Source organism: Aphelocoma coerulescens, chromosome 14 (genome assembly GCF_041296385.1).
Source record: "Aphelocoma coerulescens isolate FSJ_1873_10779 chromosome 14, UR_Acoe_1.0, whole genome shotgun sequence".
Classification (NCBI taxonomy): domain Eukaryota; kingdom Metazoa; phylum Chordata; class Aves; order Passeriformes; family Corvidae; genus Aphelocoma; species Aphelocoma coerulescens.
This window is the reverse complement of record NC_091028.1, coordinates 7,259,992-7,548,349: the sequence shown is the minus strand read 5'-3', so window position 1 is coordinate 7,548,349 and position 288,358 is coordinate 7,259,992. Positions and strand designations below refer to the sequence as shown.

General features: G+C 38.2%; 2 protein-coding genes, 3 long non-coding RNA genes and 1 other non-coding gene across 27 annotated transcripts; 3 read left to right on the top strand and 3 right to left on the bottom strand.

The window, feature by feature from the left end:
• Positions 1-119,517: 119,517 nt before the first annotated feature.
• ERCC4 (ERCC excision repair 4, endonuclease catalytic subunit) lies at positions 119,518-135,831 on the top strand. Of its 2 annotated transcripts, XM_069029575.1 has the most exons (11): positions 119,518-119,703; positions 121,230-121,410; positions 124,182-124,377; positions 125,744-125,951; positions 127,024-127,204; positions 127,552-127,680; positions 128,259-128,369; positions 129,504-130,095; positions 130,755-130,847; positions 131,484-131,596; positions 132,658-135,831. In XM_069029575.1, the coding sequence occupies exons 1-11, from the start codon at positions 119,530-119,532 to the stop codon at positions 133,389-133,391; spliced, it is 2,712 nt and encodes a 903-aa protein (XP_068885676.1). In that variant the 5' UTR covers positions 119,518-119,529; the 3' UTR covers positions 133,392-135,831. The 2 variants fall into 2 exon arrangements, with proteins under 2 accessions (XP_068885676.1, XP_068885677.1); XM_069029576.1 differs by lacking the exons at positions 119,518-119,703; positions 121,230-121,410 and adding an exon at positions 123,104-123,489.
• LOC138118532 (uncharacterized) lies at positions 132,357-142,373 on the bottom strand. Of its 2 annotated transcripts, XR_011155189.1 has the most exons (3): positions 141,089-142,373; positions 135,841-136,010; positions 132,357-132,805 (listed from the first exon to the last, which is right to left on the bottom strand). It is a non-coding gene; the product is annotated as an uncharacterized lncRNA (long non-coding RNA). The 2 variants fall into 2 exon arrangements; XR_011155188.1 differs by lacking the exon at positions 141,089-142,373 and having other exon boundaries at positions 135,841-141,044.
• Positions 142,374-146,947: 4,574 nt separating this feature from the next.
• LOC138118533 (uncharacterized) lies at positions 146,948-150,847 on the bottom strand. Its single transcript, XR_011155190.1, has 3 exons — positions 150,496-150,847; positions 149,392-149,515; positions 146,948-147,421 (listed from the first exon to the last, which is right to left on the bottom strand). It is a non-coding gene; the product is annotated as an uncharacterized lncRNA (long non-coding RNA).
• Positions 150,848-150,959: 112 nt separating this feature from the next.
• Positions 150,960-221,497, top strand: MRTFB (myocardin related transcription factor B). 5 transcript variants are annotated; one of them, XM_069029409.1, is made up of 17 exons: positions 150,983-151,018; positions 154,143-154,187; positions 169,634-169,807; positions 193,458-193,523; positions 194,499-194,554; positions 195,119-195,194; positions 196,265-196,426; positions 196,953-197,137; positions 201,779-201,919; positions 203,350-203,597; positions 205,168-205,321; positions 207,447-208,469; positions 209,824-209,979; positions 212,375-212,536; positions 212,820-212,957; positions 214,364-214,424; positions 216,125-221,497. In XM_069029409.1, the coding sequence occupies exons 3-17, from the start codon at positions 169,654-169,656 to the stop codon at positions 216,661-216,663; spliced, it is 3,321 nt and encodes a 1,106-aa protein (XP_068885510.1). In that variant the 5' UTR covers positions 150,983-151,018; positions 154,143-154,187; positions 169,634-169,653; the 3' UTR covers positions 216,664-221,497. The 5 variants fall into 5 exon arrangements, with proteins under 5 accessions (XP_068885509.1, XP_068885513.1, XP_068885510.1 ...); XM_069029410.1 differs by lacking the exon at positions 150,983-151,018 and adding an exon at positions 151,409-152,294; XM_069029408.1 differs by lacking the exon at positions 154,143-154,187 and having other exon boundaries at positions 150,960-151,018.
• On the bottom strand, positions 176,270-272,607 carry LOC138118444 (uncharacterized). 16 transcript variants are annotated; one of them, XR_011155138.1, is made up of 9 exons: positions 268,144-268,517; positions 247,884-247,974; positions 238,354-238,540; positions 236,698-236,760; positions 232,096-232,205; positions 229,973-230,088; positions 223,141-223,234; positions 191,000-191,075; positions 176,270-178,483 (listed from the first exon to the last, which is right to left on the bottom strand). It is a non-coding gene; the product is annotated as an uncharacterized lncRNA (long non-coding RNA). The 16 variants fall into 16 exon arrangements; XR_011155141.1 differs by having other exon boundaries at positions 238,379-238,540; XR_011155134.1 differs by adding an exon at positions 268,873-272,607 and having other exon boundaries at positions 232,096-238,540; positions 268,144-268,235.
• On the top strand, positions 225,870-225,941 carry TRNAT-CGU (transfer RNA threonine (anticodon CGU)). Its single transcript has one exon. It is a non-coding gene; the product is annotated as a tRNA-Thr (tRNA).
• Positions 272,608-288,358: the final 15,751 nt, after the last annotated feature.

The window sequence follows — 288,358 nt, the reverse complement described above, 5'->3', positions numbered from 1 at the left end:
CAACCCTCAAAGTACGAGGTCTCTGAAGTCAAGCACTAGCTGCCTTCCTGGGGCTGAGAGGAGAATGCTTTCATGTTCATCCAGAGCTGGATGTCCAACAAATTCACTGCTGTCAGTCAAACATGAGCCACACACAGCCCTTGGCTTCCAGAGGAAATATACCTTCTATAATTCCCAAGAAAACCAAGGAGTCCAAGTACTCAGTCACACAACCAGTCCTATCAGCTCCAGGGAGGTCACCCATCCTGGGCTTCCCATCCCACAAGCCAAGTGCTGCTTTCTTGGTCCCAGCTCGTCTCACAATGAGTTTGGCTGTAGGAGAGAGACAATAGCACTTTTCTAAACATGTATTTACTTATCTCAATGCTTATTTCAAATGAAGTCAGCTATTTATGAAATACATGCAGATGCTTTAGGTGAGCCACAGAAAGATATGGATGGAAAGGCAGAGTGGCATTAATAGAGGAACTGTGCTGTTCATATGAATTTGACTTTAATTTTTCAGGGAACAGATCACTTCCCTCTCTCTGCTATGTTGGTGAGGCTGTGGAATATTACAAGAAATAGCACATTCCATTCCAGAAAAGCAATTCCATTTTCAAAAGCTAGAACGCTTGGGTTAATTAGAGTGGCTCAGATACTTTGATCAGAGATAAATTAGTGCTTTGTACGAGATCCTGCTCTTAGTTAGCTTCTTTTACTAAATTCCCTCACTAATGCTTTCTAATTTCACATGGGACAGAATGGGAGAAGATGAAAGGAAATTTTTTAATCAACTTGCTGCAAATTTAAGAATAGTTTACTAAATTTTTGTTTGGCTTCATAGAACTATATTATGTTTTTGTCTTATTAACACCTTACTTTATTTATACCACAATTTATTAAGCCATTACATGGTATATAAAGCAGGAGAACCACAATGCATCGTGTATTTTATACCCCATTCCACATTTGTTATTTTCTCTTGCAGTGGTGAGGGCAGGGGCCAAAGCTCTGGTGAAAACATGAGAATTTATACTGGTAATAACCTGTAGCAGTCAATACTCACTCTCCAGCTACATTTCACATGAGTAACTCCATCAAGTTTAGTGGCACAATTTTGCACCTAAGGAAGCCTTCCTCCTGTGTAAGGTTTTAGGCATCTTCACGTTCATATGCTCTGTGGTTTAATGTGCTTGCTCACTCTGCCAGGTCTTTACCACTATTAGCACTGTCCAGTTAGAAAAGCCAGGGCTTATGGGTGAAATGATTTAGGAAAGACTGAGGAATATCATGGCAGAGAAAGAAGTAAATTAATTCAACCTTACTTCCAAACTGCCTTGGATCATATTTACACAACGGCGTCTTTTGTGATAATAAAACAAGAAAACCAACCCACCACACAAACAAACAGAAACAACAGCAACAACAACAACAACAAAATAATAGTCATTGGTTAAAAATTTAGCAACAACAGAAAAAGCTTGAAAACTCAAATTTTGATGCATATTCCCTTTTCCCATCTGAATGCTTAACTAGTTGTGAATCTATCAGAGGCTCTTGGTTCACATTTCTTCCATTCCCTTGTTTACAGCAAATTCCCCCTGAATACCAAGGAAAAGACTATCTTAACTACTATGATATAGTAATGGAATTTTCAAAATTGGAACTTGGGGCCTGCTTAAAGCCTAGGTGATTCATATAATTATATAAAGCCTACAAGAATTCCCCAGGAGAGCTTCAGACAGCATGTCTGCTCCTTAGAGAGCCCACACCTGGCTCTTTTTCATGTACTCAACACCTTATTGGCAGAAGACATCTCCAGGATTTATTGTCAGTCAACTGCCCTGTAATAGTGTGAATCCTTCAGCCATACTGACAGTGGGGCTGATGGCACACAAACACAGCTAATTACTGATAGAGGCAAACCTTGCTGCTCTCAGAACAGATCCCGTTTCAGGCCCCAAACAATCACAGCAAGAACAAAACTACATCCATCGTAATTTAAATAATTTTTTTAAAGTATACAAACCTAATTTGCAATTTTTCATGGAAAGTTTTTTCATCTGGAATTTTAGGGTCGAGTACTTGTTCGACACATAAAATGGCAGAAGCACTTATACAGATCTGATGCAATTGTAACAATTACCAGCTCAACAGACTCTCAACAGATACAGAAGACAACTGATACATTAAGAAAAAATACATTTGTCACTTATACATAAGACTTGAAAACAGTCACAGCTCACAAACATCAGTTACCTCAGGCAGTTGCAGATAGGCTGGAGAAAGAGACAGGAGGAAGAACAAGCAGAGACCCAATTCCCACCTCTCAACAGATGGTTAAAAGCTGTTGGTAATTTTGATCCACTTTCATCACTGTGTCTAGCAGACTTGAGCTATTCGCCTGCTATAAAACCTGCAGTGTGTTTCTCCTCACACTTCCTGTTTCTTCACTTGGATATGAGAGCCATGAAGTACAGTTTTGAGTTTTTTCCTTTCTTTCCTGCATTGGGACACCTATATTTTCTTAACCTGGCATATGAAGGTGCAGGAAGGGCCAGCTCGCTGTTTCCATTGGAGACAAAGGCTGATTTCATTATGGCACACAGTGGATATCTCTTACAGCTGAGCAGGGAGGCAGCACAGCAGGGATGCAACAATTCAGAGAAATTCACTGCATTAAAAGTAAATCAGTCACCAACATCCCCAGCTGTTATTGTCACTGGATTTAATAAAGCAGCTTGCTATAATTTTCATTGTCATGCCTTTAGCACAGAGTAGTTTACCTTGCCTAAAACTAGGAGCAAGTGTGTTTCCTGGGGTAAGAACTGCAGGATGACAGAATCCCACACTGGCTAAGAGTGGCAGGGCCAGACCTCTGGAAGCTCAGCTGGTCCAACCTACCTACTCCAGCAGGGCCACCTAGAGCCTAGGACAGTGTCCAGACAGCTTCTGAATATCTCTAAGGAGGAAGACTCCACAAAATCCTTTGGAAATTGTGCCAATTCTTAGTCATCCTCACATCAAACAAGTATTTCCTGATGTTGATCTTTAAAGGTCCCTTCCAACCAAAACCATTTTATGATTCTGTGATGTTCATAAGAACCTCCAGTGCTTTAGTTTGTGTCCATTGCCTCTGGTCCTGTCTCTGGGCACCACAAAGAAAAGTATGGCTCTGTCCCCTTTGCATTCTCTCTTCAGGTATTTAGATTCATTGATAAGACCCTCCTTCTCTTCTCCATACTCTCCATACTATACTCCCTTTATTACCTTTGTACTCTAGTCCCTTTATCACCTTTGTAGCTCTTTGCTGGATTCTTTTCAGTAGTTCTGTGTCTCCCTCTTCCTGGGGAGCCCACAACTGGACCCAGTGCTTCAAATGTGTCCTAGCTCACATAGATCATCCAGATGAAGATGCAAGGTCATAGCTAATAATATGAGAAAAACATGAATGTTAAAACTGAGTAATTGTTGTAGCTCATAGGAGGCATTCCTAAATAAGAGTGGAAGTACTGAGTGTCTACTGGCTCAACCACAGCGTATTTGGGTTCATATTTCAAGTTCTCAGACTCACAGTTTTCCAGCAGCTGCAGTAAAATATCTAGTCCACACAAATATTGCTGTCTTGTCCACACAGACTTGCTTCCTTGTGACTTTCTGCATGAAAACCCCTCCCTGAAAACCCCTCTGTTAGCCTGGCTTCACAGATCTTGCAGGCTTTGAGCAGTAGTGATTCAGATGAAATTCCCAGAGTTCAGCATGGCCCATAACACTGGAGATTTCCAGTGCTGGGTGCTTGCAGTTCAGCTGGAGTTAAACACACCTGACAGGCTGTAGCACAGCCAGCATTGCTGGCAGTGCCCAGCAATGCAAGAAGCTGATGCAAAAGTCATTTTTCTTCCATTCTGTCAGCCACACTAATCATGTCCTTCCAGTTGTGTCCTAGTGCCACAGGCTGCTTTCCAAAGCCTCCCCTGTCACTATGGCACCAGGACACCTCGTGCAGGGCTCCTGGGAGCCCACAGCCCCTCTCTCTCTGGCTGCAGACACAGAGCAAGTCAGGCCCTGCATCAGCCGAGCTCAGGCAAACCCAGGCCATGCCCAGAACACAGCAATGTTTATACATCAGAACAGCTTTGGCTCCAGTTATGAGCAAAGCCTAAGAATGAAGCAGTAATAATCCTTCAGGTCACTTGGAAAGTTATTGCGTATATGTTTAATATTCACATAATTCAAATAAAAAGGAAGGTGCATGTCCATGCAAAGAGGTATCTCTATTTAATCAATAACATGGTGTTCAGCAAAGCATAATATGCATATTGTCTGTCACTGGGGTTTGTTTGCAGTCCATGACAGGTTACAGTCAGGAGGGAATGCTGTCAGCTGCAGGCACATGCGTATGGGAATACCTTATATTTATCTCCCTGGCAGAACATTGTGATCATTTGAGAAAACTTTGAGGTATAAAAGAGGATACTTCAAGATTTAAGGATGATTAGGAATAAAATCCTTGCTAGAAAATGTGCATTGCCATCTTTCACATAACATTCAGAACTCTATTCTAAAATAGAACTGATTAAAAAAAAGAAAATACAAATGCATATACTTGAAAAAGAAACCTTCTAAAACAAGATTTCTGAAACATTTCTTGATCTCAATGCACTCAGTGATGCCATGCTAATCAGATGACTCTATAAATTTTATATATGGTAACAAAAATTACAGGTAATATCCTAAAATAACAAACAATTCTTCACCATGTAATTATGTTACAATTGACAGCAAATGCTTTTTATCTTTTTTAATTTTTTAGTATAACATGTGTCCTTCAACTTGCCCAGTGTAACAGCAAGCAAATTTCCTTGTTGGAGCTAAGGCACAAGATCACTTAGCTGAGTATCTTTCTCCTGCTTCTGTCTCTCTCTCACTATACTTTTCCCCCAGTGTAAAAACAGTAACAATGAAATGCAAGTTTGAAGTCTAGAGACTGAAGTTAAAATGAGTGCATGAGTCAATTCTCAAGAAATAAAAAGAAATAGATAGTGGTTTTCTTAAGCAGCCTCTAATATGTTTGCCTTTCCCTGAACACAGGATTGGGAAAAAACTCATTTTTTACTTAGCCTGGCACACCTTTTTATTGCAAGCATCAATGCTGCATACTCCATAATCTCACTGGGGGCAACCTTAAAATTCATTCCATTTTGTGTCCACTTCTCCTGTCAGTCTAATCCAGAACAAGACACTCATCAGGGCAAGAAACTATCTCATAATTTCAACTTTAAACTTATTTATAATCAGTTTATTACAATTTGACCTTGTGTTTTCTTTTAGCTCAAATCCACCTTTTTCCCACTGGTACATAGTTTCGTGATAGAGTAGAAATAGCAATGCATTACATGTCATACTTTTATAGTTTCTTGTAAGATTGACTTTTCTTTCATAGTTGGCTTGGCAGTTTTTCCTTGAAACTGCTGACCAGGACAGTTTAGAATATCCCAGATTCAGTCCACTACTGTCTTTTATGAAGGCATTAATTTCTGCTGTAAAACCCTGCCATGCAACAGCTCCTCAAATCTCATGCACATTTTTGGCACTTTTACATCTCACTGCAGCTAAAAGTTTCCTTCTGATCAGCAAGAAACCTTTGCACAGTGGTGGCCTTCTGACTCTTGATTATAATTACTGAGTCTCCAACTTAAGCAGATTTCCCTGATCACACAGGCTGTATTCCTATACTTTCATCTGATTTCTATCATTACAGTCCTTAATAGCATTCGTTCATCCCTGTTTAGTATTCTACTACTTCTCCAAATTGATGTCATCTTCAAGTCTGAGTTATAAGCAAGTTAATTAGCACATTTGTACTTGTTATGCAAAGATCACAAGAAAAAGTTTCCTGGGAATTCTAAATGCATTAGTTCGGCACTTTCTCCTCCACTGCAAACCATCATTGTATGTTGTTTACTAACTTCCACTGACCTTTGAATTTTTGCATGAAAATGTGCACAGATCATTAGTTCTGCACCTGAATTAATAAATTTCTATTTACCTCTATGTTCCTGAAATCCACATTGATTAAATTCTGCCTCAGTTATCTTCTCAAAAAGAGTAACTTAAGATTACCTGATTTACTACTGGTAAAGAACAGCATGTCATATTCCACTTCCTACTAAAAACTTATTTATTCACTCTTACTGTTAAAAAGCATTCTAACTACTTATATTTTATTGAGAGCAGAGTCAAGATGTCACAATGCCTGGTTTACTTTCTTCCACTCCTGAAATTTTTACAGCTTCAGCTTTTGTAACACAGTCTAGTCCTTTTTTATTTCAGTTTCATATAAGAACATTTTAACTACTGATTTCCTGGTCTATTGTATTTTCTACTTCCATAAAATCCTCATTAATAACCAAAAGCTGAGCTAAAATAGAAATTTTTTCACAAATTCAGCAATTGCTTTGTGGAGAAATGTGTCACCTATCCCACTCCAGAATATGTAGACACTAGCATTGATAGAAAAATTTGTTCTTAAATCTACATTTTGGAAATCAGTCTTTTTCATAAAGAACACAAATCCCAGTAGGATAAGTCAATTTTTGACTTGTCACCCCATCACACTATACTGCACTAAAAATACTAAAGGACTAATGCTATCACATCACATCTCTGAAAAGAAAATTACTAGAAATAGACAGGGAAATGTCCCAGAAAGCCTTTATAGGAACAGTAATTTTTTGGTCATGACCTATTCTCACCACAAGTGAGCAAAATACCATAGTTCCTTCACTAGCCCTGCTTGGCTGTGGAATAGGATGAGAGTTAGATCCCAGCTCTATACATCCTGCTATCACTAGCACAGATGTTTTGGTTTTCATTCCCAGCCTTCAGAGTGTCTGTGTATATTTCAGCATCTCTGACTACCCAAGGATGGGAGAGACAGACTGAAGAAATACCCAGTTTATATTCAGGACACATGAATTATAAACTAGCCCATACAACCCATATTATTAAAGTACTGGGCATCATTTCTCAACACACTGAACTTATTTCCCTCTCCTTTCATGCATGATTTGCTTCCAATTCCTTGACTGGCACAGGGCAATTGTGATGGCAGCACAGCAAACAGTCTGAGATCCAGCTGCAGGAGGCTGATGGAAAGCCTGGAGAATGTGGCTGAACTATGGCCATCACTAAATATGGGCTTGTCACCCCTATGATTGCAGAGAATAATTTTGATAAATGCATATGACACTAAAGAATGGCTGCTGTTTCCAAATAAAACTGCCCCTAAAATCAACCTTTTTTTCAAAGAATTTAAGAGTTTTTAGATATACAAACAAAAGAATGCACAAATAACGACAGGAGCAGGTAATGAGATTGAGCATCATGGTAGGGTGGGTGTCCTAAAAAACAGCTGTGTAATTAATGTTTCAGCAGTCATGGCATTCATCTGTGTTGTATGAAGTAGATTCTTGGCTATTTAGAGCAGTTTTCTTATCTTTGGGAAGCCATCCTCTTTCTGCACAGGAAATATAATCATTCCACACCTGAAGTTATGCAGATGCTGTACAAGGCCTGGAAGAATGTTGTTAACACACCTTTTTCCCAGAGATTTTACAAATTAATTTTAAATAAGCAGAGGAACTGCCCAAATATTTGTCCCACATGATACAGGCTTGGAGGACTAAGAAGATTAGAAATAATTTAATTAACTTGAACTATATTGGTCATTGACCTTTGGCATTTTTGCTCTTCCTTGCAAACATATTTATTGGAAACTCACAAAATTAACTTTTGTTTCCAGGAATATCTACACAATCACATATCCAATTAAGAAGACAATTCTGACATCTCCAAATGTTAAGATTTATGGTAAAATTAGCACAAAATTTCAAAAGCAAACAGCATGAATAATTAGGAATTTTCCTTTATAGAAATTTTTCTCAAAAATATTTTTATAGTTTTTGAAACTGCAAATTATTCAGCATTTTTTTGCAGGTGATATGTCTTTCCAGGATAGTTTCATTGCTTTGTAGGTACTTTGTTGAACTGTCCTGAAACATTCACTTTGGAGTCAATTCAGTGATGAACTGAACTTCCCCAGTTGTGACTCACTGGCTTATGGCAACACTGATACAAAAGCTTACAATTTCAAACTTAAGCACTGATGTCCCAAGACAGATGTCATGATTTGCAAAAAGTTGTAGAGACCAATGATTTGTGTGATTTGTTAAAAAAAGTATTGTAAGTCCTGAAAATCCCCCCTTCTCCATGCTTAGGGGTAGGCATTTTGCTAAACAAATTCAAGTTTCTAAAAGGCTTTAGTGGAGCTGACTAAGCTTTGCAAAAAAATAACTACAGAAAAATTTATGGGGATAAGATTGGACAGGAAAGATTTATGGAGAAAAGACTGGACAAGAATAAGGGCACTATTTTAGAAAAAACTCATCCTGGATCTCAGCAGTGGCCTTTGAATCATGATCAGACATCCTGAAGCTTTGCTGGATGTGCACAGCTGCTGGCTGAAGGAGGCCTGGGAATCCATCCACAATTGCTGTTATTTTTGAAACCACTAAACACATCTTTTGAAAAGACAAGTCCTAAATAGTCCTAAAGTCCTAAACAGATTTAAGGACAGAGAATTATGGTTGAAGTTAAGGTTTACCAATTCACTGTACGTTGTTCTTAAATGAACAGAGTGACACACTACTGAACTGTTTGGATTTTTGTGGGGCTTTTTTCTTTCTCCTAGTTAATCCCAAGATACAGGGAGAAATTCTGGCCACACACACAAGAAAGTGTCATGGCTTTTTCTAGTAAGGAGATTATGAGCAATTTTACAGTTGTGAATGTAAAAGTTCAGCAGAAGGACTTACAGCCCCACTTGCCTCACTCCCCCATGTCCTCTGTCCTTTGCACTGCTCTGTGCTGGAACAGGCATAGGGAAAATGAGGCTGGACTATGGCAAGAAGTTGCAGCAGCCAGACAATGAGTCAAAGCAATCAGAAGAATCTGATGTCAGAGCAGGGGCACAAAGGCCTTCTGGTTCTGAGCCATAGTTTCCAATACTGGAAAGCATTCACAGAAGTGGTTTTCTCTAAAGCTCAGTAAATCTCTTCCTCTGTCCTTTCAAAACTTGAAGTTTTGATCAAAGTACAAAGTATGTGGCCTGTAACATTAGATGGGAAAGCAAACTCGTCTTGTCCCAGGGGAATTATGGCAACTGACTCTGTCTCTAAATCCCAAACACAGCTCTGCACACAGTTCTGCCTCTGAGGAGATTAAGAGATGTAAGCATATATGACAAATGAGAATATTTTGGTTCAATGTGCTACAAGAAGATCCTAAAATACGACAGTAATGAAGATTTAAGAGACATGAATAGAATAGCATTTTTACCTGCATATTGCTGACCTGCTATCAAGTAGCAATTAAGAAACTAGAAAATAGGTAACCAAAAAAAAGAAAGTAAATAGGGCAGCAACTTTTAGTTTTAAGGCTCATTCTCTGATATCCCTACTAGGTAGTACCAGGAATTGGACCTAATCTTTAGAATAAAATCGAATCTGGCAAAAAAGTAGGAAAACAGCTTCTGTCAGCCCCAGCATGTAAACAAATTTAGCATCATTCCCAGGTTTTATAATTGCCCTGCTTTCAGCAATACACTCCAACAGGCACCACTCAGTTGCTATACTGCAAAAGCACAAAAATAAAAGCAACAGCTAAGTACATTGACAGAAGGATTGCAATGTTTATCTGCTGTAGGGCAGGTATGTATTTTTTTTATAGTAACACCATGGAATATAGTCTACTCTGCCTCCTGAACTGTAATAAAAAAAAAAGGCATTTGTAACTTCAGATACCCTTAAAAGTATTGGGTTTAAAACAAGTCTGTTGCAATAACACTGCCAAAATATACCACAAAGCTTTTTAAAGTTTCTTTTTTGGGATCAGAGAACTTCTTACACATCCTTTTGTATCGAGCACCAGGAGCCCATCTATACACTGCAGCAGATCACCTTCAAGGTTTGCAACACTCTGAGCTGCTGATATTAAAATCACCTTCTGCAGTGTAAACTCAATTCGTGTCAAATGCTTGGGACTGAAAAAAGAGATCTTGTATGATGAGAGTGGCAGTAAAGATTTATTCATATTTTAGGGATCAAATTTCTTACACAGTGCACTTCAAGTAAGGAAAACTATTGTCTGCATAAATGAGAGCATGGCACTGGACCAGGAATGTGGGAATCAATCAGTGAGATGCAACTTCTTACAAAATCATCAGAAAGCCTTGGAAGTCTGCAGCCCTGTGCTCTGTGTATATAACTATGCTTTTCTCCAGCAGATCTGCTTTTCACATTCCACCTGGTCTGAAATCCAGCTACTAAATGAGGACATTAAAACCAAAAAGGAAAATAGTGGAGAGGATGAGCTCCTTGGAGCGAGGAGCAGTCCTCCGAAGCATCTTGTTCCAGGAATGTGAACTTCATTTTCCTAAGAGGAAGTGGTATGATCTTGCAAAACATATCAGCACATCTGGAACAGCATTGGAGTGTCACCACAGCTGTTTCTGCTGGCCTTCTCGGCACTTACACATTGTGATAATCCCAACCATTCAACCACCAGAGCTGCAATGAGTAGAAGGTGCATTTACACAGTGGTATGTATGGAGTACTATAGAGCTTACAAACTCCAGGGTTTCATTTATCTTCTTATCATCCTAGGAGAAATTCTGTGTCTGGAAAACATAATTTCATAGGGAGAAGGTTTAGAACCACCGGGGTCCTCAGTGGTTTCTAGACTGTTCAATATAAATGTTACAGACATTTTTGGTTCTAAATCTACAGTCTGCTTTTAAAATGAAAGCTTCTCAAATGATACTTGGGCCCCAATGTATCTGTAAAATACTGAGTGAGTGACAGCTTTTATATTGGCTCCAGAGGTACAACAGCACCTGGAGAACCTGGAGTTCTCCAGCTGAGGAAATATGTAGTAATTTATACATTCTCTTGAACCCTTTATCTGAAGACTCTCCTGAATCAATCCCATTTGAAAAACTTCAGGGATTTTTGTCTTATTTGATCTTTGATCCTTTTTCCCCTCTTCTTTTTCTGTCTTTAAAAAAAAAAATCAAAACCACACAAAAACCCCTAAACCAAAACCAAACCAACACACAAAAAACAAACACACACACAAAAAAACCCCCCAACAAACAGGGTCTCTCATATAATCTTTCCAATATATTAGCAGTAGGCATTTTCACTAAAATTTATGTCAGCTTGGAGGGTGGAATTACATACAAAATCCCATGAAATCTGCAGATCTAACTTCTCTGAGTTTCCTTTTTTGCTTTCTCACAAGGTGTTAAAACTCTTCTTGTAACACAGATCAACTATACTCTGTCATTATTAGTGGAACCACAATCCATCTGTTGCCAATTCTTCACCAAACACCTCCTGACTAACCTTAAACTGCATATCAAGCTGAAGGAATGTCACGTATCCGACCATTTAGCAGCAGTAACAATCCATCTGTTGTGCATTATTACTTCCATGAATCATAAACTTAATTTGAAATTAGGTGATTAAATAATAGCATAATTCACTTAGATGTTAAAGGGATAATGTTTTGTTTGTGGTTCCAGCTGTTTACCTGGAATTACATTAGCTGAAGCTCAGTTAACGACTGGAAACCAACACCAGGTTTTGTGTTTAAAAGTCAGAGGAGCAATGGAGTTTGGGAGATAATCATCTTGAGGCAACAAACAGAAGTTAATGTCCTCATTCCATGCGATGCACACTTTTGAGTGATAAGGGAGAAAAGGACAATGATTGGGTTTTCCATTGTTTTTCTACTAGCAAAGCACCCTAGTCTTTCTCTTGTAACCTAATATTGGGTATAGGTACCATAGGCCTGAGTGGTGGGATGGTACCACCACCTTACCAAAAACTTTTTCACCTCCGTTGCAGAGGTTTCTTTCTTTTCTCACTTCACTGATTAAGCCACAGGGATATTTTCTATTGATAACTCAAGCAGAGAAATAAACATGCTTTTTCAAATAAAAGCAGAAAACAATGCTTATGGAGCACTCACAGAGATTCAATCTTTTTCCAAATATTGAACTATTTTATGTTTGGCAGAGATATGCCATGAAATAGGATGAATTGCAAACACTTGTTACCTTTTGGTTCCACTAGGCTGATATCCTTCACATTTATTTTGCTAGGGCTCTGCATTTATAGGTGAAATAATGTGTGGGGAATGTCCCTGTGCAACTTCTTCTGTCAGAGAACTTCTCACATCTGTCCTTTTGCATCAAGCTACTACATAACTTTATGAAGTCCCCCTGCAGAAGCAGGAAGAAGTGAAAGGACCCATGCTGGGTGACCAGGAGATTCATAGGAGGGTCAAAATATATAAAGGCTGAGCTCTCTTTACTTCTGACTGCTGCAGTGAGAGGAGAATACATAATTTAAGTCATGCTCTAGCCTAAAGTATTAAATAATAAACACAACTAACTTAAATATCTCCAACTATCAGCAAGTGGTATCAATGTTTTTATCACTTCGCCTATCTAGTCTATGATGTTTCTTCCTAACTTTAAATGTAAGTACAAATATTATGTGCAGTCAAAGCCAAGTTCAAAAGGTAAGAAGGCAACAGGAATGTTCTCATTGACTGCAGCAGGCCACAGGATACTTAAGCACCTTGTAACTGCACAAAAATGGGGCTTTAATTCACCACTACTTTGTTCCAAAACATTACTTTAAAAAATATTAAGAAGAAACTGAAGAATGGGGACACATAACATTTGGTTGCAGTGATTTAAGTGTAGACTGTAAATGGTATCTACTCACAGTGCAGAAAACCTGTGCTATCAGAAACACAAAAAGGTTGGAAAAAAGGGACAAAGAAGGCGTAAAGTAATAACGTTCTCCCTCTGCTCAGCTGCAGAGAGTTGGAAGGGTGCCTGTTCCTTAGCACTTGCTATGATTTTGTGCCTGTTACGCTTTCTGATGCTTAATAAATTTACTCTGACAAGGAAAGTATAATCTTTCCTGAGATAGCATGGTTATTATCTTCCCTACATGAAGGATATGTTCTCTGCTTTATGGGAGTGGCGAGAACAGAGAGGCAGCTTAGCTAACCAGTGGCTGGAGCTTCAACCACTTTGGTCTAAGTATTGCAGGGTTTTATTACAAGGAATTCACAATATTGCCTTTGAGCTTCTTGTTTTTACTCTCTGGTTTTGCAAATTTTATTTGCTGCTAGAAAACCGTAGTTCCCATTCCATTTGCTGTAGGCAATGTCAGAATGTCCCCATCCAAATGGCTCATCAGCCTCATTCAGATCACTGTCACTCATGCCACGGGCAGAGCAGTAAGACAAGACATCCTGAAACGTTCTCATAGCTACATAACTGCTCTAATAATGACATGCAGCTCCTGTAGCAGAGTGCCTGCAGCAGCTGATAAATTCAGAGTCTACTTGCTGACCAGTTCTCACTGTGCTGTAATAAAATGCTATTGGCAGGTGTAGATAAAGGGGGGAACAAGGTTCTGCTTCAAATTTCTGCCCTTAGAATTGCTTATCTTTTAAAAACAAAATGAGAATGCAGACCTGGCGAGTAGAGCAGTACTTTAATGAAATTTATAACAAAACACTACTGATGTGCAGAGGAGCAGGCTCTGCAGAATGAGCTATTCAGCCCAAGGAAATTACTGCACAGTGTATGTTTGGGAACTATGGATTACAACTGACCTGCCATCTGGCACTAAAGGAAACAGTGTCACCCTTCCAGCACAGAGCAGGCACGAGGGAGCCTCTGATTACTCTGCCAGACAATACTTTGCTTGAATGAAATATATTGTACAGTCTCATTAATTGCGTATTTTACCTCCACATGACTGTAATAGCTTGCCATAAAAATAAGATTTATTTACCAGCACAACAGAAAAAGAGACAGGAAACACAAAACGGAGGGACTCATTAATTCTTGAATTTTTCCATCACAAAAATGTAGGACATTGCCAGTCTTAAGCTCAATCCAATAGATAATAATTTAGAGAGAAATTTATGTACACCCTGAACTTCCGAACAGAAAATTGTACATTACATGGACAGCAGGAAGACTCAGAGAGCCATACTGCCAGGAAAATCTATTGTCAAGGACATGGCCTTAGGAACAGAATACAGAGAAACACAACAAAACTTATCAAAAGAGCAAAATTTATCAATAGAAATGATGCTATTACCTCATAAAATCTCACAAAAAGCCACATTCCTACAGATCTGAGTCAAGGCTGGGTACACTTCTTACAGTTTTGTCAAATTAGTTCTTCTATCACCTTGTCTGAGCACTGCTGTATTACACTGCTCAAAAAAAGGATGAACTGTATCCAGCTCTGAGTTCTTTGTTCAGGCTAATCTCCTTGTATGTTTCCTGACTGATATGGTGTCATAAGCAATTATCCCTAATGGTCAAAAAATTGTACTAAGCCACAAAGAAAGTACTCATGCCAAAAATACTTTGGGTAGGTTGTTAGAAAAAGTTTCAAATAGGTGTTTGAAGAATAATGTAAACTCCCAGTTGGAAGTCACAGCAGGGAACCTTCTATCCTGTATGGGATTCTTCTAAAAATCAAGAGCAATAAAGAGGAGACAGAAGATAAAATTTATCTTTAGTTCTTGTGCTTTTATTAAACTGCATAAGAAATAGCAGCAAGTAACTTGTTTGCTTACATTTCAAACAGATCTGTCCAACTCCTTAGGTGCCCTGTATAAAATGCAGATGATTAGAACCAACCATGGCAGGAGTCGTTTCTTAACTGGAATGTCAGTTCAAAGGCAAGCACTGACATCCTCAGCACCCCACACCAGTCCAGCCATTGCCACTGAAGGAGTGCAGAACTTTTAGTAGCTGCTTCTGGCAGAAGTACAGCAATTTTTAGTAAAGAATCCTGAAAAAAAATCAATAAAAGTATGCCACAGAATCTGCCTCTCAGTCTTTCCACAATCTGCCAAGTACATAATCCAGACATGTATCTCATTTTTTCCCCCAACTTAAAACCTTTGGCTCTAAATAGCTTTCTACTTCACTGTAGATTAAGAAAAAATAGTCACTTCCAGTTTATAAGTGAAAGCCTTTCTCCTTTTTAAGAATTCTAAACTTATTCTTAAGACAATGAAGAAAAGATCAAGGAAAAACTCCTCCAAGTAACTTTCCTACTTACCATTTCTACTGTAAAGATAAGTAAGGAAAACATAGGCATAGCTCTTTTTCATAGTTCTATCCATTAAAACTGTGCACAAAGCTAACAAAGAGAACACACAGCTGCAAGGATTATGCTCTTTAAGGGTAACAAACCTTTAGCCTGAAGTTCTCACCACCACTTTGAGTTTGCTTTTCCTCTGCAAACAGTAATTTAAAGATGAACTAGCAAAAAGCTAAATCACTCTAACTAATACCCTCCTCAAAAGCTCTCATGGAAACAGAAGTAGCTATTTTTACACAAAATCTCTTTAATTAACCTTTTTAATGTAATACAAATTTTCAAGATAATAAAGAAAACTTTGTACAAGTATGACAGCTCAGTACCAACACAATTATTAAACAATACAAGAAATAAACATGCACATTACCATTAAAAATAGATATTATTGGAGAAGAATGTATATCTCTCAGCAATAATATGCATATATAGAAATATTAATTGTTGTAAACGAGATATCATCTGCAGTCCATTTTCATGGAAAAGGCTGAAGAAAAAAAAGAAGGCTGCTTGCTGCTACCATACTCTGTGTCTACTAAAACATCTGGAAAACTTACAGTACCATGGGATCACCGAGCTGTTTAGGCTGAAAAGCTCTCCAAATCATTGAGTCCAGCTGCAACCCCAGCACTGCCCAGCCCATCACAGTCCCTCAGTGCCTCATCTCCACATTTTTGAATGCTTTTAAGGAAGGTGACTCCACCCCCCCACTTGGGCAGCCTGTTCCAATGGGTGAAAATACTTCAGTGAAGGAATTTCCCCTCATATCCAATCTAAACCTCTCCTGGAGCACCATGAGGCCATTTCCTCTGGTTGTGTCCCTTGTTAACTACAAGTAAATGGAAAATCTGAATAAGAGAAGCAATAAACCAGATTTCACAAAAGAATGTACAACTTCTTTACACAACTGACACCTGGGAGAGACACCCTAAAAGGACTTGTTTGAAGAAAAAAATTAAAATGAGGCCCAAGGCACTGGATACATGAGCACTGTATTTTTCTGTGTCTATAGCTGAGCAAAGGTGGCTACCACAGCAATATTAACTCATCCTGTGTTTGTTTACACCAAATACTTGCTGTCCTTAGCCTTCTGCCTCTCTGTCCATGAGTGTAGCCCCTGCTACTGGTTATACCTGTGAGCTTTGCCCATTCAGACTCAAAGCCTCAGCTGACTTTCTTCCTTGCTCTGAAAAAAAAACCCCAGTTACTGCCTGTTTGTCAGCCCTCACAGATTATTTTTTTTCTGAGGAGGAGACAGAACTACTTCATTTTGGGCATGAAATAGTAAGCAGCTTTCAGCATTTTTCAAAGTTATCTACATAATATTCTAATAAGCAAAGATATTTATTATAATTTCCTGAATCAATGATAATAATTAAAGCTATTACTTCTGAAATGAGTTATGGTTCTTTCATAAGAGATGTTGTTACCAAATAATTTATTTGTCAAACCATCCAATACAATGTAAAAGAGAATAAATTTAGTTCTCAGAATAAATACAGATTATTTTTCCCATCCCTCTGTTAAGTTTGTCAATTTTGACTTTCCCTTTATACTGCATATTCCTCTTAAAACCATTCACTTTTCTGGCAAATAGTATCCTCTCTCCTATTTACCTCTGTTCCTTGAGCTCTACTTTATCTCTTCTGATCATAATCTCATTCAATAAATTTTTTATGCACTGGAACTGAAATTTTAGGTTTGTGAGGAGTAGGCATTCCCTACTAGAAACAGTCATCCTCCTGGAGGAAAAGCTTGCAAACCAATGCTTCAGAACACATCTAACTGTATTTATTTTCAAATGTTAGTGGGTCTAATTTCAACTAGATTATTCACTTTGATCAACAAATATCACCTCCAGTACTGAATTACCTAAATGAAGCAGCAACAATTCCACTCAGCACCTCCAGGTTACTGCTGGAGCACCTGATACTCTACATATGTGGTTTGGCCATGGCAATCCATTGTACCCTGGGACCATTTGGCACTTTCCTTCCTTACAGCCCTTCCTGTTCTCAACAATTCAAGTTGGGTTTTAGCATAGAAAACCTCCTATTGGTCAGCAAAGAATTCAATTATTAATTCCCTTGCTTTTCCACAGTGAATTGCCATGTACAATAGCAAACAATGTGTTTAACCCTCCTAATTTCTACAACAGCTTTAGGTTTTCACTAATTCAATGTATCAGCAGTGGTTTCATCGTCTGATCTCAACAGCTTTCTCCTTCCTTGAGTGCTTAACTCAAGCAGCAAAGTAGAAAACATCTACATTTGATGGATGTTTCTGTCATAGTCCTGCAGCCCTGCACTCCTGCACTGGTCTCATCCCAGCTTGCAGCACATCAGAACATCCCAACCCTTGCTGCCACTCCTCCCTCACAGCAGCACAGGACTCTGCAATGGCCCCAAGGCCAAGCAGCTGGATAAGGTTTTGCCAGGCTCTGCCACCTTTGATAATGGATATTCTCCTTTCTACTTCCACCAGTCAATTTTCTATCAGTGACAGCTTTCATTTTACATGTAGATGTATTGAAAAAATTGAGAAGTTTTAACTCACAAATGTCTTAATTAAATAAATATAACAAGATGGCTAGGACACAATCATTATGAAAGAAAACTACAGACCTAGGCAGAAGGAGAAAATGTGAGAAAACCAGGAATAACCCGTGTTGGATTTGGTTAGAGAGTTCACAGTGCCTACAGCTGGATGTTATTTGAATAGCTTTTACTCCAGTCCTCAGCAATTATAACCACTTAGGAGTCTGATTATAATTTTCTTCTAGGGGTTCATTTTATTACTAGACCGAATTTAATTCATATCCTCCATCAGCATCAGGAGACTAGAAATTAGCCATCATTATCATCTCACTTGCATTTTAGAGAAAAAGAAAAAAGGCACCAATGAGATTCTTTTTGAATTGTCAGATCATGGCCTTCCTTAGAGCCCAATAGGGCTCATCAGTGAGCTCTGGGGTTGGTTTAACCCTTATTTCTCTGTACCACTCACACCTGCCAGGGGAAGTATCAATTCTGTAAACATTTGCTTGATTTTCTAAAAAGGAAAAAAAATATCTATAACCGAATAAGGAAAGCTAAGTATAAGGATATCTGGTTTTGTTCTGCTCTATTTAGAGCTTAATACTCAAACATAAATCTATATGATACCATATACCTATTCCAGGATGCCAGTGTCAACATTCTGGTGGAAAAAGACCAGCTACAGTCAAAAAAATATTTCCCTGAAGAATTAACAGGAAAGATGTACTTAAAAAATAACTTTTAAAATGTATCCATTAATATTATGCATGCCTTTGTTCTCATGTCACACTTCAAGTTCTTTATTTGCAGACTTTCACTTAGATAATTTTCTTTTTTCATTTGTTTGTTTCTTCTGCTACTCTTGATTAATTAGAAAAGAATCTGATAAAGACATCACAGTGTGTTTCACTGCTTTTTCAAAGGCCTCTAAACAAAAAGACTGAAGCACTTTTTAAAAACATAAATGAGTAAATCAAACACAATCATCTGTGTTTCAAAATGAGAGAAACTTGCTGTTTAATGATCACTTGGGTGGCAAAAAAACCACACTGGAATCTTAAGCAGCCCTTGGTAAAAGATGGAGGAATGAGATCTTTAGCTCTCAATTAGTTTTCAAATCAGTAAAAATGTAATATCATCAGGATCCTACAGAGGTTCAGTATCTTGTGGGACAGAAGCAGAGACATGAAACAGTCAGGAAAAAAATACCTAACCTGCAGAATAAACAAATACAACTGGCTTTTGGAGTGCACAAACCAAATGGAAAGCAAAAGCTTATTTAAGATTAAACCAGAGGTGTCATCCAAAGTTTACAGGCCTGTAAAAACACAGCCTCTCCCTCTTCCAGCTCCTTTTCCTGGATTCTGCCTTCTTACAAAAAGCTCTCCAAGGATACACTGTTTTCTCCTGATTCCCTTTGCCTTTTCCCAGTCCCTCTATTTCCAGAAAATGAACTGACCTAGTTGACACTTCCCTCTTCAGCACAGTCTTACAGATATGTATCTGTCTGTATTCCTACTGACTTAAGTGACTTCGGGATTTTTACTGTATCACTTCTAGAGTGGAGTCAGTGGCACATCCAGGCCACCTCTGACAGCTCCATGGAAGCACTCTAGGGAGGGCAACCTTCACCTGCCTCAGGACTAATGGGTATTCTGACACATCTGCACCTCTGCAGACTCGCAGGTCCCACTGGAATGAAGAGCCAGGGGCACTGGGACAGACACTGAGGGACAGAGCTCTGCTGCCTGCTGCATCCCACTGCTACCTAAATGCCTGTTTGTCTCCTAGGCCCTTGAGTGGTCTGCAACCTTTGGCATTTTGACGTTGAAATTTTACTCATAGAGGAAAAAATCAGAAATTATTACATGCCTTCTCCTTAAAAGAAAAAAAAGTCAAGAGGATGCCTGACGTGAGATCAACTGAACTGGATGCTCAAACGACTGAATTTTCAATGAGAATTTTATATGCTCCAAGTGTTTCAGTTCTCCTCCCTCCCATTCCATCATCCCAGCAGCTCCCAGGCATGTGCTGTGGGCAGAGCCCAAGCACCCTGGGGTCAGGTGCCACCTCCAGGCAGAAATCCTGGGAAGGTGTTCAGTTTGTGGTACAGCTTTTGAACCCGGCCTGTGGAGCGAGCCAAATACTGTTAATGTCTGTGATGCACTTAAATGGAGCAATATGTACCACCTTTGATTTCAAACCAGTTCAACCTTTGCTATAGAGATTCAGATTTAGAATTAGTTTTGCCCCATGAATTGCTCAGGTCAGTGTAGTAGTCAATGCCAATTTGAAGTTGAAGTAATCAGACATGTAAGGTTCAAAACGAGACAAGGAAATCCTGCTCCCAAAAGCCAAAGCCTTAACAGGGAGGAGTAAAGAGGCCTGTGAGCAAACATGAGCTTTGCCATTACTATTTTTCCATTTTGCTTTTCTGCTATTAGAGAAGTGCCATTTACAAAGATAAAAAACAGAATATTGAAAAAAAATTATCTTTAGATTTGTTCTTAGAGCTGAAAGGCATCACCAACAGCATCAAAACCATCCCTGGCTAGTTCTAGTAACACAGGCTTTAATGTGCCTGCTAGAACCAGTGTGCCACGACAGCTCAGTGGGAACTGAACCGGGCAGGGCAGCAGCAGGCAGGGCAAGAAGCACCTTCATCTCTAATGACCACACACATCTGGAAATTGGAAACTCTGTCAAGATTTACCCCCGAGTTTAAGCCGTTCAAAGCAAAGAAAAATTGCCTTGAAATTGCCCATTTCGATCTATGATTATAAAATAGCATTTTTAAAGCTACATCTACATAACACTGTAACTGCTTTAATTGATTTCACGGAGATTTCGTCCATATTCCAGAGGAGGCTGGAGAGGATTAGACAAAAAAAAAGAAACATGAGCAACCATTTCCCCTTTACATTATCTACTCTCTACCAGTCTGTTTTTAAACCACTCATCTCTATTCATATTTTCAGGAATAAATAAAAAAGAACCAATGGCACCTCCCAGCTGGCAAGGATGAAGTTTTCTCTTTTGCATCTTAAGAGATCAGAAAGTTCAGCAGAGGAGTCTGAGCCCAAGATGCTGACCAGACCTGAGTGCCATTGTATTCCAGCTGGAGAATGCCTGGGGACTACCCCAACTCAATCCATTACAGGGCGCTACCAAACACTCAAATTTTATACTAAGTAAGTTTGACTTTGCTCTATACAATTAATATCTATTCTATCCCATTAATATCAGCTTTAATAAGCATAATGACTGCAGAGCATTTCCAAAAACCTCTCAGGTCTGGAGTTACAAATAATTCCCATTTGTTCAAAATTGGCAGCATTTACGAGTCTTTCTGCACACAATGTAAATTATGAGTTTTATAGACAAGGATAGAGTAATGGAGAACCAAGTTTCTGGTTAAAACAGGCATGTGGGAGCTTCTTCTATGTGTCCTAGAAATATGCCATACTGGTCATGACATTTGAAATCTTTTCATATAAAGCCTGGAGTTTTGGTTTGCTTGTTATATAATCCAGTTCAATACAAAAATCAGAACATTTTATTATGGAAGTGCAGCAGTCATGTATTTTGATATGATTCCTCAATATTTTCTAAACCAAATGTTGACAATTTTAAAGTATGTAGAATTTAATAAAAATTATGTCTGTAAGGAAAACTATTTTACTTTAAAAATCATGATTTGCTTATTCTAGCAGACTGAGGACTCAGCTTTATGCGGAATTTGGGAGTTTGAATTTATTGGTTTAGAAATAGAGCTCACTCTTTTAGGTGCTCAAGACCTTGAGAGGTCAGGTATTGCTGTGCTGATAGAAACAGTCCCTGGCCACAGCACCCAGGCACTGCCATCCCTGCAGCTGGAGAGCCCCTGCCAGGCACAGTCCCAAACAGGGGTTTAAACCATCTCACACAGAGCAGTGCATTTTGCAGTTTGCAGCAGCTGTATTTGGTAGCCCCTCTGGAGCAGTTGAAAGCAGGAAAGGCAACCTGACAACCTTGCTTTATTGCTACGTGAGTTGCTTTAAAATACTGTGTTGTGAATCCATACTCAATTTACTTCCCATCAGCTCTCCATGCAAAACTGTGTGTGTCCATCCAGACACTTAGTACTAAATAGCCATCAGGATGGAAATTTATAGCATAACCTACAGGGCATTAACTTCTCGATGTCAGAGTACTCTCAGAATTAACAACTGCCTCGCTCACTAGTCCAAGCTGTTGAAGTGTTTGCCAACTTTCTGCTCTGTGTTCCATATCTAAGTGGGTCTCAGAGACAACTTGCACACAGCATAAACACAGAGGTTGTAATAAGAGATCAGTGCCCTTCCTTAGAGTTGTGATCTAACCCAGAACCTTAGCCAAGCTGTACAGACTAGTCCCAATACAGGTTTTTTTGCTCTTCAAGATGTTTAAACATCTTGTGTGTCCTACCATGAATGGATTTCTACATTAGTATCTCATTACATTTTTATGGACAATAACAGCATCAAGCAAATACCTGTGTAAATGTGATGTAGAAAGCACAAATATTTGTGCAATTCCCACGTTCAATTTTTTGTGAGGTCTGAAATTGCTTCAGAAAGAGTCAGACTATAATGGAAAAAGTTTTATTCCTCTATCTGTTGTTCTAAAGTAATAGACAGAATAGCCTGTTGAAAATATTTGTACTTCTACCATACATATTATTTTAAGAAGAGAAGCTGATAAATGTATAAGTCATTTTCCAGAGGAAGGCGAAAGAACTTCTCATTTCCTCTATAAATAGTTGATCAAAACCCTACAGCAATACCAGCAACAGGAAGAATCTGTACCCCATAGACACATTTTTCTTTGTACAGTGTCTGCTGAAGACCTTTATAGATTGTCTTTGCACAGAAAATTCAAAGAGAACTCAGATGTTTCTTACTAAATAAAAAAGAAATCTCAAGTAACGCTGTAATAAGAATGTGTGCTGGACTGACTCACTGGTGACATTAGGATGAAAAAATAACCAGTTTCTACAAGAACATTCTTGAACTCACAGCACAATAAGAACAGACTAAGGAAGCATTAAAAAAACATTACCATTAGAGGAAGAAAAAAAAAAAAAAGGTGGTTTTAATAGAAAATCTAGGGAGAAAAAAAAGAACAAGTTACCTTTCTTTGACAGAGGTTAACACATCAATACTTCTAAACTCAACCCATACAAACATCAGGGGAGAGAAAGGTATCCAGTTGCACAATAAAAGGAAAGGTCATTTACCAAGGTAAAAAAAAAATACCCTGCAAAATACTGATTTGAGAAGACAGAATCACTGTTGGTTGTTTGTCATCCAAGATGTAAACAAACGCTTTATAATCAATATACTGTTCTCAAGTATGAACAAACAGAAAAGGATTGGGTCTTTGTGTCACCTAAGGAAACACTAAAAGGATGAGGCTATACTTCTAGTTTTCTTTTGCTAACTTTGCACATTCAACATCACATTGCATAAACTGCATATTTTTCCCATTTAATCTGTTAATGTTCAGCAATTACAATAAATTTCTTAATTATTTTTTTCTCCCTAGCTTTTCTTACTTCCATCATACAGCAATCAGAAAAGCAGATCTCTGCTGGAAACTTCTTCTGTCACAAGTCCCGTTTTCTTCCCCCTTTTGAAAACCACTGCCAGAGACCTTTTCCCCTCAGGCCAGCTGGACACTGAATGCTGAAACATGAAGACGCCTTGGGCTGTGTTGTAGTCACCTCTGTGAATGGTACAGTGTGTCTTTTCCTATCCTGGAGTGCCCCCAGTCTCTGCTTCAAAGTCCCCACCACAGGTGAGGAATACCCAAATGGATTATCCTGACCTCACAGACATCTCCAGGGATGGACGGAAGATGGAGAGGTGATGCTACAGATCCTCAAGGTACCGAAGCACCTATTGCCTGTTTGAACCATGACAAACATCTCTGACATTCCCCTTCCTCCAAAATGGACTCTAAATCCATCAAATTCTCAGCCCAACTCATGTAAAAGACACCACAACAAACAGCATTACCTGTCACACCCCATGGGTGTTCTGCTCTCTTCTCACAGGATATAAATGCACTGTGTACATGAAATGCACCCCAGAACACTGCACAGATGAACCCATAACACACTCAAATGTCCTACAGACTCCCTGTACCCCAACATCTGCTAAAAGGCACAGCCAAGATGAGCTGCTGAGTTACCTGAGTGATCACAGCTCTTGCTTTGTGTCTGACTAGTTCCATTCACTCCCTTTGTGCACAGGAAGCACCAACCTTTCATTAGCCTTTCCACATTCCCATCCGTCAGTAAATTCTAATTCCTAAAGAGAGGGTGTTATTAGAGCTTGGTGTTTTGCTGTGATTGCTCCCCTCACAACGGAAGATGCAATCAGAGAAAGAATTTACGTCCTGTAATTCAATGAATGGATGTGTTCCTACAGTAATTTCTTTAGTAGTTACTTGTGTAAAGTATGTTTTTGTCTGTAATTGCAATTCTGCAGTGTACAGTTATTTATAAAAATACATTATTTATAATGACATTTTCCATCTTAATTTCATTACTTTCTTTCAATACAATGCTTTCATAGTCACATTTTAATTCTTTTTCTTGGTCTGAAGATACTGAATGTTTTAGGGCAACTTATAAGCAGTCAAACAGAAGAGCATGCTGTAAACAGAGAATAAAACCAGAGGAGAGGGCATAGCAGGGCTCTTACTAATAGAAACACAGTAGTCCATATGTAAACCAAACAAAATATTTTCTAATATTTCCCTACTTTATTAAGTCATTCAGCTGTAAAGAACACTTGAACATTCCTAAATAACATTCTTGGCCTCTGACAAGTATTCCCAAGGGAACAGGAAAGAGAAGGACAATGTCTTTGGAGGAAAAATTAAAAGGAGGTCCTGAAGGACCCAGAAAGCACTGAAGAGATCATCTCTGTTATTCACACAAGCACTTTTTACTGACCGAGTAATGTTGCTAGGTATTAAAAAACCTTATAATAAAATTACTTCAAATAGGTCTGTAGAGGATAATACCCCACAGGAAGCCTACAGATTAGACTGCTAATCAATCTCTTACTGGAAAAACTAAATTTTACAAATTAACTGTCTTAAGGTGTTAACCTCAAAGCCCAGGTAGAAACTGATTCAAGTTCTCAAGGAGCAGCCCATAATCAAAGAACCACTTCTGGCAGTGTCTGTCTGTGTGCAGCCTCTGGGTGCCCTTTGCCAGGATCCCTCCAGTAACCAGGAAAGCACAACTCTGGCAAGGAGTAGTGGCTACTTGCAGGGAAAAGTAAGGGGGAGAGGCAAAAGGAGGGAGACAAAAATAGGAGATGAGTCTCCTAATGCTGTGCTTTCCATGGGACAGAAGGAGAAGCCACCACCTTTTGAAGAGGGCCTCCAAGAAAGCTCAAAAGGGACTTTTGACAAGAGCTTATAGTGATAGGATGAAGGTAATGGCTTTAAACTGAGAGAAGACAGGTTTAGATTGGATGTTAGGAAGAAATTCTCGACTGTGAGGGTGCTGAGATCCCAGCAATAGGTTGCTCAGAGAAGCTATAGGTGACCCATCCCTGGAAATATTCAAGACCAGGATGGATGGGGCTTATAGCAACCTGATCTAGTGAAAGGTGTCCCTGGCCAAGGCAGTGGGGTGGGACTGGATGATTTTTAAGGGTTGTTCCAACATAGGCCATTTTATAATTCCCTGGGGAGGACAGAAAGGAAACACAAAGATGCACCACGGTGGAAGCACTGTTCAGCAATGTGAAACCCTTGGTGTGTTGCTGACACAGTTTGCATCACAAATGCAAAGCAATGGCTCGACATCAGCTAATGTGGAGAGAAATAATTCCATCCCTGGCAGCCCCAGTACAGTGGGATCCCACACTCCCTGAGCCTGGAACCTCACAGCTCTCCTGCAGGCTCTCTGCCCTCATCCATCAAATCCCAATAAAGGCTGTCAGAGATCCATGCCTAAGGAGAGAGAGTTTGATTTTAGTGAGAGTAGACAACTGAGTTTAGAAATGAATAATGTTATGCTTGTAATAAGAAAAGAGCATCTTGAAGGTTATGTTTTCTGCTGTTTCTGCCGTTGTAGGTCAGCTGAAAAGATTGCTCAGAGCTGCTGAAACCAGAGAGCGTTGCTAGGATTTTGTGCAAAGTCCCTGTGACTTACAGCTGGAGCTGTGAGACATTAAGTATTTAACAGACTCCTTTGTATTTCCTGCAAAATAGTTAGAAGACATCTTTTAAGTACCACTTATGAAAATAGAAGCATATATATTTGATAGTGTTTTTTTGTTTTCAGTTTTATTTTTCTTTGTATCAAATCCTGACAACTGTGAGAAAGATTTGGCTAAAATATATTATCTGCTATCCAGAAAGAAAAACCTTTCTCCTCTTTTATTGTAAATGATTTTCATAATTGCAGCTGAGTCTCTCATTTTTTCTCGAACATGACCTGCTCTGTGAAAATCAATATCTCATTACCCAAGCCATAAGGTGAAGCTATTCCAGATCAGACTGCACAGCCAGTGTGTCCTCCCTGCTTGTCTGGAATCATTTGAACACAGTGAACCTTGATTCAGTGGGAATTTTACCAACTGACTTAATGTAGTTATTTAATAACACTGTGTGTTTCATTCAAGGGGGACATAAATAATCCAAACTATCTATAATGAAAATATCCTATTGTCTTAGCTTGTGCCACATTTATGGGGACATTTTTCTTCTTTAAAATAACTGCTGAGGTAAGTTATTGCATAAATTATTTCAAAATAAACATCACTCCAAGATACAGCTTCATCATCTGAAATAAAACTTTACTTGCAAGGTGTTTTAGAACATGAACCAACGGCAGATATACCATGCATTTTGCTCCCTTGTAAAACATTTCAAACTCCAGACCATCTCCTTAGAGGTAACCAGGAGATTTGGCAATGGAAGCCAGCACTTCCTACCAGTTTACTTAAAATTTTACCTTGTGAACACAGAACAGAGGAAAAAAATATAGCCAAGGGAACTGAAGGCACTCCTGTCTCCTTTTAGCACAGACTTGGATACCCTTCCCTTCATCTCTCCAACAACCACACAGTCGCACTTAGCACCATGATTAATTCTGCTTAGAAATTGACCTGAATTCCCAGATACTGTGCCACTGACTTTAAGTTAATTAATTTCAATTTCTTGAACCCCTTTTTATTTTAGGCTCTTGTCACAGTCTTCTCCCACACACTTGGTTACCTTCAAGCAAGCTGGCCATCTTGATTCCTTTTGAAGTCCATAAAAACAAGCCTGGTACTCACTTCAGCTGTTTCAGATGCCAGCTGTCTGACGAGATGAAAGGAGGCCTCTCCATGATTTATGAAGGGAATCAAGATGCCTAGATTAAATGTAGCTACTTATGCTTAAAGATACCAGAGTCTCATCCAAATCTCTCTTTTCCTCAAAGGACTGAAGTTTGTAGCAAAGGCTCATCTTCTGAAGCCATTGGAGCCCGGACTTGCTCAAGTTCATCCTGAAATGTTGAGACTTTTGGCTGGGCACCTGGTGGATGCTGCAACCCTTACAGACAAACTCACACATTCAGCTACTAAAACTCCAAGCTCAAATAGCAAATCATTTCATTTTACTAAATGTTTGCTCAGGGCTTTTTTCACATACATTTGTTTCTAAATGTTTTTGGTTTAGTGTACCACCAGTTTACAGCAGTACAGTAAAAGCGATGGCAAAAGGTTCTGTGCTGAGATCATGTGTAAATATCAATAAAAATTAATTTCCTTTGGTAGAGGATATTATCCAAGCACTGCAATCACCTGACCACAGCTAGACTTGATCCACTTAGACTTATCTATTTACTTCCCTTGTCTCTACAGCTTTCATGAATATTTTTAGAACAGCAAAAAATGAGAAGAAACATAAGCTCAGTGATGACATGATTACTCCTATTTGCTCAAGGAATAGATATTTTCTCTTTACAATGGGATTTCCAAGACCCTTTTAGTAGACATTAGCTCTTCATTCAGCGTAAAATACCGGACAAAATGCACAGTTTAGTGTAGGATGTATAAACAATCCTGCAGACCCCATTTTCCTAGTGAACAGGACACCCAAGAGAGGGCTTGAGGAAGCCTAACTCCTATCCTTCTGAATTTTTTTTTTCCAAAGAATCACCTCCATTTTCTGCCTTTCAGTAACTTTTCTACTGAGGCAGTGTGCTCAAAGACCAACAACAAGAATCAAAGTTTGACTACTGAGTGCATATTGAAAGAAAGGAAGGGGGGTGGGGGGAGGAAATAGAAACCAAACCAAACAAAAAATTTCTGCCATAGTGAAGCACTGCAAATATAGGGCCCTATAGGGCATTAAGGGCAAGAGCTAACTACAACAGACATAATGGGCAACAAAGAAACCCGGCGCTGAAAAACTGCATAAAGAAAACAGAAGTGAGAATACTGTCTTCATTTAGGGAGGAAGAAAAAGCAGGAAATAAAAGAAGGGTTAGTGAATAATCTTGGGACTTTCCTTATTGCGAATATGATAAAATATTTCAAATAACTATCAAATTCAGTGGGGGAATTTGACTCATGACCATTTTCAGCAAGAAGACAAAATCAGCACTAAGTGGGGAGAAAGAACAACTGAGTACGTTGTATTCAGCCATTTCACCCCTAAAACCTCTGTTCAGCTTGACTGCATCCATGGCAGGTGTGTCACTGATACTCAAGGACTTCTGTAAAATTAACTTGAACTTGATAGTTCACCAGTATTGAGCTTTACCTGTGTGTCAGCAAAATTACCGCCTATTGGATACTTCCTTGCAGCTTCAAATTGATTGCCGGAGGGCAGGCATAAAGCAAGCACTCTTAGTGCACCAAAAGGGCTCATATTTATGGACTGTCAAACTAACACCTTTCTAGAACTCAAAAATGTATCACAAGGCACTCTTAAGCAACTTTTCTGGAAAGGGAAGGTGAAAAACTAGGACTACATTTTACTATATCTGTCCTGTGACTCCCTTGTTCATTTAGAGTTCTTCCAAAGCCCACCCCCAAAGCCACATTCCTCTCCAGACAGGATACTGAAGTGGAAAATTGGTATTTTCAGCTTACCCCATCTCGGGAAGTAACGACGTGCAATTAAGACAGGAAATTGAGTTATCACAAGATATGTAATCTAAATTGCTTGAGAAGGTTAAAAGGGTATCTAAAGAGAAAATATCATTAAAATATTTCCTACTTCAACAAACTCCATAACACAAAGTTTCTGCAAGTTGAAAGATGTCATTCAAGGGCATTAAAGCACTAATGTGATTAATTGGTGTCATTAAGCAAGTTCTAATAGTTCACAGAGCAGTGACAACCTCTGTACATACTGCTATGCTCAGCAGACAGGGTCAACCAACCTCACATAAACCAAAGATGGGGTTATCAATACTTGATTCTTTAATCCTCTAGTTTATAACAGAAAATGTAGTTAGTATCTATCATTTATTGGACATTCCTGAGAATATCTGACTGTATCTGGGATGATTTTTTAACTCTGGAGTTTATTTCAAAAGCTTGTTTTCAAGAGTCAAATTTCAAATTTCCCAAAAACTGTGAAAACACAAAGGAAATTTAATCAAAAGCACAGCAGCTTCAGCTCTTCTGAAAACCTTTCTAATTTTCTTTATATCAGGTTTTTCTGCTGCTAAACTACTTCCCCCTGGACAGAACAGGAAGACAGCTTAAACGAAGCAGATGTTTGGGTTGAGAGTTAATATACAAACAAAAATCAGTATCATGATGGACTACATGGTTGCTGCTTGCCTCCAAGTGTAGAAGAATCTAATTTGGAGACCTAGTTTGGTTCCTTTTGTCAATTTGTTTTTCAGGAACAGTTCAGGAAGAAAAGACCAACTGGAATGGAAAGGATGAGCAAATTCCCTTGTTGACCACAAAGAAAAGAAATGAAAATAAATCCAAAGAAAGAGAGGCAGGTTTCTTTAAAAAGGTAGAAAGTTAAATATCCTGTGATTTACTCTCTTGGGCTTAGACTAATAAGTATTCACAATTTAGTTCTGGGCCAGCTTCATCTCACATTTTTAAGAATATTGGACCTGTTCTACCCTGTAAAGAGTGAACTATTCTTGACATGTTTGGAGCCAGTAACTTTTTACCATGTGACATGAATTTAAAGATAACCTTCTCCATTAATATTGATAACGAAGTATTCTTTGTAGTAATTTTTTAAAAAATTGTCTAAACCTTTCCAAATTTAAACTGTCTTCTCATTTTGGTGTAGAGCTCCGGCCTCCAATGTATGAACACTCCTGTATAAACTCTTGCTAACACTTTCAACACTGAACATATCCAGCTACTTCCCTTTTCTCAGTGCCTCCTGGAAAGAACTATATACAGAAAGCTTCCTGTGCCCCCCTAGCACTCCACCAGCTACTAGGAAGAAAATTAACTCTGATCCAGTCAGAACCAGGACACATTTCTCTCCAGTTCAGTACTCAGAAAGACACACACATCCTGTGTTGGAGCAGCAGGACTGCAGGTAGTTTGGTCCAGCAGCTTACAAGATCTTCTGATTTAATATAACTCTGATCATCTTAATCTTTTTATTATGTAGCAAGAAAAATGAACCAGTGTGCCACAGAATTATTAAACAAAACAATTTAAACCTTATGTGTTCAAGGCCCTTGAACAACCTCAGACTATAACCAGTATAACTCTGAGAGGAGGGATTCCTGTGAAGTGGAGAAGAAAACCCACAAATATTCCCAGCTCCACTTCAGTCTCTGCAGGTTATTCTGCTTCTGGAGCTAGTTGAGTTCTGAAAGCCTGTGCAGCACCTATCTAGATATCCGCAAATGCTGGCCATTGAAAGGGGAGCAGAAGTAGGTCAGAATGTTATTTTCTTTGGTAACTGAAAGATTTCTTTTCAGGTAGACCTTGAAGTAATTAAAAAAAAAAAAAAAAAGAAAGAAAGGAGAATGACCATTTCATCTGACTTGAAGGCAAAGCTTTAGCTGTGGCTTATATCACCTGTACCTGCAAAATGTGAATTTAGCAAGGAATGTAACTCCTGCCTCTGTATTTAGGGACAGATTAGAAGGACAATTAACACCATCTCCAGTTACCGTCTATAACCTTTAATATTTAAAATGAAATTCAGATTTTTCCCAAAGATCACAGAATATTAATTACTATCTGGCACTCTTTTCTTCCTTTGTTAAAGGAAAAGAAAAAAACCCAAGAAACTTACAGTAGTACTTTAGGACTTATTGGTATCAAGAATCTCAACAAAAAAGCCACTACTGTTGTCACTGCCACTGTTTTTTCTTGTGCAACCTAGAAAATAATTCCCAAGTTGAACATCTCTGAAGTAATCCTGTTCAGTTTCAGAGCCTAAATTTGCAGCTTCATTTTTTCTAACAAAGGATGAAAATTGCTTTCCCCTGCACATTTCTAGCAATCATCAAGATGAAAGTTCCCTCTACACCACACTTTTTATCATTATGTTTTCTCAGCACATTGAGCATCTCTGTTTCAGTTTGCCCAGTTGTTTATTGCTGAGCAAATCCCAGCACTGCACACACTGTAAATCTGAAATACAATAGGTCTTAGAGCGATCCTCCCCCTATTCTCAGTGCTGCTCTAGAAGATGTATGAGCAAAAAGGTCACACATAAATGTTCACACACAGCAAATTTCAGCCATAACTTAGATTCATTCCAACCACTAAATGTGTATCACTGAACAACAATTCAAAGTGAAATTACCTGACAGCAAACATGTGTCCTCCCAAAACATGAGCTCTCACCACAGATTACATATTTCAGGTGTCAACTCCCTGGATAGGGAATATTTCATGCATTTGTTAGAGCACACAGTTTCTGAGAATCCATGGCTTTATATCTCCTCTTTAGAAAATAATAGTGTTGAATTTCAAGTCGTGGCCAAACTGTCTGAGGAGAGGGCACAGGGCAATATGTACAGTGAGGGCTGCATTGTCTGACAGCACTGACTGCTATAAGCTGTTGGCCTTCCTCTGATAATATGGGGAGGATATAAGATTGAAGTTTATCCAACGTTTAGAAAGAAGGTGGAAAAAAAGAGTAAAACACATTATTTTCAGTTCAGTCCCACTAGATCCACACCCTTCCTGAGGGCCCCTGAAATGCCCATGTGTTCTGACACTGTAAGCTTCAGTCCCACTTACTAACTGATGCAAAACCATAAAAGTTAGTACAGTTTCAGGTAACATACTGATCATTGTATGCTGCACTTGCCTTCATGTCCTCACTGTAGAGCTGTAGACACACAGCTTTGCTCTGAATGGGGAGAAAAAGTATTTGATTGATGTCAGCAGTGAAAAAATTATTTCTGCCCTAGTCACCAGCACCCAGAACACCCCTGCTGGCAGGATATACTATTTCTTATACTGCAACAGTTTTTAAATCAAATCTGTACAGTTTCAATTTCAGAATTATTTCAGAACTATTTTAAAAAACATTTCAAGTAGAACATTTCTGCTAAGTGGAATTTTCCTCTATTTTTGTTCCACTGAAAGCCCCAAAACAGAGTGCAGAGCAGTGTGTATTCTCAGTGAACTTCTGGCAGAATTAATGCCAATCCTTCATTCTGTCTATGTCCATGAATAAATTATCAGTCTTCATAATTATGCAAATCTATTACATTTCATTAGCTTACTTTGAGAACACTATTAATAATAAAAAATTTCATTAAAAATAAATAGAAATAAAATCTATTAGACATTGGTTAAAAATTTGGATACATAGTCCAGTGAGACATAGCTTCTGTTCCATATCTAAATTCCCATTGATGCAGAGAATATGTAATATTAATAATCCTGAGCAAGTATGGAAAAGAAATCAGGTAAGCTTGATTAGGTTTAAGGAAGTTTTAAAACTCTGGTGAATTAGACGCAGAAATTGGTAGTTGACTACTTTCAGTCAGTTAGTAGTTTGTTCATGTTTAGTTTGTAATTTTGCAACCCCATCTTTCTTCATTATGTTTCTGGCAAGGGAATATTCTGTCACCAGAGCACAGCATTTCTGTATGTCACAGGAGGGTAAAAACTGTAAACCAAAGTGAGGCAAGGATCATGCATTTAAATAACAAATTTTACATTTTGGTGGGTTCGGTTTGGGATTACAAAGGTTGTCTCTAATAATTTTAATGGGACTTCTTTGATCAAGTGGTCCAAAAGGTCACTGTATCAGTCAGTTAACACCACTGTCAGAAGTAATTGCAGGTAAGTTTTATAGTCAGCCAACTGTCAAGAAGGGCATAATGTCAAGTTAACTGGAATTTACACTGTAAACATAACTACTGAGATTTAGTAATATGTTCCAGAATTTCACAGTTTTCTGAGAATGTCTTGGAGCAGCACTGAAAGTTAGCATGCAAGTGTGCTGCTAGACTTGTACTCAGAAAAACATCTAATCAATCTTGTTTCATCTTTATGTGTTTGGAGGAGAACGTAGGTGGATGTAGATATCTAACATGAAACAACACTGCCCATATAAAATGTGACATTTGCTTTTCAAAGATATTTTTCTATCCCTATTTCACAACTATTAGTTTCTAAACTGAAGTATTAGACTTTTGTTACTAGTTCAGATATTTAACCTTATGATACATGCTGGGATAGTCCTAACAATTAACCTCATCAGAGGTTGGGATGTTATCATCTCCCATGCTTCATACACAGAGCATGAAAGAGCTTCTGAGTGAAAACCATGAATCCCCTTCCTTGACTTGCAGTACTCCAGCACAGCACAGACAGGAGTGCCTAGGGAGGGGTATGTAAGTGTTAAACACACTAAAAGATCTATTTGCTTTGACTCACCCTTCATGATGTCACTGCTTTCAGCCTCCACACTTCAAGCAGAGCTACATTAGGCCCCTCTTTTAGAGGTGCATGAATTACACTTCTGATGAGCTAAGCACTAAGAATGGTTTGGAGTGATGCAGGGACAGGTCTCAACTTACAAACTGTTGTACAACTGTTATTCCATCCGGGAGTTTTGCAAATGAACAGGAAAACAGGGCAGGAATACAAACATATTCTATTTGAAAAGGCAACACCTTTGCATATGTTTGGGTTCTTTTAAATGAAGAAAAAAATTTATCATAATACTCTTATACCTTTTATATGACTTTTATACTCAGCTTTCCATCAGCCATGCAGCACATTTCAGAAACTCACATCAAGTCACAAGGTTCCTCAAAAGTTTCATTGTAGCTAAACAAATTTTATCCTGGGGAAAAACTAAAGTGAGTTACTTTCTGTTATGCTAATATCAAACAACCACTCAAATATAAAATATTAACAATTTCAAAACAACCAAGCAACTCACACCAAGCACAGGTTGGTGTGACAGCTGCCACAATGAATAAATGAGCTGGGTTTCTGCTAAATGCCTTAGGGATTTTCATGTACAGTTTATACATTATAGGTTTGGGGTTTGCTGCACAATTCCACGCTCAGCTAGAGATGATCAGAGGTTCAGTCAGTGGTGTTTCAAAATCTCTGCAAAGAAATCCATTACTTATCACCTGCAGAGGTTCCTTTCTTTCTTACTGCTGGTCAGAGGTGGCCCTTTGTTCTGTGTGGCCTGTGACAGGTGACAGCACTGCAAAGGGCTCCCCTCACACTCAGAGACTCGCAGTGACTTTAGTATTTAATACTTCAGTGGTTCTGTATTGCACTCAGAAAGCGAGAAAATGCATTTTAATGTCAACCACTCATCTGGAGGCCTCTTTTTGTTTTTGCTGTTTTCTCTAGAAAAACTTTCTGTTGAAGCCCAAAAACTTTCTGTTTTCTTCCCAACACAATTTCCATGGCCTTTTATTTAACCCTAGCACTCTCCCTCTTCCATGCTTGATTTTAAAGAACAAAGTGAGACTTGAGCAGCTCAGAATTTAGTCACACAGCTCAACTGGAGAACATAGTAGATTTATAAGGATATCTCATCTTCCTTTCCATTTGCAAACTGCCTGTCATAGACTGAATCAGCAAGATCTGACAGCTCTCATCGTAGTTTCTCTTCTACTACAGGATTCTGTTCCAAAAACTCTTCATCACATTGAATGAGATACACAGCTTGCCTAAGTTGACAACTAGGCAGTCTAGTGTTCAGGCAGACAACTCATTTTTAACTCCATCTGGCAATGTACAGATCCAAATGGTGCCTCATGTAACGGCACCGTGAGACTGTTGCTGCCTTCAGGTGCAAGGACACTGGTCCTGCCTTATGCCATTGAGTCACAGGCATTTCAGGTTCTCTTTACCCAAACACTTCAAAATAACCACACCAAACTTGCAACATTATTTGGCATTTTATGAAATCTCCAAAACAACTTAAGATGCCTTCAAGCTTCTCAACTTTATTTTCTTGCTTTTGATCAATAATACCACTGAAATTATGCCAAGCCAAACAGTATTAACTCAAAATTATCTGCTTTTTTCTGGCCTGATTGTATCTTTTCCTATTTGTTATTTAGTCAACCACTTATCTACATAGATCTCCATGAATGCAAGAACACAACTAAAAGTTTCTGTTCTGCCTGTTCATCTAGCTCCTTCTTGTGGCTTTTCTTTTGACTGTCAAGAGAAGCTAACAGCTCACCCGAACATGCACCAATATCCCTTTTAAATGAGTATTTATAATGTCCCGCTTGGCTTAGGATGTTCTGCAGCATTATGCATCACTACAAAAGAGAATATCTTCACATGATGGCCAAGCTTCTGTCTCACCAGCACAGCTCAGACTGAGGCAAATGGAGTGATAACTGTGTCTCTGGGAACACCCATTCCCTGAGGATACGGGGAAACCTAGCCTCAGAGGAACTGGGTTGCTTGGGAACAGTGCATGTGGAGCCAATTTACCCATCACAGAAGAGATTGCAGCAAACCTGACAGGAAAGTCATGAAAATCTCGTACTACAGGGACAAGACAGTGCAAATATCAAGATGGGTAACTGTTGTACTTGTAAGACAAATAGATGAAAATTAGCTTTCTGTGATAAACTGTGAAAAAAGGAAGAAATTATCACTAAGACTGAGAGCACACTGTACATGAGCATCTACCATTTTACCAAGTAAAACATCCTAATTAGATTTCTCACAGGAGAACAGCAGTAAACCTTTTATGTTGGAGCACCTGGCTTAATTTATTGTTGACATTTTAAACCCTAATGCAGTTTTACATATAAGCACAGATGGTGCTCAGTACTATTCCATAAACTTTCTCCCCATGGCCCTGACTAAGAACCAGCTATGCTCCATTCAACTCACAGATCCAGAATAAAGTTCAGGAGGTTTGCACATGCCCTGGCATGTCATGGAGGAGAAATACACCTGGAAAATAATGGGAGCCATGAGACAAATGAGAAAGTTTTCTGGTCTTACAGGCCCAGTGTTCAATGTCAGAAGCACTACTGAACCTGCTGGTGACTATTAGCTGGGTAAATGTTGGCTGCAGTTCTGCTACAAGTGAGGGTCAGGATGTTGGCATGTTGTTGAGGAATACAGTGGATAGTGTAAGGTTAATGTCTCACTTGGGCTGAAATATGCACAGCTATCAGGGAGCACGAGAGTTTTCAGCAAGAGCAGAAAGAAGAAAAAACCTGCACTTTCTCTAAAGCCAGTACCCTATCCCAGTGAATTCACATGCACCTCACAGACCAGAGTTCTATAAGACAGGTAGACATAAACTTTTAACTGAAACTCTCTATATACTCATAACCTGCTGAGCTCACTAAACTAAGCAAGGTTTGAGGTTGCAAGACAAACTTTTGCTCCAAGCATAGGGACAGGCTGAAGTTTGCTGGTTCCAAATTGCCATTTTTTCCTGACACTTCCCAAATTCCATCCCCTGCAAAGTAACAAGTGGGGTAAATTACAGGGAATCAGAGCACCAGCAAAGGCAGGCCATCCTACCTTCCCAGGTGTTAATGGGAGTAGGAGGACTTCTTAGAAATTACTTTATAATGGAAGAGTTTGGTTCGTGCTGTTATTTCTAGATAGCTTGCTGGGTAATATGACCAGGATGCACCCAGAAGAGGCTGCAAAATGCAAAGTGAGCTGCTCTTAGAGATCTAAATTAAATCTGAGCTGCCTCATGTGGAAAGAAATGCAACAGAGACAGGAGTTCACAGTCCAGCCTTCACAGTGTCAATCAATAGCCTAAAGCAAATGGTGAAGACATTATTGATTAGCTTCATGGGATATATTTCAACACAAATTTCCAGAGAGGGTTTTCCTAAAATCCATGCTGGTGCATCAGCTCCACCTCACGTGGCTGCCACTCGCTCCCTGAGCTCTCTGTGCCCCACCCAGAGATCCAGAACAACTGGCACTTCCCTCTCCAAAGCACGGCTACACCAGTTCTCCTGACCTTTGCAGTTTTTATTTTCAGTGTTTTCTACAGCTACCTGTGTCCCTTTCCTTGAGGGATACACTGCCACTGAATTCCAAGTTGCCTTTCACTGGGTCACTAGATTGTTAAACTTTGTAGCCACACACACAGCCTTCAAATACAACTCAGTTCTTGTTCCTCTTCATTACCCACAGACCCCAGAACCAGCCCCAGCAGCTCGGCTGCACAGCACTGCACACAACTCCTCCCACTTTGGAACCACTAGAGTGCACCACAGCTCATTCCCAGCAGTTCTCTCTCCCAAGTATTTCAGAAGTGAGTACTTGACTGGATGAGACTTTTGGCAGAGGCAGTATGTGGTAACTCCCTCTCTGTGTAGGACATTGTCTTTTTCCATGTGCCTCTGCTCAGAAGAGCTTCTTGAGACTTTCAGTCTCCACTACACAAGACCCTGAAGAACCAGATCTCATTTTAAAGCTAGTCCTGCTCTGCTTTAAGCCGGGACTGGACTAGATGACCTCCAGAGATTCTTTCAAGCCTATGTTATTCTACATAACAAACAAATCCTCTTTAGATAGAAGAGGGGGGGCCAAGAATCCACTTAAATGGTGTGCTGCAGAGAAGGGAATGTCGGCCTGCAGCAGGCACTCTATGGTGGCACATTCCACTTCCATCCCTGACAAGAAGACAGACAGGACTGTGCTGAGCTACTGGCAGGAGCTGCCTGCCCTCCACAGTCCAACAGCTTGGCCAGCCCCGCTCCAAAGGCTTTCAGGGACCACCAAAGAAAACCTAGGTAAAGCATATGGATTTTCAGTGTTACTTTTCTTTCTAATTTACAGGCCAGCTAAGAAATACAAAATTTTTTAAGCACAAGCATCACTAGAAAAAATTACTAGCTTAACTATTTGACAGTTGTCTTTGAAAAATAAATGTCTTCATGAATACAGACAGCCTTCAAGACTGGATAGGAAGAGGTGTTGGCTGTGACTGCCCACGGTGCAACAAACCCCTAAGAAACCTTGTTTAAAACCTTTGATCAATCCCTTTTCCTTAATGGCCGTACAGAGACTCATCAGACTGCCTTTCATGGCAAGAGAATTTGACTTTTCTAAGGGTGAGGCTGAAGACATTCAAGGTTCTACCTCTCTCATTTCTGCTCTGGCAATTAACAGCCAGTGGTAATACACTATTCAGTTTGGTGCCAGCATTTTCAGAGTCTAATGTTATCTAGCAACAGGAACGAGGTCAGAAAACTAGTTCAGATACATTACTTTCTAGTCTCTTTTCTTGATCCTTAAACTCACTGGTGGCAATTAGCAAAGTACTAATGAACCTCTATGTATATTGAATGGCTGCTGCAATTCAATTGCAAAACAAGCCTCTTCCAATCCTAACTCTCTAAGAAAATGTGAATTGGATCATGATATGCATTCTAGTTAATGAGGAGTATTTAATGTAGATCTTCTTGCAGAGTGCTCAGGTGGATCACAAACAGATAATTGCATTGACACTTCATTGCAGCCAATCTTTAGAGCATTGATGCACTGGTTTATAACCCACTTATTGCATACACAGCTCATGGCATCGAGTGCTCTGCTTCTCATTTCACACCACAGCTCTGCACACTGCTGAGTGACTGCAAGCAACTTTGGGAGACTGCAGTCTCTTTATTTGGTACTACTGAACTCCAAAATCAAACTGCAGGGGAGATTTTCAGTAGTACTAGTGCCTGCTTTCATAGAGCCTTAGTACCCTTATGGTTGAAAGCCACCTCTGGAAGTCATCCAGCCCAACCCTGCGATTGAAGCAAAGCCAAGTGCAAAGCTCCTCTGGTTGCTCATGACCTTGTCCATTCAAATTCCTGACACCTGGAGCATTTCCACCTTCCACCTGGGCAGCCTGGTTTCAGTATTTAACTCCTCATATATTTCCCCTCTTCTTACTTAAGTAGGTAAAACCTATACAAGTTGCTCTGGGTTTTGGGGGGTTTTCTGTTTTTCTTTTATTCTTTTCTAGTATTTCTCCAGTATTTACATCTTTCACATCAAATGAAATGACTGTCAGACTCACAAGCCAGTATTACTATGCTCACAAACGTAATTTTCTGATAGCACTTTTCCAGTCAAGCAAGGGGAAAACTTACCCTGCCCCTTTCGGCTAGCTCTCCAAATATGCTTAGTGAACATCCCAAAAAGTTCCATATGACTGAGTCCAAGGAGCAGGACCAGATATATCCCTCCCTGTATAATTTCTTAACAATTCCAGCTCAGATAATATAAATTAACTTTTTAAAACTGCTATAATCTATTCATGTGAAATTGTATTTTCTCAAAATATGTCACACCAGGGAACTACTTTCCATTTTTAAACTCTTCACAAAGAAAGGGAAATCTTCATTCCCATTTGAAAAACCTGTTGTCGTAACTAATAAAAGTTGCTTTGCTGCTTTTCAGGATTATACTTTAGAAAGATTAATCTCTTACTGTAGGAGAGATTTTTCTAAATCCTATATTTGATTATAAAGTGGAAAACATAATTTGCTAAATAAGCAACACCTGAGCCTCTTTAAACAGTGACTGAGAAGGAATTGTGATCACACTCCTGAAAGTTTGGTGCTGTTTCATCATCTGTCACAGACTATGACTTCAGGAAGTCATAATCTGTTTTAATATTTTTATTTTAATAAATAAAAAATAGAATAATACTTCTCAAAACATATACTTGTTTTGAACATACGTGAGATAACATTCGCATGGCACTCAGATTGTAGAAATCTGATTTATATGAATAACAAAACTTTACAGAAAGCAACAGTAAGGAGAGACAACTAGGAAAATTCAAGAAATGAAAAGACATTTACATATTTAATCATAATGTATTTTTTACATGGCCCCAATTCTCTGAAACAAAAGCCAGTGTTTCCTTTTCATCAAGACAAGGCTTTGTTCACACATTATTGAAATGTATTTCTCTGCCTGGAGGACACGGGGATGACACTGCTAACACTGAAGAGATGAACTCCTCTTTCAACCTCATCATAATTTAGCTAGAACTATTAAAGATCTATCACATTAGATGGAGAACTAAGAGTGCTGTCCCCTTGCTGGAGTCACAAAATCGGGACTTTGCCTCCCACTTCCTTTCATTGATGAGTCAGTTTATAAATTGCGGTAAAAAACAAGAAGCAGTTACCATGAAACTCAAAAAGGTTTAGCAGGCTTGACAGTGAGAGGTTACAGATGATGTGTTGTGCAGTGTTTCAAAGAAATTCATTAGGTAAATGCAAGAGTCTTGGTGCCATTTTTAGACATCCAAACAAAGCTTTGAATCGAAGGACTCCCCTTAAGATCACTGAAGGTTTAAAATAGGAATCAGTAAAAGAATAGATAAAACTGCACCCAGGTTAGAAAAGGACAAGCACCAGAGATCTAGGTCTGTCATCAGTAATCTTTATACTTCAGAATTCAAAAAGTTAATTTATAAGGTTACAATAAAATTATAACTTCCAAAATGGGCCATAACAGAAGTTTGTAGCAAGAGAACAGAGACACACTAGACAGAAAAATGTGTTCATTTTTGTCAGGCATCAGACTCAAGTGGCTACATGGTAGAATGTTTAAAGGATGATACTTGTCCATTCAGCCTGAAGCCTGGAAGTACATTTTAAATTAAATATTTCCCTCACTCTCTGATATATGATCAAATTTTATTTTATAAAGAACTAACTGAAATCCCAACTAATGAATCTTTGACATCTTCAAATATTTGCCAAAAATCAGCCTCATCCCATTTCAGCATAGATTTGCTCAGGATGCAGAACTCTTCTGAAATAATAGTTTTTATACATGCTGGAGGCATATGATGAATATATTTTGACTTGTACTTTCTTAGATATAAGATTATCATCTTCAGCTATGGAAAATAAAGATACAAAGATCTTTCATTACCATCAGTATTCTCTACAGGACAGACTTCCAGTGAAGACCCTTTGCAAAAGAAGTACAAATTTATCTTTGCCCTTGAAAGACCAAAGACCTGGTTTTCCACAGGCATGCTGATGGCAAAAATAAAACAGGTAGAAAAGATCTGCTATAATGATCAAAATGATTCTTTCCTTTCAAACTCTCTGAGCTTTCAATTAAAAAGAAATTCTGTAACCTAGTGATATAATGGCAAGAAATTGTGGCATATTTACCTGTCTAACTGAAAATTCAAACATTAGAAAGCACAAAGTGGGCTGAAAGGTCAGGGCAAGCAACTGCCATTTTCTTTCCCTTAATATTCACAGCAGTTATTCCTCCTCCAGTTGCAGTAACAGAGCTATTCGTGGTTAAAAAATAACCATCAATCCCCTTTTTGATTGATCTGTGTAGGTTTCTGGTCGCATGGTTTAGGTCAGCAATGACCAGGGCTTTCCTAATGGCATGAGCTTATTTCCAGTTAGCTTCCCCTTCTGCTACTCTGGATGGTGGTCACAGTGTAAGAAAATAGACACAGGACATGTAAGATTCTGCCTGGGAGTCTTTGTGTTAAAGAATTCCTAATTTCTTTTATCAATTTGGTTTTGTTTAACCTTAATATACAACATTTTCAATCTAAATTTTCCTGGATCTAAAGAGTTTATCCCAATAGGTTGTGTTGTCCTCAAAACTCTTGGGCAATATTTTATAGACCATACCAGATCCTGTTCAGCATCCAAAACCTTCTTTGGGTTCCAGTATAGGACTGCAGAGAGAACTTTTCAAAATCCCCATAACCTATAGCTATAAAGCAATTAGTTAGTGATGTTATCCCAGATTTCAACACGATCCCATTTCAAGAAAGCCACTATGTCCAACTGTCCAGTAACACACATAAAGACATTCCAGACAAAGGTGCTAAATTAAATTACAGTACTGTCTGCTCACCTCGTTATTGTGATGTCAAGTGTGATGTGGCAAAAGAATCCCAGAAGGAAGAAGATAACACGACCTTGGTATGAATGGAACAGAACACTCACAGAGAAAGACAATGCTGGAAACAACCTGGTTCCAATGAATAAAGAATAACTCAGTACTCAAGCTTCACTAAATGGATGAAGATCAAAATAAATTTTGAATTTCTAAAGATCATATGATGTGTTACAGAGTTACAGAGAAGTTTAAATGATATTTTAATAGAAATTTCTTACAGATGCTGTCAATAAAAAAATAGAACTGCATGGACTTTTGTAGTCCCTTTTCCATTCTGATTTGATAAAATCCTTTAAAGTACAGTTTTCAGAACCCAGTCCACTGACTTTGACTGTCTTTTATGTAACATACTGGCTTACTCTTGTTAAGGACTGGATGATTACATGAATCCAAATTAATATCTTTACAGTCATTGCTATGCATCTCAGTGTAGTTCTAAAATGCTAATGCACAAAGGAATTCCTACACTTCCCACTGGTGATTTCTGCCAGTTTCCTGTTTTTCATTTGCTTGGCTTCAGAAACCACGAGGTGGAAACATTATTTCAAATTAAGAACACATTATAGTTCCAGAGTTGCAGTTAATCCAGAGCAAGACACAGTACTAACTTGCCTAGATAATGAAATCAATTCTCAGGGTCATTCTGTTGGATGAATGAGAAAGACAATCCTTTAAAAGCCCTTGGAAGTGCACTTAGTGGTAGATGAGGCATGAAACACTTTTTGACAGCATGCCTCATTCAGCATATAAAACATTAGCAGAGGATCAAACTTCTTTACTGATCATTCTGGGATGTAGTTTAGTCTAATGAGGGGGTGATTACTCTGACAGCAAAGTTAAACACACATCACGATACCTTCCCAAGGCATTGGAAGCAGGTTTGGATGTTCATATTACTGACAATGTCTGGAGCTGTCTTCTGGAGAACTGCAGCAAGTCCAGAAGAATCCATCCTTCATGGACACACTGATGAGTCCAGAGAAATATTACCATTTTTCTCCTGCTAATGCACTTTTTCCTACATGAAGGAAGCACGGGAAGGGGGTGGTAGAAGAGCATGAAGCGCCAGAGACAATCTTCAGGCTGTGATTGCACAGGGAGGAGCAGCAGAGAGCCCATGACCACCACAAGCTGTAGCCCATCTTTTTCTTACATTATCCTCCAGCCCAGACGTCCCAGGAAAAAGCAGCACTAGCACTGTGGCTTCCCACAGGCTCTCCAGCTTTCTGCCCTTGCTGACATTTCTCCCAGGACAAGTGTAATTGTTCAGCTTAAAGCTTTACCATATTACATAAATCAACAGTTATTACAAAATTAAATAGACTTCTTGTATTCAAGTTTTCTTGGCTGAAACTTCTGCTTTGGAAGAAAGACATTTCATTGAGATTAAACACAAATCTATTTTGTATTACTCAATTTTTTACTCCCAAGGATCTGTTTACGCCACTACTTAGTGCATCTCAGTAGAAGAGTTGAAAATGATGGATTACGTTTCTTAAGTCGTGGCTACTACATAATGTAGAACAGAAAAAATGTCTTTCAATGTTGGCTTTTTTACAAAAAAAGAAGCAGTTGAGCAGAGACATGCAGCCTTAGAACAGTGCACACTCCATATCATTTGCTTAATTTAAAGGAAGTACATCAAAATTTAAAAGCAAAAACATGGATCATCTTGACTTTATTTACGCAGTTCATTAAGATCTGAATATAAAGAATGTATATAACAACATATAAATACTACAATAAACAATACTACTTTTGGAATCTTTTATTTTTAAAACTAGGCTTATTTTTAAAGGTGACTGTACTAAAGGAGCCAACCTATGAATGCCTTTTCCTTGGGCAAGTTCTGTTAAATATTTTTTTGGTTTCTTGGACAAGGGCTGATGGCTTATCTCCTTGTCTTATGCTAACATAAAACCTGCAGCCCAAGAGAGAATATCTGAAGGAGCTCATTATTACTTTTTTTAGTATCGTTACGATACATTTTTGCAGAACATTTCTCAAATCAGTGCGATGCTGCTATCCCTAGCTTAGAAAGACATAAACTGACTCTTAGAGGGCTGGAGGGACGTTAGGAGGCAAGCTGAGTGGTGCAGACAACCCAACAGTGAACAGGCTGTGAAACCACAGCCTACAGCTCACTCACATTAAGTAACATGGTTGCAAAAGATACATAAATTCACTCATGACGTACAGTTTCACATAATAAGCAACCAGGGGAGGTTTGGTTTTAAATATCAGTCTTCAAGGAACAGAAGCAGAATAATTCATAGTTGGAAAAACCCATTTCCTCACCTGCATTTCACCTCTCAGCTGTACAGATTAACAGTCAAGTGCCCCAAGGCTTCCATTTTATTTTTTTTATTTTTTTCCTTCAATCTCCTGACATTAGGGAATAAAGAAACAACCAAAGCATTGGAGAATAGAGTTCCACAGAGGCTGTTTTGCCTTGCTGAGAAGCATATTTCTAAACCCTAACTGAATTTTCAGAAGAATATTACAGAGGAATATTGTTTCCAGCTACTGTATTGTGTCTGTTATGATAAATGGATATTTTCTGCATATTCATCAGACTTCTTTCCCCCCAATTAAGGGAAAGAAATTTTAGTAATGTTGCTTCCTATTGCAAGAAAATACATTTCTTTTCCTCTCATTAACTCTCACTGATACAAATATTAAAGATTCATTTCTTTTACTCTGGTTCTGCAAAGCACCACATTTATAAAGATATAAGTTAAATATAGTGATGGAATAACTTATTGCGCTGTAACTTCACTTTTGAGGGAGGAAAGCTTTATCTGCCCAATTTCAATTCTAAATCTAGAGAATACTAGCTAGCCCCTAGTTTTGAATAACAGACTCTTATTAAAAGAAATTTAAAGTTGTGAGGTGTAGAGCTTTCTGCTCAGGGCATAACTCATTCTCTGGCTGAGGTGAGATCAAATAAAATTTTATCCTAATTATCCCATAAATACATATAATTACATTTCCGTTTGCATCTTTTACCACACTTTTACAAGGCAGTAATTCTAGTGGCCTGTGTAGACATACTTTATGTTAAACTTAAGCAGTCTTTCACAGTGTAAGCTGTACAATTTTGACAGCCTAAGGCTTAGTTTAAAATGCAAAACCCATCTGCAAAAAAAGGTGAATAGATATGAGGCTGGTGAGCCATGAGCATGAAGCCAGGTCAGTCTTCTCACTGCTTATTTTGCACCTTGTCAAGGTGCACACACAAAAGCAGCAGCTAATTCATTACCAATGCATCAAGAAAAGGAATTCTTGTTAAAAAGACTCAAATATACAATCTAATGGAGAAATGCCCATCTGCATCCTAAACTCTATAATAACCTCTTTACATTGACACCTAAGGCTTTCCTTGATGAAGGAGCATAGACAAGAAATGCTGGTCATAGGTAACAACTCAAGTAGAAGTTGGGGAAGAGAATACAAGCAGCAACAAATCCCCTTCCCAGAAAATAAACATATAACACAGCAGAAATCCTGTATGTATTTTGCCTTTTTTTTTCTTTTGTGGAAGAGAGAATGAAATTTCCTTAGCTATCTAGGTGAGGTATGAGATAATCTGATCCACCTTTAAGTTACTGCTGTTCAGACATAAGGCACTTTTAAGCATCCTTCATTTTCTTAGTCTTCTCCCCACATTTATTTTCCATTCCATCTGTAACATTCAGTAAACACAGCAGCTGTCTGCAATCCATCTAATCTGAAACACAGACTTTTCACTCTGAAACATTCAGTGCATGTGTTTTGAAAAACAAGTCATGTAATATTCTACATTATTTAAAAGCTTTCATCATTCTTTGAAGGCTACTGTAAACAGTAGCTGCAGGGGAGTTCATTTAAATATATTCACTTTGAACTGCAAATTGTGTGCAGTAGAAAACAGAATGACATACAATCTTACCTTTTTTCCTGCTAACTGTTGTTTACAAATGTTATAAAATCTGTTTTAAAATTTAAGGGTATGTCAAGTTTCGGGCATTTAATTATCAGTGTTGGGATGAGTCTTATGGGCTCCTAACACTTGATGGGCCTTGGGGGGGAATTAAATGGCATTCAGATTAGGTAAAAAGCATTGTTTCTCACCAAAATACATAAATTCACAAGAAATCAGCCACTGAGGTCAAGAGCTGTACCCACTGATAAATATGGAAAATGTGGAATATCCCTGGCAGCTGAATACTCTTGATTTCTTTTTAAACCACTGGCATTAGCTTCAGAAAACACAGCAAGAGTTGAGCCAGCCATGTCAGTGAGCCCTTTTCTGTGCTCATAAACTCATCACATTTCATCCCTTGCTCTACGTGAGCATTTGGGGAGGGTTGATGTAGCATGAATTGAATACAAGAGGACATTTGTGGTGCAGCGCTGGTACTCCAACATTTGGGAACAATAAAGAGTACAGCACCCTGGGACCAACGCTCCGAGCACCATCCATGGGATCACACTGGAAACATCAACAGAGTAAAATATTTTCTACTACTAATAAAGTTCAAAGCTGAAAGTGATAATGTTTTATAGATCTTGCCAACTTCCAGGACCCCGACCTTTTTGTTAATGTCATTATCACAACAATAAAGCTGGGTCGCTGCATTGCAAGAGCATTCCAAAAATGATTAAGATTAGTTCTCCTTGCTACAGGCAAAATCACTTTTTGATGTTTAATATGTAAATGTCGTTAACTGCCACATAGTAATTGCACATTAAGTTAAACACTACTCCACAGTTTTAGATTAAACAACACACTTTGATATACTTATTAGCAATAGAGCATGCTCAAAATGAAGAGCTCCCATATGACTGCCAAATGAAAGGTCTACTGTGGAGAAAGGATTAGTGCAGGAGGGAAAAGTGTAAGATTTATGCACAAGCAAGCCCTTCCAGAACCAGGTCACCACCAGTGCCACACAGCCTTTACAGCAGCTGGTGCAGCTCAGGTGAGCCAAGGTACTTCTGCCTCCAGAGTCACACTGTGCTTGACAGTAACCTGGGTAACCCTGGCCTGAGCCTGTTCGACCTCAACAGCAAACAAAAGGTTTGTACAGAGGGCTGGGAGCCTTGTAAATGCACCCTCTGGCTGTGACACTAAGGGGGACACTGGGCAAACAGGAGGGTGGGGTGAGGTGCCTGGGCAAGGTTTGATGGACTTGTGCACACCAGACTGCCAGGCACCTTCCTTGAAGCATTTGCTGTGTGACATAGAACTGCTTTTGTTCCTCACCTGGCTGCTGCTTGCAGAACCAGCATTGTTCAATAAAACAGAGGTACGAAGCTGTATGGCTTCACAGCTAACTCTTGTTCAAACTCAAACATGTCTCTCCCTTTCTGAAAGGCAGCATAAGGCTCAAGTTTCATTAAGGACCTTGGCCTTACTATGATAACACTTGAGAGAAAAAGGACAGGTGAGATAAGCAGCTACAGCGGCACCATGGCCTGGAGGCAGCAGTGCCACCAGAGGCCAGCCTGAGGAGCCATAAAGGTGGTGCTGTAAACATACTTAAATTTTTAATTTTGAGACAAGAAATCAAAGGTAAAAGTCTAAGTTTTAGCAAACAGAATTGGAAAGTAAAATGTTCTGCTTGAACTGGAAGCCTACAGTTCCTTGAGACACTTGAAGCTTCTTATTTTAAAGAGCAACAACTGGAAATTCAACAAACTTGTGCTTTCATAGCTCCTCCTTTAGCAGATGGATTCTTTTAATCTGAAATAAGAACTTTTTTCACCAGCTTAAAATGCCTCAAAATCTGGTTTGTAATTAGAAAATTAGACAGCTTTTGTTTAGATCAAAAGAATATATTAGAGTAGATAGTAGTAGATATTATTGTCCAATACCTCTACTATTTGTTTGGGTTAGTTCTACTCCTCTCTCTTTATGATGATGTAGTGCTGCTCTCAGCAGTGCTGACCAAGTTCCAAGCACAGAATAGTTATAGAAACAGTCCAGCAAAAGAAGCCCCAAACTTTCCTCATATAAAAAGGTGCAAAAGGAATTGGGCTCTGTACTACCCCTTAGACACAAATCCTGAATGCTAATTTCACTGGTTTCCTTTGAAAATCTCAGCTGGACAGTTCATGAGAGGGCACAGGAGCAGATTTTTTCAGTTGTTTGTTAGATGTACACACTCCATTGTTTTGTGAATGTGTGTGTGCAGGGAAACAGCACTGAATATGAAAATGCATCAATACGGATTTTAAACAATATTTTGGCAACAACAGCTTCAGTAGTGTCCTTGGATGACAACTCTGCACAGATAATTGGTTTGTATGCATCAATAATTACATCATTGTGCCAGTTTTTTTAGGATCTTTTTTCTGCCAAATGTGAAGTGTTTCAACAACACTGTTCAGACACATCAGAAACTATTAATGCAATAAGTGACTTTCACTCTAGATTCCAACCACGGATTATCATGCTCAATTTTTTTTCATACCTCTGGCTTTAATTTATGCACAGGCCAGCAGTATTAACCCTAATTGAAGGATTTCAGGGTTTCATTGTTATTTATGTAGCTGCATTTGCACCCTGGTTGCCCTGAGCCGAGAGGGCAGGATCTGGCCAAAGGTGCTCCAGCTGGAGCCCCGCCTCTCCAGCCACGCTTCTGTGGCTGCACATGTGCCACAGGAATGCCCCAGCCAGCCCAGAGTCCCAGACCACTGAGTAACAACACTACACTTATTTCTGCCCAGTTGAACAAATACCAACTATTCTACATCCTCATCTTCTGTCCCCTGCAGAAGTTTCATGTGCTGCCACCTCTCTACTTCAGGCAGCAGCCTATAGAATGTGTCTTGTACTGGAAAGAATAGTATCACCTAATAACCTAGGTTTTCAGCTCAAAAATACAGTATTATTGCCACCATATCTGTCTTTCATTTCACATTAGCATTTCATGCTCACAACTGTACAGAAAATTGTAAATATGCCAAGAGGATGCCAAAGGCACAAAATGCAGAGGAAAACTTATGAGCTGAGAATAGACAGCAAGAAATGTACTTCCCTAACCATAAAACCTAAATTTTCTTTCATCCATAATCTGACAGGAGGAAGTTTTCCATTTGCCTGGGTAAGAGCACTGGGGGATGGAAGGATATTAGCCCTTCACATCTTCAGTGAGGATTGTAAATATCTGTTCTGTGCAGGTGCAGAAATTGAAGCAATTGCACACAGCTCACTGCTGCAGGGTTGTGTCAAAAAGCCCTGTCTACACTAACTGTGGAATAGTGATCACAGAAGTGTGATTACAGAAAACAGAGACCTACACAAAGAGCAAGATCAGGAAGCACAAGGCCAATCTGAGCAGATTCCTACCCAAAAAACCCCTTGGGTCATTATTGAATACAATCAAAATACAGTTTTTTAACTAGAACTTTTTTGTCCTGATAGAAATGGAATCCTGAATGAATCTTTAACCCACAAGTCAAATCAGAGCAGAGAAATCTGCACTTGCAGGCCAAGCCTCCACTCAGTGAGGTCCCCCAGAATCAGGATTCTGCTGCTGTCAGTATATTCAAACCAATGCCAACTGCACAGGTGTACAAAGGATCTGCATTAAGTGGGTTTCATTTCTTATTTTAATTGAATCATTTGCGATAGTTTAGCAATATTTTTATTTGCTTAACTCAAACACAGATTACCATTATAAACCCTGAAAAGTTCACAGCAGATCATTCATCCGCAAACTAGCTGGCAAGAACATCACTTTACACTATTCATAGATCAGCATAGACTTACCCCCTGCTCTTCACAGGGACAACCTTCTCTGAAGTGCCAGCAGCACTGATATTTATATATGTATTTCTAAATCATTCCTGACTTTCTGAATAGAGGACAAAATATATTCTAATTAAAGTCATGCTGTTGGGTTGAAGTAATACACACTAAATGCCCAGTCATGAGTTTATAAAACAGGAAACAGGAATGTAACCTCAGCCACCAGCACCCGCTAAAGAGTTCCCACTCACAGGAAAGCAAGCAGTGACACATCCAGCCACATTCCCAAGTCTGGTTCTGCCTGGCGCAGCTTTCAGGAAAATGGTGCTTCAGTATGGCAGCCCTCAATTTTAGAACCTTCAATTTGCAGCCTTAACTTCCCTCTACAGTAATATTTCTCTGGAATGCATGATATTGCACAAATAAAAATAGAGCCACAAAAGTATAGTAACATATTTACTACATTTCTTTACTGACTTTCAAAAGTCCTCAGGAAAACCCTGGGAACCTGCCTCTCACATATCTTACACGAAAGCTCTAAGGAAAATGCTTTCTTTAGAAGAAAATTATGACTGTTTTCATGTCTCCTTTCCAAGAAGAGGAGTTTTTGGGCCCCAAACAATGGCTGGTGTTGAATCAAGAACATTTTAATGAGAGAAACAACAGCAACACATTATTTTTTTACTCTGTCACCAACTCTAAAAAGTTCTCTTATTTGCACTCCGTGTAAAGCATCCTACTTTCAATGGGATTCTGTAGCTGTAAATAACCTCTGCCTCACACTTCAGGTCACTGCCACAGGATAAATGGGCCACAACCTGGATAAGTCCCTGCACTCTTTGTTTCAATTTGTCCCAGGTTTCTGAATTTTTTCTTGCTGACGTCAAAAAGTTTGGGACTCTGTCTTTAGAATAATTGCTCTTTAGATAAAGTTATTTGGAACAAATACCTTCTGGAATATTTCAAATGAAGGGATGAGTCTTCAGCAGTGACAAGTTCTATTTCACACCTTCTTCGTGATTTTAGCACTCTGAGGAGCTGCAAACACTGTCCAAAACACACCCAGATGTACATCAGATCTTCAGAAATTACACATGACTCAATACTCAAGTCTTTCAAGTCTTTCCCAAATCTTTGACTTCTGAATTTCAAGGTAACTCCAGCAAGTGATAAAACACCCAACCCTAACTTCCCATTCTATTTAGGTCTATGATACCCTGAAAGCTAAATAAATCATTGAAAACAACCAAGTGCATGTTTCATTATTTGAAACCAGCAATTGCTTTCTTTGGCAAAATACTAAATGAAGTATTTCCTACATGAAATATTCTACAAGAGTTTTATAAAATATCTTGCCTGAATAGAGAACGTGGCATCTTACATATACATTAAACATTTGCAAGGATTTGAACCATTTATACCCCAGATAAAAATTATCAATGCTTACAAACCCTCCCAGACCCCCAGATGGTTACATGGGCGTGTTGGTGAGCAGGGCTGCCCATGGAATAGAAGCTCTGGCATCTCAAGCTGCTTTAACTCTGCTGCTAAAGTGTTTGATGAAAGAAAAACCCTCTGCTGTGTTTTCATCCAGCTTCCATGCCTAGGGAGAGGCTCGAAATTGGTCTCTGCCAGCGTTTGTCTTATTAAGACATATTTCAGAGGTTGAGAGATTTTTCATAACAACTCCTAACTTTAAAAATAGGAACATCCAAAGCCTTTTTCCTAATCTGATTTCTAATAGAAATTGTGTATCAGAGCCATTACATTTATTATTAAATAATCTGAGCATGTATCCCCTAGGTCTCTCTACTGCATAGCCAAATTATAAATTAGAGTGCCTAAGCATACATGTTATCAACTATTCAACCACTGAAATCCAAAGTCATGGGGTTGACTGCAAAATAACTTAATTAAATGAATGCAAATATCATCTGAAGAGTCATGAACTCCACTGCCCCAGAAGTTCAACCAATCCTCCTACAAAAGCAGACAGAAAGTATTAGAAATCAGTCTGTGAGCAGTGATATGATACAGGCTGATTTCCAGTGTCTCACTTCATATATATTCTCTCATGTCAAATAAAGCAACTTTCCATTATTGGTTTCAGTGGAGGCACTTATGGTCTACCTCCCATCTCACAAAATAAATAAATGAAGAAAAAAACCAAAATAAACATATTTCTCCTGAGATCTGTAGGCCCTTCCAAAACAGCTAAAATTGGCCAACATATTCAAAGGTATGGGGTGAAAAGGATAAGGAAGAAAAGCAGGTGCAGAGAAAGACCTTTGATAAACCAGGGCTAAAATACTTATTTCAAAATCGAAGTATTTCCAATCTATCACACATGTCTGAGAATAAACTTGCTTGTTTATATAAATGTTATAAACCACACTGGATAGCTCTTCAAAACAGTCAGGGTGATGGCTCTTTATGTGTGCCCTGGTGGCCTTTCCTGTTTCCTTCCTATTTTTACTGTTTTCATTTCTGAGTATGAATGGTAAAAGCCATTTCCATTGAACCTGGACCCTACCTGTCTTAGCAGGTTTTGGTACAAGTAGTTGCCCCCTGCAGTTCCTAAGATATCCTTGGAATGCAAATTTAGCAATCTGAGTATCACGACAGCTGCCTGTATTTGTCAGACCTTGAAAAATAATTCTGAGAAACGTGACCTGTTGTATTCATATGAATATACAATAATTAGTCAGGAATACTTTAAATATCAACATTTTTAATTATGCCCCCCTTCATGAAAACAAGCAAAAATATTATGTGGAAGATCTGAAAAAAAGGAAATACTATCCCCTTATTCCCCTAATGGAAAAGAACCTTTAAATTAAGACTCTTACAAGACCATGTGAGAACATGGAACAGCATTTGCATCTCTGCATCCTGAAGTTCAATCCCTACAGCCCGTGGGGAATGTAAGGCTTTACCACTTTAATCTTCCACTAAGTGATGTGTAGGATTGCTGATGTGGTTTGCAGCAGAGGCTGGAAGAGTGCCCTTTCCCCACGCCATCAGCCTTTTGCTCACAGATTTTCACTCCTTTCAGCCATGAGACACAGTTACATTTCCAGCACTGGAAGAACTGGTATCTGCAGGGTTTCATTTTTGCCCAGCAAAGGCACCAGTACTGTCTGTTCCACGTGGGGTCAGTCTTACTGCAACAAGTCTTGGGAACAAACCTGTTCTTGTTCAACAGAGTACTTCAAGTTGTTTAACCAGACCGCTTAAAACTCTCCTTTTCTGAGAATAACTCAGTGCAAATGTTTAATCATCAGACTTCAGACTTGCTACTCTATGATTAAATTTTTACATTTTCCTGCTTTTCCTCATAAAACTGAAAAGCAAGAACAAAACAAGTGCCTCAAAGGGTAAGCCAAAAATGCAAATTTCTCTTTTCTACATAATTCATAATTTCATATGAATGATGACAAACGCTGCTTTGTCTGATCTTACCTGTAGCATATTTTTTAAGTATTGCTTTTTTACTACCTGATTTTTTTATTCCAAGTATTGATTCAGTAAATATGGTGACGAATTAGCAACAAATAATTAAAAAATTAAACAAAATCACTGTAGATTATTAAATTCTATAGCTGACTGTTTACCTTTTTCTGAGAGAGTCCCTTTCCATGGAAAAGTGAATTTCACCAGGCAGAATTTGTGTATTTCTGCAGAAAATTACATTACTTAAGGGTGAAAACACAAAGGGACATTCATATCTTCAAACAATTTCTAACAGCTGCTGACACTTTTTACCACCATGTGATTCAATATCACTGTTTAAAACTAAAAACTTCATTTAAAAAGGAAAAAGTGCTGGGGAATCCATGATAAAGATAGCAACAGCAAAATACCATCCACCATCCCAAATATCAACAACCTGACTGGCACACACAAGAACAGCTTAGTTTGGAGCACATTTTTTTTTTTCTTCTCAGCTACATTTACAGGAATTTTTTACCTTTTGTACTCCCTTTTTAAAACTCTCTTCTAAGGATATGGTGAGATTAGCACAGTACATTTTAAACAAAGGAGAAATAATTACTCGATCCCTAATAAACTACTCATTTACTTCTGTTTTTTAGTGTTCAGGACATCGGTGATATGAATTTCTCCTCCTTTTTCAGCAATAACTGTATTACCCCAACAACAGAAGTTTAAAATGAATGTACAACCCCAAAACCTTGAACAACTACCAATAGACTGAGTGCAGGCTAAATTCGAGTTACTGTATTTCCAAGAGCAATTAAAAAATCTAACATTTCCCTTTTCAATTGCCATATGAAATAAAACTGTGTGAATCACAACCATGATTGACTTCCTGTGATGTGATTCCCAAAGCCACTGCCACAGCAATACTTTGTTGTTCACGAATGTGTTCAGTATTGTCCTTGCAGCAAAGAGCTGGTAGAGGGAAGGTTCTCCACTCACTGAACCCAATTGCTTAAGCAGCAGGAAAGCAATGAAAGAAAACCTACTAAACTTGAAAATGTAAATAGCATTAAAATGTCATTTACCCATTTAGAGAAATGAAATGTGAAATCTCCGTGATGCAAGTTACAAGAGGATACAGTAAACCAGACAGAATCAGAGAGAATTGCTAACATTTCAAAATTCCTTGTCCCAAGAAATTCAAGGTAAACAAGCTTTCTCCTTTGTGTTTACAATGGATGATAATATTTGTAAAGTTTGTGAAGACTAAGATCTCAAGCAGGAGATCAAACCAGGTTTTGAAAACAGTTGCAGAAGCTCTATTAACACTGGAATAAATAACCTAGAAAAGGAAGTTATTGAGCTGGTAGCAACAGTAGCTCCAAAACAGGACTTGGCTGAAAGATCTGAAAGCCTTTTGTAGGGCTCTTCTGCTTGAAATTACGTTGTCTGCTCTTCTCAAACATTAATTCTTTTTCATCTCCCATCAATTGATTCCTACTCAATTTCCTTCAGCACTTTTCTGCCATTCTCCCAACTCCAGTCATTATACTCGGCTCTCCCTGGATATTGCTGCTTTCCATTTCTACTACCTCCTCTGAACTAGTTTTTCAGCTATTTCATTTTCCTGCTTTGCCCACCCCACCCACCATCTGCTCCACTCCAGTCCCCTTTCAGCTTCTCTCTCCATTTGTCAGCTGTTCTCTCTTCATTCCCTTGGCTGTTTTCATCCTTCTTTCAACTCCCACAAGCTTTCTGAATTTCCCCTTACCTGCCCTGTTATCCTGTTTTATTCTCTGCTTTCCTCTATATTACACCTCCTTCTTCCTGCAGCATTTCATTCTATAATGGCAGGAGCATTCCCTTTAGATTCTGCACACACAATACTGTAATTATGCAATTATTTCTCCTTTCTGATTCCAATCTTCTTTTTACCTCTTTCTCCTACTTAGTACTTTTTCCTTTTAACTATTTATTGCATTTATTTTGTTGAGACAAATGGATGTGAGCAGAGAAGAAATCACACAAGATGGCAAAAAATCAAGTGACTTCAAAGTTGATACTGTAAAAAGATTAAAAAAAACCCATAGTCTGACAAAAAAGAGAGTTCCTGTATTTTTCATCGCATCAGTGAAGGAGAGGTTTGGAACAGATGGCAGAAGACTATAATGCATACTTGCATTAAAGACTGAAGAATATTGATGTTATCTATGATAGATATTTATCAAACATATTCTTAACAAGCAACAAAGGGATTTTTATAACCTCTGTAGTTAGCCTGCTGTAGTACTTTCATGCTCTTACTCTTTCCAAAATCTATACAATCTAAGGTATTTGCCTGCATCCATAATGACCTTGACTTCACAAATACTACACACAGCCCGATAGCTGCTTTAAAAAAATTTTGTCAAGGTCATTATTCAAAATGGTCTTATTAAGCTTTTGGAAACACATTTTTAAGCCACTGTGGAGAAAATCCCTCAGATGACATTATACCCACTGATAAAAGCAGTGGCATATTCCCGAAATATCTGCCCCATCATAAATGTTTGTTGGCTGGTACTATTGTCACTGAGTGATAAATTGTCACTGAGTGATAAATTGTCACTTCTCCTTTTTCCAGCACAGAGCCAGCAGTGCCACCCTGACTCCTCACAGGGTGAGTTTTGTTCCTTACAGCTTTGGTTTAAAAGTGCAGGGGCTGCAGAGAGCTGTAAAACTGGGTAATGTTCATCCCTCACATGAGACATGGGCAGGAAGGTCCCTGTTCCCTGCCCAGGAGCTGCTTTAGGCACTCTCAGGGTTTGGTACTCTGCTTTGGTGGTAGCAGCTGCTCTCCATCTCCCTGCTGGATGGGGGCACAGAGCAAGGAGCTGCTGGGGAGCCCCAGTGTCCTGCCTTTTCCAACCTTCTGACTAAACAAACTTGCTTCACTTAGTCTTCTTCACAGGACATCATTTCCATTTTGATCTCCTTTGAAATTTGTCAGCATGTTTGACATCAGCGTGTCAGACACCATCAGTGTGATGTCCAAATCTGAGCAATGTTTCTGCCTCATTAGCTCCAAATAGCACAGATTAATTACCTCCTGTTTCTTACACACAAAACCCTTGGTAACACATCCTGAAGTGACATGTGGCTTTATCTCTTGACAAATTGGCACAGTCAGCCCGCAATCCAAAAAATCAGAGTCTGCTGGCAGGACCAGCACAGAAGGAAGGACAACAGGAGAAGTTACACCAGCTAAACAGAATCTCAAGAAAAGCTTATAACTCCAAAAAGTGAAATAATACTAGTTTCAATTCTTTAAAAATCAGTATTTTTTATTTCTCAAATGCTAATAACTATCACAGAATCAATTATTAGAATTATTATTTCTGACCAAATGTGCACTCATCAAAATGTGAGCAATAAATGCAAACTGAAAAATGTCACCTTTACCTGTAATTTGTTGGAAGATTTGGTATTTGGTTATTACTTTATCTTATTAATAGATAACCGATTACATGAAATACATTGGTCTGATTTTAATAGTTATACTGGACATAATCTGGAATATCTTTTTAAATGTGGCAACAAAAACTTATTTTGCCTTTTCAGAATTCTTCATAACTCCCTCTTCAAAGGCCATCTATATTCTCCATTTCTAATTTGAGAATATAACACATTTCAAGTTCTTTGACTTTCTAAAACAACAACTCTATGGAAAAATAATAAATGCAAAGATCATGGATACTTGTAGTGCTTCTAATGTTCAGCTATGGAACGGCGAATTTTTTGTTGCCAGAAAAAGAAAATACAATGAATAGATAAAATATTCTTGCATATACTTCAAACAGAGATTAGCAGAGATTCAGTAATAGAAAGGAAGTAGAAGTTGAAGATTTAATTCGTCAGATGAAATAAAAATAGCTGTGTTGAGCCCTAAAAAAGAAGTGCTAAAAAGATCTGATGAGTTTTGACATACAAACTTAATTACACAGATTTTTTTAAAATATCTAAATGTGGATACAGGGGTCTATTTTTAAAGATCAATTCATTTTCAGAGTCAGAAAGATCCTGACATCCTCCTGACAGCCCCAAAGCTCTCTGCTACTCCCAAAATCACGCTTCTCTGTCTTCTTTCTCAAGGTACATAAAGAACCCAACTGAACATCATGCAAGAGTTCCATTACTTTAGCATCTATCCCAAATGGATACAATTTCCTTTAATCCACATCAGAGACAACATGAATGGATTCCTTTAATGCTGTTCTTTTTCATTGTAAGGTTTTGATATTCCTTTCCAAGCAAAAGTATAAATTAAGTTCTATAGTACTTAAGTTTTCTTGTTTGTCTTATTCTGCTCATGACATGCCTGCTTCAAACAAAAATGAAAATCTATGGATTTTTTCAATTAAAATCCTGAGACTACCTTTGCCAGTAGTGTTTCTCATTAAAATGACAGCTCTTTCAAGACATCCTTTCATTCTGAGCCTCCATATCTTACATTCCTAAAGTCAACAGCAATGGAAAATATCAGAACAGGATGAGAAGTATGAAGGTAGCTTTTAAGACTGCAAATGTCTACAGAAATGATTTACGTACATGAACAACACTGAAAAAGTTCCAAAGTCAGTATAAAAGATTTCCTCTAAAAAACCACACTGTACTGAAAGGGTTCCAGGAAAGTCTTCTGAAGATTGCTGACAGTGTATGGTCCCAGACCAAGTTCTACATCCCTGGAAAATAATCTCCTAAGATCTACCAATGAACTCTCTCTCCTGTAAAGAGGACAGGAACAGCAGAACAGACCAAGCCTGTGGCGTGTTACTGCCCTGGACACTCACCTAGCTGGGGCAGCCAACATCTGCTGTGAGGCACCAGTGACCCCTGCAAGGGCACAAGGCCCAATGACCTTGGGAAGAGAAGGTTGAGCAGGGAAGGTTGGGGAGCTCAGGAAGCTCAGAAGAAAATTTAGGAACTGACCACAGCTGTCATAACAACAACAACCAAGCCCTTTTACAATAGTTGTGGTTTTGATGGAAATCTTGAAAAAGCAGGTGAGATGAATTCCAGCAAAATAATTTCTGTTCTCTTCTATTAACTCCAGGACAAGAGGGAGTTAGAATCATTAAAAACACTTTCAAGTATCTGTGTGGCTGCTCCTCAAGGTGTGCATTTCTCTTTATTTCTCTTTATAAAAGCTTGAATTTCCATAGTAGTCCGCATGAGCATGTGAATTACTTATTAACCAAAAAAAAAAAAATCACAATCAGATCACTACTAATGACTGTAACAACTAATGCTGCCAGTGCAATTTCTCACACCCAGTTTTCACTCAATAAGCATTAAAAGTCACTGTCACCTCTGAGCAACAGTGTAATGAATCATCATCAGGATTTATAACAAATTCCACAATTTGGCAATCAAAAGTGGGACTGCAAAAACATAACCTTTTATCATTCTTGGGAAAACATGTCAGTGGTAGTGGAGAGGTCAGTGATGACATTACAGAGTGCAGTATGTGTGCTAAGGAATTCATCCCTAAAAAAAAAAGGTTAAAAGGGCACTTCTAACACTTTTCATCCAAGATTCAGAACAGACTATGTCTCAACAGCAGCACTGGAAGTTTAGAATAAGCACTACTTGTAACTACAACTCAGTACAACTTTATTGCTTAAAATGTCAAAAATGTATTTGGAAATATCCAATGGCTATGAAAGGGCTGGTTCTTTAATATTTCATCTGCTTGTTTTCCTGAAATGGGGGGGGGGGGGGGGGGGGGGAAGGAGGGAGCAGGGGAATACAGGAGAGCTTTTAAAGTTTTATTCTTTGTAAAACCCAGGGCAGCTGCCAGCTGCCCCTCTGAGCACCCCTGGTGTTTACAGAGTCCCTGGAGCCAGCACCTTCCATGAGCCCCTTCCACTGCTGTGTCCATCTCTAACCCCAGGTCAGGAAAGCAGAGAAATGATCTCACTCCCACTGCCCTGACCACTGAGTCATAGCTGCAAAAAACCAATCAGGTCCAGAAGCTGAGCCAGGAAATCAAGGAGCAATCTACAGGGACAATAAAATTCAGAGCACCACAAAGGCTCTCCCCAGACCCTCACTTTTCACCAATACTTAGGAATACGTTTTCAACTCGTTTCATACAACAGCACATCAAAACAATCAGTGATTCATTTAAGTGCAGGCAGTCTCCAAGGTTAAAACCCCAAATACAGTTTTAATTTCCATAGATCTCTTTCTTCCATATATAAAGTATTTTTTGTACTTTATCACTGTTTATTGTATCCCTTGGTCTTATTTAGTCATAAAATTTTCAGTAATGGAACCCTTCTACTCCATGGATGTATCAAATCTCATAGCAAGGTCCAAGCCTGACTGTGTTTATACAGCAACATACGTAGTTCTTAGGATCAATAGAATAGTTCCATTAGTGTCCCAAGTGAACTGTTAAGTCCATAGTTCTCTGCTGTGGAGTGACTACAGTTCCAAACCTGGAGAAAAAACCAAAATATTTACAAGAAGTTTGCTCTTGAAGAGGAACATCAACAGAAGTATTCAGGAATTGTTTACTGTGTTGAAAGAGATTAATTTTTCTGCCTGGAACTCCAGCCACCGCAGCTTTCACCATGACAAAAATCATTACACAAAAAATTTTTGGGAGGTTTCCAAAGTCCATTCATTCCCCAGCATTCAGAGGTACTTAATCCCTTCAAGAAATGCATGCCTTTAGCTGCAGGAGACATCTGTACTAAGAAATACAGCATACCTTTAGTCTAGACAATTAATTAAACCACCAAAATAATGCACAAACAGCAGGAAGCTATTTTCTATTCTTTAATAAAAAAACATTATTGTATTCAGAAATATTCAGTAAATTACAGCTACAACCAAAAGGGTATATTTAAAAGAAATTAGAATTTACATTTAAAAAATTATATTCTCGTGTACCCTGCTGACAATTTGCAGCACATAAATTTTAACACTTTGGGCCTCCCCCTTTTTCAAAACAAGCCAGAGGCCAGCACAGATTAGTCCCCTCTGTTAAACAGTTGCAGCTTGGCTTCATTGGAAGACTCTGGGTTTTGTTAGAAGCATTATACTTGTACTGGAGCACAAAAATTGGCTCTCAGCTTTATTTTTTCATTCCGATTTTGTAGATGCAGATGCTAAGCACCTCCTTAACACCTTTTGCAACTATGCTGTTACAAACACGGGGATTTACCCGCTGCAATTTAGGGACTTTGAGTTTTCTTTCGGTCTAATCCCATATAAACAAAGCCATTAAGTTGCAGTGTTGGACACCAGTATTGGATACACAACAACAATTGAGTCACCAAATTAGAAACAAAAAGGGCAATTAATACAATCAAGAAAAAGACAGGCCTGAGGGAGGAAGCAAAAGGTAAGAAGCTGTAGACATTCTGGGTACCACTCTAGACTGAAGCTTTGTATTAGGGTTTAATCAAGCCCTAGTTTTAGATTAACCCCATATGCAGTAAGCTACAAACCCCTATGAGCCCAGGGGATGTGTGGGCTGGACTCTGGGGATACTCATGGACAAGGGACAATCCCTGCCCATGCAGGGCAGGACTGTGACCAATCCCCACTGCTCCAAGAGCAAAGGGGCTCCCCTGGCCCATCCCCTCTGCAGAGCTGCTCTCCCCAGAGAGAATCCCCCCGGCCCCAGGCCTGGCACAAGGAGCTGCTCCAGCACGTGCAGTCAGAGCCCTCCTGTCTCTTCTGGCCCAGGCAAGTGGAGATGCAACTTCTGAGCAAGTTCTTGATTTACTGCAAGCAGTTCTGTGTTGATTTCTAAACAATAGCTGGCAGTAGCACAGCTGTAGAAAATTAAATTGATCCTATCTCTTTGTGAGCAGTACCCATGATTTATGTTGTATTGCAAAGATTAAGTCCCTTTCTTATTTAATCAGGATTTGTCTTGTAAAGTGATTGATAAACTTGTCAAATTACTGCTGTTGATTATGCACTTGAAGGACTTCTTGGATAGCTTCAATGTAATGCAATTAATTATGTTTTGAAGAATTTGCACTGATTCAGCCTAAAGTTATGCTGCAGACTTCTACCAAAAGGCTGGCCTTACTCTGCCCCAAGGGAAAAGGAAAGTGTGGGGGTTTTTTTCCACTCTTTGATATCAAAACCACCTACTTCAAAATATAACAGAGCCCCTTTTAAATGAAATAGTTCTCTGGCACTTCTAGAAAGCCTCTGCCTTATAGAAATGAATCATTAAATCATGTGTCTAAGTGGCATGTTTTCTTATTTACAGTATTCATTTCAAAATTTTAAAAATTCATTGACAGATCAGCCCTAGACACTACATATTAAAATGTAAAGTTACAATTGATGAAATATAACAATTTTGACATCTTTAGGTAACACATACAGATTTAAGTCATATTTTGCTGGATTTATTTTTCTTTAATATAAGTTCTAATACAAGTTTAAAAACTTCAAAGAAACAGTAACATGTCACCCCAAGACTTAAGTTGAAAATTGCCACAAAATCACAATTAATCCCATTTTGGAAGATTTCAGCCTAACTAAGTATACTTGGGAATGGTCCCTCACCCCAAGATTAATGACATTGCTTCAAAACAAAGCAGAAGATATCGCTGGTGTGCTCTGGCAACTGCTTACACAAACTGTCCAGCTGTGCAACATCCCACACATTCCATTAATAACAGACTTATAGATAAATAATCTACTGACCACTTACTACTTCTAGAATCTGAAGAATTCATTACAAATTGAAAGTATGGAACTAAGCTGCCAGTCTCTCCATCAGTATAAATCAAAAAATTTAAGCTCTTCTTGAAGATGAAGATGCAAATATTTATAGTGGAATAAGTGGATTTTCCCATGACAGGGCATAGTAAAATTTTGCTGAAAGAACAGCCATTGTTAATCCCTTTCATATATATTGGGCTTCTCCAGAAAGTAGTCACTGCACCTCAACAAATATTACTGAAACTAAATAAAATAATATTTCTAACTGTACACACATCCACAAATATCTTGTCACAAAAACACATTAAAGTTCCATCCATTATTCTTAATAACCCCCTGCACAATCTGGTATTAATGCTTTATTCCAGTGCATTCTTTACTGCATGGCTTATAATTGCTTCCATTCTTTCACACCTGGAACTATCAATGCAAGAAAGGTTGAGAGTCTCCCTTCTTGCCTGAGGTACCTTGGTGGCCACCTCAAAGGGGGAGCATGAACAAACCAAAACTTTTGGATTGAGAATTATCCCAAGGTACACACACTGCCCTTCTGAAGCGCTGAGAACAGCTCAAGGGCAGCTTCCAAAACTCCCTTGAAGATTCCCACAGCTCAGTGCTTTCCCTGGTGCCTCCCAGCTGGAGTTGCCTGCTCCAGCCTGGACTCACTTCAAGACATGACCAATTCCTTAAGTTTAGCTCTCAGCAGTTTCAGTACCAGTAAAAAAAACATTCCTTGACTTAGTAGGAGCAAACCAAATCCTCTCTTGCATCAATGGCCAACTTGCACTTCAGGACTCCCCTGCAAAAGTAAAGTCTCATATTCTATGAAAAATAAAAGCTAATTAGTTGTTCCAAGGTGCATATAAAATCCTGCTTTCCTCACTCTGCTCTCTGCTATTTTGCCTTCTTTCAGTCGAACCTTCAGTGTTTTTCCCCCCATTAATTACAAGAGATACATTTGAGCTCATCTAGTCTTTGCTAAGATGAGGCTGTCCTTTCTAACTGAGTTCCCTGGAGCCACCCAGGAAGTGGATTAGGTCTGTAATTTGCAGGAATTTCAGCATATCTTGCTTTTATTGCACAGCTTCCTAGCTACATATTGCAGTTAATGCTCCATGTAAATCTATTCCTTGAGATTTCAACTTGGCAGGCACATAAAAACATATAATCTTGTGCTATATTGAGGAGAGGGTGGAGGAAACTGGCATTTTATAGTGGAAAGCCAATTACAACTTTCTGAATTGGATTCCGTCAGCTTCTGCCGAGGAAGAAAATATTTCTACCAAAAAATACTTCTAAATCTTGATCACAGCAGCAACAGTACTGTCACACTAAATTAAAATATACACTTATATTTATATTATAACACAATTGCATTTATTTGCCCTAAATCTTGTGGCTTTTTCTACGCCTTTTTTAATATAACTATCTTTCATTAGAAAGAGGATTTTGATGATTGTGCTGCTAATAAACAAAAAAATCAAAACAAAACAACAAAATTGGGTGCACAGACTGAAAGCAAGGTAAATAACAAGAGCAGAATTTTTAACTTCAAATAAACTAGAGAGCATGAAAGAAATAGGTCAGATATCACTGCGACTTGTGCCACAGCTGTTTTAAGCTGCTATTCCCACTGTCAGTACTCAATACATTACTCCCACCAAGGTACAGGGATTTTGGGAACCATTTGGTAAGTATGAATCTACAAAGTCTGTGTTATGGCTTCCAGACTAGGTCAATACACCTGGTTTGTTGTTCTTATTTCAGCTCCCAACACAGGACAATATTGTTCAACATTGCCTGGATTTCCAGCAGATAATATGAGCCTGAGCAGTCTCATGAGCATCCCTCTGCATTTGGGGCCTGTATAAACTATCTAAGTTCTTTCCTGAGGTCTTTCAGGCGCTGAACAACCATTCCACAATTTTTTTTCAGTGAGCACTGAGCTTAGAGTAGCAATGTAGGTCAGTCCTCACTTGAGCCCAGAGGTGTTTTCATTTCTTTATTTCCACAAAACTGACATCTGCCAAGGCCAGCTGTAGACTTGGTTTCAATACATTTTTCTTAAATGTGTTGCACTATGGGACTGCAAATATCAAAATCTCTCCTAAGTTTGTGTTCCATTTACACAACATGCAATTGTAACTGAAAAGTCATCTTTACTTCCAGAATGCTTACTGGACTCTTTTTGGCCATAATGGGTGTTTTACGAGCTGTAATTTTAACAGTGCAATCACACAGATGGGATAATATTTATAAAGACTCTATTTGAGTGTGGAGACCGTTATTACAAAACCTACTGCTCAAGTTACAAACACTGCTGTGGAAATCTGTGGTCATCAGAAAAAGCAGAAGAGGAAATTTAGGTAAAAAAGAAAATAGGAATCCAAAAGTAGGGCTAGTTAATAAGCACATGATACCACATTTCTGGAGATTGCCAGCCCAGCCAGTTTATAGCCAGAAACAAAATTACTCCCTATTACACACAGACACGGGAGGCCAGGTAATAAAGAGGTGACACAGCATCACTTTTCTCCCTCTTTAACATCTGTTTAACTGCTTTGTGAAGTAATTTCTGAACATAAAGTTAAAACTTGTATATGTGATGTCTTAGCATCAATCCAGAAAATGCACACCAAGACAGTTTAAACTGACCTCCTCTTAAGTGGATTCCTCATTAAAACATCAGTGAGAGATCTTGCTCTTTTTCCTAAATAAAATTATTGATTTTTTTACATACCTGTTAAGAGCACAGAGACTAGAAAAAAGGAAGGTTTAATTATTGCTGTAGATCTCCTACTTCATTTAATAAAATGGATGGAAAAGGAGATTATGATGCACTCTCTATGTGAGTATATGGGTAATGAATGCAAGGAGGGAAAAAGAAGAATTCTTAGCAAATAAACGGGGCAAGAGTAGCTTTGCTGGTGAATTGTCAGTGTGGAATGGATGTTTCACAGATGTATTCAAATAAGATAATACCTCCTTTTCATGGCATGACTCAAACTGTCTTCAACTGAGCTAGTTTTGATTTACACCACAGTGTGCAGGAGCATCTGGGGACCTTGGCTGGGGTTCCGCTGTGTGTGAAGGTCATGGCTGACAGTGGGTGAGTATTAATCACCCGTCCCAGAGCACAAACTTCAATGGCAGCTTGAAGTTTTTCTTCCCAGATACATTCTCTCCAGGGAATAAATTGCCTCTTCAGGCATTTCTAGCACTATGGACAAAGAATGAGGAGCAAGACAAACCTTCTCCATGAAACCTTCAATAACTGTGGCCATTTAAACAAAAAATTATGAAGTATTATCTGTAACACATAAGCTTCAGAGTTCCACTTCTCAAAATAACAAGACATTATCCAACATGTACACAGTGCTCTCCCTCCCAGCTGACAAGAGGATATACAATATTTAGTAAATTACCCTTTCTGTTACCTACCCCAGCTAAGTCTGGCATAGTTTCATGCTGAGAGATTATCCTTGTCTCCCAAAGGAGCTGTGCTGTGCATGGTTGGCCCTGATTTGTTCTCATGGTGGGTACCCTGAGCAGTCATGCTGCAATTCCAAAGTCAAATTCCCAAGGCTTGGGACTCCAGAGTGAGCACCAGCCGCCCACAGGGCAGGTGAAACATGTTCTGGCACTGCTACAAGCTCTGCCTCACATTTGTTCCCCCCCCCCACTTGCTAAATTGAAATCAAACATTTTGTACAGAAACTAAAAAACCTTTTTCTCTTCTCTACCCTCCGCAACAGTTCCTGTCAGCAATTTCAAGTAAATCAAGTTCATCATTCATGATAGCTGCAATAAAGTCACTGACGAATACAAAAAAAAAAAAAGGTATCTTAAGTTTTCCAGAGACTTTTGGCATTTTGTTATGAAAAGGAAGATTTTATTTTAAAATAAATGGCTGCTAATACAGAGATGATAATGTGAAATGTAAAGATGAGGTAAAGTTTCAAAACCAATCTCAAAATAAATAGAGGATTTATATTATCTGGGAACCCTGATCCCACAGTTATTATTGATAAAAGCAAAATTTCCCTTGGTATCTACTTGATAAACTAAAAAGACCAAGGCAGCTGAGAGTCCTAAGGAAAAGGAATTGTTTAAAAGAGAAAAACTAAAGTCCTGTTGCACAATTCACTCTGTCTCTTTCAAAAAAGAGATAACGTCCAAGTAACAACACACTGAAGTTCTCATATTTGCATAATCTTTATCAACAACTGGTTCTCTTCATTTATTTGCCTTTTATATTCCCAGTCTAGATGACCAGGTGTTGCTACTTATGCTGGATCCCATATTGTTTCTGGACGATATCATGAAAACCAAGTGTCAGAAAAGCACAATTCATTTCTAGGGTTGTTTACAAAAAGATGGATGACATTAACATGCAGCAAGTGTTTCTGTCCTTCCTGTGGTATGGCCAGACAAAATATAGGCTTGTCCCACTTCAACCAGCTGCTAACCTGGGAGCAGCTGTGACAGAAGGCAAATGGTGACTTGCTAACAACACAATAATTCTTTGTTGAAGTGTAAACAATCCTTTTTGCTTGCCCTTCTAAAATCTGTTTGGTTCTAGCTGACAAATATATGTTTCTGGAACAAAAACCTGAAGTTATCTACTGGGACAAGTATACTGGATATTAAACACACAGCTCAAATTTTTGTAGGTGATCAGAGTGAAAAGGAGGTAACACATAAACATAAACCAAAGGCAGAAGGGCTGCTGAGAATTAATGATGAGTTGAGTTGCTAATGAGGAACTCATGCTAAGTTATAGTCAGGGCAACAATTGATTCCTGTTAGGTTCTTCCCTGAAGGCTCCATCTATCAAACAGCCTTTCCAAGCTACTTGACAAAACTGCTTGTGGCATAAAGATTTTCTTTCACGTTTATCACTGAGAAATTAATTGATCACTCAACAAATGCTGGTGGTTGTTAGCCCACCTTCAAGTATCTAATGAATCAAAAGTTGTCTATGTTGACCAATATGACCTTTAGCTTGTGTGTCCATGATCTGTGCTGAAATGGGGCTTTTAAATATCAGCACTTATTCCAGCTAAAAAGAAAAAGTGTTGAAAGTATCTTACAAATTATTTGTCTTTAGATGAAGCACACACTAATGCCTAACACATGCAGGTTATTAAAAATGACAAATATACTACAACTGCTAGATATTATTTAAGCTATGACTGAACTTAAAATATAATACGTATTGCAGTTGGAATACAATTTAATATTCTATGTACAAACTTCCAAAACATTGTAACTTCTTTCCTATCAGCACACCTCTGCATATTCCATTTGTGGGAGAATCTTTTTAAAAAATAGTTATTTACCTGTATTTATGACAAAAATAAAAGATCTTCAAAAACTATTCCCTAACTAAATTGTCAATATATTTTCTCTGCATGAAAACAAGCAATGCATCAAGTGCTGAATGACTTCTAAGAACTGTATTAGTTTCAAGAATACATTAAGGACATAATACAATACATGAGGGGAAGTCAATAAATTGCTTCTTGAGGACCCTTTAACCTGCCTGCAGACCCTGGGCAGGTCACACATCTCCAGGGCAATTAATGGAATAACGCAGGTGCTGCTGTTGCTTCACTGCTTAGGGAAGCTGAGCTGGGGTGTCTGCATGACCTGCATGGCATCAGGTGGGCAAGACCTGCTCAGGGCCACAGAGAATTCAGTGTGACTTCCAACTTCCCCAAGCAAAGGAGGATGCAAGGGATACACACCCAATCCACTGACACTTCAGCAGGAAGCATCACTTCTGACCTCTTTTGGGCAGAGTTACCAGTGGAAGATCCCTCTTGATTTGAATCTATGCACTCAGATTTCACCTCAGCCTGGAAAGAAGTGACTCATATTTAGCCAAACCTGTTAAGCATTGTGATTAACGGGAGGAAAAGATGTTTTCAACAGGTTTCAATTTTCCTCTAACTCATTTTTCTGTAGGCAAAGAACAGTTGTTTTCAACAGTGAAATCTGGCAGACAGTTAACCTTTATTTCAGAGAGACAAATTACTTTTTCATCACAGTTTATCAAATCAGCAATTCAGCTCTATAGATCAACACAGTGGGAAAATTTTACCAGAACTGAAAGAGGACTTTACTGAAAACAGATTGGCTCAAGATAAAATACGCCTGCTTCTGTGAGGAAGAACAGAGTTTTTCATGGTACTCCAAATTGAAGCATAGGGGCAGGCAAATTAGAGGAGGCAGCGTGGCTTGAACTGCCACAAATCTTTTCCTGCAATATCTTAACATAGGGAAGACAGACATTTATTGTGGATTAGGGAACATAAACCCCATCTTCACACAGCCTTGTTTCACAGCATTTTTTTTCTGTAATTTATCAGGGGAAGGTTGAAAAAAAAAAAGAATATGGTAAGCACAAAAAGCTTGAAACAAACAGTAAAAATAAACTTGAGCGTGTTAGAGACACATGAGCAATGCTTCAAAGACTTAGAATTTGTGGGTACCAGGACACCAAGATTTAAGTCTATCTTTAGTTCCAATTGCCTATGTGTTCTGTGAAAGCAACACTTAATACAAACAGGCTCCTCTAGCTTAAAATCAGTTTTTGTAAATCTTCATGGCCTGCTGCTCCTCCCTCACCAATCTTTTCAGTGTTCTTTCATCATGCCTGAAAAGCAAACAAGACTGGCCAAGTCCTTTCCCAAAGAATACTAGTTTTGCAGGCTCAAAAATTTCCAACTCTCCTGACACACTCAACTAAACTCCAGTAAGCAAAGCCACACAGTGCCAATGAGAAAAACAAAAATGTAAACATAAAAATGGCAGAGAACTTTCCTTTAGAGAAAGGACTGACAGTTTTTCTCCCACTTGTGTGTCTCTGTTGTTCAATGCAAAGCCTGCAAGGCTCTCAAGCTTTGAAAAACTACAGACTGGTCTTTTCTATGCAGCTGGTTCCAGATTTATGACTCAACCTTCACCATTCATCTGTTCAAAACCTTATAAACCTGTACCCCTGCACATGTAGCAATCCCATGAAAATGCACTCAGAAGGGGCATCTGTGTTATTTTGTAAGCCCTTTGACCCTGCTTTTCCTCACATCCATGCTACATGCTGGCAAAAAAAGAAAAAAAAAGTACATCTGCCTGAGTTTATTTTCAAAGAGTTTTTCCTTTGTGTTATAGGTAAATTACAACTCTATTAATATTATACTACCCTGGTGTTATTAATATCTGAGCACTGTAGCATCAATCATCACTATGGGAAAACTGTATTTATATATCACTGTATTGTTTCCTCCCCAGGAAGTCTATGAAATAGATTTCACATTTTCATCCTGGGGTACAGAAATAGTGTGCATGTACTCATAATGAACGAACTTCTGGATCTTTTAATAAAGTGGAATTCTCAGAAATGTTAAAGTTCATGACTGAATTGTTTCCTCTCTGTTAAAAACAAACTTGTAATGTTGTAGAAATGTAATTTTTTTTTAATTCGTCTAGCATAAGTTGTGATTTATTGCTTCCTGATTTCCAGTGCAGCTACTGCTCTTGGATAACATCCTTAATATACCTTGAGGCTACAGAGAAGACAGCTGATTCCCCTGATATCTCAAGAGAAACACCATTTGGGGAATGAGAATAAATAGCTCTGAGAATCTTGAATTATGGAAACAAAGTTCCATCTGAATCATTTCTTCCCAAATTGTATTTTTTCTTATTCAGAGTTATCTGGTTATCTGGTATTCTGACCCTTGATTCATATAAAAACAGGCAAATGCCTTTCCCTTTGCCCAGCCCAGCACGGAGCAAGCAGCTGCCACACAAAGGCAAGGAGTGGAGCTGGACCTGTGTCCCCTCTTCCTCATGATAACTGCATGGGCAGAGCTCTCGAGGAAAGGGGAACTCAAAAGTGTCTGGAATATGGGGCCTAGTGAAAGACCCTAATAGTCAACAGGACTTGAAAAAGGTTCAGGACTACGCATTTACAAATCCTACTGCAAAATTCAGGACACATTCCAGCTTGAAAGGAAACATTTATAAACAACATTTCTCTGGGGAAAACCAGGCTAAAAAAATTGGTTAAGGAAGTCATCAACAGAGGTGGAGAGCAAGGGAGACTGGTTCTGTCAAGAGAGCATATTACTCTCTTTTCATGTAGTTCTTCACGCAATCAATTTTCTCTCTGCTGAAAGGGACGATGAAGCCTTGCCTAAAATAATAGTACTGTGGATAAGCATGAAAAAACCCTGATTATAGGTCAGATGCTGACGAAGATGATGAGAACAGGAACAAAGGAGCAGTGACAAGCTGTTACTATGTACACCACAGATATTATTTTGCTCATTAATTGCTCATTACATCCCATTAAAGTAGTTGCTGCTTCAAATTATGCCAGTGCTCCTGCAGAAAGAAGCATAAAGCAAAATTGTGATTCACTAAATGTGACAATGAATAGAGTTTTAACAGTTTAAGTAGTGGTGCTCTGCATTGGGCTTGGCTGAGTCCTCAGTAGGAGGGCAACTGTCAGAATCACAACGAACTTCTCAAACTTCACTCTCTGCTCTTCACTTCTGTCTTCACTTCTGTTCACGCAGAACAGTATAATTCCTTCAAAGGCAAATCAAAAAGCACTTTTCAAATATCAGAGATTAAAGGCACAGAACACCTTTGGAAATAAAGTATCATCTTATCTTCTCTCCTTCCAGCTGTGGGAAATGATGTGGGAAGAAACAAAAAGAGCCAGCAGACCAATACCTGCTCTGATCCTGGTGTCACCAGGAGAACTTTGGGGTTTGTGATTGTGGGCCTGTTTACAGGACAACAGGCCAGCTGACAAAGACTGGGTACACCTGACTCCAGAGGGGAAAAGGATCTTCACACAGGACTTAGCAGCGATCAGAGAGCTTTAAACTAGATTTGGAGAGCCAAAGGGATAAAAACAGGCTCACCAGAGATAAGCCTGGGGGCAGCACTCCAATGTTTGAGGGATAATATGCTAGCTAATGACATCCCTCAGTCTGCCTCTTCACTGCAGCCAGGGCTGAAGATCCATGTGGCTGAAAAAACAGAAGAGGCAGCAGGATCCCAGTGGAAGTGCATCTACACCAATGTACACAGCAAGAGGACAGCGGGAGCTGGAAAAGGCTCTGGATACCCTCTACTTAGGCTTGAGTAGCACCTTTGACACTGTTTCGCAATCTCATGGAGAAATTGGCTGCTCATGGCTTGGATTAATGGACTGTTTCCTGGGTAAAAACTGTTAAAAACACCTATTTTTCATATTTTAAAGCAAAAATTCATGATGTTTGGGACTCCAGGGAGTTGCTGGAAGAAGGAAATGCATCTACATGACTTTTAAGAGGTTGCTTTTTGGTTTCTAAGCATGTTTCCTTCACTCCTCCAAGTCTATGGCAGATCTGCTGGGGGACAAGTGCTCCCCAGTGCAGCTGTTAACAACCACAGCTCTTTAAGTGGAAAAGGTGTGATCAGATCTGGAAGCCCAAATTCTCCTCTCAGTTCCGGCAAAAAAAGTGGCTCCTAAGCTGTGACTATTTGCAAATCACCTTTGAGAATATGCCCATTCAAGCTGCAGCTTCAATTAATTTTTTTTTAGATATAGAAAACACTTTCAAGTAGCATATAAATGAATTACAAGCAGTGATTATACCACGTATATCACCATATTGTCTTAAACTCTTCCTATTAAATCTAATGAATTTCTGAGATAAACTCTGCAGCACAGGATCAGGGTCACAATCTGATCTGAATTTAGGACATTGTCCATATAGCACTGGTAATGGATTCATTTATAAACTTAAATATATCCTAACCCCTGAGCATCTTGGGTTTTAAATAATAAGCCTTAGTGCAAGAGAATTGAAATTTTGCTGCAAGAAGTGGATGTGTTTGTACAATACATCACACAAAGCACTGCAGCTCTGAGGCAGGTGGCCCTCTGTCAGCCTGGAATTATAGATAGCATCCATTACTGGCATGGGGAGAAGTACAAGTGAATCACCCATCTCCAGAAAAATTTATAGTAGGGAAACACCTGCCTGCCCACCTGTTTCTTTGCATTCCTTTGTGCAATTAACACATGAGGTTTGTTTTCAAGGGCTGTATGTTAAAATCTATAGACCTGAGGTAAGGGCTTGTTAAATAGCATGAGTAGAAAAAAACTGAAACAGCAGCAGCCTCTCAAATGAGTTCTGAGACAACTTTCTCTCATCCAAGACCGACATTATTTTAAACCCTGAGGTTCTTTCCAATCTGAGTTATTCTGTGAGTTGTTCAGTTATTCAAAATGCAGGAGAGAACTCTGGGTGACCTTCACCTGAATTACTGAAGAAGAATCACTTGTTTGGGGGGTTTTTCCTTACAGTCATAACATTCTGTTTTCCCTTGGGAAAAGTACCAAAGAAATACACACATTAGGTATAGAATTATTTTTTAAATGTGAAAATTGTGCAGTTTTACATTGTTCTCCTCAGCATATCGCTACTCCATTTCTGGGGCAAGGAAGCCAGAAGTCAAGAAAAATGGGAATAAACTTTTAAAATGTTAAAGAGTTTAAAGTCTATACATAAAAACTATTCAGCTGTCTTAAAGTAAGTGATTAGAAATTACAGGGTTTTTTTCTTTATCCTGTAATTTCAGTGTATGGGGCATAGCTGTTGCTAAAAGCACTCAGAAATTTAGGCAGGATAATTATAATATGGAACTTTTCTTCAAGAATGAAAAATGATGTAAATTTGCCACCTACTATATATGCAACAGAAGGAGAACATACAGGCGTAGCAGAGTCACTGCTTTTACTTTCTAATTAACGTCAACTCTTTTGACTTTGGCCCTTATTTAAATCATTATCTCTCTAACTACAAAAACGTCATCATCTATATTTTCTCTTACAGGATACTTGAATATGGGGCAGTAGGCACAGGTTCTTTAAAATATGGCTACAGAAAAAGGAATCTCTACATAAGTTTTTATAAAACTTCAGGTAGACACTACAAAATAGTTTAGGAGTGATAGATTTGCAATATTGTAGAAAACAGCAACAATATTGCATTAAATAAATCTTCCTCCACATCGATGGCCGCTATCCTGCCATGAATTTCAAAACTCTGTAATTGGCACATACAGTTTGAAATACGATACGAGCTCCTCCAGAGGTGGAGCTTTCCAGAGGTGTTTTTTTCAGTTATCAAATTCAGTAGCTTTTATGTGCAGGAAGCAGGAAAAGTTTTAAACAAAGGAAAAAAAGAAAAGCACCCAGTAAATACTGCAATTGAACAAGTAAAGCACTGCATGTTGGTTTTTCTAAGGGTAAACTAGAGGTAACAGTTAGAAACATTTGTTAAGAAACATTTGTTAAATTGCTATATAATAACCAAGGATCATTTCACACACTGCAGATATAAATCTTTCCCCAGGGGAAAACGGAGAAGCAGTTTAATGAAGTACAGCCAGACAACAGATCCGTTTTGCTCTAGAAGAAAAACCAGAACAAAGAAATTCTCAATTTCCTTATTTTGGAAAGCAGTCTAGGTAGACAAGGAGCTGGTGGAGGTTTGGCCTTTAGAGTTACATTGTTGTAGAAAAAACAAACAGTTTCTATAGGCATTTCTTTTACTTTCCCCCTACACTTGAAGGACCAAGACTTTCCCATACACTTACACTGCACTAAGGCATGGCTTGTTGACCATTCTAAAGCAGGAATCCCATAAAATAAGCAATTTCTGGCACAATTTAGCTATTCCTGCTCTTATGAGTTCCTGCTTAATTTTTTTTTTTATAAGATTACAGCAAAATCACACAAGATTACATGGCTTCTTGCACTGTATTATTTTCAAATTCACTGGCAACATGAAAAACATTAAGTTAAAAGAATGGGAAAGTTACAAACAAAACCCTATAAAACAATGCAGTTAACAGTATTATTTTAATCATGATCTGTTGATAATATCTTTCAAGATCTCTCCCTTGCTGCAGGGGCAACAGGTTAAAGTGTTTGCAAACAACTGTCCCCTTCTTCCCACCACTATCAAGTGCTGGAACAGCCAGAGTACAAATACTTGCAAGTATTGTGATCTCATCCTGGTTGAATACATGGTCTGCAGTGCTACTAAGGACTTCAGTTCTATTGTTTTAAAATAGTTTATAGTAATTTGAGCTCCTTTGTTCCAAAATGCCCCTCTGTTTCTGGCCAGTTCCAAATAAACAAGATTTAAGGTTGGGATGCAAATGTGTCACATCTGTTTCCACATAATTACTTAAAGCTTTTCTCTGTAGACAGGTTTTTTTTCCACAGCCCAACAGGAAGTCAGCATGTCTGAATATAAGATTAATCATTACAGTAAAGACACATTCTGAAAAAAAGCTCCCAATATCCTATAGGGGATGGAAGAGATGAAGTAGTGACACTTTTAGAGAATAAGTTTATGTCAGCTACCTAAAGGTGCATTTTTATCTACATTACTTCACAGATTAAACACAGACACCCTGCTTCATACTGCTTCCAAGTGAGCTAGCATCGCTGGGCAGGTTATCCTATATCAGGATATACACAGCTTCATATAAAAAAAATGTGAATCGGAATGATTTACTAGCTAAAGTTCCTAGATGGAGGCTTTCACACTCTTATACTACTCATCTTAAGGGACACTGTCCACTTGGGAAATTACCCTTCTGTGAGAAAAATGAGGGATGGGTGCAAAGAAGTACAAAATTCTGCTGGCTCTGCTGGTTTACAAGTCTGGCATTTCTGTGGCAGACACAGAAAGTTCACAGATAAATTTATTTCTGAATAAACCTGAAGTGTCCCACATTTTTTCCCTCAGACCATGCAATTGCATCCTTTTTTACAAAGAAACATGACATGACCTTATCCATCTGGAAGTTCCTTCTCTGCCTAGGCAGTATATCCTTCCCCCCACTCTCATCCCTACAAGAGAAGCAAAGTTAGCAAGGGAACATTGCTTTAAGAACCAAGGATCATTGGTCAAGAAAAACATAGATGAGAATGCATAAATCAGTCAGTCAGCAGTTTTTTGGCTGCTTAGTTTGTTTCTTGCAGACTTTGGTAGCCCCACCAGAGAACAAACATGGGAATTTTATATACAAACATGTTAGAAGTGAGCTCAGGTTTTATTGGCATCACTATTAACACAAAACGTGAGAACTACCAGACAATCTTCAGTTGTTTTAAACTAGTGCAGACTCACTGGAGTCAGCTTAATGATCTGATGCACTATCACCAGAGAATCCAGCCCAAAATGACAACAAAGTAATAGTTCAAAAAACAGCCCTGCATTTCTGGGTCTTCATAGAGTTTTTTGGAAAGTTATGAGCATTTGGAAGTTTGCATATATACACACATATATATAACCCTTTTTAACACTTTGATTATATAAGATTAAGACAAAACACTATTCTGATCCTAAATTGGCACATTCACTCATGGACAGATGATTTGATGCAATCTACAAGAAAAAAACTACTGCTTGAAACGAATTAATTAAACTCAGAACATATTTTGGGTTTCTTTTTTATGAAAGCTACTTTGGGATATATGACCAGCCTTGAAGGTTCATTTATTCCTTGCTAATGAGAGAGGTGGGATTACTCAGACAGGAAGCAGGCCACCAGTTATTACAGCCAGATCCTACTGAATATAGATGAATACTAATGAAACGTCTGAAAAGAAACAAGGGATACAGAGAAGCTTGAAATAAATGTTGAGTCAAAGAACACTACAGCACTTAAAAATCCTCCCACCCTACCAGCTACCAAAAGACTTGGAAAAACATTTGTATGCATGTCCTGTATCCCTGTTCCTTCAGCCCCCAGGAAAACACAGTTTGTTTTTCATGGTTGCATCCTCTTCAGCCATAATAAAATTGTATGTTTTTTCAACATTGGCATTTACTTTAATGAGATCTACATTAAGCAATTAAAATATTTGTATGCAAGAAAAGCCTTCTATTGAAATTGCCCAAATGAACAAAACCTGCAGTGTAACAAGAGTGTAGCAAGGCAAGGGTGATTTCCCACACTGATATAAGATCAATCACCCAGTAAAGACATAAGCCTAAAATCCCAGTCAAATTACAGCAAGATGAGAGGTTTGAGAACCAATGAGTGTGTTCTCCTGTGAAATCATTGATAGTTTAAGTTAAGTGGTACTGTGGGAAACTTGTTCTAGTGCCCTTATTCCCAATTCTCCAGGCCATTAACTGTCCACATCCTGGACATCCTGCCAAGCGCCCGCTAACAGCCACCCACACACCCAAGAGGAAACAAAACACAGCCCACTCTAACATCGAAGGCTCTGTCCACTAATATCACAGAGTAATCTGTGTTTTAAAAAAACTAAAATATTGGAAAATTTATACCAGCAAATAAGATATGCTCGCCTGAAATAAAATCTTAAGTACAGATGATTAATTTGAGTATGATGTTTACTAATGGCCAATAGGTTGAAGTTTAGTGGATGACCTTTTATGACAGCTTTTAGATTCTAATCAATGAGAAAGTTCTGACAGAATTCTGGTAAAATCTTTACTGCTTCCTGGCAAAGGAAAGTGTTTCACATCTCTAGAATTAACTTGTAACACTTCAGCAATTAAAAACAACATGAACGTGCAAATAAGAAAGGTAAAAGTACAAAGAAAACAAGAGAAGTGGCCTTTTTTAAATTTATAGAAAAATAGTTTTGTTCTTGCACATCATAGTCTTGAATCTAGTTACTGTAAATACATAAATATGTAAATATTTTATACAATAATCGCCACTTATCTTCTGCAAGCAAACAGTTTATCTCATCTAAGCTTCTACTGCTTTCAGAGAAAATGTTAGTTCACTGCAGCTATGGCCACTTTGGCAAATAGTTTGATAGAAAAGGACCTAATCAGGAGATCAAAGCAGCCAGAGAAGAGGTCAACATATCAATCTATATTATATGATGTTCAATGGTCTTACTTCAAAGTCTACTTAGTCTCATCCCTTAGACTGAATTTTCCCATCAGGAGCACAATTCTAACAGCAAGTCATTGGTTTGGACTCTTACATCTCAAGTAAGTGTCAAAGCAGGTGTCTTGTGCACCTAGAAGAGAATTTTTGGTCTTTTTCTTTGGTAAATAAACTGATACAAGCACACCAGAACTGCTCTGCTCTCCCCAGGTATTAGAGACATTCTTGAAAAGGTGGTATTTCGCTCCAAAGAGAAAACACTACATTCTAACTCATACAAGGAATAGCTTTTACTGCTAGCTGGTCACAAAAGTGAACAAAGCCACTTGAGTAATAAACCTGTGCATTCCAGAGGAGACAGGATTGTTGCATCTGCACATCCAGTGCTCAGAGGATGCTACACCAACCTGTCCTGCACAGCTCATCCTCCAGACTTTCACCAAGGCACTCACCACCAAAACTTCCTGTACAGACAGTGCTCTATGTGCTCTTCCATCCTACTCTGTGTTTTTTTCACAAGAGGATTTTCTCAGACTCTCTCAGATCCTCAGCTTCTGGCCTTCTGTGGAGCTTGCATAAAGCTAGCATGGCTTTTTTGGTGTTTCTTATAGACATATACAGCCTATGAGATTTTTTTAGTGATTCATGATAGCATTCACCAGTCACTGATGAATTCTACTGTCTGTGATTAATTGTAAAAAAGAGGAGAAAGAAAATGGAGTTACAGGCATTCCCATAGTATTCCAGGCAAAAAGAACTGAGAAATAACAATAATTCTGAGTTTGAAGAGCTCTTAAATCTCTGTTTTGTGTATGAGGTGGTTTGTTAAAGACTGTGGAGAAGCACTGAGGTTCTCAAGCCCCACCAAGGAATTCAGTATGTAACTGCCACTGAAGCTAAAGATCATTGTCCGTCTTTAATCCTTTTTCTTTTCCCCTCTGAACTATCATCCCTAAACCTTAAGCTCAACACTGCTGCTTTGCTCAGCAAAACAGAGCAATTGATTTCAAATAGTTCACATCCAAAGCCCTCAACAGCCATTCCCTCCTCAGTTGCATAAAGAACCTCATTCCTCTGTGGCAGGAGCTCTACCTGCAGCAGTAGCAGTTTTGGCTTGGCTTCCCAGCTTTCATTTAAGTGCACTCAGCCTGCAAATAAATTTACCAGCAAGAAGAATAAGTGATGGTGGACAAGCCAAGCCTGGAAACAGCTGCTGGAGAAAAAGACTGATGAATTGTGCCCCCCAGATAAAGGTAGGAAACTAATACTGACAAACGATGCTTTTGAACAATTTATGTGCTGCTAAGTTGCAGGTCACTGATTAGTGCAGAAAACTGTCCAACAGCAGACCTGGTAGGGGTGACGTACTGCAGGAAAAACAACCTTTTTGCACAGGAGGTAATGGTACTTTCTGTGATTACTGCACCCACCCAGGAGTAAGAAAATGACGCACACACCATACAGTTCACACAGTTATTACCTCCTCTGCAGTTACTACAGTCCCTATGCCCACTGCCCAAACCTTCTCTAGCCTGCAATATGTACAAGGATCGATCCCTACATTTTGCTCTGGATAACCCATTGACACTTTTCCAATTGTAGAGTAAAACTTCTTGAGTTGCAAGAAAAAAATTTAAGATGTACTTTTCAACAGGTGCTGCTGCTGGTTTTACCACCTTCATCTCCCTCTCAGCATCCTACTGAAGAAACTCTTGGGGACAGCTGTTAATTAATCTTCCCATTAATTTAAAGGCTGAAGAAAGCACATAACAGTGTCAGCAAACCATTTTTTAACCTAAACCCATCTATTCTTTATGTTAGTTCTGAGGGCTCATATTTATTCATGATGACTTTTAAAACTGGGCCTTATTATGGACCTGTATCAGTGGTATCTTACTTCTAGTTTTCATTAAAATTCTCTGGTTTAGGACTCAGTTTTTCCATTTCTATGGTCCCTAAGAATGGGGCAGATCATAGACAACACAAGGAAGGGAACCTCCCAAGAGAAATGCATCATCATCAAGGAACAGTCACTATTTGAGCCTGGGTTCTCACCTCAGAACAAACATAGCTCATCCTCAAAAAGTACATTCAGTATTGGAAACTGCTCCTTTTTTCCTGCTAAACACTCAAAATAAAGCTCACTGGGGGAAGTTTAACCAGGGCTCTGTGCATGTTCTGCCAAGAACCCATCCCCATTTGCTGAACACAGAAAATGGGGTTTGCACAACAGCTGTAGCACTGCAGCCAGCCTGGCAGTGCCATAACCATTGAGCTGTTCTCTCACAGGAAGGATGCAGAGCTCAATCTCAGAACATTAAGACCATAATCATGTAATAAAGGAACCAAAGGGACTCTCAGTTCCTTTGTGATAATAAAATTGTTCAAAGATTATATCCTTGCTGAGTTCTTTTCCAACTAAAATTGAAATTAAAAATGGGACAAAGCAAGAATGAAACAACATACTAGTGTGGAAAAGTAGGGCACATCCCACGAAGAACTGTATTCAGTGCAACTACTGTGTATGATCAGGAGCTACAGCCTGGTGACAAGGCAATCAATCCCTTATGCCAAGCATGGATAGAGTTTATTCTCTTAGAGCATAGCACCTGAATTTTTAAAAGATATTGGAATCTCTGCACTATATATTTCTGTGTAAAGAAATTTTTCCATGTGAGAGACATGTGAACATACCATGGTCAGAACCAAGTTGCATCCTATTCCTTCCTAAGGGATATCATTATCTGTCATTGAATTAGCTACAGCTAGGTTACACTCTGGATTTAAAAAAAGCCTCCAAATCCAAGAAAAATTTTGTTCAATTCACTACATTTAGAAAAATGTGATTCCTTTGACTTAAGCAGTGGGAAAATTCATACTTATACACATTGGCTTGGCTAAGTTATTTTACAATTCAGGTGATAAAGAAGCCAGTATCAAAGCAAATCAATGACATGGTTTGCACATTCAAAGCATACATCTGAACCTACATCCCTCCAGGTGACAATGGCCCTAAAGTCCAGAACTTTGGGAAGATGTTAAAATCTCTTTATGCAAGATATTCTGAACAGATGTTCCTAGACATGAACCTTACATATGAATGGTCACTGCCTTCTTACTAAAATCATGTCTAGAATTTAAGTTTCAGCCTTGCAGGGACAGAAACAAGCCTGACCTAAATGGCCAGAAACTGACCCACAGATGCCAAGCCAGGCCTGCCACAGCCACCCCGCAGAACTGGGTGCAGCCCTCAGAATGGCCATGGAAACACAAACTCAGCTCACCTGTCCAGCTGCCTACAATTTAGAGATTCAAGAGACACCTGAACTCTATGAGACATTTAGCCATGTACACAAATGATTTTTTTCTCTCTTATATCACTGAAAAAGAAATTTTTCCTAGGCTTTATATCTATGGGAATAGCAAGCCAAGAAATTTTGCAGATGTAAGGATTCCATTTCTTCACACAGAACAGAATTTATTTTCAACAATAATATACTATTTTCTGTCCTTTTTTAAATCAGCTTTTTATGCTTCCTCTACAAAACCAGAGTAAAAAAATATACGCCTTTCAGTCCAGTTCAAATCTCAATGTGTTGCTCCATCACAAAAATATTCCCTCTAGAAGTCTTTTAGAAATATGAATCCCAGTGTATCAAGATGTATTAAATGGTAATATCAGAGACTGATGAAGTGATTTAGTAGATTTGCAGTCATCTCTCCCTCCCTCTTTTCCAGCAAAAATATTTTAGCTTTTCTTTTGACCTTTGGTCATGGTGGTGATGAATAGCCTAAAGAAGTACACCAAAATTAAATGCAATTTTTCTATCTGTTCTTAGTGCAAGTCAGGGACAAAAGAGTTACTGTTTCTCACTTTTTACATCATGTTTTTGTGGCAAGGTTATAAAAGGACTTAGTCTGGTCCACATTTATATTAAATACAGAACTGTTTTCTCAACCCTGAAAGAAGCTGGGGGAAAAAAAAAGAAAAAAACCCACAGGAATTCTACTTAGCACTGAAAGTAGTAAATATAGGAGTGTGGTATCTCCCTTAAAAGGAGCTGGATGCAATTTTGATATTAGAAACCTTGATTAAAGAGTACATAATCATATGTAAAGAGTTCTAATCCAGGAACTGCATGATAAAATGGGCAGACAGAATATTTGTTTGCCATGACAATTTTCTGTTATTGTTTTGGGATTACAACAAACCTACAGCTAAACTAATTGTGCCAGGGTGGGTAAGGTTGTGTCAGCACTTTCCTTGTAAACCTCTTATCCAATGGATTTATTACTAAATAAAGTTTTTCAGGGGCTGAAAGCTGGCATGAGAGACTGCATTTATCTTGAGAGACTTTGAAAAGAAATTCCGCTTGTCTTAATGGAAGGAAGAAAATTGCTAATTTGGGATACATAACTTTCCACTGCTAATCTTACCAGCACCATGCACATTCTCCATGCTTTAAAAAATATAGGGAAAAATATTTTGTTGGTGTTCATTTTAATTTAGAAAAAAACAAAAATCCCATGCAAGCTACCTTTTCTTGTTATTGAGATTTTAAATTTTATACAACATATGTAATGATTTTTCCCTGACTATCCAATACAGTGCCACAAATAGGCCCTAATTATACCCTCTGGTTACACAAAAGACAAAAATAGTCTATTAATTACCCAACACATATTTATTTTGAAAAAAACCCTCTTGTGATATGCATTTATTTTTCAATGGCAGCAATCATGGCTGGAAAGAAAGCCACCCTAAATAGATTTTTTTAAAATAACTGTTATACAGCAAAGAGGACAAAAAAGTGTGAAGTCAAGGGAAGGTTCCTGAATTAGACTGGGAGGTATTGTGAGGCCCTTAACTAGTTGTAATATCCCAGAGAATCTGGGATGGCCCAAAGCAGGGGCCTGGCCCCTGGTGGGAACTCCCAACCACATCGGCAAAACTCAGTGCACAGCCAAGAGGCTGGAATCTGAGAACTTCAAATGTGGAACAAGCACTAAAACATCCATTCTGGGAAAAGCCTGCTAGCATCACACCAGGTCTTCACGTAGGAGCTAAGGCAAATTGAATTTAATATAAAGGGGAAGAACCTCTGACAAAGACTGGAGAATGCACCATCCTTTAACACATCAAATTATCTGAAGCTTGTATGCTTTGTATTTCACAGGATTTATTGTACACTGGACTTTCAGAGATAGTCAGAAGAGCAGCTCATCTCTTAAACAATTTGGCTATTCTTCAGGTATTTGACAGTAATACTGAGTCATATCCTGTACAAGCCTCACATGAACATTTTATCTGAAATTAGTTTCAAAACAGCTTTGATTCAAACACTGGAGACCTCAAATCTAGCTTTATTTTGTCTTTTTTTTTTTTTTTTTTTTTTTTTACAAACGCCTATTGCCAGCCCTGCCAACTCATATTGGATTAAACAGCGACTCTGGCTTTTCTCTCACACCCCCTATCACTACCAGCAAAAGTCTGAGCCTCCACAAGGCATGGCTGCAAACTAATTATCTTTAAGGAACACACACACAAAATGACATTTTCCTCAATATTGTTCCCCATGGACAGGTCTAGGGCTTTCCATGCAGTTCAGAGATGCAATGAAACACTAGTACACCCTTCTGCATTGCAATTCAGGTGAAGGATTCTGGTACCAGTAGTCAAAAAACTGGTCAGCTCTTCTGCAGCTTTATCACTTCTGTGTGCCAAGAAAAGTAAAAATAAAATAAATTCATTTTAAAAATCAGCTACTTGAGTAATTAATTCAGCAGATACAAGCAAATAAAAGATCTGAAATGTAGGAGTTCAGTTTTAATAAAGACACTCCTTTTAAAAGCAGCATAATGCCTCAATCACCCATTTCAGCCTTGTGACCCATCTATTGAAACACGGAGAGGAGATCACAGCACTTCAAACGGTTCAGCAAAGGCTTTGTACAGCCCCTTCTCCTTCAGTGAAAGTCCTTTTTAAAAGCTTTATTCTTGTTCAACTAGGTAAATGCTCAACCTTTTTCTTTCTAGCTTTTTTCTCCTCTCCCCCTTTCTTTTCTGTAAACACACATTTCAGAGAAAAGAAGACATTAAAGAGGGACAACAGAACAACAATCACTACCTGAGTACTGCTTCGTATGAAAACAATTTTACAGAGTCAGACAGTGCCTGTTCTCCTGAGTAAATAACTGGACCCACGCCACACCACATAGGATATTGATGTTCTTTATGAAGTGGAAAAAGACTCAGATGAGGCAGACAAAGAGCTATCAAAAGAAACATGCGTTAGTTTTTCTTCAGGATGGCATGTCAGAATCTGTAAATCCCTTCCACCTCAAAGGGCAGTCACCCTTCCCAGTTAGGACATGTGTGTTCAAGCCTTTGTTCAAATGAAATATCTCACACGGTCTCTCCTCAGCCTTGTTTACCCACCTGGTGAGTCTCCTTTCTGTTCCATGCCCTTTTGCTGTACAGCACCTGCTCCCTACACCAAATTAAGTTTAAGCCAGTGAGTCTGCTTAACCAAGCTTGGCTCAGCTTCTCAAAAACAGCTCTTCATACTGTACCCTTATGCATTTATTAAAAAGTGTGTGTCCACATGCACACACACTCTTCACAGCTTAAAATTTTTTAAAAATTTACAATTCTTACTCATGTCAAGCACTGGCACATCGCACAAAATTCTCCCTTTGCTGTCAGAATAATTTTCTTCATTTAACTGACACACACTACCAAATTATATCTGCATAGGAAAAATAAACACACATTTTACTGCAGAGAATAAAATGAGAAGTTATTCTAATTTGAGATTTTCCTTTAATCTTTTGTAACTACAGTAATTCAATCCCATACTAAACAAGCATTGCTTCTGCAACATATTCCCTTGCAACAAAGAATACTATAATCAGAATAATATTGTTTGTAATGAATATAGAACAATCTTCAAATTGTCACAGCACTGGGCCACCAGCACCCAGAGAATTCTGCTGGAGGTTGGAATCTGAGTCCTTCGTCATCTATGGACAGAAATACTATTTAGAGCCACCAACATTAAGAACTCATTGTACTGGTACTATTTAGAAATTTGGTAAGAGTTTATGTGCCTTGAGAGCTTCTATTCACAGAGGAAAAAAAACCAGTTAAAGCTGATGTTTGAAATGCATGTTATAAACACAACAAAATAGTGGGAGACTGACGTGACCGACCCATATGTGTATATTATAAACATTTGCATGTTCAGGACCCCACTGTACAGCATTCCCAATGTAACTCCGCAACAATTCCTTTATATCCTCTACCTCTCCAAGCATCGCTGAATAGCTGTCATTTTGTATTCAAAATCATGCCATAAGGGACACAGTTTCCCTGTATCTTCAAAAGCAAACCATTTTAACAGAGACTGGGATGATGGAAGGAAGTGGGCCCTGCAGTGCTCACTGCAGGAGGATTATACAAAAACGTGTTCCAAAAGATTTGGGAGATGAAACACATATTATAAAAGTCATTCCTGGGAAATGGAAAACAGCATATCTCTAACACATTTTCAATGTCTTAAAATTACTAAGAAATAAATCATTCATTCCCATCACAAAATTTCCTGGAGTTCCCACAATCACTGTCTTTAGTGTGAGGGAGCAGCAGGACCAGGGACAAGGGAGGCAGGGGCAGTGCCCTGACTGATAAGGGGCACCACCCCACTTACCTGAGCAAGGAGAGGAGAGCTGGCCAGGAACAGCTGCCAGGGCTAGGCACGCACCAGTGCCACCACCCAAGGCCAGGGCAGTGCAGCAGGGCTGGGGTCAAGCCAGGATCAGCAAGGCAAACAGCCCAGAACAGGCAACAAAATTCGAGCAAGCTCCCAAGGAGGGGTTTCCAGCACAGCTTCACAGTGCTCTTCCTAGAGCAGCAGAGCTAAGGTTTCACAGCTACCCCCAGCAAAGCTGCCTTTGAGTCAAGGCAGGGCAAGGGGTTGCAATTAAGGCCTGACACCTACCAATTGAAAGCAGGTGTGTTGTGGAAGCCAACTTAAGTTGGCAGTACGAAGCCATTGGCTATTACTACACCTACTTACCTAAGTCTTAACTAGCTTGAGCTTCTGGAAGATTATAAATTTTGAAATGCTTTTATAGCACTAAGAACATCAAAATGACTGATAAGATGCAGGGAGTTACGAAGCCACGTGTAATGAGGCTCTGAAGGTCATGAGAAACTGATTTGAGCTGCACAGTTTAAAATGTCATTGAATTGCTTGTGACAGTTCTTTCTGACTGACATGGTGCATTTGGGAGACACATTCATAATGGAGAAAATGTATGCATTATATATAAACACACACAGACCCCCCCTACACGTATAGATAGTAGAGCTCCCAGCTTTCTCTTGTTGCTAATAGTTTTAAATGTGTACCATTAAGATCATTTTTGTCTTTCAGTTTATATTGGTTTAGTAGTGGTGTAGATAAACCTTTTGCAGATATAGGACATCAGTTTAGTATCCTGAAACCATTAGTCTGGCATGTTTAAGGTGTGAGGAATATGGTTAGCACTTACAGCGTGTTTGTTCTGCCACCAGTGCTTCAGTTAGAAAACAAAACACCATTCTTGAGCTCAAGTGGATGCTTATTACTGAGATACAACCTTTGCATCCAATGTGTGAGGCTGTTACTGCTACAGGGTACTAAATCTGCTGTGGCTGAGTGGAGAAGGGAAATTGCAGTTACTGCAAACTACATAATTCATCCATATAGTCTAAGTGTGAGCAAGAGAATGTGGAGATGATATTTCACATTTTTTCAAGCAGAGAGATACAGATGTTTTCACCTTACAACTGAATTTGCCAGGAATAATGATAAAGAAGGAACACCTTGCTGTGCTCTGCCTTTGGATTTCTGCTCTGAAGAAAATACATCTTTCATTTTTTACATGCCACAGTCTCACACAAAGTTGGTTTACACTGGAAGTATTCATACTTTGCTAACTACCTTTAAAAGTCACTCAGTATTATTAAGTGCTCATTTAAAGTAACATTTGTGATCTGCCAAACTACTTAACAGCATGCAGTAAGAAGTTTTAAGCCATTATCAAGCTTGCATTTATATATAATAAGGAGGATGGGTTTAAATAAAAATCACTTTCAAGTAGAGGAATGATTAATCACTGCTGTTCTCTCCCTCGTTTGTATTCTTAGCAAAAGTTGTCAACCTTTGTCCCAGCATTAATGGTGAGTTTTATGTGACTGTACATGGTATTCTTAAACTTGATTAATTAGCAAGGCCACATTTTATTTGAAAGTGCAGAATGGAGTCACATTTTCATTCAGTTCCCTAGGGAACTAATTATAAGGTCTGCTCCACATACATCACAACAATATCTCCTATATGGCACAAGTAATTATTTAGATACTGTAAATATCCTTCCAAATACTTAAAACAGAACAGCTTCAGTTATTTTAAAGTTTCAGTAGAATCTGGTGCTAGCTTCTGCTGGGAAGTTCCAAATACTCCCTGCTCAGGAAAAACAGCAGGTACTCAGCATCATGAAAATGTAAACCCTCTAACGGGAATTTATCTGAACCAGTACAAAGGCAAGAAAATGAAGAAAAGGAGAACATAGTAGTTAAGACTACACAACCCTTTAAAAAAAAATGAACATAAATGTTTAACAACCCAATGATGTTGTTTTTTCTCCCTTAACTCCAAGGCAGCAATCAATTCTTTCTGTTCTCTACCCCCAGTACTCTGGAAACTGGTAGTTTTGCTGCATTAAAAATCAGAGTAGAATATGCAAAAGCCCATCTCTTAGAAAAGGAAAAAATTCTTCTATCCCATTTTGCATTAGCCTTGGGGCAGGGGCAGCAGGCTAGGGAGTGGCATTGGCTCACTAGTCATAGTCCAGGAGCTTCGGGAATGGAATCCCATCATGCACAAAGACATCAAAAGAAGCTTTGCAGAAGTACGAGATGTCTCTTAAACTCTACACCAGAACTGGGAACTCAACTGCTACAAAACTGCAATCACTCACTCGGAACACACACAGGGAACACAAACACTGCCTTGGAAAGGGGCAGAGTGGCTGCAAAGTAGCTGAGGAGCTACACCAAACATCAGTTCACTTCTTTTTTGGCTTGTGGAATTCTCAGCTTGCTTAGGCTGTGCTCCAGTTCCCAAGATTTGCCCCTAAAGGCAAATTTTAGTGAAAAAAAGAAAAGGCTATTTGATTGGCTCCAAAGCTCTTCTAAATTGGATGATACAGTGCACATCAAGCAGTAGAACAGCTTCCATAGCAACACACACTCTCTCTTTGCTTAGTTATTTCTAGGGCATCTGTCAGTGACTCTGCTCCCTGCAAACAGTTGCAGGGAGGGAAGGTTGCTTGCAGCCTTGTAAACAGCCGCCGTTATTGTAGAAGTGTATCTGTATTATTGTCTGAGTGCACTCTGTGAGGGCAGGCAGCAGCAAACTGCTTTTCCAAATTGATTATAATACAGATTTATATTTATCAGCATCTCCCAAACAAAGACTTCAGTGCAGTCTACAAATACTGTAAAAAACACCCTGCAAGAGCCCAGAATTATAGATTAAACTTTCTGAAGTCAGAAAAATAAATTATACAAGATCATGCCACCTAGAAATACACACCAGCTATGTTGAAGCAGGAGACAAGTGTTTCCACATAGGAAAACAGGCAAATATTTCTAAAATCTACCCTAAATCCACTTTTTCTGAAGGCATATCATACAGGTGAAAATTTATCTCACCTTCGCAATATAGCAAAACAAACTAAGAGTATAACTTGAAGTCCAACATGCATGTCAAATCACAAAAATTTGTGCCATTATAATGCTTTAGTTAAAATTACTCTATTTCATCTCTGAAGATTTTCTTATATTAGTTTACAAGTTACACAGTATCTGTAGCTCTCCTTATTTTCATCACCTTGGAAACACCATTACGTGCAGGAAAAAAAATACCAGAAAAATAAATATGGATTTATTATTTATAATACAAGAAATTTTTAATCCTGAATCTTCTATTTGATATTCTTAAAGAATTTTATGATAACTGAGACATTTTTTATCCAAGTAAATCTCTTCTGCAGCTGAGTAATAACAATTGTGACCACAATTTTGAAGATAATGAGTATAGATAAATAAACAGATGAGGGCTGATGAACACCTATCATTTCCCTTAACAACAAAACCACAGGACTTCTGAAAAAAAGATGGACTGAATTCAAGAGAAATGTACTTATAATGTTAGATACTGCTTATTTTTAAAATGTCTGAAATGGAAATATAGGAGAAAACAACAGGTACTACAGCTCTAAGTAACACCTCTAGAAAATGTCAGCAGCAACTGAAATCATTAACAATTAAGACTATAATTCATAGGAAGAAAATGTAAATGCTGTTCTCTTATTATATAAGTTTTATCTAAAATAAACTGATAGGTGGATTAGAAGTAGTTTGGTCTAGTTTTTAGTAAACACTGAATGAGTCGCTGAGAATACACATCAAGCACAAAGTAGTTAAATGCTTTTGTCTTGGGGTATTTTGGAATCCGCTACCATATTCACTGAACAATGACTCAGTGGAGAAGATACAAAATGCTCTGCATCCAATATAACAAATACATTAACAAAGAAGAAAATATAAAATAAGAAAAAAATACTTTAGCTGAATAAGAAGAAAAGTCAATTTTTTATTACTCACTCTTTGTTCCAAATAGCCAGTGTGTGTTGACCATCAGGGCATGCAGTAAACTTTATATGGTTTTATTTGGCATTTATATATATATATATATATATATATATATATATATATATATACACATATATAAAATATATATATAAAATATATATATATTTTCTGACATTTGGAAAGAGACAGAATTTGATGGGACTTGCAGACAGCAAAACTTTGTAGGACTCTTTACCGGTGTTCACTATTGCAATTAGTAATTTAATTTTTTACTCTTGCTTATGCCAGGGTTGCTTATGGCCTTGAAAATAGTATTCAGGGTTCAGTAAAAGGGAGAACACCTGAGTGGAGAACACCAGGTGTGAGGACCAGAGAGAAGTGTCAGGGAGACACACACCGAAAACAGGTTGAGATAGTCTCATTATGGTACACACTAGTAAAGTGCAGAGCCTCTGAGTTAATGTTTTGTTATCAAGAGTAATTGGTGAAATCAGCAATAAAATGCAAGTCTCATCTCATTACACTGCTGGACAAAGGAAACCATTGCTTACTGCTGCTTCATCAGCTCTAGAAGCAAAAGGGGTTGCAATGGTTCTGTCCTCAAACACATGGTAAATGAAATAGGTACTTAATCCAATTTGAATGGTTGAAAAATAACTCCTTTTTAATTATTGGAAGATATAAGCAAACATATCTTAGGAGAAAAAAAGGTTATGAAAGCCATGCATGTGGTACAGCTGTATGCCAGCTTTATTCTCATCTGTGCAACTGTATGCTAGCTCTATCAGCCTCCTGCATCACATAATAGACCAAGGCATCTGCTCCAGAAGTTTTTTCACAAGACCAAATTTCAAAATCACGTTCAAGGCAAGAGGTCACACAATGCTGATAACAACAAAGCCAGACACTGAATAGTTTGCTCACCAAGTAAGCTCCATTCAGCCTCAGCACTGACAAAACTGAGGTGGAAACTGTCTCTGGTAATGTCATTTCAGAGGTTTATAATGTGTTTTAGCAGCACTGCTCAAACCCAGCCCAGGTTGCTACTTGGATCTTGCAAAGCAGCCCTGCATGTCCTCTGAGAAATGTGCACAGTGCAGAGCCATGGAAGTGGTTGCATCATCTGAGAATCCTATAAAACCTGCACCTCCTGGCTTAGCCTGAACCCTTGCCTGAGATCACATTGTTGTTAATTGGAATAACAAAGAATTTTTGCCATTATCTACCATGGCAAGCAGTATTGAACATCCAGCTGAGTTCTCAGCAATCAGTCAGAGTCAGTTAGAGGAGCTACTGTAGCACTGGGTAAAAGCTAGAAAATTGTGAATCATCTTTCAACCATAACATAGATAGTATATAACCACAGCAGATTTGAAAGGCTAAATCAGCATGTATTAGCTATTATAGCTCACTAATTGCTGTTAGGAAGAAAGTTCTTATTCTTATTTCTGCTTTACCTGTAATTTACCTATAATTTTGCTGTTCCCTGTGCAAAGCTTTGCCATTCCCAGCAGCAAGCTGGTTCAGAGAAGGGGATCAGGACCATGTGTGTCAGTTGGGGTAAGATTTGTCAGTGTGCTCCTCTGCCCAGACACACTGACAGCACTGGAGCAGCAGAGCCAGCCCAAGGAGAGGGGCAGGAGCAGTGCAGCAGGCACGGCCTCAGCTTAGCTCCAACATCACACATATTCACAGCAGAATTCTACAGCAACAGCCTTCTATCAAAAAGTAGTGTGATAGCACCAGAGAGCAGATCAGAAGCATTCTCTTCCTTTGGGAAGAAAACAGACAGCTCTTTCAAACAACTACCAGTGACTTTAGTATTGAAATATTTTCCTTACAAAATCCAGCATGTAATTCTTTAGATCGTGGCAGAGACAGAAGCAATAACAAACCAACATCAGTAACTAATGGGAATGTTTAATGAAAGTACCATTTTCATTAACTGAGAGTCAGTCTGTGCTCTTTGTAGCTTAGTTTTCACTGGCAAGTGTCTCTAAAATAAGGCACATTCTAAATTCTCTCATAATTCAATACAAAGATTCCAGACCAGGAAATTCTCCATATAGTCTGTATATATTTTTTCTTAAATTTCACTCAAGCTCTAAAATAAACCTTTGTTGTGCACAAGCTTCACACTGACTCTTTGAACAGGACTAGACTTAACTCCTAGCTAATAGTGTCATTGCTATCAGAAGAGGCAGGACAGAATCTCTCCCTTTTATGCTTCCAGTTTTCGGCAAAGATAACAGGAAAAAACATAGGAAAAAATATATAATAGCTGAATCCCTAGTGGAAAATAAACTGCCATAAATAATTTTACAATATGAAAGCTAATTTAAATTTGGCCATATTTCTGGCAGAGCAGTGTTCTGTTTACAAAACTCTGAGTGCTCTACACTCTACTGTGAATGCTCTTTTAAATTTATCTAAAAAAGGAAGGTGAATCCAATTCAACTTATTTTCATGCTGTTTCATTTAGCTTTCATTCACTCAAGAAGCAGAGATAACAGCATATACCTTCCATGGCACACTATGAATTGCAAATTATTTCTGTTATTTATCAGTGGCACAAACCAACAGTAAATAAAACAGGGACTTACAAGCAGACAGCAAGTTCTGTATCTTCTGTAAAACACGTCATATATGCCAAGGTACAGGGGAAAGGACAAGAGGGGAAAAAGTTCTCCCCAGTTTCACATAGTGAACCAGGTCACAAAACAATTGAAACATTCTAATTCTCACTGAACTGACTGAAATTACTTCAATTATTTCAGGGTGATTAAAAAAAATGAATTTGCAAGCAACTTCAAAAAATCCAATGAAGACTTATATCATCTAGTCAAAGCCAATTAATGAACAATAAAAAGGGTCAAAATATTTGAGAAAAATTAGTTGAAATCATTCTTTGCTTTAAGAAAATGTTTTAAAGTTACCAAAACCTGAGTGTTTCCAATATCTCACTTTCAACGCACTTACAATGTAGTATTTTTGAAAGAACCAAAAAAGAAAGCCTTATACTATTTTTTTTTAATTTTTTTGTATAGTTAGAATGAACCAGATTATCTCACTGAAACCCTAATATTTCTTTCTTGCAGCTACACCAGACATGTCAGAATCAGAAAGCATGCCAGCAGAACCAGATTCAGAATTAGTACTTCTCATGTAAAACTGATGAATCTGTATCTTTTTATTCACTGTACCAAGTATGAGGTGCTTTAGCCTATATACATGAATTTAATAGTTATCAGGTGGTTAACAGATGATTTAACAAGAGTGTTTGTGTAAAAAGAATGCTAAAAAATAAAAATCAGCTACTCCTACTGACATTAGTTACCCAAAGCAATAGTCAGGTTTTGCCATATTCTTTAAGATATATTAAAGTATCAGAAATTCCTATTCCAGCAACCCAAGTGCACTCAGCTACCTAAAATACATCCAAAGTATTCTATTTGTCAGCAAATATATGTCCTATTACATAATTTAGGATGATGGACAAACTCTCATGAATGGAGAAGTAAGGTGATGAAAATATTCTCTAGTGAACTGTTACACAGCAATTAAGCCTGCTCACATTTAGGCATTTATTGGAGGTTCACCAGGATATTGGACATTGTCTTTGTGAGAGGAGAAAACATTGTTACAGCATCAAACAATGACCATTCCATATAAAGGAAAATATTTTTAATAAAGTTGTCCACAACACCTTTATGCAGTCAGTTACCAGTCGAAAGCCAATATAAAGTGTAAGTACAATAAATCAATATTTTCAAATATAAGATAAAACCCGTAAGTGTTATGAAAAGAATACTGTCACCTCTTTAATTCCATTGAAAGTCAAAACCAGAGAAACACACCTACAAAACTGGTCCTGGTGCAAGTCTGTCTGGTGAAAACAAACATATTTGGCTGCTTCTCAATTAGAGAAAATAATTGCTCAGTACCATTGCTCATAATCAGCTGCAAAGACATTAAAACCATCAGGGAACAAAAACAGCAGAGGAGAAACACTGCCTCAAATGATAAAACAGCACTTCAAACTGCACTGTTATATTTGCGTTTCAGTAAATTTTGTAACTCTTTCTGGTTTGGAAGCATCATACACACAGGAACAGAGTCAATCAAATTGAATGAGGACATTTAGAGAACATGAAGCCAAAGAAAGATCAGGTTACATGCATTCAGGATTTAGGTCACCTGTACAAAATGGAAACAGCAACAAATGTCATCATTAACCAAAAAATTGTCAGGCAAACAATGAAACTAAGAAAGGACAACCTTAAAGCAGCTTTCAAAGAAATTTCTTGTAACCATATTGCAAAGATGAAAAGGTTTTTTCCTCCAGTTAACTTCAACTGAGAGAGATGAAGGGGAATGACTGGAACTGGGGGGGGAAAAAAAAAAAGAAAGAAAAAATAAAGGGACGGAGTTCAGAGAGAGACTCAGCTGGATACCAGTAACACTGGAACAAGAAACAGACATTCCGAATGAACAGAAAATTAGAAACAAGAGAATTTGTATTTGTATTGCAAGTATTTCTAAAAAGAAAGAAGCAAGATAAGGAAGAAACACAAGAAAAATTGACATTTTCATGATGCTTTCTCCAAGACTAAGCTTCTTTATTTTGAGAAATTAAAACTTCCATAAACATCCATTAGAACCTTCGAGCAAAGCTGTCCAGAAATAATCCGTGTTTCTTAGTGACCAACTAGATATATCTAAATGGTCCCTGCTATTCACTATGTCTTCAGCACCTTAAGTAAACACCTAGTTTTCATATTTTTACTCATATACAGGCAACTCTACAGTGTCCAGGAGCGGTGTTTATTTTTCCAGACTAAAAATCCAATTGTTAAACAATTCTCCATATATCAATAAGAGACAAAAAAAATTACAAATTTGCTATGCTTATTTGAAGAATGAGTGAACTAAATGATCTTGCCATTAGAAATAATATGGCAGATATATCATGTAATTTATAATATTTCCCATCCACAAAACAAAGTCTAGGTCCTCCCAAACACGGATGTAATCAGGGAGCAGTGTATTACAGCAGTCTGTAATTGAGTAATTGAGGTCACACTGTCACGTCTCAGTGGCTGCAGTGGATACTCAGCACTGCCCCACAGGAGCAGCTGTGCAGACACAAACTCCACCACCTACGTTGTAAATGCCCACGACTGGTGCATTTCCCATCCTGTTTCAGCCATAGTTCACCAGACAATGTAATATTTTTACCTGTCATGAGAGGAGACAGAAGCTTCTGGTAATTTAAAGAAAAATTGATACAACACTTGAAAATCTTAAGATGATCCAAATGTCTAATACGATTTTACAAAGAAAAGTATTTAGAGAGCAGGAATGAAAGAAACCTGAAAAGAGTCTGGCACTGCGATCTCACATTGCAGGGCATGGGATGTACCTTCCCTTCGCTTTTGAATATCCACAGAAAAAGAACTATTGAGTCCAAGTGGCAAAAGATTAAAAAGTCATCTTGAAAGAAGGCTTTTGACACTATCTCAAAATAAAGAAATAAAAGGCAGTTTCTTAACATGCTCTCTGGTTTAATATTTCACTTCTGCAATGTTCTGCTTCACTGTTACTGAGTGACAGAAGAGCAAATGACAAAAAGTCTTTTTGGTGCCCATATCTTGATTTTTTTCTATGTATTGTAAGAAGAAATGACAGAGCTGATCATTAAAAATGTTACAATTAAGTCCTGCAGTCACCAGATGTACAGCTGAGAAGTGGGATCAATCCTGAAAATTACATCATGGGTAAAGAGAAAGAAAGACTGATGAATAAACAGAGGAAACCATTAGAAACCTCTTCTGCTAGATTGGAGGGTGAGGAGGGGGAAAAGATGCAGTATTGAGTTTTTTGAATAATTTCTGTTATGCCCTTTTTTATGAAGATGTAACTGCAGCTTTAATGCAGGCTGTAATATAACTCATTGCACATAATTTATTTGCTATTTATCCTGCTTCTGATTTAAAAATAGTGAGAAATGTGTAGAATCAGAATAATTGATCCTGACTGGGGCACTCATATGTTTGACAGTGGCCACTTTATGCAAGCAAATATGGGAAGTGCTTCCTGCTCAGGGGTACATGAAACCTCCCAGATAAACAAGGGGAGATGAGTGGAGACATCAGGTGTCAAATGGTTTGGAGTTTTATTGGTTTGTTACTGAGCAATTAAATAACATTTCTAGTACCCTCCATCAAGTGGCTAGCACACAGTTATTGAGGGCTGCAAATGCATCTACAGGTAGAGAGCACCAGCCTCTCCCTTTTCATGTGGAAAAGTGAATGAGACCTTCCCCAGCCCCCCACACCTCTCCTCTTATTTATTTCTTCATGTACATTGAATTTTGGGTTGTTGTTTTGGAGTTTCGGAGTTATTGTTCTAAATTCCAGACCCTTATAAAATACACTTAGCAAAAAAACACAGATAAATTTATCTTGTTTATCTTTCTATACTTAAAGATATATTGTCATTGATATTTTTTCTCAGATTTTCTACCATCTATTTAATTAATAAATTATGACCAATTCCTCTTTGACTCGTAGAAATAGACAATTTTAACTAGCTGAAAGGACAGAAAGATTTTAGAATAAGAGCCATGGTAAGGATACAAACAAAAATCAAAATCCTCAGTGATTCAGTCCTGTAAATATTTGGAATTTTGATTTGAAAAATAGATCAACATAAAATAAAACCATTTAAATGTTTGAAAGTTTAAAAAAAGTCTTCATGGTCCTATTTACTATCCCATCCTCCTGCACTGTGCAAACACCAAGTCTCTTTGCAGTATATATCTGGGGACCTGATACAAAAGCCTGAGTCTTCTGAAAGTGCATCACAGATCAGAGCAGGGTTACCTGTCCCAAGGCACCGTGAATCACACTCAGCAGAAGAGGAAGTTCTTCACACACAGAGTCCAAAACATTCCCTGTGACATCACTGCCTCCTCCCACCTTTGGGTCAACCACACTGATTGCTGAAATCAGAGGAGCTCCCAAGGGTAGGAACATCCCATGCAGATCTGGAGAGCTCTGAAAGCATTCCTCATTGACTAGGGTGGGACAGAGGGGTGGGACAGAGGGGCAGGACAGAGCGAGCCCCATCAAAACATGATGGATTTTGGAACCTTTCTTTAAATAACAGCTAAACAGTAGAGAAGAGGTAAATATAACACACAGCCATTCAAGGATGGGAAACTGCAGCCGTTTTTCCAACAATAAATTTTCAGTAGGAAGAAGTTATTCTGACTAAACATAGATCTTTCAAAGTCATCAGAGAAATTATAAGCAAAACAGGCTTACTTTGGCTCTTATTTTAAAGAAATGTAAGGAGAAGACACCAAACCAGCGGTCACATTTTCTTTAGCAAAGACTTCTTTTGTCATTTATCTTGTTCTGAACTCGCTGAAGAAGCGTAGAGGCTGCTGTGAACTAAAGCCAAGCAGATCAGAAGGAGCAAAGAGCAAAGGGAGGACTGTGAGCTGCCGAACAGATGGAGCGATTACCTACACTGAGGGAATCCAGTCAAAGCAACCAAGAATAACTAGCAGGGAGCATGGCTTTCAAGGGCATTTAACAGGAAATTTGGCTGTTTGGGACTTTTTTTCTGCTTTTCTAAGTTGGCATTTTACTGTAGTTTCTTTCTGTTGCCTGTTGCAGCTCAACTATTTCAAATCCTCACATTACTCTTGCAAATTTGGGAAAAGTGCTATTTCTGTGCTACAAGAAAATAGAAAATCCCCCAGGTTTCTGGGCAAGGGTTCAAAATTATATTAAATATTTTAATAGTGAGCCCTAAAACTTCAAGTGGTTCCCATGTTGCTGTCAGTCAAGACCCTAATTTGTCTGACTGTCTGCTTATTTTCCTGGTCTTACTGTCATACATCTATCAAACAAAAGCCATGGTCTTTTGAGGCACTATCTGCAGCTCCTGCTAACATCAGTCTAGATTTATGGAGATTATGTGTTTTGGAGATCAGAAAGAAATATGTCCTAAAATTGATAACTGAGCAAACATGAAGATTCACAAATACAGTATTTCATACATGTATTCTGGCAATTTTTAAAAATAATGCTGAAACTTGCAAATATACAATTACCTAGAGTGGACTCAAATGTACCTCAACATTTCCCAGACAAGAAGAAAAATATACAAAGATGTAAAATATCCCAAATACAAACATTCAACTCCTGGAATGCTAAAAGTTTAGCCAGGTTTGAAAACCATGAGAAACTTTTTCAGAAGGGTCTTTCATAGCACTACTTGTGTTGTGCAATTTTTCAGCAGACTATGTGAACAAAATTTTGAAGTCATGCAAGAATCCATCAAAACAGATGCTGCACAGGGAAGAAGAATGCTTGGATTCTCTTTCTAGGGCTAGATCAGACCTCAGATAAATCCTTAATCTCTTTTCTTTCATGCTCATCGTCTCTTTTGCCTGCTACAATTGCAGTCATCATATTTCTGCAATGACAACAGACCCTCAAACTGGCCAGAGTCTGTATTTTCTAGTTTGACATTAAATGCAGCAGTAATCTAGGTATCAAGTGCTGATGCAAAGGCAAAAATCTGCCTGGCCATCAAAAAACAATCTGAGGGTGGGCAATACTTTTTACCTACTCTGTTGCAAGACTTGGTGAGATAATTGTGTGCACATACACAATATGCAACACAGAATAATCTTTCATTTTATGCATTTACAGGCTCTTTAATTCAAAAAGTTACGATTTTCCAACTCCTTTTTTGCTCTATCAGTTTTACTGTGTGAAAAGGTAGAAATTATAGTCTTACGTAGAAAAGAGGCCTACTGAAGAGATAAAATATGGTTTATAGAAATAATAAGACTCATATGAGCTTTGTCTATTATTTTCTAATTAAATGTCAAAGCAACAACTGAAAAAAACATCTCAAGAGATACCTGAGATCAGGAAACCAAAATGGTGAGAACAGACAATGGGTCACTCAGTACAGGTTTTGTCAGCATTTCGTTCTCCTTTGATCAGATGTTGAAACAAAGTAACCCAGAAATTTATCAAGAGGGGAAATAGTGTCCAAATAAATAAATTCCTGTGTTAGCAGGCTACATCTGAGAAACTATGTCACATGCAAAAATCATCACATACAAGGAACAGTTAACCTTGCATTAAAAAAATAAAAAAGAGATGACACTTTTTAATTTGAGAAAGAACCCTCCAAATAATGGTATAGATGGGAGTGTGTGCTATGTTGGTGGATACTATAAGGATCTCCTTATGCTCCATGTAAGATTTGCCATTCTCCTGCCTGGGAAGAACCAATCAGAAAAACTCACAGAGCCTTTCAAAAAGTTTTGGTGTTTGCCATGAACTTTTCTGAGGTTCCTCAGACCCAAGTGCTTGTTTTCCAGAGAGCAGACGCTTGTGACCCATTGTGGAGCGTATTTCTAAGTGTCTGTAAGGTTACATAACAAATATGCATGTATTTGTCATCACATGAGGGAAAGCAAACCTGTTGGTTCTGTAATAGAAGCGTTATCAGCTTGCATGGTAATAGGGATAAGACATGAAGTTGTCCAGTGCAAGAGCTGGATACCCTGGTGTACCCCCAGTACAGTACTAGAAAGGTAGACTTACTTAGATCACACCAAGTGGTAGAACTGAGTTTTCTGTGGAACTAGAGTCACAAAAGAGTACTACAATAAAAGGCAAAGTTGAAGAAAGTTGTAAAGTGCAGGAGCTAGTTACAGCCTGCCGTCTTGAATATGCATCCCTCCTACTACAAGCTGGCAAGTGAATTTTTTCTCACAATATGGTGCACCACATGCATGTTTTTCACTGCTGTAGTTTCCTGGAATAGCTCAGTATACAGTAAGATATGGGGCACTGGCAAAGGAAGAGAGGAAAGAGGTCACATTCACAGGAATCCCAAAGTATCTTCACTTCTGTTTAAAATGCTTCAATCTATATTCCTGGAACTGCTCCTGCTAATTAGAAAAGAAAAAGGTAGCATAAAATCCACTTCTTATTGTTTAAATAGCCCTTCTTTACAGTGGTATAAATTACTGCTCTTTAATACAGCAGACAGTACAAGGATTTGGTCCTTTTAAGTTATGTTATCAGAGAGACATAAATTTAGGGAATTGATATAACCTCCTAATGTAAATTTTCCCCACCACTTAGCCTGACTTCCTTATACATAAGATATTGTGTAACAGTCAATCACACATGACAATATTAGCAAAATATTACATAATAATAGTACATAGTAGCTATTAATGTGGAATAATATTAGCTAATAATATGGAATAATAATACACATTGCTAATAGTACATATTAGCAAAAATTACTTATCGTCTTTCCTTTTTATGAAAATGTTTTATTTTTTCAGTTAAAATAAAAACATCATGACTGAAAGAATAATTTAATCTTAGCAATTTGGATCTAAATATGCAATACTTAATAAACAGTGTTATGGTTATTGACAATTCAGGCATTATATCAACTTGAACCTTTGTTTCTCATGTGATCATCATTTCTGCAGAGGAAATTGCAGTTATTTGGCTAAAACTTGAAAATTTCAAGTTCCTCCAAGTCCCCTGCTGAGGGAGAAGCAGAGCACAGACACTAAATAGGAGGAGGGAACAAAACTCACAAAGAGGCTTGACAGAACACTGTAGCAGAAAAAGACTTGATGCTTTGAAGGAGCACTAAGGAAGAAGAAGCAGGATGATCAGAAAAGTGATCAGAAGTGATGACCAGAAAAGTTTCTCTGGAGCAGTCTGATCAGTGTCCACCTGAGAACTGTACTTCAACAGCTGCCTTATTTGAAGCCTTCCCTTCCATTATGTACATCATCACACTGGTGCAATAAATGTATTCCCATTCCAACATTCAAAATACATTGAAAGTATTCTCAATAAAAGTTAGTTAATAGGAAGGTTATTAAAAAAAAAAGTTAGCTTGTTCTAAAATAAGCTGTCAAGCACAAATACAGAATATGAATTCTAGCAGAAGCTACAAAGCATTTGGATAACGGATCAGTTTGCAGCAAGCAAAATTTCTCAGGTGAATTATACAAGAAATGGAACAACAAATACATAAGCACCCACACAAACATGCCTTAGAATGTACACACTAAGAACAAATATAACCAGCAAAGAAAACAACAGGTGATGTTCAATCTTGTTTATTTTTTGCCTATAGCAGAATAACATGACGATGGTGACAGTCTACATGAGGGACATCTCTTAGCAGACGTAACAGAAAGAGCAGGCCCAAACAGATGAAAAAGGAAAAGGTAAACACCCTGAACTGTGATTTTTGAAGAATGTTTTCTGTCATTTACTTACAGAGCAATTTTCCACACACGCCCATTACACTATTCCCTAAATACATAATGATGGAATGCTATAGGTAAATAACTTTGAGGCATTTAGGAGAAAGAATAGTTTGAGCCATCTTGTATCAACTCAGTGGAAAAATGCTTAGTATCAGTTTCCTTCAGTAAAGTTCCAGCCTAAAAACAACAGAAAATGGTACCTACGTTGTAACAATTATAAAATTGAGTATTTGAGAGATTTGATTAAATCACACAGAACACTTTTCCTGATATATTATTCTCCTGGCTTTCCTGCCTATTTAATAAGCCAAACATTAGCACATTGCAACAACACAAGATTTGGTTGGGTGGAGGCTGTTGCAAATCCTTTCAGGGTTTGTGCATTACTTTTCCCAAACCTGTTACAAATATAAGCATTTTTTAAATTTCCAAATGATTTCCATTCTAACTTACCAGAAGAGAATACTGATGACGAAAGGAATTTTTAAACAAAACCACATTACAGTTCCAGAAGTACAAACACATTCACATCTATCTCAGCAAATCCCTGTTTTGTTCTACATAATTTTAATGCAGCTTCTACAGTAGAGTGTTTCATAGAAAACTGTATTCTAATGCAGAAGGGTTGAAAATCCTGTTCATTTGTTTACCTGTTCCATCAGCTTCTGTTCTGATAATCTGCCGAGACCCAAGTAATAAATCACTGTAAAGAATGGGTAGGTTTATAAACAACTGATCACACAATCCTGTAAAGAGAGGAGCCTAAAACCAGGCACGGTGTTTAGGAGATGCACTTTCAAAACCAAGGGGTATCTGGATTTGAAAGTAGAAAATTTACCATTCACTCAGCTGACAGAAAAGAGCTAAACCAAAACCAATTCTGCCAGATAAACATTTGAGGACAAAGAAGCTGAAGCAAATTTAGGAGACCTGGTGTAATGGTAACAGGAATTGAATACAGAAGTGATGCTTGAATGAGCTCAAGGGTTTGCATTACCAGTTGCTGGTTAAAGTGTTTTCCACATTATTCTTTGATGACTGAACTATCAATAATTAAAAGACACAAATAGCCAAATCAATCTGAATGCTGTTCTTTCCCCTTCTCTACATATGGAGAATCTGCTGCTGTTGCCCAGGCACACACACCATCATTGCCAAGGCCAGTTTTCAGATCTCCAGTTCACCTGGGGTCACTTGCAGCAGTACCCCAGCACTGCAGAAGTTGGAACATATTACAAAAGAGATTTAGCTTCAGGATTCATGAATGTTTCTGATTTTCTCCTTTTGCAACCCCTAATTTCTTACCAGGAAAAGACAGTAATAGTGACCATCACTGCAGTTTCTCTATATGCACAAGGAAAATTTTCTTTCTAGCAGAAATAGATAATAGATAGAAATAATATTTTTGTCCTATAAAATCATAAACTTCATGCATCTCCTTTATGAATTTTCATCTTATTTATAGAACTGAAAGTCACAGCAAAATGTGAGTGATTGAATCAGAAAAAAATTAGATTATTTTTTATGTGATGCAATAAGAAGCATTGCCTATACTTATGGGTAGCTGTAAATATTTTTACTCAAAGTATTTATAAAGTAGACAAAAACAGAGCTTCTAGAGCTATCATAAAAAAAAAAAAAATAAAAAAGCTCCCAACTTCAGAAATGAAGAAACAATCAATTATTCCATTTTCTGAAATACTGGGAATATCAAACCAATATAGTAGCTGGTGGTTTTGCTTCTTCATGTCAAAATTTAGAACCATGTAGGAAACAATTTCATGTTTATTGACTTAGAATAATTGAGATTTCTTTCTTCTGGAATCTGTGAAACAGGCTCTATTCATCTGCTTTGTTCCTGATCCCCATTTTTGGGTGGCACAATTTAAATAGTGCATCTTTCACTGACAGGTTCCTTCATACGGACAAGGAAGAAAGTTTCAGTTTTCCTTTTTATTTTTCAGGTCTCCTTATGCTTATTTAATGAAGCATAAATATGGATGGCACCTTTTTCTTTACAGCAGCTGAAAACATACAAAAATACATTCAGCTGCAAAAGCACCTCTATTTTATCCAGTCTTTAAATAGTTCCCTTGGTTTCCATTATTTTTACAGAGATTTTTACTTCCTTCACACATGTGAGCCACACCATCTCCAAAATAACTGTCCACATAAACTCATCACACTGATGTCAGGAAAAGAAAAAACACATGGAACACACAGAACAAGAAAATCCTGTTACACAGAGATCCATATTATATTAACTTCATTTTCACATCTTATGAGCCGAGTGCTCAATACTAAAGTCTACATGTCGTTCTTTCCTCTTTAACTGCAATTAACCTTACAAAGGAGTATTTTAAAGTACTTATTATTTAAAATATTGATCTCTGGTAAGTTCTTATCAAAATATACCTAGAAGTACCAGAATTTCATGCATGTGCTATTTTCTATTTCTGGATTGAAATCATCGGGTTTTGTCAGAAATATCTCGTCAAGTGTTTCTTGTGCCAAGCCATAGTTCAAAAACTGAGGGCACCCCTAAAAAGTCAGAAAATATTTTATCAAAATATACAGCTGAAATGTCTGCAGGAGGTCTGCAGGAGACAGCCTGTGCATGCCTTTTTTTTTTTCTTAAGTTTTATGGACCTCTATCTCTTGTTTGGCAATTATCTGAATAAAGTACTTCTTATTCTCCTTTTTCCCTCATATTCTCCCTCCTGTTCTATATCTCATGTTCATCGTTTGTCTACATGCAAGGAGATTTTTCAGCTGGATCTCTGGGGCTCAGATTTGCCTTTCTACAAAGAGAAGGATAAAATACAGAAAGGAAGGAGAGAAGATAAAGCTCCAATTAATTCATGTTGAGTGAACAGGCAAACAGGTGCAGCTGAGCAGGGATCACCCCTCAAAAAAAGTCATACATTCTTTTGGTGACATTTAATTATACTTTTCAAAATATCTCAGCTCGAAAAAACAGGCATTTCATTTCAAAGAAAGGAGAACGTAGCAACATTCTCTGTATAAGAGATGAGAAAGCACATCTATGAATCATAGCAGAAAGCCAGCTAACCCTGCAGCAGATTCTTCTGCCAACCAAATCTAGAAAGGACAGAGTTTGAAGGATTTTTGCATTTACTCAAACTAAAACATTCATGAGCCTGCAATATTAACACAACCTCATGCTGATTCCCAGAGACAGAGCCCTGGTCCTCAGCTGGGACACTCCATTCCAAGCTGACACATTTCATTACTGCTTCATTGTATTTCCAGACCCTTTTGGGGGACACCAAGGGCTCAACAACAAAGCTGATCAAGTATCCACTCTACAGCACCGTATATTTTACAGCTGGGCTTTGTGGAAGATGACAGATTTTGTACACTACGTGGATTCTAAAGAGTTCCTATAAAGAGTGAAAGAAGAGTAAATTCTAGAACCGGAGGAACAGGCTGTGGGACAGAGCTGTCCTCCAAGTCTCATACAGCAGGAACACAGAAAAGGAACACAGCATTCGGAGCTCACAGTGGTAATCGTAAAAGAAAAATAGGGAGGAGAAATCCTAAGAAGTTATTTCATCCATTAGGCTGCAAATTCCACCATTCCTGTGGGACTGTAGGAAATAATTAGTCCTGAGAAAATATTCCTCCTACAGGACAACAGAAAAATTATGGGCTCTAGAACACATGTAACAATTAAAAATGTGTCACTTTATTCTTTCTCAATGCTTCCTTCTTCCTTTCATATTTACCCCAACCCAGACATTTTTATTACAGCTAATGTTAAGAATAGTTATCCAACCTCAATGCCCCTTGGGCAGGATGTTGTAAATCAAGTACATTGCTTCTCAAAAAACAAAACAAAACAAAACAAAACAAAACAAAAAAAAAAAAGAGGAATAAAATAACCAGACTTCAGGCAAAAGCTCCCTAAATGTCCTGGAAGAAGACTTAGAAGATCACTGACTCTTTTTTTGTGTCACAACATTTACTCTAATGCTACTTTTGGAGTAAAAGAGTTGGAGATATTTCTCTCCTCAAACAAAGGGTGTGTTACTCAGTGACAACACACATCCCTGGGGAGCCTACAAAGAGCACAGCAGGCACTACTCAGTTATGTTTTTATTGCAGGTGGAACCCAACTGCAGAAAAAAAGTTGCTCCACAGTACATCAGGCTTGCCTTAAATTAATTAGGAATACATTTAATCTTGTCTTTGATAGGGAGTTATTACAGATAGCTACATTCAGACCAGGAGCTCTTTACCTCTGTTCATTTCTACAGAATTTCAGGAACAATCTACCCGTGAACAAGTTGAAATGGGCCAGGGAGACTGAAATATAACTCCACATAAGAACATATCATCAGATCTCAAAGTTATGGGACTCAAAATGAACTTTCATTTACAAGTACATAGGCAAACTTCTTCATTCTACTTAAATAAACCATTACATTCCAATACACCATTTTTAAGCCCTTTGTGTACTTTCAATTATACAGCCTGATAACTGCTGAGATACCTGCAAGGCACTTACATGAATATTTTATTTAGGTGGATTATCATAGCTGATGTTTCCTCCCATGAACTTTGGCTTCCCCCTATCCAAAATGCAAGTTTCAGCTTGAAGTGAGCCCACAGATAACATTTGGGTGCAAGGCAACATTTTGGGCAAGGCAACACAGCGGGCCTATTTTGGTGTGTTTGCTGCACACATAAATACAAGCAGTAAGTACAAGCATCTTTCCATCTTCCTCACAAAACTACCTTTCACACTTTATTATCTCTTACTAAAGCCTACTGTTGGCTTGATTGAAGTGTGTAGGTTGCACTATACTTACCTGCAAATAAAGCACCTTCATTTGGTTCTTAAGTTACTTCAGCAGCTCTCCCTGTTATTACATGCCTCCTTTTCAAATTATGAATTTCACACACTTCACTGCTTCTGTGTTTCATTTAAAGCCTTGTTTATTGGTGGCATGAAAGTAAGGCTTGACTAGTAATGTCTGCCTTTTTCTTTTCATGTTCTCCCTCATGGGATGCAACTCAACTCACATTATGGATGTGAATTATTCATTTCTGAAAATCTTTCAAGTAGGTCTGAAATAAGCAGGTTCCTATTTTTTCTACCCTTAGAAAGACAGAAGAATCATATTAAAGAGTTTCCAGCCTTTCACATATATGATTTAATGACAGAATATACATAATCATCTTTCTCAACAGATACTGTTGAAGATAAAATCTATACCTAGATGGACTACTGTGCCCAGCCAAAATCAGTTTTTCTGTGACAGGATCACAGGATTGTTTCTTTTGACTTCTTCAAACGTAAGGTTGTTTTTACAAAGACTGCTGCATCTCAAAAGGCTCAAGAAAACCATGTAAAAAGGTGAAGTCGGTAAACTAAATTACCTCCATGGCTGATTTTATTTAATATAAAATAAAAATGCATGGATTTGGTACATATGTTTTATTACTACTTAAACTACTTTATATTATTTAAAAAATAAATCACTCACTTTACCTGCTTTCAGAAATGTATAATTAAAGAAGAGCCAATTCTACTATGTTGTTCAATACCTAACTCTGTAACAGAGGTTTTATCCACAGACTGCAAACTCAGTAACTATATGATCCCCCTTGTTCATGTAATATTCAGAGAAGCAATATTTTCCTTTAGTCCTAGTTTCAAAATTAGATAGGTCTGCTCACTGTAACAGAGAGAATATTAGATCTTCAGATTATGTGAAAACATAGTTGTTATCTGCTATCACCTATTTCCCTCAGCTTTTGTCTTTTGGTTTGCCACAGGTAAAAAAAATGGGTAGAAAATCAACACTGCTGGAACAAGGGGTGGGTTTGGGTTTTTTTTGAAAATTGGCTCGAGTTAGCTAAACAAATTGAAAAACTGCTAGATTATCTAGTTTTATCCTCAGGTACTCCAGGAGAGAATGTGGTCAATTTATTAGTTTTTATATATATCCATAGGCACACAAATCCAAAATGATGAGGACTCTCAACACTGTGACTCAAACATTAAGTTGTGCACATCGACTTAGTCATGTGAATTTCCGTAAGTTCAGTTAAATACAGGTTACTGAATTCTGACTGCCTATTTTGAAAATTACAAAATTTTGCTTTCCATGCTAGTTTTGCAAGGAAATAAATTACACAGATGCACTGCCAGCCTGTCAGTTCTCATCCCCTCCCTCATAACTTTTGAATGAATTGGCTAATTTTGATCAAATTTGACAAGAGGACCTGGTCTAAAAGATATGAAGTTCCAACAAGTTTCCATGAGAACTGACAGTTGAGTAGGAGATAAAGACTGACATGAGTCTTCCCAGTGAGGAAAATATTGCTGTATAAGCTCAGCAATTATCTATTATGCTTGGCATACCCACCAGTCGGTGATTGTGTACATATCAGCCACACAATCCCCTTGCGTGGAATTTGGAAGCAATCACAGATCTCCCATTTCTCTGCCAGGCACAGGCTGCGAAACAGAGGAGTGGTTGGCAGTATATTTTGGAGGTTTTAGCCATGAAAGTGAATTAAGAAGGGAGCTGTAATTTGATTGGACATAACCTCACTTGAAACCAAGCTTCAACATATACACTGTAATCAGAAAAATTTGTTAAAGTTTCTGAAGTGTTTATAATCATGAACCCACTACAATCCAAACCAATAAACCCAGGAACATGTTGGAAACCATCACTGTGAGTCTCACTGTGATTTAACGACAAGTTAAACACACACAAGTTGCTGTTTGCATTCTCCAGTGCTGGTTCAAGGAGTACTTCAGGCTGCCAGCACTTGCTCCAGGAGGTCACAGGCAATCACAGCCTGCTTTGGCTGGGCCCACAGGAGCCCTGCTGGGAACTGGCCACTTGGCACTGGGGACACATCCTGTGATAACACCTGAGTAACTTGTACCTTTTAGAATTCTTGATACATTGTGAAAGGACTCTTGTACCTTTCCAGGCCTTTGTCTGGATGACCCTTGGCCCACATCTAACTGGGAGATTCCCAGTGATGCTGGCTCCTCGCCTCTGCCCAGCTCAGCTGATGGCAGTGCTGGTTCTGAAGGTTACGTGGTTTCTTTCCTGTCTACTCAATGTCTCACCAATGCCACATAACAAGGAAAAACAAACTCCCCCTGGTCCTTACTCCTGTTTAGTTTCCCTGCTTTTTCAGGAAAAGGATTACATTACCTTTGTATGCAAAGGCATCACACCAGTACCTCATGTTATGCTATTTTTCTACTACTATGAATCCTTGATTTTTTCCAGTCATTGCTTCCTAAGACAGTATTGCATTCTGCTGATGAAGTACTTCACTTACATCTGCTCAGACCTAATAAACACTCCAGAACTGGAGGTCCATCAGTGTTACTCAAAATACTTGTTTGAATTATCATTTAGGCAGTCATATCCCTCCCTCATTCAGATGTTGTAGAGCATAAATGATAAGAAACCATTCCAAAGAAATCTGCATTGCAGTCATCATCAAAGTGAGTAAATAAAGAAAAGCTGACAGGCCCTCACACACTAGGCAAATTGCTGTGATCTTCACAGAGAAAGGTAATGGTTTTCTTTCCTTCTTTTCTTTTTAATACAGCTTTTCTTCTAGATTCAGGGGCCTTCATGTTAAATTCAATATTTTTAGCACCCACACGACCATCTAGAATTAAATTGCAGCAGTTCCTTAGCATCTGAGAAAGAAAGCAATGATAGATCACTGTGATTCTCCTGTCCTTGTACAGAATCAAAGAATCATTTACTAATAGACTGAATTGCTTCCAAAAGCAGAAATCACACAGCTCCATCTTGTGGAAGATGAGATTCCTTGTGAAATGTCAGCTCAGTTCAACTGCTACCTTTGGTAATGATTTAGCCTTAGATGTTTTCACATGGAAGTTTTATTTACTGCAGGTATTTCCTTTCATGCATACTTTACACAACTTTACCAAGAGCAGGAAAAATCTGCCCAGTGTTTTTATTTATACTCTCCTGTTTTATTTTATTTACCCATAACATTCTCCCAAACTGGTCCGTACTTCAACAGTTCACATTTGTACCAAGTGGTGCAGAATCAGGTTTTTAGTTTTCCTTCTATCCTCTTTCTTTGTTCTGTAAGAGCTTGAACACCTTGCAAAAGTGTCCTTCGTGAAGACACCATACATAAGTAGTAAATATATTTGATTTTCAGCCTGGTGGTACTTCTTAGCAGGAAGCATTTTCAATACAGTTCAGATGACACAAAAATGCAGGACAGAAGAGTTTGTCTCATTCATGTAACACAGAACTAGGATCTGTAATGTTTCCGTAATCTAATGCTATTAAGTAAACCAAGTCAGAACACTTTTAGGTCAGATGAACCAGGTAACTTTTCACAACGCTACAAAAAATGTCTTCCAGGGTTCTGAAGACAACTGTGGGATTGGTCCTTATTTCCTTGTTACAGAATCTTTGTCCTTTTGAGAGCTTTAGAATGGATTGGACATCAAAAATCAGCACATCACCACATGCACTCCACGTAAAACTCTGTGCCATGTTACCAAGAAAATTTTAATGCTTATATTTTTGACTATATATTTTAGTTTGGGAGAGAATATTAAACTGTGTGTAACAACACAGGTCTACAAACTGAAATCCACCAAGATAAAAGTTCCTTGGGCTTCAGTATGGAACTCATTGTAAAAGCTTCGCAACATATTTGGATGTTTCCAACAATCCTTGGTGTTTGAAGAAGGTATTTCTCATAAGCTGCAGTCAAATGTAAAATTTTTCTATCAGATTATCCCAGCCCACATTCACTGAAGTTTTTGGGAAAAGCACCAGTAATGTGACTCATGGGACTACTCACAGATGACTCTGGGAACTCATTTCCCAATAATTTTGAATTGAAATGCATGAGTGGTCAAAAATGACCACAAACATTCCCTCAAGTCTTTTAATTTAATTAAAAGTATAAATGATCCTAAGTATTTTCACCTTTTTAATTAGTTTTAAATTAATTTTCAGTGTGAAAGCCAGAAATCCTTAGAGAAAAAGTAAGGAATTGCTTATAGAAACTTCTATCCAAATCTGCATGATGAATGTCAACATGATAACCAAAATCAGCTACTTATTAAGATACTGGTTTGGACTACAACAGTCTGAGGCTGTCTGAATTAATACATATAGGCACAAACGAAAAAATTAAGCAGATAAAAATCTCCTAAAAATCATCCAAAATATGTATTTTTAACTAGCATTCTGGGACTTGAGGGGGAAAAAAACCAGAGTAGCATCTTGATTGTTTCCCGACAAAGGATAGTCCATTGCCCTATTGAGATGAATCACCACCACTCCACTCCCCTGAATTCATTTTCCATGCTGAGAAACATTATGGCATTCCTCCCTCCTGGTAGAAGTCAAAATAACTTTCCAGGTATGACTGACAAGAAAAATACCTCACTCTTCGGCTAACCTTTTTTCTTGTATGAAATTTCAGGAACAGTATCAACTAGATTTCTTCTTATTAAGTCTTGAAGTGATCTTTGTTTTTCTCAGAAGTATCAGTATTACTTTGAAACACTAAAAACCAAAATCCACAGAAAGGATGAAGGAAAAAGACCAAAGGAAAAGACCTTCCAAGGTTCATACCCCACCCCACTAACAGCTGTCAATCCTGACAAGAAACAGCTACCTCTGAACATGGGTGGATGTAAGAGTTCATCTTTATCCAATCACTCTTTGGGCCATATTCCAGAATCGGCCAAGAAGGTTGGCAATTAGTGCCAATCGTGACAGGTTTTTCTGTGATATGGACACCTACTCAAGAGATATTGGACTTATACTATCAAACTACTTTGCATCTGTATCTAAAGACCTTCTGCATGACTTTGCAACCTTCAGTTACTACCAAGATTAGCCATGTAGATATTGGAAACCTATTCCTCCATCACAAAAAGATGACATTGTGCAGTTTACAGCTGGAAGTTCCCTTAGGCTTTTCGAGAAAGTGCCAAGACACTACTACTAGAAAGACCAAGTAATTTTTCCAATAATGCTACAATTATTTAATTCCCCAAAAGCAGAGGATGAAAAATTATCTTAATTAGGATAAATATTGAGAAAGTATTAAAGCATTACAAGACAAACCAAACAACAAGAGTTGCTGACTATAACAACCACTACAATTAATACTTTATAGTGATACACTGTGTTGCATATGTTGCTTAGAAACCACATAATTACAGACATTTAATCAGCCTTAACCTATGTATTTTCATTACTTTGATGCATACCATTAAAATTCAAATGTTATCAAAACATGACATTAGAAATAATTTAGTATTTCCTATTTCATATTGAAAAAAATACATTATTAAATGCTATCTATGAGGCAGGTCATTCTAGTAAAAAAAAGGACAAAGGACAGTACAAAGACCTGAATCTGCTTGTTTCCCAGTCATCTATTTATCTATTCCTTTTCTAATCTATGTGCATTTTGAATAAAGCATTGAAAGTGTAATCCCAGTTTCCCTGATAATCTAAATGGGAGATTTGACTGCAGGACAAATCAAACACCAGCCTTAGAGCAGAGGGAAATAAAAAGTAAAAAGCCTATAAGACTTTGCAGGTAACCAGTTTAATGTAAAGGCCCTTGTTTTATTATGCATGAATAGGAGTATGATTCTTTGGATTCTAAAGTACTTTAATCAATGTTCAAGGGTTTTTAAGAACCTCATTATGCATCTCTTTTACAGGATTATGAATATTTGCAAATGGGGTCAGGTCGTAAAGCTTCAAAGGCTAAAAAAGTTAGATCAAGATATATTTTCTAAAACTCTTCAATATATTTCAAAATCAGAAGAGCTGCCCAATATATATTGCCACATTCAAAGCATCAGCCTTCTCTTTGAATTTTAGCAACATATATTTTTCATATATACTTTTCTCCTTCCTCACTGATTTCCTGTGATGATGGTTATGTCTGCACCATTTTATCCAAAAGTAAGTAGTAAGACTTTCATTCAAATAAATAAAAATAAAGATACAAAATTATAGCTCCATATACTAAAGACTGACTTGATTAATTTAACTTAATTTACTAAGCAACAGTGTGCAAGGATTAATAAATAAGCTTAGATAATATTTGAGCACCTCTATGGCAGTTTTGTAACTATCTCTTCTGAGGAGTTTTCTGCTTCTTAGAGGAACAAAAAAACCCAAAATTAAATAATAAATAGGATAGGTCTGCAGAGGCAGAATGGGACTTGAGCAACACTGCTTGAAAAAAAGAGTGTAAAGGGACTCAGGACAGAGATTTTTTCCATCTTCAGCTCTCTGACCATAAGTGACACTACTGGGGGCTCTCTAGGAAGGCAAGAACCAGCATTAAGCACATGGTCTGACAGCAGAGGAGGGGCACATTGTAACATATCACAGCCCAGAAAATCTTTATAAAGGGGGTACAGTGAAATCCAGGAAAAAAATTAGTTCAAACTTCCCTGGAGATATTTTTGAATTGTATCCATCTATAAGGAGTGTCAGTCCCACCACCTCTTACCTGTCTCAGCTGCACAGCCCCTGGAGAATGACTGGCCTCTGTCTCTCAACCCCCAGGCATCAGATCCTGAGATGAGCCCTGCCAGGCATTGTTTTCAGAAGTAAAATGGGTTTTGTACAGGGTGGAGGGGATTGAGGTCTGTGAAAAACCTCCAGAGGGGAGACGGTGGTTGATAACAGCATGAAGAAAGAACAGAAGGCAGATTTGGTATACCAAGAGTGTGTCAAAGGAGGCATAGCAGAAGAAATAATACCCATAATGAGTTATTAATGGTACCAAAATTGTACCATTCATTTGTTAAAATGAATATGCTTGACTGTAGATTTTCTTGTCAGTCTATATATTTTGATTTTATGCACCACACAGCTCAGCAGCAAATTACTGCAATTAACTTCGATTCCTTAGGATCCACAGCAGTAGCATTTCCACATCCTGTGACTGAGTCTAGAATTCAATTCTAAATTCTTGTGTAAAGTGCTTGTACAAAGTAAGTAGTTACTTTGAAAAGTACTGACAAACTTTAGCAGAAATTCTACACAGATCTATTTCTCATAAAAAAGAAATTTCTAAAAAAATCCAAAGAAAATTTAGTTTATCCATCACAGTAAAGTTTGAAAAAGAGCTGAACAGCTTGAGTTAATTCCTTAACAAACACCTTATGCATTCAGTCACCATTTTTGGATTCCAAAGACAGACACTTCAATGAGAATCGTCGCTTACAGATAAGATGTTTTTCATGCTGTTCCTTTTAAATTTTAGTAGCACATCCACTGTGAAAGTAGCACCATTCCGTCTGTGCAACTCTAGAGAGTCAGACACTTTATCTCATAACAAATCTGTGTAGCTCGGTGGTTTTTGGCTGTATGAGTACAAAAGAACTTGACACAAAACAAACTGCAAATAATCAGATGCAATGTGTAACTCTCTAGAAGAAAGTTGAAGCCCTTCTTTGGTTAGGAGAAACCACAAATCAAGTATCAATAGGGGCTGGGCAAGGGAAGAGAGATAAAATATTAGAATTAGGGGGACTAAGAGATAAAACAGTAAAAGATCTGCCAGGAAATAGCAAGTAATAGAACAACCCAAGCTCTGAATCAAATTTGACAAAGTTTAAGAAGACTCAAGACAGACATTTATTTCTGATGAAGAACTCTAGTAGTTTCCATGTATGACACATGCTCTTCTGGTTTTGTTTCCATAACTTCCCAGTGAGCTACTGGGCAATTCCGAGTGCTGAATTAATTTAACTTCCAAAAGAAGTGAGCTTCTTTGATTTGTAAAAGCCACTGTGTGGAACAATTAATTGCTGCTGTATCACTAGAGTATAATTCAGAACATGATACATGGATAGTAGACATAATGGAGAATCTTGTCATAACTTGGAAATCCCATCAAGGGATCGTGATCAAAAGGGCAAAAGGCAGCACAGAACTGGACCAAATCTACTTGTCAGTACTTGCTTTTTATAACACAGCAGACTTCAGAGACCACAGAGAGCATCTGATCCTCTTTTGGCAGTGTACAAACAAAAAGGATTTTACAAGCCATGATACCACTTGCTCCATTTGACTCCACTCTGAAGAGGAGACAGGAAAATTAAGTATGTCCACACAACTCAACCACTTACAGTTCAAACTCTGATCTATCTGCATGAAACCAATGCCCTGTGAAATGAAATGGCTGTGGCACTCTTACACATTCCATTAGGCTACAAATGTGGGGAGATAATAAAGGTATTTTTTTAATTGCCAAATTATTCACTATGTTTTTTGACAAATACCATGGCTAAGATAGCTCGTCCCTTTCCCAAAAGCACTCAACAAATCCCCCTTGCAGCTCTCTAATAAAGTTACCTTGCACCATTCATCTGGTAAATAAAAATCCTTGGAAAAAAATGGAAACAATGGGAAAGCAGTTCAATGCATATTCAGATGGTTGTAATTGCTATGGAAACCATGTCTAGTAATAGTCTTTTGCTTCAGAGCATCAGAGGCAAATCATAATAAACTGACAGGAAAACTAAGTGTAATACTGCCTAAGACTCCAAAGCTCAAAATTCAAGAGAAAATTAAACAACTGCATAGGAAAAGCTTTCACGTTCTCCCATCTTCCAGGTTCCTTTTGCAGCACATCTCTGTGGATGAGCACTTCGGTACTGATTTCTGCCTGGGCTTCCCCAGTGGCTGCTTGAGTAGCCCTCAGGGCTGGCAGAATTGCTACAGTTGTTACAAAAATAAAAGGATACTGTTTCTTTAGCCTAGGAGTAACCCTAATTTTATTGATAGAAATTTTGGGAAACCTGAAAGCATGTAACTTCATTCAAGCAATGCCATTTTTTTCAAGCTCCAAAAAGATTGATAATAGGGTCAAAGAGGGTAATGGGGTCATGGAATCAGAGATCATCAATGATAGCAATTAGCTTTAATGTAAATTAAGGTGGGTAAAATTAGAAGCTACTAATTTTAGACTAAAAAAATCCAATTATTTTAGAATATTGTATGCCTTGCTTTCATTTCTGTATATGAAATATTCTCAATTTATTTGATTGTATTTGTACTACATGAATGTGTTAATGAGTAGTTCAGAATATTTTCAACATTTCATCTCCTTTCCTTGCAGCAGCCTACCTGCTGATACACCAGAGGTTATCTCCCTACTCTTACTAATCAACCCCAACACCTACTTCTGAGTTTTATCATACCAATTTTCAAATTTGTTCGCTGAATAAAATTAGCAAATGCAATATGCGTACATCTACTACTCCAAATTATGTCTAAAAGTCATCACTGCTGTTGTGCCAGCCTTGATTCTCTCTAGGTACATAATTCCCATAAAGAATACCACCTCAAATATTATTGCAGAATTGCATTGCACTTCAAACACTAAACACTGCATTTTCTTTCTTCAGGTACATCTCATCCCATTACAACCGCAGAAAGCAAAATTCCACAAACAGTTTCATTTATAGAAGGCTTACAGTAATAAGTCAATATTGTAGTTGTTTATAAGCAACAACTCCTGCTTTTTAAAAAGTTTGAAAATTCCACACTGTTGCCTGTAAATGGTATTTGTGTAATTAGGGGTTTGGTTTATGACCATCTGAACCTTGCCTTTCCCACCTTTTTTTTTTTTACTTAGGGTCTTCTAAGCCATAAAAACCAACCAACTTCCTACAAAAAAAATTCTAGGAAACACCCATTACGATCAGTCAGATGGGTGCAAACAACCCCATTTTGTCAAGTGAAGCATGGGATGCAAATCTTGTGCTAACATTATTCTGATAATGAGAACAAACAATCAGAGCAAACAATAACTGTTCCCACCCAATGCTATTTGTTTCAGTATTAATCCACCCACATTTTTTCACAGAAATGTGAAAAGGCAGGACGTGAACCTTACAGACAATTCTGTCGTGGTCCTGATAGATATTGTCAGTCAAAAAGGTGGATTTATCCTATCACCAAAACACACCCTGGGCTTTCAGAATAAAAAGGGACCAAAATATACCGCAAAGTACATACACAATTAAACATTCTTGTTCACAAGCCATAATAATGTTTGGTTCTAAAATTAGTTAAATAAAAAACCTTTTTGTTTATAAACATAAAACAGTGTAGCACCAATATAGCAAGGACATTAATTTGGCTTCTCTAAAACCTACCACTGGGATATCATCAGAGCTACCAAAGTAATGTATAAAAAAAAAAGGCAAGAAAAGTCTCACTTCTAATAGCACTCAGAACATTATGTTGTCATCAATATTTTTTTCATTTAGGGTCAGAAAACACAAAATCTTCAACTAAAATTGAAAAAGCAGATTTGTATTGCCACTACCATACACCAATTCTACGCAGGTTACAATGGGGCAAACATTCTTTGCACCATCAACTGCTTCTGCTTTCGTTAATAACAAAGTAAGTTATTTGTAAAATTATTTCTATTAAATGAGCAGCTAAACACCACTGAGTGAATATGCCCATGGCCCTCAGAAATGTGTGAGAGACTTGAACATAAGTAAGGTAATAAAACACTTCATCTGTCATTTCTATATATTGCTAAAATAAAGAAACATAATTGCATTTCATGACTTTTTCATGTAGAAATTATTAAATTGGATATTCTACACAGTCACCACATATATTATTTATATAAGATGCAGAAATAGAGAGGGGAAAAATCAAAATTAAGCTTGTTCAGGATACTGAAGTACAAACTATATGTATGTATCTTTAAAGTTTTAAACCTAGCCTTTTAATTATGGAGAAAAAAACACCCTGTGGAAATCATTAACAGCTGCTTAAGCCTAATTCAGAGTTTACTTAATACAAATTATACTGAACACACTTTCTGTGACTTGCATGGCAATTATACCTAAGGGAGTAACAAAGGGGAGGAGTTGGGAGTTCCAGGGTCTCCTGTCTGTGCAGAGCCAGTGCAGGATGAAAACTCACCTTTCCCTTACTAATGTTCCCTATCCATCAGACCACAGCCTAAATCATCTCTTTTATTGCAGTTCATTTTTAACCCAGCAAAAACATGTCATATTTAATTTTTACAATAGCCTCATTGAAAAAGAATAATTAGGTTTTCTTTTATAGGGGTAATATCTTTTAACTTATAAAGAATGTTCTGTATGTAGACTGCTGGAGAAAAATCTATTTCAGCCAACTACAGATCACAGAAATTGCCCCCCTCAAAACTACATATTCTAAGAATATGAAGAAATGTTTCTAATAAATTTCCAGATTATGGAACACAACTTTTTCAATTTCCAATGTTATTTAAACATACAGACAAATGTAAATATTTCTAAATCCAAACAACAAACCAAATCAAAGACACAATAAAAAAATCCACAGAGTTGGCAATCTCACCACATTTTCACAGCTGAAAATACAGAATTTTACTTAAATACAAAAGTTTTACGTAAGTTATTTAAATGTTGTTTTTATTCTCACAGGGAGGCCTCTTCAAAGCTTTACATGTAATAAAAGTTTATGACTATGACACAAAAGAACTGTTACTGTCTTCAGACAAGACTATTGTCATTACCCAGATGGGCACATTAATTACTTAGTCATGATTTTTGCATTTTTCTCTTCCACAGTAATGAGCAATAACTTGCAAAACTTAAAACTTAAAAACAAATTAGTTGTCAAAAGCATATCATAAAGACTAATATTAACATTGCTGATCCAAATAAAAAGGAGTCAGCCAAATGCTAATTCCCCCTCAAGAGATTTGTTCTATTGCACTACCAGGCAATTAACTTGACTTTCATTTAGTGTTAATATGATGAAATAAATAGATCTGTTAATGCATTTTTAAAACACACAAGTAAATATCTTTCTTGGGAGGTTGATAATGGGCTGTACTGACCATCTCACATCATCTATCAGTTTGAAAGTAACTTATAATTTGTGTGTGTTTACTACTTTATATGGAATGAAACTCTTAAAGTTACTCCAAATGTTTATTACACACATATATAAAACATAAGTTTTAATATGCTTAAAATTAAAAGCAAACTTGATTGTTGGATACAGAATGTGTTCATGCACTCCCCTGAATAACATTCTCCTAGCCTACTATTCCCAACTTAAAAATTACATAGCTAATTCTTAGCTAATTCTTAGCCAAATTTTATTTATTCTGTTCCTATTCAAGTTATTTCTTGTGTTTTTATGAATTTTTTAAATATTAATCTAGTGTTTTGCAAAGAAAAATTGCACAAAAATAAACTGCAAGATTTAGGCCTAAATTCTGGTCTTCTAAGGTAAGAAACGACAGCCCTCTGCTGGCTGATAAATGTGTACCCACAAGAAGGACTTCACACAACTGTTTTACATTAATACTACGTTTAGCCAAAGTAAAAATATATAAAATTATATAGAGTATAAAATAAAATTATAATCCAGGGATGCCAGAAATATTTTATCTGGACCATTAGGAAACATTGTTTCTACTTCCTGTAGGAAAGAATAGGGCAAGGAAATAGCTGGTTCCTAAATCATATGGACAATTCTACAGAATACTGAAATTCCTCAAAGAAGTAACCATATTGGGCTTCAGTTTTCCATACAGTATTCAAAACTAATAATAAATGTTAATGGTAATTTTTGTGTTACTGTGTAAGGCTTTGTTTGGTTAAATTCAATGACCTGCACTCCACAAAAATGGAAAGTTGTTCAAAAAAATACTGATTTTTATGGTCTAAAATAAGTTTTAAATGCAAACATCACAGAGCTTCTCAGCAGCCAGATAAAAATGAGAACCAGAGCACGGTATTTGGTACAACAGCTAGTAATATGATCCAACTTGCAAAGAAAAAATTGTTTAGGTACCAGCATAAAATTTCATAAATATGAAATGTGTATGAGAAAAATCAAGAATAGTCCCCATCTTTTATTAATTTTACTTGTTTTTAAAGACTTGTTTTCTTCTTTGCCCTGAGGAGCTGTACTGCATTTTAAAATACAAAGACATGTATTGTAAATAATTTGCATTTTTCCTACATTAATTTAAAATTTCCCATAGCATAATTCTGACCGTGTGGCAAATTTACAAAGAATGCTCTGTAAAGTGCCTCTTCATTAGCAGTGTCGACTGGAACAAGTGTGCAGTAGAGGAACACGTTGGCAGCCGTACACTTTATTTTCCCTCACTTAGAAAAACACCAAAGCCCAGAGGAACCCCCACTGCAGCTGCCCACATGTGAAAGTGTGAAACAAAGAACTGAAAGTGTTTATTTGAATATATTTGACCGTTGATTCAATGCCCTGATAACGGCATTTTACCCAAAGAAGACGATATTGACAGAGAGAACTGGAATCAGCACCCAGCACAAATAGAAGTGACGGGATCGTTTTGCAGAGGTTCCCAGATTGGAAGGAGCAGGCTGCGCGCTGCCCGTCTGCCCAACACCCAGCACACAAAGCTGGCAGCCTTCTCCTTCACTTTCCAGGGGGGGATTGTGACCCAACAGAACCGGGACCACCCCGGGGGCTCTGAGCAACCTGGGCTAGAGGGAGGTGTCCCTGCCATGGCAGGGCGTGGAACTGGAAGATATGAAGGTCCTTTCCTTCCCAAACCCTTTTGTGATTCCACGATGCTCGACTGAATTTCAGGGGAAGCCTGAGGAGTGTCCTGCATTTCCAGCTGTTTCTGAAAGCAGGTCTGAGGAGTTCCTCACCCCTCTGGGCACAAACAGCCTTTTCTGCACGGACCGGGGCGGGCACCAAGGAAACAGCGAGGTGCTGATGCCTCGTGTGAGGAATGCTCAGCAGAGTTTGGGTTTCGTGCTTAAGAAATGTAGGTACCCAGTAAAAAATAACCGAATCACAGAATACTCTGAGTAGGAAGGACCCACAAGAGTCATCGATCCAGCTCCTGGCCCTGCACAGGACACCCCAACAATCCCACCCTGTGCCTGAGAGCAGCGTCCGAATGCTCCTGGAGATCTGCCAGCCTTGTGGGGGGGGTGACCACTGCCCTGGGGAGCCTGTTCAGTGCCGACCCTATGGATGAAGAACCTTTTCCTAATATCTAACCCAAACCTCCCCTGGGAGAACGTCAGGCCGTTCCCTCGGGTCATAATAAACACAAAATAATTGGAGAAGACCGGCTACTTCGTTTTACCACACCACGCCGCACGGGGAGAAGCGGAGGTTCAGCTGGCCGCAGCAGGAGCCCCTGTGTGGGGTTCCGTCCCCGCCCGCTGTGGTTTTCCATGGGTGGGCATTTCCCTGTGGGACCCTCCTGCCCGCGCGCCTCGGGACCCTCGCGCGCGGGGCGGGAAACCGCCCGGGCTGGAGGACCGCGCGCGCGGACCCGGCAGGGGGCGCTGTCGGGGCCCGCGCGCGTGCGCGGGAGCGGTGCCGTGATGGCGGCGCTGCTGGAGTACGAGAGCCAGATCTTCCTGGAGCTGTTCCACCGCGACGGGCTCGCCGTGTGCGCCCGCGGGCTCGGCATCGACCGCCTGCTGCTGCGCTTCCTGCGCCTCTACTGCGAGCCCGCCAGCCTCGTGCTCGTGCTCAACACCAGCCCCGCCGAGGAGGTATACACTACTGCCAGCGCCCGCCCCTTCCCCTCCCGGCTGCTGCGAGCGCGTCCCGGGGGCGGCCGGCGGCTCTGCCGCTGCCCCGGCCAGCGGAGCGGCTCCCCGGGCTGGCGGGAGGGTGTGCGGGCTCCGGTGAGGGCAGCGCGGGGGGCGGGCCGGGCTCTGTGCACAGGCCCCGGCACAGAACCACTCAGTGGGTCGGGTTGGTAGGGACCGCAGTGGCTCATCTGGTCCCACTTCCCTGCTCTGGCAGGGCCGTCCCAGAGCACACGGCACAAGACTGTGTCCACATGGTTCTGAAATAGTTCCAGTGAGGGAAACTCCACGGCCTCCCTGGACAATCTATCCCAGTGCTCAGTCACTCACACTGAAGAAGTTTTTCCTCGTGTTCAGGTGGAACTTCCTGGGCATCAGTTCCTGCCCACTGCCTCTGTCCCATTGCTGGGTGCTGCTCTGAGCCCTCCCTGCTCACACTGACAGACATTGGTCAGGTTCCCTCTCAGGCATCTCTTCTCGAGGCTGAACAGCTCCAGCTCCCTCAGCCTTTCCTTGCAAGAGAGAGGCTCCAGTTGCCTCACCCTCTTTGTCACCCTCTGCTCTAGGAGCTCCATGTCCCTTTGTCCTGAGGAGCCCAGAACCTGACCCAGCACTCCAGAAGTGTCTCAGCAGGGCTGAGCAGAGGGGCAGGGTCACGTTCCTGACCTGCTGGCAGTGCTCTTGCTAATGCACCCCAGGATCCCCTTGGCCTTCTTGGCCACAAGGGCACTGCTGGCTCAGGGACGGCTCGTTGTCCATCCCCAGGTCCTGGGGAAGCTGTCAAACCATGCACATTTGGGATCATGGCAGCTGAATTTCTACTCCTGCAGCACGATGAAGTCCTAATAACACTAATGAGCTAAAGCAAGTATATAACTTATAAGTAACCGGTGAGGAGAAACAGGTGAAACATGCTGACAGGTTTGTCCCTACTTGTACAAAAAAAGGTTCTTTTTTCCCTGGAACCAGACAAATTTCCCACCATCAGGAAGGGGAGGTCTTTTTATAGCAACCATAGGTGAATAAAGATCACAGCTGTAGTTTATAAGACTAAGCTTGTTGTATAAGATCTACCTGCTGTAGTCATCTAATGATAGGTGAGGGCACTAAAAGATGATCTTTTGCCAATTCTGTGTCCTTTAGGCAGTATTAAAATTGCTTTTTCTCTGAAAACGAGCTATTGAAATATAAGAAAGTGTAAGCTCCTTGAAGTGTCAGTTGCTCATTTTAATGTAAGTATTGTCTAGCTTCTCCTGACGATGTAGATTTTTAAATCACTCAGATGAGTGTGAAACTGAAGAAAGTATATCAAAGAAGAAAAAATCATAATTCTGACTTCCTTTAGTATGTTATACTATCATGTCTTTATTTGTTTTGGACAGCTCCACTCCTCAAAATTACCAGAGTATGTGTAATAAAGGTGCTTTTTGCTTCCCTTTCCCTAGATACCACAGTAATGTCTTGTGCTTTTATTGTATTTGGTTTAGGAGTATTTTATTGATCAGCTGAGGTCAGATGGAGTTGTTCATCTCCCTCGGCGTGTTACCAATGAAATTGCAAATAATACTCGATATGAGTTTTACACACAAGGAGGAGTCATCTTTGCAACAAGTCGGATCCTTGTGGTAGATTTCCTTACTGACAGAATTCCTGCCAATCTCATAACCGGTAAGAGCTTAATGAGACAAAGGTAAGAGTGTTCTGTTTGAAAATACACAAAGCTGAATTCTGTATGAAGAGTTCTACTAACAGGTGTTGAGGTTGAAGAATTATTCCTTTTTTTTTTGCCCCCACCAAGACTGAGGTAAAAGGAGCAAATATGCAGTTCTTTCATATTTTTAATTGTTTTTTTTTTCTCTAAACTTGTTTGCCTTATTTAATCATACAGTTTAAAAAGGCTTTCAAAGAAGAATAATTGATTGCACTTGGTAAAATAGTGTCCTGTGGTCTGTTGGACACTGGCCTATGATTAAAACTGATTTTAGATGTCATGCTTTATCAGCCATGCACACTACCTATTTTTCTGCATTAACAAATTACTCCTGATGACTTCTCATCAAAAAATACCTCACTAATCTTTGTATTGACACACTTGGACGCTATGCAGATAGCAGTATTACAAAGTAATGCTGTTATTGTGATTGTAAAGATTTTAGGAATAGCTTGCAACCTTTTTTTGTTGTTATATAGAAGCTATACATGGAAGATGTGAGAGTTACCCTTTCCTTCTCATGTTCTGTTCCCCTCTCCCCCAGCCACTCTTGTTTTTATGTTTCTGTCTAAGCTGGAAACACTGTTACAGCCTGGAGAGCTGAAAAAAGAAATATCTAAGAGCTGGGGATATAAGAATATTTTACTCTTACCTAAGTGTTAACATCTTAGTGTTTAAATGCAGCTGAATATTGTATGCTTAGAAGAATGTGAGTTTCTGCTTCAGAAGCTGTACCTCCTTCCTTTTAGTCCAGCTATAACAAGTTCCACTCTAAAACATTTTGAACAGTTTTATGCTGGAGTCAAAGAACACCAGATTTGTAAATTTTGGAATTTCTAAGTTCAAAAGAAGTGAATAGGTTTTCTGGGCAACCTGTGATAATTTCTCTTCTTTCCCTGAATCCTCCCTCTCTACCTTTCTACCCTACCAAAGAAGAAAAAAAAAAAAAAAAGATGAAAAGAAGAAATACACTGAAGTTTTAATACTGGTGCTGTCCTATAGTGCCACAGAGCTGTGACAGGTTTTGCATTGCCACCAGAGGTCGGTGTCAGAGCAGCTGCAATCGACTGGTGGCTTCATTCCCAGCCTCCCAACACCTGGGTCCGTGTGCCTTGTCTGTGTGTGAGATTGTACAACAAAACCAGCAAAATCTTGTAGTAGTATTTCATGAGGAGATAAAAGCAAAAGCCTTTCTAGGTGGTAAAAATGTCTTTTGTAAAATCAGTGTGAATTAACATCTGATGAACTCATAAATCCAGCTAAATAAAGATAAGAAATTATCACTGCAGTAAAGCAGAATTATTCCTGGTGGTTTTAGCTGAGTAGACATGATGTACCTGACAGCACACTGAAACTGTTGCATATTGGTGTAATGAAAAGAGGCAAGTTGTTTCTACCAAGGCTTACAAAGCAGGTATGAACTCACTTCATAATCAGATATATATTGACTAAAAGCAGGAAAGTATTACAATAAAAAGTCTTACTGACCTCTTAGAATTTGTGTTTCCTGTCATGTCCATCTGGAGTCACATCTTGATAAACTGGAAGTTGCTCAGAGATGACTAAGATTGTTACTATGGACTGAAAAATTTGCTTCATAGGACAGGTCTAACAATATCTAGATAGAAAAATACCTTATAGTGGATTATTTCATGACTTAATCATGAATGGCAATCAGTTATATGGAAGTCTTTTTTTCTGAATGTTGTTTCATTTAGCAAGCCAAGGCACGTTAAAATCAATGGCTGGGTGCTGAGTTGAGGAGGCTTGTTACAGAAATTAAATGCTTTTTAAGTTTGTCAGGCACAAGGTAAAATCTGTGATGTTTGATGTCCTTTGCTTCCATTTTAGAAAGGCATTTGTGATTCTACTGGAAGCTGTGAACAGATACCACATAGGCCTCACTTCAGGAGGGGGAGAGGGAAAATAATGGAATGTGCTGTTTAACATGATTGAGCATGAGGAAAAAACAAGCCTTGGTTTAGCAGGTCTTGACTGACTGAACTGTGAACTCCAGAAGTGTTTGCTTCAAACATGTAATTAAATTAAACTGTTGGATTTCTCTTTTTTAATATGTGCTTGATAGATCTTTTATTCCTGCTACACCCATAGCCATGAAGAAAACTGCTTGTGTACTCATACGTTTGATAATACTTGCTGTCCTTTTAAGTGTGAATATGACTGTCAGATGGGAGAGAAAAGTAAAATAAATGTTTTCAGAAGCTTTTTGATTATGTAAACACTTGAACTGTTACCAATGAAAGTTACTTGACAAGTCTGTAATTCCAGAATTTCTCTTAACAAAAGAATTCAACTATCACAGCCTCAAACATATCAAACTTTCTTTGTTGTAACAGTGTGTTATTTCATGCATTTGCTTTTCCTGCTTTTAAAAGGCTCAAGTTCAAGTTACGCCTCAGGAACAAAGAATTTTCTGAGCTGGTAAATCCTGCCACTCATGCACAAGCTTTTTTTTTTTTTTTTTGCCTTTTTTTTTTTTTAAAAGGTGCATTATTAACCTAGTTCTGTTATTTGGCAATTTCATGGTACTGAAACTGAGGAATCACTCATTTCAACACCAGAAAGTTTGTTCAACCCTCATTTTAGAAGACTTAAATTCCTGTAATTAAAAGAACAGTAGAAGAATAAGACAGTTGTGAGGAAAAATCTGAACAAACCTGGACGTTTCTGTACTTTTTTTTAACTTGACTTTTTTTTCTTTTGCCAGGCATTTTGGTGTACAAAGCACACAGAATCATTGAGTCCTGTCAGGAAGCGTTTATCTTGCGACTTTACCGCCAGAAGAACAAGCAAGGCTTCATTAAAGCTTTTACAGATAATGCAGTTGCATTTAACACTGGCTTTTGTCATGTGGAAAGAGTGATGAAAAATCTTTTTGTCGGGAAGCTTTATCTGTGGCCAAGGTGAGGCACTTCTTTACTTCACTGGAGAGCTAAACTTAGAGGAAAGATGAAGGATTTTACAGTGGGTTCCTAAGAAAACAAGGTCTATGCAGTCACACTGCTAATCTGTGTTCTCTCCTGTATTCCCAAACAAAAGTTTTTCAGTTTTTGACAGAGGTGGTGTTGACGATACTGAATTTCTGAACTATGTCTATAAAATAGACTCAAATTAACTCTATTAAGGAGATGAACCTTATGGTAGAGCTGTCCTTTTAGTCAACAGAAATCACAGCAAAAAAAGTGACATTCTTAATAGTTTGAGAAAAGTTTCTCTTACTAAACAAGAGTATTTAAGCCATGAATTGACAGGAAAACAATCTCTCAGTTCTGCCATTCATGGAGGTGTTTGTTTCCAGTGGTGAAACTCCCTGCATCTCTACATCATCCCATCATCTACATTTCAGATTTTTTTAATCTTCTAATACACGTGTGTTGTGTATGAAGAATATTTCTTGATGACTGTTAAAAAACAAATTGCCAAGATGTGGTATGCACTGAGTCTTCAGGAGCAGATCCACAAATGGAACTTGACACTCTTTGATGACCCAGTCAGTGCTCTTGCACTGAGCAGGAGCTCTGCCCATTTGTTCCATTTAGTCCAAGCTGGAATGTGTTTCACTCCATCTTAATGAACTGTTCCTCTGCATTGGAAATTCCTTAACAGTCTGTCTTTCAGTATCCCAGGGGGGTAGAAGTGGACATACCTAGGGTAGGAAAGGTTCAGTAGAAGCTCTCTAGATTTCCTTCCTTGACTCCCATGAAAAGACCTGGGGCTGCAGCATGCAGTAAGGGAAATGTCCAGTTCCAGAGGTCAGCAGCCATCGGGTTGCCTGAGCCTCATCCTGCCAGGAACAATCAGCTGGCATCTCTGGACCTGTGCAGCCAGAGTGGCTCCAAGGACAGGGTTCCAAAAGGGACCTGCTGGTTATCATTGCAAGCTGGGAACGTCACAGGATCTGCTGGTGCCACCATGTGATTTCAGAGAATTCATGAACCCCTTCTAGTTTCTCCCTTACAAGATTTTTTTGGCTTATTTTAATATTTGCTGTATGTGATGATGATGCAGAATCCAGTGCAGTAATTTTCCATGGATCATCCACCAGCACTATAGGCTCACATGACTAGAATGACTACAGTCATAATTGTGGAACAGATGGTTTTCTGAGGCTGTTCGTAAGATTGCAGTCTTCACATCAGTACAAACTTATTTTGGAATTAACTTACTTGCTAACATTTAAACCAATTGTAATTGTAGTTTATACAAAATTTTGAGTAATTCTAAGTCAAAACTATCCAAGTAAATCTTAAGAAGCTGTTTTTCTCTTAGATTTCATATAGCAGTGCACTCATTTTTAGAGAAGCATAAACCTGAAGTGGTGGAAATACACGTGGCAATGACCCCTGCTATGCTTGCTATCCAGACTGCAATCCTGGACATTCTGAACGCATGTCTGAGGGAACTCAAACGTTATAATCCAGCTCTTGAAGTAGAAGATCTGTCATTAGAGAATGCTATTGCTAAACCTTTTGACAAGGTAACCAATTTGATTGTTCTGCAGTGTATAACTAACAGGATGTAGATCTCTAAAGTGCCTGCCATGCAAACAGAAATGTTATTAGCAAAATAAATAACCAGCAGCAGCTGAGTATTCTCCCATGACATGTTTGTTACTGGTACAAGGGGACGTAATGGTGATGTGACAGTTGCCAGTAGGGTTTGTATGTATTGGTATTGTTGTTCTTCCTTCATTTCCAAAGTCCCAACAGTAAAAATATCTGAATTCATGGTTATAATAATAATTGTGGCTGCTGTTATTAAAAAGACAGCTGCAACTTCAGCTCAGAATACTTTGGAGATACATATCAGTTATTGCCACACACATACTCCCCTTTTCCTGTTGAATTTCTTACTTGTGTTTTTATTTTTTCTAGTAGGAGAAGCACTGTATATAATACACAATATGCACATGCATGTATCTGCTGTATCTTTAATCATTATATATGTCAGTAACTGTGTGGTCTTTGTTATTTTTGGCAGATCTGCAATCTTTGGCACACATGCTTTCTTTAGGGTGAAATCAATAGTCACAGTGCAACACAGTTATTGGTTAACTGTGATTTAATCTGGATGAAAGGCCTTCTGTACTTTAAATATTTGAAGATTTTTTCTTGAGCTCTATAAGTTGTACATCTTCATGGTACCCATCTTATTTTGGAAACTAAATGACATTAGAATGGTTTTTGCTCTACCTAAGTAAAGGACACTGGACACTAAATACAACAGGCCAGTACCAGTAAAATAAGGGTGGTTTTTAAATTTTACCAGTATTTTATTATAAGATGGAAAGGAAAAAAATTACTGAAAGCATTAAATTGTATACATCTGCTAATTGCTGAAATGTTTTTCATAAAGACATCTATATTATGTTAGCTTCGCTAAAATACGGTAACATATCAAAACAAGTACCTCACCAGCACATCTTTATATTTTTTTAACCAGTACCATCCCCTGTAAAATAAGAGAAAAAGTGCATTTTCAGCTTGGTTAGAAGCTATAATACAATACTGTATGTTTGACACTCCAAACTTTCCAATTTATATTTCCAGACAATACGCCACTATTTAGATCCTCTCTGGCATCAGCTTGGAGCTAAGACAAAGTCTTTGGTCCAGGATTTGAAGATCCTCCGTACTTTGCTACTGTATCTAACCCAGTATGATTGTGTCACTTTCCTTAATCTCCTGGAGTCACTGAAAGCAAGTGAAAAAGCTTTTGGTGAGAATTCAGGTAAACAGAATAACCACACAAGTTAATGCATGAGGCAGTGCAATGTTGATGTTTTTAATTAACATTCCCAAACATATGAAGGTATCTAATTGGGTTTTACATAACCAGCCATAAGGACGTAGGTTTTTATTGACAGATAATTCTTTCATCTTCCCACTTAACTGCTGTTACTTAACAGTGTGAGATTTGCATCACATTTCTGTCTTTTATTAAGCTGGTAATTACACAGCAAGCAGGTAGGGCAGGTATTCCAGCTTAGAGATCTGGGGCTTTTACTGCAAAGGGTTGAAACACATACACATTGCAGATGTCAAACTACTACTGCTTCCTTCTCATTTCCTCTCCAGGCTGGCTATTCCTTGACTCCAGTACTTCAATGTTTGTGAATGCTCGAGCTCGAGTTTATCACACTGCAGATGAGAAACTGAATCAGAAAGGCAAATGCTCTGAAAAACGTGATGTAAAAAAGGAAAATGGTACTGATGATTCCTAATTTTAAGTTTGAGAGTGTCACACAATTCCAAGTGCTTTGCATATTATTACTTGTGCTCTGGTTCCCTGCATGAACTTCCATAGCTTGGGATCTCAGTCTGTTAGCTGGGATAAACTGAGACATAATCTTAGTTCCAAAAGCATATAATAAACAACATGAAAGAGTCACGAAGAAGTAGGGGATTCTCCTAAGCTTGCTCAGCTGATCACTGGGAGAGCTTTTGTGGAATTTTTCTTGCATTACATTGGTGTTTAGCTTCATCTTTATTATCTTATGTAAAAGAGTAGGAGGCTGTGGTTGCTTTTATTAAAGAATATATTCAGGAGTTTCAGAATTGAAGAATGAGTGAATATTTCAGCTTTTTGCTTCACAAAAGCACTTATCTCCATTTTTAAATTTAAGAGTGTTCTCCATCTCATTAGCATAACAAGTTGCATATGTAGGCTGTTGAATATCATATTTGCCAACAAGCATCGCACTATTGACATCTAACCACTGATTTAAAGTCTGAAGGATATTTTGGCTGCAAGAACTGCTATGTTCAATCTTACTTTGTTTCAGAACTGAAAAGGGAATTGGTTCTAGAAAGTAACCCAAAATGGGAAGCTTTGAGAGAAGTACTGAAAGAGATTGAAAATGAGAATAAGAACAGTGACAACCTTGGTGGTCCAGGTGAGAGAATACTAAATGATGTAAGCTTTCACAGTGCTTCTACTGGTTTGTATTTCTACTTGACCTTGGAGAGAAGGAACTAATTCTTTTCTGTAGTTTTATCAAAGAGCTAGTTTAAATTTAGTAATTTGTGGCCTTAAGATGAGGGACTTAAGTATGTTATGTACATAAACTATGTAAAATATAAACTCTTATTAGGTCTTTCTCTAAAAGAGAAATGCTGTTTGTTCCTGCAATGCAATACTTTTTAAGAAAGAACCTGCATTATTCTGAAAAAATATTTTAAGTTACATTTCAGTATTGTACTGACACCTTAGTTCCAAGCCAAATACAACTGATGTGGAAATTTATAATAAAGGTACCATTCATTCATTTCTTAAGTTTGGGTTCAAAACAAAAATAGGGGTTCTGCCTTATGCCCTTTCTAACTTGCACATTCTTCTCATGCACCTGAAAATTTGCTTCTCATGAGTTGCATATAAATGAGGTAGAGATTAGGAGGCAGGGAAGAGAGTCTTAACTGCTTTGCTGCCTTTCCTATTTTAGGGCTTTTCATTCCCTTAAAATTTAGCAAGTTTTATTTTAGGAAATAGTAAGGGTAAAAAAGTGCTCTTTTCTCCCACCCACTGTGTTCTGACTCTGGTTAAGAACTGTCTCTCTCACCTAGTGTTGTAGGAGTTTATCTGAGTCAGCTCATGGAGAACTGTTATTCACAAATGTCAATAATACTGTGTGGAACATGTTTTTTAGACTCTCTAACACGGCTGACAAATTAGAATGGTCTAAATTAAGTTCTCTCTTATTCCACATCTTAAAAAATAGTTGTTCGAATATGTTTCAACACACACTGTATCTGCCTCATTTCCAATGGTCAGAAGGAAAACTTTACAAATTAGATATTGTAAGAATAAGGAATGCTGAACTTCCATTATTCTTCTCTGATCTTATTTGCTACAAAAAGCTATGCAATTTAGATTCTCTCAAAGTCCAGAGCAACTGTGGCAGCCGAATGTCAAGGAATTTGGCAGGCATAGTGCTTGGATCAGGGCAACCCATTGGCTTGGGAGGTGCTTGTAGCTGGATAAGAAGCACAGCACTACAGGCTGTAAACATGGTATTGTTTCTTGACTGCAGGGCAAGTGCTCATTTGTGCCAGCGATGACCGAGCCTGCGCACAGCTCAGGGAGTATATTATTGCTGGAGCAGAAGCTTTTTTAACAAGACTGTATAACAAAACCTTTGGAAAGGAGGAGAAAGCTGGAGAAGTGTGGATTAAGGACAGAAAAGCCATCAAGTCCAAAGGAAATGCCAAACCTGACACAGGGCCTCAAGCCAAGAAAGCCAAACTCACAGCTTCTTCAAAACAAAATAAACACAAGAAGCAGCAAGACCGGACTATAATTGAAATGATAGGGAAAACGGAGGAGGAAAAGAGAGAGGAGGTTGAGGTGGAAGACAACCAAGAATTAAGTAGTAGCCAAGAAGCCAACACTGAAGAGACCACTCCTGAAGATTTCGATGTGAACTTGCCCTCAGATTGTTACTATGGGATTTTCAAGGACCCACTGACAATTATCCACCCGCTGCAGAGCTGTGGGGATCCCTATGCGCTCACTCGGGTGCTGCACGAAGTAGAACCCAGATATGTTGTGTTATATGATGCAGAACTCACTTTTGTTCGGCAGCTGGAAATCTACAAGGCAAGCAGGCCTGGGAAGCCTTTGAGGCAAGTTGACTTGGCCAGGGCAATTCCAGTCTGAAAAAAAAATTTAGAAGTGCACTGCCAGCAGTCAGTGCAGAACATGCTGCTGTTCATTTTCATTAGCTACCTTTTAGTTCCTATTTAGCCCTGAAGTTTAACAAAAGCATAATATCTGGTGTAACCAAAAGATAATTTTTACTTTCCAGCAGGTATTCAGTCCCTTAACAGCAGAAGTATATCTGCTAAAAAAACCCAACAATTCCAAGATTTCTGCTTCGATGATTTTAGTGGCAGTAAATCATTTTGAGGTGGTGTAGTCTCATTTTAAACCATCTCTGAAGATAGGATTTTTAAACAAAAGGATTCATTTTGGGTTTAATTCATTTTCACATTCCTGATGTTCATCATGCTGAAGACCAGTAATTCAGAAACTGTAACAGAACCGAAAGATCAACACATTGGGTATATGTATTTAATATGCCTGGAAATTGCAAAACTCAGTTTTATAAATAAATGCCACATACTAATTAAAAATACAAAAAACTTAAAATTTAATATACTATTAACTAACTTTTACTAACTAGCATTTACTGCTACTAATCTTAAATTTATTGGTTGTGGATTTTTTAACTTAACACAAAGTTTTGTGACCTCTTTTCTTTTTTTCTCTTTTATACCTACAGAGTTTATTTCCTCATATATGGGGGCTCTACGGAAGAGCAGCGCTACCTCACAGCTCTGAGGAAGGAGAAGGAGGCCTTTGAGAAACTTATTCGGTAACACAATTCGTTTAACTGCCTTTATAATTAGTGTTTCATGTAATTCCTCAATATGCTTACATTTTAAATAGAGTGAAGTTCTTAACTGTGTGAAGGCTTTAAATAAACTTTTAATTCAATTCTTTTTTGTATATAAAGAGTACTTTCCTATTGAGAATCACCAGAAAGTCAAAACCTTCCTTTTCAAAGCACCTGGTGTTTTGTTTAATAATTTTAGCAGGATTTAGTATTAACTTAAAGGCTAAACAGCACCACTTCGATTTTTTCTTAATTGTCTGTGGAGTTCAGTTGTGTAATTGTGTTTTTGCAGGTAACATTTCTTGTAAGATAATTTCTGAAGCTTTTATAACCTAAGTCAATTGGGGAAACAAAACAATTTCTATTTCCTTAGACTATATAAGTCAGTATTTTTACTGACAGTGCCTTCTCAGTGGGTTACAGTGCTATTACTAGTCATTAGTTCCTTCATAAAAGGAAAAACCTAGTAAAATCTAGTAAATTGCATTTCTGATTGGATTTGCATTTAGTATTAAACTGTATATAATGTTACATCTGGATGGGTACTGAAGTATTTCAGTCTCCTTTACTCCTACATTTGCAGTTTTTATTGTGTGTTTGTTTGTGGTTCCTTAGAGAGAAGGCCAGCATGGTTGTTCCTGAAGAAAGAGAAGGACGAGATGAAACAAACATAGACCTCCTCAGAGACGCTAGACCTGCCTCTGTCTCTGCTGACACACGCAAAGCAGGTGAGCAGGTCCTAGGTCAGGCTTCCAGCCCAGAGCTTTCCAAAAGTCCCAGAACTATTGCACTTTAAATCCCTCTCAAAGCACCTGGGGCAGAGACATGTCCTACATTGGCTCTGCAGTCTTCATGCTAAAGAAACATTGTTTCCCAGTGACAAGGAACTGTGGTTTCCTTTGAAAATACAGCTTATTGAAGTATTTGACCATTAAGGCAGATACCATGTGGATTGTTTCTAGGCAGATTGTTGGTTATGAGACTGTCTAGTGCTGCTTGTAGGAAGAGAAATTAAAACATGGAAACTGAGGTCTACAGATGGTCAAAGAAAGTGTTGTCCTTGAGCTAGTAAATGTTGGGGACTTCTTTTCATCTTGGCAAAGCATGCTGCCTGGGTAAACAACTGCACATTGTGGGTTTGATCACTTTCTTTGCAATAAAGCATCCTTTTTCTTTTGCTGCAATTCTAACCACATTTTTGTTGTTTTCCTGTGACGTGTGTACTGTGCCTCTGCCTGTTTTTCTTTGCTGTCATTTCTGTAATCCTGCTCTCCTTTGCCATATGCTCTCTAATCTTTGCTATTCTGTCTTTTGTGGCCTCAGTGCTGCAGTCTCTTTATGTGTCCTTCTGCAGATCTGTAGAGGCCAACACATAATTCCTTTAATAAAGTACTGTATTTCTGTGGGAAACAGCTGCAAATAAAAAGGATCAGCTTCATTATCTTGTTTTGCAGGCAGCCTTTTAAAGATTTCTCTGATTCATTTAAATAATTTTCATCTACGGCTTAATGTATTTCATTGTCACCTATACAAAGTTTACAGCAAGTAGCATGGTAGTTCTATTAAGCTGCAGAGCATGCTGCATAAACTACAGTATATAATTAGGCAAGTCATTTTTCTCTATAACAGTTAAAAATTAAATGAAGTCTGGATTTATTGTAGTGCTGAATTTGAGGTATAACTTAAGATGAGAAGTCCATCCATTGCAGAAGCCTTGGCAGCACACAGGAAAACAACTGGAGCAGGAGGTGCCAAGTATGGGGATAATTGTGTTTATTTTGCTCTGTAGGTGGACAGGAACAGAAGGGTGTTCAGCAAACCATAATCGTGGATATGCGGGAATTCCGTAGTGAGCTTCCATCGCTGATCCATCGCCGTGGGATCGACATTGAGCCCGTGACTTTGGAAGTTGGGGATTACATTCTAACTCCTGACATCTGTGTGGAGCGGAAGAGTATCAGCGATCTGATTGGTTCCTTAAACAACGGCAGGCTGTATGCGCAGTGCGTTTCCATGTGCCGCTACTACAAGCGGCCAGTTCTCCTCATTGAATTCGATCCTAACAAATCCTTCTCCTTGATCCCACGAGGCTCTTTACAGCCGGAAATTTCCAGCAATGATGTTACTTCTAAACTAACCCTTCTTACACTGCACTTCCCAAAGTTACGAATCCTGTGGTGTCCCTCTCCCCACACTACTGCTGAACTGTTTGAAGAGTTGAAACAAAACCATCCCCAACCCGATGCAGAAACAGCGATGGCTGTCACCGCAGATTCCGAAATTCTCCCTGAGTCAGACAAGTACAACCCTGGGCCTCAGGACTTCCTGTTAAAAATGCCAGGAGTTAATGCAAAAAACTGCCGTGCCCTAATGACCCACGTTAAAAGCATTGCAGAGCTGGTGACACTGTCCAAGGACGAGCTCTCCAAGATTTTGGGTAATGCTGCCAATGCTACACAACTCTTTGACTTTATTCACCTGACCTATGCAGAGGCACTAGCGAAAGGAAAAAGCAAAAGATGACTCATGAGATTGTTCAATACAGAGCACAGATAAGCTTTTCTGGCACAGTACTTTGGCAAATACATGAAATATTTTAATAAATGCCCCCTCTAAGATAACCAGCTGTTTCTTGCTAATGCTGTTCCATCAGTTTTAACATGTGAGTTAATTATTACTGAAGGCAAGTTTCAAGAGGATAAAATATTTTTAATAGAGAAATGTGAATTATTTTTATTCTTTTTAAAGCACTTTAACCAATTCTATAACACCACTGAATTAACTGAATGAAGTTTTTCACCAAGACCATAAGAATTAAGTGCTAAGATTAACTGATAAAGGTGTTTTCTTGTGAAAGTTATGATGTCTTGTTCAAGCTAAAAATGTGCTGTGTTTTGATTAGTCTGTGTGACCTGCTGCATGATACAACACTGCTTTTGCCATTTTTAATGTCTCAAGCTCTGGCAACTTCCAGTTTTTGATTGACAGTGATGGAGCTATTTGAAACACATCGTGGTCTTTACTCAGGAGTTTGTTTACAATATACTTGGGCTGAATCCTGAGTTTTAGAGCATGACCATAAGCCTTTGTCACATTAAAATACATTCTTATGCTATGCTCTACATTATGCTTGCTTACCTTACTACCCATTATACTTTTTGCCATTCCAAAGCCAGTACAGCTCAGTGTTGCTAGATTTTGCAAAGTGCTTTCCTTTGGTCTGACTGGATAGAGATTCTGTGGTGCCACAATGCAACTTAATTTTGAGTGTGCCTTACTTATACTTTTAAGAGGCTTTGTTTTTTTACTCAGTTTTGATAGCTCTTTCACATCTTTCACTGGAAAGTGAAAAATCTGGGTATACCATTGGCACTGTTCTTTTATACCAAAGAGTATTTCCTTTTGTAAAATGCAGTAGTTTTCTAAGCAAGGTTTTCCAAAGGTGTTGAAAGTTCTTCCAGTATTGGCTTCTTTTGTGTCCCGTTGCACTTGCATTTTTGTGTCTCAAATCAACTGTCTGTCAATAAACTCAATAAAGCCAGTGTCACGTAGAAGATAATATTTGTAGCATTTTGTGTGGCAAAAAGAGGGAAGAGTTTGTGAATGTGTGAATTGTTAAATTATATATTCTACATTGAACTTTGATACAACTGTGTAACAAACTGCCATTGCCAACAAAAGGGTTGGTCCAGTGTCATTCCATGCTAATGTATTTACATTTGCTATTTACAAAACCTTTATCTGTGACTTGCACATGTATTTGTACAATTCTAATGGGAACAACTGATCAAAAGTATCTCCTTCATGAAAGGAGAAAATATTTTTTGTGTTCAGGTTTGGTAAAAACTCTACTGTGCACTTTCAGGTATAATGTTTATTGTGCATTTTAAGTGTGAATTATGAATTGTTAACTTTATTCTATGGCAGAGCTGTGACAAATTTCCAAGGGAACATTTTGCTGCAGATGCAAATTTTAGTATTAAATACACCCATAATGAAATTGAAATTTGTTATTTATCTTGTTTTTCATTTGGCTGTATTGATATAGGAACATTTTTCTTTTTAGTGTGTGGTTTACAATCCAGATCGTAGGGTTTCTATTGCCCTAGATTCTAATTTATGTAATATGAAAAGAAGTTTTTCCATGAGACTTTTGCTTATTCAAACTAATGTTTGCAGATATGCTCAGGGTTGAGAATGCCTGCAACGTGGTGCTAAGAGAACTGACAATCAGAGTAAGATCATAACTGTCCTGAGTGCATGGCCTGTAGAGCCTGATTCAGAAAAGGGGAGCTGACCAGCCTTTGAGAACAAACATTGTTTGTGCAGTTGCATCATTAGGGTGTTCCATGAACTGTGGGTCTGGGGTTTTTCACAGTTGCTGCCTCAGCTCTGTCAGTGAGGTTTGGGGTTTTTGCATTGATGTGTATGGGGTGAAAATGAAGGGTATAGTAAGAGGTGATAAAATTGTAACTTTGTATTGTGTGCTAGGTCAAAGTTACATAATGCAATTAAATAATTATTTGCTAAATATTTGGATGAAATTGCCTTTTGCTTATATGTGTGGAATTTTTGTAAAGCATTTCCTTTTCCTTTCTCTATGCAGGATTTGCCTTTTTCTCTAAAACAGCCACAAGTAACATTGTTGCATGTTATTATTGCTCCTGTACTTTGGCATTTCACTGTATTAGGTTCGATTGCCAGTTGGAGCTGTATCCTCCTGGGACAGCAGGTACGGATTGTGCTCCCAGGTGGAAGAGGTCCTGGGTCCTGAAACCACTTCTCCCTGAAATACCCGAGCCAAAGGCTCTTCTTGAACGCAGTCACAACACAAAGTTGGGTGAACAATGCAAATCCTGGCTTTGGGGTGTTCTTTAGCTCTCTTTCATCAACAGTCATGGAATCTTGTCACTGCTGATGTTTTAAATTCACGCTTTTTTTATTTTAAAAAGTAAACACAAACACCCCCTACCTTCACTTTAGGAGTGTCTCAGCTTCTTCCTTATCCCCAAACCAAGACTTCATGTTCCCAGGTCCCTCAATAGCTGAAGCCCTGCTGTGTGGGGTTCACGTGCTGTAGAGAAGTTGCCAAGTTGCTCCTTTCTGCAGCTTCTCCTGGGCTTTGATCACACAAGAGTTCTTCTAGAATAACCACATAACCTCTTAGGAGTAAATGCAGCTTATATTAGCAAATATATTTAGCACAGGATAGATGAAGCTGTAGTCCCTGTGTTTAAGTTACCTGGATACTATTCCTGCTCGTGGGGACACTTGCAGTTCTGAGCTACAGCTGCAAAAGGAGGCTTTGCTGGCAGTATTGTCACTGTGCAGTCCCTAACCAAAGCAAACTTTACCTGCAAAATTACTTCTGCATGAGCATGTAAAGTAGGGCTTTTTTGGTAGCAGCTAGATTGATTGCTTTCAAAACTTAAATGTAAGCTAGTTGACCAGAAATCCACACAGTTTATAAAATATGTAGCTATGCTGTTAAAAACAGTGACTCTTTTGGGAAGTGGAAAAGTTTAAGTGTGAGGATTGTTGTGATTGTGATTTCTCATTTGCAGAGTGATAGTACAACCACAAATAACTTCATTTTTAAGAATTAAAATATTTGTCTCTAAAGCTTTCCTTAGTCAGGATTCCAATTCCAGCTGCGGAAGAGAATCCAAAAACAAACATCTGCCAAAAAATAATTATTAAATGGATACATTACTTATATGCCAAACAGCATTAAGAAATGTAACTGTGGGTCATTAAAGAAACTTGTCCTGTTTCCAGTATTTCAGGCTCCATGAGCTGGATTTACAATCCTTTCATAAGGACCATTTTAGGATAAAGTTCTCCTTAGCCCTTACTCAAAGGTAACCTAAATTAAATTAAATTCATATTCAGTTGATCTGTTTTGTAAAATATGTGATTTTAAGAAATGCAAGTAGGGTCAGAAACCAAAAAGTTCAGACACCATTGCTCCAGAATTTTGTAATACTTTGTCATTATAACTTATTTCATATGTTCACTCTTCATGTAATAGCAAGAATTTTGGATATTTGCAGAATTAAACTAAGAATAAACCCTTTTATGTGCTTCATATGAAGTCTTTAATATCTTGTTAACTGTTAGGTACCTTCTTGCATTGAAAATACACTTACCAATAGTATTTGCACTTTCTTAATTTGCATGTTTTGATAAGGTTGTACAAGGAAATATTCAAGTGTTTTAAAGTTTCGGTGCCATTTTTTATTTTGAGTACAAAATGTTAGGAGTTCATCTCCCAGACTTTTCAATACAAATAGGCTGGCCATTTTTTCACTTGAATTTTGATCTGGATTTTGAAAGCTTCTCCTCAGTAAGTTAGAAAGAAGAAATATCCTCAGTCACAATCTTGAAAATGGGGAAGAACTGTTCAGTAGCTTGGCTAGCCAATACTTAGCTTAGAGGTGAATTCTTACTGAAGTTAGTGAGAGTAACCAGGGCTGCTACGCTGCTATGGTGATTTGTTGTCTAAACAGAACATGTTGCTGCAATGTATCAAAACAGGCCTGTGTATGTACTAATTTTAGTGTCTTTTTTTAAAAAACATGGCAAAATTACCTTAATCTACAACTGCTATAAGGCAGCCTTCCTAGGAATATTAAATCAGGGCTAAACAGATACCATTTTCTCAGCTTGCGTTTTACCCCAGTTCTGTCTGTGGGAGCTTCCCTCTATAAATAAAAGCATAGTTTTCATTTCTAGGGTCCTCTGTTCCTCAGTGTTACTTCTTTTTTCTTTCATCTTGATCATCTCCTATCAAAGAGAAGGAGCCCAGAGTTATTAAACAGCTGGCATTGTTTCCAAGCTGGTATTATTAGTCAGCAGTGCAAACTTGTTCTTGGACTCTCAGCTTCTTCCTCAGCTCTCAGAATGGCACTTAGATGATTCTCATTTTTATTCTTTTTTGTTTGTGAAAACACAGCGGCTACGTGGCAAAAGTTTTTGGAACTGACTTGCCTTTTTTACTATAACCTTTCTCAGGTAAGTTCAGATCACAATCAATAGTCAAAAAAACACACATAAGTCTTCCTGTTTATGAGATGCTAAGGTTTACCATGAGCTAGGTCCAAAGAAAACTACATACAGTTTCAGAAACTGTTAAGGTGGAACTACTGAGTAAAGGATTTTAGCCAGGAGCCAGAGAGTAAGTTTACAATTTTGAGGGTAGAATTTTCAGAATCACTACTAAATCGACCACATATGCACAATAAATTTATTAAGGGTTTAATTTTAAAATCACCATTCATATCTTTAGCTTCACTTTGATAAATAGTTCCGTGAATTCAAATTTCATCTCCCTGAACTCAGAAAACTTGGAACTTTACATAATTGAATTAGCAAGAAGAGAAACAAATTCCCACCTGTAAATCCAGTGCAATAGCTCTGGTTTCTCTCTCCTTAGTGGCTATTACCTGTTATCCACAGAAATATGCTAACCTTCAAATTTCAAGCACAAACAAAACCATCTCCGAAGTGATTCAAAGCTCAGGAGTTTTCCCAGTGAAATTGGCACATGAAGCCTAAACTTGACAAGGCTGCATTTCAGCTCCCCTAAAAATAGGCAGCATAGTTCTAATTTGAGCTCTTTGCACAGAGCCCTGCAGTTCCATGAGGATACACAGTGGGACACGTGCATTATCCCTCCTCTGAACATCCTCTTCAGTGAATGCAATGTCCCTGCAATGTCCCAGCTGTGCAGCTGTGTAGTGGAGATCTGTGTGTCCTATACTCACAGCATCACTTAGCACTGAATTAAGTAACATCTTACAGTTTCTTCATCACTTTTTTCTTGTGAAAATGTAAATTCTTGTGAATTTACATTATTCTCAGATTCTCTATTCATCTTTTATCTTTCTTCTGTTTTTCCTCTGGAATTTTCTGATTTATTTCTTTTTCACATCTCTTATCCTAATCATGACTGCCTGTATTCTTGTCCTTTTGTTTCCCTTCAAGAATGCTGCTTAAATATTGTTGCAATTTGTGATGTCTGTTGAGCAAAAATAACACTGAATTCTTTGCAAGACTGGCTGTACTGGAGCCTTGTCCAGTATTTAATATCCAGGGACTTACATAAAAAAAGTACTGTACTTAGTTTTCATTTTGGTCCCAGACTTGAGGCGTGGCACACTTGGAAAGCTGACACTCAGAGAAAAGGGAGCAGCAGGTTGGCAGTTCTTGCAAAATTTAATTCTCAGTTTTGTCTTAGATTTCTTTTTAAACAGATTAAAAGCAGTCCAAATAACAGACACAATAAAATCATAATCAGTTGATTTTACAAATTTTTCCCACCCTGGAAAAATTTCAAAGTACTTTTTCCGTGTCACAAAATTCTTGGAATCTTACACATAGATAGCAGAAGTTGCAAACTTTCTTGTGGCATTTATATCTCACGACCATTTTTACATATTGCAGTACTACAACTGGCAAGTTCTCAGATCCTGCAAAAACTCTTTTTCCATGCTTAAGCATTTACATTACGACGTGGGAGATCTGCAACAGCAAAAATATTAACTCCATGTCTCCTACTTCTGTCTAATTTTTCTTTATTGAACTCCTCCTCTCTAACTCTTTCCGTTGTCAAAATACGCTTTATTTCTGCTTCATCCTAAATCTCTGAGTGTTAAGTGTTGGGAAGAACTATGGTCTTTAAAATCAACATATATTTGTGTTAAACTATCACGATTCTAACTGCTGAAGTCTCTGTTACCCTCGTTTCATTTGTCACAGATGCATTTGGAAGTGTATCAATCCACTTTCTCTACAGCTTACAAAACGTCTTTCCAACACTTGCATTGTGACAGTAAGGGGGGCAGACACTCCTAACAAAAGCTGGCCAGGATGCAAATGTTCAGATCACCTGCAGCTATAGCACAACACCAAAAGTCTAGAGATCTTCAAGAAAAGTCCTGCCCATACCAAATATGAAAAATACCTAAAATCTTCAAGACATGTCCTGTGCAAATCTTGGTGGATGAAGTACTATCTATACAGACAGTCTTTCAGATAGTGAAGATGTGTCAGCCAAGCCTTGAACTTCAACAATAAATCTGCTGTACTACAGTTCATATAGCTATTATAGTAAGTCTGTGTTTTCTTAAATATTTGCATTATACTGCACATCACTAGCTGACAGAAGTCATAATCAAGTTTTTCATTTTAATATTTACATGATAGAAGGTTTGAATCACATACTAAGTTGTTTAAGTTCTTTTCCATAAAGTGCTATTGGTATTAAAATGCAGTGGTTTGGGTTTTTTTGGTCAGCCCCACCAGCTCCTTAGGGATCCCTGACATATTTCTAGTGGTTTGAATAACTCCTGTGTCGTTACCCAAACAGAGGAATTTCAACTGGTGTCCACCAAGAATGTCTGACTTCCCTTGGGCCATTACCAGCTTCAGCCTGTGCTGTCCCACATCAGCACCTGCACACACACACAGAGAATACCTGCAGGGTGGGTGACACGAGCTTGCACATCTTCAGTGGCTGTGTCTCTGGAATGACCCTGAAAAAGCCAGCTAAGCCCATCCCTGGTTCTATATTTAAAACTGTTTGTTTAATTGGTGGAGTGCACCAAGAATAAATAATGAGCTAATTCTGAAGATCATTCCCAGAACAGCCAGCTCAGATTGTTTCCACAAGTCAGAACTCTCTCCTCCTTTCTTTGGGTTTTCTGGATTTTGGTAGTTTTAACAGTTTCATTATCTGAAGGTGAACAGCTTTATCTAAATGCAATTGTAGGAACGGTACAACATTTCAAGCATGAAGCATTCTGCACAAGTGAGATTTTGCAGTGTTTGTTTACTGAATACAAAAATAGTTAAAAGCTCAAATTCTAAAACTGGATCAAGGTTTCTAACCAGATTGGAGATGAAGTTTCCTCCATGCCAAAAAAAAAAAAAAAAAGAAAGAAAGAAAGAAACAACAACAACAAACCAAAACAAAATATTTCCTGTACTCCCAGTCAGTTAGGGAATACTTCCACCAGAGTTTTTCCAATGTATTGTATAGACTTTATTTACCTTGCTTAATAACAGTTAAAAACAAGGAACTTAACTACAAATCTTATCTCAGAAAAGAAGATTTTAAAAAAGACTTAAACAAATACAGTAATTCCTTTTTCAAATTTTTCCTTTTTATCTGTAATAGGCTATAAAGGTTTTATAATAATTTAAAAGAAAAATAATACCTTCTCTTGTATTTTCCTTTGTTCTAATGTACCAGCAGTGTCCACGGGTCTCTACGTCTGGGTGAATGCACTTGCAGAGATGAGGTACAAAGTAACATACAAAGTTCAGAGTGCAGTGAAATGATTGTCCAGTAACAGAGCAGGCTTGCTCATGGACTTGAAGATTTCGAATACTAATACAGTAACTGTCCTTTTTAATGACTATGGACATAAGTAGAACTCATTTAACTTGACCTACTGTGGTTGAAAGAATACAAGCTCTAGACAAATACCAACCAGACCCTGTGAGAAGAGTACTGTGTCTCTTTGCTAGGTTATAAAATTAAGAACTTACTTAGTCATGCACTTGGTGAGGTATTCCTTTTATCTCACAAATAGAGAGCCAGAAAAACTAAAGGCAAAGGGTTATGCTCAAGCTGATAAAGCAAGTCCATGATGAAATTGAAACTCACCACTGACTCATAGGTTAGTTTAAACTTTAAAATAATATCTTTCATATATTTCCATATGTTTTTTCAGCTCTCATATGCTGTTGCTTATTATCAGTTTAAGACGAAAGTCTTTATTTCAGTAAGAGTCTAGTGATACTCTGAGCAGCTTACGCTGAGGTTTCTCTTGATTCCTAGCACTGATGCACTGATTCATCCTAAGTCACAGGCAAAAACATTCTGCCACCTCCAGTGTAGCTTTGGGACCAAATATGACACTTATCCCATGGTACAAACTCACCAAAAAACCTGTCTAGAAGCCAGTTCAATCTTACCTTCTAGAGTGTCTCTCACTACCCTGTAAGACAGGAAAGCTGATGATTAAGTGGTAGCATGGAGTCAAGAACCAAGAAGTTACAGTTTGCTGCTAGACTTTCTCAGTTCAAATCCTTTTTCTAAGAATGAGTTTTAAATACTACCAAGAAATTCGGGCTGGCAGGCAGGACCCAGTTCAGACCTGGAAAATCTGGATTTCTGAGCAACTGCAATTAGCATGACCCTTATTTTTAGGGTCACACTGCTTAGACTGGCAGATACCAAAATAGGCTGAGGGCCAAATCAGTTATGATCTGGTTTTATTTATCTAAAAGTCTCATATGGACCTAATTTGCTGTTTTGTGTTAAGAGATAATGAGTAAGTAGAAAGAATTATGAACACATGTTTGGCATAGAGAAGAAGAGAGAATGCAGCCATAACTTCAATTTTGGAATGTCTTACTTCATCATAAGCTTAAGTTTCAAAGCTGACATGGGGATTTTGGTACATAATACCTCATTTTCAACTAATTGCACCTTAACTGAACATTGAAACCTTCAATTTAGAAGCTCAAATTAGCAGCTATATGATGGTACATTTTTCCCCAGTTCTGTGTAGATGCCAGCTAGAGGATCTAGGCATATGATCAAGTCTTTGAATGTGGTTTTATTAAGTAGTAAGCATAATCAATATATGGTGACATTTTTTACACAAAAAACTTCTCATATCTGCAGGTTTATCCCTAAGCAATATCTTGAAGAATTCACCCCAAAGTTTTCCCAATGCTCTATGTAGAGAAAACCACTATCTTTCCTTGAAGGTGCCTTGCTTTTGGGCTAATAAGAAACAACAAAAAACCAGTAACTGTTCTGGGTAATTCACATGCTATGTTGTGTCATAACTGCATTTGAAAAGTTGAAGTTCCCCCAGGGAAAAGTAAAAACATCCCTGGCGGCATATACCAGTTAAATATCAATGCAAATCATTGCTTCCTTAACTATTTATGCAAATGAATCTTTCAGTTGGATATGAGATGTTTAAGCCTGAAAAGTTGATTAATGACTTGGTCAACATAAGCCTTGGTTTACAGGGAAGGCATCTGCAGATAAATAAATTAAACACCAATTTATAATATTGTATTTATGCTTCTACTCTGTGCATGCTGAATGATGGTGGTGGCACATGAATCAAATGGGGACTTTACAGCTTCCCAAATTCCACAATCTGCCAATTTCATTAGCAATACCATAAAATAAATTTTTCAATCTGGAATCTGGGTCATTTCCTAAGGAAATCAAACTTAGGAAAGAAAAGCCACCCTGTGCTCTTTGAAAGTATGAAAAAGTTATATGAAGTCAAACTGTTGGAGAACAAGGTGTGAGAAGTTGCAGAGGAGGAGTTGCACCAAGGGTTGGTGGTGAATGGTGCTAATAGAGACAGACTTGTGTGCTTAGTGACACAGTCATCCATGGAAGCTGCATGGTCTGGGGTGCCAGTCCTTCCCTCCTTCCCAGACACCACTGGGTCCTATTCCCTAGGGATCAATAGGCATTGTGTACAGCATAGTGGGACAGAGAACTGGAGCACTCTGAGCTAGAGCTCTGCAGCTGCATCACCGCTGCATCAGCACGAGAATGGGGGATAACAAAACTGGGTTACATGGCTGAGCCATCTTACAGTCCCAAGGAACAAGCAGAACAGGAGCATGAAAAGGATGGGACTTAAAAGGCAGAATGAACATGAATAATTAATTTTCAGGGACTGCAAGATGATGTGATCACCTTCAGATTTTCCCCATCTGTTGCTAAGCAGCCTTCTTAAGTCACAAGCCTTGCCTCACAAAATGAACAGCAGTCTCCGCACATTTTGCTATTTTTCCATTTTACACTGTTCTTTTGCCAAGCTTGCATTATAACTATATTTCAAAATGCTCTAAACCAAAATAAGATCAGCACTAAGATAGCTGCAATCATTGGGAAAAGGTTTCAGTTACTACCTGAGACAAGGAGCCCATGGACCCTCCAGTCACCGAAAAGGAATTAGAAAAGCCTCCATCTAGCATGTACCAAAGGAATTGCTTTCTGCCTCTCAGCCCTCAGCTTTACATGAGAAATTGAACTTGCATCATAGAAAAGGCAAGAGTATCGTACATTTGGGTTTGCATATTCATTATCAGTCTCAATCTGTATAAACAAAATCTTAGAATTTTTCCTGTGGTGGTAGTAAATTAATTGTATTAAATCTTTCGATCTGTGCTAAGGATGTTGTTCCAATGATCAGACACCCATTCAATGCTCTGGGCATTCTGACAAAAATTAAAATTAAATCAAGGAGCTCTCTCTGTTAGAAAATCTCTCTCTCATTAATTAGAAGTAAAGGGCTGGCTGCCAGTGTTCTAAAACTAATACCAAACATCCCCACTGCAAAAAATCCTCTCCACAAAAGCTTTGATTCACTGCCAGAAATTTCAGAAATCCTCGTTCTTGAAGACCAAGATAAACAAGTGACAAAGAGTTCAGGATCTTTTACCAGCTGTGGGCAGTTAATTCCTCACACTTAGATCCCATGTGCTTGCAGTTTAATCGCTCTACACTGGTAGCTCAGTTAAACAAAATGAGCAATCATTTTAAAGTGTAAAATGACCATCATCTCCATATTCAATATGCAGGAAACGAACAAATCATAAAGCTGAATAACATTGTTGATCCTGGGGAGTATGTGGCCTGAAGCAGAAGAGGCCAATTCCTTCCAATGAGAGAAAAGACACACTTGATACTACAGCAGATCTTTCCCTACATTTCTACAGAAAACACAGAAGGTTCTTGCTAAACCAGCACCAAGGTGATAAACTGTGTCTTTTCTTGCTGGCCTTTCTACAGGACAGCAGTAAATAAGACTATAGTTACCATCATTCAGGCTTCTTGTATGTTAAGGTTTTTTAACCATTAGCAAGAGACTGATTGGAGATTCTGGAGTCCTCTGCCAAACCAAAGCATGTACCCTCAGCTCTCTAGAAAAACATTTCCCAAAGGGATATCCCAAAAGCTTCCCAAGTTTCCTTGGCTAACTGTAGCAGCCTTTGGAGCCCCACAGCTAACAAATGCTTCTCACACAGGCACTGGCCCAAATCCACACACATTAGTCTATGACTTTTCATATCCTTCCTGATGCCTCAGCACTCACCAAAGCAACAATTCTACCTGGTACCACCCCCAGTTATACACCCCAAACTTGGAGCAGCTGCACTGTTCTGCCACTGTTTAGGCCATCACTGTTTTGACAAGGAGTATTGTTTATTGAAGAAGATTCTTGCTTCATATAAATTAAAATATTAACAGAATAGCTGTAGTAACCTGGGCATTTATATTCACCTACTGCCCTACTTTACATCTACACAAGGGTATGTTCAAACCAAATTTTTTGCACTAGCACCAGTCGACAGTGCTCTTTTCCTCACTCTTTTTGGTATACCTGGAGGAAAGAGAAACAGAGAGTCGGGTTTTTAATCTTTGTTCACCTCTTTTTGTCTCTACCAGCTGTTAAGTAAAAGGACAGGGAGCAGGTAACAAAATCTGCAGCCTAGGGGTAGGTAGGCAGACTCCTGTTGCCAACTCAATCTCCTCCCTGCAAGCCTCTAATTTCTGCAAAACTGCAGGACTATGGCTGAGACATTAAAGAACAGCAGTCTCTGGCATGTGTCCTGTTGCTTAAAGGAACAGGCAAATGAGGAGAAAAGAGGCATGAGGAGGCTGCAGAGATGGAATACACACGTATTCAAAGGTGAGGCTGCCTCTGCATGAGAGGAAAAACAGGCAGAAAGGTCTCATGTGGGCAAAATGGGCTGACAGAGGGGATACAGGTACACCATAGGAGAAAATAATATAGAAAAGAGAAGTTATTAGGAGGATTAAAGGAAAAAAACCGATGGAAAGATCAAATGAAAATGAAAAAATGTTACTTAAATGCCATTAATAAATATCCATTCCTTGTGACAGACTATTAAAGCTTCAGTGCAAGACTAAGATTACAATTAATACGAATAACCACTGTTTGGCAGTGTTAAAACCAAATGTAATAACAGCCAATGGTGATCAGTTATATTATTGTCTCAAATGAAACCTGAAGTGCAATCTGGTTTTCTTTTATGAGAAGCCCCTGATGACCTCCACTGAGCTCCATCCAGTAAGGTCAGCATGACTACAGCTGGCAATGGAGACCAAACCTGCAGGATCGCTGCTCCCAGACATTGAATCCCTTCTGTAGAATCAGTGAGTTCAGTTTGCAAGTTTCTCAAAAACATTATTTCACGGATAAGGTCAGTCTAATGTTTCTGTAACATGGCTGTTTCAATTTCATAATGATTTATACTACTTATTTAACCCACTAATTTAACCAGTAATCTGGTGATAGGTTTTCATATTTTTTTGCTTTTGTTCTTATCTATTAGGCTGATAAATGCTGTCCTTTCCTTTTTTCAATTTCCTTGTCAAATAAAAACTGGTTCTGTGGTTTACACTAAAAGTCCATCTAGTCCAGCATGCTCCCTTGAAGAGCAGCCACAACAGGATACTTCACAAAGACATTCCTGTCCTTTGTTTTCTATTGAACTCAAGGTGTTGTTCCCCTGTGAGAGAACCACCCCTTGTTAACTATGCTGCCATTTTGTAACTAGAGTGTTAAAAGCTTATAAAATCCAAATAACATGTAACAATAACTCATCCAACAATAACTTTCCCCTCAGCTAAAGCTCTTTGGAGAATGCTCTGTGGATAAAGTAGTTACTTCTTCCTCGCTTAACATGTTTTGTCAATCTTTTGATCTCAGGCCTTTAAGGAATATATTGAAACATAATAATTACAAATGATATGACACAAGGAGAAGCCGTAGTAGTTCTTGCCCTAGTTTCAAAGTAGCTTGCTTAACTGTAAACCAATTGCACTACTATTCTGCAATCCTCCAAGTTAGATGGCAAAATTGTGGTCTTTACTCAATGAATTTTATCTAGAAATTTAATACCTCCATCGAATATGTAGTTCACACTACTACAGAATATATTACTGCATATTTTAAATTAATTAAATTTAATTATTGCATAATTAAATTAATTGTCTTTATTAACAAATCTGAACACAGTGTTTACATCTCTAGAATAAACAAATTCTTTATATAAAGCCTGTACTAGAACTGAAAAGCATCGCTAATTTCTGAATAATTCCTAAAATATGTTTGCATTGTTTCACTAAACAAACAATCCTTCCCTAAAATATACAGCTTACAATTGCATGATTAAATACATATTCACTATAAAGCACAACAAATATTTTTATCTGTGCATTAATTGGAATATTAAAATACTGATATTGTGTCATTTGTCTGCTTTTCATGTTCAGCAGTTTCTAACAGCAGAACATTGGTTTGAAAGCAAGAGAAGGAGAGTTGGGTTCATCCTTTCATTGCAGAGCATAGCATTGCTCTCGCAGCTTCAGCCATTGTACCACTGCTTCTTATCCTTTTTATGTTGTAAAAAAGGGAATATAGAGTCCAGTATTACTCTTGGATGTAAATGCCCAGGGCTCTTGTTGAACTATTCTGCAAGAAGAAGGAAGCGTTGTACATGTCCATACCCAAGACAGGAAAGGTGGTGCTCAAAAGTCAAGAACAATTGTGTGGAGCTGGACAATTTCCATAGAGTGATTTTATGGAAGAAACTGTTTTTAAGTAGTTATTTGCTGCTTTAAATGTGTGTTTTTCATTGACTCCTATCACCATGTTGTTTCATAAAACACAAATGACTTCAAGAAATGAGCACCATCTGTGTTTAATGCCAAACCCTTAACCCTTTGTCTCAGACATCTTTTTCCCAGGCTTTTTAAGTTCTATAGTATTTTTCATCAAGGAAAACTCCACGTGTTCTGCAATATGAACCCTGTCTATACCATTCTTATCAATGAATGGGCATTAATGCAGCCATTGGAATAACTACAATGATCTAGGCTGCACTGTAACATTAAAGAGATTCACACCTCTTGCACAATGCTCTTGTTCATGCTTATTGCTTCATAATTCACGCACTCTCCACAGAGGTGATCTGCATTTCTGTAACAACTATGTAAGTTCAATTCTTACATAAAGGGAGAAACTTGATTTATATGTTGCCATCACCTAAAATCACAGCTATCTTTTTATGGTTTTGGTTTTTAAATTTCTTGGCTAACTTAAAGGAAAAAAAAGGTGAAGAGGCAGACAGAACTGCATCAGCATAATCTCTTGCTAGCAAAGGGATATCTTGTGCTTTTAGGAAAGTTGAAAATAAAGAATTCTTTGCAAATATAAACTATTCAAAGAAGGAGTCATATAGCAACTATTCCTTTTATCTCGTGCATTTGAGAAAATTTTTAAAATCCTAACATAATTTCTTTGGCATAATTATCTGACATCTCATATTCAGTAGCATTCACACTCCAAATTCTCTGGTAGTATTTACATTATAAGTCTGTTTTTCCCTAATTACTTTTGGATTTGTGTGCGCCATTGAATTTGTAGGTGAGGCTTTTGTGTTGCTGTTCAATTATTAGTTTTCCTAGAACTTTCTAGACCAATGTTTTACTCCAGAAATATTAAAAAATTAGAATATATCATAGAAAAGGGCAGCACCAAACATTCAGTAATTTTGAAGGACGATATACATTTTCTAGACATGGCCATTGGGATGAAGCCTCCCTGACTTGTTCAAGACTAAATGTGAAAAACATATGTAGCAAAGTTTGGTTGAATCTTTGATTTGTGTTAAAACACAACTACTGTTGAGTAAGATTTTGTTTATAAATGTCTTCATTCTCTGCAAATTCCTGACCATCTTAAATGCAGTTGTCCATGCTAAAAGGCATCCAACTAAAGGCATTCCAATAGTTATTCCACAGTTCTTTTTAACTGTATGAGTCTCACCTACTTCCCAGTTACACACATCTCTGTCACCTTTTCCTGCTGTTAGCACCAATAACTGCTTGGTCTTAGGTAATGATTTGCAAACAGACATCCACTGAATTCGTATCCTTTTGCCACCTTAGTTTCCAAAGTTTTTGGACCTTGTTCAAAAAATGTAATTGCACAGCAAGACACCTTAACTGCTTTGTAATCCTAATTTGATTGATTAGATGCTACACAGTAGATTGAGAACTTCTTTGTAGTTGTTTGCATTCTGGTTTTAAAGGCAGACTACATCTGAATGAACTATTTCATTTGAAGAGGGACTGAAGTAAATCTGGACCAAATTACTGTTTTTGAGATCTTTACATAGTTCATTGCTAAGTTTCCAGGTCATTGTTCGTTTTAGTTTGCTTCTGGAATTGGACCAAATCTGATTAGATAACTGTAATCTAGAGAAACATAAGAGAAATTTACCCTGTTTTACAAAGCCTAACAAAAAAATAACCTTCCTATCCATCTAAAACAAATTGCACAAGTAATTCTTTAAATGTCAAAGCATTAATTTATAGTGAAGCATATTGGAATGTTGTCTTAAAACTATAAGGAAATAAAAACTGTCTCTTTTTTTATACCTGCAGTATCACTGCTGAACAAGAGCACTGAAAAACTCTTTTGGAGCAGGGAACCATGTTTTGCTTGGTCAGCACGTAGCGTCAGCTCGATGCAGTCTCTTAGCAAGCTCCTGGGCATCAGCAACTTGCAAATAATAAAAAGCATATATTAGACCATTGCACCAAGTGGCAGCTTAGACCTTAATCTGTGAGCTAAAAGAAGTACAACCCAAAAAGCAGGGTTGCATAATACTGGGCCTGATGCAGTATGTACTTACAGAACAGGACTGGCTCAGTATTAGTAAAAGTCAACTTGTTAGGTATTCACTGTGAGCACAGTGTTGCACAATGTGTGCAATAAATTATTGTGTGCATGCATGATCATATTCTGCTCACAGAATAAATGCCTGTGTTCTCTATTGCACATTCTCAAGCATAAATCATCAGGTTTCCAAAACTTCTTTGAAGAATTTTTTTTCCTCGTGATTAGCTTGATGTTGAATCAAGTTCAGTCACCTCAGACACTGACAGCTAAGCCTGAAGGTGAAATACACGAGGTATGAGTCCCATCTTGTTTGTGACTGTTTGCACAGCCAACATTTGAAGCCATGCCCTGAGTTTTGCTTCGAATTTCAAATCCAAGCGACTGCAGCACCCGGAGGAGAGCGCTGAGGGACCGAGCTCTGCTCACCAGTCACAGCCTCCACCCGCCCCAGGACAAAGCCCCGGGCACGGGTCGGTCCGGCCCTCCCGCCACTGCTCGGTGCCCCCAGGGAGCGGCGGGGCCGCCTCGGCCGAGGCACGGCTGTGAGGGACGGGGCGATTTGCCTGGGCCTGGGGACTGACCCCAGAGAACTTTCGAAAATGCTTGCACCAGGAATAGTGTGGCCAGCAGGACTGGGGAAATGACTGTCCTGCACTCGGCCCTGGTGAGGGCACACCTCGAGAGCTGCGTCCAGTTCCTGGATCCCTCAATTCAGGAAGGACATTGAGGGATTGGAGTGTGTCCAGAGAAAGGCAACGAAGCTGGGGAAGGGTCTGCAGCACAGCTCCTATGAGGAGCAGCTGAGGGGCTCAGCCGGGAGAAAAGTAGGCTCAGGGGAGACCTTATTGCTCTTCAAGTACCTGAAAGGAGGTTGTAGCAGTAGGGGTCGATCTCTTCTCCCAGGCAACCAGCGACAGGAAGAGAGGACACAGTATTAAGCCGCGCCAGGGGAGGCTTACGTAGGACACAGAAGGAATTTCTTCCCAGAAAGGGTGATTAGACATTGGAACGGGCTGCCCAGGGAGGTGGTGGAGTCACTGTCCCTTGAGGTGTTAAGGGACAGGCTGGACGTGGCCCTTAGTGCCATGCTCTGGTTGACACGGTGATGCTCGGTCATAGGTTGAACTCGACGACCTCAGAGCTCTTTTCCAACCTTCATGGTTCAGTGACTCCGTTCCGGGGGCAGCCGGTAACAACTCCCCCCATCGCCGCTCTCTGAGGGCAGGAGTGCCCGGATGTGCCGCTCCGCCTCCCGCACGTGCGCGGCGCCAGGGCGCGCGGCTCCCCCGCCCCCGCCCGCGGGCCAACCGCCGGGGCCCGCGCCCGGGGAGGGCGGTCCCGGGCGCAGAGCTCGCGAGAGGAACATGGCCGCGGCGGGCCGGGGTGAGCGGGACAGCGCGGGCGGGGGGCGCGGGGCGCGCGCGGTCGGGCGCCGCCTCACGGGGTCCGGGCCTCACGGGTCGGCCGCGCTGCCGCGCGCTGGAACAGGCAGGGCAGGGCCGGGCCGGGCCGGGCCGGGCCACGCCGCTGAGCGGGAGTGGCACCGCCGGCAGCCGCCGCCGCCCGGCCCCGGGGTGGGCTGCGCGCCGCCCCGCCTGCAGAGCCTTCTGAAGGAGGTGGGGGCGGGCGGGAGTGCCGAGAGTGGCGGCCACCCCCTCCCTGCCGGGGGCGGGCAGGGTTCCCGCGGGGCTGCAGCAGGGGACACGGTGGGGGGCGGCCCCCCAGCTTCGCCGGGCCGCTCTGGGTCTCGAGCAGGTGGAGGTGCCGGTGCCCGCTCTGCGTCCTGGGACGCGGCTCGCACCGGGCCGGCCCCTGCCGTGCGGCCACTGGTGGATCTATCCCGTGTTATTATTTGTTAGTAAGGAACACTCGCTCCCGGGTGAGGGTGCAGGGCTGTGAGCAGCAGGGAGGCACTGCGGGCCCGGGCCCGAACCCTGCGGGCGTTGAGATGGGAGCGCCTCGCCCGGAGCCGCGGAGGGGAGACGTGAGCCCTCCGTGACCCCAATCGTGCAGCTGCAGCGGAGGTCACCGAGCTGTGAGAAGAGCGAGCCTTAGACCAGGGACTGTTAACGAGTTCGACTTGTTTTCTGCGACATTACATGGATTTTAGATGGCACTTGGTTAATCCATTTTAGGCTGGTCAGGCATTGGAACGGGTTGCCCAAGAAGGTGGGGGAGTCACCGTCCGTAAGGCGTTTTAAGGACTGGATGTGGCTCTGGGTGATACAGTTTAGAGGTTTCGGTGGTGCTGCTGGTTTGATGGTTGGACTGGACAATATTAAAGGTCACTTTCAAGCTCGATGATTCCACGATTCTAGAATCAGCTTTGTAAACAAGTGTATGCACAGCACCTGTATGCACAGCCCCCCATCCCGGGTGCAGGTCACTTGACTGACGCTTGCGGCAGTGACATTCTTTGGGACGCGGGGAGCCAGGTGGAGAGCTGTGCTGCCGTGCCGTGCATTTCTGCCAGCAAATACATTTGCCTTTGTTCCATTTATGTGAGTCTTGTATTGGCGTGCAAGTGTGCAGTGCAGAAAACTGCTGTTAGTCAGTCTCAGTGCAGTCGAGAGATAATACCAGGACTTCTGGCTGCAGCAGGCAATTAGCTGAGATAAAGACTACAGGATTTAAAGTGAATAACTTGTCTAGTTATGAAGTAAGTATCAGAAAAATTATCTTTTCATGAATGTTTCAAAAACACTACCGTGAAATCTGGTATGCCAATATGTCTAAAATACTTAAAACTTAAACATCACTCACCTCTTAAGAAAAAAAGCCAAGCTTACACTGTCCTGTGGGTGCAGCATGTTCTCAGGTTCTTGTTTATGGGGAGTTGTTCACGTCTTCCTCACGCTGCATCTTTTCCTTTATGATTAAAAAAGTCCAGGTTTTGAATTAATTGAGGTTTTAAAGCTCTCAAAAAGGGCACAGCTGGCATTTCATAAAATTATTCTCTTAATGTGTGACATTTTATCTTGTTCCTTCCTGAAGCTTTCTTTCCTGTGTAATTACTTAGGGCAGATGTGACTTTGTGGTATAACTTGCATTTAAAACTAGACAAGATTGCTGTCTGGTAATGGCACCAGTTACGAAGCAAGTAAAAACATCTAGAAGCTGAAGATCCTTATCACATTATTGGAAGTGCAGAACATCTTTCAGGATTTGGCAGTATTTGGAGAAGTGTAGAAAACTGAACTTAATGATGCAAATGAGTTTTTAGAAGCAGTCATACGATAACATGGAAATCACCTTAATATTTACCTTTTCTATTCGTCAGATTCTGTTGAATGAGGTATTATAAAAAAGCTTTAATAGTGAGGGTTAATACACAGGTATTGAGACAAATTTAGTGGTTTATATGCTTAAAATATTTTAAAAATTGGAACTTTTGCTTGTTATCCTAGCAATGAAATTAGATAATTGATGACACGATGGATGAATATAATATTGGATAGGGAATATACTTAGTTGTGGTTTGGGGTTTTTTAAACAGTGTTTAGATTACTGAAGAAATGATTATTGGAAGGAAGAGGGAATATATTTTATCATAGGCCACTTATTTTTGTGGGCCTTTTTGGCATTTCCATCTTGTAACCTCTTTGTCTTGTGTGTTTTGGTTTGGTTTTTTACATGTTCAGCTTTTACCCTCTGTCACTGATATGTACAGAAACCATAACACCAGCTTCAGCCTTTAAAAGAATTAAAAATAATCTGTTAGGATTCATCTCTGGGATCAAAAGTAAAATTGTGTGGCTGAGCAATGTATGGGATGTTTTAAGTCTGATACCTGTGGGTTCAAAGCCAAAACTGGAAAACCCCATTAGTGTTACTGTATGAAACAGCATTTGATAAATGCCAGACTTAAAAATAACTGACTTTTTAAACTTTTCTACATATAGTATGCAGTAGGTTTCTATTGGCTTAATCATACGTGTCTGTATATGTACATATGTACACGCATACTCTAAAATATTTTAAGAAATGAAGTGTTGGAACAAACCATTTGAGCTGGTGACATAGCAAAAAGACAAAATGTAGGTGTGAACACATTTCCTTTTCTTTTTTTTGTAAAGGTTCCATTGTATTGGAATCTATAGAAAACTAAAATATATTTCTGTTGTATAATTGGCACTTCCAAATGTGAAGAAAGAACTAGGGCTGGGTTTGTGTACTGTAGTTGAGTTAAAAGGAGCAGGTGATGCACCTCTGGTACTGCTGTTCTTGCCAGAGGTAACTGGAAAGACAAATACCATCTTGGTATTTGAGTAGGAATATGAAAGGTGCTAAAAGATGCACAAAGAATATATTGAAATCATTTTACTCTCAGGATTTCAACCCAGTAACACATTTTAACATCCTAAAACTGCAGAAACTGAGAAAGCTGAACTAGTATTCTTAAGGCTTTAATTTCTCAGGTTGAACAAATTACGTAACTTTTAAAATAAAGAATCATTGAGACATCTTTGTGATTTTTGGTTTTCCTTTTTACTTTCCAACCAACCAGGAATGTGCTGAAACAGACACTTTAGAAGGGTACTAGAGATACACGGTAAGTGCTGTGTCTTAAAAATTTTAAACTTTCTAAATACATTTTTTTAATAAAGCTGCTGTGCTATTTTTTAGTGAGCAGTGTATCCCCTTAAATTGTGGTGGTTTTATAATCCTGTTAAAATGGTAGGTTTTCCAAGAGATTTGTTCCTATACAAACAGAAATTTGGTCATATGTAATACTTGTATTACATAAACTTAAGAGCAAGTTACTGTGATTTTATGCTTTGGCCTTTGATATGAGTGGGTTTTAATCATCTCTTAAGATTATGACTTAAATATTCATATGCTGATTAAACAATATTTTCTCTTTTTAAAGGACTGTCATGCTTACAAGCCTTCACAGATGTTAGACTTTTTCCAAATGGGAATAGTTTTGGTATCAATACTTTGGCCTGAGAGCATTTTGTTTATTTTTATCAGTTTTTCTGGAGTGACTCAGGCTTGTACCAGCACAGCACTTCCAGAGGGCACCCAGACCCCATGTGGTTTGGTTAAATCAATCCAGTTATTAGATGAGGAAACTTCTGTCTCAAAGGGAGTAAGCAAGGATGTTTAATGGATGCTGATAGTGCTGTTTCAGGTGGTGTTGGGAAGTCAAGCAGCTTAGTTAAACAAGGAATTTGGGTTATATTGACTAGCACATTCTCAGTTCTGGAACTGTGTGCTTCTGGTGTTTAGCTGGTCCCTAAATTGTGAAAATTCTGATCCTGCCCCACCCTCCTTATCTTTTGTATGGGAAAAAGGGGGGTGGAACAGGTTGCCTGATTTTCAGGATAACCAAGACAGAGCATCAAACTTAAAGCCTCTTGATAGTTTCCACTGAGCCCTCCTAGATGAACCAGAACATTGGTTCCAGCTCTACAGAAAAAGCAGACACTGCACACAACTTTCATGGCTAAGAGCTTCTCCAGAGACTGGAAGAACAACACGTACAGAACTGGATATACACAGAAGGGGGTATGTATCTGTAGCATTGATGTATTCCAACAAACCCCAAAACTGTGTTAGGCAAAAAATCCCAGCTGGAAACACTAAAAGGTAGGGGAGCTTCCCCTAACCCGAAGGCAAGGTGTGTTTTAGGGTTGTGTGCAGGCTCCATGAAGAGCAGGTTTGATTAGACTTGGCAAACCAGTTCAGTTTGTGTCCTCCTTTGGTAAATCTGCAACCTCTGATTATTACTGTGAATAAATCTGCTGCTTTTTTAGCTGCGTGTCCAAAAAAAAAAGATGAACAACTGAGATTAAGACTCTTTGCACTTTACAGCCATGAATGTTTCATGTTTGCTTCTTCAAATGAAATTATTCCGTGCTGTGCTGAGGACAGGGAACCAGTATTCCTGGCATTGTTTTTAAACCTCTTTAGCAGCTGAAGTTCAAGAGCTAAAATTGCACAGTGTTAGTTACGGAATACAACTTTTTTCAAACTTTCGTTCTGTGAAAGATTGATGTATACCACAAAAATCTCCCATATCCTGAAACTCCAAAGCAAATGCACATTACAGAATTTATTGAAGTGTTCAGGTTACTGTTATTAAATCCAGATGTTCACGTAACAGTTTTGCACTTGTGCAATGAACTGGATGTCTGCAATTGTTGACTCAGTAGAGAGTATTTTAAGATTTCATATTTGGTACTTGGCTTAAGCCATTAATTTTATGTTTGAAAAGGGGCTTTTATCTGGGCATGGTGCCAAAAGCAACAAAGTGAGAGAGAAGTCATAGTTACACTAATTTTTGATCTTCACACCAACTAATGAAACACAAATGAACAAAACAAAACATAAAGACAAAAAGGAAACCCACTGTTTTTCTACCCTTCTAATTGGATTTATGACATAATGAGTCCTAGTTACATACCTGAGAAGGACATGCAGTTGTGTTCTTATTTCCACATTTTGTGTCTAATGCTAGAAGCCTGCTGGAAGGCTAGGGAACAGTTGCTGAAAACTTGTTTACAGATTCTAGAGACATTTAAATCAGTTTGCTAGTAATTCTTTAAATGTAAAAGAGGTATCTCATAAAAATTCAGCAGAGAAACTCATTAAAATTAGTTCAGATTGTTAGTGTATTCAGTAAAGTTCAGTTAATACCCAAAGTGGTTCTTGCATCTCAAGTAGTGGCAAACTTCTCAGTATTTCCTACACAAAAAAGGTAGATGAGACATAGAATTCCAGCTACTGAAATTCTGTCTAATACATTGCTGCAGTGCTTAATTTTGTTCCCCATATTTTTAAAATTGAAAATATATAGCTTGGTAAAGTTGCAATCCAGCAAAGCTTTAAGCATGCGTTTCTGACACTAAATGGGTTGCACAGAGTTGAACACAACGCTTAAAGCTTTTCAGGATTTAGAACCACATGGTAGTAAAGCTTTACGAAAGTAATGTTGTGACCCAGGGAAAGCAGTGTGCATGTGAATGTGTCTGGGGTGGCTGTCTCCTCCTCACAGTGCTACAGGTGCAATTCTGTGTACAGGTCCATTGTACCTGTGTACATTGGCAAGGGTTCAGTGTAAGATGGGAATTTGGGGTTTGGTGTTTGTGCTTGGGTGTTGAGAGAACACCCGATGTCACCGTTAACCTCACGTGTTTTAGAATGCTGCATAAGGCGTGTTACCAGTCTTTTTGTACAGTGTGAATTGGCCATCTTGGCACATTCCTTTGTACATGAGTGACTGGAAGTGGGAATGCAAGGAAGTGTTTTGTACTTTTATAATTTTCCTTGGTGCTCAGGCAGGTGAGGGTCTCAGGATTGGTGTATTCTGAAAATGGAGCTTGCTGAATATACCGAGATGGCTATACAGAAACTAATGGGATCTCCGTGTTCATTATGGTTGATCTGAATTGTAGCATTTGTGTGTTATTTTAGGAGTTTTTGAATGGACTAATAAATCTCTCTGAACTACTTTTGAGTGTGTTTTTTCATTACATATCACTTGGTATGCTATTTTTTTAGGATTTTCTCTTTAAAAAATAAAATTTTAAACATATTTTTCCATGGACAGTACAACTAAGGTACGAAAAAAGAAATGCCTTAATGTTTTGCTAATGTTTTTCAGTATGTAACTTGTACTCTTAGTACAGCTAGACTCTTTATAAATATATTTAGTGTATTTATAAGGTTTTTGTTAAGGACTTGTAACCTGTGTGAATTAGGAATTTATAGAAACAACTGGAAACATCACCATTTTTGACTTAATGTTTTCAACACTAATTTCACTTGGAGTGTCTGTACAGCAGAAGGTTTTTAATACCCAGTTTATGAGGGTAGAGCTCACTTACAGTGTTTCTAGTAAATACTTAATTCAAGAGAAGTTACTGCTTTATTTTGCAGTCTTTATTATTTCTGAATTTGTATGGGTTAATTATAGTAATGCTTCTTTATGTTAATGTCAAATAATACAGCAGCACTCAAATACAAAGTACTGAGCAAATGCTGACATTTTTTGCAAAATAAGCCATCTTTATGGTTATGGGAATTGTAAGTCTTCCAGTGTGAATCAAGCCCTAAATAATTCTCTCTATGTCTGTAGACAGTTTTAACCAACTTTTTTTGCTTCTATGAATAACAGAATGTAATTTGTGATTTCTTCTGGAATCAGATCCTTCTTCCTCTGCCAGATGTTCCACCCTTCCTCTGTTCTGCCAGTTAAACCATTTGATGGCTCTTTTACCAGGTCCTGCATCATAAGCCTAATTTTAAAAACTTGTCCTGCAGAATTGGGAAAAGAGAAAAGTGGAGTCTCTTGGAAAAGGTGAAATGCAGGTGGTGAGAACCTACTCCTGCCCATAGTTCATCTTTGCTGCCCTGGGAATGCTGTGGGGAGTGTGGAGCCAGCCCAGCCATCAGACACAGGGGCTGGATAAAACACTGGGACGTGCTTCCCTTTGCTGCAGAGTAAACCACACTCACAGGAGACCCCTAGACACAGACACAGTTCTACATCTACTGCTCCTCAAATACCTGGAGCAGTTGGGGCCTGAAGGTGGTGCAGAAGATAGAATTCCATAGTGTCTCCCATCTGCCTGTGGGTTCTTGCCATCTGTAGTAGACTTTGGAAAGCCTAAGTCAAGCCTTGTGGTGGCTGGCTGAGGAACATGGTCAACAAAAGGCTATTGAGGTAGCATTTTTGATGGGTAAAACTGAGTTGAGGTGATTTAGTGATACATGGAGGAGAGAAAAAATTAAAAATTCAGGAATAGAAATCAGGAAAGTGGGTACTGACGTGATCTGGGGAAAAAATAACTATTGTCTGATGCTAGAAAAAAACCCAATGAAAATAGACAAAGAGAAGAAACCCCATGGCTACAGTATTTATATCTGAGCAGATGATACTTAATGAATATCTTTTTTTCATCAGATAGTCAGTATTTTCCAATGGAGTTTCTAATAAAGCTTTGTAGTATCTTTTTTAGATATTTTGAGTGCTGCTCAAACGACAAGAACTACAGAAAGTAGATGTGTGACAGCTGCTAAGTGCAGAAATTTGTAATCTACTGTAAGGAATTTTATGTTACCATCTCTTTCTTATTTATTTTTAAACAAGCAGCTTTGCATGGAATGAAACATTGGAACACAATAGTTTAATAGATAAGTCTTCTTTGAAACTGGCCTCAGGCAACATAAACTCTCCTGACCCAGAGTTTCTGCCCTATTAGTCTTTAGCTAATTTCAGTAGGGCAAATAGAATTCAAGTTCATTTTAACTTTGGAGATCGTGAGAATTTGGTTCTTAAAGCACTGAGGGCATGGACTGGATTATAGCATTAAACTGTTTAGAACATCAGAGTTTTCAGGCACCATACTAATAACATACTTTTTATGATTATTTTAGAATCTGGGTGTTGATCTGGAGATTAAGCTGTATCACTCATAATCTTGAATCTGTATTTATAAAGAAGCAATAAGTGATACTCCTTTACCCTGTTCACAGAGAAGATTGTCCTTATTAGAAGAAATGTGTTTGATTTGAAAAGTAAAAATTTGGCTTTTGTTTAGTGAAGAGTGTAATTTTGTCTTTAACAAATTTATTTATTTTTCTGTTAGTGATAATTCAATGTCTGTGGTATCTCTTCATGCTTAATTACCAGTGTTTAGGAATCTCAGGGCAGGGATTTTGTGGTTTGTTGTGGGATTTTTCTTCCTGGAAGTCTGCTTAACTGCATGGAATTTAGCATTCTTTCAGTCTGCATCCTTGTTGCTTCTGTTAAACCCACTTTAATTCCTGGGAAGATGCTGTAAAGTGTAAATCTATTACAAGTGATATCATTGTATTCACACTGTGACCTTTTGTCACTGCTGTATAAAAACTGTGGCCACTTAACACGATGTGGAGTCTGAGCAGGTGATCAGTGCAGTGTGACACTGTTCTGCTTCCCAATAAGGTGGAACAACTTTATCCCTGCTATATCAGCAGGTCTAACTTGGAGAAAGCTGAAACTGGGGAGGAAGGGGATCATCCTCCTGGAGCCATGAATCTAAATGATAGCTCGTATAAGAGATGAAAAAACTGCTCTTTCCCTTCAAAGTCCTTTTTAGAATTTTAATAGAAAGTAATGCTTTGAAGCCAAGAAAATAAACATATTTGCCCTGTTCAGAGGCAGCTTTGGCTGTAAGGGTGGGCCTCATTGTGACTCCAGAACAATGAAAAATACAGGAGAGAATAATTTATACATATTGAATAGAAGAGCTGGCAATAGCACGAAGTGGTATTGTGGGATTGCCAGCATGTTGTGTCTCTGCCTCTGTTTAGTTGAGGAAGATGAGCATTCATACCCACCCAGCAGGTATGGGAGGAACATGTGTCTTTAATGTGTGTAGCTAATTGTGAGATACCTTTGGGAACTCCAGGAGTGCCTTCAGAATCTAAGGTTGTAGCTCACCAAAACTGGTTTTGTCTAAGCAGGACAGCAGTACTATAAAAAAATAATCTTAATACTTTCACCACCACCTTTAATTAGCCCTTAATTGTGCTTTTGTTGCTGTTCAAAATTTGTCACTGCATGTTGGCTAAATTGCTGAAGAGATTGTCCCATGAACTTGTAAACCAGACACATCAATTGTGTGGTACCAGGCCTCTGTTTTCTTTCTAGTTAAAGGAAATAGATAGAGGAGAAGATTAAATATTTCTAATAACTTTAAAGTGAAACCAGTAATTTGAGACAGTTAAATACATGTGGTAAGGCTCTGCCATGATTTTACATGGTGGTTACACGATCAGAAGTAAGAAACTGGAAAGAATATTGTAGATGAACTCTTAGCACTTGGTGCAAATCAGGTAAAGAATGCACAGTAAATGGCTACTGCTTAAGATGTACTGCAAGTTGATTTTTATCTTTTTTTAATTAAACATTAATCTGTCACCTTCTAAGTTTTTGTTTTGTCCATTAGCAGGTTAAATACAAAAAATTTTATTTTCAGAAGTTGGAAGCAACAAGTTACTGGTTTCCATGGGAGCTAATTCAAGTTATTGTTTGCATTGTTAATACCTTACAGTAGCTGTGTTGGTCCAAGTCAATATGCAGCAAAAGGTTTGTGAAAGAGAGGTTTTCTTAGTTGTCCTAAGGTTGTGAGTAGGTACTGCTTAACTGAGGACCATCTACACATGTCACTGAATTTCAGCTCAGACATAATCATTCTGATTTTTGCAAGATCCTCTAAACTGTCATTGCTTGTAATCTCTAATTATGTTTACATTATTTTGAAATGTCTAATTAGCACTTAGTTTATTGCTGAATGCGAATAGTATGTTAAATTCTGTCCAATAGGAGTTGATTATATTTTTTAAGAGAATACCAAATATTACATTAATAAAATTTTGCTAATCTCTGTAACAGTGTGTAGATATAAAAAGAATCAAAGTATAGATTTTTCAAGAAATTTCATCTGATAGAAATGATTGTGCAATGTTCAGTCACACTTATGATGGGAGGTAGAAAACAGCACGTTCAATGGGAAGCAGTCCTGTAGTTCCTTCCTCTTTGACTTGAATCCTTGTGCTTTCCTTGCTTTGTTCAGTTCAAGGGCTTGGTTTACAGGCAGTAAAATAAACAGAATAGCACCTGCAGCTTAGTCATAAATGGGAACATCTCACAGTATCCAAGCAAACAAATGAAATCATGGAGTCATCTAACCTTTCCTGAAATGCCTTAAGAGCTCTACCATCATTCATTGTTAAGATAGATCACTATTTTGGCTACCAAAGGTATCTGAACACACAGAGGAATTGTGAAAGATTATGATTCAATTCATTGATAAAAGTTACTAATTATTGTCTGAGCTGTCATGTGCATTTATAATACCAAAGCAAACACTCGGGTTTTGATTTTTTCATATGTTGGCAACTTCAATTACATAAATAGATTCTTCTGGCTACACCTTATGTTTGCTGGCCACAGAAAATCATGGAGCACATAGGGTCTTACTATTTCCTTCCACAAAGTTCTGTCATAGACCAGAAGAACTGAACTTGCTTTTGGGCAGGTTAATCTGAGTTGATCTCACAATTATTCAAACACTGCAAAGCACTTTATATTAAAACTGAAATTAAGAACTTCGGATTTTTTGCTAATTGGAACTCATTAAATAAGTTGCTTCTGAAATCATACGTCACTATGTTTCATTGTAAAAAATGAATCTAATTTAAATATGTAGACATTTATGAGGGTTAGAAAGTAGAAGCATCATATGTTTGCACACCACACTAATGCAGATAGCTTTTTATTGTTGTTTGGTTGGTTTCTTTTTTACACCTAAATTTAGCAAGGCAAAGAAACACTGATCTAGTGTTGCTTTGTAAACTGAGTCTAAATGTACTTCTTGCCAGTATTAATATCAGCTTTTTAAATTAGAGTATTAAAGCAAATGTAGAATATTGACAATCAACATCATCTTCACAGACTGAAAAATAGGAATGTCATGTTTCGATTTTTCTAAGCATTTGCACACAACATATTTCCATATATAGTGTGTGTAACATCTAAATAAGATACTGCTTCATGTTTTGCCTATCTAGTTTTAAGTATTTTTATGAAGCTCTTTATTTTAATAGAACTAGTGAGGATATGTGCTATGACAGCTTTGTATTTGTTTAATCACGTTGATACAGCTGAACCAATTAATGTTGCCTTCATAGGAGCATTGTTTATTAAGAATATCCACAGAAAAGTTGAGATTAAATCAAATTATGTCTGCTCATAAGGTGATTAAAAGTAAAATGTTGTTGAGGGCTGTGTCTCAAGTCCTTCACTTACAAGTCATGGGACAACACTTCCAAGTATTGTGGCCAGAATTCTGGTTGCTGCTGAGTGCTCAGACAGCAGCTCTTAGAAAAGATGGACTCAGCTGTAGATGAAATAATTCATTGTCCTCTCATGATTCAGAGTGTTCAGCACAAATCTGTATGAACTCTGCTACAAACACAGAAAGTTAGCACAACATAGCTTCTGCTTAGTAAGTATTGTATTATTGGTAAAAGTATTATTGGTAAAAGGTAAATTAAAAGCTGTCCTGAGTTATCTGGATGGGTTAATGGATGTTTGCTTCCATGCTTGGTCTTAAACAGCTCCCTAGGTGAGCATCTCTCTCTCACAGGGTGAAATAGCAGAGTAGTTCAGACTTCTCCTTGAAGATGGAGATTGTCGACTGGGTATTACCTTTAAGAGGCAGCTAATTTTAGACTTTACTTTTTGTTTGGTTCCTCAGACCGATTTATTGATTTTTGTGCACACTGCAGAGTTTCACAACTGTTTCTTAAAGGAAGATTTAACAATTTAAACATCACTTTCATCTGAAGGTATGAGTTTTGTTTCAGTCATTAATATTGTGTATATTGAACTTTTGCTTGCTTTACTTAAAATATTTGTAAGAAGTTTAGCATTTTGAATAAATTCTCTTATTATCATTTTAAAGCCCTTGAAATGTGAATACAGAAGTTAGTTGTAATATTTACAACTACTTAAAACATTTGTATGAGACCTTAAGGTACTTAAACGCTAAACTTCTCAGCATTGCTATGAGGTAGATTCTTTCCAGTGAAGGTTTATGTGTAGCCCAGAAGACTTCACCAACTCTTGTTTGAACAGGTTAGTTTGAGAAGGCAGTAATGTGAGAAAAGAATAGATAAATCATCTCTATGGCCCTACACAGCGACAGGGTAGGCTTTAGTTTCCCCACGCTTTAATGGAGCTGTGGGAGGCTGCCTTTATTCCTCACAGCCCCACACTGTCGGGTAATTCATTTGCACTTAGCAGGGCACAGCTCCCATTACCAATTACTGTGATCTTTTTTTTTTTTTCCTGCCTGGAGGCAGCACTGGAGGGACTGTATCATCAAGGATTCTCCTGACTCATCCCCAGCCTCTGTCCAGATACAAGTAATTTACTATACATTACCTAGTGTACAATGTCCATTTGCCAGTAGCTTATTTATTTTTAATTTTTTGATCAGTCCAAAGATATGAGGATTTCCTTTGAAGGACTAGTAAAGAGAATCTCAGTGTAGCATTGTCATCAAAATATGCAGAAGTGTTAAATGAGTTTCTGGAGGTCTTTTGGTGTGTGTTCAGTGGTATTAATTTAACTAGAGCAGACAGTTACAAAAATTTAATCTCAGTTATTTAATAGAAGTGGACATTTTTCTGCAGTATTGACCAGCCCAGTCCAGGAGGATTCTGTGCTCCTGGAAGAAACATGTTATTCCAGGTACTAGTATGGTGAGAAACGTGACAGGACCTCAGTTTTGTCAAATACTTCTGCTCACTGTTTTTTAAAGAAATGAATAGTAATAGTGAGTTTTTAATAATGCATAATCCAAGATGATTACTCATGGTTAGTCAGCTGCTGCTATTTCTCATCTTTTTCTGCTTTTGTATAATTACCTTCATAAAAATAGCTGTATGATTTAAATCCTTGTTGCCCTGTATTTGACCACAAAACTTAATTAAGTTTATCGACACTGTAGGATTGCAGTTTCTCTTTCAATATAATAATTTAATATCAATTTTCATGTCAAAGTTCACCTGCTGCACTAAGATGGTGTCTGCACGATGGGTGTCAGGACAGCAGAGGTGAAGCTGTGCCCGTCCATCGGGCTCGTGCCAGCGCAGCCTTCGCGGCGTTTCTGAGCTCCGGGCAGCCGCTGTGGCTGGGCTGAGGAGCGGTGCCCTCTTTGTAGCACAGCCTCTCTTTGGTGTTGCTCCAGGAACAGATGGAGATAGAGACTGCAGCCAAGCCCATGATTTGTTTCTTTATTTTCGCTTTACCCCTTGCTGATAGGCAGCATGCCAAGAGGAGCCATCCTTTAAAACTCTGCATCTCTCCCTCTCCTTGGAGTGGGTGTTTCTTCCCCAGGCTTGTCTCCGGGAAGTGACTCCCGTAGCTTCCAGTTCCTGGATTGTTCAGTGAGCTGAATGTTCCTGACTACTTTGTTTATGTTCAAGTCGGATGCGTGTTGATCCTTGGAAGAAAGGAGATACTGAGCATTCCAAGGGTCTGGACTGGGACTGGACTAATTTGCAGCCTAGGAAGGAGGTTTGCTGTAGGCTTGTGTAGGCACTGGTAGGGGTCTGCTGCATTCTGAAAGCACAGTCCTTGCCTTTCTTCATGAGAGGTGATGGGGAATTGCCAAGTCCGACTGTGACTTCTCACATTCTCTCAGGTACAAATCATTAATGCCCAGTGCTCAAATGGAAGGAATATTTGAAACTATAACAGCCCCCAATGTGCTTATTGGCCTCAGTGTCAGAAATCACTCTTCTCACTACTGCACAGATCTCCAAGTCTTCCCAAGCACTGACAGGGAGACTAGTGAGCTTAATGCAATGGCCTTCCTTGGCAGCTGTTAGTTAACCTGCTGGATCTCACACTTCTTAAGGGTCTTTTTTAGTGTTTTCTGATACACTGAAGAAAAAAGTAAGAAAAACAAACCCAACATTTTACAATTCTAGTATCCTCCCCACTGAAGATTCTGGTGTATTACAAACTGCTAGTTTTAAATTTTACTGAGTTTTATAAATGGAGAAACTGAATGCTCATGTCCATTCCATGATTCTGTAAATCTTGGAACTGGTATTGCTAATATCTTGTGACTATTAATTCAATTCAATATTGCAATGTATATAGTGACCCAGGTTCTTTGCAGGTGTGAGTGGTTGAGCAGTGTTAATGTCAGCCAGTTGACTTGGCCAAAGCTTGAATGTACTATGATTCTTGAACTGTTATTTTCCAGCAGATTGCTAAAATAAAAGCTGATTTACTACCGAAGTGTCATCCAGATTTCACAGTTTGTGCCAAATAAAATACCAGTTCTGGTGTCTCAAGTAGCAGGGAAGTATGTATTTCCCCCCTTATATGATTTTTCCAAGGAAATACATTTTGTCTTTTGAAGATAAAATGTTTAAAAATAAAAAGAGCATTTGTCTTCAGCAGTTAAGAAGATAGCAACCACCTACAATCTGTGAGAACACTTACATAAGGCTCATACATTGTACAGGAGTTCTGGTTTGCCAGTACTGGAACACTGTTCCTATGTACTTGTCGGGGAAATGCGAACCAAAGCCTTCCTAGCAGTGCTGGTGCAGATTGTATTTTGATAATGTATTTTAACGACTAAGTAGGAAAATACCTTTTTTCTAGTTTTCACTTTACTACTCTTAAACATTTTGCTGAATTCTATGTTAAAATGAAAAACAAAAAAACAACCACCTGAAATAATTTTGGACTGTTAGAACAATTGAGTAAATTTATTTTTAGTTGCCAGAAATAAATTGGTATTATGCTTTCCAACAGTTCATAAGGAGAAATGGTTTTCATACCTAGCAGAGTGATGGCTCACACAACTTTAGGTTTCTTAATTTCAAGGAAGGGAGCGGAAACCCCTGAAGTGACAACTGATTTCTGTAAGATCAGCCTGGTATAAAAGGCGCTTTCTTGGATTATGCGATGTAGGATACTGTACTGAAAGTTGTATCAGTATGGGGGTTTTTAAATTCTATTTTTCCTGTACATGTTTTTTTACTGTTGAGTTTCAGCTATGTTATTAATATACTTTGTGTATAGGTCTGCTTCAAGTCAGGGGTTACACAGATAATGGTTACCATCTGTAAATGCAGATGGCAGACATGAAATAATTCTTCAAGATTGAGGAGGCTTCAAAGAAATGAGAAAGAGGAGGCAAATTGTTATCTAATATAAAATATGAGAGTGTCATGTGCTTTACATTCTAAATCAGAGGTTTCTCAGTTTTGCATATGGTTGCTGGATAAAGTGTTTATTGTACAGGGTTTGATTTTAAACAAGGTGAACTAATGTTTTCTACTACTCGTTTTTGTGTTTGAATTGTTAATGTACAAACAACTAGTTATATTAGAAACATGAGAATGAAATGGCTTTTGAAGTCTGAAAATAGATGAGAGACATTCTGCATATCTTTAGTTGAGTTTCATGTGAAGTAAATGCTGCTGGCTGTAGCCTGTTGTATTCATCTGGAGCAGTTAAAATGAGTGTGCTAGAAAATGGTAATGGTTTATTATCTCATACATGCAGCAGTGTAAAAAGATGTTTACAAGGAAATGTCTTTTTTCCTCATTTACTTCTTTTTTGTTTATTTGTTTGGAAAGGTATTTATGAAAGTAATTTTTAAGTTTCCAAATTAGTTTGTCAATTGATAAGGAAAACCTTATGCCAAAAACAAACTAGTAATTTCATGGATGCCAAGTTTAGGAGTTGTCTTCAGAAAGCTGAACAGCTGAATTCTTCTTTAGATTCTAATAGAACAAGAGCTAACAATTGCATTAATTATTTATATATTTTTATTGCAAGTTTTCAATTTGTCATCTTTATAATATTTTTTAGAAGTTCTGTTCATTGATTCAGTAAGGAGCTGTAAGGATCCTAGTGTATCTAAGCTAGATGTTGATGATGTAGGTCACTGACTTTTTTTCCCCCATACAAAAAACCCCTATAAATGTTGGGTGGGGATGTGTGTTTTCCTTTTTGGGGAGGGTTAAGAGAATTTGTTGTTTTTAGCTCAGAAATATTTCTGCAGTCTGATACAGCAGCACTTCATAAGTAATAATTAAAAGGAATTAGAGCAAAATATGATTTGAGATATGAGTAAAGAATTTGAGGAGTTTAGACTTTCTGGGAATTCTAGAGTGTCTTTTGTTCAAGCATTATGTAGCAACATAGCAATAGGGTTGTTCTAGTGTTAAAGGATCATTTGAAAAAATACCTGGGTTTTTAGCAGCCTTTAGGAGAAGGGAAATGCAATGCCTGTTACTTTACTGTGAATTGGAAAGTTTAAAGTTAGGGTTAGAGTTCTGCACTGGAGAACTCTGGATTTAGAGGTTTCCTAATGATGAAATTCATGTACTGTATGAAACCACAGTGAAAATGGGGACCTGACAGTCATAATCAGCAGGAAAAATTGTGTGAAAGGGGTGGGCAAAGCATTCATAGTGAGGTTACCCAGAGATGGTGAAATCACCTGCCTTGGAGATTTTCAGACAAGACAAATTCCTGAGATCTGGTAGTCCCTTCCAACCTATTTTATAATTGCTCAAACCATAGATCAAGCACATTTTGTGTGGGAAGTCAAACTTCTTTTGAGTTGTGCTGCTGTGCTGCAATCAGCATCATTTAATTATTGCATGCTGTGTTCTCAGTTGGATCTGGACAATAAACCCACATTTCTGTACATTCCTGAAACAAAAATTAAGAGATGGACACGTTACCAATTCCACAGTGCATTGTAGAAGTGATGAAAGTCAAGCTGGTTTCATTCAAAGCATGATGTTTAGTTATCTATCATGGGGAAAAGAATTAGTCAAAGCTGACCTGCAGAACAACACATGCTAAACCTTTAGTACAAGAAGGTGTTTCTATTAATTTCATCTGGGTTTGAAAGCATGAATACAGCTCATGTGGCTTAATCTCTTTGAAAAGTCTCCAAAGCAATTCATATCTAGTAAATTGTGGATAAAATGCTGTGAATATGAGCAGATAAGCAGCTACATTTTCACTTAAATTCTGCTCTGAAGAGACCTGTTTGGTTAATAATGTACTTAATTTGTATGGGTGAGTGGGAGTTTGAGGAGAGTGTAATGTCAGGAAATCGAGTGAGAGCTGAGTAAATTATGCTTCTAAAAGCTAAGAACAAAGAAAAAAATCTTGCATAACGGTAAGTTAATGTGTCTTCATTTAATGTGAAAGCACCAGTTTGTAACTAGGGAAAATAATGAAAAATATGCCCTTAACCATGATAATTGTTCTATTTAGGTGTATATCAAGCAGTACTTGCTTATATTTCTTATTTTTCAATTCACACTTTCAGAACACGATTCTCTACCCTTTTGTAGTGTAGGCCATTCTTTGGTGGTCATGATAATTTTTTGTCATCTTGGTTTTTTAAATATCATGTTAACACTTGAAATATTTTGGGATTAATCATTGAAACATATATTGCATTTTAAAAACCTTTGAATACACACACCAGCACATGTGGTGTTTATATTCAGAATATTTGAAGTTTGAAATTTAAGGTTGACTATGGCAAGCAGTTATGTTTCTTAGGATTTTTTTTTTTTAATCTCACAATAATAAGGCATTTCTTCGTTTTTATGGATCTTTCAGAATTGTTAATATTTCATATCATTCAAGTTTCCAATAATCCAGGGATAGGACTTCATTGAAGTCCATATTGATTTACTGGAATTTTAATGACTTGATAGTTCTCTAAGTTATAAAAAGGCTGTACCAGTAATTCATATTTCTGTCTCTCCTCGTTGTAGATTAAGTACCACACTGATGATAGAAAGGAAGGAAATAATGAATTGGGACTTTTATTCAACTCTGTAAAGTATTTTAACAATAAGTAGCTAGTGCGCAGTAAATTTAATTTTAAAATATTCATGGCCAAATGTCTTCCTTGCTGGTGAGACTGAGGATTAACTAGTTCTCATACAGTCCTTTGGTGGTGTGAAGTCCTGCGTTAATATTAACGTTGATTTGAGATCTGAAGGAGAGTTGTGGAGAGCTTCAAAATACTAAATGCCATTTGTATGTTAGTACAATATATTTATTCAGCATTCTCTAATAGAAGATACTGAAAACAGGGGATGTTGTGCTGATACGCGGGTGGGGGCACAGGGTGGGGCACGGGAGCTTCTGAACATCCATCGTGAGGGTTAATACTGGCTGATTTTTCTGTCAGTGAGCAGAGAAACTGTCCTGCTACTCTGTTAAATTGCCTCTAAATCCATTCCCTGACTATATTTTTTCCAACCCCTAATATTTGTGGGAAATCAGTCGGTAATGCCTGTGTAATTCTGAAGTTGAGTTTTGCGTGCGAAGGAACGGACCATACCCAAAATGTGTAGGCAAAGCAGTGTCTGAAGCGTTTGTCGGTGTTGCTGGAGCAGAGTGTGACCAGAGCCGCCTTGTTTCCGCAGAGCGCCGAGGCGTGCCCGGGATGGAGCCCGCGGGGCCGGCGGACGGCGAGGACGAGCCCGGGCCCCCGGCGCGGCTGGCGCCCAGCCCGCACAGCGAGGCCGTGGCGCACGAGCTGCGGGGGCTGTCGCTGCAGCCCAGCCCCTGCCTGCCGCCCCTCACCGAGCGCAAGAATGGTGAGTGCCCGGGCTGCGCGGGGTCACGGGGATGGGCCGGGCAGGAGGACTCTCCTCGCCTGCTCTTGCCGCGTCCAGGTGTGCCAGGGGTTGGGAAGTCTGTGCCGGGAGCTTCACCCGCCAGGGCAGCTCTTGGAGAACCAGCGGGCACACTCCGGGGCCTACAATGGAGTTGTGTAGATTTTTAAGTAGTTTTAAAACTACAGCTGGTGTATACTACAAGTATTTATGAAATGTTTTTGAGAGTTGTATTATTATCAGAAAAAAAGAGATAATTTTCAAGAACAGGGTTTTTTTTCTGCAAAATAATACATAATTAATGTTTCACATTCTATCCCAGAAAGTTTAATTCCATATTAGTATACTTCTGGAAAAATTGTTTTTTTCTTAATTTCCTGTAAAACTGAAATGGATGTGGTGTCATGTCAAACCTCCAGAGCAGCCAAACTATTGCTTAGCTATAAGTTCAGATTTAGTAATTTTGGTTAATTTGGTTAGAAACACTTTTTTTGTAGAAATGATGGAAGTGAGAAGAAGATTTGTAAAAGTGAATGTTGAACTTGATGGGTTCAAATTAAAAGTAGTTTTAATATTTGGTCTTTGTTTTTACTTTTTACCAAACACTGGATATTTGCAAGAGTATTTTAGCATGTAACTACATTATAAAGTGTATAAGCATAAGAGATTGCAGTTCACAGAAATACGGTGGCACTTAAAAAAATTCTGAAGTGTTTCAGGGTATTTTTGGTTGGATATTTTTATGCAGGAAGCATTATGCTTACTGTGAGCTTTGGTAGTGATCCTTTAAACCTTTGTTTACTTGACTTAGTCTTTTGGCAGTAGTCCAGTAGGAGGCTGAACTGTTCTAGTGTTGTTCTGCAGTGTTGTTAAGCTGACTTGCACAAGTTAGTACAGAAACCGTGTTTCCAGCTTTTCCAATGTCACTGCAAGGGTAGGAGGCTTCTGCTCTGGATTGGTTTTGTTTACCATGGAGGTAATCACAGCATGCCTGGTGAGCCAGCAGTCACTGGAGCTGTTATTACCTTCTCCTTTTTCACATTTTCCTTCTCTCCCCTGCCCTCTGCCCCAGAGATCCCAGTCACAGAGCAAAGCAGGTGTAAGAGTTTGGGTGGGCACAGCTCAGTGGGTTTGCTGCAAATTCTCATGGTTAGCTTAAGCTGCAGTGGAATTATTGTCCCTTGAGTTTACAAAGGAACATTTATATGCTGTGCCAACTCTGTTGAAGAGGTTTTAACTTCCAGCAGAAGATCAATAATAAAACAGTTGGAATGCATTAGGAGCTTAAGCTTTTCCAGTCACTTATTACATGCAGGTATTTACTCCCTGAATAAAGACAAATGGATAATTTTGGGAGGTGGATGTTGTATGTTGGTCTCCTGGACTGTCACAATTTTAAGGTTCTCCTATTTCATTTAAGCTGTTTTCAAGTTCATGGCTGTGGGCAATACTGGATTGTTAATGAAACTAATTTCAGGTTCTCGTTAGTCTGCATCTTTCTGGATAATTAGGCAGCACATACAGCACACTGATCATGTAAACCTTTGCCCTGTATATTGCAGTGTCTTATCGTGCCTGTTTCTCTGGAGGCCAACTCTTGCTCCACTTACTAAAAAGCAGCAAAAGTTACCATTTCATTGGTTCTGCTTTTCACACTTGTCACCTCCTGAGTGATGACAAAGATGTGTCTGTGATTCTGGCAGTCTCATGACAACCACGGGTGTACAGTCCCTGTCATGAGCAGTGGGGCTGCTCACAAAAAAGGAGTTTGGTAAACAGGCTCTGGGTTTGCATCCGTGCCTGAAGGATCCCAGGTTGGGTCCAGTGTATGTGCTTTTTAGGCAAGATGCTGTGTCCTTAGGAAGGACAGCCTGGGGGAAGGGAAGAGTGACATGGAGGAGGCTCATTGGAAGCAGGAGGGAGAAGAGTGATGACTGGGTGCTGAGTTGGGCTGCAGTGGAGGAAGGCTGACGAGAGTAGCAGCAGCGTGGCACAGCCCAAGTACCAGTCAGAACAATGTGCTGCCCACACACTGTACCACAGTTTCACGAGCTTCTGTCTGAGAGCCAGGAGGTGGCAAGGGAGGCAAGGATAGGCTGTCTGCTGCTGACAGCAGGAGGGTGGATGGGAATGATGCTGCCTGCAGCTTTCCAACCTGCTGTTTCAGAGCCAAATGATAGGAAGAGATTGCACATGTAGATACCATCAAAAAAAGGAAGCAGTGCATAACCAGAGTTTTTTGCATGCTGAATTAGTACTTTTCCAGAATTGATGAGCATGCCACTTTGGCTGGTAGAGGGAGCTGTGAAGGTCAGGGTGTGAGGAGCCATGCAATCGTTATTTCAAGGTACACGTAAAATAGAAAGCTTTGAGCTTGTGTTTTACAGCAATCTCTCTTGGCTCTGCAGTGGCTTCCTTGACTATCTCCTGGTGCCAAAATCTTCTTGTCACAGTGGCTACTAGTTTCTGAAAAAGAGACATGTAAGTTGCTCTTGTGCAGTTGTCATCCACAGGTGGGAGCCTGGTTATGTCCTTGAAAAATGGGTGGATAAGTGGCTGGCTCCTGTCCAGGCCACTGACTGCCCTTCAGCTCTGCATCTGGCCATAAATGCTGTCAGAAGGGGAGTGTGCCTGTTCCCTGCCCTCTTCGTGGTAGAGAAGCAGTTCTGTTCGAGGTGGTGGGGGCTGTGAGGTGTCTGCTCCTCCAAACTCAGAGTCAGTGTAGGAACGGGATTGCTTCTGCTTCTCTTTGGGGTTGTGTATCATGAACTGGAGGAGAGTAGAGAAGGCGGTGCTGTGCCTCCCAGGGCTGGCAGCAACTGTTCTCCTGGCAAATTGGGCTAATTGAGAGAAGAACCAAGTCTTGGATGTTTTATAGGAGAAAAGCCTTGGGACAGTGAACATCTTAAAGACTGGTAAAATCTCAATAAGCATAAATCAGCCCAAAGAAAGCAATGCCCCTGGCTGTGTAAGAACAGGGACACTCAGGAGCAGAGACCCAGACACACCAGAGGTCAAGTGAGAATTGCAGCTTCCTTTGGTGCTGGAGAGCTCGTGGGGAACTGTGGGGAATTCAGGGGAAGGTGGAACACAGACACACACAAAAACCCAACACAAACCCAAACAAAAACAAATACTCCAAATGGTGTATATTGAATCCTCCTAAGGGACCAGTCAAGTCAGCTGGGAGACACAGTTCTTAAAATAACTGAATGAAATCCACATCCCACTTAACCTAATGGTATTATTTAAATAAATTTGATGATCCAAGGGAATTTTTCTGGCATCTAAAAGAGTTGTGGTATATTAGTTTGCCTGTTCTCTCTTATCTTCCACTCCCTCAGTATGTAGCACTGGTAACATACATTCTTGGCATAGTTTTATGGCTTCTGAACAAATCCTCAATCCTCTGAGCAATGAATAGAGTTGAACTCCAAATTTGATGTTAGGGAATCAGGTGACATTCAGGACATTCTCCTTGCATCTGTATATGACAGGTTTTTCTCCACTCCTCTAACATCAGTGATTAAGTGTGTTTTTTCCTCTTGTAATGATACATAGGTAGGTCACTATGCTTAGAATTTATTTTCTTGAGAGAGCTGGGAGAGACACAGTGTAGAAAAATGGCTAGTGGAAAGTCTAGAGAACAAAAAATGGAAAACTTAGTTCTGATTAAAGTAATAGCTTGGCACAGAAAATAATTGAAAATGTCATCTTAAATTCAGCAGTTTCATAATCACTAAGCTGAAAGCAGTGAGATCTGGAAAACAGCATGCAGATACTCTGATTAACAGCACCACCCCCCTACAACAACACCAGCAAAACAAACATAAAAATCCCCCAACAAAACCAGACTTCAGGGGAAGTGTATCCTGACAGACCTATCTAGATAAAGAAGTGCACAGTTTGTGTAAGTTTACAGTAGAAATGTGTGTGTGCATTTTTAGTGTAGTGCATAAATAATGTGTGTGTACAGTGGTTGCCCAGAGAGGTTGTGGAATCTCCACCCATGGAGATAGTAAAAATCAGACTGGGCACTGTCCTGGGCAGCCTGTTGCAGCTGACCCTGCTCCAGCAGGGCTTGGGCCAGGTGATCTCAAGAGGCTGCTGCCAGCCTCCGTGATTCTGGGGTTTGTCTTTGCATTAAGATTTTAATAGCCCATGGAACATCCCATGCAAATATTCTACTAAATCATCTTTGGTAAGAACACACAGCATATTGTAATTAATATATATTTGTCTCTATGCTTTGGGTTTTTTTGGGAGTGCTCTGTTTTTTGGGGGCGTGTTTTTGGGGTTTTGTTTGGTTTTTAACATGTCAGTAGAAAAAACAAATGTCTGTTGGTCTCCCTGTAAATATTTGAATGCCGTCCTATCTGTTCCGAGATGAGAGCGCAAACTGAGTAGGTACTGATTTCCCAGTAAGTCTGTCATTGGTACCGCCAGTTCCCACAATCCTAGCATTCCCAGGCCATCAGTCAGTGTCTACAAGGAACAATTTTCAAATATTAAAGCATGTGAAAAGACACACAAGCCAAAACTCAGAGATCTCTAGGGACTGTGACCTCTTAAACGGAATATATTCTGACATTTTCACAGGCTACATGAAAGAATTCCAGCAGGGTCATTCCATTTGGTAAACTTCTAAACAAACATTCCATCATTTTAGATGATTTATAGATATTATTTTTTTAAATTATCTGCTTATTGTGAAGAGATTAACACAGGAGACATGACCTGTGACTGACTCAATTCAAGGCATCTGGTATATATGAAATCTTGTTTGAGGGCTTGGCATTTGAGTGATTACAGGAGATACAGAAAGCATGTTTTCCTTTAAAGAGATTGCTTGATCAAACTGTCTTATTCTGACCTTTTTTCTTGAAATTCTTTGTGCATAACTAAATGCACAGCTTGAGAAGAATGTTGAGTTAATTTTAAATTCCATTGTATAATTGTTTTAAGTTGTTAGAACTAAATCCTAACTGCAAATGTTATCATTGAAGTGTCACCTTGTGACAGGGCCACTACAAGAAAGTAACACGGAGCAAACAGAACTGGTAATTGGTGTGCAGCACTTATTGTAGGCATCTTTTGCAAATCATAGGTAGCACAGTGAATGACTAAATATTGTCCTCTAAAGGATTTATATGTATGCAGTTAAACACAGATGTGTATAGTTAAACATATACAAAAATACGTATTTTTATGTACTTTATATACACACTTTAAAAATATTTATTAATTTAGCTGTGTATATGGACAAGACCAAATGGAAGGTAGTTTTCATTTAAGCAGTGAATACTGCCAACATATGTCCTCCCTTAAAAGGAATTTGTGTGGGTTTTAGTGGGAGAAGCAGAACATGCAGACTTACAAATTTGACATCACTGTAAGTGTTTGGTATTTTTCTGAGAAGAGTGACTGAGGTAGATGGTGACCATTATTTGCGTTGTTTGGGTCTTTGTTGCCACAATGGTAGAGAATATAGGCAGAACAGAACCCCCCCCCCCCCCAAAACAAAACCCTTTAATTAACAATTGGAAGTAATGTTCTTAATGTTTATAGGAGTTAATAGAATTAATTATAATAGGGGTTATGTAAACTAATGCTTTAGTTTGTGTAGTCAGAGCACTATTTTCCTATGTGAAGAAATTACTACACCATGATCAAGAACTAGATTATCCTAACACAATATAAAGCACCAAGATATTCATCAAGGTGTATGTAAAGCCAAGGTGAAATAGATATTTGAGTAATTAGGCTTTTTTCCCACTTTAAAATGTTATTGTGGTAGTGAAAGAGTTTAAATACCCGAGGGCATTTGGTTTGGTTTTGTTTTTCTTTTTTATGGGATTGCAAAGGAATGAGTTCCATATGATGTGAAGAGTTGGAATGTACTGTTAAAGCAATTGTTGCTTAGTTACTTGATGTTTAATAAGGTTGTGCAGTGGCTCCCAGTCAGTGATGTCACTCAGCAGATCACTGATACTTCACCCAGATAAGGGTCTGTTGTGAGAGGCAGACAAGCAGGCACTGGGGAGGTACCGTGGGGCTGCATTGCTTCCTCCTGTGCTTTGGAATTTTGGTTAGTATCTACTAGGCACTTCCACTTTTTAGATAACACTTTTTCCATAGGCTGAAGGTTGGCAGAACACTTGGAAATCTGTGCTGCAGAAGAATGGAAGGAACAAATGCTGATGACCTTAGATGTAAAGCAAACGTTTATGAAAAACTTGTGCAATACATTGCTATTAAATGAGATGTTACTGGATTCTGGTTTATGGAACTGACAGAGACGTTCCATTCTGAAGCCTTTTTTCTTCATTTCACCCACTCTTACGCAATATATTCAACTTAAATTGAAATTCAAATGAGAGGTACTTCTGCCCTCTGAAGATAATGCAAATTCTAACAGATTTAATTTTCATTGAAACCAAGAGCTTGTTGCGTATCTTTTACTTCATAAGAGCTTAAAAAATTACCATCAGATTTGAAAGTGCATAAGTAAATCTGAGGAGTCACTGTGGTACTTTAGCATGCAAAGGTAAAAATATATGTGAACCATTCTAGGGGAGTTACAAATTTATTTCATTGGGCAGGGAAGAGGGAGCCCTTAAATGGCAGGTGGGTCAGCAATGGGGATCACAGGTGGCTCTTTGCCTTGATTCACATGGGACCTGCACAGGACACCTTTGAACACCTGGCTATTGGTAGTGAGCAGGTGAATTTAGTACTGGAATGTGCTAACAGTGTTTCTGTTCCTTCTAATACAGCTCTTAGGAATGTTGACAAAGTCCTTTATAAGAACATCCGCTTTTCCATGTTCCAGTGCTGTGGAGCTGGGAGTTGTGAGATGCCCCCAGGTGCCTGTGAAACTGTCTCAGAGCTTGAGACTTTTCCAGCTGACATGTTGAGATGATGATTAGTTTTTCTTTGAAGCCTTATTACTAAAAATACAAGAACTATATTGTTGCTCATTCAAGTAACCAGTAAAACCAAGTTATTAATTGACCTTGGATTAATGTATATTCAAGACTGCTGGGAAAACAAGAGGTTGTTGGAATAGGAATATTTTTTCACGATGTGGGAGATAAATGTTATTTTTCATGCAAGGATTTAAGAGAAACTTTTCCTTGAGCAGAATATCTAGATATTCTCAATATTCACAGTATAACTGAATCCAGAGCAGAACTATTTTCTTCTTCAAAGGCATCTTTTCTTTGTCTTCATTTGTTACGTCTTTGTCTTCATTTGTTATGTCTGCCCCCACCCAACTATTCAATATTGTATAGCATTTATTGGCAACGGCAGTATTTGGTTACATGAAAAATACACAGCATCATTTTGACCATTCATCTCTCCGAGTCTGTACAAGAATTTCCTCATTCTTATTTTACATAAATTCTGTGATTCCTGCTTTTCTTACTAAAGTTTTTTGCTGTTTTTACTGTTGAGATTTTGATCAGACTTCTTGAAGGTCTTTTAAAATATTCATCTCTATGTTAAGCTTGATCTAAGAGGTGAACTTAAAGCCGAATATTAGGCATAACTCCAAGGAGCTGAAAGCACATTGATCTGCTCTGAGTGGGTACCCTTGGAAAGGGGGAGGAGCGGATAGCACGAACTCCTGGCTAAACTCATTTTTCTGAACAAGAGAAATGCTCCTGAAGGCTTGAACCACCCCCACCCCACTGATGTTACAGTGATCAGCTTTCACCTGAGCACTGGGCACTCACAGTTTATATAAAGCACTATAAACAGATAGGAATGGATAGATCTTCCTTCAGAAATGTGATGTTTGAAGGAAAATGTCTTACTCTGGGTTCTTTAATTACACGCTTCCTCATTACAGCATGGAATTTTTTAAATTTCAAAGTATTCTGTTTTCTGAATCATTGGGAAATCACTGTGCGAAGTGCACTGTACCCTTCCCTTGAGAAAAATTCTGCTGTTATGTATTGTTATACTGTTAGAATATAATTAATCCATCCAAACTTTTAACTTCTCTCTTGGTACAGTGAAAATGTGGAGTTATAATCTGTTATATCTGTAAGTGTGTAAGATTCTGTTTTGACTGTGTCAGAGTTTAATGTGTGTTTAAGCAGTATGTGTTTGTATTCTGCCTGAGTTCTTATTTTCTGAATGTGTGGAGTTTCTCAACAGTAACTTTGTTTCTTATGCACAGTAAGTGTTCAGCTGCAGGCAGTGAGGAAGTTAGTTTGATTTATGAAGGAGCTCTTCCACAGTATTTTTTTTCTTCTGTTCAGTAAAAATCACTGCAAAAGCAAATGTATTGGAATAGTCTGTAGCTTGTATTTAAGCAAAACATAATTTAAGCTGATAATTTTTGTGCAAATGATGTGCAAACAACTGATTTTTAGGCTGGGAGAGTGGCCTCAAATCATTCATGCTGCAAAGAGTTTTTTGCCTGTATTGTCAGCTCGTTACATGTCAAGAAGTTGCTAAAGCCTGGTGAGCTCATGCCTCCTTTGAGGCTGCAGTTCTGAGCAGATCTAGGTCTCGCTTCTTCCAGCAGCAGGCAAACAGGGAGAGGCTTCCAAATCCTGCTGGCTGGGTCAGGCAGCTTCACACCCCGTGGTATCACTTGCCCCGGTAGTGCACTGGAAAGGTGAAGAGTCGGTGCTGAATGATTGTCTTGTAGAAAGATTCAAAGAGGAGAAGATGGTTACATTTTTTTTTCTAGTTTCCGCTTCAAAAAATTTTGTATCAGGTGTTTGTGATTGTATATAGATCTTTTTAAATCTGACTCTGTGGAAGTGAAACAAGTTTTTTCTGAATGGAGATGTCCTTTATAATTTCAGGCTGAAAGATTTAAAATACATAGTAGAGGTGTGGAAAATGTGTGCAATGATAGCATTTTTAGGCCAAAGGGAAGGGAAAATACACCTGCCAGAGTTACTAGTTGACATGTAGAGACTACTTAACATTATGTATAGTTTATTTTCTCTAAGTACAGGAAATTAAATGCAGACTTGTCTGCTGTTCCCTCATGGCCAATGGCAGATAATTAGAGGAGATCCATTTCCCTGAAATCTTCCAGGTTGACAATGAAGTTGATGACTCATGTAAGATAAATGGGATGTGCAGCAGAGAATGGCAGATCAGAAGCTGTGGGAGGAAATACTCATGAAACTGCTGGGAATAATGAGATGTGTAACTAATGCAAAAAGGAAAATAATAAAATACTCGGGGCTTAGATATTTACAACAAGGAACAGAATCTCCCATACTGCAAGGAAAGGCATGGAAATAATCTCTGGTTTTCCCAGTTACCTCTGATAGATAAATGTCTCTGAAACTAGACCTGGGGTTGGGGTGGGTGGAAAGGTTCCTTAACATAACTTTTTGAAATGCCACTGTGCAGCTTTGTTTACTGGTGAAACTTAATGAGTATGAATGTGCCGGTCAGGCAAAGATGAAGTATTTCTGCTGCCTGCAGCAGTGTTCTAAGGTGGGGGCAGGGAGAAGGAAGAGGGGAAAGGGAGAGAGCCCTCAGCAGTAGTTTTTCTTGGGTATCAGCGAATGCTGCTCCAGCAACTGCTGGATTTATTTTTAACCGCTTGACTCATTCTTTGTCAGATGATTGACCACCGAGCTGCATATTGAAACACCAATGTGCAGAGGAAGCGAGCGTAACTAAAGGGAAAGGGGGAGTGTCTGTCTGGGAAGAGAGGCGGGGTTTGGGAGTTGTGCTTCACATGCTCGGTGGCGGCCGTGAGAGCGGCTGCAGGCTGGGAGCGGGCGCAGCGAGCCGAGCCGAGCCGAGCCGAGCCGAGCCGAGCCGAGCCGAGCCGAGCCGAGCCGAGCCGAGCCGAGCCGGGGCGGGCGGGCAGCGGCAGCGCCATGGGCGGCGCGGCGGCGCCGGGGCTGCTGCCGTAGGACACCGCACCGGGCCCTGTGCGGACCGCGCTGCACCGCTGCCCGCTGCGGCCTGCGTTTTTCTCTGGTGGATATTGCCGTTCTAAAGGATTCCCACCATGATCGATAGCTCCAAGAAACAGCAGCAGGGCTTTTCCGAGATCTTGCCTGCAGGGGATCTTAAGCCACTGAAGGAGAAGGAATGCCTTGAGGTGAACAGCCAGAAAAGTCTCAAGGAAGGTCAGTCGCTTGCTGGTTGGGGGACAGAGAATGCAGAAGTCCTGGGCACATTCAGTTCACCAGCATGTCTGGTGTAATGCTGCAGGTCAGGAAGAGTTTTTGTACATTAAATGAGGTATTGTTTTCCCTCTGAAGAAAAAACCTCTAAAAGCTGAATTTAAATTTTACCTGAGACTAGTAAAATAACGATGATGATAGCTTGATAGAAATGGTAGTATGAAGAAAAATGAGCAATCAAGTAATCTTTTTAGAGTATCATTTAGTCTTGAATTAATGAAGGACTCTGAAATTGTCCTGTAAATATTGCACAAAGTGCTTCAAAATGTCACTATTGAAATAAATTTAATGAAATAAACATCATTAAATATGGCATGTCAAAATAAAACTCCACAAACCTTTAGTATTAGACATATTGCTACCTCAGTTTCAATAGTACTTTTCTCAGCTCTTGTCTTTCTTTGGAATTCCCTCCTCCCCTCATACTTTAAATTAGATTTGATTCTGGTTTTGAGACATGTGCTTTTCAGACCACATTATATCTTTTTAAAATTATTTGATTTAGACTGGGCATTAAATTGATAAAATGCACGGGCATTAGTTTGTAAAATAGCAATAGTCTGAGAATATTTGGAACATCATTTAAAGCTGACTAATAGAACTATACGAGATTAATTTAAAGTAATCTTTGCTAGGCTGAGGCAGTAATGCTGCTGAGACCTAACAAAGATGCTGTCTTACTCCGGGCAGGCAGGATTCTTCCAGCTGGCCTGGGGGAAGGAGGAGAAGGAAGAGACCTCTGGAGGTCGGCTGCCAGCCTGCCCAGAATGGTCTGATACTGGTGTGAGTTAACACACCAGGCTCTTGCAGCTCTGGGCTCAACTCCAGCTTCTTAATCAATCAGACACAAACTGTATTTGTAGTAGACAAAATTCCTGCTTTCCTTTTACAGCACACTGCCTTGGCTTTTCCTTCAGGTATCTCTGGATTGTCTGGTGATTCAGAGATTTCTCCCTTGGTGTGGTGGCAAGACTTCTACATGAGATCTTGCCTTTCTCAGAATTTAAATGCTGGGTTTGTTTGGGGGTTTTGTTCATTGTTTTTAAATTTGGACCTTAATAATGTTTAAAATGGCAAAAAGGTAGCCCATATTCATTATTAAATTCAGTACCTGACAGGTTAGTTTAAAAACCCCATTACTTAGCTTAAAGTTAGAGCTAGAGAAAACACTGATTTTTATGTACTGTACTGATACCAAAGATCTGTTATTGATTAGAAGGGTAATAGGAGGTTGAGTGTCGCTGCACGTGGCAGTGGCTGAGAGCAGAACAGTTCTGCTTCCTTTGTGGCAGGAAAGTACTGACTGGGAGACAGTGACTGAAAGAAAGGGCCAGCAGTGGCCTCCTTCCCGGGGTGTTTTTGCCTCACAGGCAAAACTCGGAACCGGCCCAGTTTAAGCTGCCCCTGCAGGTGCTGAGGCTCTCGGGATAATAGTGAGAGAGAAGGAAGCAAGGAAGTTCAGAGGGACAGAGGAGTGGGCAGTGCTGTAGGGAAACAAAACCTATCTGGGGTAAGCAACCAAGAAATAAAGGGGAGAAAAACATGGCAAAACCCAGCACGGTGGGTAGTGTAGGTGGGCTAATGAGTAACCACGGTAATGATCATCTTCAGGCCTCTTCAAGCATGTCAGTTATGTAGAAAGTGGATGAAAGAATGTACATTACAGTAATGATGGTCTGTCAGAGTAGCAAAAAACCTGCAATTATGGGACACTCTGCCAGTCAAAATTCATGAATATTTTAGAGCTTAATTTAGAGCTTAAATTATTCGATGCATAAAAGAAGATATAATTGTTTTCCATAATCACTATCTTTGCTTCCTTTTCTGTTTTAGTACCTGTTTTCCATTTTCACTTTTCCCCAGTGAATGTTGCTTATCCTTTTATCTCTCCCAAGTTTGGCAATGTAATGATTAAAATAGTGAACCTCTTCTTGAGAGTTTGAGTGACTACAGGATCTCCTCTTCCAACCTTTCTTCCTTCCAAAGCTTAGAAAAACAATCATTTTCTTTCTTGTGGTGTATAGAATGAATTATTGAAAACACTCCAAATCTGCTTGATTTACATCTAGAGAGACTAAAACAGAGCTTCACATTTCCAGTTTATAATGGTATGAAATATGTAGTTCAGATATTTTATAGATTTTTAAAAATTCAGTTGCAGTTGTTAGTTTAATCCTATTTAAATAATACTACAAAGAACATATTTTACTTTTTTAAAAACATAAATTGTAAGACAATTTATTTTACAGAACAGTAAAGATACTAAATTAACTTGTGCCATTCTGTCTCTCTTTTTTTTCCCCCCTTCCTCTTTTCTCCTCCTTTCTTTTTCCTTAAAATAATGTGGCTGGTTTTGCCACGTGAATTCTCGAACGTTTCTTCCTTAGGACACAAAAATACTTAAAAATACAGTATGTGAATTGTAAGACCTGCAAAAATTAAAAATGTATTGGCTAACCCAGATGAAGTATGTAGAGATCCAGTAATTCAAACGGTGCCTTTGTTTCATAATCTGCTTTGCACAGGTTTGATAAATCTAAAAATCCTGAGATAGTACAGTGCTTATTTTAGCAATTAGAGAGAGCAATTAACCTTAAGAGAATTATGAGGTGCAATTCTTTTTTTTGCTTAGTATTTCTTTATAAGGTAAGAGACTTTTGATGGAAACAAAAACCCCAGCACTGTCTTCAGCAAATTAATACTAAGGACATTAGCAATTTAGATTGCAAAGCTGAAGTTTTTTCTTTGCTTAGGCTATTGATACACATTATAGCATCCTGTAGCATTGGAGGAAGTCCTCTTAATTACCCTACTTTCTTGTAAACAGCTCAGATATTATTGTTGCATATTGCCTTTTTTGTGAAAACAGCTCGTAATTTATCTGTCTGATCAAAATTACCTTTTGTACAAGCAAGGAACAAAGATATTTTCTGTCTCTGAGGCCAATCACACAGTGCTAATTAAACAGCTTTTTCAGAAATTCCTATACCATTGACTGTACCTCCTGCAACATCTTGTAGCTCTGTCAAGTAAGCAACCAAAACATTTGGAAAATTCAAGTGAAAAGCCTTAAATGTCCTTACAGTCACTAAGGAAGATTCAGTGTCATCAAACAGTGCATGTATTAGGAACTGGGAATATATCTGGACTGCAGATTGAAAGGTTTCTAACAGCACTGGAGAGAGTTGAGGAAGTCTTGCTTTGTACCCTGAATTGTTTCAGTATAAAGATGGATGAGCTGTATGAGCATGCAGAACTCTTGGAGACACAGTATTGAATTGGTGAAACAGATCAGTTTGGTGCTGTCTTAGGTGGAATTTAAAAGGAGGTTGGATCCCAGTTTGTTTGCACCATATTTTTCATATGATAATCTGAGTTTCAAAGTTACCAGTTGCCTGCAGACTGCTCTAAATTTAAAAAAAAAAAAACTAGCCAGGAAGGAAATTTTCTTTCCACCTTGAAACATAATTTCTTTCCTGGATTTGTTTTGAATTTTAAATTTACCGGTTTGTGAGGAACTGGAGACTGGCAAGTGCTGGAAACAGGATAAGGGTAAAATGAGTGGATTTCTCAGGTGTGCACTGGAATTGTCTTTGTGCTGCCTGAGTAACAGATTACCAGGTGTAGTCAGGAAGGATTTCTTCCCCTCATCCCTTACAATCAAATCCATGTTGCATGAGAATTGTTTATTCAATAGACTTCCTGCTATTGCTGGCATGCTGACTATTGATGATACTCTTGACCTCTTCTGCTCTCCTGCGCTGGCATGATAAAGATTCCGCTGTTGGTTTGTTGGGGTTGGTTGGTTGGGTTGGTGTTTTTTGTAAAGAAAAAGCTCTAAGTTGTGCTTTCTGGTGTTTAGAGGTGTTTTTATGACCCCTTATCAGTGGTAGTCCATCAGGTTTCTTGAGACACAGATAATGAGAAAAATACTGGCGAAAAAAATGTCATTCCTTTGTTAATAAAGGAAGCACTGTAAATTCCGTGTACTGATCCTGTGGGGCTGTGTTAAACTCTACCATAAACAGTCTCTTTAATGTCAGTGGGATAATTGTATGTCGTAAAAGTAAATCAGCACTTATTCCACAGAATTTTCTTCTTCAGTGTAGCACTTAAATGAATAATAAATATATTGTAATACCATTATAATAAACACATGCTTAACTACTTCAATAAACCCAAGACTACGATGTACTAATTTGATTTTGTATGTAATCTGTATACAATTAGAAGATGATGGTGGCCAACCAAGAGCTTATTAAAAACTTGCTATGACAACTATAAGATTTCTTGAAGTTTTGTAAAAGGTTAGGATTAAGACTGCTGCTGCCAAGAGCAGGTGTATTCCCATCCAGCCCAACTGTTTGCTTAGGCTATTGATACACATTATAGCATCCTGTAGCATTGGAGGAAATGCCCCAGCCCTACCCTGGTTACTGCCAGCTTCTTTCTCGTGTTGGCATTAGGGAGTTACGCAGCCCAAAGCAAGTGGGATCAGTGACCAGGTATTACTGAAGAGCACTTATTTAATGGTGCTGATTTGCATCCAGGGCAGAGCACAGACCTGATAGGAGGCACCTCTGCCAGGGTGGAAGCAGCAGAAGCAGCTGGGGTTGGAGGAAGGCGCAGACCATTGGCTTTCCATCAGTAATCCTGTGTTAGGTCATACCGAGTTAGGAAACCACACTCTGAAACCACTGTCGGCTTTGCTGCTCTGCTGGGGGATGCTTTCCTGTCACATCCAACACAACACGTTTGAGCCTCAGCCTCTAATGCAGGGTCCTCCCCAATGCAGCATCTTCCCCATCTCTGTGATCAGCTGGACTCACCCACTGAGCATCTGCAGAGTCTGGTGCTGCCTGTGTAGCAGAGTTGACTCAGTATCATTGCTCACATCCCCGTCTGCAATCAGGCAGCTCAGTGGCAATCCACCTTCCTCTGTTTTGAATTAATGTGTAGTCTCCTGAGTTGGAGAATCTGCTTGGGTGTGCATTTTGTTCGCTGTGCCTAGGAATAGCATGGACAATGGAGGGGGCTTGGCTGGAAATCATTTGTCATCATTCAATTTAATACACTCCAAATTATCACAAAGGAAATTGTAGTAGATGTAGAATTTAAGCTCAAGTTTCATGAGTCCCTTGAAAGTACACTTTTTGGCTAATAGTAGTATTTGAGGAAATGCAGATTATTTTTTAAAAAATGAGAAGACTGTACTAAGCAGAATAGTACTTGCAGATTTAGAAAATGTTATTGTTAATATACTTAAGTTATGCAATTTTACAGAAATTGGAAATATAAGCTTTAGTTTATTGAGACTTTTCACCCAAGATGGTCATGATTTTTCTCATTTTAAAGATGTAAACAATTGGGCAAAGTATAGATTTTGCTTTTTACATATCCATGCATATATATATATATTCATCCCAGCAGACATCCCAGTAATTTGTTTGGAGGCTTGTGTATATTCTGGCTTGTTTCTAAGCAACATGTTCCACAGCAATAGGATACAATACAGATTGTCCTATATCCTAGTCATTTAAGCCTTTCAGCTAATGATATTGTTATAGTTCATATGTTTGTTTCAAATGTTAAGTTTACATGGAGCTCTCTTTGCCATCCAAGTTTTCATTTTCTGCTTTCAGTGGATGCTGGAAGCGTTTATCTGAGCATCATCAGCACTGGCTACAAAAGCTTTCACTCACAGTGGTGTCATTTAAGAGATCTGGAGGTCCTGCAGGGCTTCTCTCCAGAATTCTGGAGAGATTATCTGAAATGGCCCTCAGTAGTCTCCTCTCACATACTTTACACTTATACAGTACATTTCTAAGATGAAATGGAAGTATGTCTGAACAACTGCTTAAAATGAGTATGGAAAAGAGCTGTTTCACTTTTCTTTATTATTTTGAATATAATCTTAGCAGAAAAATCGTTTATACAATAATGGAAAAAAGAACATTAAAATTATATAACAAGTAATTAGGGTTTTTTTTAAAACAAAAACAAGTTAAACTAAGTAAAATACTTCCTTTTTAAAATTATATCCTGGCGTACATGGAAGTTTGGAAGACTGAACCCAGCATAACATATTCACCCATGATTAGATGATCTCTGGTATTTTTTACAAGATGAATTGGTGATGACTTATTTTTGTTTTAAAATTGAGAGTATTTAACATACTGTATTACCATCTTCAGGCTGATGGGGAATGAGTACCCCAATTTTAAATGCATTTTATCTTTAAAATGCTGTACAACTTATTTAAAATCACTTCCAACAAATTACAGGTAGCTATTTTCATGGTTTTCCCTGCTCTCCTTCTTTGACATGCCATATAAATGAAGTGAACATTATATTAACGAATTTCTGACTGATTCTGATGGAATGTGTAATACCATGTGCAAACTGCCATATTCCATAACCTTCCTGAAGTACGTACCTTGCATATCACCCACTCTTTTACTTACTATACAAAATACACTTTCTACTATTTTTTTTTATTATTCGCAGAACAAACACTAGTGGGAAAGATTAACTATTTTTTTGTAAATAGAGTACAATACTTCATCATAGAGTTGAGGGAGAAATAATCACAGCTCAGGAGAAAGCAAAACCTACCTCTGGAAGATTAACCTAGCGTAAAATTACGGTGTTTAGAAAATACAAACTTTTGGGTGCGAGCAGGTGGGGTTTGGGGTGCAGGGTAACAAGTGCAGGAGGCACAGAGAGTTCTTGGTACTTGGGTTCTGCAGTTCTGTAACTGCTGCCCTGTGAGGCTGGGCCACAATTCCAGGACAAAGCTGATGCTTGGATCACTCCTGTAGTTCACCTGCACCTGATGAATTCTCTGCTCTATTCACCGCCACCCTGCTGCTCACACACTCGCGTTCAGGGTACAAGTTCCTCAGCCCAGGGGACAGTTCTGTGTCCATCTGTTGTGCCCGGTGCCACGGTGCTACTGCAGCACCTGCCGGGAGCCTCTACCCGCTGTGCTTTGGCCTCAGTGTCCGAGGGGCACCAGCTGCAGAAAAGCTGTTGGAAGCTGGCAGAAAGAAATGGAAGCTTTCAGTTTAACAGCTTTTCATTTAAAGGAAACGGCCGTGTTTCCAGCACTGTCTGTTTCCATGGCAGCCAGCCTAGCAGCCTGCGCTGGAGTTTCTGCCGCTCTTGGAAATTTCCAAGGGGGTATGCCGGAATGTTGGACATTACATTTTCTCATTTATACTTGCAGTTTTAAAGGTTTAAATAGGTAATATCCATTGGATTTTAACTTTGAGAGAAAGAATGAGATTATTACATACAGAACATTAAAAAAATCTTGATGCATTGTTTTTCTTCTTGCTGCAATTTGAAAGGACTGTGTGGTATCTGCTGGACCCCTTGTCCATGGTGAAGTGTTTGTTTCAGCTGTGTTATTGGAAAATGGCAACAACTATTTGCTGTTTCTTAGTATCTTCTATAAAAAGATAAAATTTGACCTTAAATTAATAGGCTCTGTAATAAACTGTGTTAGATGTGGAGTTATTAGTACTGGAACTGTGCACAGTATGCGTTCTGGTTTTTTTCAAGGCAAGAAGCAGTGGTGAAAGCTTGTCAATCAATGTAGATAGCATTGTTCCTGCAGGACAACTATCAATTTATTTTTGGCCTCTTTACATTCCAGTGCTTGTGATTATGTAGTACTACTTTGAGGCTGCTCTTCTATAGGATACACATTACAGATTCGTAACAGGAATCACTTGCTCAGCTCTGATAAAAGCTGTTTGTTCTAGGTGATTTAATAATACACTTTATTTGACTCATTCTGCCGCTCACAGCGAGTAAGACATGCTCAGACCGCTCTGTTTGCTGCCTTTCCAAGGGTTTATACAAAACGTGCTGTGTCTCCTCAAGTGCCTGGTTGTGGCACTTCTCCTGCAGTCACCCCCTCAGAGTGCTTCAGCAGGAGACTGAGGAGCTGCTGGTTCTGGTTATCCTCAATCTCTGCCCCTTTAGGGCACAGTGTGTGCAAACCTGAGCAGGACTCACAGCAGAACAGAGCTATTGGCTTTATAAAAGTTACTGCTTTACAGAAATACACTTCCACATAATCAAGTGCATTGGTTAACAGATGACCTCCCCCTTCATCATCTCCATTCCCTGCCTTAGAGAAGTGTTGATTCCCTGGTGTGCTAACACCAGAGTGTTTAAGAGTGGGAGCACCAGCCTCTGGCACTCAGCTTTTCAGCTGGCGAAAAATCTCTACCTCCAGTGCAGTCACAAGACTTCTGCTGACTATGAGAGTCAGATAACCAGATGTTCTTAGTGTGAGGAGGGATTATGCTTTTTTGTTTTGTCAGTAAGCATTAAATAAGCTATCCAAGCTTTAATGATCATTTTATTGACTTAAGAAAACACATGGAAATTTTGGAATCTCTCCACCTGGTGTTCAAGTGTTAAAATTGTATGCTTAGTTGAAAACAAAAGAGAATATCCTCCCTTCTCCGTCAGTCAAAGCAAGAATCTGACTGACCTTTCTGTGCATGGCTTTTATTCAGAAGCAGTTCACAGACAATTTTTAGAGTAGCAGTAGTGTGAAGGAGGATTCCTGCTAGATAATGTGAAGTGCAAAATATTTGTACTGTCTTTTAGCAACTACATTTGCTCCATGGTGTTAACATAGCCCTTCTTTTGCACATGTACTTTAAATAGGAGGAACAGTATTAACAACATTATTAGTGTATTAACATATCTAAATATTTGTTAATTCTGTGCCTTTAATTTGGAGATCATCTATGATTTTAGATGTTACATAGGTAGCTGCCTGATTTTAAAAGTGTAGAAGTGAAAGGTAAACTATCTGGCAACAAGCTGAATGGATTTACTCTGATAAGAACCATCTGTTAAACACAATGTTTGAGTAAGTACCATTCCAAGGGGAACTTTGCTTTGTAGTACCTGCACCTTCTGTCTTTGAAATTCTCCCTTCCCCAGATTCCATGATGGCTTGTCTGTAAATGGTTCTTTGAAATAAAGGGGAAGGGGAAAAACAAATGAAGGAAAAAAAATCCAAACCCCAACCTACACTAGAACAAGTAGTAAAATATAAATATATGCAATATTAGGGTAATGCTTCAGTGGTTTTTAGATTTTTAAAAAATTTTTTTTAGGCTGTGTCCTTTTATCCACACTTTGTGTGTTACTGACTGTTCTAGAAACCTCTTGCTCTATGGATTTCCATATATATGATAAGCAAAGTCTGTATTAGCTTTAATTACATTAGATTTAAACCAACCTGCATTCTGTTCTCACAGAAATAAATGAGCAATTCTTTGCCGTAAGTGCAATTATCAGATAGTTCATCCTTGTCTCTGAAGATAATTTCATCATATTTTCCTTATTGAAAACGTGTGATTTAGTTTCCATGACTCCCAGCCTATCTGGCTGGCTGTTCTTTGAGCTGCTTCTTGTGAGTCCCCGTTTCCTTCTGAGCTTTTCACAAACCTCATTCCTGTTCTCTTCCTTTAAACCCACTTCAGGTTCACCTCCAGTATAAAGGTACGCATCTGTCTGTAACTAGAGACAATGGAAGGGTCGTGCCGGACCTGTAGTGTGACCACCTGATCTGACACCCAGACCTGTAACCCAGGTGTGCTCTGACTACATGAAGCTATGCAACTCACAGATGGGTGTTACTATTTCTTCCTTAGAAACAGCTCTGCTTTTTATTTTGTGTCACTGTAGAGGCTGAAAGTATTTTAGATCCTCTAGATCCTTATATGTCTTTTGTAGAGATATCAATATTGGCTTTTTTCCTGATGAATTTGCTTTCGAAAAGCAAAACCGTTTTAGCTTTCCAACTTCTAAAAATAATATATTTAGAGTTTTTATTCACAATTGCTTTCTATTTGAAAATTTTCTTTTTTTTAATAATGCATTCCACTGCTGAAAAAGTTCAGACAAGAAACTGATTTTCAACATTAGTTTTGGAGTTGATTGCAAAAGCAAACATCTGGTTTTCATCCAGCTCTGTTTCTGTTTAACCTCCTTGCTCTGGTCAAGTCAAAATCTTCAGTTATTATCTTATACCATCTTTCTAACTATGAGTCATCTCTTCTTTAGCATTCCCCCTGCAGTGCTTCCCTATTAGTCATGCTACAGGCTGTCCTTTCCTTATTATGTAATATATAAGTTCATGATACTTATTTAGTAAGTGAATAACTACATGTTCTGTATCTTCTGTATCTCTATAGTTTTCTCAGTTTTCCCACTGTTTTTATGACTTGTCCAGATACAGATGGGACAACTTCAAAATCCTCCGTTACTGATTTGTAATGCCCAGTTTAGATTAACAGATGATGGGTAGACAAGTAATGTTATGAGAGACAAGAATGGTTTGTTATATGTTTTTGTTAAAAAATGCTAAAGCTTCACATGTGAGCACATAATGTTTATGTGCAGGTTCATTCTTATTGTTCCTCTCTCCCTTTTGCTGTAGTCCTCTGCATATTCTCTTGTTACACTGAACATTTAGGATATGGGTCAGTTTTTACTCTTTCTGCAAAGGTTAAGCCAAATATCTGACCATAGTTGAAGCACAAGTCATAGATACATTCCTAAACTACACAGCAGTTTAAATATTTCTATATTTAGAAATAATGTTCAGTATAATATATTCAATAATTATGTTCTTTCCCACTTGTGATTACTAATATTGAAAGCACAGTTCTAGCAATCCTTAGGTAGTTATAGCTGAACCAGTTACACCTACAAAATGGGCTTTATGGGAAAGCTGTGAAAGTGAAAAAGAAAGTCTGGATAAAAAAACGTATTAGAAATCAGGAATATCACCATAAATGCATTATTTCATAATAGATACCTGCCTATGATATTTTGGTATATGAGTTACAGCAGTATTAACATTCCTGCACCTGCTGTGATATTGCCAGCCTTCACTTGTTGACCTACTGTGTTTCAGGTAATGGAACTGAAAAAGAAATACTAATTCTGGTTTACTTACTGTGTCTGACATATATCAGCTCTACTATGGGCATCACTGATGTTGGAGCAGATCATTTTGCTTGAAGATCTTGGGCCTGAAATACAGAGGCATGTGTTTAAAACTGACCTGTAACTAGGTAAAAGATTTGGTAGGTGCATCTGTCATTCGCTTAGTGTTCCAAGCAAGCCAGATTCAAGTACGGTGTGAATTAGGACCAAATAGAGGTGTTAGCATGGATGAGCTTCCTGCCCAGAGCAGGACATGATTTTCAAGCCTTGTCACAGTCTCCTAGTGATGTAAAAGAAAGCATAGTTTAAGCAAAGAACAGAAGAAAGACAAGTTTTAATCTACTCAGGACTAAAAATACTGGAATACAGTAGTCTTGCCAACCTGCTTACAAATTGTCTTTCACATCACTTGGGCGGGTAACACTTATTTAAGATTTTTTAAAGGGATTGCACATACAGTTTTAAGGCTGACTCTGAGCTTTCTTACCTTTCTACTTGGAAGCAAGGAACCCCAAACAAGAACATATCAGAGTTCTCTTGCTTTCCTGTGAACACCACAGCAGTCAGTGAGTTTCTCCATGCTTTGTGCTCGTGATGTACCCCAGGATTAGAAACTTAACATCACAACATTATACTGTATGCCTGAAATGCATTTCCATTGAAATGATTTTTTTTTTAATGCATACTTATTTAGTAAAGCTGGTGCAGGACTCCAGGCAGTACAAGTTTGCATCTCCTGGTGAGAGATACCTTAACAAGAGGTCATGGCTTACCTGGAGCCACAGGAAACTAAGGAACACAAACCCAAACTATTATAGAGTAATTCTTCAGTTAACTTTTTACAGTTAATATTACTTGGAAAATACATTGCCCTACTTAAAGCAGGTATTTTCAAGTTTCCAGAGGAACTCAATACCTTTTGAATGACTATCCATCAGTTTATATTTTAGTGTTGTTCTTTTGCATTCTCCCATCTCTGTCCTTCGTGATTCTTGTGTAACAATATTGTAAAGTCTGAACAGATCTGCTGTGCCACAGCCCTGAAATGTTTGTATTTGAACTCTCAATGTTTGTGTGACACAAGAAAATAATGTCCTTGTTTTCAGGACTTGCTATTCCCGGTCTTAATGCTTTAGCCAGAGGAATATCCTTCCTGTACTGCAGAACAGGAAATAAGCTGGTTCCTTTTAAATTCTGGAAACAATGAACTTTGTCCTTAGCTTAATTTTTTAGAAATTACATTCATTTTGATGTTTTGGACAATGCATTAGCTTGTTTTGCTTCCTTGTGAAATACAATAGGAACAGCATACTATAATCATACACCCATAATAAACTCTCAAGTCTGTATTTCAGCATGTAAATATTACATCTTTAATATATTTTTTCTCTTGACCATCCCTTGTTCAGAAGATGAAATTTCACTTTGGGGTAGTAGCTATATGTGTCAAAGAGATAATGAAGCACTATGATAAACTGACATAGAAACAAGGGGAAGGGAACAGTAGAAGAAAGAAACAACTTTTTTTTTTTTTTTTTTACGTTTGGTTTTTTTTTTTTCCCTGGGAACAAAAAGCCATAATCTTTCAAAGTATAAAGCTTTTATGTCTACATCTTCCCCCAAGTTTTGTGGTTTCTGGTGTTGTATTTAATGTACATCACATTGGTTACTCACGTGGTAATGAAGAGAAACTTTATATTAAATGTAATGAAACATAAGAAATTACCTCTGAAGCTTTATAAACAGGTTTTTCACATTTGACAGTATTGGATATATTTTGTCCTTTAAATAATTATCATAACACATATCTCAATGAAAAAACAACATTTTCTGATGTTCAGAGAGAGAATAAGGTCTGTTCCTGATTGTAACACCTTTTTGTTGTTTTTAAGTAAGGCAGATAAAATCCCGCTTCTCTTCAGTTTCTTGTGTTTCAGCAAGGTTTATTTAAATGTACAATCAGGCTTTATATTAAAAAGAAAACCCCTTAAGATGAAACAATCAACTAAACACATAGAGCTTTTCTTCTAAAATGGTCTGCAAACATCATTTCTATTTCACCATAGTGAAGTCATGTAAGATTGGCTTAGGACATACAGTAAGGCTCTATAATTATTATGTGTTCCAGTTTACGGTTTAAAATGTTTTTACCTCACTGTTTTCTTGATGTAAGCTTAACACCCCTTTTGAGGCCTGGCTGATAGGAAAAGTGGTTGCATGTGGGAAATACAGTCCTAGCATCATATGTGGCTGAGAAGCAGCAAACTCCAATGAAAGAGGGGATGGAAGTAATCTCTGGAAACTGTGTTAGCAGCTCTTGCCTAGGATGGCTCTTAGGGGTTACTGTTGGGTCTGAATACACACAGCAACCAGTATTTCTAAAGTTGCAATACTTGGTATCATTTGAATGGGGTTTTGCACTTTGTGAGGAGACTGTTTACACAGGAATGAATGTTTTCTTTTGTCAGTACTTCAGCTGAGGCTGCAACAGAGACGGACACGAGAACAGCTGGTGGACCAGGGCATCATGCCACGTAAGACTTACTTCTAGTAATTTGTATTTTTATAGTATTTATTATGAATTGAATATATAAGATAATGAAGATGAGCATTTCTGTGAGATCATTAAAAGTAACTAGCATTTGAAAAGACTTGTGGGATCCTTTTGATAACTGAAGTGAGCCTGTAGTAAATTCACCGTGCTTATATCATGTTTCAGTGAAAACAGCCATCATGATGAAAATGCAAGGATTTGTAAACATAGTCTGATTCTGCTCTTATTTTCTCTATTTAAATAATTATGACTAATTTACTAAATAAACTGAATTACTTAAATGAGTGGACATTAATAACAAAGACAGCAGTTTTTAAAGCGTAGAATGACAAGGGTTGTCTGACAAATGAGGGGTGCACAGAAAACATGGAGAATCTGTAAGTGGACAGCATTGAGATGGAGCACTCTACAAGTTATGTTATTTCAAGGCAACTAGTGGGTTTTTTACTCTTTTTGGCTATTTAGCAGCTAACTATCATTCTTTTTTCTCAGCTGAACATTAAAGGCCTCTACAGTTTTCTATTTTTTTTTTAAATCAACACATAGTTCTTAAGGGAAGGTCCAGCTCTCTCTAATAACAGCAAGTATGAGGTATGGACAGCCAGACAATTCAGTCAAATAAGTAAATGTCATTTTGGCATTCTAAACCTTACCCCATAAAATTTCTACTGTGGGACAGTTTTGATTAATAAACAAACACCTTTGTACATAGCAAAAAAGTTAACCATTACATAGTAATAATCTGTTAAAATCAAATATTCCAAGTATTCTATATAGGAGTATTGCTCATCTATGCTAAATATAGGTGAATACAACTAGCAGGAATCAAATGTAAGCCTGGTCAGATGCAAACACGACTCTGAGGTGGTGTTAAACACCCATACAGACGTTCTGGTTAGCATATTTCTTTGGAAAATCACTTCCTGTCAGTTTAACTCTTACTCTCCCTTCACAGCCTTGAAAAGTCCAGCTGCATTCCATGAGCAGATCAAGAGCCTGGAACGAGCCAGGGTAAACCACTTTGTGTAAACTTGTGATTAACATCTGGAAATGGATAGTCAGTTTTTTGTGATACTAAATTCTCTGAGTACATGGAAAAATTCTTACCATTACAGTAATAATGTGTGCTTTTATTTTGGGAGAATTCATTAAAATAAAATATGGGTGTCAAATCTGAGAGGAACTTTTCTAAGCCTTCAGAGATCAGTGTAGGGGTTTAAACTTACGGGGGGTTAACACATAGCTACCTCCAGTTAAGGATTGGATACTTGGGTAGATTATGCTTGTGCAGTATTTCTGTAGAAAATCTATACTATTGTGATTATGTGGTGGTGTGGGATCAAATCCAGAAACATTCCCGTCTTGTTTGGGGAAGCTGGAAATCCATCAGCCCTGCTTAACTGCTAGGAAGATGGAACAAAAAAAGGAACCCCTCTACTGCTCATGTTCTGACAGTGATACCCACCCATCAGAATGAAACTCAAGCCCTTCATTGATTGGATGCAGGCAATTTACCAAACTGCTTTGAGTTTTTAAGTGAACAGTAGTTAATGCTGTTTCCTCATTTCTTTTAAGACTGAAAATTTCTTGAAGCACAAGATCCGCAGCAGGCCGGACCGCTCGGAGCTGGTCAGAATGCACATCCTGGAAGGTACGTGCCAGCTCTGGGCCTTTGGAGCTGCTCACAGCAGGGACTTGGTTGTGCTCTCAGTTGTCTCGCTGAATTACACTTTGATGTGAATTATTTCTAAAGGTTTATATGCTCTATTTCTCTACCTCTGCGGTGTCTGTGGTAGTCTGTATTCTAAATCTCTGTAGTAATAGATACATCTGTGGCAGTGTAGGTATTCTCAGCAGTGTATTTGTTTGCTGTTGCATATTGTTCTTATTCTATAATAGTAATTATATCATGGTGTGTGTGCACGGAGTGTTTATATTGCTTCAGTTTCTACTCATGCCGTAAAATGACCTGACAGCCTTGTGCTCTCCCCCAGCCCTGAAGAACCTTTAATGAGTGTGACTCTTACCCTGCCTCATTATTTTCCTTGTTGCTCAGGTGATTGGAAACAAGTCTCTTGATGGATGGGGCTGGATTACTGTGTTTCACCATGAGCTTTTCAAGGACAGAAATTACCAAATAACCATAATGCAAGAAAACTTAATAGCCATTAGTTTTCCAAACAGGTATTTGAATACTAAATCCTGGTAGGAGCCTGATTACTGATAGATCACATCCATATTGACAATCTCCACAATTTTATTGAAAAGCAATTCTAAAGACTCAGATTTTTGCTAGAAGATATTTTTAAGGTAAACTTAAAAGATATTTGTGAAGAGAGAGCCCAAAAATCAATGGACTAATTAAACCTTTACCATAGCTCACATTGGAAAACGGTTAGAGCAGCAAATGCTCTAGATTTTAACTGGTATTTGTTATTATATATTCACTGCTTTATTGTTGGACATTATAGAGATGTTTATGAAAGCCTTTTCTTATTGCTGTTATAAAGGAGATCAGATTTCTTGAAAAACATGGTCATGGGGATGAAAAACATCTACTCATATAACCATATTTCTCCTTATTAATTTGAGAATTTTCAGAGTTGTACTTGACGGCTTTTGATAAAGGTGGAATGGTTATTGCAAAGACAAGACAATGTTGTTTGTCATGAAATTGGGGGAAAGTTGGAACAGAATATTTAAATCAATATATTCTTTTAGAGACCTTTGCAGAGCCTTCACTACAAGCCACTCAGATGAAACTGAAGAGAGCTCGGTTGGCAGATGATCTGAATGAGAAGATTGCTCAGAGACCTGGCCCTATGGAACTAGTAGAAAAAAATATTCTTCCTGTAGACTCCAGCGTTAAAGAAGCCATTATAGGCAAGTAGAAGTCTCACAGCTTCTGTCTGTGATCTACATGGCACTGTGGAAAATAAAAATTTAATTCCTGAGGGTAAAGTTCACTAGAAGATAACATATGCTAAGTTTATTACTACTTAACTCTTTCAGCTTCTGAGACCTAAACTCTGTTATCATTTAAATAAAGTAATCCTATTTTTGTATGAAATTTTGAAAGTACTTGTTTTTTAATAAAAATTATTACAAAGTAATCAAACATCTGTGGCCATTCCTCAGCCTGCCATAGGTGTCTGTGTACACTCCACATCTGTTGAATGTACCTTTTAATCTCTTACTAAAACTACTTCTGCTCCACACTTGGTTTTATTGATTCCTTGAATGTGATTTAATATGGCGCTTACATTACAAACACAATAAATTAGGTACCATATGTTTAGACTGCTGAAACCTGGTCATTTTCCAGCAATTAGCTAATTCTGCCATGAATGTCTAAATTAAATTTGTGCAATTAAAAAAAACATTGTTTCTTTCTATGTAAACATTTTAGCAGTTGGACAAGAGAATTACCCTCAAGCTTTGGATGATTTCTCATTTGATGAAGACAGCAGTGATGCTTTATCACCAGATCAACCAGCCAGCCAAGAATCCCAGGGTTCAGCAGCTTCCCCTGGTGAGCCAAAAACAAGTGACTCACCCTCACCTATAACCCCAAATGCTGCTACATCAACACAGGTACAGTTTTTAAATGTTAAAATCTTCACAGTATGTTTTTTGGTCTGGCACTGTAGAAATGGGGCGTGTTTCACATGGAATGAATATATCTGCTGCTACAAAGGGATATCTGGGATTCTCTTTTCTAGTTGGGAGTGCATACTGTAGAACCCTGGCTTAGCTGGTGGCAGTGATGAAATTCCCATAGGCTGCAGTGAAGCCATAAATTCCCTGAAATTCATTATGACCCATAGAAGAACTGCAGCTTTCCCAGAAGTTGTTTAAAAGGTCATGGCAATGGTTTACTCCAGCTGTTATTGATTACTTAATGTCTGTCTTCCTTCTGGGCAAGGTCTTGAACTCATTTAGAATTAAACTTAGCTGAAACAACAACAGTTGACATCAGTTCCATTATCTTCAGAAGAGTCCATAAAAAAAAAAGGTTTCCCACATAATTTAAATATTCTTTACTATAGTTTTAAAATACTGCCTAAGGAACTTACTATTTAAGAAATCAAAATAACATTTATGTTGATTTTTCTATGAGGCTTTTAGTATTTTCTCAAGGTACTTACAAAGAAAGGAAAGTAACTGTGTCATGGCAGATAAAATGTTATCTTTATAACAGACATTTAAATGTGTGAGGATTTAGAGAGCTGTGGATTTGCTCCTTACTGCAGAAAGTAATGTAAAATTGAACTGTTAAATAAGTAAAAAAGAGATAGCTCTTGTTAATGCTCCAAAGACTATATTGTCTTGATGACCATGGACACATGACAACTGAGTAGTTCAGGATCTGGAATTACTCTCCTTGGTTTTCATATTCCCACAGTAGATAGAAACAGCATTGCAAAGATCATATTCAGAAACAATGCTGGACACAAAGTACAGCACATCCATTTTATTTCATTGTTCCCTAACACACAGATTATGATGTGAATTGGGTTTCACGTTGAGAGAACATAATTTGTGTTGAATAAATTGAAAACAAACCACATGAAATTAGATTCCTGAGTAAGAAATTAGGTTCCTAATGGAGAATTAAATAAAAATGCTCAAAGCAATACATGCCAAAAGCCTTCCAAGTAGGAAGCATAAAAGAGATCTGTGATTGCAGAAACAAAAAGTAAGGCACTTGAACTTGATTGAAAAAGCACTTCAGATAGAAAGAACTTCAAGCCTTTGCTTATGGATTTCATATCATATTACAGCCACTTCTGTGCACACACTTAAAATGAGAAGTTGCTCTTCTTCAGAATAAAACAGATGCTTACCTTAATGTTCCTTTTGAATTAAAGAATAACAGCACAGCAGGTCTCTACAGGAGACGTGTCTGGGAATGGCTCCTTTATTCTTTTAATTTCCTCTGATAAATTTTAAATTTTATTACTACAAAAAAATGCAAAGAATGTTTTGAATAAAGCAGAGTGCAGCCAGAGTTCTTTTCAAGGCTTCCTCCTCCACACATTTCCAGACTTCAGAGGATGTAACATAATTTTGAGAACCTTCAGGTCTTGTTAACTGATGACCTAAAGCTTGCTTTAACCCAGTGTATTTGCATCTGGTAAGGATTAGGCGTTTTAGTCATACTCTAAACAGATCAAATTGGGGTATTCACAATTCAGAAGATATTAAACAGTTACCTTCAAAACAGCTGACGAATTTTGCTTGATGGCACAGAATAACTGTTTTCTTAATATGTTCACTGTAGCTTGTTGACCTGCTAGATTCTTGTTGGAATCTAGCAGAAAAGGTGCAGAAGTCATATTATTTGGAAATAGGGATCCGTTCATATTAAATAATTACTAGTTTATGAAGTAATCAAGTTAAGAAGTCAAGACCTGTTAAATCCAGTTTTTTGAATTTAAAAATATATAAAGTAAATGATGTACATGGCTCATTGCCTCATCTAACACTTGCAGGTAGAATTGGGAAGTCTGTAAAAAGCTTTGTGTGTAGGTTAGAATAATGACTAATGTAAGGAAAAAGCAATTTACTCTCTGCTAAGAGGAAAATGTTTAACACCATGATTTTCACACAATGTGAATTAAAAAGTAATTTGGGGGTTTGGTGGTGCTTTTTTTGTTGTCTTGGTTTTGTTTGGGCTTTTTAAAAAATTTACTAACTTTCCCATTTTGAAGAGTTTTGCTGTGCTATCATCATGAATTTGTTTTCCTAGCCTATAAAGGGTTACTAAATAGTATGTTTGAAGTCAAATTGTTTGGGTTCAAGAAGGATCAGAATAGTAAAAGATTATGTAATGAATAAGTGAAGTACCAAACATTTAAAATGGTGTTTAGTTGGGACTTCATGATAAAAAGAAATTAAGAAATAGTGAAAATCATGAGGTCATTTTAATTCTTCTGTGTCTTATGGTAATATGATACTTGACACTTTGATTCAAAGACAAACTAAGTGCTTTTTAAAATTTTACTGGTGTAACTAGAATAAGCCTTTTAAACTGGATAGCAACAGGGGTGCAATATGTTGGAATACAGCATCCAGAACCTTTTTTCAAAGGCAAAGTCCCTCTAATGTCCCCTCCCAATTCCTGTTAAAGTCCAGCAAGTAACATTGTGCAGATATCAGATGCTTTCCAGAGCAAACACTCTGAAACTTGGGTATAAAAATAGAGACATTTGTATCTTCAGCCTGCCACCATAAACTGACAGGAGCCCAGGACAGGCATGTGTACAATGTTTCATTGAGTAGGGAGGGCAGGGTAAATCCTGCCATTTACTAAAGCACTCAGCAGGAGCTGTTCTTCTGTGTGGCTTCAGGGCAAAAGGATCAAACCCACTGTTCAGTTTTGCTGGGTTATGGGAAGGCAGTTATAGTTGCGTCTTGGCAGCTGATGGTTGGGAACACAGCAAAATGTCTAAATGAAACACAATGATAAAATGGAAATTTATTACAAATTAACTGTAAGCAAAAGTCAGAGAGCTCATGCATACAGACTGGCAGCTTGGGAACTGCTATCCCAGAAATACAAAAGAAGTAGGACATAGAGTTGCAAAATGTGTACCAAGTGTTTTTAGCAAACTGATTTAAGTTCTTTGTGGTACAATCTCATGGAAGAATAAGGGAGAGGTACGGGAAGAAATGAAACAGAAAGAAGTACCTGTCGTACTTAATTAGAATGCAAGTCTTGGAATTAATTTGAAAGAAAAAGGATGTTTACTGATAGGAATATAAAGAAGGGGCTTTTATAAAAGAACATTGTACTAGGTGATCTAATTGCTTTCTTAAACAATGGAAGTGCAACTGATGTCATCTGGCTGGATTTTTTACTGGATGATATTAAACACTAGCAAAATGAGGATGGAGATTACCAGAAATGAGACAGAAAGAGGGAAGTCCTAGGCTGAAAGGAAGCTGGTACCAGTGCTCTGTGGGAGTTGATTTGGGACATTCTGGCTTCATGTTACCATTAACAACCCTGACGTAAGAATGGCTCACCTAACAAAAGCAGGAAGGCATAGTTAGCACACAGTTGGATTGTTATTATGCAAAACGAACTGGTCGATTTGGCTTTTAGGAGAGAAATGCAATTCCAATAGAATGAATAGTTCTTGGAAAGAAAAATACACAATGCCCCTCCTTCTCATGACAAAAAAATGTGGAAACCTGGGGACTCTTGTCTCAAGAGAAAACTGGGGAGGAAGAGAGCTGAGGTACAGTGTTCAGCAGTGGAGTCAGGGAGCTAGTGTGGACATCCTCTGTAAAATTGCAAGTTTGTCAGAAGAGATTATTCCAGTAGAAGTGCTAATGCCACTGTAAGAATCCAGTGAGACCCTACATGGAATATCTTGTACATTTTCAGTTACTTATATCCAAGAAAGACTAATGAAAACTGTTAACACAGTTACCTGTAACAGGTAAGGATAATCAGAGAATGAAAAATATGTTTGTGAGAAAAGAGTAAAAATTTCTTTGTGTATCTAGGAACACAAGGACTGAGATCTGTTTATGTAAAGCCTGTATTCCATCAGAGGGATATTCACCACAGAAGGAAATCAAAAGGTTTCTTCAAGACTTAAAATCACAAACCAATTTCAGCACTGTAAAAATTGGTATGACAAATTTAAGCTGAGTGAAGTTTGGGTTTACACTTCTGCTGGCATCAGATACAGAAGAAATGCACCTCCTGGCACAGTCAGAGGTGGGATTATGTAAAAATACCATAGGAAGGGTGTCTTCAAAATATACCTGCTGTCCTGCTGCGTGATCATTCTGAAACAAGAAGTTTGTTTGCCTGTGTTGCTGTTTGACCTTTATGAAAGCGATGCTTTTCTGACAGTACTTGTTTGGATGGTATGGTTCACAAGATTCTCCTTGTGAACACAAAATTCTGACTCCACAGACAAAAAATACTGAAGGCCTCAATTTTATAGTAATAAAGCAGTGTTTTCTTAGCTAACTAAAAAGTCAAGGTAAGAAACCATTTTATTTTATTTGCTATATTTGAAGTGTGCCAACATGTGCCCTTATTAGAATACTTGTATGCATGTACAGGAGTTCTGTTTTCACCATTCCTCTGAAAAATACTGTGTGAATTTGACATGAGAGTAAATTGTCTTAACTTTTTCAGATTTTTTCCAGATACTCAGGTGGTCGATGTTTTTAATGTTTCTCTTTTTCCTTATATTTTTTTAATACTAGTATCCACCTTTAACCTCTCCAGTTCCTGAATTCCTCAAAACTCCCTCTACAATCGAACAGCACGTGACACGTTCCACTGCTGCAACCACCCTGACCACAACCACTGTATCTGCAGCAAAGCCTGGGCCAACATTAGTGAAGGTGGGTACCTGGAACTGTGGCCCCTGAGGACAACATTCTTCATCTGTGTCCTTTTCCAGTGCTGTGTGTAATGGAAAACTACCCAAGTAACCTTGCAGTTCCTGTAGCTAAGAACAACTTCTGCTACTGTTCAAAGGAGCATACTGGGCTGGTGACTCAAAGCTTTTGTGTGCTAAGGTCAGCCAGTATCACTTGGAGGGACCAGCTCATTATTCCAAGAGGTCCTTACAGTACAGTTGACAAAAGTTTTCAGGCAGAATTGTGCATTACATTGCTATGGAGGATTTAAGAAATAAGGACAATAGATTTTTGCAATACAGAGTTTCTACTTTCTTTTTCTATCTATCTTCTAATCTAGTTTTGTATGGAGGATAATTGAATAGAAAGAGTCACTGCATTCATAGTCTACCTGTAACCAAAGTGGTGAACAGCACTGCTCCTTTTCCACAACTATTTTCTTAGTTGATTTAATGTATAAGCAGAATGCATTGTGAGGGAGAAGTTACTGTGTCCTTGTTGTTGAATATCTGAAGAATGTACTCAGTTCTCTTTTCTGCACTGACCTAGTCAGCAGCACTGAAAACCCTTTCAAATACAGTTAAAGAGAGATTTGTGTTAGATGTCTATGTTTCATTTCAGTAACTTCCCTGTCTGCTGTGTTAATGAATATGTATGCAGACTTCTACTTAACTACATGAAATTAACTCATGTGTACAAGGATGACCTCTGGCAGTCAATTTCTAATATAAATTTGGCTGTATCCTTTGAAATCACTGGACTTCTACCAGCTTACTTTATGCAGGACCTTAAAGACAAATTCAGATATGCCCTAAAAGAGGCTATCTGTGTAGGAAATGTGCATGGATCAACACAGCATTTCTGTTTTGATACCTGCTGTATGATAGGTAACTGCCTTCAATTTTTCACTCAAAATCATTTAAAGAGCTTGTAAAGGAAAAGTTTTACTACTTGAGCACGTATTGCTAATGAAGATATTGCTGCCTGTAATTTATAGGAGTGTCTGTCCATGCTTTTAGTCTAGACCTCTAAGTACCTCGAATGTTTACAGATGGAATTTAGGATACTGGCTTTTACTTCCACAAACTGCTAAGTGGCTTTGAACTTACCTGTTTAAGAAGAATGCCTCTTTGCAATGACAGGTCATGACTAGTAGAATCCCTTAGCTGTGCCATCTTTAAAAAACCCTTCACAAGCTGTGATTTGATGACCTCTACTTTTGCAGGGGATAAGCCAGCTGCAGTATGTTAACCTTCCAAGGATGGTTCATTTGGGGATGTTTTCAGGGGCAATTGTTTTCAGCAGCTCTCTACAGTAAAAGTACTCTGGTAGGCTGCATCTCTGCGCCATGCATAACTGCTTTAAATGACATCTGTTGTGGTTTTGTTTCAATCTTTTCCATCCATAAACAGCAAAGCCACCCAAAGAACCCAAATGATAAGCATCGGAGCAAGAAATGTAAAGAACCTAAGCCAAGGGTGAAAAAATTGAAGTATCATCAATATATTCCACCTGATCAGAAAGGTGAGAAAAATGAGCCACAGATGGACTCCAACTATGCTCGTCTGCTACAACAGCAGCAACTGTTTTTGCAGCTGCAGATCCTGAGCCAACAGCAACAACACTACAACTACCAGACAATTCTACCTGCACCACTGAAGTATGTGAAGCATTATTTGTGTCCTTTAAAGAAAAGACATATACATCAGTTACAGGCTTGGGGCTTTAGAAGTAAACGTGGTTTGCAAACGTTAAAGAGACAGTTGGAACCCAAGAAAACTTCAAATGGCATTGTGCATCACTGTGGGTATTATTTGCCTTATTTAACAAGGTGATGAGATTGTTCTCTTGTTAAAATAGTGCTGAAGTCTGATAAGCCTTGAAGTCGTCCTAGTTATTTTTATGTGACATGGAAACAGAACATCTCATGGGTCAGATGCGTTTTTTCTGACCAAATGCATATTTGAAACTCAAAAGCATTTGTGCAAAATCAAGAAAGTTTTGACACCGTTTTCACTCAAATATTACATAGGTAGGCAGAGCAGAAGAGAAACTTACAGACCATGTCTTTTACAAAGACATACACTATTCTTGTGGGTTTATTTTTTTTACATCAGATTCCCAAACCACATTTTTGCAGTTTACAAATAAAGACAAAATAGTAATTTTAAATTTGTTAAGATCTGTCTGTTGTTTATAGCCTCATCTCTAATGTTTATATGAGTTCCTCATTAGTACTGATCTTTAGCACTTTTAACAGTGAGAAGTACACTCACTGGTTTATAGGTAGAAGCAGTCAGAAAAACAAATGTTTCAAGAGTTACCAGCACCCCATAACAAAACAAGAAGCTGACTATCTGCAGAGTTTTGGTCTCATCATCTAAGACCAATCTTTTCCTAGAAGTGCTTAACGTGTAACATCACACAACCCTAAATTCAAATTGACTTTCAGCTGTTTAAATTAGTTTTCACTGAGTTCTTTTTCCTCAGCAAGTGAGGCTAGAAAAGTTAAAGCTACCATCTGTGGTTGTATTTATAATTATCATGTGTCCTAACATTTGGACTGGCGATGTTTCTGCCTGCTTGCCCACGCTTCTTATGTTCCATTTACTGACATTTCAGAAACATTTCTTCATAAATCAGCTGAACGAAATAAAAGAGCTGACTTATGTACCTAGTGGAAATGGTGGCATTTTGAATCTTTTATGATTACTTTGAAATCCTTGCGTGAGATTCTTGAGTGCAGCTAATAAAAATGCATCATCTTCAAAGTGAGCTGGTTTATGTCAGTCTGTACTATGTGTGAACATTAGACATCTATGGAAGGGTTGATACACAGAGTTCAGTGCTGGGGGGTGGTTATTGATGCCAGACAAAAAACTAAATAATCACCCTGGCTGATGATTAATTTTTATAAACTGAGTTTGCATTCCATAGTGTTCTTCAGAGATACCTTGACAAGAATCAAAACTATGAAGCGTTAAGTTGGTATGCTTAACTGCAAAACCAAACCAAAATAGCAACATACTGCTCTCTTTTTCTTGTCTGTTTTGTTTTACTGAAAATACTTAATGGTACCGTGTTAGGTTAAGCATGTAGTTGTTACTTGTTAAAAAAGTTAATTTGTTCATTAGCTTCACAGACATGAGATTCAGAATCACAGCCTCTTGATTGAAAATGTACTACATTAGCATTGACATTCTTGTCCCTCTTTTTCCTATTACGTGAAGGCCGCTGAATGACAAACAGAGCAACAATGGGAATTCACCACTGAATACTTTGAACAACAGTACACCAACGTCAGCTGCCAGCTCACCAAGACAGAACAGTAATGTTCCTAGCAGGAAACCAGGACCTCTACCTTCAAGCTTGGATGACTTGAAGGTAAAACATAAGAGGGATTTGTCCATTCCTGTGCACTACTGTAATTCATAGCATGTGGACTGTTACTGTCAAGAATATGCCTGGTAATTTATACCAATGAAAGCTGTACTTTCCTCCTAATTGGTTAGAATAAGATTGTCAAAGTTTTCATACACAACTCATATGCATATGTTCCAGAAATAACATTTCTTTCTCAAAGAATTAGAAGAGGAAGAATTTCAGACACATTTTATAGGTCCCTCACTATGACACCTTGGATAAACTGTGAGGTTCACTTCATGTGAAATTTCAGCTCAGTAGATTTAAACACTGGAGCAGTAATTTCCTCATCACAATTTTAGTGTATCAGTGAAGAGGTTTAGTTAAGCAATATAAATTAAAAGATGCCCTAATAAAAACATATTCAGAGAGGTCGCTGGTATAAATAGAAACAGAAATAAGACTGTAAAAAGAGAACAGAAAAGACCAGAGTTCAACACATAATCTGAAAATGAGCACCAAATTTTGTAGAAGTTTCTTGAAGTTATAATTAACTGTGTAGACTGTTCAGCTTTCACTATGAGGGCATTGCATAGGATCTTCTTCCTTCTGCAATACATTAGCAGGAATAAAGACAGAGGGACCTAATTACAAATCTGAAGGAGCTTGGGGTTTAGGATTCAGCACCTGCAGGAATGTGTCAAACCTGAGCGGCAGGGTAGGGACATCTAGTGGGCAATTCATTCCTTTCTCTCTGCCTTTACCAAGGTTTGTGAGGGGTGGGAGGGAGGATTTTTTTAAACTTGAAGGGATAAAAAGAAGACATTTTGGAAGATCAGATTCTCAAGACAGTAATGTATTGTCCTAAGTTAAAGCCGATCTTTTCAATATTAAATAAGTCTATAAAATGCAATTCAAACAACAGTGTTTGAAATAAGTTTTTCAGTCTTTAAATTTTTAACTAAAACCTTCTAAGATATTTAAGTTATTACCTGAAATTGTGCTTTGCAGTGATTAAAGCGGTTCACTTACCTATTTCTGCACAATTTATTGGTATTCCTGCTGATGTGGTAACAATAACATCAGCCTTCCTTGCAGACCTGGTGGTGGTGGTTTTACCACTGAATCAGCGAAATCAGTTCTGATTAAGAGTTCAGAAATGAATTGTTAAAAACCAGAAAAATTAGAACACGCTCTCAAGTGTAGAGGGTACCAGAGTGGGGGAAAGAGCTGATAGTCATTGGCTATTTAACATAAAATTAACATAAAATTGCTGTGGTTTTTAGAGATGTAAAATGTATTGCTGTGACTTTTCATCATTTCCAAATCACAAAGACCTCCAACTTAAATTCTAGACTGGCTGAGTACTGAAATGCTACTACCTTTTGTTCTATTAGAGGTAGATCTAACATGCATAGAGCCCAAACTGTGCAGTTAGCTGTGGTGCATGTTTATGATAAACATAAGCCATTCTTCGTGACTGTTTTTTTTTAACTGATATTTTGAAGCAGAGAATTAATTTACACTCAACACATTTGCTCGTTATTTTGTCTGTAAGCTTATTGGAAAAAACTGAGAACATTTTTCTGTTAGAAAGTAATTTTGACTGCTTTTACTGTCTATGTAGAAGAAACCCAGATGGCACATAGAGTAACTGTTTGGTTGCTAATTAGCAAGAGAGCCTTTTTTGTTTGATGAGTCTATTGAATCATCAACTGACCTGATAAAGTTTCTCAGAAACAGATCTGTCTGTCCTGATGGTGTAACAAAGGGGTTCAGGGTGCTGCTGTTCACTGCTTTTATCTGCACTGCTGCCATTGTCTGCTGGTTTACTTCAGAGGATTTTAGCTCAGAACTGGAGCTGTAGGTGCATTTTTCCATGTTGAATATTTATGAGCAAACATCATCAGTTTGCTACTATTCACTGTACAACTGAAAACTACTAAGGTTTTGGCCACTTAAGCACTGAAGTAGGAGGTCATGGAAATATGTTAACGGATCATCATGCTATCAGAACCCAGAGGTGTAATAACTAGCAAATATGCTAATGCAAATAATTTTTATTATTAAGATGTAATAAGAATGTATATCAGTAAGTTTTAAATTTTCCTTTTTTATTATAGTATTTTATTTTATTTTATTTCAGGTAGCAGAACTTAAAATGGAGTTGAAACTGAGGGGATTACCAGTGTCTGGAACAAAAACAGATCTCATTGAGCGTCTGAAAACATATCAAGATCTTAACAACAATGGGGTCGCTACAAGTACCTCTGTGACAGTGACCACTTCTAGTGTGGCCACAGGTAACACTGGGGAAGTGACTGTGGCATTTCCTGTTGCAACACTCAATAAACCAGTGGTTAATACAATATCCAGCTTCCCTCCAGAAAAAACATCTACTGGACCTGGCAGTAAAGCAGTAAATACTGAAAACATTAGCTCTCCTTTGCCTATATCTCCCTCTCCTTCTGAACAGTCAAGTCTAAGCACAGATGATACGAGTTTGGCAGATACTTTCCCAGAAATGACCATGATGTCACCGTCCCAGTTCCTAAGTACTTCACCACTGAGAGCAAACACAAACGAGGATAATCAGAATCGCAGCAGTGGAAGCATCTCAACCATGGAGTTTGATGTAGCAGAAAAGGACCGCAAGCTTCAAGAAAAAGAAAAGCAGATTGAAGAGCTCAAAAGAAAACTGGAACAAGAGCAAAAACTTGTGGAAGTATTGAAAATGCAGCTTGAGGTTGAAAAAAGGGGACAACAGCAACAGTCTCAGACTTTTGGTAACTCAGCTGCTTTGGAACAGAAGCAATTCAGTGCTGCTGTCAAAGATGAAACTGCTCCTGCTGACTGCTCAAGTACAAGTCAACCTGTACCTGTAGCCAGCCATTCCTTAGGACAGTCAGTGTACACCAGTGGCCAGAATCCAGTTGCCAAAAAAGCCGTTGTTATCAAGCAGGAGATACCCGTGGCCAAAGCTGAACCTCAGAATGCCATTTCTCAGTTTTATGTTAGTCCACAGAGGCAGCCACAAACTGCAGTTGTTGCCCAGCCTCAAGCTTTATTAACTACCCAAGGAACTGCCCAGCTGCTCCTCCCACTGTCTATCCAGGGACCGAATGCTGCTACTGCAGTGCAGTTACCAGTTGGAAATATCAAGTTGCAGGTAAGGTTGTTTCTATTTTTTTATCGTGTAAACTGCATGGCAGTATTTCATAACTTATTGTAAATAGGTAAATGTGCTGCTTGTAAGATTAATTTAAAAATCAGGCTTAACCTGTTTTTGCTTAAGGGAAACAGTAGAAAAGCTTAAGAGCCAATCTCATAATACCTGCTTCTAATACTTGTTTCTTTGCAACTTTTGTTCCCAGATACTCTTTCCTGAAAAGCAATTGTCTCATCATGTGCTGCCTCCATGCACAATTTGATTAATAGTAGCATATATCACCATTTTGTTAACTGCAAACTGTAATAGAGAGCTACAGTCTCAGTACTTTATTTTGAGATAGCCCTGTTTGCAAAACGTGAACTTTCTTGTGTGGTGGTGTCTCATATTTAAAAATGTGAATGCCTGGTGGTAGAACTTTCCTGTGGACTTAGAAAAATAAACCATGGTTATGCAAATACTATTTCTAGCCTGATTATAGCTAGTATCACAGTGAATAAATACAGCATAAACCAAGACAGGCTATAAATGCAGAGGTATAAGAGTAATCTGACCAAGCTGAATCAGTGTAACCTGTTGGTCTGAGGTAGAATTAAGCAGTAATGCACTTTCCAGTGGCATTGTTGGAACATCTCCTGCCCCCTATCATGGCAGCAAAGTATTCTTCCAGCTGTAGTGTGTCCTTGGCTGTTGTGCATGCTGTGGGCCTAGGCTTGCTGCAAGCCTGTGAGGCAGCACATTTAGCAATCCTTATGAAGGGTGGAAAATTCTGTTGAGGATGGGCCCTAGTCTGCAGTGCAAGAACTATTCCTAGGAGCTATATACCCAGATCTCCACCTGAATTGTTCTAAAACCCTGCTAGAATTCTGTAACAGTAGTTTGTCCTGGTATTTTACTTCACCGATACTCCAGAAAGTTTTCCACTACTACCTGAAATTGCTTTTCATGAGGTTGGACACACTTCTTGCTCTGCATTGTCCCTTAAAAATTACCATGGTCTTAAAAGCAACCTTTTTCTTGCATCATCAGTTTTGTCTCCTGGTTACTCAAACCAGTTCTTACAGTCCTTTCTTACTGATTTGTGCTCTCTCTGTCCCCTGTTATTTTCATCGGTATCCACTGGGCTCTCTCCAGTTTGTCTTTTTCCTAAACTCTGTTGGCAAAAAACCCATCACCTTTTAGCTGGGAATTCCCCAATACCAAACACAGTAACAGTTTGGTTTCCTGTACCGTTCACACTCATCCCTCCCAGAATACGTTACTGCTGTTCTGCATAAGGTGTGCAATAGATTTTTACATTATGTAACTTACCTTGAGATACAAATAATGCAAATATTTTATCTTCATCCTTTAGGCTCAATCACAAGGTGGAATACAGACCCCATCACAAATACCTGCTCCTATTTCTTCCTCTGGCCTGGTGCAGACAGCACCTCAGATGCATACTCCACAATCAAAACAAAATACCATCACGCAGCATGCACTTGGTCAGACCCAACAAATCAGAAAGGTTTGTGGATAGCAATAAACATTAAGACATATAGTTGTATAATCTAGTTCTAGGCAGTGCTTTTAGAATCTTTTATGTGTCATCTTTGTTATATATAAATTATCAAGTCACCTAACATCTGTACCATGTTTTTCTGTGTGATACAATGGGCTTGTAACTCCTTCTCTTCCCAAAATTTTAGTCTGTGCAGGACTTTATTTTTCAGTTGCAAATAAATACTTTGTCTAAAGACTTTTTATCTTAATGATGAGGCATGACTCTTACTACATCCTTCCTCACACTTGGCACTAGTGGTGTGTACCAAGTGTATTCCAGTCAGTTTCTCTTGTTTGCCACTGGCTCGAAATGGAAGATTCTTGTAGGCAGTTCTTAAGAGAAAGTTTTTACCTATGACTTCAGAGATTTATTCTTTTATAGAAGTTAATTTTGGTTTTCTTACTTCCCGTGTTGATTTCATCCCTCCTTATGAAGAAAACTATGGACTCAGACCCTGAGGATGGTAATTCCAATGAGTCAAAAGCCTACCATACCTCTTCCTAAGGAATGCAGGGTATGATTCAGAGAGAGATCCTTATCTTCCTCTCTACCAAAACCAATCAGGTCTGTAATGTCCTATTCCAACAGATGTTCATCAGCACTGGATGTACAGTTGTGACTGCCAATCTAGTCATGTTCATATGGGAACTGATATCAACCCATCAACACCAGTCATCACAAAAGAAAAGGTTTTCTCCTCCTCTGAGCCTCTTCCAGACTGACCTCTATTATCAGGAACCTGGCGATTAGTTTTGGACCTTTATTGCTTCCTTATCAGTGCTATTGACTGTAGGCCTCCTATTATTTAGGACAGCAAGGTTTTTCAGCCTGCCCCTAGGGACAGATGATTCAGAAACACCTGAAATTCCAAGATGAAGAGGGTAATTTTTACAGTATATTATGTAACTGTTATAAAATATCTCAACCTTCAAAGTTCTTATTTCAGTTTACTAAAGTGCATCATGAACCCCATGTTCTGTTGGGATTTGGGGATTGTACCTGAGCAGTGTCACCTAATCTGGTCTGCTGGGGCTCTTGTTCCAGATGAGAACTTACCTTAGCAGATGTATGATTGTGCCTTGCCATTCTCTAGCGAGCTGGCTAATAAAGAGGAACACAGCTAAAGGAGCATCCATACTCTTTAGACTGCTTGTTCAATCTGTTTAATTTCATGGACATTGAGGTTATCCTCCAGAAGTTAAAACTGACACAGGTCCAAAAGCAGATTTCATGCAGGTTCTCTGGGATTTGGTGAGGGGCTAATCTTACCTTGTCAATTCAACAGGTCCTATAGAGAAATTTTCTAGTCATCCTGAGGCATGTACTTGTGCCAGAGACTGGCAGATTGCTGCCATTGCTGCCTACAAGTTCCTTGAAATGTCTGCAGGACATAACCAAGATCTGTACCTCCTGTCCTTCCCACTATTCAGATCAGTTGTCATGAAGACCACATAGTTCCCAGCACAGTTTGCAGCCTGCCTATCCCAGCTGGTTTTCTCCCAGCTTTCTTGCCCTCTTTTACAGAGGAAACAGGGCAGCATAACTGCACTGGTTTTTACATCAAAATGAAAATACTGATGTGATATAACAGATCAGGACATCCCTCATACATTCAGCATTAGATCTACCTCTCTCCATCCATGACCTAAGATTTGTACCTTTGTCGTAAAGATATCTGGGAGGGATACTGAATTTAAAAGAACAGCCTTATGCCGTTCTCTTCATCTCCCTTAAAAGTATGAGAAGTAGGATACTGCTAGGAATCATTTGCAATGAGTATGTGAACTATCAGTTGAAGAAATAAAAAGTTTAAATACCAGTAACCAAATTTATAGTTGCTACCCGTGTTCATCAGTTTTATCTTTTGCCTCTCCCTCAGTCCTCATAGATACCTGTAGTTACTTTCCAAAAGAAATTAGAATTATATGGCATAGACCAAACCATTCTGTCTTAAAAACGGCAGGAGAGGGCAAGTGTGAATATAGGTACAGTTTGTATCAAGTCAGAAATCAGTTCATGTTATTAACTGTCCGCTAGGTGGGGAAATCATGGATATGCTATTGAACAGTACACTTTCCTTACACTTCCTGGAAAATTGCAGGAAAATGTTTTTAGTAATGAGTGATGAATGAAAGCACGTCAGAGCACAAAGTTTCTTTCAGAGACTAACTGTTCTGGATTTACAAATTACTCCACTGAAAGGAAAAATCAGTATAAATAACATTCACTTAATAGGGAATTTAAGCAAGTATTTTAGGAAAAAAGTCTTCAATTTTATTAATGTAATTTACCCAATGTTACCTTTTTTTTTTTTAATAAAAAACCCACAATCTAAGACTGATCTGTTAATCCTTTACAGGTTTTTCCACCTGCCACATCAAATGCAGTATTTTCCTATCAGACTGCACCAGTTACAACACCTTCACAATCTTTTATTAATAAAACATCAAACTCTAACATTCACCCTGGTGGTGGTAATCAGGTCCCCTCTGTGCAGAATGGACCTGCTGCTCCCAACAAGGTAAGGATAGCCCAACAATGTTCCATAAAGTTCAGGTTTATATTATTATTCTTATATAACATGTGACTATTTATATATGGCAGTTCACTCAAGGAAGAATGTTTTGTAGATTTTAATGATGCTTACATATGCATATATGTGAGAAGGGGAGAAAGAAACTTATTTTATCCCTGTGATTATGCTAATACATAGATTGATGGGACAAAATAGAATCTGTAGAGCTTGATACATCTTGAATTCACTAAATCACATTATTTAGTAATTGTTTTGTTATTTCACACAGCCTGGGTCTCCATCTCAAGCCCAGCCTTACATTGTTCAGCAACCCCTCTTCAACAACACAGTGTCCAAGACAAAAGACCCTCCTCGTTACGAAGAGGCCATAAAACAGACCCGCAATATTCAGCCATCACACCATGAGGTAGTTGTTTTTTTCTTCTTTAGTCTGTTAAGAAGAGAGCTTTTCTCTGCAATTACCAAAACCATTGCTTTTTTTAGGCTTTTTTTTTGTTTGGTGTCAAGATTTTCTAACATACCCTGTTACTAGCTTCATAATTGTGTTTAACTACAGGAAAGTTTAACTTTTATTAAAGCAGCATATATGTAAGTAAGTCTTACAATTCCCAGTTGGTGTTACATATAATGGCAATAATGCTGCCATTGCTACTTAACCATAACTAGCCTTCAGCTGACTTGTTTTGAGGATGTGTGATACCCAAACCTCACACTTAAGAGAGGAAATATGTTTATATATTCCAAAGTAAGTAAACTTGAGGAGAATGTGTGTGAACATGTTTATACACACTGGGAAACATGAGCATAGGTGCTTGCTTGAAAAGAATCTGTGTTTAGTGATCTTGGTGAGTAATCCTGTGTAGTGCTTTGCCAGTTTACCTTGGTAAGGGTAAAAGTTCTTCATATCGGAAGAAATTTGTAAACAAAACTAATGAGTATCCCTAACTTCATGCACTTCAGAACTATCCCAAAAGATAAAACCTTATAGCCCCTAGTGTTGGTTGGGTTTCTGTGGTGGCAGATCTCAGGCAGAACTATGGGTGTCTAATGCCATTTCCTGTGTTCTTGGCATGTGTGGGACATCCCCACAGTGAGGGCACACAGATTTGTCTTAGGTCACTCTATCACTACCAGTTAGACAGGGGCTCTCCACTAGATCTCCTGATGAAAAACCACTTCCCATCTCTGGAGTATAAGCGATGGTTTAAAACACTTCTTGAGACCTTCACGAAAGTCTCCACTTTTTCTAGACTTGTTTTTGAATGAGTAGGTTTGTGGGGGGAGGTTGTTACCTTTTGCTTAAGGTTCAGATATTTAGGGGATGGCCGTTTAAAACAGAGACAAACAGTTCCTGAAAGCTTACCCCCTTTAAAAAATAAAAGAACATAAATCTACAAATTGGGAAAAAATGCCAAAGATACCTAATAAAATGCATCTTACATGATGGCCATTCACAGGCTGTCTCTGAGAGAAAGTAGAGCAGGGTTTGCAACCACCAAAGTGCTGCAGTTACTATTACCCATACAAAACGGGGCCCGTAACTCCCCTTCTGATCCCTGGCTTTCTGCACCTCTCTCCCAGGTTGCCTCCATGAAATCTTTGTCATGCTTTCTCCCTATTCCTTTGTACTGAAACCAGCCACAGGGATTGCAAATGTCTCTCCAGAGTATCTGTTTTATACACAGACTATTTCATATTAAGCATTTTAATCTTGATCATAGGTTAGTACATACTGTTGAGAGAAATTAGAAACAATGAGCATAGGAAAAAATACTACATGAAAGAGAATAACCCTGTTCTCCTGCACTACAGATTTCCAGTGCACACAGTCAGCAGATGGATGATCTTTTTGATATTCTCATCAAGAGTGGAGGTAAGCTCATTGACAGCTGTGTGATGTAGAGATTTAAAACCTGGTAATAAAAACTCACTGCTATAATCAAATGAGAATTCTTTAGGAACAGTTAGAAGCTATCCAGCCTGAATGAAGCTAAATATGTGAAAGTTTGCATAGTTCCTTATTAAACAAAATATTTACCAAAACACACAGTCAACCTGCTGTGGAACTTCACTGCTTGCAAATTAGCTCAGGCAGACCTTTGCAATAATCTCTACAGCATTCAAATGATTAAAATAACACCTTAGTTTAGCACAGACATACTTTATCGAAATTGGAAAAGTTGAGCAAGTCCATATAATGTCTATTGAAATTATACAAAGAACATAATAAGGTAAGAGTTAAAGCGTGTTGATACTAAAGTTTCATTAAATATAACCATGTGTTATCAACCATAAACATCAAAGATAACATTACTGGGAAAAGTAAGTATGAGCTACATAGAGACATTAATGAATAACAACTTTATGTCAGTTAAAATAAGGGAGCTATCAGAAAGGCACTGAAATAACTAAAATAATACACAGAGTAGCTCAGCAGTAAAAGAAGGAGGCTTTCAGGCATAATGAGGCTTAGTAGACTAAGAAACCATTACAATACTGGGAAATGTTCTGGTGCCAAGCAATTCAATTAACAGAATGGTTTGTAACTACTGTCACATAAGGATCTTGACAGTAGTGAATGCCAGTGCAGAAGTGACTGGTTGTAGGCTACTGGAAGACTTTAGCCATATTCTATACATCAGAGTATTTTTTCCTTTCTCAAAGCAAATTGCAAGGTCAGCTGCAGAAAATGTGAGTAGACAGTGACAATCTGAGATAAGTAACTTGTGTAGTCAAGAACTCAAGCTAAATTAATGATCATCTTTATGAAAAAAAAACAAAGTAAAGCGTTCAGAGCTCTTGCACTTCATGTAAGTAAGCTCTGTGCTGAAAAATGCTTAGTTTACTAATGTACTTCAGGAGAGTGAGAAGGATGTGGGTTTTTGCTTGGAAAATGAGCACAAAATATGTTGTTGGGTATATTTTTGCTGGTAGGAACATCACTTGTGGTAGAGGATTTATTTGCATATTTGTCTGTCTTATTTTTGGGCTTCATTCACATCTAAGAATAAATTGGAAGTTATGCTTTAGTTCCCTTTATTGTTACTGCCAGTATCCTATATGGAACTTCTTGACAGAAGTGTAGTTTTAGATTCTAGAATTGGGAATAAATGCTTCTTAATCACATCACTTCATCTCGTGGACTCTTAATTAACCAATATGGACAGTACTAAACAGGGGTGAAACTGAAAATTCGTTTGGGTACTCTTCTCTAGACAAGGAAGTGTGTTGGTTCCATAATTATTCTAGTTACTGAGAAGACCTATAAACATGAAGGAGGTAAAGCTAACATCTAGAAATATGCTCCTTTTTTCATCAATACTCATAGTACTTGGCTGAACTATCACCGAAAGCCGAACTCTGGAACTTGTTTTAAAATACTTTGTTGTTCATGGTGGCCTTGCCAGAGTCTGATGTATGTAAGTGTGTGAGTAGAGCAGCAAAGTGACTGTTACTCCACTGAATTCACTGTGGATGGATCTCAAAGTGGGCAAAGAGAGGCTGGAAGTTCTAAGCATGAGGATATTATGTCATTATCTTTTTGAATTCAACAGTGGGGTTTTTTTATTACAGAGATTTCCCTTCCAATAAAAGAAGAACCATCTCCCATATCTAAAATGAGACCAGTAACAGCCAACATCACTACAATGCCAGTGAATACAGTGATATCCCGTCCACCTCCACAGATCCAAATGGCCCCTCCTCCTGTGTCCTTAGAACCAACAACCAGCTTGTCTATAAGTTTGGAAAACCAACTTGAAGCCCTCTTGGATGGAACTTTACCATCAGGTAATGAAATTCCTCAACTGACAAGCAGTAATGAGGAGAGAGAGTCATTTTCTTTAATTGAAGACCTCCAGAATGATCTGCTTAATCACTCCAGCATTTTAGATCACTCTCATTCACCCATGGAAACATCTGACCCACAGTTTACTACTAATAATTCTTGTCTGTCTCTTGACCTTCCCGATACAAATTTGGACAATATGGAATGGCTGGACATTACAATGCCCAGCTCCTCATCTGGACTCACCCCTCTCAGTTCTGCTGCCCCGAGCGTGTTTTCCACTGACTTTCTAGATCCACAAGATCTACAGTTGCACTGGGATTAAGCTATTGCCAATGAGAACATGACCTGCAAGTCTTTTTACAGCAGAGGTCCATTATTACACCATTCTGATTGCAGTTAACATAAATTAAGACAGTAATGTTTGGAAGAACAAATGCTTGAAGCTAATTCCTTATTGATTTTCAAGTTTAGGACAGTGAATCACTTTATGCACCTATCAGTAATGCAGATCAGGGCCCTCTGAAAGCTGTATTTCACAAATCAAGAAAGGATGATTGTACTTAGTGATTAAAAGTACCCCAAGGTAAATGTATCAAAAATATTTAAGAAAGAAATTATGTCTCTGACTTTGTAATGCTTAAATGAGCAACACAACGTGACTAAACTTAGAGTGAGATGTCAATTCTCTGTATTGACCCAGTGAGCAAATGTCTGGGGGAGGGGAGGTATCACTGCACTTCATTGTTCCTGTGGAAAGCCTGAGCCAGGTTCAGAACTAATTGTGAGGGCAAAGGCAAGTAGAAGCACTGGCTGGTTCAGTGAAATTTCATATAGCTAGTCTCTTCATTTGTTCAAGTTGTTTTTATATTTTGCTTTTGTGGATTTTAAAACATTTCCCCCATTCTTTAATCATGAGGGAGGAATTTAACTGCATCCAAAGGGATATTAAGTGTAACTGCAAGAAATCCACTGTAGCTATGCCAGGTAATATTGAGAACACTGAATTTTCTATAGCAATGCTCTGGATTTAATAGCTAGGTTTTAATGTGTATATCAGACAGTTATTTGTATACTCTTTTAACTTTATATAGCTTATTTTTGTGAACAGAGGGGAACACAGTGGTCTTCAAACAAGAGATTACTATAATGGAAGTAAATATCCTATTTTGCTTTGTGTTTGAGGACATTTGTTAGATCATTGAATCCAGTATCTCAGTATATTAGAACAGTTTGAGGGAGTAGAAAAGTTTAATTAATAGTGTTGTACACTACAATCCTGCAAGCATCTATGCAAGAATAGTCCCAATGCTCTCATGATGTTTGTAGGATGAGATCAAGTTGCAGGGGACAGTACTGGCAGGACAACCATCATTTCTTAATGAATACTTTGTCTATTGAACAGCTTTGTCTACCACTACATAACATCAGGGAAGCCAACAGAGAAGCTGCTCAGTGAGAATCCTAAACACCAGTATCAGAATGTACTGTTTTGTGATAAGAAGGTATATTGCATATCTGAAACATAATAGCAAAAATTACGCTCTTACCTCACAGCACAGCACGTGAATATTCTTTTTTGTTTTAAAACCCTTAGTTGTTGTTTTCAGAGTCTATTATGAAAGCAGTTAGAAAAACAAAAAATTCAAATAGAATTAATATATTTTGACATTCTGTGGTTGTCTCTCAGGTAATAGCTGTTAAATGTTGCCATAGATGATGGAGGCTGATAATCAAACACAAAATTGGAATTTCCTTTTAGGGAATTCCTAAATTAACATAAAAGGAAACAGTCCCCCATTTCCTGAAACAGGGAAACGTGGTATGTTTTCTAGTCTGAAAACTATTCTTTCCTCACCAAAAAGTTTCAAAAATAAAGTTTCGTAGGAATGAATGAAAAAATGCCCCGAAGCTTTTGCCTACTATATGTATCAAAGAAATACTGAAATAGTGAAAAGCTGTTAACCACTTAGCAACCTTTACCACATTCTTCAGAAAGAAAAACACAACACAATCATGTTAACACCAAACAAATACTTCTGTCAGAAAATGTTATGGAATTAACTGCAAATTTGCATCTCCACATATAATGCAGTCTGGTTTACTGATACTCCAGAACTCCATTGGCTTCAGATAAAATAATGGATTACATCATTGATTCAGGGTTTAAACTGATACCATATGTTTGCATCATATCAATTATAGCACTTTAAATCATTATGTATCTTCACTAGTTTTACTGGCCAAGAATTACTGTAATATGAAACTAAGTGCAAGAAAACAATCTTTGGAGATTTTCGTTACACACAGTTGAAAGACACAATTCCTTATTCCTTCTTGCTGTGCCTACAATACTTGAGTACAATATTACATGTGGACTGTCTGCCTTAAGCTTTGATGGTATAGGATTTTTCAATAACACTGAACACTTACATTCAACTTTTTGCATTCCTGTTCATCATTCTATCTTGGGAGCTGATACTCTGAGATACTAAGTGCCCTCGGCTGTTACGAGAATAATTAAGGAGTCTTGGTCTGATAAGAACGACTGAATGAAATTTAGTGTTCTGCAGTACTGTTGGTTTGTTATGTGTGATACACCAGACATCATACAACATATGTGTGATTAGAGTTATCCCTTTTGACCCTGCCTCCTGATTAAATGAGAGGCAAGTAAATTAATTGTTAGAGGACAAATTAACCTAGAGCAACTGTACTGTCATTTTTGATGTGCATGTAAATAGAGCTTGAAACTGGCAAAGCCATCTTGCTACAAAATTACCCTTATTGGCAGTGTAGAATGTTAATTAACCCATAGGAATCTATGTGCAGAAATAAACCCAAACAGTTGAGATGTCTTGTTATCAGTACAGTATAGCTTCTACTCTGAACGTCTATTTGAAAAAAAAAAAAAAATTAAGGGATCACTTTAGTTTCTGAAGTACAAATATTCTAGTGTAGGGAATGTGTGATTACTTTTTTTGTACATTTCAGAATTGTGTATTAAACCTTATATAAAATGGTTTGCTTTAGACTTTGTTCTGAAATGTGATATGTTTGCCATAGTTGTATATGCCTGTTTATGGCAGAAATAGGTTTTGCTTAGACTTCTGTGTGTGCATGTTTTACGTGAAAATTTTTGTAGCACAAATACATCTTAGAAATTTAATGATGACTGTGCAGTTTGACTGCACAGAACTGAATCTTTCTCATTAAGAGAACAGTTGCAAAGGAATGCACTGGCACTAAATTTGCCATGTAATGGCTGCAGCATACTAACAGAATGCATCCTATCAAATGTGGTGTTAGTAGGTCCTTCAAAGTAATTAAGAATACCTTTTAATCAGTGTGAACATCAAAAGTTGGTTGTTTACACATCTAGACACAGAGAGCTCAGACAAGTTTTACAAGGCTCATATTACTCAAGAGGAGTCACATCCTGTGTTCAGTAGAGAAATGGAATTTTTTATGCACTTTTAGTGCCATTCAGCATCAGTTACAGCAAGGAAGTTTACAGGCAAAATTTTGTTTAACATTAGAAATAGTTAAAAAGCATTGTCATACTCTCTGAGAATAAAATTAATTTATGGCAGTTGTTTTCCACAGAAATTTTAAGTGTAATCCAGCAATGTGCGCTTGCAGAATCAGACCGCTTTAAAAAGCTGAGGCCACAGCTTTTAGAAATAATGACTACTTAATAGTGACATTTATTTCCCAGGTATTTCTGAATTCACCAGCAGGAGTCACGTTCAGAGAAGATGGTGGTCAAAACAGAAGTGTCAATATTAAACTTTTGTGTTACATAATCTCAAACACTCAGATGCCTCAAAAGTGTAGGCACCATAATTGGAACCCAAGCACAAGCTGCTGAACTATTTTCAAGGCAGAGAAAATGCAATTACAGAATACATTGAACTGGAAGGGCATTATGTAATCAAAACACAGGAGAGCTCACTGATGTAAACAATTATTATTTGGATGGCATCTTAAGTATATTATAAACTTAAAGCAAACTCTATTAAAACTGGAAAAAAAATCTTCCATTTATCTCTAGTAAGTGTTCTGTTTAAAGTCTTTGTATGGTGGTCTATGAAATCACCTTTCAGTGACTTCTAGACCATCCTCCAGAAGGTATTTTATGTGAGATCCGTGGAATTGAGTTACATATAGTATACATGGCCAATAAAGAGCATCCATTAAAACCTGAAATAATCTCAAATATTCCTTTTATACCAGTTTGCTAGGAATAAAGTGCAAAAAAGTGACACCTACATCATTCTGTAGTGTCCAGTACTGAATATAAAGTCTTTTTAAGTTAAAAGTGCATAAATGTATTTGTAGAAATCTAGCCAAAAAAAGCCATTCTAGCTATGAGAGCAAATTCTCAAAAAAAGCAGGGAATGGTTAATAACTATATAATCACACTATTTTTATAAAAATATACAGCTCAGATATTCAAAAGACAGCCTAAAATAAATTATAATAATATAAAAATTTAAATAGGAACCAAAGCATTGCCATTTATATTGCCAAAGGAGGCACTTTGTATTTTAAAACATAGGAAATTAAGTCCCCAGAGGTGTTATCCATACTTTTTTAAAATTAAGGATGTAGATATTTTCAAAGCTGTTTTTGATGTTTAACAGTAAAGATTTGTTTTTGTTGTTTGAGAAATTTGTAGTAAGTAATAGCACAGGCTTTTTTTCCAGATAGGATTTTCTTCACAGTACTGCTTGCAGTAGAAATAACGCTAACCCTAGTAGGTGTTTCTCCTCTTATTTTCATAGTCATAATTATGTCTTAGCATCTCATTTTGTGAAAAGAGGAAGATAAACACCTGTCTCTGGGGCCCTCTTCATTTAAGCACTACTTTACTAAATGCAAATTATGGCAATCAGGGCGTCAGTTTATGTATTGCCTTTCTAGAAGAAACCATGATGCCTTTGTATTTGCTGTTTGCACCCCTAAAATCAATTCCGTATGTTTGAATGCCATATGTTTTGCACATTGTACTGTATATATGTAATGCATACTGTATTTTTATATGTGTACTACATTTATCAAATATTTTGTACATAGTGGCAATATTGTAGCTACTGAGGAAATGTTTGATATTCAGCATTTTTGCTAAGTGTCTCAAATAAAAAAGGAAAACTGTGTTCATTTGTCCGTGGTTACTACTTAAAAGTGAAAAACATCATTTTGACCTTTATGAATCTGAAACATTTGGCCTATGTTCTAGGTACCTTTCTCACAAAAAGGAGTAAGAATGAACCTGCACTTAGACAAACTCCAAAACAATAATGTTTTGTCTTCAAAATCAGAGCCAAAATCTGTAAGAAGAGAGATTTCCTGAACCCTCAGAGTTTAAGTTTGGACTTTCATTTTTTTAAGCAATTTTTTTGTAGAGAGTCATTTACTCATAGAATGGCCTGGGTTGAAAGGGACCTTAAAGCTTGTCTCGTTCCCTGCTATGGGCAGGGGCACCTTCCACTATCTCAGGTTGCTCCAAGCCCCATCCAACGTGGCCTTGGACACGGCCAGGGATGGGGCAGCCACAGCTTCTCTGGGTGACTCACTCCAGTATCTCACCACCCTCACAGTAAAGAACTTCCTCCTAATAATACCCAATTTCTGTTTTAATCTGTTCCCCCTTGTCCTCTTACTACATACCTCTTGTAATGCACTTTAATACATGACTTTCCCAAATTCTTCCAAGGTTTTCAAGATGTGTTGGGTTGTGAGATTTTGTATTTGCGATTTGCATTCTGCTCAGCTGCTAGAACACCTGAAGAATGCATTTCTTCAGGAGAATGAGCTATGAGCTGTTTGCGCAAGCTTAAGGATGAAGCTGTTCATTTAAATATTTAGTGTTATACTTCCCCTTGTGAAGGCAGACCTGTACTAATCACCCACCCTTTCCTCATTAAAGTTTGTTCTACACTGATGACATCAGAACTTGGCCAAATATTAAAAACCCCATAAAGTAGTAGGTAGCAATTAAGTAAAACTGAACAAATTAAAAATTACTAATAAACACTCTAAATTTCATAAAATACCTCTTCTCTGTGAAATTTAACCATTGTAAAAGTTTCTAGGCTATACGTGCCACAAACTTACCTTCAGCTATTACACACCAAACACAAATATTGCAAAATAAGTGCAGCACTTTTTGACCATGTACTTGTGCATTACAGGAATTACAGCTGGAGTATAACAGAGATAAAGCACTTGTTTTGGTACCAACTGGCAATCTGGGGGTTTGATTGTTTTACAATTACAAAGAACATAAACACATAACCCTCCCTCACAAGCTGTGTTCATATTACTATTATGATGTAAACACAAAACAAGGCTTGATAAAATTTGAGATTAAGCTGAGTGAACTTTTTCCACAGGCTAAACCCTGATTTTCAATAAAACCTCAGTTTATTCAAACATGTTCTACAGATGGCCACGAGCACATTTGTCTTTACTCTGTAGCACATTCAATGCCATTTGCTCCTGCTTATTGGCTTGTTGTATATTGTACAGATGTTGCAAGAGACATTATTTCTTAGAGTATTTGTACTGTCTCAAGCAGGAGATATTTCTTTGATGGCAAAGAAGTTGCATGGATTTCTCCACACCCTGAAGTATAGTCTGCAACCTTACCAAGACAATCCTAACGCAAAATCAAAGTAACGAATTAGAGCTTCTGAGACCCAACAGCCAGGGCTTGGCATTTTTTCCTTCACGTGTTTATCCATAAATGTAACGAGTAACTCTAAGATAAATACTTCCTTTCATGTAAAAAAATTACCTGAAGTTGAGTCTCCAGTCTTCTCTGCAGAAAAAGGACTACAGGGCCACTCTGCCATCCACTGCATCATTCTTGAACCCCTCCAAGACAAGTGCTGTGGATTAGAAGTTGAAATAGTGAACAGAAATGTTCTTTCATACAGCCAAGACAAAGTCAAAGCTCAAGTAACTGCAAATGAGAAGCATTCCAGCTACCCCACAGCAAGTCTTTATAAAACTCTTGCACCAAATCTGCATATGTATGATTGCTCCCCTGTATCTCAGAAGAGTCAGGGAAAGTTGAAAGCCTCGTTTTGCGCATGAAAAGAGACACCCAAAGCCTCTCCTAAAGCAACACCTCCATCTCATATGTGTGAGGCTAATGAAAGAAAGAAAAAAAAAACAACTGGTGGTTATTTCTCCATCCAACAAAATCTCCAACAATATCTTTTCAGCAATGGAGTCCTCTAAAGACTTCCCTTTAGAAAAGCCACACTGTGTTTAAAAGAAGCTTGTGTCAGAAGAGAACAGTGCACGAGGAGGATTCAGCGTGAAGAGGAAGGGCTTTCACATGGAGCTCAAACAAGGGTAAGGGCCAGCATAAAAGACACTCCCAAACAAAAGTACCCAGACAGCAAAAGGGCAATTACACTTTTTAAAATCAAGTTTACATTTTTAGTTATTAAAACTATCATGATAAATCAGTTTACCATTAAACAGCACTTTGTTTAGACAGAAGCAGTTTTTCCAGACACACTGAGGAAGTTAGAGTAGACCAATTTTTTAAACCAAATCAAATATTTCCTCTTAATCTAGTTAGAAGATCTTTATGAATTCAAATTGAAGTTTCCATCTCCCCATACAGTTAAGGAAGAACTTGATCAATAGAAGTTGATATGCCATTAAATACTATTCCTGATGCCAAGCAAATACATTTATTAAAATGTAACATATTTGAAGACATAAAACTCATGTGAATTCCACCAACAATTCAAACAGCCCTCTCTCTCACCACAAAATTACCTCTCAGTTCACAAGGATCCAAAAACATTAATAAACACAGATGTGAGCTGCACAGGAACTGTGATGACAAGTTAAAACTGGCAAGTATGGCACATAAAAGAGCGTATTTTGTAATAAGCAAGTAGGCCAGAAATGGCATATCATCAAACATGACTGATTAAAATTGAACTCCTTCCAGCTGCCAGCTTGGCAATACTAAGAGTAACTCCTTCCGCCAGGGGAGCTAAGTGGCCCTCTGAGGTCACACCTTTCATAAACATTACAGGTGTGAGAGCTGAGGGAGGTGGCTTCCACTCCTCCATATCATCATACTTTGAAATGCTGCAGTGATTACACTGACAAGACAAAAGCAGAATACAACAGTGCTGTTCTCACTGCCCAGCTTTCCATAGCCCAGATGAGGGCATATGATGAACAAGACTAGCAGATAAATTCCAGCAAGCATTCGGGTTGGCCAGGCCATCAGTTATGCCCACAGGGAGTGAAAAATCAGATCACCTCTGGGGCATCTTTTCCAAGGCAGCAGCAAACACACTTAGCAAGGGCTGACTATCCAGTAAGGTAATTTAAATTACACACTTTTCGCTGCAGGTCAAGCTAATTCAAATCTCTCTGTTTAAACACAGGCAGGTATAGAGTTATCACACACAAACTAACAAATCATAACTTTTAAAGAACTAAATTTTTTTTTCATACAGTCAAGCCATCAAGCATGACTTTCCATGATGAGAGTTCGAAGAATATCCCAAAACAATACATAATTATTTCCCAGCTCATTGCAGGGTGCTTCAACTAGATAACTTTTGAAGGTCTCTTCCAAGCCAAGCTATTTTCGTTCTGTATCAACTTTTTAATGCACCTGCGTTACAGCACTACCAACTCTGTAGTTGGTAGTAACTCTGATCTCAGCCTTTACAAATGTACCTCTAGTATGTTCACATGCTTCTTCCACAAGGAAACCAAAACCAAACCAAAAGGAATATAGAACTTGGGTGTCCAGCAGCAGTTTCTTGGAGAATTTAAACAGACCTCCACAACGCACATTAAATGAAAAACTAAAAGCATTATTTTCAGGTCACACTTGTAAAAATCTAGGAGACTCAGTCTGGAAAATAATACATATTTTAGTATCTTTTCTGCGTTTCACAACAGTTGAGTGTTTTGAGGGAACAGCTACCAGGCAGCAAGCGTGTTTAATTTAGTATTTACCATTTAATTATCCCAACGTTTTGCATTTCTGCTTCTCTTCTCGGAGGAGGAAAGTTGTAATCCCGCTTTTTTTCCCCTCTCTAAGCCGTTCTGCCGGTGTGAAGCAGCGCTTCGAGTGCCATCGCCGGGCACCGCACCCTCACAGCCCTGGGGCCGACGCGGGCAGAAGGCGCTGCCCTCAGGACGCCGCCGCAGCTGGAGGGGAACCTCCTGGCAGCTCCAAGAGAGGGAGAGAGCGGGAGACGAAGACAGAGCGAGACCGGGCAGCGGCAGCGAGAGCCGAAACGAGACGAGGAGGGGCAGCGGCAGCGAGAGCCGAAACGAGACGAGGAGGGGGACCGGCAGCAGTCCCCGCCCCTCCCTCCCGTTCCGCCCCTTCAGCCCCCGCCGCGCCCTCAGCGCCCCAGGACCGCGCGCCCCCGGCAGGTGGCGGCGCAGGCGCCTGCGAGGGCGGGACGTGGGCGGGCACGCGGGAGTGGCGCCAGCGATAGAAGGGCGTCAGGAGACGGGCTTAACGCAGGCGCGGTGGCCAAGTGGTAAGGCGTCGGTCTCGTAAACCGAAGATCACGGGTTCGAACCCCGTCCGTGCCTCAGTGGGTACGCGCTGGCGGGAGCTGTCCCCCTCATTTTTAGGGGAAGGCGGAGCTCCGCCCCGGCCCGGCGACCGCAGCTGAGACCCTCCGCGGAGCGCCCGACCCGCCTGGTAGCGGGGACGGTGCCCCCGAGGCCCGCAGAAGTCCGGCCGCCGGAGCGCACCCGACGACGGCAGAGCCGATCCCCCGGGGCGGGTCCCCGGTTGTGCTCCGAGAGCAGATACGCAGCGAAGGGTCTCGCACCGGCGGCAGCGGCTCTTCCGGCCCCGACAAGGGGTTGTGGGGAATATCCTGCCACTCCTGCCTCGACGTTGGTCAGTCCTGCTGCATCCCTCAGCGGCTGCACGCCCTCCCTCCTCACATCTGCAGCAAGAGAAACTTTTTTCTTCGTTTTCTGTCTTCTGATTAGTAAACCATGAGGTTTCTTCATCTGTATCACTAACCACTTAGATTATTTGCAATCTGATTAGTGTGTACTTTACATTTTCTATTTTTTAATAGCAAAAACTCCCTGTGACACTGAAAACGGGTAAGGAAGGGGTGTGGTGGTTACGCTCACTGGAGCGGAGCAGTGCTCCCCTTCTCCAGGTGAAACAACACTGGGTGGTGCTTCGGACACAGCTGATCCAGCAGGACCACAAGTGGCCAGGAGGTCCAACTCAGTGGCACTGATGGGACCAGGCACCAAAGCCACACGCACAGTTAAGGGTTGGACAGCACTTAAAGCCATCCTAACAGTGTAAATAGTAACAGCATTACTAATTGAAGGAAATCTTTATTGATTCATGTTTCATATTTATTTACCATTTGAAATTTTACTGATCATTCTGTCCACACAATCAACTTTGTTATCTTCCTGACAAATCTACCTCTCATATTCTGCACCACTGTAGTCAAGAATATAAACTGTGCATTTGTTGTTTGGACAGAAATAAACGTCCTTAACTATTTACACTGGATTTTGTAAATATTCTTAGATATTTTTACTTATAGATACAAAGGACAATGAGGTACATCCATATCCCTGAAACTACTTTCATAGGAGGGTTGTAAAAACTAAATGCAAAAATCAAACTCAAGGACAAAACATATAACTGATAAATACTTCTTTCTGCTTACTACAGCCACAGGAATAATCCTCACGGGGAGGGTGGAGATGAGCCACCTTGCCACTGATGAGTTAAGCTTTCATAAATTCTTGCTTGTCTTTTAGAAATAATGTATTTATAGGACAAAGCCAGGTATGCACAAGTGCTATGGCTGTCTCACCCTCTTAACAATGGTTTGAAGCCTGTGAGTCTGTTAGGTAACACAGACATCAGATAACACAGAGCCTGTTTTACCACAGTTTGCAGACAGAACTTATATTTTGTTGAATAACATTGCTAATCTATTAGCATGATCACAATATTGCTAAGTAACGTTTTAAGACATGTCTTGTGGTTATTTACTTGAAATTAATTTTGTAATTAGAAAACTCTCTGTGCACTCACAGGAGAAACTAGTGCAGCCCAGAAATGATAACTCCAGCAGCAGTTAAGAGGTAGAAATAATTAACACATCACATGGGTCTACTGCCACAACAGATTCATTTACATGATGTTAAACCTTTTTTGAAAGTGTTGCTCTATTTGCCTTCAGCTTTCTTTTTCTAGACAACAAAAGGCCCAAATTTTAAAATCTCTCATTGTAGGCCAGGTTTTGTACACCTCTAATCATCCTTGCTATAATTCCCCAGATCCTCTCCAGATGCTACATATTCTTGAACTGAGCACCCAGCGAGGCCACACCACTGCTTAGCAGCAGAGTGCAGAGTAGGGCATTTCTGCAGAGCAGGGCATTTCCGCACATCAGGGCTCATGGAAGGACCCCGGGAGAGGCCAAGTGGGAATTTGCATTACACACCCCCAGCACAGGCCGGGCTGCCATCGCCACAGTGCCCCGAGAGGCTGCCCATCTGCCATGGCACCACACTACACGGGTCACTACACTGAGCACCAACTGGCACACACATCCCTGTCCCCAGACCAGACCGTGTGATGTGAAATTTAAACCTGAAACTTCCTCTCTCACCACGTGGCTGGCAGCACTGCAGCCCACTGCAGCCCCCTGCAGCCCTGGCTCCGGAGGGTGCCTGCAGCTCCCTGTGGCACCCACATGCCAGGGACAGAGGGTAAACGAGCAGCCAGGGTCTGGGGAATCCCAAGGCAGAATCTGTACTACAGTCGAGTCCTCTCCATAATCCAGTTTCTATCACTGCATCATTAAAAAAAAAAAAAATCCCTTCCACCTGTGCAGTGTTATTGGTGAAAGGAGAAGGTGAAGCAAATGTAATTTAGTTTCATATTCTTTTTTTTTTGTCACTATAACAGACTCTTGCTGCCTTTTTAATTGAATTTCACTTGTGACAACCAGTATGACCAACAGAGGACAGCACATCCATTTCTTTTAATGATTAAAGGATCCTGAGCTTGAAGCTGCCATTCACTTTTCACTCAGGAAATGAGAGTGACAGGCAGAGTGGAGCAGTGTGCCGTAAGTAAGCCAGCCGGATTAAAAAGGCCTTTTTGCAATTAACTAGAGCTGTTTTGAATTCCAGGAGATTACTTAAAGTAAATCTACTTCTAACCAGGCATTATTGCTAATGAAACACTGTGGGTGCACCTCTCTGAAACCTGGGTCTGTATTTTGATGCAATTTTTTACTGAGTACTGCAGTAACAGTTAAACACACTTAGGAGTCAAAGCACACTCAGGAGTGTCAGGTGAACTCTGCTAATTCCCCTTCAAAACTGCAGACAGACAAGGTGTCTGTAACCAAGTTTTGATTAAATATGAGTGTTCACAAAACACGGAAGTGAAGTCAACTCCAGTGTTTTTATTGCATTTGATTTGGGGGCAGAGAAGACTCTGCAAGTCATAATGAAATTCAAAGAACAAACCCAAGGATTTCATGTGGCTGAGGGGAATTTCATTAAGGAAATCCAATTAACCTGCAAGAGTTGCATACATTGAAATCTATTATCTTCCCCCAAAAGCTGGCTTTGTGGTTTTTATAGGAACCTTTGCTGTTCCTGGATAAAATAATGCTTTATTACAAATGCACTGACATCTTTATATAATTAACAGCCTATAATAACATCTTCATTTGTCTCTGCTTTGCAAACATTCAATTCTGCTTCCTATGGAACGTATCAGTGTTTTTTAAGATGTGAGTCAGGAAGGGTTGGGTGTTAGACACTAGCACAAAGCAAATACAGATTTAGGAGACACATGAGGAATAATGTGGCTCCTGACAGCATGCGGGTCTGCGTTTGTCGGTCAGGGCCTGATCCTGTGAATTGCTGAACTGAATTAATTAAGAGCCTAAGATACCATTAAGTCCATGGGGACTGACAGTGCTCAGCAGTACTCAGTGTTGAAGCCCTTAAATAAAAGGCAACCTACAAATTCCCATTCATGCGAGTAACAATATTGCACACATCTACAGTGGGGACATGAATTATTCACATCAGTGTAGCACGAAAGATGCAAACGGCAAAGCCTGTTTAAAATAACACACAAACACTCAGTGTTTCTGTGATATGTAGGAGGGTTATCATTTGGCCCATTTTTCCCTCATATGCATATTCCTTTTATTTGCTGCATGCATAGGTCTGATATGAGGCTGTGGGGAAAATAAATACAGGAGATAGACATCTAATAAACATTAGTAGAAAATAAGGAAAGGAGGTTAGTGATTAGCATTCTTCCCTTATGAAACTACTAGATTGTGTCGGAGAAATGTGAGTTAAGTGTTTTACCATTCTTTTTTTTAACCATTATCTGATCAGAGAAGCATGAAAAGCACTTTATTGCCTTTTTTTTTTTTTATCCCTGTGCTAGGAGCCCTCTGCAGGAAGTGAAGCTGAATTTCACAAATCTTCCTTTTCTGACGTCTCCCGAATTTCTAGGAATACCCCTTCCCTGTTACTATATTTGGTGGTAGTTTCTAGGAAAAAAAATAATTTTCGGACGGTCTTGGACTCACCACACCTCCTCTCGGAGGACTGTGCGCCCCGGGTCTACTGGCACGGCCCCCGCGGAGTTGAGGAGCTCACTGCTCGCGCTCGCAACTCCCGGCGCAGACTGCACGTCTTTGTAGCACTGTTGGAGGAATGAGCATGGAGAAGGAGTGGGAAGGGGAGAGGTGTCTTTGTGGCAACAATGAGTGAATCTTCTCTAGTTTTTTTTCCTAGTGGCTGCTCTTTTTTTTTTTTTTTCCTCCCTGCACTTCCCCCCCCCCCCCCCCCCCCCCACGTTTTTCAAGGAAGAGGATCTTAATGAAAAAAAAAAAAACAACCCTCTGGATTTTTTTTTCTCTCCGCTTCCCCCTCTCCCCCTCCCCTTGATGTGGCCTCTTGTTTAGCTTGTGGCGTGACCGTGATGAAGAAATGTTTCAGGGCGCCTGGCAGGGTGATCTTTTTATGTAATGAGTCAGGATTTTGCCAACGGAAGGAGCCGGCTCGGAGCGAGGACCGGAGGGCTGTCTCCTTTCAAGAACGGGGACCTGGCCGGCGAGCGGCTCCCTGTGCTCGGGATCCCCGCTCCCTGCGGGCGCTGATCCATTCCCGGCTCGCGGGGGCATCGCCGGGGGCACTGACAAGTGGTGAGTTGTGATCTCCCTCCGCGCCCCCGCTCCGCTCCGCGCCGCACGCCCGCCCGCCCGCCCGCGAGGAGCAGCGCGGCCCCGCGACGTCCCCGCCGAGGCCGCAGGTGCGGCCGCCGCCCCGCGCCCCCTTCTGCGGGCAGCCGGGGCCGCGCCCTGCGCGGGGATGAGGCGGCTCCGCGGCGGGCGGGCACCCGGGCGTGCGGGCGCGGCCGAGGCAGCGCGGCCGCGGAAAGGCGCCCCGGGAGCGGCGGCGCCGCGGGGCCGCGCATCGGCGGGCGCGCGGCCCCGGGCGGCTCCCGGCGCAGCCCCGCGCCCACCTGCCGCAGGCCGCGGAGGGGGCGCGCCGGGCGGGGGGCCGGGCCCGCCGCGCCCCGCGGGGAAGGGGCGGATCGCCGCCGTGCCAGCACCCTCGGGAGCTACAGGTGGCCGCTCCCCACGGTGGCCGCTCCCCACGGCGTCCGGCCACCGGTCCCGTCCCGCTGCCTCCGCATGTCTTCTGCGGCGACTTTCGCCAGGCACAAATAACTACAAATGCGCGTGCGGAGGGGTGTCGATACGCACCGTCTGATCAGCTCGCGTGAAAGCATGGCCAGAAAAATCTCCTAAATCATCACAGCCATAAATAAGTCATTTAAAATGTATGGTCTGTAGGAAGAGGAATTATTTAAACCTTTGTACTTAGCCAGAATTTCTATCAACTCCTCTGCATTTTCCTTTCAGGATGTATTTGATGATTATAAAGCAGTTCAGCTAGGAAAGCATTCTTTGGCTCTGCATTTTGATTGTTAAAAGCAGAATGAATGTAACAGTGGCTTTTCAAGCAGAGTAATTAGTTTCTTTTAAAGTAACTGACAGCATTAACCTACTTCAGCCATCCAAGTGTAAACTATAATGCTTTTAAACTTGGGTTTTTATTTAGAAGGTCTTTTGGGATTATAAAGTGAAAATTTAGACTATATGTTCCTTTTGACCATGAATTTCTACTTGTCCTTTCGTCTTCGAAATAAGTTCTTACGAAACATAATATTGAGGGTAGTAAGATGATGACGTACAGCTGAATACTTGAGACTATCATTGTTAGTAAGGAGAGACCTATTTTCAAGTAAAGTGAAAATTATTTCTAGTTTATTGTACAAATAACAATTTTAGAATAATTACAGACATTTCTCTATAATGTGTCAATTTTAGTCCGAAATACAGTAGAATAGATAAAGAACTTGTTACATACTTTGAGAAGAAATCTTAATAGATATTTGGAGTGCTGGGTCTAATAACTGTTATTCTGTGTCATTTTACAGACTCTTAGAAAAGGTACTTCTTACCTGCTTGATAAATAGATCATAAAATATGAGTAAAACCAATTACTACCTGTTAGCAATTCCTGCTGTCCAGAAAGTGAAAGAGGGTGTATTGCAACTGGGCTATAAGATTCTCTTTTGATTAGTCTGGAAATTACCCACTCTCCGTTGATTTGGCATATTTTACAAAGATACTTTACTTACAAATTGAATCTTGGAAGGCTGTGGTTCCAGAGTCGGGGTTTTGGGGGCGAGATGAGCTTATGTTTTATCCAACTGGCCCACAAAGTCCCGCTTTTGGTGGTCACTTTGTTCTGCAAAAGAAAACAGCACATTATGGCTCTTACATTGGACAGTAAACTTAGTAGTAAACTACTGCTGCACTTAGTAAAGGGCTACTATACACTTTATAATAATCATGTTCTAACTTTAATGTTGTCTTCAGTAATAAAAAGTGGATAGAAAATACAGTAATTCCGAAAGTTAAACATAAAAGTTTTCTAACTGTTGGTGGTGTTTTTCTCTTAAAAAGCCAGCAAAAGCTGAAGAAAAAGTCACCTTTCAAAGGGTGGTTACTCAATATAGGTGAATTGGGAGAAAGGACAGTAACTAGAAAAGAGAGACAGTTTAAACCTTGAAAAAATCTTTAAAACACGGGTAGCATTTGTACTGTCAATCCCCCCCCCATTTTTTTTGCTCGTGAAGTATTCAGTTGCAATGTATCTCTTGAACGAGCTGCTCCTTCATGAGTGTCTGTGTGTGTGTCTACATGTGTACGGTCTGTATTCAGTTGATTCCATGATTCAGTTTAAAGACTGCTAATTTGTGTACTGGTAAAAGTTGTAGAATATATTTTTATGAGTAAGGCAGTGTAAACCTGAGCTTGGTAGAGCAGTTTAAGTTCATGTTACTATTTACATTTTGGTATCAATATCCTAAAGAATTGAAGTATTATTTTTACTTAAAAGTTACATAGCTGTATTTTCCTCATGGGATTCTAGAAAGTGTTGAAAACGCTGCTAGATGCACTGAATTTTCTCGTGGTTCCAAATATACTGCACAGATATTTTAACACTGAATGAACACATGATACTCATGCAATGTAATTTATAGAATGTTTCATATATACAGCATATTAACACAGCATACATGCAGGAGCATTCTCTCAGTTGGTGTAAACGTATCTGTCATAGTTTTGACATTTAATGCCAGCTAATCGCCTGCTTAAGCTACACATAAACATCCAGACATTCACATTGTGGTCACATTGTCATTGCAGTCAGGTTAATTTAAATGTTGACCTACACAGACTGAATCAATTTGAGTATTTTGAAAAGGCCTGGAAATTCAGCTGAAGTGAGACAGTGATACACTGTTAAAGCAAACTTGTTGGTATGTGATTTATCATGTGATTATATGCAGGATCTGTACATTTATGCAAGTGAATACCAGGATGAATTATCAAGAGTTTTCTATAGAATTCTGACATTTTACATTTTACAGCAATATAATCGCAACACAAGTGAAATAGGACATATTCAAACCTCAGTGCAACAAATTCTTCACTTCTTTAAGACTGAAATCTGATTTGGAGGAGCTGATTAGGTCAGAACTGTGATGCTAATATGCCTTTTAACTACTTTTTCCGTGAAATAATGCTGTTCAGAAGCAGCATTTATGAAAGGTTAAATTTTCATAAACCAATGAAGTTAAAAACTTAACTGCAGAAATTTTTTGGTTTTGAATTATAGTACTTAATTTGTGAATACATTCCAGACCTGTCCAATCTTCCTAGTTGTCAGATTTGGACTGGTTTAACTCCTGTGGTTTCTTCTCTAGTATTCTGAGAATGTAAGAGCAGGGAATCAGAGATTAGGAAGTGGATGAATGTGAGGATCTTGCTTTAAGGGAAAAGAGAAACACTTATATCCAAACAGCAGTGAAGATCAGCTCTGCTCTGCTGAAATACCACAGTAGCTTCTTACCAACTGTTACTTTAAAGCTCTTAAATTAAAATGTAATTTTGTACAGCTACTTCCAGTAAGATGTGCTTTACATATCACGCTTTGTTAATCAGCCATTTTTAGATTATCTTTTAAAATAGATTCTATCCGACTCTCTATTGAAGAGATATAAAATTCACTTGCATTCCTTCTAGCACCAATAACCTAGCTATAGAATTAATACACTATTTAAATGAACACAGTTACACTTCTGTAGGCTTTCCTCATACAATATTTTTATTTACATATTTTCCCATTAATAAGCTTACAAAAAGAGCTCCTGTTTGTCTCCGGTGTGCAGTAGAACAGACAGTTTTCTGCAGCTATAGGTATCATCCATATATTTTAAAGTTTAAATGTGTTCATTTTGTATGTGTTACTTAAATTAATGATTAGACAAAACAGTGATAGATTTCCTAAACATCTGTGTTATAAAAATTTGATCTCTTTCCTTCACACTGGTTTTCCCAGCAGGTTTGCGTGCAGCTTGGGGTGCTGGCCTCAGAGCTGAGACTCCTGAAGTGCACTGTGTATCCAGAGCATTAATAATTAAATACCTGGGATCAGTCTATCTTGCTATTTGATATGAAAAAAAGAAATTTACAGAAGATAAAAAGTAGATGGTATGTTTGTAATAAAAAGTAATTTTTCTTCAGATAAAAAATGTCATTAATTATTGAAAAAATAATATTTAGAAATATCAACCCCAATTATTTATTGCATTTATAATTTATAAAATGGAAAGTCCTACTAGCTATCTTTCTATTTAGAATAAATTTAAAACTACATTTTAGAATTACTTTTCTGCATTTTTAAGCAAACCTTTAAAAAAACAGCTTATGAACACACTGAATCAGCAGAGAATTATCAAATGGCCTAATCTGTTTACTTTTCAAATTTTATTGAAAGCAGTGAAAAGATTAGGATCTCCACCAAAATCCTGTGGCATGGTTTGGAGATTGGTCTGGGGCCTGCATTTTCTAAAGCAAGGCCTCAACCTTTGACACTTCCTGACCCCATGTTGGAACAGAAAAGTTTAGTGACTCCCCTCTGATCCAGCCATAGAATAAGAGAGAGAGAGGTAACGACCCCAAGTTTGGAAACTCATGACCTGGAACAACTGAAAATTTTGCCTTACTAAAGGCTACAGAATCAGCTGTCCTTTCCTAGGAAGCTATCCAGAGTTTTTCCAGGGCAAGAACACGGACACCCAAGGTCTGATTTTTAAACTGTGCCTTGTTCTTCGCTCCCTGTTGTGGTGTTACACACCAGCACTGCTTCCCTGTGGAAAACCTGGACCTCATGCCACAAGGAAAGTCTATGCAAACACAAACCACTATGTTCAGGCATATTTTTAAAAGACATCACTCAAAAGATCATTTTACCTGCCTTGGAAATTGTATTTAGAAGCGTAGGAAGCAAAAACAAAACAAAGAAGTGGATTTTTTTAAAATGGATTTAAAATATGAGGGGAAAAACACTGCTATTGCCTGGAAGCTGCACCTGTAATGGAAGACGTGGTAGAAAAGTGGTTCAAACCATGTGGCTTGAGACTACGAAGTTTCTGATAAAATTAATGAATTTAAAGCATCATTTGCCCAGTTCACAGTGCACATCAGTTAATAACTACACTAATCTCTTGCTGCAATGCCATATGCTTTTCTCAGTCAAACAGTGCAAACATGTAGAGATTTGGTAAAGGTATAAACATGGAAAAAAGAAACAAAGAATCAGGGGTTTTTGCCTGTTGTCAAAATGCCCAAATAATTCCTGTTTACAAGGTTTGGGTGCAAGGGCAATAATTCTGTATTCAAGTGTGAATGGATAGGCCTTACTCAGCTTGTGAATTTTTTTCAGGACCTTTCTTATAACACCTACAGAGTAAATAAAGATAATACCAACAGAAATAAAGCCCCACACATTGCTGAGGTAACTGGTTTTGTGAGGTAGCTGACAGGACTACACGTTAGCAGCTGGTTTCAGAAGGTTACCCCTGATCTCTGACTCCTTGTTGGATATAAGGCTCTTTAATTACCAGCTTTTTCTTTTTTTTTCTTTTTTTTTTTATATTGGAATCGTAATTCTCTACAGACGGGCTCCAGGGTTTTTTTCTTTTCCTGTTTGGAGCATACCTGCTCCTAGCTGAGCTCAAAAGAAGTCTTAAAAAATGAGTCCTATCTGATTTCCTAATATACTGAATACTTACATTGTTGATATACATGAAAAACGTTTAAACAAAACTATTTTGATCTTTTCAGTTAATACTGTTAATTTTAATTTAGCTGTTAATGGGGGAGACTACAGTTCAACAGTGTAAAGTAGTATTGATGCATTTTTGCTATTTTAAGTATCTCAGCTTCAGTCAGACAATCCAAATCCTTTTACTGCAATCATGGCCTTTCTAAATGAACCGATAAAAAAGAGTATCTAGACATTAATTTTTAAGTAAAGCTTTTCAATTTTTTTGTAGGTCAGGACAAGAATTAAAACAAAACACACACACACACACACACAAATATAAAATGTGTTCTATCACCCACAACAAGACACATATAAAGGGTTGTAGGACAAGGTGAGGAAAATCATTTCAGAATGTTTCAGAACTGGCCCGCATGCGTCAGGAGAAATAAGTGAATGCAGTAATTTTACTGAAGGGGCATTTCTAGTTGTTATACATTGCTGCTGTTAAAAATTTCTATATGGTCAGCAAAATCTTGGTTTTTGCTTTGATGCTGCTGCTGTTTATATTAAAGCTTTCTTTTGTAATCAAAGTGTTATTTCAAATCACACGAAGCACACACACCTCTGTCAGAAGGTGCCTGGACGCTGGTGTAAGACCGAAGTATGTCCACTGAATTCACTGGACCTACACCCATAAAAAATGGAAGTGAGATCATGTTAAAATTTCTAGTATCTGAGAAAATAATTGAGTTAATTTTTTATATTTTAACATGAACAAAGGGCAAGTGTATTACACAGAACCTAATATTAATTCACGTAAGGAATTGAGCATTAATTTTTTTCAACAATATTATTATATTTTATGCTTTGTGCTACAAGAATCTGTGAAGAATATGCCTGTTAAGTTCTATTCAGTGTGGATTATTTTAAAATAGTGACTTTTGATTGGCATGTCAATTGAATGGGCATAACTTAAAGTTCAAATGTGCTACTTGTTTTACTAAGGATGTTTATAAGTATGGATAATTCAGCCTACAAAATTTGGATTCTTTTTGTATTTTTACTCTGTCTGGTCCTTCTGTATGTATGGAAAACTGCCCAGACAGTTCACTGGAAAACATTTTAAAATTCTTTAAAATGAAAAATGTTCTATAATTCTATTATGTATAATTTTCTTCTATAAACTAATGTTCACTCTATCACTGAAGTATCCTTAAAAATGAGAAATGCAGATCAACAGTTAATGATGATTATCCTGTTTTTCTGTTTTGGTTTTTTGTGGCTTTTGGCGGGGTTTTTTTTGAGAGCTGAAAGAAGAAAAATTGTCCTGTATTGTCTGGGCTTCATGCAAAATGTTTTTTGCTTCCCAATACGAATAGTATTTCTAAGGTAGATGCCTCAGAATTCACTTTGTTGCATGGACAGAACCATTTCATACATCCAAAGCAAATGAATTAGAGGATCCTTGAAAAACTACAGTTTTCCTGTCCAGTGGATTAACAGAAAATTATGAAATGCTGAAGTATTGTTGGAAAGTTGTTCTAACTTAAAAATCTTTTCTTTATAGTTTCATTCTTGATGTTCCACAGCATTCACCACTTCCTGCATGGCTCTTAACCGCAGGGAAAATGAGGGACTTTTGGGGGCAGATGTGTTTCCATTACACTATCATAATGCCCCTAAAAATCCTTATTGCTCTTGCAGTATTCTTCTGTGTTGCTGGGCGTGGTGAGAACTACTTGAAGACCTAGCTTATAAATACAGCTTTTCTCTAAAAACACTTTAAAAACACCACTGAGTTTTATTTTGTTTGTCTTACATTATTTTTAGTTGTGTTTACTGTTGCTTAAAATATAAATGGCAAGATACACAACCACCTGTTGGTAAATAAATGTCATAAGTCATAAATCCAAGGGACATGCTGATAACTGCATGGGATTATGAAGAGGGATCTGTTTTGGCTTAAGACAGTTTCATTTTTTTGGTGCAATTAACTTGATTTTTTACATAAGAATTTAGCATTTATGTCTCTGAAAATATGACAGATGTTTTGCAAGCTAATTTGATTGACTCCCGTAGTGAGCTTCACTTAGAATATTTACTGCTTTTGGAAATACACATCAGGCCATTTATCAAATGCACATATCTCTCCAGTACATTTATTTAAATTGAATGCACCAAAATATTCAAATCTTGTTTTTATACAGTCTCAAAATAAAATTATGATTAAACTTGAAGAAGATATTGTGGGTTGTCAGCTATACTATGCTTACTCAACTGAAAAGGTCTTTGTATGGCCATACCTCTTGCTGAGGCTTCTGAGGAAGGCAGGATGGCACAGTCCGTTGGGAATACAGTCATGCTCTATGGCTCCTCCCATGATGGGAGAGATGGCCAGGGATCTCCCAGGCACAGTTTATTCCTGCTAGGTGGCAGGTTCCCCTGGAGCCTGTAGTCTTCCAGTTCTGGAAGGAGAAGGCAGAAAATACACATGTAAACATGGTTTGTTGTCTCGGTCTTGGAGAGCAATACATCATCAGTTTGACATGTGCAGTGCTGGTAACATTTATTTCAGTAGCTGAGTGTGGGACACACACGGTACTGTCACTGCTTTGTGTTAAATGTACTCTTGATTTCACTGACTCGCTTAAAAGGAATTATAGATGGTGTCACATGGTCCCTCTGACAGTGTCTACTAATATCTTTAAATAGCCTTCAAAATATTTGGTGACTTAGGAAAGAAACTAACTGGGTGGATTCGCCAAACCACTTGTATATTTAAGTTTAATCTCCAGGGAGATGTTCTTCATTCTGCTATAGGAGTGTGTTTCATTTTTCATGCAGTAAAAATCTTACAGGTCAAGCCACGTCCTACAGGTCACAAAGTAGGCTTGCTGATACGACTGAGGCTCAGAACTTTTGCTGCCAGAGAAATACTACAGTAACAAGAAAATTCCTTTCTAGAAGGATAGAATGAGCAGTGTTGAACAATATTGTATTCACAGGTCAAAACATGCTGGCATATGTCCTTCAACACAAAACACTGCAACATGCAACAGCATTTCAAATTCATGTATAGACAGAGAGTAGAAAACACAGTCATTACATTAATTTGAAATATTCATATCAATATTTCAGTGTTCCTATTTGGACTACTGATCACAAGATGATCCCTAGTAACTTCTGACATAAATGGAAGGTATAACACAGACTGGCTTGAGGCTTATCCAGCTGCCTTATAATTACAGTTACTTACAAGGTATGAAATTAATTGAGCTATTAATATTATTCATAAAGGTTTTTTGCATGTTTTTATTCTAAACATGCCAAGGTGTATGTTCAGCATTCTTTTTATTTCCAAGTGACACTCCTAGGTAAAGACTCTGCATCTAATTGAAAATGCTTAGAAGAAAAAGCATGCAACAGCAAATATTCTCTGGAGTTCTGCAATATTAAGGACCAGTGAAAGGAGCACTCTCTGAACTACAAATTATATCACCTTTATACAGAAGACTTAATATGATCAGAGTGGAGATTTCCATAGAAGTCTTTTGAAGGCTATGCTAGTCACAGTACTATGTAAAGAATACTGTAATAGATTTGAGCATTACAACTGATCTAATTTTCTATTTGTCCTATGTTACCATTTTATATTTAATCTTTCAAGGATATCAGTATTATTTTTTTTTCCTAGCGTAAGCAATCATTCATATAATTTCTTGCATGAATAACTTGTTGATTGAAGAGCTGATTCTTGCATATATACCTGCTTATATACATAGAGGTTGTAGCAAAAGTTAGATTCCTTCTGAATGTGTGCTCTGTAAGTATGTAAAAATACATTTATTGTAGGACACTACTTTCAAGAAAAATATATGTTTACACCTAGCAACCCCGAGATTAAATTCAAGGAACAGGATCAAAACAAGTAACGTGATATTCCAGTCCATTTTACATCTACTAGGAATCACCTGACATACAACTGTCATCTTTTTTACACACTTTTATCACTGAAGAATAAGCATTAGAAAATGAGGGTCAAGCACATGGTTTGAGATGCGTGCTTAAACTTCTGAATTCAAATACTTGCTTCAAATTGTTTAAGTGTTTAAATCATTTTGGTATGAAATAGTATGTCACAAAAATCTTTGGCTCTCATACAGCCCGAGAGGAAAAACTGCAAAACTCATCTGTAAAACTGTCCACTGAAGCTAACAGCACTCTCGGAATAGGCTGTGAGTCGATTTCAGTATTAAACATTTTGTAAAAGATAATTTTTTCTCTGATTTTTTTCTTAAATATGAGCAAAGCACAGATCTCTATTGGCCTCTTCTTAGGGATTTTGATTTCTTTTAATTATAGGGCCAAGAGACATTAACATGAATCAACAAATTGCTCTAAAAGTTAGAACAGTAGCAACTAGGTAATTTTTCAAGTAGAATTTCTACAGTGGAAAAGATATTAAATATTTTTAATGTGCCAAGAAATGAGTAATACGACAATTCTTTGATTCTTTTACAAAATGGAAGAGCATTAACAGCATTTTAGTTTTTTCTGATATATTAAATTCTTGTGATTACCAACAGTCTCATATTAGATAAACAAAAATAGAAGAAAAGTCATGCAGTTATTAAATAGGCTGAGTAAGAGACACTAATCTCATTTATGTATTGAATAAGCCCATTTTTATCTCAAGTTTTGAACGCTGCCCCAACTGTGTGTACACTATTTAAAATGTTATTCAGAACACAGAACTTGGTTGATCCATTTTAATAGTGTTTATTTATTTGCTATATTATTTCACTTCCAGTGTGTTAGATCTAGTTTCTTTCTGAATTAAGAGACTGTCAATTCTGCTCCAGCCCATTCTGAGGGGTCCCTGTGCAGCTCCTGTGCTGTTATCTGTAGGGAGGTGACTCCAGAGCCAGGCTTTGAGCATAGGCAGCAGCACTGGACTGTGGCACAAGGAGGCTGCTCAGGAAAGCTCAAATAATTCCATACTGGCCTAGAGAAAGAGGTGGGAAAGGAAAGAGCTAAAGCAAGAGGAGTAGCAACTGCAAGAGAGAAACCAGATGCTGTAAATAAGTCTATAGAATAAAGCACCAGAATGTGGCCAGGAGTAAAGGTGAAGGAAGGATTAATCACAGCCTGCCATGGATCTTTTCACTGAATGCTTACTTACGGGAGCAGAAGTGAATACAAACATAGACTCCATCAATAAATGGCCACTACTACATTTCTCAATTATATTAAACTGTTTCAGATTTTGTGAATTTGTTGCCATTTACAGCTGATTAAAGATGTGTAAATGGTTTTATTTTTCGTTAACTTTTGAATGTATGCAAACAATTTTATTCCCATTTTTAAATCATTAGTGCCAAGATTCTGACTAAAGTGGATCTTTATCATTGTATTATCAACAAGTACAAATGTCAGTTATGAAGTCCATGGCTGACATAATTTCGGCTATAGCTGGAAGTAAACTGTGTGCATACACTGTAGCAATACAAAGAATCAATGAAAGTGAATAAAAATCATTGAAAGAAACCACATTTTATAATCAGCTTTCATCAAGATGACCTATTTTATACTTCAGAAATTAAAATAGAAGCTGAAATATTTGAAGATGATTAATTTATTCAGTAGTTAGACTTAACAGGTGATATTACCCAATAAGTAATCAACTGAGAAACTGGAATTCTTAACTAAAATTATTTTTTGTTGTTGGCTACTGGGCTTGGGTCGTTGTTGGGTTTTTTTTTTAAAGGAAAATCTACTTCAAAATTTTCCTCGCTTTTCCACAGATAAATTGTATTTTGTATATTCCTTTAAAAGCAAAATCTACAGCCTTGCTATGACTGCTGTCTGAGGCTTTTGGAGATCTCAGCTGTGAGAACAGAGTAAATACCAAACAGAATTGCAGCAGGTTAATTTTGATTCAGAGGAAGCAATAAGATATTCCTATATGAAGCCAGGGAATCTGTGCTAGTCATTTTTGGAGTGCTGAACTAATCCATAACAAAATTATCCCATGATTGCAGTTGGCAATATGGAGAACTGAATGAGCCCACAAAATCCCCAGACTGTAGTCTGAATCAAACATGGACTTTGTGTTATAATCTGAGCTCATTCAAATAATCTAGATTTAGTACCTTGATAATTTGTATAAAATCATCTTATAGTTATTCTAACTTATGCCAGAATGTCACAGTTTTATTCTTTTAAGACTCTTGGCCTTAAAAACTAAAACCAAAACGGAAACAACCCCTCTTCTTAGAACATATCTGAAGTGAAAGCTATGGAGTTCTGGTTCCAGTCTGAGCATCAGGAGATGGATGTTGCAGCAGGAGGTCCTGGATTCGATGTCTAGGCCCTGATTTGTCCTCTGGCCAGTGAGAGAGGAGTGCCAAATGTCCTGACCAGAACCTAAGTGAGCTCAGGTGGTGCATGTGCCAGCACTTCACCTGTCAGAGGGAGCAGTACAGCTGCCACCCTGTTCCAGAATGAGTTTTGATCTGGAATAGTCAGCTCTGGCCTTAAACACAGTATCTTTCTGTACCAGCTCCATTCCTACCTCCTTTCCAGATTATCCAGTTAATAAACAGAAAGTTCCAAGAAGTCAAAAAACCCACCCAAAGCCAAAGGTAACTCCTCCTGCCAGGAAGTAAAGACGGAGCCACAGCTGCAATTTCCTGATAACACCTCTTGCAAACATCCCGGAGGGGGTTGTGTGAGTGGAAAAATGACACCAATTAGGCAACTAAAGCCTCTGGGTTTTCGTGTAAAGCAGGACCCGGCCGTGCCAGGTGTGGAGGCAGTGTCCCAAAGGCCACCTTTGCCAGGATGTCACACCACACTCCAAGAGACGGTGGCGGGGCTGGGGCCGTGCCTGGCAGCCCCCCCGGCACCTGGCGGGACTTGGGGGACACCATTCCCTCCTGCAGGGCGCCCTGTGCCTCTGTCCTTTGTGCTGCAGCTGCGGCTGCTCAGCAAGCACAGCACACTGCACTTTTATTATTGCTATTTTATGGTTTCACTGACTTTTTCTCAGATGTCACCCACAAGATAGCAAGAGATGGTGAACTGCTACATCTTGAGTTTCATATCACCCAGCTCCCTCAGAGAATTTCCTTTATCACTGTTAATAATGGAACTGAAAAGCTGCCTACAACTGGTTGGCAAACAAAACAGTCAGGCTTTAGCAACAGTTTTAACTGATTTCACTAGGAATACGAGCAGAGCAGTACCCTTGAACAGCAAATCTGCAGAGTATATTACAATTCCTCTAACAGCAAGTTTATCTCATTGCACAAAAAAAAGTGACATTTCTGATGAAGCACAATATAGGGTGGTATTGACATTTTTATATATTTTCATCTTTTTACAGAGAACAGAAAAATGTATTTTCCTATTCTACCAACAGAACATTTAAAAATAATTCAGTATTTTATGTTCACGCACCAGACTATGGCAGTGTTACAGCAGAAATGTGGAGTTTTAAACATATTTGGGAGACAGGGACTTTTTTTTATGTTCTGTGTGATGATTCTGCATCTCCCAGTCCTGATGTATGTGTTTAACACTCAGGTGTTAAGAGGTTGGAAAGAACAAATAATAAATTCAAGGTGCTGTACCTGATTTTGGAATATTTTTTAGGCTGCAAATCATTATTGCCAATCTTCAACATCAGGAATACAGAAAAATTTGGGCTGAGAAAAGGCATGGGAACAAAAAGTAGAAGAGTAAAGCAAAGTCTCTAGACTGCAGGCCACTTGCCAGCTGCTTCTTACATCAACTTTCAGTTCTGCTGCTTGCTTCGACTGTAGCAAAAAGATAAACATTTTCTTGTTGCAAGTTAACAAACACTGCCATGCGTGACAAGTTGATAAGGGGTATTAAGAGTTGTATCAGGAGTTTATTAGTTCATTTGAGCAAGAGATAAATGTGGTAGAAAGTTCTGATGTGCTGCTGAAAAATGAAAAATAACTGATCAATGCCAAAAACTGTTCTGCTGTACATGTTGAGATCTTGTTTTCATGGTTTTGTCTGTTGTAGTTATTGAAAACTAAATATGGTGTATTTAAGTATCCCTTGATTTAGCACTTGCCTAATTAAATTTTTGCCTGATTATTTTTCTGTAAGGCCTACATGCCTTACATTGATAGTGTTTGACTCTTGATATTGTCACCAAATCTGTATTTTAACCAAGATCTGCCAAAGTAAATATTAAAAATCCTGCCATACATCCCAAATGTCACTTTTAGTTTCCTTTTTGTAAGGCTGTGCAGTGTAATATAAACAACGAAAACCAAAGAGATTAGGCAGTGATGTAGGATCAGAGTTTACTGGCAAAACCTGGATGTGAGTATATTAATCACAGATGATAAAAACATAAGGAAAAAGGTCTTTCTAGGTTGCAGGAAGAGACATACCCTACACTGTAATGAATTTTTTTGTATCATTTACTTCATTGAACAATTATTTTAGAATTTTTTTTTTTCCTTAAAAAAGTAACCATACTATTCTATAATCCCTTTCCCCCGCTAAGACAGACTTTAAGGCACCCCTGTTATTTGTGGTATGCCAATTTTTATGGCTCTAGAGAAATAATAATAACACATTTAGGAGAAAATTCTGACATTTTGTCTGGCAAATGTTGTTACACTTTGCCAAAGGCATAAGAAGAGCTTATTTTAATATCCTGTCTCACAATATGGGGTAAAAGAGACAAGAAAATTAGGATAAGATCAAATGTACACTTTAGCAAGATGTGATCAGTGACAAGTCAGGTGATACTTTCAGTTATTTGCAAGATTTCAATGATTCCCAGATGCCCAAAGTAAGGCAAGGGTAAGGACTAGGAACTTCTGGAATTGATGGTTGCTTGGCACTGTGGAATGTAGGTACCTTTGCCCATTGTGTAAGAATTGTGTCCTTTGCCTTGGCTTCCCACTGTGAGCTCACAACTGAATACACTGACAGTCATGACTTCCTGCCTCCTTTATTGAGGGCACAGTCATGGGAGATGCATGTGCAGGATGTTTATGGAAAAGAATAAAAAAGTTTTGCTCTTACAGCAACTGAATGCTCATAAGAGAGTGTCACGCGTGTATATTTGGTGAAAATAAACACACTCCTGTCTGTTTTGAAGGAGAAAGAGCACAGGCTTTTTTTCCTCTGTATTCTCAGACACATTCTTCTACAAGACAGAAATGGTTTGTGTGCAGATGCTTGGCTTCCTTGAAAGGATAAACAGTTTTCTTGGTAGCATATTTATTCACCATATTAATATTAGTCAACTAGGGGTTATTATTTTTTAAATTGAACTGCTCTGAGGCTAATTGCACAGAAGTATTGCTACTGGCATGCTAGATATTTTCAATTAATTAAATAAGTTCAATAATTTATTAGATTATTTTTCAATCAGTTATTTATTAAATTCACATATTTAGTTGCTTATTCTGGATTCTTCTGATTATCCAATCCAGAATATTAAAAATTAGACATCAGACCAGACAGTGACATGTATGTATAAATTCAGGTGTGGGATACTGCCTTCATGAAAAAGGACACTAAAATTAGAGGTCTCTTGATTTAGGAGACAGTTGCACTATTAAGCAACTGGTGTTAAGAGTAGCTCTAAAAGATTCAGAATGTGAGCAGTCTGGGAGGATGGTCTATAAGGTGTACATTTCAATTTAAGCCTTTTGTGAAGTTAAAATCTTCTTGCAGTGCAATGAAATTCCTCCCAACTGTGTGGTATTTCACAGCAGCAGGCCTTTGTATTGTGATAATCAGAAGATACCTGTTTTGTCATAGTCTATATTGTGATAATCAGCAGGTAGCACATCTTATGAAATTACTGTACCTTGACTGTGGCATGAAGAAAGCAGGATACTAATGGATCATCATTGCAAGGGAATTTATGCAAGCCCGTATCATAAATACTAACCTGTGAGAATGCAGGAACAACAAGAAATGTCCCAGATGAACTGACTGGCTGCCTACAGGAGCATCACACTGCTTAAAGAATCAACTATCTTTCAAATTCACACCAACAACTTAGCTGAGGGTATTTCCTAAGATGAATAGATCACATATGGCAAGCACAGAAAACAGACATATAGCATTTGTCTTCTGAGGTTTAAGAATATTTTGCACAGTTTGTGCTGTAAGGAGCTAACAAAACTAAGATAAAATGGAAGAGAATATTGTTTGATAATATTGTCTTAAATTGGGTCTGACAGATTTAATGTTTAAGGTAAAATAAAGCTCATATATCATAAAAGATCACTGATGTAGCACTTTAGACTCTTCTTCTTGCCTAAAACAGATTTTTTAAACGTTTTAAATCAGGTTTTATTAGGTTAGGTTAGGTGTCATACATCATTGCAAAAGTAATCTACAAAGGCACTTCAAGGGCCCCCTCATCTAAAACAATAGGCCAGCAGTATTTTTTTTTTTTTTTTTTTTTTTTTGAGGATGCATATTGTGAGCAGGCCCTGATTCTGAAACTCCTCATTTCAGAATGTGTTGTAGGGAATTCTGTTTATTTGGAGGTAGAGAAACTGTTCTGAAGTAATGGCTCTGAGGTGGTGCACCAGGAGTACTGCACAGGAATTAATCACAAGAAGTTCTGGTGTTTATCTCTGCTCAGATAATGCACCTCGTCTGCTCTTACATCATGTATTCCAGTACTGATTAGAATTACATAGAGTTTCTTCTGAATTTTAAAAATAATATAGTATGAATTAAGAATCCTTACAGATTTTAATGAAACAGACATAAATCTTGCAAGGTAATAAACCTTTGATGCAAAGGTGCTATTTAGTTGTATTTGTAGCCTTACCTCGTACAAACCCAATTATCATTTGATCCTCTAAATTTAAAACTGTACATTTCCGTATTGGAATTGTTTTAATAACAGATGTGTTCATTAGGCTTTGATAAACACATATTATGTCCCTGAGTAATAATTCAGTCTTTATTATGGCAGTAAAAGAACTCCAAGACACAAGAATGTGGTAGCGAAGAGAGGGATCTTCCCAAATCTGTCCAACCAAAGTACTGTCAGAATCACTCTCTAAGTATGTGCTGCTTCAGTATGTGGTTTTTAATCATTAAAAAGTGCAGTCTTTTGTAACTTGAAGATAAGGATTTAATGAGAATTTTTGTGAATGTATTACTTTCCTGTTAAAATACTTGGAACGCTTTGTTAATCCTAGTAAAGCAGCAAATGGAATGTAAAGATGAAGGGAATTGAAAGAATATAGTCCTCCTCTATAGAAAAAAAAAATACTACAGAGCTGAATGGTAAGGTCTTTACAGAGGAGTATAAACTGAGTAGAGTATTAGAAAGTATTCCTACAGAGCATGACTAGTTTAGTTCTTAGTGAAGTAACAAAATTTAAAAATTTAATAAATCTTTATTAAATGATTTTTGATAATATGGGAAATACCTTATCTGTACTCCTATAAATGAAATATCTATTTCTACTTAATTTTTAGATTTACAGCCAGATTGATTGTTTTTTAGCCAAGGTCAAATTTAAGTGATTAAAATGATCATTTAAGGAGCAAGACCTAACCAGTACATATTTAGATATATATAGCTATATATACACACTTATGGTTTGCTTTAGTAGATGGAAAGGAAATTCCCCCTTTCTATAAAGCCCACATTTCAGTGACTGTAGGGTTACTTAACAGCTTAGCCCCACTAAAGATGGTGTCTGGTTTTGTAGGTAAATCCAGATTCAGAGTAGAATCTTTCAAAACTCAGCAAATTCCTCTTTGAGTCCTACCTACCTTAGATGCTTATCATGTGAGAGGATGAATCACTCTTTGACAGTATCCATTACTCTTCACTGATAAACAGTCTTCTTGTTCATCATGGTCCCTAGATTTTAGACACCCAAAGTAAGGAGGGATTAATTATCCTTAAAGTCACTATGTTCCTTAGAGGATTAAAAAATGAAAAGTCAGCATATTATTTTTCTTACATACAAGATCAGAAGAAATCCCGAAAAAAAAGGAGTATTCTATTATTGTCTCATTGTTGCTGCCTACTCTATTTATGACACCAACTTATAAACTGCACAAATCTATTCCTGCAACCTACAGATACCTATATGACAACAGAAAATTCAGCATGAATATAGAAAATATAATGCGTTTATCATGCAGAAATAATTTCCACCTATAAACACATTCTAAATTGTACTAGACAAGGCTAATATCACATAATAAATAAAGCAACTAGACATTTGACTCACAAGAATTTACATGATCAAAGATAAAGTCTAAATGACAAAACAGTTAGTAATTGCCTCTGTAAAATTACTGGCAGTAAGATTTTTATGTCATTATTATCATATTGATAAAACTTTCTACAGTATAAGAGTGTACACTTAACATTTTGTTGTAAAAATCCCTGTGGTATAAATTATAATGAAACTATCAAATTTAATTAGAGAATCCCTACTGAAAATCAAGAACAGCAGAAACAGGTGTCTCTATTACCTGACATCTGTACAAGGCTTTGAAATCAGAAGCTGATCTGCACAACCATAAGTTTAGCATACCTTCAAATAAATAGATTTGTAAAAGACCATTTTTCTTCTAATGAAATACATCAAAACATTCTTTTGACAGAACATTTTATTCTAAGTCCCTGTTTCTATATTTCGCCCTAAAAATCACTTTTATAAATTATGAGTGTTACATAGATTGGTGTGAATTGAAAACCAAATCTCAATTTATGAAAAGAGTCTTGATTTGAACAGGCTGTTTTGCTTTTAAATCAACTAGAAACCTGGATCAAATTCCCTTTAACACATTCAGTGTGCCTGAGCTGATTTTGGTTTCATTTCAACTCAGCAAATAGTACTGGTGACAGGTAATAACATGAAACTTGAGAGATTTTGGCCGTGATTCATTTGGAATCTGGAGAATTAGTAAGTCTGAAGTATGTGAAACCAGTACAAAAGTGAAGGAATTATCCATGCTAAAATTTTCATGCCTAATTATTTACCAAAGTGAAAAGTTTTTGCTGTATTCATAAAACTAAGATCCCAATTTGTAAAACTGTGCTGAACAAGGAAGGTTCCCTCTCCTATCAAATGCAGAGTGATAAAATATTGGAGACTGTAAATGCTGGTTGTTAAAAATGGCTGGTGCCTGTCCCAGAGGAGGTTCTCTATGGAACACAGACTCTGATAGCTGGATTAACACACTGAATAAATAAGGACGATGACCTTCTAGATATTACTATTGGCAATTTCTTTGTACTCATTCCTCTGGAATACTCCTGTTGGTTTAGCAGGAGAGGGCACAACAAATTAACCATAAATCCTACACTTAATTCTGCATCTAAACAGGCTCCTTTGCTGCAGTGGGAGCTGCCACTGTAATGAGAATTTGTGTGTGTGAGGGCGAAGTGTCCCATGGCTGTGTATCTGTACGTCCCTTCACACCAAACACTGTCTGGGCCGGGCTGTGACCTCAGGCAAGAAGGAGACTGCTTGACTTTGTTATAAAAAAGCATGTTGCCTGATAACTATGTTATTTTACATTGTTCCAGTAGTTCCACCAAATAAAGAGCTGTTGCGATGATGAGACACGTCTCAGGTACTTGCTTTGAGCTGCAGACCACTATCAAATGAGGAGCATAATCCAGAAATCATCTAGGAAAACTACATGTTGTCCTTAAAATTTATGTTCAGAGGTATTGCTTGTAGGTGTTATTTCACACTTTGCACAACAAATAATTGATTCCATATTTCAATTATACACATATACATTTTCACTCAATATTTACACTCTTCTTAAAACCCATTATTAATGTAACTCTTACTCCCCATCATAGAATGTAGCATAAGGTTTATCCTCAAAGCAAGTGCTTGACTATAGTGAATAATGTAAAAAGCACATTTGAAGCATGGAAAAATTGCAATAGGAAATCTTTTAAGGATTTACTGGAAAAGGCAAACTCTGTTGTTAGCCTAAGAGTTTCTCCTAAAATGCAATAGTTTAGTTAAAATACATAGGAGAAGCCTTCACAGTGCTCTCTGCACTCAATTTGACTGCAGCCAATACTATTAATCCTCTTAAGTCATAAATACTGTAGGAAAGACATGCTAATAAAAAAGACAGCACTGACACCATTTATCATGTGTAGGAGTATATAAATACTGCAGAAATCTCTTTCACTTTTACAAGAAAATCAGCTTTGCAACAATTTTCTGAGAGACTTTACTATAATTTCACTGTGAAAAATATTTATACTTTGAAAAATCTATTTAAATAAGCACATGACTTTAGTTATCATTGCTGTATCTATGTCAGCTTTTAATGAAAGACTTATGGATGTGTTATTAGAGTTTCTGCTATCTGTTCTGTTTGTGGGAAAGTTTGATTTAATAATGAAATCTGCTCCATTTGAAAAATGCATTTCAGCCTTACGTCAGAGCTTTGTAAACCTGGATTGGTTTGATATCTAAAAATGGCTTATAGTTGGGAAAAACAGGTATCTCTTAATTAAGACACATTACAATGAGGTTGTTCAAATTAACTACTGTTAACAAAAATGCCCAAGTTACTTATTTTTAGAAAGATTTAGCAAATAGCTGTTCTCTGATGCAAGCTTGCTGCAGAGCACTCTGTGGGGAACCCCACTCTGTTTGTGGAATTTAAGGGCATTGGTGGAATTTACAGAGTCCATACACCACATTCCATAAATGTTGATAAAGACTGAGTTTCTGTTACTTACATAAAATTTTTAAAGGTTGTCAAAATAAATACTGCAAGTTAAAACTCAGCAAAATGCAGCATTGTTTTTCCAATAATCTCTGTTTTCCAGGTATTTCTAAAATTGAGTTGTTCAGCCCATTTCCTATTATGAAGAAATCCTTTATAATTTTGAATTATGGATAGTGGCAATAGTCATAAAGAAGAAGACAATAAGTATAGCAGTGGCTTTGGCTCCAAAATCTAAATCCTAAATCTTTATGACATTCTAGCAGTAGTTTTTTATTTGTGATATATAAGTGTGATATTCTTTCCTGGGCAAACTCTGCTTTTGTAAGAAGCTCTGTAATCTTCACTGAACATAATTCAATGATGGAACTCCACAGAGGAACCGGACTGCCTGGATGCAATGCCATGGAGAACTGAAGAATTTTTATTCTTTTGACTCAACAGAAAATAAATAAAAGTATATTTTGCTTTTGTTTTACAATGTTTATGGGAAAATGAAAATATCTAAATTTTGTCATAATCCTTGTTTTGCTTATTCCTTTCCTAAGGGAAAAATATTCTATTTTGTTATTTAAAGTCATGTTGAAAACTGAGGTAATTTGTGTCTGTGCAAGTGTGAGGATCATGTATATTATGTATACTTAGATATTCACAATGAGTATAACTTTGGAATGAGAATAAAACATGAACGAAATACTTTTCCCAATACCAACTGTATAGATTTTTGAAGGACTATATAATCCTCACAAATGCCCTAGGGCCCACTTTTGTCTGTGGCAGACACCTTCTTGCACATACAATGATTATAGGAAAAAATGCTAGTAAATAAGACATCTCTAGCTAATAGTAGCAAAGATATCATTTATAGTAGTAATGGAATTTACTGTATGTACTGCTATGGATTATACTTTTGCATGGTATGACTTTTTTGTTTCAACCACAACTCAACAGGATGGCAAAGGGAGGTGTGAATACACATAAATGTGAGGGGTCACGACAAAGCACAAGAGTGTAATGATGGGAAATTTTTCCTAGAAATCATCTCTTTGCAAGAAGCTTTAAATGTATTTCCTCCACAGAACTCAAACCAACCCCCTGATGTAATATTAAAGTGAGTGGCTTGCCTATGTATGTCCCTTACAGCATCATTCCTTATAACTGCTTTGTACGATACAAGACTGTACAAAAAGGAGTTTGCTGTGACCCCACCTCTGCAGTTCCCAAAAAAACTACCACTGAAACCCTCAATGCCTACCAGAAATCTCAGCATTGGGAAGGCTAAGGAATTTGCCAGCATAGTTTTTAAAGAAGCCAAGAGGATCATCAATTATATACAGTGATTACATTTTTGCCTGCTGATATTCATCCACTCTTAGAAGGAAATGAAAGCAATATGTGTTTTACTTCTCTCATGCTTGTGAATGCAAATTCCTGTTAAAAAGTGATGATGGTTACAGCTTTTGTACTTTCATTTTCCCCTCCAATTTGTCAAATACAGTGAGATAGAGTGCTAAAAAAAGGAGGGAAGAATAGAGGTGGCAAGGCATCTAAATATAACCAAGATTGTTTATATCAATGAGCTCTGCAAAAGGATAGTGTGTTTATGTGACTCTCTCAGGGAGCTGGTTTGCAATGCTCACTTATGCTGTGCATCCCTTATTGTTCATATCTCAAATGCCTTTTCTTTTCAAGGCTCTAAACATACAGATCAAAAGTTTAATTATTAACGCAGTTGTGGAAATTGAAGTATTGAAGCTGAATGACTCTGTCAAGTCAATATTTACTATTAGAAATAGGATTAGATTTCATGTCATCCCTCCAAATCTTGCATCCAGTATTGTCCACCTACCACACTGTGACACATGTTCATGTGTTTGGGTTTAAGTGCTTAGCACCCAGGGAAGAGCAATCAGGCAAATGACTAAAAATTTCTTAAGGATAACTCAGATGTTGAACATAAAACTCCCTCACATTTCATGTTACAATTCTCCTCACTACCATTTCTCAGGAATGTTCTGATTCAGCCCTGTGGAACACTTTGTGTGCTGCAGTTTAACTGTATTTCTATCATGGTACCAGCAATGTGCCAAAACAGCGATGTCCCCACACCCCACGTGTTGCTCGCTCCAAAACCAAACGTGTCCTATCTGCTTCCATCCCTGCTGTCTGTCACAATTACTGTTTTTCATAAGATAAGAAAATCCCATTTTTACCACTGGAGAGCCAGGCTGCTTAGGTCACAAGATTCTCTTGGCTTAATCCTTGTGTATGAATCATGAACTTTCCCTAATATGTACCGGCATTCTTCAGATGATCAAGCTAGCTTATGAAGGCTTCCAGAGCTTTCCACATTAATTATCACCATGTTTAAAGGATCTAAAGCAGCAGCTAATTAAAAATTATTATGACTATAAGTTGTTTATTCTTACTTTTTCTTTCTGTTCTCTATCCCTCACTCTTGTGTGGGTTGATATTGTAAATGGCAATAATACAATTCAGTTAAAAGAAAACAGCATATGAAAATAATTGTGAAAAATATAAATCAAACTGAAAATGAGCTATGTGCAAAATAGGAAACAAGTTTTCTTGCTTTCTACACTAGAATGGGTCAAAAGTAAGTTATAAATGGCCACAATTTCAGTTCAGAAAAAACTTTTTTCTCACATTTATTATCAGAAAATTGTAAGATAACCAGACTAATGGTAAGCCTCTACTCTGCAAATAAATGACGTACAACTTCTGCAAAATTTGCAGAAGCACACACACTATTGAGTAGTCATAGTAAATACCAGTGATTAAGTAAATATTCTGTTAGAAATAAATAAAATGAAGATTTTTAAAAGAAAAAAGAAACTATTTCTTAACATTTGAAAGTGGAAACAGAATATTCAGTCTAGATTCAGAGTACAGAAAATTGCTGAAATAAGTCTGGAATTCTAAGTACTTTCAACTGGAAACATGACAATCTTGGGCACCTCAGGAAAAAAAATTATATTCTTGCACCAAATTTCTATACTAAATCTAGTAAAAGTAGAACAATTAAAAGCCTATTAAGTTTAGCTACCAAAATTTTTTTTTTTATCTTTTACCAGGATAAGCATATCTAAACAAAGATGGGGTTAATTCCTCAAACACTGTTTTAAGTGTGGCACAGCATGATAGGAAAAGAGTGTGTTTTATATTTGAAAAAAAATAAGGAGATTTGTACTTAACTGGCAGTTAATTACCAACATGTATATGTGGATCAATTATATATGTAAGAATAACAGGACACACCCAAGTCATAGTCAAAAATCCTTTGGGAACTTCTGTGAAGACAGCCAATATTTTTTAAATAGTCGTGATTAAGCCTGAAAATAAAAGGAGAAAGCCCTAAAAGAAGATCACAAGTGAGTCAAAATCACTAGTGGTTACTCATATTTATCATCCAAAGTGAGTCAAAATCACCAGGCATTACTCTCATATTTATCATTATATACACTGTAGTGTAAGAATGCAGTCAAGAGGAAAAGAAGAAACAAGATGAAAAGAGCAAATCCATCTTTAATATTCTTTCCAAAGAAAGAATATTTGAGAAGAGTACTAAAATCTGAGAAGAATACTACTAAAAGTAGCATTAAATAGAAAATTCTTCTCTAAGTGCTCAAATGAGTTCTGAAAAAGAACTAAAACCAATGGAATAAAATTCCAGTTTGTCTTTTTCAGAGAGATCCTTTGAAATCAAATTCAGATACTGTATGTAGATATTTAAAATTTTTTTAAATGTACAAAAATATCATAAAGGTTCAGTACAGTCCTGTTTTAAGGCATAATTTAGTGACATACTTGAACAAGTGAGTAGCTGAACATGAGTCTTGCTTCCAAGGACTTGCATAATTCAGCACCCAGGTTCAGGAAATGACTCTAAGTAATACCAGCCTGATTCAATAAACTATTTGAAGACACAAGGCATTGAATTTAATATTTTCTATGTACCTAATCAGATAAACAGAATCTTGCCCCAGAATGGAGGTGTCTCTGCAGAAAAAGAAACATTGTTTAGTTCTGTTAACAGTTTTCCTGACAGACTACAGTATACAGAAATTATGCAGAAAATCTAGCATCTGTGGGTAGAGATCTATGCCATCCCTGTCTTAAAAAACATTATTTATTAGGGATAAGCTCAAGGCACTTACGTGAGAGCTACATCCAGATAATCAACACTTTTGGAAAAAACCTTAATGTATTTTTTCCAGACTTGGTGAAAAACTCTGCAAAGTCTTGTAAACACTTCATAGCATCATGCAAAAATTTAAACTGAAATTGTAGGCTACCACTGTGCTGAGTTTTTAAAGGACAAGTTTAAAGTTCTCCAGAAGCTGTACTGTTTGACTGCTAACTCTTCTGGTCCTGTTCCTCACTACCTCTGAAAATATTTTGTTTTGTTTTTATGGAAGGGTAAAAATGTGCAGAAACTGTTTCACAATTCATATTAAGAAACCCCAACTCTAAAGCTCTGCATTCAACACAAACACAGCGTTAACATCCTAACCTAATAATGTACTGTCCTACTTTCGGATTTGCAGACCTCAAAATAGGAATTCAAATATTTTACTTTGGCACTGGGGCAAAATTACTTCCTAAGACAAAAAAAAAATTGAAAAAATTTCATTGGTACTCCTTCCAGTCCTAGAAACTGTAGAACCAGAAGCTGTTTCGAGATGTGACAATGGACATGATGTGGATCAGTAAGGGGAGCCACATTCAATTACTGTTGTACAATGGCATTAAGTAAGCGGAAAGGACGACCGAAAAGAAACATTTCTAATTCTGGTTTTTTCCTTTGGATGAAATGAGCTTGTGTAGAGCTACAAAAACGAACTAACATTACAATGCCAGAGTACAGGCATGGCATGCTCCACGAAGAATCTGTTTGTATCTTCCATATGCTGTACAAACACAAAAATAATGATATATCTGAGCAAAAATACATTTTATTTATGAAGAGAAAATTATTAATAAAACTATTTTGGGATTGCTTTAAAAGCTACAATGATAAAAATAAAGGTAAGTATATAGCAAAAAGTGAGATGGTTTTGAATGCTAGACAGGTATACAAATTATTTCCTAAAACTTCTTTCAGTTACTAATAAGTGTGCCATTCTTTATGGCCCATCTTTGCCCTGAGAGCTCCATCATTGATCCAGTGCAGATTGTTGATTAATTCTTCATATTCTCTGTGTATGACTATATTGAAGTATGGAAAAGTAAAGATACACAGGACTTACACCATCTTTCTTTTCAGTCAGCAGTTACATCTCTTATTTATTTTGTTTAGTCTCTCAAAAGGACAAGGGAAGGAGAACAATAGATTTTCGCTGAAAAACATTGTTCATAATATATGATATCTACTTCCAAGTATTAAATTCAACTTAATATACGCAGTCATCAATAGATATGAACTCCATGGGGCAGTGGGGCAGTAAGGCTACAGCGATTAAACACTACCGTAAGTCACGAGTACTACTGGTGGCTATTCTCTGTCTTTCTACCCTAAAGGTTTTCTCTTGCCTGATGTACCAGTAGATTTACATTATAAACCTGATTTTTTCTTATGCATGTAATATATTTTAATATCATTTCAGCAACAGCAATTGCAGCAGTTTAACATTCAACACTTATCTCTTCTTCATGATCTTCATTTATCTACCTTATTTATTATCAGATAATGCATATGTATATGCATAGGATTCTTACCACATTCCATTGCTGTTTATGAATTTTAACAGCAAATGAGATAATTTTTTCTTCATAACAAACAATGCAGCATGTTATTTTTATGTACCACTAGGAGAAAACTGATAAGGAGGAAATGAAGCAGGGGAACAGAAAAAAACAGTAAGAAATGAAATCCAAGTTTCTAGTGCAGGGATGTAATGCCAAGAAACTGCTCCAGAGAAACGGAGTAACTGCCAGCTTTTCTACCTGTTGCCAAGAAAATGTTGCTGTGTTCACTGATCCTGTAATTAAACTGAGAATGTTCTGAAACAACTTCTTCTGAATTGTGCCATCTTTTGTGACGGGGGAGGGAGCTTCATTCCTATAATACACCAATCGAAAGATGGTTCTTCTCCAAAAAATTAGGTAGAAGAGCAAGCTTGGTTTAATCGTGAACACACATTCTTAAAAAAAAAAACAACCAACATTTGGAAAGAGAAATCTTATTGCCTACAGACCTTTGGAGGGAAGCACAGAGCTGTAATTTGCATCGTTCAAAATACTCATGTGCAGGGCAAGAAGTTTTAATAGCTATCCTTTAATGTCCTGTAAAAACAGCAGTCTTGCTGAATTCTGCTGTTTTATCAACATTTTAAAATGTGAGTTACTAAGTGTAGTGTCTTGCAGCAAATTCTTGCTAGGACTTTTGATATTTAAGTTATTACAATTACCCATGCTTGTCAAGGTATTTGTATACAAGTATGTCAATAAGCCAGATCATACCAGTATACTCCTGTTCCCACATTTTATCTTGTTCAGCCCAATGTTGGTTAACCATGATTTCGTAAAGGCTGACTATATTCTCTTCACCTCTACTGTAGTCCTCTGGGGTCTTCTAGTAAAGCTTTATTTTACTTTGCACATCTTTTCTGCTTTCCTCATGCTTTTACACCTGATGGGTTAATGAAATGTTGGCTTTTCTTAGCCAAGTAATTCTTTGCTCTGTGGCTGGCTGTGGTAGGCAGGACAGTGGCCGTCTCAGACATGGCACACAGAAGCACCAAACAGTTGGGGTTGGAAGGGAACTCTGAAGCAGGTACACCTAGAGCAGATTGCATAGGATCGCAACTTTATTGGATCAAGAAACGTCTGGATCACCTAATAAAAGTGTCAGAAAGCCCTTGCTTCCAGAACAGTTCCTAATATTCTGCAGCAGATATCTGGAATCCCAGTGGAAGATACCACTGCTCCCTTATTCTTTCTGTGTGCATCCTCGGTACATTCCTACCAAGCCACTCTAAGCAGAAACATCCCTGTGTAGTCTTACTACTTCTATGAGCTCCATTCAACTCATCCTTAGATTCAAAGCTCTACAAATCTATACTGTACAAATTCCTTTCAAAGGTCCTTTGCATTACTGGATGCTTTGCCATGCTCAGCGTGAGCTCTGCAGTTTAAACCATCTTGACTTTAAGCCAATTTACTGAGCTTTCCTTTTAAAGATACAATACTTATGGAACTAAGAGGTACTGTAATTAACAGCAGTTTTAATGCAATTTTTGTCATATGAAAGGAAATTTAGTTTGTATCTAAATGATCAAATATGAAATATGTTTTTGTTTGGTCATTAGTTTCTTCAATCTTTTTGTTATTACCTATAATTATGAAACCAAGTATTTTATTTGGTATAAAGAAGTCCAGAAAATAGCAGTAAAAATATCTGCTTCTACACTAAGTTCATTCTCTAATTGCTTTGCTGTAATTTACTAAAATTATGTCTCGTGTGCCACCACTTACTATTTCTACAAAGAAAAAAATTAACACAGTCCGGAATATAATAATATTAATGATTATTAAAATCACAATTTCCAGTTTTCCTATTCATTTTTGTTAATTATCTCAACAGTGACTGAAAAATGATCATTAGAAAGGAAGACCTCAAAAAGCTGGCTGGGGAGAGTGTGTGTATGCTTAATAGTCAAACTGAAAAAAAATTTAAATATAAGAAAATATTACAGATAGTGCCCAAAGATGACAAGGCAACATCTCTGCCATGTGCTAGCTGGTATAAATTTTGAGGTAGTCTGTTTGTTGCTCATGACCAATCCTCTCTTCAGGTCGAGGAAGCAAAATATACCTTGTTAAGCACCATGCTTCAAATCATACCCAAGGGTATGATCCCTTGGACTGAGGACCTACTGCAGACCTAATCAAACACAGATTTTCATTCTTCTGCAGAGGTTCCCTAATGGCACAGAACAGCCAGAGCTGAGAATATTCAGCCCATGATGCATTTTAGCTATGATCCCCTCACCTGTTCCTCGCTATACCTCTAAGACAGGAGGGACTTGAGGGGAAATGCAGCTGTTGCATTTGTGTGGAGTTAAGCTCAGAAGCCCTTTGTGTCAGAGGTATTTTACACCTGTCAAAAGCATCTGTAACTGGCTCCAGCTGTGGAGTGACTCCAAGCCAGAAAGAAAGCTACTTCCATAGGCAACTGAAACTTTAGGAAGGCTGAGCACTAAAAAGTTACTTGCTCCGAAAGTAACTTTCTGATGATGACATGAGACCTCTTAAGATGACTACACTCAAAATTTACAAACCAGCACCTAAAGTTATGCAGGACAAAATACAGTCTGTGAATGACTGAATGAAGGTGTGCTAACAGAAGAATACTTCCTCCTTACTGTTATGGAAGTATTTTCCAACTTTTCATAAAGATTTTTTGCTGTTCTCACATAAAAGAATTGTTTGGATTTGGACTCCAGAAGACTTTATCTGAGTTGTTCTCAATATCTTTTCTTTGATCCTCTCCCCACATACAGTGATAACAACTGCCTGAATGTGCAGGCTGACAGGTTCACTCTGGAGCAAAAGCTGAGCACAGCTGGCACCCGCATCCTGCTTCATTTGCAGGAGAGTTGCTTTGTTTTAATTCTCTGTTGGCTTGTTTAGTTGATGAGTAACAGATCAGAGTCATTCACCAGACAGAAAACTCTGCTACTAATCTACCTCCAAAACACAACTCAGAAGCAGACCCAGGTCACTCTTTAATTTCTTGGCTTGCATCAGTCCTGCTCTCTCTTGCTGACATCAGCACTATCCACTGACTTCAGTGGACATGAATATGCCCAGGTGGTCCATTACTGATCATTGCTTCTATTCCTGACATCAGCTAATTAATTCTTGTACTTCCAAGCCAAGCTTTGGACAGTTTAGCACAGAATGAACAGTTAGCTGTTGGTGTTGATTCATTATCACCTGTTATTTCTCAAGCTGTCAGCACTGGTTCCAAATACATCTCTTCACATTTTCACTGCTGAGCAGTTCCACTTGCTATGGACCAAGAAGCAAAAGGTTTCCACCACTAATAATATTATGAGTACTTTTCAAACACCACTAAATCTACAGCAAGACTAACAGAAACTTTTGTATATATTTTGACTTGCTGTGAGAAAGGCCAGAAGACAGACGCACAGTTATATTGCACCTGTTCAAAACAGAGTAGGTTCTGTAAATATGGGGTTTTCAGTAGCCTTTCCAGTTGCTATGAGGAGAGCTAACAAAGCTGGCTAGCAGGCAGAGCTCAGCTTCTTTGAGCTATTGCGTGTTACAGTGCTCTCATCCTCTGTTTGTCTCTGTCCTTGTGCCTGCCCTTACAGCAGGGCTCTCTGCACACTCACCGGGTCATGTATGAGAAGCCACCAGATTTCAGAGGCGACATTACCAGCACAAAGCATCTTGTGTGAGATGTGACATCTCACAATTAATCACATAATTTGGAGAGGGAAATTCAATCTGGCATACAGCCCTTAATGTTGTCAGTGTATGACCTAGATTGCATTTCTCTAGATAGTTTATAAGAATGTTATTTGAGACATTTTTCAAAAGCTTTATTAAAATTAAAATATACAACTGCCTATTCCTCATTCACAAGAGCTGCTACCCTGTTGTAGAGGGAAATGAAACTTGCTTAACTCGGTTTGTTGTTCACAAACCCATCCTGTTACTCACTTCTTGCTTATCTTCTGGATGACAGAAAATTATTTTTCTTAGTTTATTCTACAATTTTTTATTTTCATACTTAGTGAAAGAGAAATGACTTGGATTACTGAATAAAAGTAGTACTTGCAGTTAAGTTAAAGGAAAATTCACCTGTTCTTTGTAGTCTGCAATAGTAAAAGACATCTAATTTGATCAAATGCTTTTAAAATAGGTTTGTTTCTTCATTTTTCCTCTTAACCTTACACTGTTTTTAACATGCCTGGTTACCCTTTACAACTCTAACAGGATAATGCTGTAGCAGCTTTGTGTTCTGCTGTCCCCTTCCTTTTTGCCCATCCCCCACGACGTTCAATTTCATATTGTGCTATTATTAATATTTTTTAAATCTTCCACTTTATTAACAAATATATTTTTAATGGCATTATTATTAAAATACCTTGTTCATATTGCTAATCTTCAAAATGGTTAAAAAATCCACAATCAGTTCATGCCTAAAATCCTTTGCAATAATACTGTCATGTGAAAACTCTTCTTTCTATTCCAATGTATAGAAGCAAAACCTTTACAACTGCACATGGCTTTAAAAAATGAGAGAAATAACACCTTGAACTTCTTATTCTATGACGTGTTTTGATAATTCAGTCAACCTTTGCAACAGGTGAAGTTGTCTTTGAGATTGAAGGCCACACCAAGTTCTTTTAGAGCAGTGAAGACATTAAACAATCTTTTTGTGAGGCAGATTGCATACTTGCCATTGTTTTACTGGGCTTATGGGTTAAAATTCATTTGCAGGGAGTTTTGGATTTCCCTTTAACATCAATCTACAAACTATAAAAACTAAAAGTGGTTTTTCTCTATGGATGTTTATTTTATGTATCACCACAAACACCACTTGGAATATAACAGTAAGAAGAGCTTTTTATGTACTCAAATGCATTAGTTTAAAAGAAAAGATTTGACAAAAAGTGTATAGGTTAGTTCAATTGCTTACTTAACTGCATTGATTGCAAAATGCTGAACTCAAACCAGCTCACACAGGATTTGTTTTAATTTATCTCTGTTGGAAGAAACAAAACAAATAAAACGTATAATTTGATCCAAATTCCAATGCTGTGCTCTGCGTTTTACTAGTACATGCCATCTAAAATGTATTAATAATGCCAAAAAATGAAACACTGAATGTGCTTCTATTTATTCTCCGTGTATCATTTTCTCATTTTGGGAATCAGGCTCTGAAGTGCTGGCAATTGAAATAATATAAACCATAAGTTTTTGAAAGCTATTCCTAAATATAGACCTTGATTACCTTTGTGGGTGGTGTTTCCTTGTACCTACATGAAAAAAAAAAGTTGTCATGACTCCTTTTTTATGCCCCACCTACAACTCCCTTAGTCTTTTGAAAGGTTCAGATAGAAAGCTGTGTTTTTCTCCCTAGATCTCCTGATAAATATGACAAATGCATTTCATCTGTTTAGAAAGATGAATATGCTTCAATTTTGAGAAAGTAATATTGGCACACATTTTTGTTGGGCCTGAATTGTAAGGGATTAACTATTACACTTATAAAGATTTCTGGACTATTACAGTAAACACTTCTTTGCTCAATGGATTTAGATGACAATTTACTAAGTAAATCTGCAGGCTTGTTCAGTTACATTTTTAGAGTGAATTTAACAAGGATGTGGAATTCTTTCTGGACAGTGCAGAAGAAAAGGTCTTTCCTTTTTTAGTTGCTACCACATATGTGTATTTCACACAGGCTTTCTAAAGAGGACTCTGCCAGCATAAAATACTAATTGGAAGACTTTCTCAGTGCTTTCTATCATTGTAAGAAAACAAAGCAGAAGAAGCAGGACCCTTACTATCATGATTCAGGGGAATTGATTTTTTGTAGATACACCAATAAAATTGTTCATCTAAACCTGCACTGTCTGCACAATCTGGGGAAAATGGAAAGCAGGAAAGCTGCCTTCTGGAAGCGACTACTTCTTTACCGGGAAAAAAATGGTGGCTATTCCCTGGGAACTGACTCTTCAGGAACTCTAGAATAACTAACTGAGACTAAACAGCCAATTTTTAAAAAGGTGGAGTGAGAACACTGTTACAGAAGACATAAAAACTTAATCTCTGAGTTGAGCAAGGATCAGAACAATCAGCTCACAGAAATTACCTAGGAACTGGTCCATCAGAAATGGATGTTTGAATACACACAACTCATAGCTCTGAAATTAATGCTGTTGTTTGGGTTTTTTTAACTGGTGATTCCCTAGAACCAATCCTGCACAACTACAGACAGCTGCCAACCAAATGTAAGCCTACAGGTAGTAGGCCAATTTGTATTGTGTAGCACATCATGCAGCATTGAAGACTATCATGGCAACAACATTACTACTATGGAATTTTTTTGTAAGCATAATGGTAGCAAAAAAAATACTTTAAACTAACATTTACTCTTCAAGTTTGCAGCAAAATGCAGCTTTCATCTGAATGTGTGTAGGGTAATGTCACTTCACCTCCCTCCAAAAGTGACAAAAAGGATGCATCTTGTCTTAACAAAAAAATTGCTGAGCAGTTTAGACTCACATCCTTCACAAGTGAGAAACGTTCCTTAACTTTAACATTAAAACTTTGTCATTAGGAAAATACATATGAAGTACCTAAGATACATACATGCCACAGTACAACTGTGATTTTAAGTCCACACATGCATATAAACAAACGGAACCAAAATTATTGGTAACAGTAATACCATGTTTCCACGGTGCAAAGCTTGTGCCCAGAAGTTCAGAAATCTCATACTGTACTGTTTTACAGTACTGTAAAACATTCAGATGGCACTGCTCATCATTACAGCCACATTTTTAGTCTGATTTGGTCTGCTGCCTTCAAACTCTGCACGGTCTTAAAGAGCAATTTTCATGATCTAAGTAAGTTCCTCTAAGAATGGCACTTCCTTCCTAGTGTTTCGGCACTTTAGGATTACTGTTGTTTGGCTTTCAATCACAAAGCTAAAAGTGTCTCAAATACTCTATATCATTATTTTGTAAATGAAGCTTATCAACGTCTATATGCCAGGAAGCCAGCAAATCTGCTTTTAAGCACCAGTATATCTCTGAAGCCTTAGGTGTTATTTCTGGAAACTACATTCCAGCATGACAATAACACTACTTTAAGATGGACCACCTTCTGAAGGTAGCCCCAGTACCTTCAGAAAATTCCAGAATTCAAGAAAATAATCGTGATTACTTATATATGTGCACTAAAAGGTACCCAACTATCCTAATCTTGTCCAGCTATATCCATTTCAACAAGTTCCTTTTCAGCTTTCAGACAACACAGCCACTTCCCTATTGATATTACCTTCCTGCTTTTGTAAACTTCTGACACCTTTTTTTTTGCTGTTCTATTTTCTTCTCAACAAGAGCAGCTCCTTCATTCTGTTTAATAAAAGGAGAATTCTGTGACTAACGTAGTGCATGAACTTAACAACATCCTCAGAAACATCAATTTCAAGGACTTCTATATGTTAATTTGATAATATACTCATTTTTAAGCATATTGCACGCATTCAAGGACAAATAAGATTTCTATTAAGATAATGGATTGAACTACATGATGTGAAAATTGCAAACAACAGGAGGGAAGGAGTAGTGACGGCAAGTGGTCATCATTAGACAATGCAGAGGCAAAAAAGAGGCAGGGAGCAGGTACCTGTCCAGAGACAGATGCCCTTGAAGTACAGAAAGCCACAAAATAATAATAGGACAGGTAAAGAAACAGATAAACAGGCCTGTGGCAGAAGAGCAAGATTTACCTCATGGTATTTAGCACAGCATTTATTTCAAAGTAACCTGGATATGTCAAGGGGCATGAAACCTGAGATTATGTAGTACTTTAGTCCTGGAAACCTTCTGAACCCAAAGGCTTCGTTTCCTCCTGAACTATGCAGGTGGGTTTAGACAATAAAATTATTTGCTAAGAACAGGATAAGCTACAGGGCACAGATCAGCTTGTGGAGCAGCCCATGTTTCTGACATTTCCTAGTGCCAAGAAAGTGTCTGGGAATCACCTTGCTAAATTCATAAAGGTGTAAAATTCTTCCTGCTGCTCTGAGTGATCAAGACAGAAAAATGTGTCAAAAATCATCCTTTAATATGCAAATACTAGTTTGCTGAAAATGTAAGATAATGAAAGAATATAGTGGTTCACAATGGCTCTGGGAGTTCTTTAGATTACTGGGAGCAACCTGAACTGTTTTTTTAAGCAGCAATTCAGTATTTCTCAGTAAGCATTCATGATTAGAATCATGGCTTTATTTCTTTTTTTTTTTTTTTACTTTTTTGACCTTTTCTATCTGGGACAACATATTTGTGTTTTGTGAGCTTCCAAGGACAAAGGTTTTATTTCTTTCTTTCTTTCTCCCAATTCTTGTGCGAGTAGGACAAATTCTTTGGGAATGAATAGAAGCTATTTGGCGTACAAAACTTATCCTTTTTTGGTTCTATCTTTCTCCCATGATGTCATGCAGTTATTTTTCTGAATGACTTCAATGTGTTTGCCTCAACAAGTCTGCTATTTTATTATTATTATTATTATACATATCTTTTTTAAAAGGAAAGTTCCACCTTTAAAAAAACCTCAAAACCAACAACAAAAAACCCCAAACTAGAGCACATTTTTCTTTTCTTTTTTTTCCCCTTTTTGGTTCATCGTAATATTTGGGAATTGTATTGTAAGGAATATATGGTAAGTACTACATGTGTCCTGTAAATATCAACTCCTGTGACAATTTATGTATTGAGAATCTCTGATAACATCAAGTTGACTGTAAATAATTAATAGGCCTCTTCTATCATTTTAGTCTTACTGTTTTTCAATCTGTTATTGTCAATACCTCTGTACTCCATTCTAATATTTAATTATTATTATGATTATGAAAGTATATTCATTTGATACAATTATATTAGTAGGAATTTTAAAAAGATTCTCTCCACCCCCCCCCCCCCCAAAAAAAAAATCTTAAAATAAAGGTTTCAATAGAAAGGAAATTTTAAAATAATTCTAAAGATTTCTGTAAAACAAAGATTTCTGTGATAACTGGAAATATACAGACATTTCCCTCTCATCTGGCTTCAGAAGTAAAGGGGACAAATTCCAAATTGCTAAAATGGAATTTGTCAATGTAGAGTTTGGAACAGGTAAGCAGGATAGCAAACCTGATAAGAAGATAATTTGTAACACTGACTACCTTTCCTGCCTATCTTATTGGTAAAACAAATTTGAATAATCTGATTGTTGGTCTCCCAGTGCTAAAATAACTACAAATTATTTCCTGAGAAGCTGGAGGAAAAGCACTGTTCTCCTAGCACTGCATTTTTTCTCTACTAGTGAGAATTTATAACAGTATCTTGTCTCTTGAGAGTATTGTGGACTTAAGGGGTTACTGTGTACACATTGTGGTACTTTATGGTGGCTACAGTCAGAAAAAATGCAGAATCTGTACCAGCAGCAGTTTTGACCTCGGGAACAGAGGTGTTCTTTCCACTGCACTTCCCTGGGGTGGCTGTTCCTCAGGGGGAGATAGCACTCATGGAGGGACTCAGGGACACTTGCACAGCTATGGACTACAGCAGTGTGGAAAAGAACTCCCCTGGGAACAATACCAATGACTACAAATCTGTCCCGAATATCTCTGATGTACCCTGTAGCATTGTTTCAAAGATGGCACGTGTTATTTATATAATATTTAAAATCCCCACAAATATTCAGTTTCTGTTGGCTTATTTCCTCTTTATCCACTCAAGTCCCTGACATACCACAGCTGTTCAAATATCCATTTTCATCTCAAAAATAAATTCAAAACCACACGTATTCACCCAATTTTTTGACATTTCTCACTTTCTGAAAGGCTTATGAAACTAAAATACAGCCATTATGAATTTTAATCTATTTTGACATTGAAGATATATTCTTCTATACAATTGATCACTGACAAAATTACATACCTTTGCAAAGTCCTTTAGCTAGCTTTTAGACTTGAACAATTTGAAATAAAAACATCTGAATTAAACACTCCACAAAATCCTGAGTAATTTCAGAAGTTTTAAACAAGACCTCTTATTCTTTTTCCATGGTCCCAAATCACATGTACAAAATAATGCCCCTCGGTTAGAACCTCTGCTTTCTGAAACTCTTTATACCCCTCTGTTATGTGCTGTGCCTTTATTTGTATTATCTCACAGTGTGTGCATTTATAATACAGCAGGTAAATGTAATGAGGAGCTGGTAATAAAACATGAGAAATAAAATCTTTGTGCTTCTCTCATGTTCCTCAAGGCTTCTCTAGGAAAAGCCCAGAAGAATTCCACATTAGAAAGCCACACAGAAAAGCTGTCAAGGACTCAGAGTAGGCAAAAAAAGAACGAGAAAATCTAGTCACACAAATATTTTTACTGTGGGAATGTGGTAAGTGAGTCTCTCTCTGGTTATCAAGAAAAATTTTGTTGTACTGCCATTTCTCTCATTCTCCAAGTTTTCAATGAAATTCAGCTGGTTAAAATCTAACCTTTCCAATCAGAGCTTCTCAGACTGTGGTCTCCATGAGACAGAAGTTGCTCTATGAAATAACTGCAATTCTTTTTTAGGGTTCTTTTTGGGGTTGGTTTTTGTTTGGTTGGTTTTTGGGTGGCTTTTTTTTTTTGTTGCTTTTTAATTCATGCACTTTCATTGCCACTCATGTAAAAAAGAAAACATCCTATTCTGCAACAGAAAACAAGGAATGGAATTCAACCCATACACTATTTTTATTCATTTATAAGTCATGCTTTTGGCAGTAATGCATGGGATTGTCTATGTACTTCTTTTTTCACTAAACTAAGACAGTTTGCTTTATATTTTCTGCATATTTAAAATACAGTGTCCTCACTACCATAAGCTATAATTAACATAAAAAAACCTGCTTAATTTCTCATTGGAATATATATCAAGCTGTTTGAATACTTGGCATAGGAGAACCATGGAATAATTACTCACTAAGTGGAATATTTAAAAAGAAAAGCAAAAGCCAAAAACCCCCTCCTTTTCTGTCTCTTCAGTTACAATTTTCTAACAGACTGTCCATACAGATCAATTGATATAAAGGACAAATTGTTAATTTCTTTTTAAGCAACATTACGTATTAGTAATGTCACATTTTTAAATTGTAAATAATTTTGCTGTTTTCAAGAAGTGCACTGTTAATGAAAAGATGCTTTTAAAAAAGGGTAGATCTAATAGGCAAGATGCAAAGGATGCAGCAAACTCACTACAGTTTAATTATGGCACTGATTTATCAGAAAGTCAGTTATCCAAAATATTTTGAGTTACTAGAAATTTTCCCAGGTATTTTCCCAGGACTGACAGGAACTGAGAAGCTTTTTAGCAAGTGGAGAGCATTCTTAGCAGATAAGCCTAATATTGAACATGATAGAATCCTTGCACAAGCTTTGCAAAGGTTCAATAGGCTCAGGAGAAAAAGATAATCAACATAAAAGAATTGTTTACACGTCATTTATTTCATTCTAAATATTATGTTTATGTCAATAAAATGAAAGCATAAAATAACAAGTACCTGGAGTTAAAAGGAAGTGATTTTTGGGGCCTTATTCTTTCCTTTGTGGCACTTGACATACATATTCATTTGTGGGTGAACTGTAAGTTAAACTAAGATTTTGTACTCAGTATTTTAACAGTCATTTGCACTAATTTTTGACAGACACTGGAGACAGCACAAGGTGAGAGATGACTTCCTGATTCCCCTTTGCAAGTTCCATGTGTAGCTTTATATGTGCACTAATGTGTGCTTATGAGATGATTAGAATTTTGTTGCTCAAGATTTATTTCACTGCATAGTTTTGTATGAATGATGAATTCTTTCTGCTCTCAGTTTAAGATGTAAGTATCCAGACTACTTAGTCATAGTGCAGTCAGGAACCCAATATTTAAACAGACTAATCATAAAAAATTAGTCATGAAAAATCTTAATTATTAAAGATGATAAAGGCCTGAGAAAGGTCAACATTAAACTGATGTTCCCATCCCAGTGATTTATTTCTTTTAAAAAATGCTTTTTTCAATCATCTGGATTCTTAGAGAAATCCTAAATTACTCAGGATTTCTGTAAAATTAAAATAATTACATTTCATACTTATTTAATAACTACTACAAGGAGTGAAAGAAATTACAGAGAGCAGAATTCATGCTAAATCATTGAAAATAATTCATTTAAACAGCTACCAGTAACTCATATAAGGTGGTTCACACATAAAATTGATTCGGTAAAGAAAAATCTCTAACTCACAAAGACAAAGCAAGTTCAGAACTTTTGCTGTTCAGTAGTTTTCCAGAATGCCTTGGAAACACATCCTTTAAACCATTATAATCAGATTTAACTGTCGTGTCTCTTAAGTCTCTTAGCAGCAGGTGAAAGGATTGAGTAACTGCAAACACTTTGTAACCATTAACTGCTGGTAATATCAAATAAGGCCAACCTTTCACACACTGTACTTTTTTTCATGCTAGCCACATCCAAAATTTAGGTTCATAACCTTTTATGCTAATTCCTCAGCATAAAAACTGGGGGGGAAATCTACAGATCACTGCTGAGCAAGTGAAATGAAGCTGCTATTTTTAAAATTTTAACACAGAGACGCATGACCCACAATGACCACAAAGCCAATATTCCTTTGGCTCTGCAGCCCTAGAATGGGACAGCTAAGCTGCAGAGCTGACAGATGAAGTGAACTCTGGAACCAAGAAATTCACCTACCTGTTCCCCAGATGTGGTCAAACACTTCAGAGACAGTTGTGATAGTCTTAAGATGTCACCCCTTTTACTAACTTTTTATCAGCCTCAAGCCCCAATAGATAGAACTGCCTTCCTGAGCTTGTTGGGTTCAGCTGAATTACCTTCTACAGCAGTTAAAGATTTCTCAATTCATTATGCCCAAATATCTGCAGTCCAGTCACACTGAGACCTGTGAGGGGACAGAGCATATCCAACAGCTCAGTGGAGCTCGTATGCACATATTTCGCGTGGAGAGAGGTTATGGAAATAATTGGGAATACAATTATCAAAGATTTCACTGTTTAAATCTAGCGGTCATACTAGGAGTTATTCCCAAAAGGGTTAAATCTTGGTTAAATACATAGATTTTTCACAGAAATAACAACAAGCACATGCTCAACCAGCAGGTCACTTTCCTGCCAATATCAAATCTCAATTCCAAGCCTTTGGGTCATTCCACTATTTCAAAGAATAAAGTTGCCAGACCTTTGTTTTTCAATAAGGATAATACAGAACACACGTCCCTAGTTTACTTTTAAAAAAAAATTTGAAGAACTTTACCATGTTGATTTTCTAAGTTGTTATTTCTTTGGACTTCGTGTGTTTGTTTGTTTTAAGGATTGCTGTGGTATTCATAGTTATCCAAACTACATCCCAGACTATGACATGTGGATACTTGGTACAGCAGCACAACTTCTAGGAGTACTCATTTAGAATTTGTAGACATTTGGACTGAGTGCCAAAACATTAATCCCACAGAATCTGAAGCATAAAATTTCTTTCAATTATATTCTTCATATACAAGAAATATATTTAACGCTATGAGATACAAGCAGATATAATAAAATGTACACTGATATAAAATTGGAACACTTAAAATTACCTCTTAATAATTCTTCCTTCTAAAGAGTTTTTAACACTATGAGTTTTAGCTAGTAAGTTCATATGTACAATAGTCTGGGAAAATCTAAGTAAAGCAATTTAATTTGAAAATGCTCAACATGACAGAGAAAGTGAAGGAGCTAATGCAATGCAAGTCCTTAGGCACTAACATTAGGGGCTCCTCCTGTCTCTGGTCACACATTCTTATTCCCTCTCCCCAAACCAGCATCTCCTGACAAGATGCTGGTCAAAAGGACCCTGCTTATCTTTTTCAGTAAGCTCAAGGAATGAAGCAAGTAAGATGCTATCCTTACATAAAGGGAATTATTTTCTGCCAGTTCACTTCCCTGAACTGGTATAACAGCAAGGTAGGAGTATGAAGCCAGGATCAAGATGACCATTCCCATCTGGAATTTTACTGTGTGCAAGTCAAAAATAATAGATAATGCTATTATTCTCTTTGAAACAACAGCAGGAAAAAAAAAACAAAAACATGTGGCTGCCTGGGGAGGTGGTGGAATCACCATCCCTGGAAGTGTTTAAAAAAAGATTGGATGGGGCACTTGGTGCCATGGTTTAGTTGAGGTGTTAGGGTTGGACTCAATGATCTTAGAGGTCTCTTCCAACCTGGTGATTCTGTGATTTTGAAACCACAACTTTCGAAGCCAAAATTATGTTTCCAAGCTTCTAGCCTTCTATGTGTCTATTAGTTTTTCTCATGTTTCTGATTCATAATCAGTGTGAGATTCTCTTGCTCAGAGAAGTACTGGTTATATCTTAAGATTTATATAAAGCAACTGCTGGCTTTGTAAATCACCTTTCTACTTAGAAGTTACGTGGTGTGATAATTCTCACTTTTCATACTTTATTCCACACTAACACCTCTTACATACTCTTCACATAAGAAGCAGTCAGGTGAGTAAGTATTGTATGAAATAGAGAATGCCAGCAGCGCAGCTTGTAGGTAAAATGCTCAGAACTGTTAAGAAACTACCTTTGGAAAAGCTCTGTGCCGACGTGGGAAATCTATCTGTGTGCAAAGTAGGAATTGTGTTCGTGGTTATGAAACTGCTGAATCATTAAATACCTAAGAGGTATTAAAAGGATGTGAAATCAGCCATATGCTGTCAGGGCTGAGTAATCCATGTCTCAGACGTGGGGCTGTGGAAAATGTCCCACCCTAGCAGCTTCCAGTTAAGAGGGAACAGAAAATGACAATGGAATGTCTCAGCCAGATGGCAACAAATTCACCCAAATTCTTCCTGCAAGCCAGGGTCTTAAGCTGTAGATTTCCCTCAGAAATGAAAGGAAGATCAACAGCTACAACCAGACCTCAAAAGCTAAAGCATTTCAGAAGTGCTGTGGATCACAGAAAGATGGAAAACTTGTGCATGGAGAAGGAACACTGAGGCGTGCTTTGCTAACTGAGGGCCAGCCAAATGAAAAGGAAACTGGCTTCAGAACTGTGACACAGACATGTATGCAACATAATTTAGCAAAGTTATATACAGAAGCGCATGGCACAGAGTGCACAGACTATGCCCAAAACAACATTAGAACTGAGGAAGGGAAGTATACACAGTATATTCAGTGTTTTCTCAGCTGTATGATAGATGCCAGCTAATACAAAGAATCATTGATTTAATGAAATTTTTACACCTGTCCTTGTCTCCTTCAACTATCACATCTTTCTAAGAGGTGAGCTTTATAAACCCTGAGTGAGTAAAAGGGGGGCAAAAGGAAAAGCTGTGCTTAATGTTTCAGAGAATGTAGTGACACAGCTGTCAGTGCTCATCCTTGGTGGGGGGCACACGTGCAAGCAGCCAGCAAAGTCTCACACTTACCAAGGAAGAGAAGACAATCTGAAAGCTGAACCAGAGAGAAATCTGCTTTCCACTTAGATCAAACAAAACTTAACGGTATATGGGCTTCAAGAGAAAGAATGGAAACAAAGCAATCCTGTCCATTTCCAGCTGACTGGACATTACGAAGCCTGTGACAAGCCTGTTTATTCTCAGTATCGCATCAGTTGAAATTTGCAGGTCAGTTGTCAAATTTTCACTTTCAATAAAAGTTAACATAATTATGATTATTTCAGGAACCCTTCCATGCAGTCATACTTACAAGTGGATCTTCACTACAGGGATGCTCTTCATTAAATAACTTCTACACAATTTGAGCTGTTACTTGTCTGTTCTTTCTATGGTTTTAGCCAAATGCCAGAGGAAGATTTCCTACCTGAGACAAATACTTGCTCCCAATGAAATCTATATTCTTCAATATATTGTAAAATTACATCCAAGCTACTAAACTGGAATTTCAAACCATTTGTAGATATACCAAAAACAGGATCAGGACAACATTCAGAGCTGTTTTCTTAACATTACAGGTAACTAATTCTGTCTTTGACTTCTTTACTCATAAGAATTATTTATTCATAAGATAGCAATTTGCATTTTTAATACTTTCAATGCCTCTTCATTATTACGTATTTCTTACTTGTTTGTAGGAAAAAAGTATGAGGGTGCATTGTGATTTTCTTCTTTTTTTCTGGGTGGAGAACCACAAGCAGGAACTTTGGAAATCACACATTAGCACAAAATTCAAGTCAAACCATGTCCAAACAGCTCTGGCTGCCTGTACTTCAAAGCACTGGCAAACCCCCACACAGTGTTCTTCCAAGGTTTGCTCGATTGCCATAGCGGTGAATCATGCATGACCATAAAAGAAGCTGTGTGAATGTTGGTTGGGTTTTTACTCTCCATACAGGAAACAATAAAATATTAATAAAAAAGTAAGGTTAAGAGAGAACTATAGAACTGTTCTTCAGTGAGATCTAAGTGGCCAATTTTTTTTTTTCACCTGGGACACCCAGTCAAAACATTTATTATTGAAGATCTCACTGTGACTCACATGTTAAAATTCCAGAAACAGTTTTAACTCACCCCTAACTCTGACAAACTGTGACAAACAAACTCTGAAACATTTTATATCAATAAATCTGACAGAGTTTTGTGTATGTCATTCCAGAGCATTCTAGCTTGTTTTGGGTTTATTACTCAGACAAAAATTAAAGTATGGCAAAATTTGTGTCACTTAGCTCATGGAAAATTTAATGTTTTGCAAAATTAGACATCAAGGCTAATGATGGAAGCATTAACATATATCATGAATTTGCATTACCACAAATCCTGATACAGAGATTATTAAATGTTTGTCTTTTCTTTTGAGAGGCATTTCAAGTTTAATAAAAGATCTGCATGTTCTCAAAAAAATTGCTCATCTTGCCAAACTTTTAAAAGTAAACGAACCTTTCAATTGTATGGCCAATCTTGCAAAATCTTGATTAGTACAATACTTCTCCAGAAATATTTCCTTTACAGCATTTCAATTCTTTTTTTTCTTGCAGATATAAACCTGATTTTTATTTCAAATATATAAAGGAACACACTTATGTCAGTGTAGGATAGGATATGATCTATAAAATCTTTATATGAATTCCCTTTTTTGAAAGCACATATCCATTTAATTACAAATAAATCATGTAATTCAAATAGCTAAGACCTGCTACTAGTACTCTGAATAGTACAGAATGCATTCTAATTTATTTTCTCATTATGAGTATCTACTTGAGAAAAAATGCAAATTGTAGGCTTGAATCTCAAGGGAGAAGAACAAGGAAAAGCAAAGCTAAGTGAAATATGAAGTTCAGATATCTTTTGGAACTCCATACTCATGTAGAAAATAGCCCTTCACTTCAGGATGTCAAAGTCAACATTTGAATTACCACTTTTGTACACCAAAAGCACACAGCAACAGTACAACAGTAGTTGCTGTATACTGACTTTCAAAAAAGCTGTCTTTAAGGACAGCCAGTCAGGTATGAAAATAGCAGAAAATTTAAGACTTCTGTGCAGCATTAAATATCACCCATTCAACTGTCAGTCCTACTCAAAAACCTGTTTTTATTTAATAATTTTCAAAGTAAGCATTAAGCTAACAAATAACTTTCAGTAGACAAATTTTACAGCTTCAGCTCTTGTCTAGATTAGGAATATTGAAATTTAAATATCATAAAAATGTAAAAGTAAAGCTGTAACATTTCAAATAAAAGACTTCCTATTTCCAGTGAACATATATCTGTATGAAATGTGTTTGCTGTTGACAGGGGCTGATGAGAGCCAACTGGATTCAGCACTAATTTACAATTGTTTCAAACATACATAATACAGAACATTATGCCAAAGTCAAATGAGAACAGTAAAGCTCCTTTACAAAATACAGCTATGTTTAACAGTTTCCATTAAGTTGGTTTTTGGCACCAGAAGGATTCCTATGACCCAATTTCCACCTGCTTTTTGGCTTTATATTCCATCCAAAGCAAAGCACCAAATGGGAAACTGCTAAGGAAAAGGTAACAAAACATGAAGTTTTTTACAGTTTGCCATGTGTATGACATTATTTCTCCACTTAACTTATGAAAAATAATTATGGGTTAGGGAAGTGATGGAGACTGTGAACATTAAATTTCTTTAGGGAAATGCAAGTTAGGAGATCAACTGATTGGTGTTCTGACAATTTATAGCAGCAAACAAATAATCACAAACATTTATTAGAGTTACTATATAAATCCCAATATTTTTATATCCTGTGTGTGGGTTTCACATAATTACGAATGCAAAAGTCAACAATGCAATATCAGGTAATGCAAACACAAATATTAGATTCCAAGTCCTAGATCTTTTTCAAACAGATGGCTTCCTAATGGTGATATTTATTGAATTAAAATTCCACTTGAGCTTTCAGGGGAAGATTGTTTAACTGAAACCATATTTAATAATTTCTAATTATATATGGGCAAAACAGCTCAAGCTAATGGGCGGTAAGTTAGGAGGTTTCATGCTGCAAATGTAACACAGCATTGGCAAGTGCAACAATGGCAAATTTATAACATTTCAAATAGAAAATTTCTCCACAAGGTAAAACTTACATCTTAAAATTCTGTGGGGAAACACACTGGCGACTCCCCCTTATGTGCAGCCTCTCAAAAAGCTTTATCTCAGTCTCTTTCAGCCACCCAAGAAACGTCAATAATCAAATCCATTCAAGCCACTTCAATTGCACCTGTTTGCACAAGGCTTGAACTCTAACTTGTCTGAAGTTGATTTAGTTACCAAGATCTCATTATAGACTGCTATTTATTGACTCAGTAATTTCAAACATCTATTGGTTTGCATAAGCCTGTGCAAAAGTGAAATTAAGCTCAGCCCTGAATACATTTGGAGTGTCTTGTTTATAAAATTGGTCTTTTTATTAAAAAGCAGTTAGTAACACACAGTTTGTACTTGGTCTATACAAAGTCCCTAAAGACTTTGAATTCTGCACTGCAGATTTTTAAATTGAGGTCAAAGAAATTACAGTATGCTTTTCAGAAAGAAGCAAAAGTTTTCAGGAAGGTCAGACCAATGAATCTTTTGAAACCCTGGCCTTAATATACTAATTAGGTCATCCTGAAATAGAAAGTAGCTTGTTACATCATTTGGATCTTCTGCAAATAAAGATGGTATTTTCTTAATTCCCACTTATTTATTACATATTTTCATGGAATCATAGAATATCCTGAGTTGGAAGGGACCCACAAGGATCATCGAGTCCAACAATCCCACCATATGCCTGAGAGCTTTGTCCAAATGCTCCTTAAACTCCTAAGCATCAGACCATAAGGAAAAATTTGCTTTGCACTTCAAAATTATTTTAAATAGGTGGCTTAAATGCACTTCTCCTGCCCACTATCTTCCACCAAGGGAAAGCTTGCTATTCAAATCACTCAGACGTTTTAACCACAGTCACATTTCGATGTGTACCTTTATCATAAGGGACTTGTCATATAACTGTAGTGCAATCTCAATCAACTCTGTTGCATATCATCAAAAACTTATAAAATCCAAACAATTCAATGTTAGCACGGTTTGAAGGGTACTCTGATTGCTTTTACTGTAATGGTAATAGCTCATCTAAGATGTAGCTATTCCTTTAGAGAAGATAATTCCTACAATATACTTTGTAGCATCTTCATATTCCCTCATCTTGGAAAAAGTCCTGATCCTATTTATGTGATCTACACTAAAGAAACTAACTAAAGGTTACTTTAAAAAAAAAAAAAAAGTTATTTGTACTTTTACTTTATATTAATAAATCTCTTCCTTGTATATTTAAGGAGAAAGAACCTCCAACTGAAGCAAGCCTGTTGGGTGGTGTTTCAACACTGCAATTCTATTAGTCTTGATTGCCCTTGCCTTTTTCATTCCCCCTTTCTTTACCTACAAGGCTTCATAAGGTGGTCAAGTCACTCCTCGTGCACACTCCAACAATGCCTTCTGTCCCATTGTCACATGAGGGTCCAACAGCCCAGCCCAGGAGAAAAAAGATTTCTTCAGAAGTTCCTGTGATACTAAAGTTACATGCATGTCCACACACTACTACTTCAGGGCAAGGGAAATAATGTGAAAACTAACAAATGTTCACCTTTTAAATTGAGAGCATTGTGTACTCTAGGACTCCACAAGCTTTTAATCAGAAGCATTAATTACAGTATTTCTGTTTATAAAGGTGATTTTCTGTTGCAGCAATCTAAGACTGCAACTTCAAAAAAAAGTCAGATGAAGGTCAGGAAGCTATAAATGCTAAAGTTAATTTGCACAAAAATCCCTCTTTTACTGCACACATTCAACACTGATATCACAGCAAAATATTTTTAACTTTACACCGTAAATTTAAAAAAAAGTGTAAGTGACTTATGTATGGTTCAACTTGGCTAAATTATTTTGGACCAAAGTAAGCTCAAGTTCAAGCCTGAGGTGCTTCTATTATAGACTTGGATACTGCACTTTGCAGGCACTGCATATATTACATGAAGAATTATATCCTAAGCAAATTAAAAATTTTTTTTAGAGTTTGCTACCTTTCTTTGTGAGCCCCAGAGACTTTTTCTCTACACTCAAAGAACTCTCTCTGCATAAATATTGTATTTTATGAGTTTCTACTCTGCGTGGTTTTTATATCCCAGACACCTTCAAGCCACCTTCATAAGCCTTCTCCTGGAGATATCTGGCTCACCAATAATGTGCGTAGTTGGCAGAATGTACACGACTTTACAAAAAGCAATCTTTACTTTTTGTTTAGATGTTCTATTAAGTCCAAACACAGCACAAGAGAAAACACTGTACTGGAATAAAACAAAAGAAAGACTTTGTAGAAACTTTAAAAAAAACTTGAATGTGCAATTAGTGTTAAAATCTTCATTCAAAAAATAAAACTGTAAGGATACAAAGAGAGCATACATGGAAGTTGAAATAAAAAATAAATTGAAGCATTGTTTCTTCTTTGGTATGTTCTGTCTTCCACACAAACTCAAAGCAAAAATAATAATTAGATTATTAAAACAAACAAAATCCAAATTCAACTTACACCCATTTGTAATGCAATCAGAGCATTCCAAGTAAGTGGCCTGAACCTTAGAGTCCTGGTCTGTTAGGGAAGATGGAATGCACTAGATGTGAACTGAAATTAGTATATCTCACAACACTGACCACATGCAACAGGATAAACCCTTCTCTTTGTGCTTACATGATGCTTAAACTACACCAGGAGAATATTTGAAGAGAACTGTAGCAGATACTAAAAGTCACTGGAAAGTATTTTTGTGTATTTATTCAAAGAATTTAAAAAATGTTTTGCCTTTTCCTACAAATATCAAGATGAAAAGTTTATGTTGTCCCACAGACCTCCATTCCTGCATGAATACAGAAATATTAACCAAGAACACTTGGACTATGATTTCTAAGAACAGCTATTCTAATTGTTCTTATACTTCATTTCCCCTGCCTCCTCCCAGCTGCATTATTCCTGTGCACCATTCAAGTTGCATTAAAAACCAGCTTCTGTGTAGCAATGTAACTGCCCAGGTTAGGTTTACAGTGAATATTTATCTGTGGGACCCCAGGCACGCTTTCAGTGCCTACTGTTGTGAAGACATCTCAAAAAGTAAGAATTTGTATTTTTGCCTAAGGGAACTGCTCAGAATGACCTTCTATATGAAATCTCTTACACAGTGATTATGTTCCAAATTCACAAAACCTTCATACACATTGTTTAAACTAACATCCTCACCGAATGAACACACATTTCTAACTCCATGCTCTGTGCTGGGAGTTAACCAGGAAAAGTTGCATTGCAGGTCTTTTCAGGACAAGAAGGCGGAGAGGGGCAGGGAGCAAGATCACTGCATAAACTAAGACTCTATAAAACAACACTGTCCCCACGCATTGAATTAAAATACAGAATAACACAGTTTAGTTAAATAACAGAGTTTAGTTAAAACACTATGGAGGCAGAGGGAAGGGGAAAGGACCAAGACACAAAACATCGTATTTTACAGTGCAGACAGATCCAGGAATTATTTCAGAAAGAACAAATGAGGCAGAATAACTTGTTTATGTGTTTATGGAATAAGTGTTTATGGTCATATTTGTCAAATGAAATTGAAGAAAACTGTCATACCTGATTTTGTCAAACAATTATAATAGATGTAAAACAAGTTAATTCACCATGTACTGCTTTCATGGAAAAAACTCACATAGTCCCAAGTAAAGAAGTACTAAATTCATTTAAGCAATTATTCTTCTAATATGCAATAATGCCTCACATGAAAATAAAATATACTTATGGAGCTTAACTGAGTTCAGTCTCAGAGTAACTTCAGATATGTAATTATCATTTCCATTTTACAGATGAAGAAACCAGAGATGCAGAAGGGTTAAAGTGTGTTGCCCAATGTCACCCTAAAAACTGGTGGCTAAGCTGACGGTGACAAAAATCAGATTATCCAGCGCCATCCTACCAGGAAAAAAAATTATCTGTCTCATAAATAACAGAGCAGCTCAGAAGTGTTTCTCCACTTTGCCAACATTGTGGATAAATGTTGGCAGTGTAAATGTGTGGAATTTGGCATAGAGCCTCTTTCCTTACAATGTGTCATTCATCCTCATTTTTAGCAATTCAGTGGCTCTTTTAGGTGGCTATTAAAGGGAAGAATAACAGAACAAAACTAGATAATAGAACACACTTATATTACACTAATGAAACATAAGTTAAGTAGAACATCCTCTAGTAACTTTGTAGCATTAAAACAGCTCTACAATAACCATCAGATTAAGTGCTAGAGCTGTTCTAGCCCCAGGATCTATTGAAATATTCATTTTTCTGGTTTGATTTTGTTGGAAAAATGTGAAGTTGATTGTGATATGATTTTATAATAAGCTGAAAGAAATGCCAGTAAAATTGCCAGAGCAATTACTCTATCAAGAGCAAGCAAAGACAGGAAATACTGTACTGTTTCTCCTTACAATGCTGTAAATCTTCACAGCTTCCCTGAAGAACCATCCTCAACTAAAAGCTTCAGCTAAATACAATATTAAATTCACATTTACAAAACACTTTAAATCTCTGCAGGTTGACTCAATTTTGAGTCTCCCAGCCACAGCTACTTACATATCATACCAATAATTAAGGATTTCTGTCTTCTGAGAATAAAATTGTGTCTCAAGAATAAAAAGCACTGTGAAGCCAAGAAATCCTTTAAATTGCATCTTACTCTACACTAAGTTTGAAAATGCATTTGTGAACTGTTCTGGTTAAGTTGTATGCTGCTGTATAATCCTCATGAGAGCAGTGGAAATACAAATAAACTAAAGGAGAAGAAAAGTTAATTATTCATATTTGTTATAAAATCTCAACTAAGTGCATATAATAACAAAGATCAAAATGTTTGCAGATTCCCTCCAACCAGGAATTTCAGTGTTAAACTTGTGATAAACATCCCAGGGTGGAAGAGAGACAAATCACTCTATGAAGAATTGCTTTAGTTTCAGACAAATGATTTCTAGAGACTTTTCAGCTTCCAAGTTCAGGATAACGTAGAACACAATATCCAGTAGCACGTATGGCATTGGGCGTTGTACAAGGGAACTCATGCAGCTGCTCAAACTCCAAGCCTTGCATTTGTAGTTCCCTCTCAACTCAGTGCTAAAAGAAAAAAAAATCTTCCAGAGCATGAAAGGTGTGAGACAGTTGAAGCCACGTGAGAGCAAGCTGGATCACAGAGAAGTGCATGAACTGGCATGTCTGAATATAAGTAAGTGCCAAGCAGTTCTACAGTGATTTAAACATGGCTCAGACTTCAGGAAATGAAGGGGGAGTGGGAGACTATGATTTTGAATGTGGCATAATATTATTTAATCATTAAGCCATTACCTTCTTCTAATGAAATATAAGTAAAGCACTCATGATTTTCAACTCAACTGTGTCAATTCTCCAGTTATTCTTCTGTTTGGATATTTCAAATTTTATAAGGGCTGTTAACTCCCTGCCTTGGTTTTATTATTAAGCAGATACTGGGTATCTATGATTATGTATTACCCATTTTTTCCATTCCAGTTTCCAGTAATAATTTCAGTTACCTAAAACCCAGACAGAGCATGCTACATTGGATCCACCCAACCAAAGAGATCACTGGCACAGTTCGGAATTTCTCTCAGAATCATTCACACTGATTTCTGTTCCACAGAAAAAAGTCTGGAACATGGCAGCACCCTCAGTTTGTAATCTACAATAATAGCTCTGTGTGGTTTACACTAAAAGTTTTGAAAATTCAGTGTGGTGGGATTTTTTTTAGTTTGAATATGGATAGGTCTTAGTAGGGCTCTCCTAATCTATGGAGTAAACACTGATGTCTGGTAGGTTCAGAATACACAAAGCAAGAGCAGCAATGAAAAATATATAAAACTCAAAAGTCCTGCAAATTTTTCTGATCTACTACAAGTACTTGTATTTACATCTCACTACAGTAAACATTTTTACTTTCTGTTTTTCTAGGTTAGACTACATTAAACTTGGCAAGCAACTCACTTCTCCTTAGAGGAAACTTGAAAATCATCTGACCTTTTTGCCAGGCTGAACTCTAAAGCTATCTGATATGCAAATATACTTCAGCATTAAGAAAAAAGGACAAACCCCCAAGTTGCCTAAAAATGAGTTAGCTGGCACTTACATTACTCAGAACATTAGACAAGTGTCAGCTTCCTGCTGTTTTTTCCCAGAAGTTTCTACAGTTGGACTGTTAGCAAGTATAACTCCAGTCAGATTTATAGGCCAGAAAGATCACTTACTCTGTTCTGTTTCCCACAGTACTGAGATGCCAATGCTTGGCCTTATTCTTCCTGTGCATATCATATACACATCTGCAGTCATCACATACTCCCATCTAGAGCTAGACAACACATTTTTGTATTTTATTTTTAGAATGCGCCTTGCAATACGACCAAGACCTCCCAAAACCAGGATGGAATAGAAACTGAATATTCTGTTCAAAGACTGCATGATGTCTTTCTCAGCAAAATCTGCTAACAGTCTCAGTAATTATCTATAAACTGAAAAACTAAGCAGAAAGCTGAAAAACTTAAAGTATATCTAGCATCTTCCAGCTGTCTCAAAGAAACATATAGATAGTAAACCTACTAGGAATGCTTGATAAGAAAATATTTCTCACTTTTACAAACTAAAATTAAATGATTAAATGAGGTGTCAGGGTTCTTATTAAGGATGTAAAAAGAATCAAGTGAAGGAATTTGTACAATACAAACCATTTCTTTCATTTTCCAGTGTCTATTTGACTAAATGTTTGTGTATTGTTTGCTAACATAAAAAACCCCCTAGGTTCTTGTAAAGGTTTGTGATATAAATACCATAGTATTGGCATTTAATAGAAGAGCTGTGCAAACAACTAGTAGCAACCTTAGAGCTTGTTACACTATTGCATTCATGTTAAACAGTAGTATATCAGTGACTATGAATTAGTTGTCCCTAATAAGGACAAGACACATGAAATCTTCCCCAGTGTAAAACATCTATATGCTGTGGTCCAGCTGAATGCTCAACACTTCCAGGCAGTGTTGATAGAATTGCATGCTATTCAACAAGACAGGAAAAAAATTTTATCTTTTCTCACTCGAGTGTCACATTTGTCAAAGGGCATCCCTGCACAAAATTTTACCTGCACAAGACTCTTCAGTTCTCTTTAAGAAACATTAAATGTGAAGACATAGACAAGAGTTCAACAACTAATTAACTTCTTCTCATCTTTACTGATAACCTTTGTCCATTTTCTTTCAGGAATAGTAGGATTTTTTTGATTTTGGTTTTGGGTTTTGCCTCCAAGCAAAACTCTTGCAGTTTTCTCTAGCTTTGATCATGTCTGACAATACACAGCTCTCAGGCTGGTAGATGAGCTGTTTGTCAGTGCCCCCAGCCTTCCCGCTTGCAGGAATCCCTTTGCACTGGTGGCAGCACAGCTGAACACAATCCTTGCAGTAAGTTAAACAGTCACCATGCCAGATTATTCATTTTATGTTCCACTTCAGGTAAATATTCTGCATGTGGAGATGCAGTGCTCTACCCATGAACACACTGAGATTACACAGATTGCCTGAGTCATACAACAGCCTGTGAGAGGTAAAGAGACTGCAATTTCAAACACAGTGATAATTTCAGTTCTTGCAGAGAGAAACAATGTGAAGCCTATTTGCCAAAATGAGTAATAGAGCTATAAATACTGATTACAGATCACAAACCTACCTTAAACTGTGTGATTACATTTGAAATTGTACTCCATGTTCAATTCAAAGCAGAACGTTTATCCCAATAATTTATTCCTAAATATAAAGGTAAAATACACACAAGTAAAACTGTATGTAATGCAAACATTCAACATTTTTCAAAGGTTTTTTTACAGCATTTCTAAATGCTGTGTTTATGTGTGTGTTTGTTTTCAGAAATGCATTCAGGAAACAAGAAAGTGTTTTGTTTAGTTAATATAAGTGAGCATTTTGTAAATAGAAGTAGATGAGAATGTGGTAAGTGCCTTTAAATTAGTTGTGCATTACCTAAAACTGTTGAAATATGCTCAGGAAGGAATGCAGGGAAGAACCTTTTTTTAAGAAACTGGAATTCAGGACATATCACAATTCTTTTCTTGTCTGAACTCCTGTAGAAGCAAAACACAGAACTTTCCAAATTCCTTATATGAGAAAACATCTACACTAGATTGAAAAGCATCTACTGACAGAAAATCTTCTGTTTCACCAAAATACATGGGCCTGAGTGCCTGTTTTGGCAAGCCAGAATAAGAAAGTCTCTATGCTTTTGAAGATACTGGGACACATGCACAAAAGCTTCTAGCTCCTGCTCATAACACACACCCCCTAAGATTAGGTATCATATACACAAAAATAAACCAGACAATGTCTCTTCAAATACGAGTTTGTACATTCAGCATGTCTTCAAAAATTGCCAGACTATACTGGGAATCCTCTCAGAACACTGAAGCCTTTTTTTTGCCATGAAAAATAGTACACTTTCCTCAGAAAATGCTTCTTTTTACTGTTGCTTATTAGACCTATTTTATATGTTGGAGTAGCAATTTCAAACACACATCTTTCACAGATTACTTCCACGGCAGAAAAACAGCTCCACCTGCTAACATTTGAGTGCTACTAGTATGGAAATATATTAAATTGAGCATCATTCTATTCTTTAGTCTTCTTACAAATTCAACAGTTTTGTAGAGTTTGTATAGCTGCTGCTATAATTTTTTTCAGGATAAACTACATTAATTTAGATTTTAGTATGAGCTAGTTTTCATACCTAATTGACTTATTATTACTCTCATCATCAGTGTTTCAAAATACCTTTCAGAGTAGTTGCAAGGAAGAGGTATTTGTTAAAACCATCAGTCTAAAATATTTTCATACTTAAGTTTATATTTAGTCTAATTCTTCTAGCTCTTTTTCCAAAAAGCAAAAAGAAGGCATCAAGAGGCTAAAAGACATTAAACAAGCAATTCTGCCACTGAATCTCCACTTTACTTCAGACACATCCTCATCCCAAATTGCACGTTAGACATGAATTAGATGACCAGTAAGATGTTAAATTCCTGTTCTTGGACATTATTAAAACCAAAGGTGTGAGTCTCAAAAATTCCTCTCTGCATAATTGCAAATATCCATTACAAATTATTATTAAGATATTATAAACACTTCAGAACATCTTAGCGCTGCACCCTCTACGAGACAGAAGAATTTACTTCAATTAAGAAACCTGACTGAAGTACTAAAAATACAGTGATCTGTTCTATGAGAATGGAATGCTAAACATTTCAAGCAACACCTCATTTACCTCCTAAAATTTGCCAAAATATAAACACTTCCCATTAACTTCTTCACAGACTCATCATTTAGTACCACCATCCTTTAATCTGCTTTAGTAACAACTACTGTAAAACCTCAGGGGAGTATGGCACAACCCAGCAGAAAGGGTGATTAGTCTACAGGTGAGGGAGTCCAGCAATGCTGAGGTGAAATTCTCTGGTAAATCATCTCTTTGCAACACTGTGTCATTCATTGAAGACAACATGCACAGAACCAAACAACTGAACTATTATTTCCACTTTCAGCAGTTCTACACTATTGTAGTAAGAAGTTTCTAATCGTAACTGGGAACTTCTCAACAGCACATCAAAAACAGGATAACTGAAATTAAATCGAGCACATGAGAGAATTTAAAGGAAAGGCTGAAGCGTAAACCTTTTCTAAACAGAACGGAGGGTCAATTTTACATTACTGTGGTATTGTTAGCAAGTATGTATCAGATATTTATTGCAAATGAGGCAAGAAACTTCCCCTAATGCAAAAATTTTAAATGGTAGACACATGCATATGCTTGGAGCAGACTTATTTTTGAAGTAAGAAGCATCCTACAATTAAGTCATCTAACATCTAATTTAAAAAATCTCCACCCCTGAGTATATACATGAACTAAACATGTTCAGTTATCCTTAAACATTCTAAGTTTAAAATCCAATTTGAAAGAAATATTCAAAGTTGTAACATATTCAGAAGCAAGCAAAATAGCCATTCTTACCTCAGTAACAGTGCAAAGCTTTTTGAGACTTATAAAAGGAATTGGTAACTTCAAAAAAAATTTTTTGAAGCAATCAACTTTAATACAATCGTATTTTCAGTCATTCAATGGATTAAAAACAGATCACAGATTAAGATTCAACTGGCTCAGCACAGCCACAACGTCCAGACTTTCACGTTCAGCTGCACACCAGTACCAACCCCATCATACAGGGTCACTCTGGTACAACATTGTTTGCAAAACTTGTAGACTATAGACTGGCTCATGTATAAATACAACTACCAGCTCTTTTAAGAAATTAATATAAGCACAGGGAAATCTAACTTTTCCCAGTTTGGCGGAATGTTTTCTATATTGCCTTTCTGAACAGATGTGTTCCATACAACTTAGCCTTGAGCTGGGACCAACTTGTGATCTGCTATAGCACTCATGGAAGCACATGGCTGCCAATAATTATTCTGATGGAAAAAAAAAAAACTTTTAAAATGAGCTTCCTGCATACCTGTTAGAGCAAAAAAAAGAGCAACATCTTAAATATGAATACAATGACCCTACAAACCTCAGTCTAACTCACCATCTATTGCTCAACATCCAATGAGGGTATGGCAGTATTTCTGTAAAGCACACATGGACTGTTAGTTTAGTGTAAGTTTAAAGCTACAACAGTACAATACAAACAAGCAAATGTTTATTCATTTACTAAATGTACTGTGGAGTAACTCAAGGAATCTGCTTCAATGTACACATCTGCTCTGCCGGGAGTAGTCTAAACACATCAAAAGCTAAGAACTTCTGATTTTCAGGAGTCATCTTTATGCTCCAAATTGCCGAGGACATTTTTGTCTGCATTACACTTACTATGATTTAAAGACAGAGAACAAATCCAGGGTACTAGACGTTTTCTGGGCACCATGACAGAACTCAAAAGTTTAAAGAAAGAAAGAATTGCAACATTTACTTTTTCCCACAATCACCAGAAGTTTTAGCTTTCTATCTCTCTCTTGGTTTTACCACTGGCTCCATAATAAAATTTAGTTCTCCATCAAAATCATCTGAATCTTTTAACTTTTTCTCCAAACCATAAGCTCAAATCTCAAACCAAGAACAGGCCGTTGCACTTGCAGCAATCTTAATTTCACATGGAATTCATTCAGTCTCTTACCTGTCCCCATTCAAATCCATGCTTTAGGGACACTCACACTCTTCTCTGAGTCTAAATTACACAATTATCTCTACTTCTCATTTACCAGCAACTTCCTATATCCTGTGCTGCAATCCTGTGCATTTTGACATGTTAATACTTCTCACGCATAAATACTTGAGATAAAATTAAAAATTATTACTTCAAATACAGTTTTAACGTGCTTTCTGAGGCGAGCAATGAAGTACTCCATCACCACAGATAAATTATCACTGTCAAGTCTAAGTTCCAGCCAAATAAGCCCATTCTTGTTCCTCTGCGGTGGCAGGATTTCAGCTCACCTACCTCATTTGTTGCTGAGCCAGACCTCCCTCATGTTTCTCCACACCATTTCCTCAGATACTCCCATGTTCAGGCCTACACTGCCAAGTGCCCTTTTCTTAAAACACTCCTCACAAAATTCCCGTATTTTCTCAAGGCAATTCCTCACTTCTTTCAATGCCATCTTCCAGCGCTTCTATACAGTTGCTTGTTGCTTCCTACACCCTCCTCAGCGTCCCCCCAGCTCCGTCCCCTCAGAGCCAGCGGTGAGGACTGGCCGCTCCTGACCCTGCCCCAAGCAGGGACGCGGGGAACCCACCGCCACAGCAAAGCCGCTGCACGGCTGCTGAGGACAGTGTTCCACGTCAGCGCTACCGAAGGCAAGGTAATACTGGCTCCTTCGGACAGTCAGAAGGCACAGGCACAACCCCTCAGGGCGGCTGCAGCCCCCAGCGCCACACGGCCGGCGGGGAGAGTAGGGGCGGCGGCCCCGCCGCCAGCGCCCGGCCGGCCCTGAAGGGAGCGGGAGAGGAGCGGAGAACCCGAGCGCGAGCTGCGCCGGGACAACGCTCTCAGGCACGCGGGGGAGGCTCGGGGCTGCCGGGTGCAGGGCCAGGAGCTGGACTCGACGATCCTCAGGATATTCTGTGATTCAGTGACCTCTGAAGTCAGTAACAGCACAAACCCCCAGCGAGCAGGAACCCCCAGAGCCATCACAACTAGTGATGACAGCTTTGCTTTCCCAAAACAAATTCTACGCACATATTTCAAACGTACATTATGAAATAAATGTGGATCTAATTTAAGCTACATTCTTTCCCTCCTAGAATTAATTATTTCATTTAAGGCGCAGGGAAGTGGACCAAACCCCACACAACAGCGAGGCCTGGTGCAGGATCAGTGGGGCCAGTCCCTGCTGAGGACACCACCGTCCCTGACCCTCTGACACTCGTCCACCCAAATTCAATGTTAGAAATACTACAGCCCCCTCAAGCACAGTTTAGTAGCTTACCCAGGTTATCAACAGATAAAATCAAACACACAAAGACTAAGACATGCAAGAACCCTGCTTAAGCGGTATTAATTATTGATAGAAATCAGTTGATGAGGCTGACAGCTGGACTGGGGGCCTCACAGAGTTAGACCTAAAGACAGTCAGAATTTACCCATGAGAATATTACAGTGAAATTTTGCAGCTTCAGTGAAACCCGCAGAGAAGGCCAAGAAGACAATCAGCAAGAGATGCTCTAGACACAAGGAGAGTATGTTCTTGTTATGGGACATTAAGAGTGTAGTAGCAACTATACCTTTGCTTGTATAGCTAATTGTTTTACTGCCTGAATGGTCATTGTTCATTAGACAGCCTTGTCACTGTTTGCTAAGCAGCCAACCTCAATAGGCCACAGCGATTGTGAAGAGGTATAAGAATTGCAGTAGAGAAAATAAAAAAATCTTTTCTACCTCTCTCGAATATGGATTATGACTAGTGTGTGCTATTACGTCCACCTCGACAAAAGCCACATCTGGGGACTAAGACATGCAAGAACCCTGCTTTCTTAAGTGGTATTAATTATTGATAGAGATCAGTAACATCCTGCTTCTCAAAATGACAATTGAGAGGAG

What these genes read in the sequence shown, in the direction of transcription:
- ERCC4 (XM_069029575.1), top strand. Translation starts at nt 119,530, where the DNA reads ATGGCGGCGCTGCTGGAGTACGAGAGCCAGATCTTCCTGGAGCTGTTC. An exon ending in ACACCAGCCCCGCCGAGGAG is followed by an intron (nt 119,704 to 121,229) that starts GTATACACTACT and finishes TATTTGGTTTAG; the next exon opens with GAGTATTTTATTGATCAGCT. An exon ending in TGCTGACACACGCAAAGCAG is followed by an intron (nt 131,597 to 132,657) that starts GTGAGCAGGTCC and finishes TTTGCTCTGTAG; the next exon opens with GTGGACAGGAACAGAAGGGT.
- MRTFB (XM_069029408.1), top strand. An exon ending in CTGGGCCAACATTAGTGAAG is followed by an intron (nt 201,920 to 203,349) that starts GTGGGTACCTGG and finishes ATCCATAAACAG; the next exon opens with CAAAGCCACCCAAAGAACCC. An exon ending in TTGGAAATATCAAGTTGCAG is followed by an intron (nt 208,470 to 209,823) that starts GTAAGGTTGTTT and finishes TTCATCCTTTAG; the next exon opens with GCTCAATCACAAGGTGGAAT.